The 288,358-nt window shown below is 35.6% G+C and overlaps 3 protein-coding genes and 2 long non-coding RNA genes across 9 annotated transcripts; 3 read left to right on the top strand and 2 right to left on the bottom strand.

Annotated features, from left to right (window-relative positions):
• The first annotated feature begins 2,407 nt into the window (after nucleotides 1-2,407).
• LOC127858894 (uncharacterized) lies at nucleotides 2,408-9,388 on the top strand. 2 transcript variants are annotated; one of them, XR_008039180.1, is made up of 5 exons: nucleotides 2,408-2,507; nucleotides 3,053-3,129; nucleotides 3,343-3,467; nucleotides 4,261-4,393; nucleotides 9,288-9,388. It is a non-coding gene; the product is annotated as an uncharacterized LOC127858894 (long non-coding RNA). The 2 variants fall into 2 exon arrangements; XR_008039181.1 differs by lacking the exon at nucleotides 4,261-4,393 and having other exon boundaries at nucleotides 9,288-9,356.
• A 17,765-nt stretch (nucleotides 9,389-27,153) lies between these two features.
• Nucleotides 27,154-223,685, bottom strand: LOC127857001 (neuroglian-like). Of its 2 annotated transcripts, XM_052393253.1 has the most exons (22): nucleotides 223,513-223,685; nucleotides 213,039-213,110; nucleotides 201,326-201,437; nucleotides 200,931-201,115; nucleotides 200,293-200,429; nucleotides 199,222-199,288; nucleotides 198,395-198,523; nucleotides 197,608-197,716; nucleotides 70,825-71,003; nucleotides 65,610-65,753; nucleotides 62,614-62,736; nucleotides 61,758-61,937; nucleotides 61,021-61,179; nucleotides 60,587-60,766; nucleotides 58,753-58,986; nucleotides 38,036-38,170; nucleotides 35,810-35,873; nucleotides 35,211-35,262; nucleotides 30,214-30,297; nucleotides 29,812-29,895; nucleotides 29,215-29,298; nucleotides 27,154-28,896 (listed from the first exon to the last, which is right to left on the bottom strand). In XM_052393253.1, coding segments are annotated over exons 1-22 (2,598 nt in total). In that variant the 5' UTR covers nucleotides 223,514-223,685; the 3' UTR covers nucleotides 27,154-28,812. The 2 variants fall into 2 exon arrangements, with proteins under 2 accessions (XP_052249213.1, XP_052249214.1); XM_052393254.1 differs by lacking the exons at nucleotides 27,154-28,896; nucleotides 29,215-29,298; nucleotides 29,812-29,895; ... (9 more) ...; nucleotides 65,610-65,753; nucleotides 70,825-71,003 and adding exons at nucleotides 178,901-182,849; nucleotides 183,117-183,356; nucleotides 185,154-185,321; ... (3 more) ...; nucleotides 191,487-191,630; nucleotides 195,796-195,974 and having other exon boundaries at nucleotides 223,513-223,619.
• LOC127857004 (uncharacterized) lies at nucleotides 87,167-174,629 on the top strand. 2 transcript variants are annotated; one of them, XM_052393261.1, is made up of 2 exons: nucleotides 87,167-87,743; nucleotides 172,174-174,629. In XM_052393261.1, the coding sequence occupies exon 2, from the start codon at nucleotides 172,180-172,182 to the stop codon at nucleotides 173,233-173,235; it is 1,056 nt and encodes a 351-aa protein (XP_052249221.1). In that variant the 5' UTR covers nucleotides 87,167-87,743; nucleotides 172,174-172,179; the 3' UTR covers nucleotides 173,236-174,629. The 2 variants fall into 2 exon arrangements, with proteins under 2 accessions (XP_052249221.1, XP_052249220.1); XM_052393260.1 differs by lacking the exon at nucleotides 87,167-87,743 and adding an exon at nucleotides 159,226-159,441.
• LOC127857003 (uncharacterized) lies at nucleotides 145,800-157,450 on the top strand. 2 transcript variants are annotated; one of them, XM_052393258.1, is made up of 11 exons: nucleotides 145,800-146,175; nucleotides 148,112-148,212; nucleotides 148,468-148,636; nucleotides 148,793-148,991; nucleotides 149,275-149,296; nucleotides 149,435-149,517; nucleotides 149,732-149,753; nucleotides 149,943-150,025; nucleotides 150,180-150,201; nucleotides 150,391-150,473; nucleotides 154,732-157,450. In XM_052393258.1, the coding sequence occupies exons 1-11, from the start codon at nucleotides 146,141-146,143 to the stop codon at nucleotides 154,819-154,821; spliced, it is 909 nt and encodes a 302-aa protein (XP_052249218.1). In that variant the 5' UTR covers nucleotides 145,800-146,140; the 3' UTR covers nucleotides 154,822-157,450. The 2 variants fall into 2 exon arrangements, with proteins under 2 accessions (XP_052249218.1, XP_052249217.1); XM_052393257.1 differs by lacking the exons at nucleotides 145,800-146,175; nucleotides 148,112-148,212; nucleotides 148,468-148,636; ... (5 more) ...; nucleotides 150,180-150,201; nucleotides 150,391-150,473 and adding exons at nucleotides 152,431-154,014; nucleotides 154,357-154,452.
• Nucleotides 223,686-234,164: 10,479 nt separating the features above from the next.
• Nucleotides 234,165-235,659, bottom strand: LOC127857006 (uncharacterized). Its single transcript, XR_008038280.1, has 3 exons — nucleotides 235,565-235,659; nucleotides 235,100-235,199; nucleotides 234,165-234,737 (listed from the first exon to the last, which is right to left on the bottom strand). It is a non-coding gene; the product is annotated as an uncharacterized LOC127857006 (long non-coding RNA).
• Nucleotides 235,660-288,358: the final 52,699 nt, after the last annotated feature.

Raw genomic sequence — 288,358 nt, forward strand, 5'->3', positions numbered from 1 at the left:
ATTGTTTTCCAGAAAATCAAAATGGCTGAATGGCAATATCTGAAAAATTGGATAAGTTAAAACTTGCATAATTTTATAATGCACTTTGAAATAACATAAATTTATTAAATTGATTGTTAGTTGTTATGGTCATTTTCATGTTTCAAGTAAACTTTAATGTTTTTTGGTTTACATTTTGACATCACTACTTTGAATGTTCAATATCACTGTACTTCAGTCATCTGATGCGTTACAAGCAATATAGCTGGTAAAGCCGCTGTCTGCGGTCATTTCCTTTTATTAACGCTCGATTGGTCATTGTCGGCTCGGCTCGGGTACTACTTACATGTACCCCGGATACATGTAAGTATACTTACATTTAACCCGGGTACGGTAAATATACTAAAACGTATCCGGCCGATATAAAGCTGTACCCAACTTTTATTCCCGCCCAAAATCCGATGTCGTAAAACGCGCTATCGATTACCGTAATTACGAATCAAACTTCTATTTAAACAAGGGATGTTTGTAAAACATGCATGCCCCCCATATGGGCTGTCAGTTGTAGTGGCAGCCTTTGTGTGGATACGTTTTTTGTCACTGTGACATTGACCTTTGACCTAGTGACCTGAAAATCAATAGGGGTCATCTGCCAGTCATGATCAATGTACCTATGAAGTTTCATGATCCTAGGCGTAAGCATTCTTGTGTTATCATCCGGAAACAATTTTACTGTTTCGAGTCACTGTGACCGTGACCTTTAACCTAGTGACCTGAAAATTAATAGGGGTCATTTGTCAGTCCTGATCAATGTACCTATCAAGTTTCATGATCCTGGGCCTAAGCATTCTTGAGTTATCATCCGGAAACCATTTTACTATTTCTAGTCACTGTGACCTTGACCTTTGACCTGAAAATCAATAGGGATCATCTGCCAGTCATGATCAATGTACCTATGAAGTGTCATGATCCTAGGCCTAAGCGTTCTTGATTTAAAATCCGGAGACCATCTGGTGGACGGACGGACCGACATATGCAAAACAATATACCTCCTCTTCTTCGAAGGGGGGGCATAAAATATCTGCATAAACATGTTTTTTGAGTAGGAGTTTCGATAATAAAGGGGGAATTTAACATAAATTTGACATAAATATGAACATAATTAATTTTAAAAATATAGTCGACAACGACCGATTTAGCGTTAAAATCCCCGGGTACGTCTTAGTGTATTTACTGTACCCGGGGTACATGTAAGTATACTTATGTGTACCCGGGGTACATGTAAGTAGTACCCGAGCCGACAATGACCAATCGAGCCTTATTAACCTTAGACATTGGAATGCCGTGCTGCTGGGGCAGCTGAAGTTTCACCTTTGTATACTAACTTTTTTTTCTAAAATTTTTATAATTTGTTTGTAACAAATGTCTTGTTTGTCTTTTATCAAATGAGGTTAATAACAAAAGTTTGTATTATCATAGCGCATGTATATAATTTAAAATGTTTGCTATCAAAAAAGATAATCTTTGCCATAGTCACTTCAGTGTTGCAGAAAAAAATTATGTTAGGCAAATGATCTTCAACACAATAAAGATAACATTGTCTTCTCATCTTCTTATGACATTAAACAAGAAATATTGTAATGCCGGTCCGTCTGGTGGCCGTCAGACGGTGCCAACATCACAAATTTCCTACTGAATAAAGAAAATAAGACTGCATAAATTAAATATCTGGTTTTATTGACATAAAAATCATGTCTCAAGTTTCATATTGTTTTTCTTTCTGATGTTATTCGTTATCTAATCCTAAAGAAAAAATCAAGTCATCTAACCTCGTTCTCTATTTCCTTATCCATTGAGTGCCAAAACGCAACTGAAACCAAACGACAGTTTTGCCCTATTTATACTCGTAGTTAGGTGACGTCATACACCTGTTTCAATAAATGACGTCACATGACTAAGCAAATCTTCAATGAATGACATATAATTTAGCACAATTTCAATGAATGACGCCATACAATAATAAACATTCAAGATGGCGGAAAAGAAAAAATACCGCGAAATACTTGAGAGTTAAATGTAATTTATGACTAAGGTAATTATTATAATATGATGAATTAATTAATAATATGCATAGAACTTATCAATATATTTATATATTGAATTTGGTACTATGGCATTTAATAATTATAAACTAAACAATGATTTTAATGACATTGACATTTGTACCCAATGTACATTGTACAACAAAGTGTAAATACGCATTGACATAGGTCATAGCATTGCCCCCTCCTATAGGAATTGGTCCCCAATAAGAAGTTTGAAAGTACTATTTGTATGGTAGTATGTAACCGAACCTTTTCTTTAATTTTCCATCTTAGAGTTAATTACTCTACTTTCACTTCCGTTTCCGGCATTTCCATTTTACAAATTTAAAGAAAATGGCGACAGCATTTTCAACTGCAACTTATCCATTGAAATCCGGCTATTTGAAGAATAATTGTCTCATCAATTATCATCAACTACGAATAGTAAGTAAACAATATATTATCTGCAATGCTTTTTGTATGCAATGTAACCAATAATAAACACATTTCTTTGTTTGAAAGAACCTTTATCATAAATTCATAATCAAACACAATCACACATTCAAACTCATCATTCATTCACAATTATCCAATAAATCAAAAGGTAATTCATTTATAGCATTTTCACTTATTCCTACAACGGATTTTTATCCGTATGCAAGCAATAATTTCATAAACAGTTTATTACATATGAATATAATAATTAATAAATGCATAACATGTGAACATAAACACAAGTGACCATTAAGACAAATAACATTTTAAGAAGTACTGTCGGCGTCTGTGACAGATGAATTATAACTATATAGATACATATAAATATTATTCAACATTAACTTTAAAAAAACAACAAAGAAACATTATCTGTTCTTAAAATTCAACTCGATTTCATTTTCAACATCCAAGGAAACTGATTACAATTTTAAATTCGACCTTTTTTCCTCGCACATTTTTACGAGCGAATTAAACCCATAAAATCTTGCTTCTAGGCTGATGCAGGCCAATTCTCCAACGAGATGTGGCATTGTTGCTGTTAAAAAAGAAGATAGTTGAGAATAATGTCGAAGTAAGTTGGGTCACGATCAATAAAGCTTGAGTACTTGATGTTAGAGTTTTCAACTGTTGGTTTTGTTGTAGTAAACAACTGACCTCCCACATTTATTTCGATCAATTCAGTTTTTCCTTGCCTGCTTACTTCAATTTCTCGTGTAGTTGATTTTGGTTGATCCATTACCTTTTCCGGTTCCTGAATCTCAACACAGGGTTCTTTCCCTTTCAGAGAAATGGATGAATCGTCTGAGGAGGAAGAGACGGAAGCAGCACTTGAAGAACGGGATGAAAGCGATAAGCTGCTCTTCTTTGCTCGTTTCCAGTTATCCTGATTTTCTACTTGGTGATCTTCAGGTAAACGTTTGCCGGAAAACACAGGTGTGGGTCTCGTAGCCACCCGACGCGTTGAATCATGATCATCCAAGATCTGCCCTTTCACGACGAGATCTTCTGACCTTTTTCTGGCTTACATATTTCGTTCCCCTAATTAGCGAAGGCACCTTGAGTTTAAAGTCATTGAGGACCATTTCAGCTTCCGCCCCTCGTTCGCCTATAGTCTGGGCGAACCGAATATAGTCTTCCTTCTTGTTGTGGCATGGCCCATTGCTGGGTGTGTTCCTATGGAATACTTTACAGCATATCATGCACTTCCATGATACGCCGGAATGTTGCTCCACCACGTGGTTGTAACATTTTATTCTGGTGGGGAACTAAATGTCTGCACATACCAGACAGGTATAACTTTTTTGTAAAAAAAATATAAAAAAATATTGATAACAAGATAAAGCTATATTGAAGATACATTGCCTGATAAATAATTTCCTTCAAAATACTTTTTCAGCTTGTCATGGTGAACTACTTAAGGTTTATTGTTAATTTGAATGCGATATAGAACATCGTTTACTTTTTCAATAACTAAACATGGTCCAGTCCATTGTTGTGCCAGTTTTCCACTAAGACCAACTCTACGTTGTTGGTTAAAATACCAAACTTTATCACCAATTTCGTATGTTTGTAATTTAACTTTCAAATCGTAGTTCTTTTTCATTACATCTTTTGAAAGATTGAGCTTATTTCTGGCAAAATTATGCACATCATAGAACCTTTCCTTTAATTTGTTTATGTACTCATTGCCATTTTCATTTAGTCTATTTTCAGAAACTGAAGGATGACCTAAAACAAGATCAATTGGCAATCCCATGTCGTCACCGAACATCATTTTATATGGGGTGTGATCTGTAGCAGAGTGAACAGATGACCTGATGCCATCAAGCAGAAATGTAAATATTGATCCCAATTATCACGAAATGGTGATACAAACGAAGTCAACATGCTAGTATTCGTTCTGTTCGTTCTTTCAGTACCACCATTTGATTGTGGTCTATATGGTGTAGTTCTGGTTTTCTGAATACCAAAGAGATTACACAATTCTTTAAATAAATTGGACTCAAACTGAACACCTTGGTCGGTATGAATTGATAATGGCATACCAAAAGTTTCTAAGACCTTTTCTATCAAAGCATTTGCTACAGTAGCAGTTTATATATTTGGTAATGGAACACATTCTGTCCATTTTCTAAACTGGTCAACGACAACCATCAAATAATTATTTCCATTTTTCGTAAGTGCAAAAGGACCAACAAAATCATATGAAATTCTTTCCCATCTGGCACCACAATTGAACTGTTTCATTGGGGCTTTATTTTTCATTTGAGGAGACTTCCTACTTGCACAAATTGTACATTTCTTACACCACGTTTCAACATCTCTACGCAATCCTATCCAGAAAAACCTCTTTCTGATATTTTGTAAAGTTTTCTTTACACCTAAATGTCCTGCAGTAACACTATCGTGTAACTGATATAAAATGTATTCCTTGAGACTATTAGGAACAACTATTTGCAAATCAAACAAACTACTATCCTCGTGTTCCCATTTTCTGTACAATACCTCATTTTCTAAGAACAATGAATCCCATCTGTATCACAAATACTTAACATCGGGGCATATATCACTAACATCATTCCAATCTGGTTTAATACCACTTTCTACACTAGCCTCTTACTACACAGAGTATAGAGTCTTCCTTTTGTAGCCTTGTCAATTCCTTTAGGTCAAAATTCTCCAAGTCAATAGTATTAAATCTCTCATTGACTGAATCCTCTTGTATTGATTCAGTTTGACAACTAGTTTCACGTGCATTACAATTACTACTACTTTCTACTGGGATGACATTTAAACTACACACATTGAATCGGTTTTCTTGCAATATGTGTTATCAATACACTCTGGTGATTTAATCAGCTGTAAATCTGATAAATCCTGCATTGCAACAACACTGCATGAATTTTGTTTATACTTGTCAGGGTGTTCCACTTTCTTTTGTCTCTTAACCTGTTCTAAGTCTGGCTTTGGTGTAACTTTGGAGTGTATCTCTGACCCAAAACTGGTCTCTGTATCACAAGAACTTGGTTCCATAACATTCCTTACAAACAAAGCACAAATACACACAACCATCATAACCAACGGATCCCTCAAAATTAGCAAACACAATATTACCAATACGAGTGGTAACAACTTTATCTCACTACAAGACTTAACGTTATGCAAAACGAACTCATTAGTCTTGGAATCTGTAGGACTCTTAGTTACATTTGGGTTTAAATTTGTCACATTTGGGTATAAATATGTGCTAATTCTAGCACAAGTCTTGTTTTGTTCCATAAACCTTGTTTCAATTCTCTCACAGTACAAACAATTACTCTCATAACAAGGTCTACGACTTAGTGCATCGCAATTTGAGTGCAATTTCCCTGGCCGGTAAACAATTTTGTAATTGTAATTTGAAAGAACATTCAACCAGCGACAAAGCTGTCCATCTAAGTCCTTGAAATTCATTAACCATTTCAGACTTGCATGGTCTGTTCTAACAGTTAATTCCTGACCATACAAAAAATGATGCCAGTGTTTAATGGCAAGAACAACACGATTTGATTCTTTTCTTGTAACACAATAACCTCTTTTCTTGTTTTGAAAAACATTTTGAGTAATAAGCAATTACTTTTTCTTGTCCATTTTGTATCTGCGACAAAACTGCCCCAGTTCCAACATTTGATGAGTCTATATCAATAACAAACTTGTCAGTTTGTGAAGGGTATGACAAGATAGGACTGTTTATCAAGGCATCTTGTAACTTGTTAAAAGCAACTTTACAATTTTCCGACCAATTAAATTTTACACCTGTCTCAGAAAGTTCATGTAATGGCTTTGCAATTGTTTAGAAATTGTGAATATATTTCCTATAGAAAGACATCAAGCCTATGAAACTTTTGACCTCCTTTACCGATCTTGGTGAAGGCCAATCTTTAACAGTTTGAACCTTTTTTGGACATGTAGAAATCCCTTTCTCACTAATCACATGACCAAGGAAAGTAACTTCTCTTTGAAACAATTTACATTTCTTACGATGCAATTTTAGATTTGCCTTCCTCAACCTGATAAATGCACTTTCCAAATTAACAACTGCCTCGTCAAAAGTACGTGCCATCACAATGATGTCATCTAAATACAACACAAGAGTCTTCCAAATCAAATCTGAAAATGTCATTTGCATCAACCTGGTAAAGACAGAAGGAGAATTACAAAGTCCAAATGCAAGCTTACAAAATTGCCATTGTTTTCCACCTTGTAAACTAAACGCAGTGATGGGTCTACATTCTTTATCAATAGAAATTTGCCAAAAGCCTTGTCTAAGGTCTAAACAACTAAACCATTTTGAACCTTCTTAAGCATCACTATTGTCTTACATTCTAGGAAACGGTTGATTTTCTTTAATTGTTACATCATTGAGTTTCCTAAAATCACAGCAAAATCTAAGAGAACCATCTGCTTTTGTCACAATTTGAATGGGAGATAACCATGGAGAACAAGCTGGTTCAATAATGCCATCAGCAGCCATCTTTTCAATTTCTTGTTGGGCTGCTTCCCGTTTTGCTAAGGGAATTCTATAGGGATAGGTCTTAATTGGTTTACTATTACCCACATCAATTTTATGAGTAACCAAATCAGTATTTCCTATGTCCCTATCGTTCTTGGAGAAGACAGCTTGATGTTTTGTTAACAATTGTCTTAACTTAAGTTTCTGATCCTCATTTAAATGTTGTGAAGACCTATCATACAACTCTTGCAAATGTTCTGACACAACACTACTCTCACTAAAACTTGAATCACTATATTGACTTTCAACTACAGTAACTGGTTCATAAACTGCCGTTACAGTGTTTTCATAAATTTTCTGAGGTTCTTTCCCAAAGTTAGCAATTCGAATAGGAATATTTCCAACCTTTGGATCAACTAAGACACGAGCTTTCATTTACCCACTATTCTCAGCAAATTTTTGAGAGACTTCCAACATCCCAACGCTATTTCTATCAATCTTATCCAATTTTTTCCCAAAGACAATAGTTTCACTCTCTGGCGGAACTACTATAGTTTCAGAAACAGCAATACGACAACAATTTGCCTCAACTTGGTTACAATTCCAAATACAAGGTATTATTTCACCATGCAAAATAATGTAACATTTACTGAACATCAAATCACATTTATTTTTAGTCAAGAAATCTAAACCCAAGATTCCATCTTGTTTAATATCAGCTATTAAAAATGTGTGTTTAACCTTTTGTTTACCAATGCAAATTTCAACTTCAGTTTTGCCTAAAAATGGAGTTGACTCTCATGTTACAGTCATCAAACAAGTATTAACTGGTTCTTATTTAGGTTTAATAAAGTATGGTAAATTCTCAATTGTCTGTTTACTAAGAATGCTAACATTAGCACCATCATATACCAACATGGCTATACAATTGTCACCTTATTTTGTACTTAAACAGTAGCCATGTTCAGATCCCAAGTTATTTAATGCAATTTGGGATCGTTTTGTTTTACTGTCGAACTGTGATCCCGACAATCCGACCACTTTTCGTTTCTTTGAAAACTTTTAGTTGGGGTTCTGTTATTGTTCCTAAACTGATTGTGAGGTATATTGTCTCTAAACTTGCCCTATTTCCTATTCCTATCATGCATTGATTTGGGTCCCCATGAACTTGAATGTTTGTCAGTATGCTTGTTATTGTTAGGTGCATGCCTTAAGGATGAGGATTGTGTTATTTCTTGCCTCGTATGATCAGAATTTTGACTTGTCTGTACATTCAAGTCTGGTCCGTTTCTTTGTCGGTCAGCTAATCTATGAGCCTCCATTTTAACAGCAATTTGTTCAGCCTCAAATATGTTTTTTGGACTAACTTCTCTTAGCCTAAGTCTGATATCTGTATTATCTAAAGCGTCAATAAAACTGTCAAGTGCTAAAGCCTCAATGACTTCAATGTTTGCAGTTGGATAAGCTTGTCTCGTCATTTTTCTTATTGATTGAGCTAATTCAGGAATGGTTTCGTTCCTGTTCCTAAATCTTGATTTTAACTGGGTGCGAAACACTTCAGATTTGTGTTCATTGCCAAAACGAGCTTTTAACTTTCCACCTATGCTCTGATAATCTCGCCTTTCCAAGTCAGTCATTTCACAAAGCAGTGACCTTGCCATGCCTGTTAAGACAGTAGCCAAATACAAAGATTTTTCTTTGTATGACCATCTGTTAATGTCACTTGTCAATTCGAACTGAATCAAGAAATGTTGTAAATCGTTATCACCACTGTAATTTTGAGGTTTCAATTTCAAATGACTTGTTCTACTGTTGTTGAAAGATGGCATGACAGTATTGTGTGCTGGGACCATGTTATATGAGCCAAACTGCCTAAATTTAGAAGTTTTGAATCCAAATTTTCAATGCGACTACACAAAGTATCTAACATTGTCAATTTCGATAAAATTTGCTCATTTATCGAACTATCCAAAATGTGACTATCATTCTGACTAACTCCTGCTGTAGCAATTTCATGAAGAGTTGTGCTACACTCTGACTGTTACATGTTTAAATTACTATCAACATTTCTATTGTCACTAATTTCACACAATTTAGGCCTGTGTTTTACTCTATGTGATCTCGTTTCCATCTTGTAATAAAAATTAAAAGGGAAAAACTAACAAATTTGTTTAATCTTTAGAGCAAAACGTGAGAAATGGATGCAATATATCTATAAATTCTGTATCTAATTTCAGAGCGATTCAATGATGCGTGACGGGAACGATCCAATCATGCAAGACCGGACACAATAGCAGAAGATTTTGATGTTCATTGTCATAATAAATAAACAACAAAATTTTTTGTGTTCATTTCTATTTGGAGATTCTACTGTTCAGTATTCTGTAGCTTGTTTAAAAAAAACTAGACATCGTCAGAAATTAAACATTTCAACATTTTATCAATTTTACAATTTCGTTTCTGTGGGTCATTTATCAATAAACTTAATCCCACTTCTGACACCAATGTAATGCCGGTGCGTCTGGTGGCCGTCAGACGGTGCCAACATCACACATTTCCTACTGAATAAAGAAAATAAGACTGCATTAATTAAATATCGGTTATTATTGACATAAAAATCATGTCTCAAGTTTCATATTGTTTCTGTTTCTGATGTTATTCGTTATCTTATCCTAAAGAAAAAAATTAAGTCATCTTACCTCGTTCTCCATTTCCTTATCCATTGAGTGCCAAAACGCAACTGAAACCAAACGACAGATTGGCCCTATTTATACTCGTAGTAAGGTGACGCCATACACATGTTTCAATGAATGACGTCACATGACTAAGCAAATCTTCAATGAATGACATATGATTAAGCACAATATCAATGAATGACGTCATACAATAATAAACATTCAAGATGGCGGAAAAGAGAAAATACCGCGAAATACTTGAGAGTTAAATGTATTTTATGACTAAGGTAATTATTATAATATGATGAATCAATTAATAATATGCATAGAACTAATCAATATATTTATATATTGATTATGATAATATGGCTTTTAATAATCATACACTAAACAATGATTTATAATGACATTGACATTTGTACCCAATATACATTGTACAACAAAGTGTTAATACGCATTGACATAGGTCATAGCAATATCTTTAAAAAAGATATACAGCGTTTATTGTGGTTGGAGTTGGTGAAAGGTAAAGAGTTCAATGAATGAGATCAAAGATAGCGAATGTCTTTTTTTGGTGTAGTTCTTAGCTACATCGCTAAAGTGATCAAATTGATTATTAATTGATTAATTCATGCATTTAATATTATTTGGGCTTCTAGACACTTTATCAACCACTGTTTATCTATAAAAAAATATCCTATTCCTATCCTATTAATTTGCCCCCCAAAAAGAAAGATGAAAAGTACTGCATGATTATTGCATTTGATGTTCATTGGCATTTGAAAAGTGCGGTCACTAATTCGACGTCTATCAGGATGGATAGAAAATTCCAGAGTCACTCCACTTGTGCAGAAGTTGCATGAATTGCTTTTTCACAAAGTAACTTTTATACATCGGTTAAAATGATTCACTAAAATTCTCATGAAATCACTTATTTGACTGATTACTTAACTGTTCCCACACCTAGCTCCAATACTTATTTTAGGATAAATGCAGATCATCAATGCAATAGATGTATTTCGAACTCTACTAATCGTTAGGTACAATCAACATTTTACCGTTATGACCCTTGTGTCACATGAATATTCTGGTACTTACTTAGTTTGAACAAAACTATTGCCAAGCAATATAAGTAATATAAGGCAAAATGCCCCGCCCCTTGGCAGCCATGTTTTTCAAGCAAAGGTTACCATTGTTTAACTCATCTAAGATATTATTGGGAAAAATCTTCTGAGCAAGTTTCATGAAGATTGGAAAATAAATGTGGCCTCTAGAGTGTTAACAAAGTTTTACTATAGCCATATAAGGAAATATAAAGAAATCTGCCCCGCCTCCTTGCGGCCATGTTTTTTAACCGATCTGGACCATTTTCGAACTTGTCCAAAATATCAATACAACCAATGTTTTGACCAAATTTCATGATGATTGGGCAATATTTGTGACTTCTAGAATGTTCACAATGTTTCTCTACAGCCATATAAGGAAAACTGCCCCGCCCCCTGGTGGCCATGTTTTTCAGTGGACCGGAACCATTTTTGAACGCAACCAACATATCATTTAGACAAACATTTTGACAAAGTTACATGAAGATTGGGCATCAAATGTGACTTCTACAGTGTTCACAAGGTTTTTCTTTTTTTGACATAGTGACCTAGTTTTTGACCCAGCATGACCAAGTTTCAAACTCAGTTGAGGTATTAATAGGACAAATGTTCTGACCAAGTTTCATGAAGATCAGACAATAAATGTGGCCTCTGGAGTGTTCACAAGGCAAACTGTTGACGACGCACGACAGACGACGGACGACGGACAAAAGGCGATCACAAAAGCTCACCATGAGCACTTTGTGCTCAGGTGAGCTAAACATCGATTATAAAAGTAGATAACATTCATTTAGGGGGCAGGGGATATATTTTTGCCCAAATTTCGAGTTCCGAAAGGCCGCAAACAGTCAAATCCATTAATATTTCATCAATACAGAAAGTGACACAAGAACGCCTATTTGTGTCAGTGTCATAACATCGGCAACATGCATTGAAAATACAACCAAAGACAAGGCTGGCTGTGAAACTATTGCCCTTGATCTTCTCCCGGAAGCGAGACAATTCACCCCCAAGACAATTCACCCCCAGGAGACAATTCACCCCCAAGACAATTCACCCCTGCTCCCTGGACAATTCACCTCCAGATGTTTGTTTTTATTATTAACAATATCTTATTATTGTTTTTATGTCAATAAATAATTAATTATGTGTTTTTGTTATATTTAAGATTGTTTTTATTCATTAAAACAGTTTATATTTGTAAAAAGTGTATAAATAAATAATAATGGTATTGGATACATTATTTAGAAATAATCCAATGTTTTTTATCTGATAAGTTATGCAAGATATCGAAATTTTCATAATATTACTATTTTCATTTTTAAATGGGAAATATAATAATAAAATATCTGTCACATAATCAGTCAACAAAGTAACAACACCTAAAAACAACCTTTTTCACACCCATAAAGGTAACAATAAACAGATAATCTGTCAGGCATTCAGAGCTGATGAGGGTACTGATTATCTAGTGGTAGATAAGTATTACTAATTGGGGTTGCTTAGAGATAAGGCTGTAGTATGGAATGAGTTAACATACTGTATGATTGTAGTGGACTTGAACTGAGTACAATTTTTGTAAAAAATACATTACATTTCAAATCCTTTTAGTAGGACCATACTAGCGATATTATAGTGGATTTAATAAATCATGAAGTACTAGTGTATAAGTAGCATTTTAAAAAATTATAACATAAAATGGTGTGAATTACTGGATTTGAAATGAATACTGATATTTGCAGACTTAAATATGTTTCAATACAAAACATTACAAAACACAATTTCTATCACTAATCCTTCAATGGCAGAAAATCCAACAACTTAATGGATAACAAGAATAAAAAAATATTTTTGAATGAAACACTTATGTTTATAGGCAGTTAAATAAAAATAATAATCAAAATGTCAGGTGAACAAAAATGGAATTGTTTAATACAGGTATTACCAGGTATTAGAATTGCCCAGCCCAACATAATTGTTTGTCATTGTGTGTAACTGAAGTCTTTGTTTATCTGTTTTGACACTTTGATAAAGCCTCGTCAGGGGTGTGAATGCTTGATTGTAATACCCATCAATGACACGCTTCCAACCAGATTAAATTTCCTTTTTCTAATCAAGGTTTTCTTATCAATTAAACCATTGTATTTTATTAAATTAGTTATCCTATCTAACATGAATAAATAAGTAACTGTCATGTAAAATTCTAAGAATTAAATGAAACTAATTAATCAACTTCAATATTTGACAAAGTACTTAAATAATAAAATAATAACCTAATAATACCATTTAAAACAAATGCACAAATATTATAAAAGCAAAATACTTAAGGCCTAAAGCAAAATAAGCCTTTTTTCAGTGAAGCCAGGCTATGAAGGCATGTTAAAAAAAAGTTTATTTTTATAATTATATTTCTGTTTTTGTTTTCATTTCAATAGGTTTTACTCTTTCTGTGTTGACAATTTCAGTTAAATTGGCCAACTCGTTTGAAAATTATGAAACTTTAAAGTTGCCTAAACTTGCAAAAAACTGCCATTTTAGCGTGACATCTATTTTTTCATAAATAAGAAATGCATGTTAAAAGATATTTTAGTATCATATTAAATTCTGTATTGATACTGTAGCAAGACTATCTGTCTTTCTCAAAAAATCATTTGCGAGAGAAAAAACAAGCATTTTCTAATTTTAGGTGTTTTTTTTTAAATATACTCAATTGAGGCCAAAAGAGCATTTTCATATCTTTATTATATATTGCATGAAAAAAACAATACAGGCAGCGTTAAATGTATGTAACCTATCTATTTCACTAGACATTAGGCACCATCTAAAGATGGTATCCTAACCTTTGTCATAATATTTCCTTTATTCTAGAGATTTGTGTCCTAAAATGCACAAATTTTGTCCCAACAGTCACGGTTTGATGGTGTGTCTCTTCTTATGCTCACTGTTTAACAACGATAGCAGATTTCTATTAACTTATTCTTAAGACTCTAACAGAGGTATACATATTTCAGTCAAACTTATCTTCTGACAAGTATCAACTGTACATTGAACGGAATATGTGTCCCAACAGTCACGGGTTTTGTCCCAACAGTCACAGTTGTTTTAAGTGCCCATATTTCTGCTTTAACATCACCCTAAATATGAGCATGCATGTCATTGTCTTAATTGAACAGCCATTGATAGAAAAAGACTGGTCTTTGACATTTCAGGTTTATAAATTCCTTATACTAACTATAGAAACTTTTTGTCCCAACAGTCACGGCTGATTTACTATACACAGATCACAAAATTTTAATGGCCTCCACATGTAATACTCTGTGGTCCACATGAGTCCCAAACATCTGTTATTATAATTTTGTAACATTGTAGTGTAAAATATGCATAGATACACACAAAACAATGGTCTTTATGCAATGGAACATGTCCCAACAGTCACATTTATATATTTAATTAATTCTTAAAAATATTTACACTAAACCGTTAAATATTTCAACTGAAATCATTTTTCTTACTGCTTTGGTTTTCATCTTGCATAAAATAATTAAAAATATAGATCTTCTAGGTACATTTTATTAAATACTGCATTATCAAATGGCAATAAATTAAGTAGGAAGTGCAACATAATATTACGTTTTAATACTTATTTTTCAAAAACTAAAATACAAGATGACTGTCCTTTCCTTCCAAATAGAACAGTATATTGTGTACATGTAAATGTATAAAAAAGCACGAATTCTCCTCCATAACACTAATAACTGAAACTTGATATGTATCTTCTCATTTTTGTCCCAACAGTCACGGTTTTAGTGATTTAATTCGTGACATCATATCTCAAAAACTACACAAGATAAGTTGGTCAAATTTTGAATATTGATTTAAATGCAATGATATTAAATGGCAAACATCTTTGTGTACAAAATAGTCCTTGATTCTTCTTTAAATAAAACTGACCATGTTCAAGACTCTTTTTTACACTACATTGTGACCCTTATTTTATCAATTATTTTCATATAAGAATGTGTATCATGCACAAAGTAGTTTTATTTTCATTCTCTATATCCCAACTAACTCATAAAATGGATAGATAATAATATACATGTCTATTTTATTCCTATATTGCATGCAAAGTACATTCAAATAGAATGCAATTCTAGTTTTGGCTACATTACTCATTAATTTCATCCATTTGATGTGTTTATTTACCTAGAAGTCGCCCATACCTTTAGATTTTTGACAATTTACCTTCAAAGTTCTGTTCTGCTTCTGCAGCGTGAACTATTGACTTCCGTCAAAAGTGAAAACCTCCTTTTTGAAGATCAAAAATGTCCTTGCAAGGGAGCTGTCGCTAGTTTTAATGTTTTTTTCCAAAATTTTGAAACATTCTTTCTTAAACCTAACACAAGAAATACATTTTATAAATTCCTAATCGATATTTAAAGACCATAGGTTACCCCTACCCTAAAGATTTGTAATTTTCCCCCCTTTCACTGATATATGCCCGGTACGACTAAAGTGCGTATATTACTCATATTCGCGAAAGGGGCGAATATCAACAGATATCGGCTGTTTTAAAATGGTTTTCTAACATTTTTGATATGGAAATTCTTCTATGAATATAAATCTTCCTAATGTATTTATTCTGTTAAGATCGAGTGAACATTTAAGTGTTTTTCGTGACATTTATATTTGGGTGCCGGTCAACTCGTACCGGAGTCAACTCGCACGGTAGTCAACTCGCACGTTTTTTGTTCAACTCGCACGGCATTTCTGGTCAACTCGCACTTTTTGAAGTCAACTCGCACCCCCCCAAAAAATATATAGAAATAGATGAAGGATGTAATATGATCAGTAGTTTATAAGTAGTTTTTAAGTATTAATAATATAAATTATGTCCTTTTTTAATAATCTGAATATACGGTTGTCACATTTAATGGCTCTTTTACACTTGTGGTCGGTGTTTTTCACGGGTTATATGAATGTGTATAAGAGGTGTGAAAGGTATTGCGTGTTAAGAATTCGTATTGATTTATAATAGTGAAAAGTCTATGTAGAGCTCTATTTCCGCGTTCATGTTTTTTGTTTTTATTATTATTTGTATGCTAATTTCTATTTAATTGTTATACATTTTATATAAGCTTATATTTTTTACTTTTTTAATAAGCTATGAAAGATTTTGAAATGTTCATACGTTAGTATGTTAAAGTGATATTATAGGCATATTACAGCTTATAGGTGTCTATCGCAACCGTTGTTTATGTTTGGTGTTTTCACTTCATATACACTTATAATTGTTAATGTAGCATCAACATACTAAACCAATATCCCGGAAAGAGAAAAATAATGCATTTGAATATCAACCGTACTTTCGTTTTGACAACTGACGACACACAAGATTCGATTTACGATGTGAATCTAAATCTAGTTTTTGTGCAGATTCGTTCATACGACAAAAAGACACTATTTTGTTTTACGGATCATTTCGGCTTAGAGGACTGGGTGAGTCATGTAAAATATCGAATATAATATATCCTTTTAAAAACAACTGGTAGCAAGATGAGTTGCAGATAATTGGTCAGTAACCACATTTTAACTAACTCTTTTGACCTGTTGATTATGTTCAGCTCAATTCAGCAGTGAAAAATGTCCATAATATCACTTTAATTGTTAAATTGGAATTGTAATAATAAAACATATGTCACCTAATCAGTCAACAAAGTAACAAAACCTGAAAACACCATATCCTATTTCCCACCCCTAAAATTACAATAAACAGCTAATCTGTCAGTCATTCAGAGCTGATGAGGGTACTGATTATCGAGGGGTAGATAAGGCTATTACTGATAGGGGTTGCCTAGAGATAAGGCTGTAGTATGGAATACTTAAATAAATATTTTAATTTGTCATGCTATACAATTTAATATTTAATTAATTAATGTAGAACCGTAACTCATGTTCAGATTTTAATAATGTTGGGCAATTTTATTAAATTATTAACTAAATATACAATTGATTCTGTAAAATTGTATTATGATTGATTATTATTGTAATATTAATAATCTTTTCGTACAACCATGTTTAAATACATGTAGGTATGATAATCATATATACGCGGTTTATATGATACTAAGCTATACGTATTTGTACTCACGTTTACATTATTGTTATACGTTTTTTACTTTTAATAGTGTGCGCAATAAGTTTTCCATAGGTAACGGGATCTTCATTAGTTATTGTATGACAAATTATTAACTTCTTAATAATTCATAGTTCTATCATTCTAAATGCCATATTCATTAATTAACAAATATTAGTTTACATATTGTAATGCTTTGATAATGTGTGTAAATATTGAAATAAATATTAAAATAAAAGTATATAGATGAATGTCTACTTTTGTACATGATAAGGCTTTGATAATGTGTGTTAATATTGCAATAAAAATTAAAATAATAGTTAAACAATATATTTTCAAAAGTACTTTTACTGTCTATTATAATATGCCGATAATGTAACTATGGTGTAAACAATATTTTGTGAAAAATGTGTTATTTTGTGAAAATATTCCAATAAAAAGGATTGAACTAAACTCTAAAAGTATTTCTCATTTGTGTTTATGCAAAAATAACTCATTTAGAACCCATTAACACATCAATAGTTTGACTACCGTGCGAGTTGACTTAGGTACGAGTTGACTTCCGTGCGAGTTGACCAAACAATGTGCGAGTTGACTACCGTGCGAGTTGACTTAGGTACGAGTTGACTGTAAACCTTGTATTGTGGAGTCGTCGTGGTTATATTGTTGGTCGTGTGTAGCCTAAAACAAAGTTCATAATCGCGAACATGACTTAAGAGTTGGAAACATGATAATGCCTAGTAAATTGCTCTATTTATGTTAACAGGTTTAACATATTATATATATTTTACATTATACTGTAATTTGTTGATTAAAACATTGCAGAAAAATGCATCAATATTTCCAATATTCGTTCATATTCGCTCGTTTCGTTCATATTCTCGAATATGAGTCATATACGCATTTTAGACGGACTCAAAATTTTGAGCAAAAAACTTCCAAAACTGTTAAAAGGGAATAAACAACAAAATAATACAATTCTGAATTACAATAAGTATGTTTCCATTGTTATTGTCTTTCTGAATTGTATTTATCATCACAGTAATGGATAAAAGCAACGTTTGGATTATCAACAGGTAAATGTAATATATTTTCGAGATAAGTCACTTTATTATTTATACACTGAGTCTTTCAAAATTATGGAACGTTTTAAATTCATCTTTCCAGAAATATCAATATGTGGGTCTAATCTCTTACAAAAAGACATTTCATTTAACGTAACGTACTGAGTTAAGAAAATTCAATAATTATAAATTGATTTTGACACCTTAAAAAGAAAACATCAATTATTTAATAAAGTTTGGTGTCTTTTACTCTTTATACAATGGAATATATTGCAATGAGTATAAACTGTTTATTGAAGTTTGATCCCCCCCTCCCTTCCCCGGCCAAACCCCCTTGGGAGTTCTTTATAAATGGGTGTTAGACGGGAGGCACCCGTCAAACTCCCATTGGCGTTTATTTTAAACGGGTGTTTGACGGGTCTCCCGTCAAAATCCCACAAGGGAAGAAAATCTACAAACACTTTATTTTCATATTAAAGTACATATTTCTTACAATTATAACTTAAACATGCGTATTTGTAAACATTGAAACAGAAAACAAAGCAAAATATTTAAATTACATTTTTTGTAAAATATTGGTAACATTCTCCCGTCTGGAAAAAAAATTCCCGTGGGTGATTTGCAATTCTTAACGGGGGAGACAAAACCCGGTTGGGATCCCACGGTAGATGACAACTTTATCATAAAATAACTCTACTTTCCCAAAACATTTTAACTCTTTTTTTTTCAATTATATGTATGTACTCAATGTCCCTACAAATATGCAAAATGTCATTACAATTTTTCATTTAATAAAAAAATAAGTTTGCAAATAATCTGGTTTTTGCAAACTAAATCTGGATACTGTTTATAGCCATTTCAGGAATAATGTCTTACCACCTGTTTTACGACCAACCAGAACCATTTTCGAAATCAGCAAATTTATCCTTGGAACAAGTGTTCTGACCAAGTTTCATGAATATTGGGCAATAAGTGTGGTCTCAACAGGTAAATGTTGATGACGCATTGCGGACAACGCACGATAGACGACGAATAAAAGGCGATCACAAAATCTCACCATGTGTACGTTGTGCTCAGGTGAGCTAACACAAACAATTTAGAAAACTGATTTACAACGGTCTGCAAACAAATTTATTGACATCTTATGATTGATTGAGTTTGCTGGTCTTTGTTTAATATAAACACGCATTTTAATTGGTCATGGACGTCTTTATTAGCGTAATGATTTTATGACGTATTGTTTTGCTTTTTTTACAAGTTTGCAAATTGAATCAAAATTAATACGTCGACAGGCGCAATATAGATTTTTTTCACAAAATCATATCCTCACTGTCTATGTTAATTTGTTTTTTATTCGTACATACCCTCGTAATTTTTCGAAATTCACAAGTCCATGATTTAGGAACATTCTTATCGCCAATGTTCAAGCGCTAAATATTTCATTCAAATGTTAAGCTTGTAGTCAGATCTTTAATTAAGACGGATAACAAAAGGTGTAGTCACTTTTTATATGGTTTTTGAAACATAAGAAAGTAATTGGTTACTTATTAGGTAGAGTAGGCAACTGCCTCTGGACCCCGCGTCTTTAAGGGGCACCATGACAGTGTGACGCAAGATTCTACTTAGCCTAATCAAATGAATTGACTTGACTTGACACAGCCCCTTATTATTTATCAATATTATGTCCCAATTTAAGGCCTGACATTGTCTTCCCAAGTAACACTTCTTTACTATTTGCAAAACCGTATGTTTGGCTTGTAATTTCGGTTTCAAGATGTTTTACACGGAGTAAGTTTGTGTTCCATTAAACAGTGAAATCTTTCTTTTATTTTAACAATTTTCACTTAAAACAAAAATTGTAACGCAATTTTCAACATGTATTTTATCCACAAACTGTATTTCATAATTGGCAAAGTCTGGTCTGCGTACATGCAAAGACATTTTCAAATCCTGGTTTAATCAATTATTTATTGGAAATATACACAAACGATAAATCAGCTTTGGTATTCATACCTCTGGTATTTATAATGCGCTTAACAACTAATATTGACCTTTTCAAAATTTCTTTGATTCATCCGTCTTCTTTTCCATGTCATTGACGGTGATTTTTTATTATACGCACGATGTATTTGATTTGACCACTGAAAACCCTTATTTAATGCATAACATGAACATGTGCTTTCGGATGTTTGTCGCGGGAAATGTATTGTGATTTATTGGCAAAAGGCTTCGCCTGGATATCCAGTATATTGCATGTGGACGGAATGCAGAATTTATCATTTGTATTCAGAATATCATTGGATTTTAAGTTGCTGATCCGCTTGTGGTATCTTTCTTATTTCCATGTTTCTAGAAAAAATATCAAAAAAGCTTAAGTAGTTTAACTTAAAAAGTCGATCAATCTGTAAGGTCTTTTGACCCAGTACAAAAATCGTATATGGCCACAATTTATTGAGATCTAGTTGTACATATTATAATTGCTTTAAGTTTAGATGGCGTTTTTGTACACGAACTTCACATGCTAGTTAGTGTCCATCTCTTTTAACATTAAAAGTCCTTTAATAAGGGAACTGATCAATTTTTAAACGTTGTATACTGAATCATTTTGTAAGAAGAAAAACATTTGAAAAAACATTTAAAAAAACACTGAAAACCGTCTTTTGCGTCATGGACAATAACCCTGGGAAATAACATTTTCAGTGCACACGTAGGGTTTTACATTGACCTGACCCAATATGAACTGTACAAAAACAATGTGGTTCTATATAAGTACACAATTACAGGTAATTTAAACATATAAACTGGTAAAATCACCTGTCGCAAGTGTACCATTTAATCTATAAATAAAATCTCTTAGCATACACTGAGGGCATAAAATTCACCATGGCAAGTGAAATTATCAAAATGAATCAAATGGACATGATTATTAATATGTGACATGTTTAAATTGTTATTCATAGTTATAAAATTAAGTGTTACTACAATAATTCGACAATACATTTGTATCATGTGCACATAATCTCACATCTCAATATGCAATGTCATTGCCTTAACACTGACATTTCGAATTGCTATTTGTTATTGTAAACAAACCCGTTGGCAGATAAGTTACGAATATCGTATTGTATTGTTTCGTGTTCAAGAACATCCTTTTAATAAATTTTGGTAAGCAAAGACAGTAATACAAATAAGAAAGAACAACTATTGTCTTCCTTTAACCTTAACTTTAAAAAATAGAAGCATGGTTATTTGCATATTACACATGCTTTTGTTGAATGCTAAAATTGCTGATTTCTTTTTAAATAAAAAACTAGTTAGAGTTGATCAGTTTGTAAGAAATCTTATTATATTTACCAAAAAACTAAAAATCAAGTCGGAATTCTCCAAGGGAAAATAATTGATTTTATTATATGGCAATGTCTAAAATACACAAACACAGTTTTGGTGAATTCGATGATCTATTTGATAGGGTTATATAATCTTTTGCAAATGTACTAGTATATATAAATAGAGCTGAACAAAGAGAATGTTCAATAACAAATATAAGCTGATTAATGATGTGGAATACTAAAATAGACTACAATCAATATAAAATACAAATAACACATTTCGTAATGTAATTTGTGTTTATTTTATTCTTTCCGATGGTTTATAGAGAAATATCATGAATTAAAACAGTGAAAAATAACAGTGACAATTATCGATCATTTCTGTTATTTGACCGGAACCATTTTAAGGGATATTTGGTTTCCCCATTGTGACCCCCAAATGTTAGCAAGGGCGATTAATCTGCATTGAATGTTTATAAAAACATACGGATACGCTTCTCTTGAAATTACATATACTAACATTTATGGGCGCCCAACGGGGAATACTATGGTCTGTAATTGGAAAATACAAAAATAATCATTTGAAAGCAAAAAATAAAATGAAATGGTGGAATAGCGATTGCTTTCTTACTCCTGATCATAGAACAAATATAGTTTCATTTCCTATGACCACTCGTGAACTTAAATCGATGTTCCACCAGATCCAACAAATATCCTCTTAATATTTATTTATGAGCCAAACAAACGATTATTGTTTGGTGCCTTGCATGTATTTACATCGTTTTTACATTTGATAATTTGATAAAAGCATCAATATAAGAAACAAACAAACACATTTTGAAAAACAGAAAACAGCTGAAATGTCACACAAAGCAGTGATTGTTTAACTTAAGTATGAAGTCGTCGAGTAATCTTAACGGATCTTTACATTCCAGCTCAAATTTCCTACATCGTCATGTACATGTATTAGTTTTGCATTTATTTTCTTGGAAATAAAATAAGCATGATTTCTATAGGAGTTTACGTCACCTCTACGTCACACTATATCAGACAGAAGATGCAGAAATACAGTATCATGGTGAAAACATCAATTCCCTCAGATTGTGCTTCTCAAGTGTTCATGTGCGTAAAACATCAGATGGGAATACATACTGCAATCCTCGCAAAACAAAAGTTGATCCTTAGTTTGAGTAAACATAATTAATGAGTTAAAACACTTGACTATGAGAATATTGATGCCAATCTGAACAACAAACTCTGAATGAACTTAGTGGCTAGTGAGGCTAACATCAAATGTACAGAATTAATTAAAACATAGATATGGAATCAATATCAACTGTCCAATTCATACAAAAAACCCACATAACATGATTGCAATATACAGGTATGTTATCACGGTATAAACACAGCTGAATCCCAGCCACACCGATTTAAATATATATGCACCCATAATGAAACGCTGCCACATTTATATGTTATTACTTTTCTCAATATATGAATATAGTTCACATAAGTCAATTGATTATTGAATGTGTTTAGAGTGGGCAAAATACCACATATATCTGGATGTTTACAATAATGATAACAAAGTTCAAAAAAGTATATTTTTGGTCAAGTCAAAGAATGGGTTGAATGGGCAATTAATGTATCTGATACACTGATTATAACCAAATGATACAATTTAATACTTAACCTCTAATGTAAATTGTTTACACATAATAATTTGGGTTTTAAATGTTCGATTTGAGCCTATTTCTCATTTAAAAAACTGTTATTATCTTTAAGAAACAGGCCTATATCTAACTTATGGCTTTTCTGGCATGTATAGCAATGATAAAGAAAATTTAATTTTAATTTTATCGGAATAAAAAATTCTTACAATAATATATATAGTTCAATCTACTATGCCTTTGAACGGAAAAAATATATAATATTAAACAGCAACAAAAGACAAGTAAATATTATCTAATCTTTTACAAACAAAATATTCAACCTAACTAGAGATTTCTTGGTGATTAAAACTTTCAAATTTGGTTTAAGAATCAATTTGTGTTGGTTTTGAGTGAGTTAAACCTTTCCCTGTGATAGATACACAACATAGCAATTGTGTTATTAAGCTAATATAGTGAAATCAAATAATGAATATTAACATGAACTTGTGGAATTATCAAAAGTAAAACAAGCATATATGTGTGCTGAATGCAACAGGTTAAACAATTATAATGGCATAATATTTCAAGGTGTTGATGAGCAAAAATTCTTACCACATTACAAGGTTCTTCGACAGGATTTCAAAACCAATTATTATAATGACATTTGGCAGGAACACAATACAAAAATATTAAAAGCACACTTATCACTAACAATAATGAGAGGTATCAGTCATTAGTTTACTGACTATTTTAGAAATTAAATGCTGAAACTTTAAACTATGTCTTTATTCTTAATACCATAACCAAATAATGTTTGATTGTCTGAGAAAAATGTTTCCTTCTATACTGACTGTATTTACTTTTAAAGACCTGTCTATTTACTAAACTTGTCGTTAACAGTTGAAGCAAAGGGTGTAAACCTTTAAAGCGAGATTATACGATTTTGTCAAATATTAATGAATTTATGTAAAATGTGTAAAAAACTGATAATATAACATGTCAATATAAATTAAAATAAAAGTTAAGAAGAACATGTGTCAAAAAATGCGAAATAAGCAAGATATTTAATTCTAAAATCGATAATGTATGTACAGTCGAATTCGCCAGCATGTATATCATGCACGTACTATGTGAACCTAAATTTAGTTTAACGCTTTATTTTAAATTCCTGCAACGGTATTTATTAAACGACACACGAACACTTACTCTGTCCCTAAAAAAAAGACGAATGCTTCGTTTATTGATGGAAAATATGTACGAAATATCTTGGTCACAATCGGCTAGGGGCTCTAATTTGTCTTTGCTGCATTTTATGAAATTCGTCTTAAATGTATAATTGTTCTTGCCTATTTTGTGTTATTGTAACATATTTTATCAATATATTACAATTTAACACATGTAAAAAATCGTATAATCTCGCTTTAACAAATTGATTCCATAATGGTGCTTAATTCTTTCCTGCGGTATGTATATACCAGCATCGCTCACAACATTATTGTCTTTAATGCACTAAGTTTGTTGCTATGTCTATAATAGAAGATAGCATACCGTTTAAGTTGAAAAGTCTTCACATTTAACGAAAAATATGTATGAAGCTTATTCAGACTATAAATTATAATCCTATACATTAAATAAACATTGTACTAAAATACTGAATTGTACAACTATAATTGAACATTATCTTCTATTCTATATATGAAATTCAGAATAAGTAATTTATTCATTTATAAATGTTGATCACAAAGAACTAAAGTCAGTTCTCAAAAATTACAAAAATGCTTTTCATGATGACTTTGTATTTTATGACATTTTTGTATAAATACAATAATATTATCAAGTCAAACAATGATGAAACAAAAAGAACAAACTTATTTTTTATTTTTAAATTTGTGACGGAAGAGCAACACAACTATTAGTTTGGAGAAAGAAAGACTGAAGAATCATAATGCAAATAATTCTTATAACATCTAAATTACATTCCATCAACACAGCAACATGAATTACAAACAAATTGCCTGACGAACGCAGATTGGGTCACAGCACTCAATCTTATTGTAAACCACTTGAAAAATATTAAAACATAATAAAATATTCCAATGTGTAAAAATATTATCTTGATTGTCAATGAAAATTGTTTAAAAATAATGCATTTGCATTTAAAAGAGAGGAATGAACTTATTTTGTCAAGCTATCAAATTAGAACGCCAGTGTAAACTCTATTTCAATTATGTCAGGGTTTCATAACCAAAACGATTGATATGCAGGAAAGTAATCGCACATATAATATTAAACTCTTGATTGGTAGTGATAGGTCATGTTCTATGCAGCGTATATGTGAATTAAAATATACACTGTATCAGGATATATACACTCGATGGATTTATGACAAAACATATATTATACTAAAAATTACTTTGTGTATAATACATCTTTAAGTTATATATGCCTAAATTAACTGCATGATCAGCATTACTTTATTACGCTTTAACATAAAATAATTTTAAACATATTTAAATGTATTTTTGAAGCTTTCATTTCTTTGATAAAGTTAATAAGAAAGAAACGTAAAACATTAGCTGTTAAATCTATTTGTAGGTAAACATACATAACAATCATGCTATTCACCAATTCGGAATCTCATACTGTAAAAAAGTATAACAAGATCAACACATTCTATTCCAATCATTTGCCTTTTTTAAAATTAGGTGCTGCAATTTTAAAGAAAAATGGAAATTAGAACCTGCACAGCGCTTTAAAGAAGTCGTATATAACTTATTGATACCATATCAACTGTGTCATCAAAGAACCTGATAATTGAGTATTCAAAAAGCAACCAATTGCACATGAAAATTCTTTATCAAGCTCATTCGATTCACCATGTTTTACGATGATCACAACTTTGATTACTGCCATTGTGAGGACGCAAAATATTTACCAACAAAGTATAGTCAAACCATAATTTCTAATATCATTATTTGAACATTTCATAACCCTCATAGTGCAATATCACATACAGATAGAAACATTCAAATAATAAGTCATTACTAATGGGATAATGACAAAAAGGACATCTATATACAATCTTTCAATAATGCAGTTACTTCTCAATCTTTGATTAATATATGTAATACTATCGATCTTACAAATAGTTTTGCGTCATTAGATTATTGTTTGAAAATATTTTGTTCTGTAATTGATGATGTCTGTTCACCTTTATTTAAGAAGACAATAAACACTCAAGTTAGAGGAAAACATCGTGCACATAAAAACAATATATGGTTTAATGATGAGTGTCAAAGGGCAAAATCTGAATTTAATAATAACTTGAATATATATAGAAAGGATAGGTCGGATGAAAACAGAATTTTGATGGTTCAATCCCGGAGCAAGTTTAATTTTTAATTAGAAAAAATAAATATAATTATGATTCAGAGCAGACAAAGATTTTAAAACATAATAGATTTTTAGATGCAAAAAAAATATTGGAAGTTATTAAAGGGATCGGTAAAGTCTTACAAGTCAGATAAATTAATAACTGATGACTTTTTTCGATATTTTAAATCCATTAATGATCCAGACACACATTTATATCAACCAGATGAAAACATTCTGTATTTTAATAAAAGATTTCAGGTAATGTTTGATGATTTACATGTCGAAATATCACAAGACGAAATTAAAAAGGCATGTGCATCGTTAAAAAATGGAAAATCTGCTGGTCCGTTTTAAACGAGTTTCTTAAACACGGTGTTAAAAATGAACATTTTCTGAGGGTATTATATTTACTTTTTAATAACATGTTTGATAATGGTTATTTCCCTGTAACTTGGAGCGAGGGACTTAATGTTCCACTGCATAAGAAGGGGAATTTAGAAGACACGAGCAATTATAGAGGAATAACACTATTAAGTACCATAGGAAAATTATTAAGTAAAATAATTAATAGCCGATTAAACTTATGGGGGGAAAAATATAATGTATAAATAGAAGCTCAAGCGCATATTTTGAATCAAAGTAAAAAACTGTACACAACATTTGTCGACTTTACGAAGGCATTTGACTTTATAGTTCGAGATATCATATGGTATAAATTTATAAAATTAGGGGTCCGTGGTAAAATTTTGAATATAGTAAGATCAATGTACAATGTTGTTAAATCAAAAAGCAAATTTAATAATGAAATCAGTAATGATTCGTTTACATGCTATCTGGGAGTGAGACAAGGTGAATCGTTATCGCCATTTTTGTTTTCGATGTATTTAAATGATATTGAGGAACATTTTATGCTTAATAAGTTCGAAGGAGTTAATCTTGGTATGTTAAAATTGATTTTATTGTTATATGCTGATGACATTGTAATATTTGCAGAATCGGAAGCTGGCCTACAAAATGGACTTGATTTATTAGAGCAGTATTGTACTTAATGGAAGCTATGCGTTAATGTGAACAAAACAAAAATACTGATTTTTAAAAAAGGCGGACAGAATAGACGAAATTTTAATTTTTATTACAAAGACAACATTGTAGAAATAGTGAATAATTTTGCATACTTAAGCATAGTATTTACCACTGGGGGTTCTTTTTCACTAACATATGACGCACTTTCAGGACAGGCTCTTAAAGCAATAGACAAGCTAAATGCAGATTTAATTAAATACCCAGATATATCAGTTAATCATAGACTTGAACTTTTTAATAAACTTATTAAGCCTATTCTAAGCTATGGCTGTGAAGTATGGGGTTTAAATAATAGTGTTCAGATCGAAAGAATTCATATACGATACTGTAAACAAGTGTTAGGGGTGAGGTTGCAAACACAAAATAATTTCGTTTATGGGGAACTTGGACGTGTGCCATTAATAAATCAACGAATCATCTGTGTGTTAAAGTACTGGTTTAAAATATTACAATCTGATGAGGTCAAGTACATAAAAATCGTTTATGATATGTTATTACATGATCACGATATATATCCAGAAACAAAGTATTGGGTTGAATCTGTCAAGGAATTATTAGACAGATTAGGATTTTGTGAAGTATGTATTTTTTCAAGGTGTAGGAGATATTAATATATTTTATCCATAGCTAAACAACGAATATCTGATATGTTTTTGCAAACCTGGTCAAGTAAACTTCATAACACGACCAGAGGTAGAAGTTATAGCCTTTACAGTAGCTATAAGTTTCAACCATATTTAAATGTAGTAAATGTTTCAAAATTTAGAATTGCATTAACTCGTTTTAGAGTATCTGCCCACAGACATGAAGTGGAAGCAGGAAGATGACACAAGCCTGAAAAAATACCGTTTCAAAACAGAAAATGCAAACACTGTAACGTTCTTGAGGACGAATTTCATTTTTTACTGGAATGCCCAATGTTTATGTATTTACGTAAGAAGTATATAAATAAATAGTATTGGTAGAACGCAAACATGATCAAGTTTATTGACTTTTTACAGACTGACAATGAAAAAAGTGTACGAAATCTATCTATTTTTGTTTTTAAGGCTTTTAAAATGAGAGCTGACTTATGTTATCAATAGTTTCTCTCCATGTACTAACATGTATTTATCTATTTAATATTAAGATACAAAAACACTATTAAGTGTATACAAATTGTTTGTATTAAGACTTTCTCTGTACGTCATTGACCATCTGTGTATATATGTTGTAATATGTGTGTATTCAAGGGCTTAAAGCCTAATGTATGTTGAAATAAACTCAAAACTCAAAACTCAATAGACTACATCAGTGCAATCTACACAATTGTAGCCTTCGATCTATGACAACCCTTCTTATCTCAATACTATCCGATTAGCGACCCTTCCTCCTTGACTTCACTCTTTTTCCCAAAGTCTGCATCCCCCCTGCCAAAACTCAAAGGCCGCTCCTATTGCAAAGAAAATTAATTAATACATGTAACATTTAGTCTGTTTTCATCAATCAAACTAAGCAGAAGACTGCTAGGCCGGCATGGGATTATTTTAATCCGTTTTGTTTCAGATGAATCAATTTAGATGGGTCCGTTACATTAAATAAGATGGGCCCGTAGCATTTGTGAATTTATACGAATGATAATTTACAATAAACAATAATAATTAAAGAGCATAAAGCACCCATTAACCGTTCAAATAATAAGCAATTACACTACACTAGATCACTGAATCCTACAGAATAACTTAATTGGAGCTATCATGTCCCTTCTTACCTCAATATTACCCAACCCGTCCTCAACGAATTCACTGCCTTTTGCACAGTCTGCATCCTCTCTGCCACAACTCAAAGGCCGCGTCTATTGCAAAGAAAATGAATTAATACATGTAACACTTAGTATGTTTTCATCAATCAAACTAAGCAGAAGACTGTTAGGGCCGCGAGGGACTATCTTAATCCGGTTTGTTTGACTGATTAATTTAGATTGGCCGTAGCATAAATAAAGATGGACCCGTAGCACTTGAATGGGTAAATAAAACAACCTGAACAGCTCTTTAAAGAAGTCGTATACAAGTATGATATCATATCAACTATGTCATCAACGAACCAAAACAAACAAGTTATTGTACATGTAAGCTCTTTAGCAAGCACATTCGACTCACCATTTTACGATGTTCACAACTTTGAAGACCGATATTTTGAAGATGGAAAATATAAACAATCGTGTATCCTATCATATTTGGAACATGGAATATCATAAAGTGACATTGCAATGATAGATCGAAACCGTTCAAATAATAAGTAATTACACTACACTAGATCACAGCATCCTAAATAATAGCTTAATTGGAGCTATCTTGTCCCTTCTTACCTCAATGTTATCCGACCCGTCCTCCACGAATTCACTTCCTTTCCCACAATCTGCATCCTCACTGACACAACTCAAAGGCCGCGTCTATTGCAAAGAGAATGAATTACTCCATGTAACATTAAGTCTGTTTTCATCAATCAAACTAAGCAGAAGACTGTTAGGGCAGCAAGTGATTGTTGTAATCCCGTTTGTTAAGATTGATCAATTTAGATGGGCTCGTAGCATTTATTAAGATAAGACCGTAGCATTTTGTGAATTAATACGAATGATAATTAACAATAAACAATAATAATTAAAGAGCATAAAGCGAACATTAACCGTTCAAATAATACGTAATTACACTACACTAGATCACTGCATCCTACATAATAACGTAATCGGAGCCATCATCTCCCTTCATACCTCAATATTATCCGACCCGTCCTCCATGACTTCACTCCCTTTTCCAATGTCTGCCTCCTCTATGCCAGTACTCAAAGGCCGCGCCTATTGCAAAGAAAATGAATTAATACATGTAACATTTGGTCTGTTTTCATCCATCAAACTAAGCAGAATACAGTAGGGCAGCAAGGGATTATTTTAATCCGGTTTGATTAGACTATCTGTTCAATTTAGATGAGCCCGTAGCAATTTCTTAATTTATACGAATGATAATTTACAATAAACAATACTAAGTAAAGATAAAAAGCGATCATTAATCATCTTATAATGGTGTATTGACAATGTAATGTAACTTTTGTTACAAATCCATAATACGACTCTGAATAATTTTAATTGTGTTTGTTTGTTTTTTTAGATTGTTTGGATATTCCAAAAACGTTTCAGTTTAGTTATATCATTGCAGTTAGTAAAACTATTCAAACTGTTCCTGGGTGACCAGTCATTTGTGCACAAACAAGTACCTGACAACTGCCTATTTAAGATGAATGGCCAGAAAAGCAATCACATGACAAATTTCCACACAAATAAAATAAAATCTGCGCTCCTCTGATTTAAAGGCCAGCTCATAAACCAACTGCGCTAGACAGTCAGAATATCAGTAATCACTGATGACAAGATCAAATACTTTGTATAACGATCACGTAGTCTGGGAGTTATTGAATAAGATGTTATCATAAAGAAGGCAAAAATAATCAAACTTAAGAACTTAATGCCTATAAGATTCAATTAAAAACGGAGATTATTAATATTCTGTGATGCCCGTTAGACACTGTCAGACCTTGTTACCAAAAATATTATATTTTAAACCAACAAATCCAGCATAAAAGCTCATGAGAACTACGTCGTGCTTCCGACGCTGCCCGAAGCTAATCTCGCTTCGCCCGTAAATGTTCGAATATCGTCGCGGGAAATTCACATGGGGTATTTGGTCTTACAAAAAATAAAAACGAGCTTTTTTATTTCGTTAATTCTATATTACCATACAACATCTAGCGTTGAAATTTTTGCTGCTGCAATAAGGAACACTGATATTTTTTAAGTTAACTTTATTTTACAAAATAATTTACGAAATACTCGTTGATGTTCAGTGTGTACTGGGCTTTAACAATAAAATAAGCGGCCAAAATTGCCGATTGGTATTGAGTCACTAACTTGAATTTAATTAATCATAACAGTTTGTACAAACTAAAAGGCCTGGTTCGAGACAGTAGATCACAGAAGAACAGAGATAATGGAAAGGTCGTTGAACAAACTCACATTGTTTAAATTATTTGAAGATAAAAGTCCAATTTGCATAAGCAACATTTCTTTGAAATCATTATTCAATCTTTGGTTAATAACAAAATAGAGATCAAATATTTTATTTTTTAATTCTTCCACATAGACTCATACGTATAGCAAACTTGTTAGCAAGCGAAAAAATAAATTATTGATCATAGACAATGTTTTTGACGATAGTATGCCAATCCTTTTGAATACTCAATTATCAGGTAAGCTTTAAAAGTCAAAAGAAAGAAAAGGACAATTAGAAAAAGTGAGCAAAACTTGGGATTTAGTTAAGTTAGCAGGATTTTGATAAACGAGGTGTTATACACTCTCACCTAATGTATTTAAATTAAATCCTATCAAATAATATGCAATAATACATATAGGAAACGGTGAAGCACATAGTGACAACACTCACAGCAACTAATTCATTGGTATGTATTTTGCAGGTTAGGTTTTAGATCCACAAATTGGAAAGAAATCCATTCCAAATATATCTTCAATCCAGATTGACATAAAAATGTGTTAATTTGTGTATTACCCTTTTCAATTTTATGCAAACGTTTCATTCAATTTTTTATTAAAAAAATCATCAGTACAAATTGCAAACAAATATTTCATGGCCTGAAAAAGTAAAAATCTTTAGGTACTTGGATAAACCTAACATTTTTGAAAATAATTAAGTAACCATTAATTCAACAAATATTTACATATTATGTATACAGTTAATCTTAAAACTATAATGGCGGTGAACAATCATACGAATATAAATGTGAGAAGACTTCTATAAACGTCGTTTTTAAAATAAAACTGCATTAAAGGAGCACAGAGTTTTGCAGGTCATGCGTGTTAGTAACTTGACAATATGAATAAATACCAAAATAAAATTGAACAGGAATTTTCAAAACACACTTCATTCATTTAAGGTTCATGGGGGGGGATAAAATTCATTAAAAATTCGCTTTGGTTTTTCTTCATTCAATGTGGTACAATATGGTCAAACTATATATCATTTTAAAGCTAAAGACGGATAGAATAACATAAACACATTTTTGACATTCAATATTTGTGTGCTTTATTCATATTTTGGTTTAAAACCAATACATTTTTACACTAATTTACAAAATCTCAATCTAAAGTTAGGCAGGATATGCACTACCTTAAGTTGAATAAATACAAAGCTATATACATATACAAGGTCAAGTTAGCAACATTTCACAGAAAATTATTGTCATAAAACAACAAATGAGTTTGTATTCAACTGCCTATTTTGGATAAATTTCCTAAACAAAGTTCTAAAAATAACTAAAACGTAACTACTTTTTAAAAATCCAGGTATGGTGGATAGTAAGAGTCACAATTCTTTTTCAAAGGCTTAACAATTTTGTTATTTACCTCTCAACCAAATTGCAAATTTAAACCATCTAAAATTGAAATAGATTGCAGACGACATATAAAATTGTAAAGAATTATAAAGAAATTGGCAAACCGATTGATTTTATATTTCGATTACTTCTACCCATTTTGAAAGCGTGGCCCTCGCTGTGCTCCGTAGAAAAACGTGCAAAACAAATCGGTCGAAACCACGTGCAGTAGTGAGAAAACCGGGTATGTGTATACACATACCTGAGAAAACACAAACATATTTTGACAGTTGGTTCGCAACTAGTAAAACAACTATTAGCATTAATCAGCAAGAGATCGCACTCAATAACAGAAATGACCACGTAGAGATATCATCACTTACCCTATTTCAAATATTTTCCAGCTGAAAATTGTCTTTTTTAGTTTAATTGTATTGTTTTTTCTGGAGCCGAAGTGCATCTAACAGAATATCCATCTAACTTACGTTGTTTTCACTTTCGTTATTAAAAACTTTGTTTAAAAGAATTATTTCTCCTTTTAGATTGTTAAAGCGATGTGTTATTATATATTATCAATAGAATAGTATACCGTGATGAATTTAACGGAGTTACGTATCGATCTTTCTGTCAGTCTGTAAGCGTACTATTTTATGCGCAATAATATAAGTATGGTGATTCGACAACAATTGTAAACATTGGTGAAATGCTTCTTACATAGTAATTCTTTTGAGTGTTTATGAGGTCTGATCGTGCAGTTTGCAAACATCAACGGAAAGATTACAATCCAATGCATTTGTCATCGTCAACCGTTTGGAATGTCAATTAGGCGATGAGTTAGTTTTTAGCATGTTTCTTTCTATGTTATGAATTTACAAATGGCTGCCCCCATGGTGATGAAATGACATGTGTTCGAGTTTTGATATTTCTAGATATGTAAACTTTTTTTACTATTTAAGCGTAACTTGCCCTCGTCAATGTCGATATTATTCACTAGTTATATAATTTTCCGCCGAAAAACGTGGAATAAACATGATTCAGATTTTTGAAAATAATGTATATTTTAGTGTTAAAATCGCTTTGTATTTTGATTGATTTTGTGGATGGTATGATACGTTGATGTACAAAATTGGTAGCAGTTTGAAGGAAAAACATCCTTTAAAGCATATATGTATACATTTTCAATGTGGCACTCTTCCTTTAGTCAAATTTGAGTTCAATGCTTGGGGTCCCACATTTTTCAAAATGAAGCCTCTACATGAACCTTAATCCTTGTCAATAAAAGTGCCATTCGAGTGTCGTTCCAGATTTGACTGTGCAGTCCGAAAAGGGACAACAGTTTCCGCCTATACTAGATTTTCGCTAGGTAGAGACTTCATGTAAACGAAAAATTACAAAAAAAGTGGAATGCGGACTGCACACTCTTATCTTAGACACACCTCAGGAATATTCATGAAGCCACAACTTCCTTAAATGAGAGAATATTTTATACTGCCAGAAACAAGAAATCAAGTGCAGGATACACATGAGAAAAAACTTTTTCACTTTCAGTGTTGACTTAGAACATAAAAAATAACAATACAAAAAAGAATTATTCAACATATTTTAAAACAGGGAGTGCATGCTACACAACTTTTTAAACGAAAACGTTATCTCTATACATGTTTAATTATAGCATTATGTGTGTGTTTATATCACGTGTGTGTTGTAAGTTTCGTTCACTTTGTATCTAACTGTTGACGTTTTGAAATATATGTTCAATTAAGTCATTTATTCCATATGTTGTTTTGTATTTCTTCACATTTCTTCCCATCTTACATAATATCTTATCTCATGATACCTCAAGATAATTTAGCCAGCTTTGTTTCAATGGCATTTGTTAGTTTCTGCAGAATATCTATTTTCATTTTAAACTAATAACAGGAATTAAGATGTTGAACGATGTTTATTGTTTGAAACAGCACATTACCAGTTTCGAATCATTTTGTTATAAACCACAGGCAGATCATATACTTTCAACCAATGCTATCTTATAGCTAATGTTCTCTTAAGTAAGATAAGCGATTCTTTTGTGATATGATTTTATCTCATATATCATCTAGTGTAACATCAAGTTAGAGGACCCAATGTTATGTCATGTTATATCATCTCATTGTATTTCATATTTCATTGTATGCTATATTTATTTCATCTTTTATTATCCAAATGTTAATTTATTCTGTTTTATTTCATGTGTCATAATATTATTTTAATTAAATTAAAACCATTCATATATTATGCAATTTCATCTTATCGTATCTCATATCGTACCCATATCTTATCCCATCTTACCTCTGCATTCAAACCGGTCTCCACATCTCTGGAAGCGTCATTCAAGTCATCACTGTAATGGCAGCAGAAAAGGTACGTACTATTTTAAAGAAAGAATAGCAGACAATAAGGTCACACTCTACTCTTGCTTGGGTGAAACTCTTCTCCCACACAGGCCAGACTTAACGGTTACATACTTATCTTGCTTTGGCCAGATATAAAGGTTTAAGTCTACTCTCACTTATACCAGGCATGCAGGTCACTCATATTCTTGATCAGGACAGACATAAAAATTACATTCTACTCCCATTCAAGCCAGACAAATAGTTTCCACTTTCACACAGGCCAGACAGAAAAGTAACACTGTAATTTCACTCATGTCAAAAATAACGTATACAGTCCTATTTCTCTCAGGCAAGCCAAAAGGTTACATTCTAATTACATACAAACAAAAATTACACTTAACTCAGACCAAACATAACAATTAAACACTTATATCACTCAGGTCAAATCATTCAGTTTAAACTCCACTTTAAACATGGTCACACAGAAAAGTTAAACTCAAAATCTGATCAAAAAGAAAGGTTACACTTCATTGTGCGTACACTCTTCCCACATACTGGAAATCATTCTCTTTCAGTTCCTGTTCCGGGTTGTTGTCTGCCTTATTCTCATTTTTGTGCACTGAAATAAGAGCAATTTTTTAACATTCTGTGAATGGGTCGAGTTCCCATTTTATGGGAATTTCGTGTCTTGAAATATGAGCCGCGTTCTGAGAAGACTGGGCTTAATGTATACGCATAAAGGGTCGTCCCAGATTAGCCTATGCAGTCCCCACAGGCTAACCAGCGACAACACTTTCCGATTACACTCAATTTGTGTTTAGAAGAGACTTCCTTTAAGCGAATTCCATAAAAGCGGAAACTATCGTCCTGTATTAGCGTGTGTGGACTACACAGGCTAATCTTGGTCGACACTTTACGCACATGCATTAAACTCTCTTTTCAAAAACGCGACTCATTTTAAACATCATTGTGAATGAGTCTGCTTCACATTAAATTATGAATTTTGCATCGTGAAATATTTAAATTGGGTACATTTAAAATAAAAAAATGAACTATAACTTGTCACAGAACAGATTTTCCCAACACCATTTAGTAATATGCAGCAAGCTGTAACAATAAAACATGTGTGTATGTTGCCACAATTTGACCACTTGGTCATTTTTAACAAAGTTTGTGGAAAACCACAATACAGGTTTCTAAGCCAAATATTAAACCTTTGGGCCTAGTGGTTTCAGAGTGAAAGATTTTAAGTTATTTTATTACACGAGTTTAAATAAATTATTTTACCACCACTGGATGTGGTCTGGGTCATATTTTGATGAAACTAATTAGAGATCCTTAGTCAGATTTTACATACCAAATTTAACACATCGAGATGTTGGAGTTGTTTTTTTTTTCAAATAAAGTCTAAATAAACAATAATGTATTACATAAATTCTCAGTTGAAAAGGGGCATATGTGTTGTTTTTTTTTTTCAATGCAGAACGATCAAAATCGCAAAGTCACAACTTCACATCATAAGGAAGCATGGGTAGAATTGAGTTGTGTACGTAAAAGGTGAAGGAAAGTATGTGAAGAAAATTAGGTCAATTCAAATTTGAAAAGGTGTCATATATTTTGCCATTTAAAACATAGGAAGATACAAATGGCACATTCGCTACTTCACTACTTCAAATCATAACAAAAATCCTACAACTTGGAAAGCTGTACGTTGAAAGGTGTAGGAGAACACCATCGGACAAGTTTGTGGCTAAGAACGAACAGCTTTCCATGGGGACTTTGCTACTTTGTAACAGTGGGTAAAATAAATGAATATATTAAACTATTATTACATTTACATTGGCTCAATAATTTTTTTATGTGATATATGTTTTACATGAAAGTAGTTTGTCATGTTTTCCAATAAAGATTCAATTCTGCCCCATGAAGATTCATATTTCTTTAGTATTCAAAATGTTGCTTAATCGGCTTAATTGTCGCTGATTTACCTCAGGTTAACTAAATGTATGTTAATCCTCTTTGAAGAAATATTAAGTATGCTGCTTTTTCTAATTATCATTTATACGAATACCGCCACATAGAGTCAATCTTTTAAAACATAGGGAGAGAAAAAAAGAAGAATGCTGAAAACCTGAACTTTTTTGCTGAAACTCTGCTGCTCCTCTCAACTGGTAAATGCAAAGAGTGTACAAATCTTTTAAAATTTAGTATTTTTTGCACATATTCGATTTAAATGACAAAAGCGTGCATAAGAACCTAAATAACAACTATAAGTTGTATACTAAGAAATCCTCTGATTACGCAAATTATAACAATGTATCACAAGACTGGCCAAATTCAACCTTGGCCCCTTTTCGAGAACCATTTACGTTTTGAAATCTATTATCTCGCCCTAAAGCATGTCCATATACAGGGCTTTATTGAAGGATTGACTACCACTTGCTAATAGGACAAAGATCAACTTTAACCTACTATGGAAGAAAAATTAATGCCCAATATTTAAGTAAATATTTGTTGATATGTAAACAAACAGATTCATTATAAAATGTAATCTATCCAATGATTAAACGGAAATAATTTTTTAATGTTTTAAAGAAAATATTTTAGCAATTTTCAGAAACATTTTACAATGATTTTTCTGGCATTGATCTAACAAGTTTGATAGTTTGATTGGCTACTAAAATGTATAATGCAAAATTAAATCAGTTTTCATTGGTGAACGTTAATACATGTATACGAAGACTGACACGCTCCGACCTTTTTAACCCCTGCTTTACTTACATGTTGAGGTCCCACCTCTGTTCCTGTATATAAAGCAGATGATAAGGGCAACGACGATTAACACCACCGGAATACAAGCAATAAGAGCTATAAACCACAGATTGAATCCTGCAGACTTTTCCACTGGGACAGGCACTGAAATTGGATGAGAGTCAAATAAGACAAAACGATATTTGTGTATGTTTTATTGTTCAGACATTATAACTATTTCAAAATAATGTGTAATATTGTTCAATTGTTGCATTGTCTACATCCGTAGATAAAAAGATGTCTTGCTTTGCTTAATATAAAAATAATAAACATTTACCAAAACAGATGTTATTAAAAAATACTTCAGGACAGTTATGTACCCTGCATACCATACCCCACATCATACTTGGTCACCGAAATAAGCTGATAGAAGGAGACAAAACAACCAAGCAATATTTCGGAGAAAACACAACCCTGCAATATTGAGGAGAAAACAAAACCCGGAAATATTAACAAGAAACACAACCCAGCAGTATTTTGGAGAATTCACAACCCTGCTCTATTGATGAGAAAACATAACCCTGCAGTATTGGGGAGCAAACACAACCCTGCAATATTGTTTCGAAAACACAAGCCTGATATATTTAGGAGACACAACAACATTGACGAGACAACACAGTCCTGCAATATTGAGGGGACAACACAACCCTGCAATATTGAGGAGACAACACAACCCTACAAAATTGAGGAGATAACATGCCCCTAATAAATTGAGGAGAAAACACAACCCTGCAATATTGAGGAGACAATACAACTCTGCAATATTGAGGAGACAACACAACCCTGCAAAATTTAGGAGACAACACAATCCTGTAATATTGAGGAGAAAACACAACCCTTTAACATTGAGTAGACAACACAACCCTGCAAAATTGAGGAGACAACACAACCCTGCAGTATTGATGAGATAACACAACCCTGCAATATTGAGGAGCAAACACAACCCTGCAATATCTAAACACAACACAACCCAGTCATAATTAGGAGACAACACAACCTTGCAATATTCAGGAGACAACACAACCTTAATAAATTGAGGAGAAAATACAAACCTGATATATTGAGGAGACAACACAACCCTGCAGCATTCAGGAGACAACACAGCCCATCAATATTAAGGGGACAACAAAACCCTGCACTATTCAGGAGAAAACACAACCCTGCAATATTGAGGAGAAATCACAACCTTGCAACATTGAGAAGACAACACACCCCTGCAATATCTAGGAGAAAACAAAAAAATAGTAAATTGAGGAGATAATAAAACCCCGCAACATTCAGGAGACAACACAACCCTGCAACATTGAGGGAAAAACAAAACCCTCAACTATAGAGGAAACAACATAACCCAGCAATATTAAGGAGAATACACAACCCTTATATATTTAGGAGACAACACAGCCTTGCAATATTGAGGAGCAAACACAACCATGCAATATTAAGGAGAAAACACAACCCTGCAATATCGAGGAGACAACACAACCCTGCAATATTGAAGAAAAAACACTACCCTGCAAATTAAGGAGAAAACACAACTCTCCAATACTGAGTAGACAACAAACCCCTGCAATATTGAGGAGACAACACAACCCTAATAAATTGAGGAGAAAACACAACCCTGCAACATTATAAAAAAACACAACACTGCAATATTGACGAGAAAATACACCCTGCATTACTGAGGAGAACACACAGCACTGAAACATCGAGGAGACAACGCAGCCCTGCGAAATTCAGGAGAAAACACAACCCTTTAATATTGAGGAGACAACATACCCTGCAACATTGATGAGGCAAAACAACCCTGCAATATTAAGGAGAAAACATAACCCTTATAAATTGAGGAGAAAACACAACCCTGCAATATTCAGGAGACAACACAACCCTGCAACATGCAGGAGACAACACAACCCTTCAACATTCAGAGACAACATAACCCTGCAATATTGAGGAGACAACACAACCCTGGAATATTCAGGGACAACACAACGCTGCAATATTGAGGAGACAACACAGCCCTTCAACATTTAGGAGACAATACAATCCTGTGATTTTGAGGAGAAACACAACCCTGCAATATTTAGGAGAAAACCCAACCCTAATAAATTGAGGAGACTACACAACCTTGCAATATTGAGGAGATAAGACAACCTTCCAATATTTAGGAGAAACCTCAACCGTGCAATATTGAGGAAAACACACAACTTTGCATTATTGTGGAGACAACACAACCCTGCAAAATTGAGGAGAAAACACAACCGTGCAATATTGAGGAGCCAACACAACCCTGCAATATTGAAGAGCAAGCACAACCCTGCAATATTGAGGAGAAAACACAACCCTGTAATATTGAGGATAAAACGCAACTCTTCAACATTGAGGAGACGACACAACATTGCAATATTGAGGAAACAACACAAACCTGCAGTATTGATGAGAACACACAATCATGCAAAATTGAGGAGACACCCAACCATGGAATATTGAGGAAACAACACAACCATAATAAATTGATGAGACAAAACAACTCTGCAATCCAGCGATCACTCCGACATCGTCATGGTACGAAGGTTTACGAGCAAGTGAGAGAGGAAGATTGCCTACCATAGCAAACAATCAAAACTTAGTGTGCTGTAATTAATGAGTCGACTTGACTTTTTCGTTGAAATAAGTCTTAGGAGAGTAAGATTATCATATGACCTGATGAAAACTGCTGTAATTAAATAGAACAAACGATTTTGCTGTAAGATAGTTAATGTTATAAGCTGAGAGTGCAAACTACATTGCGCAATCTGTCGTTACACGACATTCCTAACACGTGTAATCTACGAAATATGAATCGTGACTAAGAATATAACAACAAATTACGTTTTAAATGGAAGATGTTAATCAAACCTATACATGAATCTTATTGGACTATAATAAATATATATAAAGAAAGTTAACCCGGATACTTCAAAAGTGATTTTTATGAAGAACGGTAAACAGGCTAGCAAGTAAATTATATGTAGTCTGTGTTCGTTATTCAACAGACACGTGGTTCATCTAAACAGTTGTTTGCTGAAGGTTCAAATACAGTAATTTTAAAAATAAAAAAACAATCGCTTACAAAAAAAAAATTCAATTGAAGAGACTTGGTTCTGTTGGATAAGGGATAAGACACGAAATGATAAATTTTACCGCACGTGTGTGTATTTCAGAGTTTATTTACAGGTTACGCTGCCTCTTCACGACTGTGCATCTATTGGCAACACTGTCCCTGCGACATTCCAAGGGAAATTGTTTACTTTGAAGCTAACTATGTTATATTTACTCCGGCTGCCAAAGATCTGATTTTGGAAAAAAACAGTGCACGGTGACCAATGAGACCTTATTGTGCTCTGGTAGACATTTTCTCTGCAGGTCATCAAATGTGTAATAGAGTTGACGGATGATAACGGAGCCATGATATATAAATGTTTTCAGAAATAGCCATATATTTTGTATGTATAATAATACTTTGGAAGCCAACTATGTGATAAAGGTTGATGAATTGTGTGCTATGTATAAATATGAATATAGTTTGTTTAATGAATCGCCTCCATACTTATTTGCTTAAAACTGTCAGAAGTTATGTTGTGGTTATGTAGTTGTAAAGGATATATGTTTATAAACTGTATAGCTTTAGTAAACGATTGAAATATTACTTTATCATTCCGCTGCATTGATATCTGCTCGATATAACGTTGCATGATATATTTTTTATACCAATATGTAATATATTTTAAACACAAAATGCAACACAAACAGCAAAAAACTTGTTTTACAAAAATAAATCGCAAGTGTTCGTGGCGTTATACTTAACACGCAAAACGACAAAATTCATATTCTTTCCCGCTCTTGTTGTTAATTATTTCTTTAAAATCGGGGACGTGGAGGTATGATACACAGAAAAACAGGTTACTACCTCATTTGTTTGTAATATATCAGGCTCGATACGAATACGATAACGGCTCGGCAAGCCTCGCCGTTATATTATTCTAAGCGTTGCCTGATATACAGTGACCTCGCGTTTATCCGGATATCGATAGTCCAGAAATCAAGCGATCCGGATGAAAGTCAAGGAAAACGGAATTATTATGCATTATTTTGCCCCGTTAAGTCCGGAATCTCGCGTTCCGGATCCGGACGTAAATTTCGCGGCAGCGATCTGTGTATTTAGCTGCAATTATGTCTCGTCAATCCGGATGCTTCCCAACATGGGGGCTTAATCGCAAACCCGCCGTATAAACAAAAGCGCAATCACCGAGGCGTGAAGTATTGTTGTTCTGGTCTTAATCGCCAACCCGTCGTTTAACAAAAGCGCGATAACCGAGGCGTGAAATACTATTGTGTTTAGGCTTGATAGCTTATAGGCGTTGATAAACATGATTCGACTCCGACTTTAAACTTTATTTGATGTCGGCATTACACAATGCATTTTTAATGACACACTTGCTTAGATGTTTGATTTTCTTTAATGTATGTAATGAGCAGAACACGCAACCAATTAAGACGCTGATTACAATCGGACCATCAACACAAAACTGTTAATCACTTAAAATGACTTGCTAGTACAGAAAATTTAACAGTTTGCTTTCACAGTTACCGGGTACCGGCTTCACAAGCAGCGAACATCAAAACAGCCAGCGTTCACTGGACCAGCTTTGGATAATGATGACTGTTCTTTAAGACCGAACCATAAAGAAGTCTCGCCAAACAAAAGTGACGGACTTTTTCACGAAATAATTTGTTATTCGTGAACAGTTGTACTAGGATTATTTTAGCAATCCATTGAAAACGAATCGAACGTTACGTGTCGCTATTTAAATCATATCAACATTTTGTTGTTATAGACGGGTTATAAATATAGATATAAAAACAGTATCGCAGTTTTATGTTTTATTTTTATTTGCCTTCAACACCCTTGATTTGTAACTCTGTGACGTCACCAGCTTACAGCTCGCGTGCCACCCATGGCAACGTCTTTTCACTGCGGCAGTATCACAAGAGATACACGCAGTCCTCATTGAACGTGTATACAGCAACGAAATATCGATTCAATACTAAGGTATCAACGCTTAACTGTGTGATTGCAACATTCACAAATCTTTACGTCATGTGTGTACATGTACATGTACATTCGCTTACGAGTTTTTGTGTATACATTGTTTTACAGCAATTGATTTTGTAAACTAAAAAAATGTCTGCGTAACAAGAACATATCACTCTTAAAATAAATAAGTATGTAAATCTACATACACATAAGGTTTATGAAATAAGGTAAATATTTAACTCTTTAAACGGCACTGGTTCGATAATCCGGAAGATTCGTTTATCCGGAAATTTCTGCCGGAACGGACTTGTCCGGATAAACGCGAGGTCACTGTAGCACAAAAAGATGATGCAGAAACTTGTTAATCTCTATAAATAATTCTTGCTTATAGATATTATTTGAATACTGTACTTGGGTTTTGATTATGTGCTCTCCGCCCCAATAGAGATGCTATTGAAACTTCGAGAGGGATACAGCGACGCCATGATTTCAGAGGCAATCCTGGGTCTTTGAAGAGCCCTGTGTATAGAACCGAAACACTGCGCTTCCGTTCAACGTCCTTCGCGGAAAACAGTTTAGTTTGTATAATTAAGTATCAAGTGGGTAAATTAATAAAAATGTTCGGATGACCCTACTTGCTGTGCTTGGGTTATAGGAAAAAAACATACTTTCCTTTGCCTGCTATATGTTTTTAATCAAAATGTGTGTATTCCGGGCAGGTATTAGTATTCCATCAGGTGTTGGGGCATATGAATAAGATAAAATAGCAAAAACGACACGATTATGACCATTTACAAAGTCTAAGCAAATCCAAAAGAGCATATGGAAACATAGCTTAGAATAAAGAAAAAAAGCAGCATTTCGAAGGTATCATACAAGACAAGAGGAAATCGCAACCATTCTTTTTATTTTTATCTTAAAATAGTAATGTCATTAGAGCCAAGTCGCGTGAACGGGACCGAGATTTGCAAGGTGCGTGGAATAAACGCAGACGGTGTGCCCTATTCAACTTATTTTATTACTATATGTACCTACACCTGGGTTTTTATAAGCGATATTTAACAGGCATTCTTGCACAAATACAACTTTGTTTATTAACACTTAATGACCTATCTCAATACTTCAATACAAACGGAGGGATCGGTTGTGGTGGAGAGGGGTGTTTAGTGTTGGCGTGTGGTCATTTAGTACATTATCTTCCAAAATAAGAAAAAACATAAATAAATAATTGGGTGGGATGTTTGGGTGGGATGGTTGGGCGGTCTTTCAAAAATAAAATAATAAAAATAAATATTTGTGTTTTTGAAAACATGTTTCAAAAAAAATATTTTTTTAGGGCGGGTGGGGTTGAGGGTTGGGTCGGGGAGAGGTTGAGAGGGGGTATAGTGTGATGGTAAGGTCATTTATTAGATTATGTTTAAAATAAGAAAAACTGAAAACAAAATCTTTGTTTTGTTTAGTGGGTGATTCTGTGGTGGGGCGTGGGTTATGGTTTGGGTGGAGTCTATTGTGGTATGTCAGGTAAGTGTTCTTTTGTCAAAGTATGAATCAAATATAATCATACATAAAGAAGGTATGGCAATTTAATTAAAATTTTATAATTTGACCATGAGAATCAAGGTCATTCAAAGGGCAATATCAAATTTAACTTGCCAGGTACAGTACCCCCAAATAGTATGAAAGTATTTCAAGTTTGAAAGCAATAGCCTTGATACTTGAGAAGTAAAGTGGATCTAAACACAAAATTTAACAAAATATTCAAATGAACTAAGTTACAGAAGGGCCATAATTTGGTCAAAATGCCAATCAGAGTTTGCAATTTTCCTGTACAATCCCCTTATGATATTTAGCGAGTGTTCCAAGTTTGACAGCAATAGCTATGAACCCTTAGGAGTCAAGTGGACCAAAACACAAAACAAAACAAAATTTTCAATTTTCTAAGTATAAAGGGGCCATAATTCTGTCAAAATAACAGTCAGCGTTACATCACTTCGCCTGCACAGTCCCCTGATGATAGAAAATTAGTGTTGCAAGTATGAAAGCAATAGCTTTGAATCTTTAGGAGGGAATAAAGTGGACCTAAACACAAAACTTAACACAATTTTCAATTTTCTTAGTATAGAAAGGGCACATAATTATGCTTAAATGCCAGCCAGAAATATCTAATTTTGCCTGCGCAGTCTCCTCATGATAACAAGTAAGTGTACCAAGTTTAAATGCAATAGTTTTTATACTATATACATATTACAGTCATTTCACACGCACCTTATAAACATTTGCTGAGAGCTATGCCAACAATTGCGCCCAACGTGGGACAGTGGCGCTTGCAGTTATCCATAGAAACTGCCAGTGGGTTCGTCGAGTTTAGTTATACCCTGTTCCATGTGACTCAAATTCGACAACGTATTCAGACTTTACAAGGGAGAATGTCACGGTACCGAACTTATTGTTAATGAGATGTGTAAGCGGTCCGGCTAGCTAACTCGGTAAAGCACTCGCCTTGTTAGCGCGAGGTCCCAGGTTCGAGTCCCGGACGTGCTACACACTTTTCACTACCCGGCGACACGTCGTTTATGTGTGATACTCGACAAGTCAATGGTGTATAAATGGTTGAACTATAGCGTACTAAACCGTTTTACTTAATTTGTAAATACTATCATTTTTTAGAAAATGCAAAACACATTATCCATAAAGCAGTCAAAAGCCAAGAATGAAAAATTGCATACCATGTTAAACATGCACAGACTCTCACAAACTATACGGATTACTACAATTAGACGTTTGGTATTTAAGTACGATATAACTGTATAATCACTAGAAGAAATCCGTTTTGACACATGTATTAACATCACACCGATTACAAATTAAAGACGTACCAAACATGAAAATATTTATTTTAAAAAAACAACTGGTGTTACCGACTTAAACCGGTTAATAGAAACGATCCGAGAGGTTAACCAGATTTAAGTCATGACGAACAGTAACCTTAAAATAAATCACTTAAAATACAAAAGAGCCGTCTTTACTAGCACCGTCCGTTCGATCCCATAGCAACATCTGTAGAAACATATTATATCTTCGCAGGAATTGCTTTTAACATCGATGTAAAATTAAGTATCAATGATATTGTTTATGTACATCATTTCATATTGATGCATGGTCAATTAAATGGGAGAACCGTAATTTTAATAATACAGATTAGCTTATGAATTATTATCAAAACATCTTACTAAAATTCCATTACTTAATGTAGCACGTGTAAAAAGGGAGTCTAGAAAGACTTAGATGGGACAAAACAAAAAAGCCTTCTTCTAAGTGGCTTGAACATGTTTTAATTTCCACCAAAGATTCCACTTATTAGTTCTGTACGCATGCAATCTTGATGATGACGGCCTACAGTAAATGTCCTGTTCTTACGTCCGTCTTTGAGTGTGTTTAACCAGCGTCAATTTCAAACGAAACAAGCATTCTAATTGCTCAATACACATAACCAGTTAAGTTCAAATTATAATAACAAGGACGCACACTGGTCAATATTTTCAATAAAGAATATTATTCCGAGACATAGAATTTTTAGTTGTGAGACTAGAAACAATCTTTATAACAACACGATAAAGTAACACACTTGGTGGCTCTACTTTCTCTCCAATGACGGTGAAATTGCGCTCCACAGTGTCATATTGATGTGCCACAACGACTTGGAATATTCTGTCTGATGTCAGTACGTTGTATAGGTCATACTGGGTCTTTACAGATGCCTCGCGATCTACTTTCGGTATCGTGATGGTCAGATTTTTGCCAGTCAGAGAAACGAAGAAATAGTCTCTGAACATGTCTGATGGCGGAAGCATCTCTCTTACTGGAAATAAACATTGTTGAGAATGTCTTACAAATCAGAAATTGTTGATAGTTGTCGCGTAATTGCACATTGTTCGTGGAAAAGACACAGTAACAAACAAAGTTCATTTCTGTTTTCATCGAGATTTATTTCTGTTTAATAATTTCTAACACAACGCTTCTAATGTTCATGAAGTACAATTTTACAGCGCGGCGGCCGACATGGCCACCACGTCAAATAGACGTGACAAATCTCTAACCGCAGACCTTTCTTATTAACTAAAACACTGCATTTTATCCCCAGGATAATTTACATAAAATCTACTTGTAATTTCCATTGGTCATCAAGGTCTGGGCTTATTACGGATTGGTTGACTTATTAGAACGTTCTAGAAGGAACAATCTATTCATGTATTTACTTGCTTGCCAAATGCACTAAAATCTAATCAATTTATATTGGTTTAGAGTAATCCCGTTACGTTCGTCAGTACTATAACTTTTGTACCCCAGACAATAGGTGACCTTTTCATCTGTGCTGTTTGTTGACCATGTGTGTTACTTACAATCTCGTATCTATATGCTGACTCTGGACTCATTGTGTTCTTATTTGGATTTAATCTTAAATCAGGTCTGACTTTCCATTTTATTGATTCCAATTATACCCCGACTGAGTGTAAACATATTTGCGTTCTTACTTTAAATAAATCTTAAATCAGGTCATAGTTTTGCAAATACCTCCCAAGGTGTATTATTAAATTCTCAAACTTCATCTTAACATTGCCTATACATATTATTGAAATATCCCCTTATTAATTTCCGTCATAAGAATAAACTCATTGAATAAAAACGATATGTTATAAGCTGTTACATGACACAACTTTCCCCTTATTTTAATTTTTTAAATATTTTATGATATTAAAAAAATTATTTATGATATTAAAAAAATATTATTATTATTATTATTTTTATTTTACAAGCGTCTCTGCTGAAATAGATAACATAAGTTATTGTTACACAATATAAATGTTAATCGGTATGTAGCGGAGTACATCATCTGTTGGTCGTTGGCTTTCAATACGTCTGGTGTCGTCCATGTAGTGTTGAAGTCGTCACGTGGCGAATACGATGTTTATTTAATGTCATTGCCGCCGTCCTGAAGATAAGCCGATTGTAGGTTCGTCCGTGAAAATTGGAATGCGTTTGTTGATTCAGCTCTGCTTTCCGCTGTTTAACTTGCGTCGTCGATCGTCGTTTCCGTTGTGTTCATCGTTGTTGTTGTTTTCGTTGTCGTTTGTTGATGGTCCCAGCGTCTTCATTTCTCTCGGGACATTAAGATCTTCTATTGGCCATAATGCTCACGAGGTATTAACTATAGCAGTGTTCTCCTTGATGTCTTAGGCCTCGGAAGAATCATTCCAAATGCGTTATCTACGCACGTCAAACAGTTAAACGGCTGCATCTACCCTATAGTGTTTAACGTCACAGGTATTGTGTCCAGTGTTGCGTCACTTGTTGTCCTTCGAAAACGTCTGGCGTTGGGTCTTCTTTTAGCAATAGAACCAGGTATTCACTTTGAGAGTAAACACCGTGATGTTCCATCCTAATCATGTTGTTTGTTTCTTCTATTCGTTGTGGAAGGCGTTGTCTCGCGAAGTCGCTCTTCTTCGGCGTTGTCTTCAAATCTCGATCTTTCATCTGCGTTGTGGTGATACAAGTATCAGTTGTTCAAAATCATGGCAAACATTTATAAATATCCCCTTAAGTTCCTCTTAAATACCGTCATGACAACTTAATAGAACGCCTTAGTAAATACAACCTTTATTACACCAATTACTCTCGAAACACTCCTTTAAACATTACATAATCGTTCGATATTTTACGCACGTGCTATCAGTAAATTTGTGACAGGTATGCGCTACTTTATTTACCTAGGGTATTGCACTTTAAACAGACATATCGCGTTCGTATCTTAAAATCACTAATCTCCTGTGTATCATTATGTACTTAATGACCCTTTCTATCGACATATGTACCTGGGCGCTCTTAAATACGCGCGTCTCTCTAAACAATTGTGAAATTTTTGATGAAAAAGGGCAGACTTTTTTCAATATGCATTCATTACACCAGAACATTTATCGGTATACTTCAAATTTCAAGTCTTGTTCTCCTAATGAACTAATCATATAAATCTAATACAATAAGTATTCTTCCGTCATGAGTAAATGGTAGGCTTCCATCATTTCGCAAATGATAGGCTCTCATAAACCTCTATGTACCTTATAGAGTTTATTCAATAACAGAAATTTAATGCGCATATATCAGTATATTTTAACTGCACAGTTTTCGTGACAGAACACATTAAATTCTTACTTAAAATTACTCAAGACCTTCAATATTACCGATACCCTACATACATTTGCAATAAACAAAATTTCGTATATACATATTTACATAATATTTTTTTTAAGTGTCTGCCCTATTCATATTCGCACTCAACATTATTTCTCTTATAAATGTGTTTACCCTCCTAATTTCTTTATTCTATGAATGCATGAAACCATAGTCAAGTATACTGATTTTGTGTACGTCTCTTAATTCCCATTTATGTGCAGGTTTCTATTTCATATCTTATATAAAATGACGTCAAAATCGGATACTCTCTGATGTTTATTCCTACCTTATAAGTTCCTTTAATATAATATCAAAATATTAAACTGCCTTCAAAATTCCTTAATTATAAAAATGTATATGCCTCATATATCTGTATTCCTATAATGTCAAATTAATGAAACATTTTTCAAATATTCTAATTTCCTCATACGTTCAAATTTCATGAAAACTTGCAAAAATATCAAAAATTAAAAAAATACCATCAATTACAAATGTATTTATATTATGCAAAAATGTGTCCGTACATAATTATATATTCCAATAATACAAAAAATATAGAAAACTCTTTAAATACCCTCAATTATTTGTGCGCATCTAATTTCAGTATTTCTATATACACAAAGTTTATGGTGAAAAATGCAATACAGACTTTGATGCGTTTGTAGTCACTAAGAACGTTAAATTAAATATTTTTTCTTTATGGATTACATTATTTAAGGCTTCATTTCCAACCCTGGCATACTAATGAGCAGAAAACAGCTTAAATATTCAACAGACTGCGAAGTACTCACAGGCTATCTGGTTTTATGCTGGTTCATTTAGCCATTTTAATTTACTCCTAAGTAAAAAATGGTAGAAATGTTAACACTATGATAAAATCACAAAACATTTGATGGCAGATGCATGCCAAAATTTCAAACTTAGTATAAACCTAGTTATTTTATTTAAACCAATTAATTTGAGCTCGATTGCATAGAAAGACTAATGTTTATTTAAAACACTATTGAGTCTGTTCTCTGGACTAGAACCTATACTTGGTGTCTATAAGGAAGATCTAAAAAAACTCTCCCATATTGGGGATCGAACCCGTGATAACGCCTCAGCCACTTCAATGTCAAACGTGTCCCTGTGTGCAATTTAAACAGATTCTAAACAAGTCATTAAGTTGCATTATGCAAATGCCCATGGAAAGCTAGCCTTTTCAATTATACAAATAAGAAAATGTATGTTGATTATTTCAAGTGAAAGAAAAGCCTGGATATAGAGGCCTTTTAGAAGTTGAGTTTTGGTCAAAGTTTATACTGGAACATATTCGCATAACAATTCATTTAAAATAAAAAAATGATTTTGTTTGTTTGTAAAAAGCAGTTGAAAAATATAAACTTTTACATGTTTAACCTAAGTTCATCAAGTATTTATACACAATGTTGACACACAAAAAACGTATTTATGGTTTTTGATTTAACTAGGTTCCTTTGACAGGTGTTATGGCGTACCACGGGTCTGTGTAACGGACCAATTCACACAGAAAACTCGTAAAAAAAATCCCAATTTAAAAAAACGTAATCCAATTATGAAATTATTGTTTATTTATTCAAATACGTGTCTAATGATTTTAATTTATTTTATGCTTAACGGTGGTTTATGGAGAAATATAAGTTACTTAATACTGATCATTCACCGTTTAAAACAATAAATATTGACAGTGAAAATTATCGATAATTTTGCTGTTTTACTGTCATTTGTTTACGAAAAGACGTTATTATTTGTAACGAAATCCTACAATTAATGTATTTTATAATGTAAATGAACGGTAATAAATAAACATACATTTTTTCTTTGGATTCGGTGGAATATCGATTTTATTTTACTCATGATCATTGAAAAAACATATTTTTACTCGTGGCTAATTCAAGAAATGTCTCCTTTTTCTATATTTTATTTTAATCACATCTTACAAAGGTTATACGCCTTAAATGTATGATTTTGTTCTTTTAATTTATTTATTGTTTTTCCCAAATCAGAGTTCTTTTCGGGCGAAAAATATGTCCGATCCTAAAAAATGCATTTTTCCAAAAATGGTCAGAAAAAAATGCCTGTTTTATACCTAAGGGTATCGCCGCCTACCTATGATCTCCTGTCCCTCGTTGGGCCCAATCTCTACGATCTTGGGCCGGTACCAATACCATTTGAAGGCCATCTGGTTCATCCAATCTACGTCTGTTATGGCATCCACTCCTACGTTGATCACACTGCCTGGACGAGTGTAGTATGTGTCATTGGGGGCGATGGTAAGCTCAATTTTATCTACAGTAAATACAACTTGTTTTAATTGTTTGCAAAAGTATCTAAAACATCAGAAAACAAAATGTTTGTTTAGAATAACCTATTTATTTAAGCTCGATTAAATTGAACGACTAGGGTTTATTTAAACCCTCTCGAGTCCAGTTTTGTTGGTAGAACCAGTACTTTGATGTCTTAAAGAGAGCTCTAAAGAACGCTCCCACAGTTGGGATCAAACCTATGACATACCGGCCTCAACGCCACGGAGGAAAACACAAAACTTTCCATTATTGAGGAGACAACACAACCCTGCAAAATTAAGGAGACAACACAACCGTGCAATATTGAGGAGAAAACACAACCCTGCAATATTCAGGAGAAAGCACAACCCCGCAACATTGAGGAAAAATTACAAACTGTAAAATTTAGGACAAAACGTAACCCTTGCACATTGAGGAGACGACACAACCTTGCAATATTGAGGAAAATACACAAACCTGCAGTATTGATGAGAAAACACAATCATGCAACTTTGAGGAGACAACACAGCCCTGGAATATTGAGGAGACAATAAAACCATAATAAATTGATGAGACAAAACATCTCTGCAATCCAGCGATCACTCCGACATCGTCATGATACGGAAATTTAGGATCAAGTGAGGGAGGAAGATTGCCTACCATAGCAAACAATCAAAATTTAGTGTAATGTAATTGATTAGTCGACTTGATTTTTCGTTGAAATAAGTCTTAGGAGGGTAAAATTATCATATGACCTGACGAAAACTGCTGTTATTAAATAGAAAAACGCTTTTGCTGTCAGATATTGAATGTTATAAGCTGAGAGTGCAAACTACATTGCGCAATCTGTCGTTACACGACATTCTTAACACGTGTAATCTACGAAATATGAATCGTGTAGAGAGAGAGAGAGAGAGAGAGAGAGAGAGAGAGAAAGAGAGAGAGAGAGTTGATCCTGAGAGATAAATCTACATCTAACAGAAAATTAAACCGTATACTTGGAAAGTTTTTTTTTTATGAAGAACGGTAAACATGATAGCAAGTAAATTATATGTAGTCTGCGTTCGTTTTTCAACAGACAGGTGGTTCATCTTAACAATTGTTTGCGGAAGGTTCCAATATAGTAATTTAAAAAAATTGAAGAGCCTTGGTTCTGTTGGATAAGGGATAAGACACGAAATGATAAATTTGACGGCACGTGTGTGTATTTCAGAGTTTATTTTCAGGTTGCGCTGCGTCTTCACGACTGCATCTATTTGCAGCACTGTACCTGTGACATTCCAATGGGAAATTGTTATTTTGAAGCCAACTATGTTATATTTATTCCGGCTGCCAAAGATCTGATTTTGGAAGAAAAACAGAGCACGGTGACCAATTAGACCTTATTGTGCTCTGGTAGACATTTTGTCTGTGGGTCATCAAATGTGTAATAGAGATGACGAATGATAAAGGAGCCATGAAATATCAATTTATTCAGAAATAGCCATATATTTTGTTTGTATAATACTAATTTGGAAGCCAAATTTGTGATAAAGGTTGATGAATTGTGTGTTATGTATAAATATGAATATAGTTTGTTAAATGAATCGCCTCCACACTTCTTTTCTTAAAACTGTCAGTAGTTATGCTGTGTGTATGTAGTTGTTAAGGATATATGTTTATAATCTTCATAGCTTATGTAAACGATTAAAATATTACTTTATCATTCCGCTGAATTGATATCTGCCTGATATAACGTTGCATGATATATTTTTTATACCAAGATGTAATATATTTTATACACAAAATGCAACACAAACAGCAAAAAAATGTTTAACAAAAATAAAGCGCAAGTGTTCATGACGTCATTATTAACACGTCAAACGACAAAAATCATAATCTTTCCCGCCCTTGTTGTTAATTATTTCTTTAAAACCGGGGACGTGGAGGTATGATAAACAGATAAACAGGTTACTACCTGATCTTTTGTAATTTATCAGGCTCGATACGAATACAATAACGGCTCGGCAAGCCTCGCCGTTATATTATTCTAAGCTTTGCCTGATATACAGTGACCCCACGTTTTATTCGGATCTCGATAGTCCGGAAATCAAACGATCCGTACGAAAGTCAAGGGGAACGAAATAATTATGCATTATTTTGCCCCGTTAAGTCCGGAATCTCGCGTTCCGAATCAGAACGTAGATATCACGACACCGATCTGTGTATTTAGCTGTAATTATGTCTCAATCATCCGGATGCTTCCCAACATGGAGGCTTAATCGCCAACCCGCCGTATAAACAAAAGCGCAATCACCGAGGCGTGAAGTATTGTTGTTTTGGTCTTTATCGCCAACCCGTCGTTTAACAAAAGCGCGATCACCGAGGCGTGAAATACTATTGTATTTAGGCTTGATAGCTTATAGGCGTGGATAAACATGATTCGACTCAGACTTTAAACTTGAATTGATGTCGACATTACACGATGCATTATAAATGAAACACATGGTTAGATGTTTAATTCTCTTTAATGTATGTAATGAGCTGAACACGCAACCAATAAAGACGCTGATTACAATCGGACCATCATCACAAAACTATTAATCACTTAAAATGAATTGCTAGTTCAGAAAATGTAACAGTTTGCTTTCACAGTTACCGGGTACCGGCTTCACAAACAACGACCATCAAAACAGTCAGCGTTCACTGGACCAGCTTTGGAGAATGATGACTTTTCTTCAAGACCGAACCATTAAGAAGTGTCTCCAAACAAAACTGACGGACTTTTTAACGACATAACTTGTTATTCGTGAACAGTTGTGCTAGGATTATTTAAGCAATCCATTTTAAACAAATCGAACGTTACGTGTCGCTATTTATATCATATCAACATTATGTTGTATTAGACGGGTTATAAATAAAGATATTAAACAGTATCGCAGTTTTATGTTTTATTTTCATTTGCCTTCAACACCCTTGATTTGTAACTCTGTGACGTCACCAGCTTACAGCTCGCGTGCCACCCATTGCAACGTCTTTTCACTGCGGCAGTATCATACGCACGAGATACACGCAGTCCTCATTGAACGTGTATACAGCAACGAAATATCGATTCAATACTAAACTATCAACGCTTAACTGTGTGATTGCAACATTCACAAATCTTAACGTCATGTGTGTACATGTACATGTACATTCGGTTACGAGTTTTTGTGTTTACATTGTTTTACAACATTTGATTTTGTAAACTAAAAAAATGTCTGCGTAACAAGAAAATATCACTCTTAAATTAAATAAATATGTAAATCTACATAAACATAAGGTTTATGAAATGAGGTGAATATTTAACTCTTGAAACGGCACTGGTTCGATAATCCGGAAGAGACGTTTATTCGGAAATTTCTGCCGGAACGGAAGTGTCCGGATAAACGCGGGGTCGCTGTATTTCAAAAAGATCAGGCAGAAACCTGTTAAAGGGATCTTTTCACGCTTTGGTAAATTGACAAAATTGAAAAAAGTTGTTTCAGATTCGCACATTTTCGTTTTAGTTATGATATTTGTGAGGAAACAGTAATACTCAACATTTACCATGGTCTAATATAGCCATAATATGCATCTTTTGACGATTTTAAAACCTAAAAATTATAAAGCGTTGCAACGCGAAACGATTGAATAATTTGGAGAGTTCTGTTTTTGTCGTTAAATTTTGTGAAACTACGAAGATTGCTTATATAAGGTATAAAATACGTCAAGTATGTGTACTCGGCGGAATAGCTCAGTAGGCTAAAGCGTTTTTACTTCAGGACTCTGACAGGACTCCATGGGTCACTGGTTCGAAACCTGCTCCGGGCAATGTTCTTTTCCTTTTTTTAATTTTATTCTTGATTTTTTACTGGAGCTATTACGATCCAATGTTTACATTTATCAATATAAAGCATTTAATGAATAAGTTAAAAATGCCCAAATCTGTGAAAAGGCCCCTTTAATCTCTATAAATAATTCTTGCTTATAGATATTATTTGAATACTGTACTTGGGTTTTGATTATTTGCTCTCCGCCCCAATAGAGATGTTTTTGAAAGTTCGAGAGGGATACAGCGACGCCATGATTTCAGAGGCAACCCTGGGTCTTTGAAGAGCCCTGTGAATAGAACCGAAACAATGCGCTTCCGTTAAACGTCCTTCGCGGAAAACAGTTTAGTTTGTATAAGTAAGTATCACCTGGGTAAATTAATAAAAGGTTCGGATGACCCTACTTGCTGTGTTTGGGTTATAGGAAAAAAACACTGTACTTTGCCTGCTAGCTGTATTTAATCAAAATGTGTGTATTCCGGGCAGGTATTAGTATTCCATCAAATGGTAGGGCCTATGAATAAGATAAAATAGCAAAAACGATACGATTATGACCATTTACAAAGTCTAAGCAAATCCAAAAGAGCATATGAAAACATAGCTTAGAATAAAGAAAGAAAACAGCATATCGAAGGTATCATACAAGACAAGAGGAAACCGCCACCATGCTTTTTATTGTTATCTTAAGATAGTAATGTCATAAGAGCGTGAACGGGACCGAGATTTCCCAGGTGCGCGGAATAAACGCAGATAGTATGCCCTATTCAACTTATTTTATTACTAGATGTACCTACACCTGGGTTTTTATAAGCGATATTTAACAGGCATTCCTGCACAAATACAACTTTGTTTATTTACACTTAATGAATTCATTCTTTTAAAAGTTGCTATGTATGTAAGATAAGAGAGACCCACGTGAGCACTCATTGCATCTTCAAGAGATGAGTGACACGTAATTGTATACGTGCTTACCCTTATCTTCGTCGTCAGGAGCTGGTTGCAATTTATTTAACAAGAGCACCGCCTAGCGGGTGCAGACCGCTCATCTATTTTTCCTTTTAGAGGAGAAGGGAAATTTATCTCTATACTTCAATACAAACGGAGGGATGGGTTGTGGTGGAGAGGGGTGTTAAGTGTTGGGGTGAGGTCATTTATTACATTATCTTCCAAAAATAGGAAAAATAAATAAATAATTGGGTTGGCATTTTGGGTGGGATGGTTGAACGGTCTTTCAAAAATAAAATAATAAAAGTAAATATTTGTGTTTTCGAAACCATGTTTCAAAAAAAAAAAAAATTTTTAGGGGGGGTGGTGTCCGGTGTTCGGTCGGGGCCATAATTCGGTCAAAATGTCAATCAGAGTTTGCAATTTTCCTGTACAATCCCCTTATGATATTTAGCGAGTGTTCCAAGTTTGACAGCAATAGCTGTGAAGCCTTAGGAGTCAAGTGGACCAGAACACAAAACTTAACGAAATTTTCAATTTTCTAAGTATAGTCAAAATGACTGTCAGCGTTACATAACTTCGTCTGCACAGTCCCCTTATGATAGAGAGTTAGTATTGCAAGTATGAAAGCAATAGCTTTGAATCTTTAGGTAGGAATAAAGTGGGCCTAAACACAAAACTTAACACAATTTTCAATTTTCTTAGTATATAAAAGGCACATAATTGTGTTAAAATGCCAGCCAGAGATATCTAACATTGCCTGCCCAGTCTCCTCATGATAGCAAGTAAGTGTGCCAAGTTTAACTTTATACATATTAAAGTCATTTCACACGCACCTTATAAGCATTTGCTGAGAGCTATGCCAACAATTGCGCCTAACGTGGGACAGTGGCGCTTGCAGTTATCCATAGAACCTGCCCGTGGGTTCGTCGAGTTTAGTATACCCTGTTCCATGTGACTCAAATTCGACAACGAATTCAGACTTTACAAGGGAGAATGCAAGGGTACCGAACTAAGGCGGGAGTGTTGATGAGATGTGTAAGCGGCCCGCCGGTTAGCTCACTTAGTAAGTACTCGCCTTCGAGTCCCGGACATGCTACACACTTTTCACTACCCGGAGACACGTTGTTTATGTGTGATACTCGACAAGTCGATGGTGTATAAATGGTTGAACTATAGCGTACTAAACCGTGTTACTTAATTTGTAAATTGTATTATTTTAAAGAAAATGCAAAACACATTATCCATAAAGCAGTCAAAACCCAAGAATAAAAAAAATGCATACCATGTTAAACATGCACAGACTCTCATAAACTATACGGATTACTACAATTAGACGTTTGGTTTTAAAGTACGCTATAACTGTATAATCACCAGAAGAAATCCTTTTTGACACATGTATTAACATCACACCGATTACAAATTAAAGACGTTCCAAACATGAAAATATTTGTTTAAAAAAACAACTGGTGTTACCGACTTAAACCAGATAATAGAAACGATCCGAGAGATATAAGTCATGACGAACACTAAATTTAAAATAAGTTACTTAAAATACAAAAGAGCTGTCTATACTAGCACCGTCCGTTCGATCTCTTTGCAACATCTGTAGGAACATATTATATCTTTGCAGGAATTGCTTTTAACACCGAAGAAAAATTAAGTATCAATGATATTGTTTAAGTACATCTATTCATAATAATCCATGGTCAATTGAATGGGAGAACCATAATTACCGGCGGTAGCCAAAATGCTCATTTTGGTTAATGTTTTTACATTGTATGTATTGTTTTAGCTGCAAATATAGGTGCTAATGTCTTAACATTTTTGCAACCACTTGAGCAGATTGACAGCATTTTAAACCGATTTTAATAATACAGATTAGCTTATGAATTATTATCAAAACATCTTACTAAAATTCCATTACTAAATGTAGCACGTGTAAAAAGGGAGTCTATAAAGACTTAGATGGGACAAAACAAATTAGGCCTCTTCTAGGTGGCTTGAACATGTTTTAATTTCCACCAAAGATTCCACTTATTAGTTCTGTACGCCTGCAATCTTGATTATGACGGCCTACAGTAAATGTCCTGTTTTTCCGTCCGTCTTTTAGTTTGTTTAACCAGCGTCAATTTCAAATGAAACAAGCATTCTAATTGCTCCATAAACATAACCAGTTAAGTTCAAAATATAAAAACAAGGACTCACATTTGTCAATATTTTCAAAAAGAATATTATTCCGAGACATATACTTTTTAGTTGTGAGACTTGAAACAATCTTTATAACAACAAGAAAAAATAACTCACTTGGTGGCTCTACTTTCTCTCCAATGACGGTGAAATTGCGCTCCACAGTGTCATATTGATGTGCCACAACGACTTGGAATATTCTGTCTGAAGTCAGTACGTTGTATAGGTCATACTGGGTCTTTACAGATGCCTCGCGATCTACTTTCGGTATCGTGATGGTCAGATTTTTGCCAGTCAGAGAAACGAAGAAAGAGTCCATGAATATGTCTAATGGCGGAAGCATCTCTCGTACTGGAAATAAACATTGTTGCGAATGTCTTACAAATCAGAAAATGTTGATAGCAAACAACTTACAGGCTCATAATAAAATCACAAAGTTTATGATGAAAAATACAATACAGACTTTGATGCGTTTGTAGTCACTATGAACATTCAATTAAATATTTTTTCTTACTGGATTACATTTTTAAAGGCTTCATTTCCAACCCTAGCATACTAATGAGCAGCAAACAGCTTAAATATTCAACAGACTGCTTGTACTCGCAGGCTATCTGGTTTTATGCTGGTTCAGTTAGCCATTTTAATTTACTCCTAAGTAAAAAATGGTAGAAATGTTAACACTATGATAAAATCACACAACATTTTATGACAGATGCATGCCAAAATTTCAAACTTAATATAAACCTAGTTATTTTATTTAAACCAATTAATTTGAGCTCGATTGCATAGAAAGACTAATGTTTATTTAAAACACTATCGAGTCTGATTTCTGGACTAGAACTTATACTTGGTGTCTATAAGGAAGATCTAAAAAATCGCTCCCATTTTGGGGATCGAACCCGTGATAACGCCTCAGCCACTTCAATGTCAAACGTGTTCCTGGGTTCCATTTAAACAGATTCTAAACAAGTCATTAAGTTGCTTATGGCAAATGCCCATGGAAAGCTAGCCTTTTCAGTTATACAAATAAGAAAATGTCTGTTGACTATTTCAAGTGAAAGAAAAGCCTGGATATAAAGGCCTTTTAGAAGTTGAGTTTTGGTCAAAGTTTATACTGGAACATATGCGCATAAAAATTCATTTAAAATAAAATAATGATTTTGTTTGTTTGTGAAATGCATTTGAAAAATAGAAACTTTTACATGTTTAACCTAAGTTCATCAAGTATTTATACACAATGTTGACACACAAAAAACGTATTTATGGTTTCTGATTTTACTAGGTTCCATTGACAGGTGTTTTATGACGTTCCACGGGCCTGCGTAACGGACCCATTCACACAGAAAACTCGTAAAAAATCCCTATTTTACAAAAAAGTAACTCAATTATGAAATTATTGTTTATTTATTCAAATACGAATCTAATGATTATAATTTATTTTATGCTGAACGGTGGTTTATGGAGAAATATAAGTTAATTAAAACTGATCATTCACCGTTTCAAACAATACAAATTGACAGTGAAAATTATCGATAATTTTTGCTGTTATAGTGTGAAATGACGTCATTTGTTTACGAAAAGACGACATTATTCTAACGAAATCCTACAATTAATTTCTTTTATAATGTAAATAAACGGTGATAAATAAACATACATTTGTTTCGTTGGATTCAGTGGAATATCGATTTTATTTCACTCATGATCATAGAAAGAATATATTTTTACTCATGGCTAATTCAAGAAATTTCCTCCTTTTCTATATTTCATTTTAATTACATCTGACAAAGGTTATAAACCCTTAATGTATGATTTTGTTCTTTTAATTTAATTATTGTTTTTCCCAAATCAGAGTTCTTTTCGGGCGAAAAAATTTTCCTTTCCTAAAAAAGGCATTTTTCCAAAAATGGTCAGAAAAAATGCCTGTTTTATACCTAAGGGTATCGCCGCCTACCTATGATCTCCTGTCCCTCGTTGGGCCCACTCTCTACGATCTTGGGCCGGTACCAATACCATTTAAAGGCCATCTGGTCCATCCAATCTACGTCTGTTATGGCATCCACTCCTACGTTGATCACACTGCCAGGATGAGTGTAGTATGTGTCATTGGGGGCGATGGTAAGCTCAATTTTCTCTACAGTAAATACAGCTTGTTTAAAATGTTTGCAAAAGTGTCTAAAATATCAGAAAACTAAATGTTAGTTAAGCATAACCTATTTATTTAAGCTCGATTGATTTTAAACCATCTCGAGTCCAGTTTTGTTGGTAGAACCAGTACTTTAGTGTCTTTAAGAGAGATCTAAAGAACGCTCCCACAGTTGGGATCAAACCTATGACCTACCGGCCTCAACGCCACGGCCAATGTTGAAAACAAAGGTATACACTAACCAAAAAGAGTGAGGCATCCATCACCAAAGAGCACGCCATGCTCATTCTGGACCAAGCACTGGAAACACATGACATCCTGCATCATCACGTTTGGGAGGGTCAACTCTGTACGCTCACTGTTCAACCGGAACCGACCACGCTGTATCTCTGGCCCACCAGCTGACGGGGATAATAAGGGAGATGTTGTAAATTAATAATGGAACTTTCCAAGATAAGATAACACAGTCTTTTTTAATTTATGTTGTTAAGTTGTATAAATGTAAGAATGTTGAACACAATAGCACATTGGTGTCATGGTAACCATCAAACAAAGATTAAACATACCATTTATAGTTTTCAAATAACACAATGAACAATACTATCCTACTCTACACAAGAAAACATCAACAACCAATGTTGGGTAAATTTGTTATTTAAAGAAAATTTGCAGGGCTGATCACATATATGTAGATCGCGATGGAAAAACAGGGTTTAATGCATGTAAGTAAAGTGTCGCTCCAGATAAGCCTGTTCAATCCACACACGCTAATCATGGACGACACTTTCCATATAAACTGAATTTACGTGTAGAAGATACTTGTTTTAACGAAAATTTTCATAAAAGCAAAAAGTATTCTCTTTGATATTCCTATGGAGACAGCACAGGCACTTCTGGAACGATACTTTACGCACATTCATTTAACACTGTTTTTCCTGTACGAGGCTCATATGATTAACAACATAACAAATCGACTTACGACATTCCAACTCGTCCGACCAATCCCCACAGTTGGTCTTGCCATCGCAGACCTGGTTTCCCTGGAGACACGACTGGTTGTAGCACATGAATCCTGGGTACGTACATGTTGGCTTGACACACTCACTAGCCACAGGGATACAGGAACCCTTACAGAGTTTAGTGCCCTCACCACATGTTTCTGAAAGAAAAACATGCACATATATAAGTTCTGCCGTGCAAGTCCTGTCTAGGGCCCCCATTCAGAACTTAAACGGTAGTATTAGACTAAAAACTTTGTTTAACAATTCTATTTTGTTGAGTCTAATTGGACACCTCAAATTATATCATTAAATATCGTGACATAAACATCATTTATAGCGAAAATATACTTGGCTGCATTTGACAAAATGTTATGTATTATTAAACATTTTATTGTGTATGCTAGATGTAAAACAATAATACACAGTAATGAGTTTTGTTTCATACATTTTCAGACAATTCCCCCATCAAACCTTTAATTTCCGTAATAAAAGGACTTGCTAAAAGCCCTACAAAACTCGCTAAGTGGGGAAACAACGCTTAAATACATGAGCTAAAAGTGTAATCCCAGATTTTCCTGTACAGAATGCAGGGGCTAATCTGGGATGACACTTTCCGATTTTATGGTCGTTTAAGTTTAAAGGAAGTATCTTCTTATTGAAATTCCCAATATGCATAAAGTGTCCTTCTTGATTAGCCTGTGCACACTGCACAGGCTAATCTGGAAAGACACTTAACACGCATGCATAACACCATTTTTCCCAAATCAAGGCTAAAAAAGAGCAGTGCACAAACCATTTAAAGGGCAACTCAAAAAAGTTCAAGATACAAACCACCACAGTTCTGTTCGTCCCGTTGGTTAGAGCAGTCCGGAATCGAATCACACACCTGCTTGTCCGGGATACAGATGGAATAGCCGTCTCGGCCAGCTCCGCAGTCAAAGTAGTTGGGAAAGCATCCTGTGACATAATATGCAGTTATAATATCATTTAGTGCTTTCACAAGAATATGAATGCTTAGACCGAAAGTTCGAAACAAGTTAAAGAGAAATGAATATTGTATAGTCTGCTCACTAATACATAAGAAACAATTAATTCATGCATTGCTTGTCAAAACGGCAATGTTGTGCAAATAAGAATAAAAATAATTCATGATACAAGTTTCGAAACACTTGCATTATTTGTCATACAATAACTCCAACAATAAACTCAGGGTTCTTACTATACATACACAGGTAATCACCACTCCACGCTAACCAAACTCTATTTGAATTTCTTACCATTATTTAAATAGTTATTTGTAATAAGAGCGATTATAATTGTATTCTTGTTCAAAGGGTCATTTATTTTTTTTAATTCGTACTAACTTAAGTATATTTTTTAAATAAAAATTTTACTTAAGCTTGTTCACACTACTAGTAACTAAAAATGCTTTTGCCCACTGGCAAATCAGCCATGCCAATGGAATATTGCTGCTTAAACCAACAGTTACTAACAGGTTAAAGAGCAATGAATATTGTTTAGTCTGGGCACTCCTACATAATAAACAATTCATTCAGGCATAGCTTGTCCAAAAAAAAATTTTGTGCAAATAAGAATGGAGATAGTTGATGACACAAGTTTGAAAACACTTGCATTATCTGTCATACAATAACTCAACCAATTAACTCTGGGTTCTTACTAAACATACACAGGTTATCACCACTCCGCGCTAACTAAACTCTATTTGCATTTTAAACCATTATTTAAATAGTTATTTATGATAAGAGCGATTATAATTGTATTCTTGTTCAAAAGGTCATTTTTTTGTATTCCTAATTACTCAAAAAAAATTGTTTTATACATTTCTCCGTAAGATAACAACCAAATTAACTCATTGGATTCGCAAAAACACATAAAAACTAATTACTAGAGCTTTTTCACATTACTAGTAAACTAAAAAATGCTTTTCCCACTTGCAAATCAGCCATGCTAATGGATTATAAAAGTGTAGATCATTGAGCATATAAAAAAAGTCTTGAATATCTAAACTTCATGGTAATGACATTAAAAGCATTTCAATTCAATCAATTTAGAAATGAAGAAGCACTGACCTAGATTTTGACCCCATATTTCATATAATCAAACTTGGCCGAAAGCTATAATTGGGACAAATTTTCTGATCAAGTTTCACGAAGACTGGACAATAAATGTTGCATCTAAGCTGCATCGAAAAGAGCAAACCGGCTTATATTGTGGACAAAATATAGAACATCAATTCACTCACCAACAATTTTTAGCTCATTTGGAAAAAGCGCCAGTAATGCGTCAATGAAAAAATAGGACGAACAACACTGCAATATTGACAATTTTCCGTTGGGAAAAATGGGTCTTTCTAATTACTAGGTACTTAATTTCAAAAACCCATTTCAATATTCTGCTCACCTATCAGAGATTTGCTGTTGATCATCAACACTGTGGGCTTCGCTTACCTATCAGAGGCTTGCTGTCGACCATCCACACTGTGGGCTCCACTTACCTATCAGAGGCATGCTGTCGCGACCATCCACACTGAGGGCTTAACTCACCTAGCAGAGGCTTGCTGTTGACCACCAACACTGTGGGCTTTACTCAACTTTCTGTCGCTTGCTGTTAACCATCCACACTGGGGGTTCACTCACCTATCAGTGACTTGATGTTGACCATCCACACTGTGGGCTTCACTCACCTATCAGAGGCTTGCTGTTGACCATCATCACTGTGGGCTTCACTCACCTTTCAGAGGCTTGCTGTTGACCATCCATACTGTAGGATTCGCTGACCTATCAGAGCCTTGCTGTTGACCACCCACACTGGGGGTTTCACTCACCTATCAGAGACTTGCTGTTGACCATCCACACTGGGGGCTTCACTTACCTATCAGAGGCTTGCTGTTGACCATCCACACTGGGGGCTTCACCAACCTTTCAGAGGCTTGATGTTGACCATCCACACTGGGGGCTTCACTCACCTATCAGAGGCTTGCTGTTAACAATCCACACTGTGGGCTTCACTCACCTATCAGAGGCTTGCTGTTAACCATCCACACTGGGGGCTTCACTCACCTATCAGAGGCTTGCTGTTGACTATCCACACTTGGGGCTTCACTCACCTATCAGAGGCTTGCTGTTGACCATCCACACTGAGGGCTTCACTCACCTATCAGAGGCTTGCTGTTAACCATCCACACTGGGGGCTTCTCTCACCTATCAGAGGCTTGCTGTTTACCATCCACACTGGGGGCTTCACTCACCTAGCAGATGCTTGCTGTTAACCAATCATACTGTGGGCTTCACTCACCTATCAGAGGCTTGCTGTTGACCATCAGCACTGGGGGCTTCACTTACCTATCAGAGGCTTGCTGTTGACATCCAGACTGTGGGCTTAACTCGCCTATCAGAAGCTTGCTGTTAACCAGCCACACCGTTGGCTTCACTCGCCTATCAGTGGCTTGCTGTTAATTATCCATACTGTGGGCTTCACTCGCCTATCAGAAGCTTGCTGTTAACCAGCCACACCGTTGGCTTCACTCGCCAATCAGTGGCTTGCTGTTAACCATCCACACTGTTGGCTCCACTCACCTATCAGAAGCTTGCTGTTAACCATCCATACTGTGGGCTCACTCACCAATCAGAAGCTTGCTGTTAACCATACACACTGGGGGCTTCACTTACCTATCAGAGGCTTGCTGTTAACCATCCGCACTGAGGACTTCACTCAACTATCAGAGGCTTGCTGTTGACCATCCACACTGGGGGCTTAACTTACCTTTCAGAGGCTTGCTGTTGACCTTCCATAATGTGGGCTTCACTCACCTTTAAGAGGCTTGCTGTTGACCATCCAAACTGGGGGCTTCATATAGGACTTGTGTGAGGTGGCCCCGCAGTGGAACACTGCGTCCTGACCCACGGGGATTGACGTCAGGGCAGGGGCTTTGTTTCTCAGGAAAACCGGGGGAGCTGAAAGGAGAACAGATACAGTCTGGATACAGGGACAAAATATGAGCCGCACTCTGGGAAAACTTGGCTTAATGCATGTGTTTAAAGTGTTGTTGTACATTTGCCTGTGTAGTCCACAAATGCTAATAAGGGACGACACTTTCTGCTTCTATGGAATTTTTTGTTTTAAGGACATCTATTTTTAGCGAAACTCAAGCTAAGGCCCAAATTGTCTTCCCTGATTATCCTGTGAAAAAACTAAACATAGGCTTAATTCATGTTCTTAAGAGTTATTGTACATTTGCCTGTGTAGTCCACAAAAGCTAATTAGGGATGACACTTTCCGCTTCTATGTTTTTTTTTGTTTAAAGGAAGTCTCTTTTAAGCAAAACTCAAGTTAAGGCGCAAAGTATCTTTCCTGATAAGCCTTTGCAGACTGCAGGTATTTTCGTTTCGAATTATATTAAAAAACATTGCATATCTTAATAGATTATATTTATAACCAGGAACATTAAGTTTGATTTGCAAACATTTTGCATGTTTTCTTTTTTTTTTGACATGTAAGCTGCATTTTTTAGCAATTTACATTTTATTGCAAACTATTTCGGTACCAAAATACTAGTATACTAACAAAAACGTGCTCTACAGATGTTCAAGCTCCCTTTCACATTCACTGAACATCACTCAGTCATGTCTCATACACATTCTTACTTATATGTAGCATTCATTCTTTCCTTAGATTTTCAACTTGACTTATTCCCACACTGATCTAAAACTGACCTAGCCTTTACAACAATACATGCTCCTATGAAATCTACATTCTTTCTAGTGCTATCAAAATTACATCCATCTCCTGCAGTTTATTCAGCATTGCCTCAAAAATATACTAATATTTCACCAACATGTTTATTTTTGTATTTTACCTTTCTACTCACAGGCTGCATCTGATAATGTCGTGCCTCCAGCACCTACAGCATGTACTGGTATGTAACCCGCATTTTTACCTGTAATATTCAAGTTGACCTTTACCCTCACTGTCTACACATACTCGGTCTGGTCTACCGCACATCCTAGTATGTAACCTGAATTCTTTCCTGTTATTTTTAAGTTGATATATGCACTCAATGTCAACCTCCGCGCAGAAATTTGACTGGAACCAGCATAGCTGCATACAATCTCTGCAATCCTAACCAACCACGTTATGAAAGTCTAGCCACGTGGTACAATAATTTTAATCGTTGTTAGTTTACTTTTTTTAATTTAAGTAGTTTATTTTTTATGACTTACCAAAACGTATGTACTATTTTCAAACTATATACGAAAGTGATACTTATTTTCATAAAATAATACTTAACAAAACAATTCCTTGAATTGATATCCTCCGTCATAAATTTTGGATAAAATATGGATGGATGTAGAACTAAAAAAAAAGGTTGTGAAAGGTTGTGCCTTTTGTCAATTAGCAGTTCCACAATATGCTTCAACGCCAAAACAATCTCATCCAGATAAAAGGACGAATGGACAACGCCAAAAACAATATCTCCCTACAGATAAAATTATGAGAGAAGGGAGAACATACAAGTCAGCGACTATATGCTCTGTCTTGTTGGAGCACAGAATATAAGTTTAAAGATGTAAACATAATTCTGGAAAAGATGCTGGTCGGTTAAGGGGTTTAGCGTACGACTTTACTTGAAGCATTTCTGTAACATTGACCCTTGGTGTGAATCGTATGACCTTACATGAAGTATATTTTGTGACGTCGACCTTAACCCTAGACATGAACCTTGACCTTAACCCTAGACATGACTCTTACATATGACACACACCAAGGAAGAAGATGGAGAAGAATTATGGAAGGTTATTACATTATGCACTGATGCATAGTAAATAATGGTTAAATAATACAAATTTCCACAAATGTGTGACCTTTGAAGTGTGACCTTGACTTTGGTCGAAAACACATAGGTCTTGCACTGCCTGATAATTGAGAACAATTACATCAGAACATTTTGAGAATCCATTTTAGTATGGTATAATATTTACAAAATAATATATATTTAATAAAAATGTGTGATTTTGACCTGTGTGTGTGACTTTGACCATGACCCTAGCAATCTGGATCTTATATTTGGCACTCAGATAGATAATAGAGAACAATTGTGGACAGTTATTACAGAATACCTTGATGCATACTAAAGGAATGACTAAATAACGAATAATGCATCAAATATGTGACCTTTGACCAAAATGTATGACCCTGACCTTAGCCTCTAGGATTATGGGAATGTGAAGCACCCCCCCCCCCCCCCAGATGATTGACAACCACTATGGCAAGTTTTATGGCTCTGGCTCATGTGTTAATTGAGATAAAGCTCATAGCTTCTATTAAACAGCATTTTTTTCAAGATACAAAGGGCCATAACTCCGTAATTAACAGATGGTGTACAATGCCATTTTGCGTGCATCATCCTCTTATCCATATATAAACTCATACAAAGTTTCAATAAAATCCGCTAAAGAACCTCCAAGATAAGGCTCCGGTCACAAAAGTGCCGGACGGACGGAATGACGGACGGACAATGCCAAATTAACACATGTATCCCTCCGCCTATGACGAGGGATAACAATAATTATATCAAATCTGGGAGGATTCTCTTGTGAAGGCAGTGATTGTATGTGAGAGCATGTAACGACAACTCTGCGTGGAGATTGACACATTGTCAACACTTACCCAGTCTGGTCTAACAAACACACTGGTATGTAACCTGCATTCATACCTGTACTGTTCAAGTTGACTTTACCCTCATTTTCTATTCATACACAGTCTTGTCTAGCATACATACACCACCCGATTGTATAAACGCTGGTTAAAGTAACCGCTTCGTAACTTTCAAACCTTGGTAAGTTTGCGGTTATTCAGGTTTAGTAACCTTCAAGGTAACTCGATTGTATAAACACGATATACCCCAAAGTAACCTAACTGAGCTTATTGGAATTCAACCGTCGGTAAATTTAATCAAAACATTCCCACAATTAATTTTCTAATGACGTAATTTTCGTGCGAAGTGTCACGCTTCAATTTCGTTAACAAACAAAATAATAAGCGACATTTTTTTATCAAATTCGTTTACAAATGATTTCACAATAAAATAAAGTGTACTATGAGTTCATCAAATTAATTTAAGTGTTTACGAACATATGACAAGGGAAAATTGATAATGATGTCGGGATTTGCATCATTTAGCGGAATCCCTGGTGCTTCCATCTGCGAGAGAGTGCGTGCAAAGACGCTTATTTTTCGTGTTGTTTTAAGTGATGTAACATATCCATGGTCGTCGTAACATGCTAGCGTATTCTTCTAATTTGGCTTATAGCCCGTTTTCATGACTGCGTTATAAAATAATACCTTTCGCCAAATAACGATTTTTACACATTCAAAGGCTGCATGGGTGAAGATCCCCACGGGTACTACTTCCCCGTACCTCGGGAAAAAAATTCGTACCCAAAATGTTTCGTTCCCAATTTTTTTCGTACCCATTTTTTTTTCGTACCCCAATTTTTTTCGTACCCCAATTTTGTTTTGGCATAATTTTTTAGTACCCAAAATGTTAGTAACCAAATTTGTTTCGTACCCAAAATTTTCTTACCCACAGTTTGTTTTTGTACCCAAAATTTTCGTACCCACAGTTTTTTTGTACCCGTATGTCAAAAATGTGTGTACCAAACTTTTGGGTACGAAAATAAATTTGGGTACGAAAATAGGAAAGAAAAAAACTTACGTACGATGATTTCGGGTACGAATTTTTTTGTATTAGGAAAAATGCGGAAAGTATACCGGGGTACTCAAAAGTATCATTTGAAATCCGGTGTACGATGAAGTATTCTTCAAAGTACCCGGGGAACGGGGAAGTAGTACCCGTGGGCAACTTGACCCATTCAGCCATTCAAAACAAACGCTGAGTATATCATTAACTTTAAATTACATCCGAAAATCACTATGTCTTTAGTCCAATATTGATATATCGCAATTAAGAAAAGTGCGAGTCTTTTTGACGATTTATAATACGTTTACGCGACTTATTTCACATGTACTGTATATCGACATATTTGAGTCGTCAATTTATCACATTTTCCTTATTTCGTGCAATGTGCATTGTGTATTATCCGTGCATATACTTTTGACATTTTAAAATGTAAAACACGCCACTCAATTATCTGTTTTGTAATGGAGTGTTTTCCATTGTTTGTTTATTTATAAATTAAATAATGTTCCTGTGCAATAAGGGCTATACTTTAGACAAACAAAACCATTTTGCAAGTTTAATCATGTGTTTGTTTGCAGAAATCTGCAAATGTAACTGAGTTTACCAATGGCTATTATTTGATAAACTGCTCCGGTTCATTTGAATAGCAGTAATGTAGAGTACATGACGTAGCGTGTGACGAAGAAGAAAGTTTATCGAGTTAATAAACTCATTTGAATATAGTGAAAAGTTGGCATTAGGATTTTTATTTAACTATGCTAAAATAATTATTAAGACCCTAAATGCAAAATCGTCTATAATTGAGTTAAATTGATTATTTATGAATTTTAAAGGATAATTAAAGGTAAGATACTAGTTCGAACGTGTTTTGGTTTTTGTTTGTATTTGTGTCGTTCCCTGTTCTCGGAGAAATGATTTAAACATGGGCGCCATTGATGCATCGGATCACACACGGCATATTCAGAAAAGAATATTAAAAAAAAAACGCGTTATGCGCAAAGTCGGAAAACAAATTGCCCTGTAAATTAAGTCAAATGAAGTGTCAGTCGCTGCAATTGTCTGTTTTCCCGTCGATGGTTAGCTTTTATAATATCGCGCGAATCGGCCGTTTTGTGTAAGTTACTTTCCGGTTACTTGTACTTACCCACCTAGAGAAGCAGGGTATGGTTTAACTGGGTTTCAACCGATCGGTTTAACTTACCAAATTTACAATCGCTTACCAACCAGTAACCAACAAGTTACCGACTTTTAACCGCTGGTATGTGGTTAACCGCCGGTTTAACTGTTTATACAATCGGGTGCTGGTATGTAACCTGCATTTTTACCTGTAATTTTTAGGTTCACCTTTCCCCTCACTGGCTGGAGTAGACCCAGTTTTGCCTCACACACATACTCTCCCTCACTGTTCTGGTCTTTATCAGGAACCTTGATATTGGGCAACCTTAGCGTTGAACCATGACCCACTTCTTTGTTATTGAAAGTCCAAGTAATGTCCAACTTTTCACTAAAAAAACCATTAATCATAAAACTGTATCGTAATCTAACAATAATTGTAGCATAGCACTGAATGACATTTGAAAATACAATAGACAAAACATACCATTAAACTATAGATGAAAAAATAATGGACGGCCAAAGCAACCAGTTTTCTCAGAGGAGACCAAAAGAAACTGTCCTGACCAGCTGTTGTGATGTTTTCGCAATCAACTTTCATTAAGATGAGATAAAATGGAACCAACTGTTCTGAGCAAGTTTCATGAAGATTTCCCAAACAACTGTTACTTAGAGGGTTCACAAGTTCATCCTTTAATTTTGCCTTCTGAACATTTTTTTTAACTTCACACGGCCAAGTTTTTAACCCAGCCAATATATCATTGGGAAAATCTTCTGACTAAGATTTGTTAGGATTTTGGAATGAATTTTGCCTCTAGGGTGTTTTCAAGGCAATCGTTGGCATGGCAGATAAAAGGCTATCATAAGAGCTCACCAGGAGCAAATTGGCAAGCATGCCATATGTTTTGCGGGACATTAGACGTGGCCACCAAATATTGAAATGACCACTTTAATACATAGGTAGCTAGTCCATTGGTTCTATTACTTTGGATGCAGTGTATATTCTAGAAATCCAAAAGTAAGGGGAAAATTCCCCCTCATTTTCAAAAAAAGGGGTGGGGGGCATTACCAAATTGTATTTATATACATTTCAGTTTAAATATTTAACTGTTTGTACATTATCACATAACGTCAAGTCAGTAAAGAAATGTCTACTGTTTTTAATAAAACAGCAAATCATATTATTCAGGGACCTGCGCTTCTAAGTGTTGACACACAATTTAACACACGCACTCTTTACATGCAGCATGATTTTCGCACCATTGTATAGCCAAAGAACACAAACAAAATATATGCGCTAATTTCATTTGTAGCTAGAATTTGTAAACATCGCGCTACCATACAAAATTGGAAGTATGTCGAATTTTTAACACTACACGCTGCGCCTTTAGGCGGGCTTGTTGGAAAAAGAGATACGAGTAAATGACAGATGATCGTAAATTGGCTTGTTAAATCTTCAGCGAATGCGATATAGCTTTGATCTGTAAAAATACTCCCTCATTTTAATATGGGTCTTTCAATGCTACTGATATTTACCCTCTAGAAGAGTAGTATGTGAAGATACAGGTCAGTTCTGCAGTGTCCCCCGCCATCACTGTAACATCACTGCTGTACTTCAGCTCTGGGGGCCGGTCTCGTTCAGTTCCTAGCAACAGATTATGAGCCTCATTTTGAGGAAAATGGTCTTAATGCATGAAAGTAAAGTGTCATTCCAGATAAGCAAGTGCTATCCGCAAAGGCTTATAAGGGACGACACTTTTTGCTTTTATGGAAGTTTTAGTGTAAAGTGGGTCTCTGCTACACAAAAATCCAGTTTATTCGAAAAATGTAATCCCTTATCCGGGATGACACAAAATCACTGTAAACTGGTGTGACTCAGATGCTGTCATTTGTTTAGAATGAATTATTAATAGTATGTATGTTTGAAAGAAACACTATTCAAGGAATAATATATAGACAAGACAAAACTATTATTTACATAATATTATGCACCTGACTGGTTGAAGATGTTATGAACCAGCCTGTCACCAACATGTCCAGTCAATTACCAATAATTCTGATCTTCTCTAAATGGTTAACATTGTTGGCAAACGATTTTAAATAACATAATGAACGATGAAGTTTCAGTCTGGACAATATATTATGGCCAAATTTTAACATGTGATCGTACTTTATGGCCTTGACCTTTGAGGTAAGGAGATTGTTGTTCACGACATCCGATCTCAACATGGTTAAAATCTGTGGTAAATAAGGTTAAAATTGTATGATGAATAATAAAGTTCAGGAAAAGCTGTTTTATGGCCACATTTGACCCTTCAACTCTGAGATTTACCATGACCTTTAAGGCAGGTAGACATTTGTTACACACAAAACATTTCCTGATTAACGTTTGTGGTTTTTCAGTCACACCTGTCAGTTGACCAGCTCATACTTTTCATCGTTAGCTGGTTTTACTAGTGCTAGTTACAAGTGCCAGTAACTGACAACTGCCATACTTGAATCTCAGGGGCCAGGCATCGACACCTGCAATTCTCGCATACCGGTAGGTTACAGCTCTAAGCTAGTAAGCCCATATATAAAATTTTCCTATACTTTCCCCATACCTGACTGCACATTAAGTTTCATTGTGTGTGTGTTCCTCTGTTTTATCAATATGACATCGTTATGTGTCTCACAGACGTAGATATAGCGATTGTCTGACATCTCTACCCACAGGAAGTGTAGGGAGCCTGAAGTATGGCAAAAATCAATGAACCACTTTTTGGGAAAACTGCGCTTAATGATTGTGCCAAAAGTATCATCACAGAAGTCTGCCCAGGCTATTAAATGAGGTAGAACACTTGTCTTTTATATAATTTTGCATTTTAACACAGTCTCTTCCAAACGAAAATCAAACCTAGGCAGAAGATCCTTTATTAGCCTGTTCAAACAGCACAGGCTAATCTGGGACAACACTTCATGCACATGATGTAAGAATACTTTTCTAAAAACCACCTAAAATGTTTCCACAAGTTCATGTCATATCCAAATAGTTAAATTAATGAAAACTGGGAGTAAAATAGGAGAGAATTGCTAAAAGAATAGTTTGAATAATTCAAGCGTTTTACCTTCTATTACGTGTTGCACTTTAAGGCAATTATCAAAACTTTATAGTCTACATGAATGGACCAGTTCATCATGTACAATAAAGGGCTTATTTGAAGAATAATGAGTTATATTACGTGGTTAAATCAAAACAGAACTTCATAGAACGAGTCACAATATATCATATCAACTTACCATTGCGGTCTATGATCATACGCTCACCAACGCTCAATGGGTTGATGTCTGACAAAGTGTTGGAAACCTAATACACAGACAGTTGACAGAAAGCATGGATACATATATTTAAGGGTGTTCATAAATGTTTTTGCCTTAATGTTGACCTTAGTAAATAGGTTTAATGTGTGTTTTTTCCTCTGTTTTGAACCATTTTTCCTTCTAAATATTTAATGACAAGCACAAAACATTATGAATTACACAACCCAGCACAGGCCTGGACTAATGTGATGTGTTAATGTCCTGAACAAGAACAACTATGTACGCCCTGCACTAGTTAATACTGAACTAGGCTCAGTACAATTTTTGGTCATATTGAGCTGAAATGGAAAAACATTATTTTCAGAAAAAAAATATATTTTTGGCCTGAGTGGTTAAACTATTGATTTTGATCGGAGCTGGACAAAATATTTCTTGTTCATCTTTACTAATTATATTTTCTGTGTTATAGTACAATAAGAATATTAATGCTTAATAATGACAATGCTTTGCTTGTTTGTACATGTTTGTGACAAGCTGATACAGAACATTGATTTTGCTGTCTCACAAGAGTAACTGCCTGGTTTTTTTTTCTTGTATACTTGATGTCATACAATTGTCCTTTGTCCTAACCCCCCCCCCCCCCCCTACAAAAAATATTGCTATTTTTCCCATATGCCAAAAATAGTGTCACTTTCCAAAACATGAAAAAAAATCTGAAAATGCTACAAATTTCCCTGTCCCTAATGTCTTGGTTTCATCAACCACTGTTGCTGAATGTCATAGCTAAATACCAATTTGCCTCTCTGCCAGTTGAATGTCCATGCCGGGATACTCTTGGGGACGTTGATACAGTCCATCTTCAGGTAGTTAGACGTGTACGCCTCCACATTGTCTGGGAATGAGTCAGTCGAACCCGGGAATGCATGGGCAACTATAATAACCCAATATATTATGTTTTTATTAGCAGAGTTCTGGGAAAACTGGGCAAAAGTTATGTGCATAGTGTCGTCCCAGATCAGCCTGTGCAGTGTTCACAGGCTAATAAGGACTTAATTATCCGCTTTTATGGTATGTTTTGCTTCAAAAAAGACACTGCTAAAAAAACAATCATGGCAAAAGTTGTCATCTCTGATAAGCCTGTGTAAATTGGCAGGCTTATCTGGGACGATACTTCACGCCAACGCATTTTTTACAGAACACAGCTCATTTTATTCATTGCACACAAGTTTTGTTTTTATGTTTGGATTACTTATTTTGCTGTTTTTACAGTTTTGCAGTGGTTATTTTGTAAATCTAGAATATGTGACTATTGAAAGTAAAAACCCTTATTTTGTATGAGCAATAAATGCACATGGTTGTACCAAAAGAGAAAGACTCATAGTAAATACTTCTGAAGAATTACAAATGAGCCTTCCTTTGAGAAAATGTGACTTAAGTGTAGGGCGTAGTGTAATTTTGGTTTGCCTGTGCAGTCCACACAGACAGATCAGAGACAACACTTTCCACTTGTATTGTATTTTTCGTTTTTATAAAGCGAAATCGAGTTTAGGGGAGAGTGTCATCAATGATTAACAGGTGGAGACTTTCAATGATACCTGGGACGACAATTCATGCACATGGATTATGATGACTGGGACGATACTTTATGTACATGTTATATGATACCTAGGACGACACTTTATGCACATGTATAATGCTTCTTGGGATGACACTTTATGCACATGTTTTGAGATACATGGAACGACACTTTATGCACATATTTTATGATACCTGGGACGACACTTTATGCACATGTATTATGATACCTCGGACGACACTTTATGCACATGTATTATGATATCTTGGGCGACACTTGATGCACATTTATTATGATACTTAAGACGACACTTTATGCATATGTAGTGTGATACCGAGGACGACACTTTATTCACATGTATTATGATACTTGGGACGACACTTTATGCATATGTTTTATAATACCTGGGTCGACACCTTATGCACATGTTATATAATACCGGGAACGACACTTTATGCACTTGTTTTATGATACCTGGGACGACACTTTATGCTTATATGTTATGATACCTGGGGCGACACTTTATGTACATGTATTATGATACCTGGGAAGACACTTGATGCACATGTTTTATGATACCTGGGACGCCACTTTATGCATATGTTTTATCATATTTGGGACGAAACTTTATGCACATGTTGTATGATACCTGGAACGACACTTTATGCGTATGTTTTATGATACCTGAGACGACTCTTTATGTACATGTATTATTATATCTAGGACGACACTTTATGCGCATGTATTGTGATATCTGGGACGACACTTTATGCAAATGTATTATGATACCTGGGACGACACTTTATGCACATGTTTCATGCTACCTAGGACGATTTTTTTATGCATATATATTACGATACCTGGGACGACACTTTATGCACATGTATTATGCATCCTGGGACGACACTTTATGCACATGTATTTTGTTACCTGGGACGACACTTTATATACATGTTGTATGATACCTGGAACGACACTTTATGCACATGTTTTATAATACCTGGGACGACACTTTATGCACATGTATTATGATACATGGGACGACACTTTATGCACATGTATTATGATACCTTGGGCGACATTTTATGCACATGTATTATGCTACTTAATACGACAACTTATGCATATGTAGTGTGATATTAAGATACTTGGGACGACACTTTGTGCACATGTTTTATAATACCTGGGGCGACACTGTATGCTCATGTTATATGATACCTTGGACGACACTTTATGCACATTTTTTATGATACATGGGACGACACTTTCTCCACAAGTTTTATGATACCTGGGACGACACTTTATGCATATGTTTTATGATATTTGGGACGAAACATTTTGCACATGTTTTATGATACTTAAGACGACATTTTATGCATATGTAGTGTGATACCTGGGACGACACTTTATGTACATGTTTTATGATACCTAGGACGACACTTTATGCACATATGTTTTGATACCTAGGACGACACTTTATGCACATGTTTTATGATGCCTGAGACGACACTTTATGCCCATGTTTTATGATACCTGGGTGACACTTTATGCACATATTTTATGATACCTGGGACGACACTTTATGCACATGTATTATGATACCTGGGACGACACTTTATACACATGTTTTATGATACCTGGGACGACACTTCATACATATGGTTTATGATATTTGGGACGAAACTATATGCACATGTTTTATGAAACATGGAATGACACTTTATGCGCATGTTTTATGATACCTGGGACGACACTTCATTCCCATGTTTTATAATACCTGGGACGACACTTTATGCACATATTTTATGATATCTAGGACGACACTGTATGCACATGTATTATAATATCTGGGACAACACTTTATGCACATGTTTTATGATATCTGGGACGACACTTTATGTACATGTATAATAATATCTAGGACGACAGGTTATGCGCATGTATTGTGATAACTGGGTCGACACTTTATACACATGTTTTATGATACCTGGGACGACGCTTTATGCACATGTTTTATGCTACCTGGGACGACTCTTTATTCACATGTATTATTATACCTTGGACGACATTTTATGCACATGTGTTATGATACACGGGACGACACTTTATGAACATGTATTATGATACATGGAACGACACTTTATGAACATGTTTTAGAATACCTAGGACGACACTTTATGCACATGTATTATTATAGCTGGGACGACACTTTATGCGCATGTATTATGCGTTTTCCCGTAACAAGGCTCATATTTTTTAATTTTGTCATCTAGATCTCTCTTGTCTCGACAATTAGGATGTACCATCAAAAAAGGAAAAACAACATTTAGTAAGAGTTAAAAACAATTAAAACAACTAACAAGTGCTCAGTTTAAATAAGGCACATATCATTTTCAGGTCCGGTATTCACCAGCCCTTTCTTAGACTTAAGAAAAAAGAACTGACTTAGAACGAAGAAAAAAACATTAAGCATTTGATTAAATAAAGGCTACACATATTATTTTTGTTCAAAATACATTTATAAATATTAAATAATTTTAAATACTTATGTATTTTTAAATGATTATTTACATATCATATTTCTATTATTATACCATATAAACATTAAAGTTTAAAGAAAATTTGTAAATAAGGGCACAGATCCAACCAACCTGTTGCTGCAATACGTAAGTATGGTGTCATGGCCGTTCCGAATTCATTGGATACAACACACTGATAGTCTCCCGTCAGTTGCTCGTTAAAAAACTCTCCAATAAATAGAGATCCCGTGTTAGCGTCAAATCCAGCTTCCTTCTCGTCAGCATTCAACTTTTCTTCATTGAATCGCCATTCATACCTGAAATATGAACTGAAGTTTAATACAAAATAGTCACCTTAATCACATACTTCCATTCTTATCATTCACAACACAAAGAGAAGCTTAAAGATTCTGAATTTTCCAAATTAAGATGTATACACTAGAAAGCAAGGCAATAAAATCTTAACAACATTACAGGTACTTTAAAATATTTCAGTAAATAGTTGCCATTTATATATGATTATGTCTTAATATTTGTTGACCACATTAAAACAAATGTATAATTGTACTCACAAACATTACATACAATTGTTTTTAACTCTTGTTTCTTTTCATAGCATCTGCTTAACATGTTGTCTAGAAATTTTAAACATCGAATTCTATCATTAATACCAATGATATGACAACCTTGCTTAAAAAGCAGTATTGTTCAAAATCGATAAATAACCAAAAATACCATTCTTTGTCTTAGATTGAAGACTTACTTGAGAGTTGCAGACCCAGTGGCCACACAAGAGAACGTCCGGTTGTTCCCCTTACGGATGTACTCTAGAGGTCTATTCCAGTTGTTACCCAAGGGTATGGTGATCCTGGGTGGTGTACCCCCTGAAATAGTGGGGGTAAAGTTAGGGGTAAGGTAAGATTAATTAACAGAAAAATAAATGCAACAGAGATATTCACCGCACGAATATTTATAGCTTTCCAATATTAACAAAACCCTGACGTTTAAGCATCGACATTTTTCTATACCGTTATATGTGTTCCATACTAGAATCAAGTGTAATAGATAAATAAAGGAATACCCCACTCACTTAGTGTAATTGTGTTAATTAACCTGTTAAACAGGCGCATGATCTAAACCAATATTTAACTAAGAAAATTATTCAACGGTGTAATTTAAAGTTTGAATATCGATATCCACCTATAATCTAGTGACAAAAATCAAGAACTGAGATTTTTAGATTGCCCCAAATTTATTTTGCAAAACATTATGATAGCCAACACACACCAACAAACGTTGTTCTTCATAGTAGTTGACATAATTGTGTTTGTTGCTAATTTTAAGTCGTTAAGTACCTAATCATATGCGTTTGCACCCGCGTAGTTCAAATTCAAAGGAAGGTGAAAATATGGCATATAAGAATGCTAATTTATGACGTGATGTAAATTAAGAATAAATTGTATTTATATTCTAGCATAATTGTTATAGACTCCACAAGCATCAGTTTCCTATCGGCCAAGAATGAAGTTTTTATAAAGGAGATCAATGAGGGTCCATTACATTACATTGTCCATATTACACGGACGCCTCTTCTCAAAGCAATGGGACACATACATGAGTGTTGGGAGGACAGTCATTGTGTGATTTTTTTATAAACACGCACAACAGCCAACATACGCTCACCTGAGACCTAAAGGAACTAAACTGTTTTGAGTAGGTGGCTGGCAATGTGTCCGATTGCCCAAACACATGGTGGAAAAATGCTTTGGAACAAACGGTACTTATTTGTATGATAAAGTTTGGGTGAAAAATGCGGCTAAAATAGTGCAACAGATCTTTATATATAATTTGTACTCGTCACCAAATTCCAAATCCTGCATAATCCAGTTCGATAATCTGGTAAGATTAAATAGAAACAAATAGTGTGACCAGGTGTGAACGCTAGTAATGCGGATACTTTTATATGTGCATTGTCCCAAGTGTATTCATATTCTTTTTTTAATTTTACTTCGTTTTAAAAAACCAAGTGACCCAGTTCCGAAAACGACTGAGATTTCATTCACACAAATGTTCGGACACAGTTTCATGGTCACTGGACAATAAATACAACAGTGTTTACATGGTTTATTAAGAAAAGATCATGATATCGTATCTTTGCCGTACATCAAAAAAGCTATGTTTAATTCGAAACACATTGATTTGTTGATCTTGATGGGAGTTCGTCGTCTGCCATTTCGATACATGCAATCTATCCAAAAGTCACTCTGGCTTTCAGCATTGTATAAACGTATATGGTGGTTTAAGTTTGACGAATTTTATTCAAAATCATTAACGGTAAATTTGCTTATGTAACTGATATAACACGTGTGTACACAGGGCTGAATTGATTTAAAACGTTTTATACAACAAATAAGCAAAACAACTTACTGACAGATACGTACAGACAGCCAAATACCTGTTTAATTTGTTTTCAAAATCCATTCGATAAATCATAAGTATATAATCCACTTTCGATAACTAGGCGTTAAGTATTATGGCAGCACGTTCAAGACGGCGATCTAGGTCACTAAATTGTTTTTTAACTGAGCATTATATGTTTAACTTCATTAATTACACACAATCCTTACAACTTTTCTTAAACTGGGACGCATGTGATATTGAGCAATCAAGTTGATACGCGGCAGAAGCTACATCTATACCGTTTATATATTTTGAGCCTTAACCATTGTTAACTCGGTCGATGTAATAAATCGTTGCTTAAATAAGATAAAATATTTTAAAAACCCTCCGCAAAACATAATCTGCTATCCTCATATAATTAGTGAATCCGGTTTCTGTGCGCTAGTATTCGATTAGACTGTGTGCGTCAATATTTTCCTGACACTGTCTTGTTAGAGCGTGTTTTGTTCTTTTTATTCTCACATTACAGTAATAAAGTCTGATATTCCATTATTTCGATTACCCAATTGCAATAGACAAAGTAACAAATTCAACTTAATATTGTTTGGTAAAATTATACAATATTATAGCATAAGCGAAGCAGCACCTCGTCATGATAAATGGTAATATTAATTACTTACTGGCTTCCAAACAGCTCGTTACTGCAGCACCAAGCACCAATGTGTTCAAAAACATGCTGATGTTTGAACACACTGAAACAATAATTTCAAAAAATTAAATATTTAAATTCGAAAAAGTTTAAGACAAGGAAGTCGTTGGAAAATTGTATAGTCTGCCCTTGAATGCCCATTGTTCGAATGGAGAGAAAAGCGATTGTTATAGTAAACTTTATTTCCTACTTAAACCAACACTTGATACTATTCCAAATATTATTATTTGTAATGAGCAAATGCATTAAATGACAAAAACAGACGGCATAATATGCACAATTCCCTATAAATGTAAGAGGACAGCCAAAAAAATAAATGCAAACAAACCATACTACTGAATGAACTTGTTGTATACATATATACACAATACTTTTATTATTTTAGTATTGATTTTTAACGGATGCGCTTTGAAACATATGTGTATGACTAATCACTCAAAATTATTCACTGAAACGAAAATGCATCCACTTTGAAGAGGGGGTCATGCGTGTACAACATAAGATTATTAACGGAAAATGCAAACAAAATCAACAAAACCGTTTAGTATTTATCCAGTTTACTACGTTTTTGTGTATTTCAAATGTGTTTACATTAAGTGCGTATGTAGTTTTCAAACATAATAGTGTCTCAAATCTCTTCACACACGTATTTCTCTTATGATATATGTTTTTCCTAATGGAATACCCAACATAGTTTACAGCAACTGTTCACATTGACTAAACCAATTGTGAAACCTGAAAATACTAGTTTCAAGAAAGGGATTGTTACCGGATGTCTGGCATATAGCTTCCTAACGACAATATCCATGCAGCAATTTACATGAATTGTTGATGACAAATGTTACTCTTTAGTCTTGCAAGTATTCTTTGGAGTTATGCAACAATCCAAAGCTACATCAACACTTTATTGAAAAAAATGACTCTAAATCTCTAGATGTGTGAAATACCCCTAACCAATAGAACTGCTTATTGGTGGGCAAGGAGGATCTCATAGTGATTTAGGCACTGATAGTATTTACAGATCAAAGCATCTTGGCGTTAAGCTCAGAAAAGGAAAAGGGTTTTCAGTTTCCAAAATTGTTGAGGTTGTTCAGAATAGAGGCACGAATTAAAAAAAGATGGTTATGAATAGGCAAAAGAACGAAACAAGTGGGCATCAGCAGATAAACTGCGAATGGTGCATACATGATAGAAGCACTATGCATATGACCGTCACAGGCGATCCAGCAATTATGTTTAGGTAAATATGTAAAAGCACATGAGTCAATGTTCCTAACAAATGTTGACTTTGTCATATATGTTGCACATCGAATCAGTCAAAAACAGCTATCCGCTAAAAAGTGTACCAGATTAGCTGTGTCGAGGTTATGGGCACCTTCTGTCATCATAAAATATAAATATCACCGACAAATAGAGCCGATGATTTCCTATAGGATATTCGTGAATATTCTTATGTTCTAGCACAACTATTTTAATCATCATACCTTTCATGTGTAACAAATGTATCCAAGTTCGCATGTTTACATACATTTATACATCACTAACTTCTTTATATAATATTAAAATCAAGAAATATTTTATTTTATTCACAAATAAAAAGGTCATTAAGGTAATTAATAAAACAAAACTCTGAATATCAATACACTCATTGAAAGAACTACTTTTTATACGGAACTTTTGTTCTGCATACATTTCTTTATTGCTTTTAAATATATTGTCCCAGGAGTATGCCTTGAACTGTGCACTTGACAATTGACTTGCAGTGGACAATAGTCTAACGAATACTTAACTCATGACCTCATGTCAGACAGTATTGATATTTTTCCTGTTCGTTGTGGAAATGATTCAGCATGAACAATGTTATTTCTTTTAACTAACTTTACTTTAAGTTTCACCTAATTATTTGTGGATCACTCACCGCAGATGATAATACCATAGTAACACAACAAGAACAATATAAAATGCATAAACAAATCAGAATGTTGTATATGCTTCTCTGCGATTTCCTTGTGACAATTAAAGCGAAAATAATAGTAAAAGTGATACAAACTTTGGTTAATATAAGTTATGAGTAAGATTTCCGAGGAAGAGGTGCCAAAATATCAATGAAATTAGAGTTTTATTTTGCGAATGATTGTGTTTTGAACAGTCGTAAACTCATTCATGTACAAACGACAGTTTTATCTGGAAAATGTCACTAATCTATGAAGATTAGTTAATACGACACGCAGGATGTGAAACAAGATTTGAAACAAAATGGTATTTAACCAATTTAACGTTAGCGTTTTGTGTAATTATGCAATTAATGTATCATGTTTTCGTGCTTAAGGTTGAAATACATTAAGCAGAAATAAACACATTGTTCCGAGTTATAATGTAACACCCTCTTAATACTTCTTATAATAGCAACACTAGGATCGTAGTTTCCCGTATATTTCTGTGTCTATTTGCTATCGAGGTATGGATGAACGCTCGGACACGTTATATACAAAAGCATTAAATATAATAAAAGCATCGCAGAGTCTGTACGATTCCACGTTGTTGTCGGACCAAACGACCCTTACTTCGACCCTTTATCTTGCAGCGCGACCCCAAAGAGGTTGTCAGCCCACAGCGCCTGCATCAAAGGGAATTGATCAAGGACTCGTGTGATCTTGCATTATATTAATGTCGGCACATTCGATGAGTCATATTTGCTTTGCCTATCGGTTAGCATAGCAACGTCAATGGCTTCTAGTCAGGCCTATACGGTCTTTTTATTTTTTCTTCTCCATAATTATATCAATTTTTCGTAAATAACTACACTTCAAGTGAATCTTTCAAAGCAAACGCCTGAAAACACTCTATAGTTTTCATATGTATTACCAAATCTTCATGCAACTTTAGCATACCATTTGATCAGTATTACTCAACCAATGTGAAAGTGGGTCACTTGGGGTCAACAACTAGGTAACTTAATCAAAATAAAGAAAAAACTTGCAAACAACTAGGATGCCACATGCATTGCCAAAAGTTAATGTTTATGAAAAACATGCATGAATCAAAGCAGTGAATCTAAATCGGAGGACACTGCCAAAAACTACAAGAGAAATCCTGGTGGAATCGGTGTTTCATACGTGTAAACAATATATTATTTATTACTAACACAGTTGAATTATTGTGAAAAAGGTTAATGTTTAATGTTTACTTGCATCTGCCATACTTGAAAGTATCTACTATTTCAGAAGTAGTTACTAACAATTCGGAAAAGATCCTGTGTTATACGATTTTCGTTCTTCAATATATTTAAATGTTAATAAATGTAACATGATTATTCTGTATTTTAATTTACTTGTTTTTATAGTATACATATGTATGGCAGTGTCTCGGATTTGGTTCTTGTGGACTATCCCGGTTCGCTAGAGCAGGCAAAAGGCAGGCCGTTATACATGACATTTGGCGACATACGCGAGGTCGGTCATACATTTGCAAGGCCAACTGTCAAAGGTTTTGAATAACACCGTCCGAAATATTGTGCCGCAGTAAAAATGAAAATGTTAACGAAATTAAGATGTAACAAAGTAATATTTGTTTACTTTGCCGTTTGGCTGGACAGTCATTAATGGTATTGCAATATCAATTGTTGCAGTCGCATGATGATCTATTGGTAAAAGACGGATATACTTTTCATGCTGATACCTCATTTTACATTTTACTCATCTTCTGGAATATGCAGGTTTCGTGTATTATTGCCTTACACCACATGATCCCATTTCCTTTATAAGATCACATCAGAGCAAACAGGTGCAAAGAATTGACAGCTGCAAAGAATTGCAACACTATTTTGTTTTAGTAGTTTCGTTTGTTTAAGGATAAGTAACCAAGAAGGTATGATGAACGTGTTCTTTTGACTGGATAGAATGAGCATGGGTAATGAAAACAGAAAACTGTTTGCTTGTGGAAGCAATTTATTTGTTCTTTCTGAAGGTAAAATCATACTCTGATACATGTTGCCATTGTACATATTAACATATACTGTATTAATTGGACTGGTCATATATGGTGAAGATACAGATTTTCCCTGGCAAATTAAGTATACATTCTATACACAGTATCGTGGACCTTCGAAACAATATTTTAATTAGTTAAGTATTATACTGTAACATGATGTCCAAGCATACACGTTATTCCATGGAAAGAAAAACACACAACGTTATTTATGATTTGTAATCACATTCAAATGATCAACACAACTACCGGTAGGTTCTTTTTTTTCACTAAACATTGTATGCATAAACTGTCAACTGTATTTAGGTAAAATTATACGTTATAGGCATTTTGATACCAATCGATAAATCATACAAACTACATACATGTATCAAAACAGTACAGGGAACTTTTCAATAATAAAATTGCCAACACAATATCACTAACAATTTGAAAATCCGCTGGTCAAAAACATCGAACCAGGTCAATTCACCTTTCGCAAGTGTACACTTTTACAAAGCAATACAATTTCAGCATAATCAAATAGCATAACATTAACCTGGACTCTTAGACAACCTGCAAACCAATGTAGGAGGAATGATTTTGTGAAACGATATTCTGTATTTACATAATTAAACACACTATTTACCAACACACTCTTTTACTTTACACTTAAAATGGGGCACACTTTTCAGTTATATCACTATGAGAGAGAATATTATGTGTTTATGTATGTGTATTATAAATAAGTTATACTCTGGGAAAACTAGGATTAATTCATGTGCTAGCATTGTTGTTCCAGATTAGCCTGTGCAGTTATGTGCTCACAATATTGTTCCAAATTAGCATGTGCAAAAGTCATGTGCTTACAATGTTGGTCCAGACAAGCCTGTGTAGTCATGTGTTTACAATGTTTTCCAGATTAGCCTGTACAGTCATGTGTTAACAATGTTGTTCCAGATAAGCCTGTGCAGTCGTGTGCTAACAATGTTTTTCCAGATTAGCCTTTGCAATCATGTGCTTACAATGTTGTTCCAGATAAGATGTGCAGAAATGTGCTCACAATGTTGTTCCAGATTAGCCTGTGCAGTCACATTCTTACACAGTTGTTCCAGATTTAACTGATTTAAGTCCGCAGTAGCATATCCGAAAATACATTTTCAACCCTCATGAAATTTTTCCTTTCAAGAAAGTATCTTGTTAAAAAAAATCAGTCTAGTTGGACAGTGTTGCCGCTGATTAACCTTAGCAGACTGCACAATCTTATCTGGGACAACAATATATGCACATGCACTAACTTAAAGCATGGTATTGTGTGCCACTCATATGTGCATGAATGTGAAGTTTTTGCAACATCTCTATCAATGTAGGAACGCTGTAAATTAGTTATCTACTAGTGAAAAAGGAATATGTATTTACATAGTCTGGTGGATTATTTGTGTAAATCCTGCCTCTGTTGCAAACATTGACCGAATAAAGCAGGGTCAGATAAACTAGTTGATCACCTGCGGTACGTCACGTGACCGCGATCGAACCGTAAGTACGTATTCCTACGCACCGATTAACACGTTATAATATTTGACATTTTACGTAAAAAATGTACATGCAAAGTTCTCGGGAATTGTTTTGTAAAAACAAAATGATCTTAAAAGTAATAAATGTGTCAAATTTTAGCAAACATATTCAATCAAGTAATAAATTTTGCCTTCATATTTATTGACACATAACCTTTAATATACGGCGTTTCTTTATATAAATAGAAAAATTACACTCCACTAATACACACCTATTGTTCGGTTGTCTGCAATGTTTTTTATTTTGCAAATAAATTTCATTCAAATTTAAATAAAATTAAATAACAATATATTTGAATGAAAAATGTCGGACTATATTGATCAAATTGTTGTTGATGTAGTTTGGGAAGATTTAATTGCTGAAAGTGAAGAAAATATAGATGTTACTGTAAACAATAAGGAACAATATGTTCAAAATAACAAAAAGGATAAACTCAATAAAGAAAACTCTACAGGCTTGTTGAACATTGTAAATGTAGGTGTTACAAAAGTTGAAAACATGAAAACAAGTGTCAATCAAATAAGTCTATTTGATGTTCAACTCTCAATGTAAAGGACTGTTTAAAACAACTAACAAATGAACAAGTAAATCAACAAATGTGTCAAGCGGAAAACAAGAATAGTCTAAAGAAAACAATAATTGATGTTAACAAGTTCAAAAGATTCTTATTGACAAAACAAGAAAAAAGGGAAATACATGACATAGGCCCGGATATGTTGGATGAATACTTGGCAAAGTATGTGCTTTCAGTTAGAAAATGTGATGGTTTTGAATATGAACCAAGCACAATAAGGAACATGATATCATGCATCGACCGGAAACTCAAACGCAACAAATATCCTGTACAAATTATGCAAGAAAACAACACCAATCACTTTCAGCTTACAAGGGATGCTTTAAAGGCGAAACAAAGAACCCTAAAAACATGGGAAAGGGCAACAAACCAAATGCCACATATTCCATACGTGACGAGGAAATCAATGTAATGTATGAACGTGGAATGCTGGATGGTACATCGCCAAAGGCCTGGTTTAACAATTGTGTGTCACTTGGATTAAGAGGAACGACTGAGAATTATAATTTGAGGTAATTATGCTAAAAACAGACACTTATTAATCAAAAATTATATTGAATTGTCATATTGCAAAGTCAAGTATAAAATTTCTGCTGATACTTAACTCATATATCCCTATCTTTATGAAGACAGGTTGTTCTCCATTGAACTGCAGAACTGCTTTTACAATTAAATGGCTTTGCAATAACTATTAAATATAACAGGAATAACTTTCAGTTGTAGCATGATCACAATATCCAGCAAGTAAGCTCTCCATCTTTATAAAGAACCAGAAAATGGCACTTTCCTCCTTAGAAAAAACAATTTTCCAAACTGCTGCCAAAAACAAGAGAGGTGTTTGTCAGAAACACAATGTCTCCTACTGCGCCGCTTTGATTTTTTTTACCTTTGACCTTGAAGGTTGACCTGACCTTTTCACCACTCAAAATGTGCCGGTCCACGAGATACACATGCATGCCAAATATCAAGTTGCTATCTTCAATATTGCAAAATTTATGGGCAATGTTGATGTTTTCGGACGGACGGACGGACAGACTGACAGACAGCTCAACTGCTATATGCTACCCTACCGGGGGCATAATAATCCCAATTAGGTTTATCTAATGAGATGTGTTTGTTGAAAAGAAATGTTGTAAGCAACAGTAAAGCATTTCCAAATTAATAAACAAACACAGCATGCATAAAGTATATAGCATAAACAAGGTTTAAAAAAATAAAGCAAATGTAGTGATGACCAAGTGTTATCTCTTTTATATGTAGATTTAAAAGTGATTTTTTTAATTGTTCTTTTTTAGTTCTTTAGATTCATTAACACAACATGGTCTCATACTGTACACTTTTCATGTTCACTATACATTTGGTTTAAAAAAGACTTTCTTTAAAACTGAAGTTACAAAAACTAACCTGTTCTAGAGGCATGTATGTAAGCTCACACTTTTAGCAAACAATCATTTTCCATATCAAATTTGACAGACAACCATATTTCTTGTTCATGATTTCATCCTTCATCATACACATGGCTAAAATGGATCAATTCTAATCATACTTTTTTTGTACTAAATAATTTTCTAAACAAAAAATGGAAGGAAATAACTTCTATATTTGGTTGAACTCAAATAAAATATTGAAATACATAAGCTGAATATGGTTCATTTTTACGTTTTACATTAATATGAACAGCAGACAGGTGGCTCATAGAAGGCCACATTTAGACAAATGCTGGACTTTTTCAATAATGTGCATTTGTAAAATACGGTTCTTAAAAATTCACAACTACCAAAAGGCTTACAACCCTATGAATAAAAAACTAGTTTGCACATTTTTATTTAAGTTAGTCTTATATTTGAAATGAAGGTATGAATGGTTCTGTATCTACCAGTGAAAAATGTAAAGTTATAAGAGTACATAGAAGTAAATCCTAGGCATATGTATATGTGGTTTCATATTGCTTAATTTCTGGATATGATCCGTGCTCTGTGAAAAGGCTGCTGAATGCATGTGCGTAAAGTGTCATCCCAACTTAGCCTGTGCAATCCGCACAGGCTTAGCAGGTACGACATTATTCCGCCTATACTAGATTTATGCTGAGAAGAGACTTGTTTGACGACAAATATCATAAAAACAGAAAGTATTGTCCCTGATTAGCCTGTATGGACTGCAAGGCTAATCTGGGATTGTGCATAACATGCATTAAAGACAATTTTTTACAGAGCACGGCCCATATTTATATTTATGAAAAAATACAGCAATACACAAAGCATTCAGCTGAACAAATAAAACACTGGAAACATGATATGTTTTTAAAACAACTAAACATGACATTGAAGCAAAGAATTTCAATATGTTTACTAAACAGTAAATGTTAAAGCTTACGTGAGCAAATTACAAGTGATTCAGATAAATACAAGTATGACGAGTAGGTCTATGGTGATGATTATCTTGTTTAAATAACTAACACGATGGGCTTGGATTAAATGGTGATTGAAATTATGTTGAACTTTGTGTGAAGAATATAAGGTGAAAGAATTAAACGAAAAGTTAAATGTTTAAAAATGAAAGGAATAATGTGGTTTTAGTGGAAATATTATCACTACAAAATTGCAAAAAAAATCAACCAACATTATAGCAAGATAAGGAATGACATAATTATTGGCTATTAAAAAATATTAATGCCACGGTTGACATATCACTATACAGATGTAGTATTGGTATATGGATATTCAATGTCCAACCTTCAATATACACGCAGGTATTGATACATACGGGTATGTACAATTGGCCTCCTCTCACATACGTCAAGAAGTGAACAGGTTACCTATCACACATATGAGTTAATCTCAATGACGATTGGGCTAAATGCATATGCTTAAAGTATTGTATCAGTGTGCAGTCAGCACAGCCTAGTCAGGAACAAGACTTTTCACCAAGCTTGGGTCTACGTTAAGAAAATACTTACTTTAAATGAGAATATCCATGATAGTGGAAAGTGTCGTCCCAAATAAGCCTATGCAAACTGCACAGTCTTATCTGGGATAGTACTTTGATCATATAAAGAAAGCTTGTTTTTTCCAGAGACATGTTCATATATACATCAGCTCACAACCCCTTAAAAGCAAATTAAACAACCAAAAGTACTTGTATATGTTAACCATTGATAAAATAATAATGCATAATAACCAATATATTACTGAATTATGTTCATAACATTTCAGTATATACCTTTATATATAGTTTACACAATTTAATATGTTTCATGTAAACATGTGTAAAGGCACAAACTAACATAAGAAAATATCATTATTTATGAAATTATTAAAAAACCATTGTAACCTGGTCATTGCACAATATATAAAATGATGCCAATTTGGACCAATGAGAACGATGATACAATCTAGTGTATTTTGTGTTCAATTTATAAATCATATAAAATATTAAATATTTAACTTAAGTTTTAGATATAGATAAGTAAGATACAATTCTTCATCATCTACCAATTGCAATATGTCAATTGAATACTGAATCACTTGTAATTAAGGCAACACGATTATTGTAAGTATTGGTAAAATGAAAATATAGCTAGCATGTTTGCTGCACATCTCTGAAATAAGATTTTTTTATACAACTAAACGAAATGTACAACAGGAAGTGTATTTTGACATAAAGGACTCGACCTTATCTCATTCTAACAAAACAAAGATTGAATACATTAAAACCATACAATTTCATAATATATCCATACTATTTTGTGATATTTAAAATCATTATGACAAGCACATCATTTCCTTTTAAATACAAGAATATAAATAATTGTTTTATGTTAATTTTCGCTACAGTTCTATGTTTAAGGGTCTCATCTGGCAACAAAACCTAAATTCTCTTAAAAATGTACAAAAAGTGAAAAATAGTCAAACTTTCACAATCTAGAATAAAAAACTTCAGGCTCAACACTTTCTGCATTTTATGGAATCTATCGTTTAAAGAAAGTCTCTGTTAAACAAAAATCCAGCATAGGGTTGATTATGTCGTCTCTGATTAGCTTGTCTGGACTGTACAGGCTAATCTGGGTTAATATTTAACGCATATGCATTAAGCATTATTTCCCATACCAGCGTCAAAATTTTGATGCTGCGAAAATTTAATACAACCATCCTAAGGCCTGTTTTGTACTGTGGTACTTTTAATTTTGCTGAAGCCAGACAGTAAAAGTAAAGTCTAGCAGGTTGCTGCAATACATGTCAACAAATTAAATGTAGGTTTTATGTTGAATGATTTAATGACCCAAGAATAAGTAGCACCTTAGCTCTATATTTTTTTTTGAAAGTTGTAGCTTTATTTCAGACTTAATCAGCAGAAGAAATAAAAAGTTGTGATAAAATGTTTTTAGGCTCAAATATTTTGGGAAAATTTGAAATACTGCATCAACGGTACAATGAGCATTGTTTTGTAGCAGCTTAGATTCTTCCCACATCATTGAAACCATCGTTCTTTAGTCCTTCAACTGGATTGTTACCGACCTGTTTCTCCTTATTTTCATCTGTAAACAACAATAACACATAAAAACTGGGCCACAGTAAACAGCAATAATACATATAAGCTGCGCTCTTGAACAACGGGAATCAATGCATGTGCGTAAAGTGTCATCCGAGATTAGCCTGTGCTGTCAACATAGGCTTATCAGTGACAACACTTTTCATTTAATGGCGTTGTTTATCAAAATTATGTCTCTTTGAAGCAAACATCCAGTCTTTATCAGATACCTTTACCATATTTTAACGCATATGTAGTCTCTTAGAAAGTTATATTTGTTAAATGACTTTTTCAACTAGATTCAAGTTTTAAAGGCTTCATTTCCAACCCTTAGATATTGGTAAGCAGCAAACAGCATGAAACCTGAACAGTCTTCAAGTTACTCGCAGGTAAAATATTAAAGTGGTAACCTTTAATTTGCTTGCGTAAAGGTCACTTTAAAACTGTGATGTTTTTTTCAGTATTAAGCCAGCTATATTCCTGAACGTACTTGCGTAGATCGCGCGATAGTTTCATAACTTCTTCATCTTATTCACACTTGAGATTCTCTTCTTTATTGACCTGGGTTGTGATCTGTGAAAAAAGGGTTGTAATGCATGTGTGTAAAGTGTCATCCCAGGTATGCCTGTGCAGTTCGCACAGGCTAATCAGGGACGCCGCTTTCCACTATTATAATACTTTTCGTTTAAAGAAAGTTTCTTTTTAGCGAAAATCCAGTTTAGGCGGAATACGTCGTACCTGATTAACCTGTGCGGACTGCACAGGCTTATATGGGACGACACTTTACGCACATGCATTCAACCCACTTTTCGCAGAGCGAGGCTCTCAATCACGGTTAAGCGAATGTTTTTAACTTATTGCTCAATTTGCAAAAAACTGTTTGCTTTCTAACATTTAAATAACCTTTATTGTGTCGTTTACCGAATAATGACTTAAAAAACAACAACAACAGTGCGTACGATTCTCAAGTTTCTGTACTTCTCATTACAACAGAAGTCTCAAATTCCAATATAATCCCGGTTAGAATAGTACACTCAGTATATATTTGGACATTCTGTAGTTTGTCTTTGAATTTAACACATTTACATAAAATACTTCTCATTGAATAGAAATAAAGGGTCTAATTTTCTACATGTTTCAAAATGTTGACAATTCAAACATCTTACGCAAATTGTTAAATTATTTTCAATGCTTGATTCATCACTGAAATGTCGACACGACAAAAATATAATTAATCGTTTTTGTTTATTCGTGATCCAGAAAAAAATATCACGAAAAATACTCCTCTAACAATAGTTCATTTGGTGTATGTGATTCTGTCAGGTGGAAGTCTAGAAAACCTGGACTGGACTCATGGACAGGACTGGACTGGACTCGTGGACTGGACTCATGGACTGGACTCGTGGACTTGACTAATGGACTGGACTGCAGCACATCTTTGTAAACAATGTTGCCGTATTGAAAATTATAAACAGAGTTATTATTATTCCCCTACTGGTCTTTGATCAGAGGGTATTTAAGGTTTACCCTCTGTGTGTTTGTGTGGGTGGAGTTGTGAATGCGTTGTAACGGACACACAGACAAACGCATCCAAAACTCCACTCACACACGAATGGTTATCCTTAAATACCCTCTGATCAAAGACCGTTAGGGGAATAATAATAACTTTGTTTAAAATTATCAATACGTCAACATTGTTTACAAAGATGTGCTACAGTCCAGTCCATGAGTCCAGTCCACGATTCCAGTCCAGTTCAGCCCATGAGTCTAGTCCAGGTTTTCTAGACTGCCATTTTAATGAAGCTGCATGTTTCTGATGTTCTGCTTCTCATAAAGCTCGTAAATCAAAAGACTGTATTCATCATACAAACCAGACCCGAGTATTGTCAGAATGAAACCAATCTTCTATCCATTAAAATCTCTTAACGGCTTACTGGTGTTTCAAGATGCAATAACTGACACTTCAGACATGTTTAATGGACCAAATTTGTTCAACTGTGTGATATTCGTCTTTCAAACTAAGACTTGTACCAAAAAAAAAAACAATAATACCTTTGACTTCACATCACTCATTTCTCAGAAGAAACATTTTAATCGAAATGTTGAATGTTCGTCTTCTTGTGCTTGTTTTCAAAGGCCAATCCAGCGTAAAGACGAGGTCTGTAAATTGAAATAATTAGCATGAAATAAATAATTATCTTATATTATCAATGCAGATTATTTAGGCAAACATCTTAAAGAGTGCGTAAAAGACACAAAATATCACATTTGGCCATCACCCATGCTTATCTTAATGTAATTGTTTATGAACGCCCTGTGTATGGCCATAAATACTAATGGAGACAACACATTAATGAGATAAACATAATAACTTGTATTTAGGTCCGGATTGGGTGGGTTTTTTTATTTATTAAAGTGTATACGATATATGTAACTTTCTCGTATTTTAGTATGATTTAAATTGTGTAGCTAACACGTGCTGCACAAACATTCTTTTTTTAAACCAAAAAGGCGGATTAAATACTCCATAAAAATACAATGGAAGTACATCTATTATGGTTATGTAAATCATTTAATTAATTCAGCAATCATCATTACACATATGCAAGCGCCTTTATTCATAATATAAAATTTTACAAATATTGTATTACACATCGGGTAATAATATCATATTTATAATAATTATGAAGGGACATTTGATAACAAGTATATGTTTGTTTCACTAGAAAAACATTAGGCATAATAATTCATCATGATCTAACAATAATAATTGTAGAATTGCACTGAATGACATTTGAAAATACAATAGACAAAAAAGACCATTAAACTATAGATGAACAAATAATGGACGGCCAAAAATAAACAGGTTTTACAGTGGAGACCAGAAGGAACTTAACTGTCCTGACCAGCTTTTGTGATGTTTTAATAATCATTTTTTTCATTTAGATGAGATATCATGGAACCAACTGTTCTGAGAAAAATTCATTAAGATTTCCCAAACAACTTTTACTTAGAGGGTTCACAACTTCATCCTTAAGTTTTGTCTACTGTACTTTTTTTAAACCTCACAGGACCAAGTTTTGAATCCAGCCAATATAGCATTGGTTAAAATCGTCTGACTAAGATTTGTTAAGATTTCGATATGAATTTTGCCTCTAGAGTGTTCGCAAGGCAATCGTTGGAATGGCAGATAAAAGGCTATCATAAGAGTTTACAAGGAGCAAATTGGCAAACATGCCATATGTTTGGAGGGACATTAGACGTGGCCACCAAATTTTTGAAATGACCACTTAAATACATAGGTAGCAAGTCCATTGGTCCTATTACTTTGTATACAGTGTCTAATCTAGAAATCCAAAAGTAAGGGTCAAATTCCCCCTCTTTTTTAAAAATAGGGGGAGGGGGCATTACCAAATTTTATTTATATGCATTTCAGTTTAAATATTTAACTGTTTTTACATGATCGCATACCGTCAAGTCGGTAAATACAATGTTTATTGCTTTTTGATAAAACTGCAAATCATATTATTCAGGGACAGACGCTTCTAAGTGTTGACATAAAAATTAATACACGCACACTTTACATTTAGCATGATTTTCGAACCATTGTATAGTCAAAGAACAAAAACAAAATACATGCGCTCATTTCATTTGAAGCTAGAATTTGTAAACATCGCGCTACCATACAAAATTGGAAGAATGTTTCGGATTTTGAACACTACGACGCTGCGCTTTTTAGGCGGGCTTGTTGGGAAAAGACGAGTAAATGACAGAGGATCTTAAATTGGCTTTTTTAATCTTCAGCGAATGCGATATTGCTTTGATCTGTAAAAATACTCCTGTATATTAAGCGTGCACATTTTGTCGCATACATGCTAAAAATATGCATGATCTTTGGAAAAAAGCGCGAATCGCGCGGCCTAGAATGGACACTGTTGGATACCGCTTACTTATCATTTTAATATGGGTCTTGCAGTGCTACTGATATTTATCCTCTAGAAGAGTAGTATGTGTAGGATCTTGAATTCGTCCATCGGTCGAAGGACGAAAAAGACGAAAATTTATGTCTGACGAATAATAATGGTTTCACAGTAAGCAAGTGCTATCCGCAAAGGGTAATCAGGGACGGCACATTTTGCGTTTAATGAATTTTAAGTTTAAAGGGGGTCACTGCTACACAAAAATCTAAATTATTCGGAAAATGTTATCCCTGATCTTGAATGACACTTTACGAACACGCATTGAGACCAGCTTTCCCAGAACAAGGCTTTTATATGGGAGAAAAAGTGCAAAATCACTGTTAACAGTGTGATCTAGATGCTGTCATTTATTTAGAATGAATTATTAATAGTATGTATTTTTGAAAGACACACCATTCAATGAATAATATATAGACAAAACAACATTATTTTTTACATAATACTATGTACCTGACTGGTTGAAGATGTTATGAACCTGCCTGTCACCATCATGTCCAGTCAATTATCAATAATTGTGATCTTCTCTTTAGGTTAACATTGTTGGCGAATAAATTATTAAATTACATAATGAACGATGAAGTTTCAGTCTTGACAACATATTATGGCCAAATTTAACATTTGACCGTACTTAATGACCTTGACCTTTGAGGTAAGGGGATTGTTGTACACGATATCGGGTCTCAACATGCTAAACATTTGTGGTAAATAAGGTTAAAATTGTATGATGATTCATGAAAAGCTGTTTTATGGCCAAATTTGACCCTTTACCTCTGAGAGTTACCTTGACCTTTGAGGCAGGGAGACAGTTGTTACACACATGATATCCTTGGTGATAATGGCCGATTGCTAACTTGCGCCTCCGTGTTTTGTTTTATGGCCCTTACTTCCCGATCATTGACCACAATTGCCATCTCACCAACTGTCATTCAGATTCTTATCTAAATATCGATCGACACATCAGCGATCGATAAATTGTGCGCGCCGGTTGCTAACATATCCGCCATTTTCTACACAAGCCGAATGCCTATTTTTTATTTATTCAACGAGTTTCGTTGATTTTGTTCGAAAAATAGGAAATGAAATATAAAGAAACGGTGTAAATAAGGTTTATTGACATGTGGATAGATATACAGAAACTGATTAGTACTTTATGCAGAAACAAAATCCATTTCGAATCATGAAGATGAAATCTTGTTACCTGCACTACAAATCTGTTAACAAATTGTACAATTCTCCTGTTGCATCTATGAGAAATCCAATATATAATTTTCTTCATGTTGGCATGTGAGGTCTCATGTTTAGGTCTTCATGTGTGTACATAAAGAAATATATAATTTAGATGTAATCTACATGCCACCATATATTTAAATGTTCTCTGTGCTACAAATTTTTATTTGTATTTACATAACTATTATGACGTGGTGTAGAAAGTGCAAAATATTGTGTTGACTGTTTTGGCCAAGGAATAGTCATAATAAAACTAACAATACTTTACATATTTGCAGCTTTTTATTTTCTTTTAATTCAAAACACTCTAGTTTGAAATGAATTGGTTTCCTGTTAAGTTACACCTCAGAAAGCACAGATTTTAATGATGTTTATTGGAGTCACTTGGTATGTCACTCTGCACAGGATTGATTTGTGGTAATCTACTTTCACATCTCTCAAGCGATAAAATTAAAAATTAAAACATGTCATCAAAACATTTTTGATCGTTTTGTTATATCAATTTTGTAGTTGTCTGCAGTCTGGCTAACAGGAAATTGTGACTTGTGCAATGGTAAATTACCCGTTTTAGACTAGTCGGTCATAGGAACTTTACACCCCTTTATATTCCTTGTCAATAGCATTAATTATTAGACACCATACAGTATTGCTGCAGCAAAATATAATTTTGCATTATTTCTCCCAGTTTAATTGTACCGGCAAATTGACTAGTACATATGTAGCATATATAATGGGAGTGGTGTTAATTGTTGTTGTAAATATACTTTCCTTATCCGGTTTTTATGAATAATTGGACTATACAATGAAATATACTTTCCTTGTCAGGTGCTATGAATAATTGGGCTATACACTGAGAAAAGTAAAACAAAATGACTTTGCACTGTTATCAATTCAAATTAAATTCCTTACTTTCTTAGTCATAAATTTCCTCTTGTTTTTGTTCAAAGATTATTGTTCAAAATTTTAAAGCATTATAATCAAGGAAAAAACTGTGTTGACAACTTACGCCATTCTTATACTAGGTTGCAAAATTTGAAGTCACATCACAGTACATGTAGTATGAACTTTTAATTTTTGGTGAATTTCGAATCAACAAATTGAATTATTACTATTCAATATACAAATGTTATCTTAGAATGCATACAGTTCTAAAGAAAGTAAGGATTGAATTTAAAATTGATACAAATTCACAACAAAAATATAAACCAATAATCGGTAAACTTGGTCTGTGATGTCTTTTAAAGAAGCAACTGTTCAATTAATTTATGATCTGAGGAGCTTAAATGTCAAATTCGTCCCTATACCACACTCAGAAGCAAAGTGGCAATGTGTAAACAGCATAAAACCAGAACAGCCTGCGAGTAACTGGCAGTCTTTTCTGGTTTTATGCTGGTTGCTGCTAATTAGTATCTAAGGGTTGGACATGAAGAATTAAAACTTGAATTTAAAAAGAATGATATTTATTTAAATGTAACTTTCTACAGGACTACAGACATGTCAAAAGGCATATCTAAGTGGTGAAGGGTTAAATGTCAAATTAGACCATATACTAAAGTGGTTATTAAAGACGCCACATTGAAGGTGAAATCAGTTAACACTAACAAACAACGATGTTTGTTAGCCCCCGGGCTATATCTGTGGTAATGGTACATGCACAGGTAGTTTTCCATCTGTTCTCTGTTCGTTTATACATGTATGTGACATTTTTACTGCAAAAGAATAAATTCATAGTCAGTTTTGGGTTTCAGTTATTGAACATGAACTTATGATATGCTTACAATTAGAAAAAGAAATCTACAAAGATGAACTGCTTCTTTAAATACACAACATGTCGGTTATCATTTTTCTCTTAAATCCAAAAAAATAAAGACTTTTGAAAAAACAGGTGTAATGGTTTCAGTTATGGATTTATCATCAATTAAAAAATATAATTATAAAGCTTTTCTAAAGCTTTTTATTGCAAATATGTGTATTTCTAACATAGTAGTACATGCAACTCCAGATAGATGATTTAGAAGATTTTAATTTTTACAATTTCCAACGCGGAAATGTTGTCTTGACAAGTGCGAATGGAAGCTTTAATATGTAGAATAACAACAATTTCCACAATCCCCCTTATAGAAAATTAATTTATTTCAGAAACTGAAATGTCATATAATCAATATTGATTATGAATTATATCACGTGTATATTTAAACTAATAGGTATTTGCGTAACTTAACGAAATCAACGTTATAAAGCGCTTTTTATGTCAGAAACAAGCGCAAACTATTTTATATTACTATTTCAATAAAAACGTATCGATGCCACCGTTTTGTTTGCCTGCACTTTCATACATAATACCATGGGGGATTTCGGTACCCGCTCGGTGTCAGAAAGCGTGTTAAACAAAAGTCCACTTATAAAGCGCTATTCGTGTCAATTACATGTTGACAAAATGTTTCGTTAGTATTTTCGAAAAAAAACATGGGTAAACACCAGTATAGAGGTATTAATTTAACCGGTTAGATTCCGGTAAGGGCGCAAGCATTTGGGAGCGTGTTTAAAGTACCGAAACATCCGTTATACGCAGCTTATGTTCTTTATAAACTTACATTGTTTTGCATTTGCATAATAAATATGTGACACAAATCTCTTTAAGCAGTGAGCCACGTGACTAAGTGGGTGGGGCGATCATCGTCCAGGCGAGATGTCAATTGGCTACTTGGCTTCAATCGACGGGTGCAACAGTATGGAAAAATTATCTCTGCCCAATCAAATAAGTTTTCAATTGGTCAATCAATATTTTTCCGTTAAAAAAAGAATTGCGATTTCTCAAACTGGCATATGTCGCCCGAAGTATTCTGGCAATTCCGGCAACATCAGGTCCGTCTGAGCGCGTGTTTTCGTCGGCGACTTGGTACTTACCAAGCTAAGGAACAGACTCAATAGCGACTTAGTCGATGTAATTATTTTCATAAACAAGAACCTTAGGTCAGTGCATCTTAGCAAACACAACTGAAATTAAACTGAATGTATTAAATATATGTAGAATGTACAGTATATATCGTAATATGATTTGTTTTAGTTTTAATGATGTGTGTGTGTGTGTGTGCGTGCGTGCGTGCGTGCGTGCGTGTGTGCGTGCGTGCGTGCGTGCGTGTGTGTGTGCGTGTGTGTGTGTGTGTGTAAATGGTGGAAACCCACTACCGGTCTTTCGTTACACACCAAACAACCCACTACATATTGGCAACCCACTACACGAAACCTGGTAGTGACTTTGACATTTTGTTTTTTTCGGCTAAATTTGACATTATCTTTATAAAAAAAGTATTTTTACCATGGAATTGATTTGACGGTTTTTATTCGCAATTGTGTGTTGTCGTACACGCATAGCGATGTTGCCATTTTCATGTCTCACATATTTTGCCCCAATAATTGCGCGCATGCGCGCAAATTCCAAAATGTCCTCCAATACCGAGTCCAACGTGATGGGGGCCCAGGTATAAAACCCGGAACTATCCGGAAATCTTTATGGTAAAACCCGGAACCGATATAAATGGTTATAACTTCATTATTATTCGTCCGATATTAATTATAATGGTACCGTTGTAAAGAAGATCCTCTACAGATTCTAACCATATCAAAATATTTTATGGCAGGGTCGTAGTCGGCCTGTAAATCGCGGACAAAGTCGGCCTGTTTTAACGTTTTTTTTTACACACGCAAATGCCGAAAAGAAAACCCGGAACCGATATAAATGGTTATAACTTCATTATTATTCGTCCGATATTAATTATAATGGTACCGTTGTAAAGAAGATCCTCTACAGATTCTAACCATATCAAAATATTTTATGGCAGGGTCGTAGTCGGCCTGCAAATCGCGGACAAAGTCGGCCTGTTTTAACGTTTTTTTTTACACACGCAAATGCCGAGAAGAAAACCCGGAACCGATATAAATGGTTATAACTTCATTATTATTCGTCCGATATTAATTATAATGGTACCGTTGTAAAGAAGATCCTCTACAAATTCTAACCATATCAAAATATTTTATGGCAGGGTCGTAGTCGGCCTGTAAATCGCGGACAAAGTCGGCCTGTTTTAACGGTTTTTTTTACACACGCAAATGCCGAAAAGAAAACCCGGAACCGATATAAATGGTTATAACTTCATTATTATTCGTCCGATATTAATTATAATGGTACCGTTGTAAAGAAGATCCTCTACAGATTCTAACCATATCAAAATATTTTATGGCAGGGTCGTAGTCGGCCTGCAAATCGCGGACAAAGTCGGCCTGTTTTAACGTTTTTTTTTACACACGCAAATGCCGAGAAGAAAACCCGGAACCGATATAAATGGTTATAACTTCATTATTATTCGTCCGATATTAATTATAATGGTACCGTTGTAAAGAAGATCCTCTACAGATTCTAACCATATCAAAATATTTTATGGCAGGGTCGTAGTCGGCCTGTAAATCGCGGACAAAGTCGGCCTGTTTTAACGGTTTTTTTTACACACGCAAATGCCGAGAAGAAAACCCGGAACCGATATAAATGGTTATAACTTCATTATTATTCGTCCGATATTAATTATAATGGTACCGTTGTAAAGAAGATCCTCTACAGATTCTTACCATATCAAAATATTTTATGGCAGGGTCGTAGTCGGCCTGTAAATCGCGGACAAAGTCGGCCTGTTTTAACGGTTTTTTTTACACACGCAAATGCCGTAAAGAAAACCCGGAACCGATATAAATGGTTATAACTTCATTATTATCCGTCCGATATTAATTATAATGGTACCGTTGTAAAGAAGATCCTCTACAGATTCTAACCATATCAAAATATTTTATGGCAGGGTCGTAGTCTGCCTGTAAATCGCGGACAAAGTCGGCCTGTTTTAACGGGTTTTTTTACACACGCAAATGCCGTAAAGAAAACCCGGAACCGATATAAATTGTTATAAATGCATTATTATTCGTCCGATATTAATTATAATGGTACCGTTGTAAAGAAGATCCTCTACATTTTCTAACCATATGAAAATATTTTATGGCAGGATCGTAGTCGGCCTGTAAATCGCGGACAAAGTCGGCGTGTTTTAACGGTTTTTTTACACACGCAAATGACGTAAAGAAAACCAGGAACCGATATAAATGGTTATAAATGCATTATTATTCGTCCGATATTAATTGTAATGGTACCGTTGTAAAGAAGTTCCTCTACAGTTTCTAATAATATATAAAATAGTTTATGGCAGGGTCAGAGTCGGCCTGTAAATCGCGGACAAAGTCGGCCTGTTTTAACGGGGGTTTTTTACACACGCAAATGCCGTAAAGAAAACCCTGAAAAGGAAAAAGGGAATTATAAAAACATTATTATTAATTCGATATTAATTATAATGGTATCGTTGCAAAGAAGAACCTCCACAGTTTCTAACCATGTTAAAATATTTTATGGCAGGGTCAGTGCCAACCTGTAAATCGCGGTCAAAATTGACCGAAAAATACCGTTTTGTTTTTGTACACAAAACAATGTCTTGAGGAAAACACGTAAAAGCTAAAAGGGGCTATAAAAGCATCCTTTTTCTAACCGACCATACATTTTTGGTACCGTTGTTATGGTTTTCTTCCACTGTTTCTAAATATGTAAAAAAAATTGTGAGAAAGCATAATATGAAATAAGGCGATGCATCAAAGCGAGCTCAATTAATCTGTAATAGAAGAAACCACGGACTCTAGATGACAATATACAATATACGCACCGTGAAGAAACTAACTCACAACTTATATACAGAAAATATTTGAATTAAATCATTAAAGGCACTTCTAGCAGAAGAACCTGGAGTTCGTAAAGACTTTTATTAAAAAGTAAGGAAATGAACTTTCAATTATTACTTTAATCAGCAATTCAACAACAAACGGGCCATATTAAAGGGTTTCATGTGACCTAATGAACTGAACGGTTAGCCCAAAAACCCCGCCCAAAACAGATTGTCATCCTATTCGTTGCCATCCTTGCAACCACAATTTACCTACGAAGGTCAGATCCGGATTCGAACCCGAAACCACCCATTAGCCATCTAAATAAGATATGATTCCGACCTGGGTTGCTCTACCAATTAAGCTATTCTGACCTTTTGAAAAATATATGGGTAAACTGCAATTCTGTTGAATAGCATGATTAACTTGCTTAGAAAAACGTTTCCAAAGAATTACATGTACATTTCATTGAAATTGTTTTATGATTTAGAACGATATATATGCAGTTTAAAAGGTCACACGAGGCAATGTTTGAAAAGCCCACAAAAGCTTCCGTTTGTAAAATGGTGATAATTTGCCGACCGTGTAGTTCATATAAACCCTTATTTTGCACAAATCGGGAAGAAACATTTATGGATCGAAAACCAACTGCAGATAAGAGCAACATAACAGTCCTTGTAACTAAGTAACTTTTTTGTTTTAAAATCGCACAAAAGCTGCTGTTTGTAAAATAGATAAAATCACCTTATGTCGGCACACATCTGAAGTATATATGGTTCGAATACCATCTGCGGATAAGAGCAACTAAACAGTCCGGGGCAATTGCACTTTACCGGTACGCACTATAACCCAAGCCCTTATAATTAGTGTTTAGTTGCGCAAATTTCGGAATCCATGATGGCAGCGTACCGGTAAAGTGCAATATAGCCAACATAAATAAGGAGTTAAAGCGGGACTGCACGATTTGTGTCAAATATGTTAATCAGCAATTAAACAACAAACAGGCCATATTAAACGGTTTCATGTGACTAGACGAACTGATGAACTGAACGGTTAGCCCAAAACCCCGCCGAAAACAAATTGTCACACTATCCGTTTCCAGCCTTGCAACCACAAGTTTACCTACGAAGTTCAGATCGGGATTCGAACCCGAACCCACCCATGAGCCATCTAATGATACCGGCCTGGGTTGCTCTACCAATTAAGCTATCTGACCTTTTGAAAAATATGTAGGTAAACTGCAATTCTGTATAATAGCATGAATGACTTGCTCAGCAAAAGTTTACAGTTATTCGCACATCCCTGCTCATAGCAAAACACAATTGACTAACATAAAATCTTTTTCCGTAAATTTATAAATCTTTAATCGAAACATCTTCATTCATTTTCATAAGATAATGTTTTATTAATTTTGCATTGCCTTGTGGCTTTACATTTAAATTAGGAGATTTGTGACGTATATCGTGTGTGGTCATTTCAGTGACGAAAAAAACTAGTTTAACCTCAAAATATTTAACATACAGTCCACACAGGCTAAACAGGGTCGACACTCTTCGCTGTTATGACATTTTTCGTTTAAATGAAGTCTCTTCTTAGCAAAGATACCATTAAGGCGGAAAGTGTCGTCCCTCATAAGCCTGTGCGAACTGCACAGGCTAATCTGGGACGACACTGTACGCACATGCATTATGCCCAGTTTTCTCAGAATACGACACATAGTTTAAACGCATTTTCGATAGAATTAGCGACGACATATGAACGTGGTTTGTTTTTAACAGTTAATTATTTATTCAAAGCATCATCAAATGCAAAACGTATTTAGGATTGTTTGTTTGTCATGCATTATTGTAAACTTCGATAAGATTAAAAAAAGAGCATACATGTGTATGTGGTTAAAAAAAATTAAGATAAATTGAAAGAGAGCATAATGTGGATGTGCATTTCGTTTGACTCTCTGGATTTTAATGACAAGTCGGACGTGGCATTTAAGTTAACAGTAAAATATTTGTTAAAAATTCGAACGAGCCCAAAACGCATTTTGGATCTTGTGTTTGTCATGCATACTAGAAAACTTCCATAGGCATAAAATAACTCGCTTCTACGTGATCGCGGGTTTGTAAAAAAAAAAAGGTCAGAATGGTTAGCGTTCGAAACAAACGTTATCAATAATGGTGTGGTTTAAATTAAATTTCGAAAAAGTGACGGTAGTACAAAAATGGTTGTGCATATCATTGTAAATATACCTTTAGACTTTTTTTCATTGTATATTCGGAGTCCAATGCAATCAATGACGATTTGTCCAGTATACTTATTGAATTATCTGTCTATTTGTAAATCCAGTATGAAATTTATCAAACCCATTTTGATACTTAAAATACTTTCAAATATATATGCATTTAAATACAAGCAAAGTTCGGATTTCAATACACATATCTATACTTAGATTCTCAAAACCATACCCATATCAGTAATTTTAGTCGAAAAACTCACCCCGTATTTTCGGCACATCCCTATATACCCGTATATAGGAAGTTATCCCCCCCCCCTTTTTCCGGGGCTGGATGTCGAAGGCATAAATTGCATTTTATTGGACGAGATAGATTAATTTGTTATAATGGAAATGACACCATAAAAGTAACTGTACTGGAGGATATCATTACATTATATCTAAATAGATATCATATTTATAAACATTAAGATATAATTGTTGTACCATAATCACATACCTTTATCTCAGTGCTTGTTCATCTCAAATTACCATGTGCAGTATGGACACAACCATTTTTCATCTTGGTTTGTCATTGTGTACCCAACACATCTTTTGTGAAACCATCTATTCATTTTGCATCTTTTATTGTCACATTCCACCATATCGCCAACTATATCAGGCAACTTACAAGCGCAAAAAATCTTAATAGAACAACTTTTTGCTACTTTACACGGCATTTTTGGCATTTTTTCTATTTTTGGAAATGTTGTAAACTGTTGTTTAGTAATACATTCTAATAAATGTGCTCTCATTCTTGGTATATCATATCTGATAATTGAAAAATCTACATCATAATTGTTGTGTAACACCTCAGTAAGATTGGCAATAGCAAAAACACCACAATCTGTGTAATTAGGTTGACGTTGTACGTCGGGTATTTGTACTTGTACACTGCGCTCTCCATTTTCATAGATTTGAGCGATTTGAATTGAAATACTACTGTTTAGAGTTCTTGGAGATTTTAAACTGTCCACCACAATAACATGTCGATCTTTCTGTGATTGGTATGATAATACCCAGTGATTACTGGCGTTGTAATGTATTTGGGCGGACGGGGGATTTTGTTTCGTTAAACGTTTATTTATATCCCAGGTACCTAAATCATGATTAAAGTACGGAGCAAGAAGTGTGTTCTGCATCCCACTGTCAAGCGCGAATTGTTCTTTTAGCATTTGCTGACATTTGTTTATTATTGGGTCGTTCAGCCACCCGGATGGATTTTTAACTAGCTCTAAATCTATTGTAGATATATTTGCAATTTCTACATTATCGTCTTCCGCGTCATCAATGATCATTTGATTAAAACACGTCTGTTCACTGGTAAATGAATCATCGCTGCTTATATTTAAATGGTTTTCTTCTTCGAGAACGTCTTCTGCAATTGAACTTAAATTGTTGTCAAACTTTATTTGTTTACAAGAAGTGAATGAATTGTTGGTGTTCCGGCTTCTTTTTTTAGACGTTGGTGTTTTTGGGGTTGATGCTATTAAATTGGCGAGCTTTTGTTTCAGCGATGTGTCGCATGATTTTCCAGTTGGTGTCATGAGTATTGAATCGGGTGCTGGGTTAATTTCGAAGTCGGCTTTTTTCGGTTTCTTTTGTCCCGTTTTTTTGGCAACACGCGGTTTGCTATTTTTTCGAAGAAGCGTGAGATTTTTAACCGTGCGTTTATCACAGATTCCATCAATATTCAGAGTCATTTTAACCGCTAGTAGGTGATAACAAAGTCCAGTTGACGGACAACTACATGTTTCTTTTGGCATGATTGTCACCAAACGTTTGGAGCCATGTATTCCCTCAACAATAAAGGTTTTCATGGATGGGATTAGTACAGATGACATAATAGTTTCAGATTTTAATTCGCACCGTTCGCTTAACTCAACGTTCAATGGCACGCGAACTTATTATTGTAACTAATGCAAGCTAAAAATAATATGTGAATATTTTCTAAAAAAACCACTATCCTGCGAAAATGGATCTTATTTAATTGTGGTTCCCTCTTATGTTGTCCGTCGACTTTAAGAATAATGTGTCAGTAATAAAAGTATTGTACATATTCACATGCTTTGTAATAAATGAAAGATGCAAATGTGTCCAATTCATCTTTTTCAGTGCGCTTAATGTAGCTTCTTTAATATCCAACTTAATTAGCGCCGTCTTTATTAAGGCTATGTCTATTTTAAGAACAGATTACGGGGCGCCTAGATTACAGTGAAGTTTATACTAATGTGCAACAATGATGTGGGTCCACTCTCGTTGTTTATTTTATATGTACATAACAATTTGGCAATAAATGACATCAGTTATTTTCAGTAAATCCAATTTGTTCATAACAGTAGCCAGGTGCCTGAGATAGAGCTGATAAATAGGGATAACCACAGCAGGTGGCTAATACACAGTGTAGACTTCCCCTGTTTTATTATTGGAATTGTTTTTTATCTGATTGGCATTTATGAAGTGTATTAATTCGGGTCTGTAGGCGATCATTTTATGTGCAAAACTGTGTTTCTTACTGACTTTCAATCGTTATGCTTTTAAACACAATTTCATGAAACCATTTAATTAAATACATTGGCGCGTTGGAACATGAATTATAAATCAAGCTGAGTGGTATCAGTTTTTAAATCGCATAACTCGCTTAAATCAACGTTCAATATCACGCACGCTTAACAAAATTATAAAAACATCACGTGATTCATTATATTGGTTTAAAAAAGTATGTACACATATGATATGTATTGTTATATTTTGTTTTTGTTTTTAATCAACAAGAAAAAATAAAAACATTGTCATATATATAGCGCTTTACCTTTGCAAAATTCTACATTACATAAAGAAGTATCGTATTTGTTAAAGTGAACATGCTTGACATATTTATAATGCATTATTACAAGTAATATAGTGCACACGGAATTTGACCTTTAACTTTATGCAATCCACATTTTTAAGCGTCGTATTGTAACAGTAGCAGACAACAGGCATCAGGTTAATAAGAATAACTGATGTATTTATAGAACGTGAATAAAATCACCAAGTAACATGTTTTGAAATTACAAATAATAGTATAACATTATTCATCTATCAATGGTCATTAAAAGCTATGTTTAAAAGCAAATAATATCAAAATGTTTGCCGAAATAAACAATTGTGCTGTGTTTGTGTCACGCTCTATTGGTATTTAAGTCGGTCCATACAATCACCGAAAAGCACCGAAAGGCACTCAATTTCTCTCTCTATATATGCAATATATCGTTTCTAGCGTGTGTTAACGGGTTTAATTAGTTATTAATGGTTATATGAATGTATGTCTATACTACATTTTGCCCAAAATTGGATTAATATCGGCAATATACCGACCGAATAGCAATTCATGTGAAGACCGAAAAGCAATCAATTTCTTGTATATAAATGAAAAATTGCGTTTCTATTGTGTGTAACGGATTAAATGAGTTATAAATGGTTATATTTTATGCATACTTATACTACCTTTTGTTTATTATGATGTATTAATGCCCAAAATTGGATAAATATCGGCAATATACCGCCCGAAAAGCACTTCATGTGACGACCGAAAAGCACTCAATTTCTCGCTATATATGAAAACTTGCGTTTCTATTGTGTGTAAACGGACTAAATTAGTTATAAATGGTTATATTTCATGCATATTTATACTACCTTGTGTTTATTATGATGTATTAATGCCCAAAATTGGATAAATATCGGCAATATACCGACCGAAAAGCACTTCATGTGAAGACCGAAAAGCACTCGATTGCTCGCAATATATATGCAAAAATGCGTTTCTATTGTGTGTTAATGGACTAAATTAGATAAAAATGGTTATATTTCATGCATATTTATACTACCTTGTGTTTATTATGATGTATTAATGCCCCATATTGGATAAATATCGGCAATATACCGACCGAAAAGCACTTCATGTGAAGACCGAAAAGCACTCCCGCGACAGCACAGAATCACCGAAAAGCACTCAATTTCTTCATATTTACATGAAAGTAAGCCATAAGTGCCGTTTATAATGGATTGAAAACATGTACGTATTAATTAAGTCATTAATCACTTCGTTAAATATTGATTTAAGTGTAAAGATCACGCACAATAGTAGTTTTATTTGCAACCGAAAAGCACTATCGCGCCAGCATAGAATCACCGAAAAGCACTCAATTATTCTATATATACATGAAAGTAAACTATAAGGGCCGATTTTAATGGAGTGAAAAAATGTACATATTTATTTAGTCAATAATGACTTCGTTAAATGTTGATTTAAGTATAAAAATAAAAAAGGCAGTTCTTCTTTTCATTTGCATCAAATTAAAGGTTAAAGACCGAATGTTTAAAAAAAAAACTGCTATTTTATGAATATATATCAAGCACGTACACTTAACCAAAAAATACGATATTTCTTTATTTAATGTAGAATTTTGAAAAAGTAAAGCGCTTTATACATAACAATGCTTCTTTCTGGTACTTCTTGAGTAAATAAACAACAATGTACAGCATATTATATTTGTACATAATTTATAAAAAGAACTATGCGCGTCCCATTGAACGTTGAGTTAAGCGAGAGTTGAGAATTAAATTACACATTCATTGTTTCATTATTTCTTTTTTAAATTGAAATGATTAAAAAATTAAGTCAGAAAACCAGCTTTTCTGCATTAAATGACCTTTAACAAAACGCCATCAGACCCGAATGAATACACGTCATTTATTCCAAGCAGGTAAATAACAAATACTATAATAAAACAGGGGAAGTCTACACTGTGTATAAGCAACCTGCTGTGGGTATCGTATCAGCTCAATACACAGGAACATGGTCATAATGGCTACTGTACTGGAAAAATTGGATTTACAGTCAAAATAACCAATTTCGTTTAAGTCTACACTGTGTATTAGCAACTTGCTGTGGTGATCTTATCAGCTCAATACACAGGAACATGGCTACTGTACGGAAAAAAATGGATTTACAGCCAAAATAACTGATTTCATTTATTGCTGAAGTGGTGTGTATTTAAATTAACAACGAGCATTGATCCACCTCACCGTTGCACATTATATTAAATTAATTAATTTAATGAACTAATTAAAGGCGGCGCTAATAAAGTGTGAAGGTGGAAATTAAGAAATAAGATATATTTTCGCATGACACTGAATACACACGATACATGGATAAAATATAAATAAGACACATTTGAATCTTTCATTTCTCCAACAAAATAGCACGTAGTCACATATATAAGATAGCTTAAAGACCAGAAAACAATATAAGTTAGACACATTTGCATCTTACATATCTTAAAAAAAACAAACATGTGAATCTAAAGCAATACATTTATTACTGACACTACCTATTCTATATGTTGGCGGACAGCATAAGTTCAAAGAAGGAACCACAATTAAATAAGATCCATTTTCGAATGATAATGATTGTATAGCAAGAAGTCATATATTAATTCTAGCTAAACTTGCATTAGTTAAAATAATTGTGTTCATTAAGTTCACATCAATCTGTTCTGTAAAAAGAGATAGAACAGATTAAAGACGGCGCTAATAAAGTGTGAAAGTGCGCGTGCCTTTGAACGTTGAGTTAAGCGAGAGGTGCGAATGAAATTACACATAATTAAAAACTGATACTATTGTGTCACCTTGCATTGTGCTAACATCAATAACTCAAAAGTGTCTCGATGCTCGCGCAATAAATGGTTTTAATGGAACCATTAAAATCGCTATTATTAATACAAAGCACATTAACTAAAATTCATGCTGCAATTTCTATTTAAGAGTTTCACGTCAATTAGAAAAACTTAAAACATTTACATCAATTTACGTATAAGATGATAAACAGCATGAAGTGCTTTTCGGTTGGTACATTGCCGATATATTTATAACTTGCTACCAGTTGATTATAACTATATATTTTATTTGATATTTTACATGACTGTCTTAGTCCTCTAAGCCGAAATGATCCGTAAACTAAAAAAGTTTCTTTGTGTCGTATTACTTAAACTAAATTTTGATTCACATCGTGCATCGAATCATTTCTGTCGGTCATGTCGGTTGATATTCATTATTTTTCTGGGATTGTTTTAGTATGATGCTGCTGCCTTTGCAAATATAACAGAATAGTTTATTTTTGACTTAAGCATGTGAAGCTCATCGTTATTAACATACATACAAATAACAGCATGCGTTGAAGTACACACAAAAACACACATAATTTTAAAGAATAAATAATCTAAATAAACACGAAATATATTTCGTGAACATATTTCGTGAGAATGGTACATGGATGGGTTTAATACACAGTGGTCACACAATGTTATGCATATAGGTTTACAAAAATATAGATACAGTTACATATTTCTGACCTTATTTTTTTTGTGAAAAATGTACTTCTATTTAACACTACATATATATGACATTTTCTCTTATTTTAAAGCATGTTAAACAATACATGGCTAGCTTTCTTAATACAGTTTTGTTTGTGCTATTAAGTAGTTTAATAAACATGAACATATTCGGTCGGATTCTATAATATTTCGGAATTAATGCATTCCTAACATCATTATAATAAGGACATTTAAGAACAAAGTGAAATTCATCCTCGATGTCATTTAGGTTACATAATATACATTTGCGTTGATCTCTGTCAATAAGTGTATATTCAGTTATTATCCTTTATAAAAGTGCGGCTCGTGTGAATTTGTGAATAGCAGAAGCATTTGTCTGCTTAATTAAGATCCGTGTTAGTGTTCGTGTGTCGTATGAATAGATATCGTTGCAGGAAATTACAATGATCCGTAAATTTAAGATCTGTACAGTATTGACGAAATCAGAATGAAGTATCTGGCTTATTTGGTATTTTTCCACACATGTTTTTCTTAACTTTTATTTAATTTAAATCCGTTTATAGGAACTCTATATATATATATATAGCGAGAAATTGAGTGCTTTTCGGTCTTCTCAGGAAAAGCAGTTCGGTCGGTATATTGCCGATATTTATCCAATTTTGTAGTATAGACATACAATCAAATAACCATTAATTAACTAATTAAACCCGTTAACACACACTAGAAACGATATATTGCATATATATAGCGAGAAATTGAGTGTATTTTCGGTGCTTTTCGGTGCTATTCGATGCTATTGATATGGTTAGAATCTGTAGAGGATCTTCTTTACAACGGTACCATTATAATTAATATCGGACGAATAATAATGAAGTTATAACCATTTATATCGGTTCCGGGTTTTCTTCTCGGCATTTGCGTGTGTAAAAAAAAACGTTAAAACAGGCCGACTTTGTCCGCGATTTACAGGCCGACTACGACCCTGCCATAAAATATTTTGATATGGTTAGAATCTGTAGAGGATCTTCTTTACAACGGTACCATTATAATTAATATCGGACGAATAATAATGAAGTTATAACCATTTATATCGGTTCCGGGTTTTCTTTTCGGCATTTGCGTGTGTAAAAAAAACGTTAAAACAGGCCGACTTTGTCCGCGATTAACAGGCCGACTACGACCCTGTCATAAAATATTTTGATATGGTTAGAATCTGTAGAGGATCTTCTTTACAACGGTACCATTATAATTAATATCGGACGAATAATAATGAAGTTATAACCATTTATATCGGTTCCGGGTTTTCTTTTCGGCATTTGCGTGTGTAAAAAAAACATTAAAACAGGCCGACTTTGTCCGCGATTTACAGGCCGACTACGACCCTGCCATAAAATATTTTGATATGGTTAGAATCTGTAGAGGATCTTCTTTACAACGGTACCATTATAATTAATATCGGACGAATAATAATGAAGTTATAACCATTTATATCGGTTCCGGGTTTTCTTTTCGGCATTTGCGTGTGTAAAAAAAAACGTTAAAACAGGCCGACTTTGTCCGCGATTGACAGGCCGACTACGACCCTGCCATAAAATATTTTGATATGGTTAGAATCTGTAGAGGATCTTCTTTACAACGGTACCATTATAATTAATATCGGACGAATAATAATGAAGTTATAACCATTTATATCGGTTCCGGGTTTTCTTTTCGGCATTTGCGTGTGTAAAAAAAACGTTAAAACAGGCCGACTTTGTCCGCGATTTACAGGCCGACTACGACCCTGCCATAAAATATTTTGATATGGTAAGAATCTGTAGAGGATCTTCTTTACAACGGTACCATTATAATTAATATCGGACGAATAATAATGAAGTTATAACCATTTATATCGGTTCCGGGTTTTCTTCTCGGCATTTGCGTGTGTAAAAAAAAACGTTAAAACAGGCCGACTTTGTCCGCGATTTACAGGCCGACTACGACCCTGCCATAAAATATTTTGATATGGTTAGAATCTGTAGAGGATCTTCTTTACAACGGTACCATTATAATTAATATCGGACGAATAATAATGCATTTATAACCATTTATATCGGTTCCGGGTTTTCTTCTCGGCATTTGCGTGTGTAAAAAAAAACGTTAAAACAGGCCGACTTTGTCCGCGATTTACAGGCCGACTACGACCCTGCCATAAAATATTTTGATATGGTTAGAATCTGTAGAGGATCTTCTTTACAACGGTACCATTATAATTAATATCGGACGAACAATAATGAAGTTATAACCATTTATATCGGTTCCGGGTTTTCTTCTCGGCATTTGCGTGTGTAAAAAAAAACGTTAAAACAGGCCGACTTTGTCCGCGATTTACAGGCCGACTACGACCCTGCCATAAAATATTTTGATATGGTTAGAATCTGTAGAGGATCTTCTTTACAACGGTACCATTATAATTAATATCGGACGAATAATAATGAAGTTATAACCATTTATATCGGTTCCGGGTTTTCTTTTCGGCATTTGCGTGTGTAAAAAAAAACGTTAAAACAGGCCGACTTTGTCCGCGATTTACAGGCCGACTACGACCCTGCCATAAAATATTTTGATATGGTAAGAATCTGTAGAGGATCTTCTTTACAACGGTACCATTATAATTAATATCGGACGAATAATAATGAAGTTATAACCATTTATATCGGTTCCGGGTTTTCTTCTCGGCATTTGCGTGTGTAAAAAAAAACGTTAAAACAGGCCGACTTTGTCCGCGATTTACAGGCCGACTACGACCCTGCCATAAAATATTTTGATATGGTTAGAATCTGTAGAGGATCTTCTTTACAACGGTACCATTATAATTAATATCGGACGAATAATAATGAAGTTATAACCATTTATATCGGTTCCGGGTTTTCTTCTCGGCATTTGCGTGTGTAAAAAAAACGTTAAAACAGGCCGACTTTGTCCGCGATTTACAGGCCGACTACGACCCTGCCATAAAATATTATGATATGGTTAGAATCTGTAGAGGATCTTCTTTACAACGGTACCATTATAATTAATATCGGACGAATAATAATGAAGTTATAACCATTTATATCGGTTCCGGGTTTTCTTTTCGGCATTTGCGTGTGTAAAAAAACGTTAAAACAGGCCGACTTTGTCCGCGATTTACAGGCCGACTACGACCCTGCCATAAAATATTTTGATATGGTTAGAATCTGTAGAGGATCTTCTTTACAACGGTACCATTATAATTAATATCGGACGAATAATAATGAAGTTATAACCATTTATATCGGTTCCGGGTTTTCTTTTCGGCATTTGCGTGTGTAAAAAAAACGTTAAAACAGGCCGACTTTGTCCGCGATTTACAGGCCGACTACGACCCTGCCATAAAATATTTTGATATGGTAAGAATCTGTAGAGAATCTTCTTTACAACGGTACCATTATAATTAATATCGGACGAATAATAATGAAGTTATAACCATTTATATCGGTTCCGGGTTTTCTTCTCGGCATTTGCGTGTGTAAAAAAAAACGTTAAAACAGGCCGACTTTGTCCGCGATTTACAGGCCGACTACGACCCTGCCATAAAATATTTTGATATGGTTAGAATCTGTAGAGGATCTTCTTTACAACGGTACCATTATAATTAATATCGGACGAATAATAATGAAGTTATAACCATTTATATCGGTTCCGGGTTTTCTTTTCGGCATTTGCGTGTGTAAAAAAAAACGTTAAAACAGGCCGACTTTGTCCGCGATTTACATGCCGACTACGACCCTGCCATAAAATATTTTGATATGGTAAGAATCTGTAGAGGATCTTCTTTACAACGGTACCATTATAATTAATATCGGACGAATAATAATGAAGTTATAACCATTTATATCGGTTCCGGGTTTTCTTCTCGGCATTTGCGTGTGTAAAAAAAAACGTTAAAACAGGCCGACTTTGTCCGCGATTTACAGGCCGACTACGACCCTGCCATAAAATATTTTGATATGGTTAGAATCTGTAGAGGATCTTCTTTACAACGGTACCATTATAATTAATATCGGACGAATAATAATGAAGTTATAACCATTTATATCGGTTCCGGGTTTTCTTCTCGGCATTTGCGTGTGTAAAAAAAACGTTAAAACAGGCCGACTTTGTCCGCGATTTACAGGCCGACTACGACCCTGCCATAAAATATTTTGATATGGTTAGAATCTGTAGAGGATCTTCTTTACAACGGTACCATTATAATTAATATCGGACGAATAATAATGAAGTTATAACCATTTATATCGGTTCCGGGTTTTCTTTTCGGCATTTGCGTGTGTAAAAAAAAACGTTAAAACAGGCCGACTTTGTCCGCGATTAACAGGCCGACTACGACCCTGCCATAAAATATTTTGATATGGTTAGAATCTGTAGAGGATCTTCTTTACAACGGTACCATTATAATTAATATCGGACGAATAATAATGAAGTTATAACCATTTATATCGGTTCCGGGTTTTACCATAAAGATATCCGGATAGTTCCGGGTTTTATACCTCGCCCGTGATGGGGAATTAAATATAAGGTATTTGTATGCTGAATACGTTATTTTTGAATACGATATTAGGCGGTTAAATAATAAATGTTATTCTTGTTTAAAATAAACCGCACGTTGGCTGTTAAACTGCTTCTTTTCGGATATAAACATACACGATTGAACTAACGAAGGTCATTCGTCCGAGCTTGTATTGAACTTGTATTAAACATTTTCAGAAATCAAAATAACCTTTGATTTAATTTCCATTAGTATTTGCCAAATACGATTTCATTGATTGTATTTTGTGAATCATAATAGGTAACTTGTCAGCTCGTACATTGTCATTGTACCTAGTCTTTGCTCGTACCTACAGCATTGTAGCCTCTAAACCTATAAGTTCGTGCACCTTAAACTTCAAAGTCATATATTTCATGAGAAATCATTAGACAATAACTAAACTTGATATATACTTTATGATTTATCTTTTGTTTAACAAATAACGAGTGAACTACAGGCATGGCGAAATTAGAAAAAATCTGCCGGTCATCCGGACAGGCATTTCAGAAAATGTGCCGGTCCGGAGAAAATTTAGCCGGACCGTAAAGCAACAACAACTTAACTAGAAAATTCAAAAATGGCAGCGATCACATCTTGATCTCTTTATTCAACCGGCCGTTAAATTGATTTTAATCGCTTAGAGGTTACACTGGCAGCTAATTGGTGTTAATCGGTTGTGTAATGTCAATCATGTTGTGAAAAATTCGCGTGTCAGTTTTTATTACATGTATTCCCTATTAGAACGGTTCGGTGCGATAATTTCAATAACGTATGTGCAAGCCGAATAATTATCAAATTAAAGTTATTCGAAACGATTTAAACATTCTTACTTTAATATGATTGCAGTTTGGAGCGGCTGTTAAAATATACTGCGCACAGTACAAAACACGTTACCTGACATTTAATGATTAAGGCATTTCATTTTTCAGAACGTTTACTAGTAATTAATTAAATAAAAAAGACGATTTATTTACATGCTAACGCAGTGTAATTGTTAACAGAGATTCATTTTCATTTTTGACCAGTATCAGAAAGTCCCCGGGAAGCACGTTTTTTTACATGGCACTGCATATGATGCAATAAAAACATTTCTTTGTACATGTATCGTATTGCATTCAATCTAAATTTAAATTCGCTCGTCCAATGAAAGCTCTGCCCCATAATGCACTGTACTCTTTACACTTATGAAAAATGGCGTATGCATATGGTTGTGTTGATCACGATACCATATTTTATTGTCCTTATCCTACTCGAAAAATATGTAAAATCTATCAAGATCTTTTTTGTTAGAACGCAGTTGGCGATTTTGCAAACGAGTTTAAAGTAGGTGTTGTGTAACAAGTTGGATTTTCTAATTGTACGTAACAAACCTACAGCAAACATCAAAACAACGAGCTATTTCATATTCACGATGTAGTAAGCGATTTGCTCTTCAAATTTTCAACTTGAAAAAAAAAAGATTTGTTTGCAATCATTTCACATTTTGCCGGTCACCAGGACCGACATTCTTGTTAAACCTGCCGGACCAAATTGAAATCTGCCGGTCAGGACCGGCGGACCGGCAATTTCGCCAAGCCTGGAACTATGTTGGTTGACAGACAATTATAATGGAGTTACGTACCTTTAAACATTCATGTATATCGTAGTCTGCGTCACACAGAATTACCCTATAAGATCGTGCACCGATTTTGATGACGTCACAGCGAGGCCCTGGGATGTGTTTATAATAACCGATATATGTTTTTGTGAATATGTGTTTATTTTTATTAAATATGGGTTTTTTAGATGAATTTCGTGAATAAACTGTATTGAAAATAATGGTTGAAACAACACTGGTCTTCATAAAAACGAAATATGAACTGTGATTACTGTATTCAGAGGTCTAGATAAAGTGTATTTACTAACGGAAAATAGCTTAATAAAATTCTATTCACAATGGGGGCATAAAAGGCTGTCACCCCTTCTAATGGCAGTTGTTTTGTGACAAAATCTCAAATTGACGCAGCGAGAATCTTTATCGCACTAGGCCGGTCACGATCTTAACGTATGGTCTCGTGTCATCATTTGGGGGTAAAATTGTCCGCATATACAGCATACTTTAACCGTATTGTAATGCAAAGTTCAGAGTGCACAACACAAATTCGAGACGGGCCTCCAAGGGAAACTACTCTTACAACATTTTACGATCAAAACATTGACAAACATAGCCGTCTGGTGAAGGAAATGTGCAGATTTTTAACATCTTTTTAGGCTATTTCTTTGGAACGAGGTCAGAAAAACGAATATTATATCATATTTATTGTTTTTTCATCATGATTGTTGTCTTATCGGCTGTGGAAATTCTCGCGTTAAAAACTGAACAGTTTACGGGCACGTGCGTTCGAATGTTGCTTAGAAGTTTACGTCATAAAAGAGTACACGATCTTATAGGGCTGCACGAAGTTATAGGAATAGAGGATACATGTAGGTGCTGAACAAATTTGTTGCAAACCTAAAAGGCTAAATGTTTTGTGCAATAGGTAACATTAAAATTTTCCGTCATGTTCTTGTTCTTCTATGTGATAACATCATGAGACCTCAAAGAAAGAATTTCAAGAAAGGGTGTAGGTGGGGGTAGAAGAAGGCGGACCTGTTTTTAAAACAGGTTGAAAAAAAGGTATGTGCATCAATGAAGGGAAGCATTTAATTGTGTGCCAATTCTTCATATATATGAGTTGATTGTTATAAAGACGAATTGGTTGTTATTGCTTACAATCGGTAATTTTTGGGCATGCGCAGTCACTGGTCACAGGTGGTTAGCGTGTGGCTATGATATTAATTAGTGAAAACATCATTTTGAATGATAAATAATCATATTATAACGAAAAATTAACTTTTCTGAAAAAAAAATTTTCACTATCAAATATATATATAACAAGGTATGCAACTCAAAATCACCCCAAAACGGGGTGCATCGCTTTGAACAGCCATATCTTCATCAATTGTGCAGCGATTTTCACGATCTCGGTCTTATTCAACGCAGAAATGAATTTCCTTTCTGGAAATGTATATGTCTTGCAATATTTTTACAAATGCTGGGTCAACTTTTAAGAAATAACACGATACACAACACGCATGACCCAGTTGACAGTGATCATGTATTCTTTATGAATGAAATCTCCAGTTGTAAAGACACACCTCCGCATTGGACCAATGAAATCACTCGTATGTTTAAAATGTCAGTTAGTTGAAATGTATGTAAACAAAGGTTTCAAACGGCGCTGGACAGTTAGTCTTGATGCAGAATGTAACGACAAGAACGGTAATAATGTTTTTTCATACGTTTTATTGAATTATGGTATCGAACTACATGAACTTTGTAGGGAAGTTGCCCTTTACTCCGTGAAGATTTCAGTCTTAAAGAATACATGATCACTGTCAACTGGGTCATGCGTGTTGTGTATCGTGTTATTTCTTAAAAGTTGACCCAGCATTTGTAAAAATATTGCAAGACATATACATTTCCAGAAAGGAAATTCATTTCTGCGTTGAATAAGACCAAGATCGTGAAAATCGCTGCACAATTGATGAAGATATGGCTGTTCAAAGCGATGCACCCCGTTTTGGGGTGATTTTGAGTTGCATACCTTGTTATATATATATTTGATAGTGAAATTTTTTTTTTCAGAAAAGTTAATTTATCGTTATAATATGATTATTTATCATTCAAAATGATGTTTTCACTAATTAATATCATAGCCACACGCTAACCACCTGTGTCACTGGTTGGCAAAAGCGCTGGTTACTGATATGGAAAATATATGCAGTTAGTCATGTTTTCATCAGAAAATAAGTAAGAACTTCTAAAATAATTACTCAAACACAATCAATGAATATAATAACTACTGGTCATGTACGTAATTCCGGCCTGTACGTAAAAAATCGGCCACCTATGTAAAATCATTTTCATGATCTTAACGCACATATTTTGTTTTTATTTAGAAAAATCAACATGAAAACCATCCCTACTCTCAATATTTTGCAAATGTAAGAACCACATCACTGTAAACTTTTGTGTTAAAATGTCACAAATATAGCGGGAAATATTTGGCTCGTGGGGAAAGTGATGTCATCATTTGTTTCAACAATTATATTCATATAAGAAACAAATATATTTGATAAAATTATTTTTATTTTATCTAATAAACTTAAATTAAAGTTTTACCAATTAATTGTACAAAAAATTATATTCAAAACATAAAAATCAGAACCTAAATATATTTTTTAATATATGAATTACCTCCCTTTATAAGAATATTACTAGATTACATGTTTTAATATTATATATAAGCGTTTACTAATAATCAACACTGAAGTCAACTTTTCAAACAAAATGTGTTTACTTTTTTAGCTATGTTTGTAAAGAATTATTAAACACATTAAAAACATTTTTTTTTTAATGAATTAGCAGTTTCCCATTGCTTATATTTATTAAAATAGGTAGGGGGAGTAACTGGTATAATAATTTCGCATTTATTTTAAATTTCAAGTCAAAAATTTTAATAGCATAAACATTGATTAATACTCTGAATTTGAGGACATTTGTCAAAAGATAATGCTTTGTAATTTTATCTGCAGATCAAACTGAAAAGTGGCCGATTTTTTAGGTACATTTAACCTACGAAAATGGATAGTTTACATGTCATCATTTTCTGTTAATTAAGTAACATTCACCGATCTAATTCTATTTAAATTTTCATGCTAGGTTAGTTTTGAACCCAGGATTATATATGTGAAGTTTAGTTTCAACCAGTTGCCTAACACTAAAGATTTTTCTTAAATAGTCCCAAAAGTGGCCGGAATTACGTACATGACCAGTATATCACGTCAAACCAACATCGGCTTTGGAATAATTGTATTGTTATTTTTTGTTATAATTAGCCTAAATGATTGACACCGCCCATCGGTCTTCAACTTAGAAGCAATGTCAAATGACTTCAAATGCTTTATTAGCGAAAACAAAAATACAATCTCATGGAATAATCTACATGTGCGTCCCACGTCTATGATGCACAAATATCGAAATAGACGCATTGTTTTGAAATATGTGCGTCCACTCGGATGCATTGCTGAACTGTATCCATTAACGCATACGCGAATCACGATAGGTACGAACCATCTTGTGTACGAGTCAAAAGTGTAGCAATGAACGCTAAGTTTGACCGAATGAGGCTTGAAGACTCACAGCAAGTCTTTTGAAAGGCTCTAGTCGAGCCGCTGATGTATAATACGAACCAATTAGAATCGACCTTTAAAATAGAACGTGTTATGATATTTTCTCCAGTCCCCGGATGAAAACCTGCTTAAAATTTGTGTAACTTAGTCATAAATAATACAGAAAAAATGCCTCCGAAATAAGGTGTTGAAGCCTAATAATCCAAAACAAACAAATCTAAACTTTAATAATGGTAGGTAAACGGCTCAACAATAATATTATCAAGCTCGCAATTCGGATGTTAACAATAATATCATCGATTTGAATCAAGTTGAAATGTTATAATAGGTTACATTCATGTAACAGATAATGTTATAGCCTATGTGAAGGCAAACAAGATAGTAATAACTCTGAATTATTTTTTTTGGGTTTCAACAAGTTTTTGAGATTATTAAAAGTTTAATTCAAGTATAGTTATTGAGCTAGTGTGATTTAGACATATTTTATTCACTACTTGGTATCTTTCAAAATTTGGGACCCATTCTTTTTCAAGGTGGACTCATTAATTTTGGCCTGGGACTCATTGGTCTAAAATCTGCGAGTTCAGGGACCCATAGATGTTAAATTCTAGATTATTCCCTGAATCTTATGTTTTCTATAAAAGTTATTTTTTATAAATAATATAATTGTGTTTCACTGTGTTTTAAGGATTTAAAATTATTGTGGAAATTACAGTTATTTTCAACATAATCAATAGATAAGCGTAAGCCAACTGACTTTTGCTAACCAGTGGGCAGTCTGCAAAAAGCAGGTGCGCATGACCTCACTCGTCTTGTCTATTACACATTACAGTGTAGGCTACTTTGCTCCTTATTTTCTTGCGCAGTCCAGCATTTATATTACACTTACACAAATATTTTCCATATAGACAATCCACAAATAAATTAATTGACCGTGGCCATATTGGCTATCACGTGACCTCGCCGCCATCTTAGTACGGACGAATTTGACAAATAACAGCATTGTAGAATTTATCGTCAAATTATTTGTGTAATAATTAAGTCCGAATTTGCTGTATTTTTATTCCCCGCCATAGGCTGAGGGATATTGTTTTGGCGTTGTCCGTCTTTCCGTCTGTCTGTCCGGATCTATATCTTGGAAGTGCTTTGGCGGACTTCATTGAAACTTGGTATGAGTATATATATGGATAATAAGATGATGCACGCCAAATGGCTTTGTACATCATCTTTTAATAACCATACATACCAGAAATTTTCAGGTCCAAATCGGGACATTCCATTAACAATTTCGGGACATTTGACCAAAGAGCGGGACACCTAAAACGATCAATCATGCCAACTTTACTGTAGTCAGTAATCAGGACATTACTTACAAAACCTAATAATATCTGGCAAATATAAGGGATAAATGTGTTTACGAATTTCATGAACACAAACGTTCTCAGTTTTCCCGAAGTTAACACACATGTGCACAATGCTGATGAATCAATAACGTGAAATGAGGGGCATGCCTCTATTTGACTTCAATTTCGTATAAATTTATATCAAACTTCAATGTGTATTGGTCAGCACTCGATTTGCTTGATATACAAACTGGTGTTTTGACAGGTTTTTTAGCCTCAGCTGGTAATGATAATACACAGAATAATGTGTAAAAGAATCTTTGGACTTGCTTTGGGCCATGAAATACAAATGCATTTAGCTTTTAATTCACTATGATGCATCTATCGCTAGCAATTAGCGACCCCTATCATATAAACACCGTGGTGTAAATGCCCGATTAAAATCAATAATTTGCCGATAGAGTACTGATAAGGTGTCAAAAACAACTCTGGATCTCTCGACTAGTAGATTTCGTTTGTCAATAAGGGGGCAATAAAGGGATTAGCGATGGTTATTTAAGCTAGACGGGGCTTTAACTGCGAATTTTATTGTGACCTTATAGAACATTGTCATTTTGTACGAATGTCGGTAAAAATTGTGTCACATCAGGACACCGGACAAACACGCCAAAAACAGGACTGTCCTGCCAAGATCGGGACGTCTGGCATGTATGTTTAATAACAGATTTTTGGCCCTTTGTATCTTTAAAAAATGCTTTTTGTGTGTCCGGAGCCATATCTTGGAAGTGTTTTGGCGGATTTCATTGCAACTTGGTATGAGTGTCCAGAAGCATATTGGCTGGGGATATGTACTCTTAAGAATTTGCTTGTTTTTTATAGAAATCCTGTCAGTTATGCCTTTTGCTTAAAACACATTTCTTTATTGAATTTTATTATCTGAAGATATAATAAAGGTTATTTCCACATATAAAATCTTAAGAAAACTTTGTGAATTGTAAGGTTAATTACTCAGGAGACGTTAATTAGAAATTTAGCGAAATTCTTAAAGATGTATGACAGAGATATACAATTTCTTTGAAAATCAGATATCTGCCTTTGATTAAAACATTATTATTTCTTTATATAAACAAGTATATAGTTCCAGATATACTCATTAAGAAAATGTATATGATTCAATACCGAGATAGTGAGATAGAAAAAAGAGAAGCGTATGTCACAGTTCAAGCGCCGTGGTGTATACCATATGTTTAATGACCGGACTTTAAATCAACCAAATATACATGCATATTAATTTAAGATAAAAAATTTGAGCTGCTGTAATATTGCATACATACAATATAAGTATTCACTATATTGACATTGAAAAACTAGCCGAAACTCAATTGTTTAAAATTAAGAACAGAAAACAACTCATGTTAAAATAATCCATATTGGCTTGTAGTTAAAATTTTGTTCTTGTGAAAATTTAAATGCAGGCCATTGTGTCTGATTCAAAGGATACATACACAAAAATATCTGTTTTATATCTATATATTACCATCCACATAAAAATATTGAAACACAGGGAGAAAATCGAAAAATGTTTACAACTTCTATTATATTACATTAAACTCTGTACTAATAGCTTTAGTTTATAGGCATTAATTCAATGTTTTATTTATTTATATAGAATCTAGAGCTACTGAGTCCATAAAAATATGTTTTTACCTGGATAAGAAATATCTTATATCAACAATATAGATCTGCTTTGGTTATCTTAAATGACTTCTGGAATCCACCATGAAAAGCGAACTTCTATTCTTCAGTGTACTGTAACCACGTGCGAGGGTACGTATTAACGATAACGCAAAGGCGGGATCTACTTTCTGCAAAATTGGATCATATGACGAATCGGCTTACATTTCAATGTTTCCAATCAATTCATGTTCGTAGGCTACATGTAAGTCATAATTATTAAAATAACAAAAATAAATTGATCTAGGCTAAGTCAAAATAATTAAAATAATAGAAATAAATTGATTTCAAGCTGCATTTCACTTTTTCTTGTTTAATCTTTGCTAATACATTAAATTATCATTAGTAAAATAAACAAAGGTGAAACTTCAGCTGCCCCAGCAGCACAGCATTCCCATCATTAACAGCGCATACATAAATGACAACGATAGCCCCTAAAAACTGTGAGAATTATTTCAGAATATAACTTTTTATACATTTTGATGAAAAAAAATCATTACACACACATTATATTTATCTGTTACTTTCAATTAAAGAACTGCTTTGACTTTGACCGAAAATATACAGCAGTTCTATGTCTGCATGCCCTTATCTTTTGCTAAAATCAGTTAATAAACAGGTCTACATAATATATTTCTTAATGAAATACAAAAAATAAGTATAATATAATTAATAATATTAGTAAACACACATGATAATATTAATAACACACATGGCAAGATTAAAGTTCTAACCAAAAATCAATTAGGCATTCCTGGTATTAATTTCGTCTAGTCCTTCGTATAATCCTATGTTTAGAGAAACACGTTATTTTTAACCGACCAATGACGTTACACAATGCAATTTTCAATTGACACAGTGCCATATGGTACAATCGGAATGGAACAATGATAGTGTCTTTAGATCTGAAATAGCATTACTTGTAAGTTTTTATTAACTTTATTGTAATGCAACTAGTAAAATAATGTTTATATTTTATATTAACTGACTCTTGCATGATCATCTGCATTGTTTGCAGCCGTTAAAGCTTCCTACTTTTCTTTACTTGTTGGAACCATGCTATTGTAAATGGACGTTCAACGATATGAGGTCGATATATATTTATAGGAGTAGTTTGTAAGCTGTAGTGACTTGCATAGTTTGTATGCCAATGTAGTAACTAACTTAATTTGTATGACAGTGTAGTGACTTGCCTAGTGTGTATTCCAATAACATGACATGCCTAGTGTGTCTGCCGCTGTAGTGACTTGCATAGTTTTTATGCCCATGTTATAACGTCCATAGTTTGTATGCCAGCATAGTGACTTTCCTAGTGTGTATGCCAATTTCATGACTTACATAGTGTGTGTGCCACTGTAGTGACTCGCCTAGTTTGTATGCCAATTTCATGACTTACATAGTGTATATGCCACTGTAGTGACTTGCATAGTTTGTATGTCAATGTAGTAACTTCCATAGTTTTATGCCAGTGTAGTGACTGACCTAGTGTGTATGCCAATTTCAAGACTTACATAGTGTTGTGCCACTGTAGTGACTTGCATATAAATATAAATGACTTGCATATAAATATAAAATATTTATATATATTATTTTATACTATATGGTAAAATATATATATATTGATTAACTTTTACAAATCTGTTATTGTTTATTTCTCTTTCAATAAGGTTTGATGGAACTACAGAAAATGGCAGTTTTGGAAGGCTTGTAAATGACTCCACCCACCCCAATTGCAAAGTGCAGTGCTTTGAGGAGGAGGGTCTACCAAGCTTGTATTTCGTTGCCCTCCGTGACATTCTGCCACTGGTCAGACGCTACAGGTGACTGTGCCAGTGTCATCTCTCGTGCAGAGAAGAAGTTGTGTATAATTATGGTGCAGGACCATATCCATGGACGAAAAAGGTACTTTTTAATAAAGAAATGTTTCCTCTAAATGGCCCTTTTTACACCCCCACTACTAGTTGATCCGTCTGTCCTGAAATTGACTGTGCTCTAACTGCCATCTATGCTTTTATGACCTGTCTTTTTCCGTCAACGGGGGTCGTGTGTCAACATTTGTACTTAAATGATATCTCCTACTAAATCGATGGGCAAGTCTTGATGTAAATTGCCAAGAGTGAAAGTTTTTTAAAGAATTGCATGCCAACCGAAATGAAAAAAAAATCTCTGAGGCTTTAATAGATATTTGGCATGAAGCATCATCTGTTGGAACTCAACCAAGATTGTTTAAAGTACACTGCAACGCTCATATATTGCAGACCGGTAAATCGCTCTGACCGTTATATCGTGCTTCAGCTATGGCTTACAAAAATCCAACAAGCATGATAACTAAATGACGTTTAAATCTGAGAATTCGCTAACTTAAGCAGAAAACCGTTTCTAGCTAGTATAAACACCCTATATTTTGCGGCCTACTATGGCACGCAATGAAGCATGAAAACAGTCGATTACTGACAGTGTTGATTGCACACAGCTGGGGTTGTTTTTAACATTTAAGAAATAACTAATTAGTGTCCCTGCACAGGTTATAATGGCAGTATACTGTACTATAAATCGTTAAATTTCGCAACTGGTCATTCTGACTCTGTACACGAAATACATCACAAAAATGGCTATGAGTAATACTGTCACATGCAAACATAAACAATTCTCGATTACTGAGAAGATAGAGATAATAGACATGAACTGAAGAAGATAGCAACAGATTTCCATTGGTCAATCCATACTGTTTGATAGGAAAGTATGTGTACATAACATTATTTATTTTGGCAGTCATTTTAAGGATCATCTAATGCTTTTGAATTACAGCAATAGATATACCTTGTTAAAGGTTTTATAGAGATGCCACATAAGCAAAACATAAAATATTGATTATCTAAAACTGAACTAACTACAATGCATTGAAGTTACATGTATAATGTGATCAAAGTCTTCTAGTCATTTTGTGAGATGAAAATTTAAGTTGTTGTGTCATATTTGCTGCTATGTTTCATATACTGATACAGTGTGCGAAATTCAGATTTTAAAGTATTAGCCCAAATTCTTATACACATATATAAAAAGTAAAATTTCTTAGTAGCCCGACTATATAAATGTTTAAATTGTTCCCACTAGCCCGAATGGATTTTCACTAGCCAAAACCCTTCAGGCCTTTACTGATCTTTACTGTTGGGAATGGACGGTCCACAGGACTGGCTACCTTCAAAGCCTACTTGTCTGATACTGAATATACATGTCCTGGTCCTGATAATCAAAAAACACCAATTTGCATTACCCCACAGTGCATGCAATAGCATAAAAATCAAAATGATTATCAAAATTGAATTTTGGCATATAATAAAGCACATATAAATATTTTCAATGTATAATATAACATATTTCGCTTAAAATATTATAAAACATTGTTGCTTAAATAAAGATCTAATATAGCAACCCATGCGAAAGACAAACAAATTTTACCGGACATGAGGTCCGATAACTTTTAAAATGTACCGGACCTCACCGCATTTTACCGGACTTTATTCTGCTTTAAACAAACAATAAAAATACAGTGTTTAGTTTTTTTATCGTTATGACGTTCACACTGTTTTACAAATCTAAATACAATAAAATAACAATTAAATTTATGCCCGTTTAGTCAGCACTTCCGGTCGTAAATTACGCCAAAAATCGGCAGTATAACGTCCTTTTAACAAATTGCGGAAAGCACTCGGACGTCCGATAATCTGCACTCATATTGTTGTCTAATATCGAATAATAGTCACATTACACAGCCATGTATGCTGACAAAGATGCACCACAAAAACTTGTAGGATAACTTTGCAGTCGCCAAAGCGTCCAATCGGTAACAAGAATGCGTATCATAAGGGCATGGTTGAAGGGAGTTTTTCACGTTTTGGTAAATTGACAAAATTGTAAAAAGTTGTTTCAGATTCGCAAATTTTCGTTTTAGTTATGATATTTGTAAGGAAACAGTAATACTGAACATTTACCATGGTCTAATATAGCCATTAAATGCATCTTTTGACGATTTAAAAACCTGAAAATTATAAAGCTTTGCAACGCGAAACGATTGAATAATTTGGGGAGTTCTGTTGTCGTTTAATTTTGTGAAACAACGAAGATAAATTATAAAGTTTTAAATACGTCTCTCGTACTTACTTGGCAGGATGGTCGAGCGGTCTAATTGGTTTTTACTCCAGGACTCCGGGGGTCACTGGTTCGAGCCCTGCTGCGGGCTACTTTTTTCCATTTTTTTTAAATTGTATTCTTGATTTTTTTACTGGAGCTTTTTAGATCCAATGTTTACATTTATCAATATAATGCATTTAATGACAAACTTCAAAACATGCCAAAATCTGTGAAAAGGCCCCTTTAACTGGCGACATTATTTTTGATTGACGTCAGTCTTGAAGTTAGCGTTTATCGCAGATTGATTTACAAAAAATCACAGTTTTGAAATTTATGCAATATCCAATGGTAATTAAACAGTATAAGAAAGACGGTGTTGGGTATCATCGCACCTTTTTACCATAAACAATTACTTAAACAATCATTGTTCCTTATAAGAAATTAAATGCAAATGGTTAGCAATTAATAACTTATGGCGAGTAAGTTGTGAAAACAATACCCGTTACAAATTGCATGTGGTAACAATTTAATTTAAATAGAAGTATATTTCATCATGTCCATTTTTAGAACTGAATAACACATGATGCCATGTAAAGCCTGTGTTTTAATAAAAGCGCGAAATTTTTGCTGACAGAGATGAGTGCCACGCATGGAAAAGGTTTAAGCGTGAGTGTCAAAACAGACCATGTGCCGTATCTATATTGTGCAACTCGGTACATGTAGTATTTTAAAATAAAAAAATACATCGGCACTAATGCACACAATGAGATATTATTAACACACTGAAACTATACACAGAATACGTAAATTTATGAATAATAAATTAAATTAAAGTCGCTCATTGATTGGTCGTTATAACCAAATATGACCAGTGAATATGAATATGCTCGAACATTCAATGGGATCATTCCCACTTAACATGTGTAAACCAAGTGACGCAATTTGCGTCCCATCCATGGGAATGGGAATGATCCCATCCAAAAATTCACTTATCATAAGCGCTTGCATAGAATGGCAGACGTTTGTGTTTATAAAGTTCATAACATTAGCATCAATACTGGTCATATTTTGGTTTTGAACATTGAAATCGATATTTGTTCATATTCTAGTTTCGTTTTCATTGTTTTACCAAAACACACAATTTGTTTATGGTCGGACACAAGGTCCGACAATGTCGGGAATAATACAGGACATCAGCAAATTTTATCGGCAATGTCCAAGGTCCGATGTCTTTCGCATGGGTTGTAAAGAATACTTGAACTTGACTTAAATTTGATACTATGAATTTTGCTTACTTTGATTGTGTGTTTTTTAAATTAGGGTTACAATTTAAAACTGCCTTTTGTAGAAAAAATAATTGCTGAGTTGAAAAGTTGTTCATCAACTATTATTGCGTCTGGAGAAATACTAATGATATCCAATTTTAGTCAAATAATGTCCTAATGACCCATATCAGCCAACCTCACTTTGGCCTTGACATAGTTTGTACTTAAAATATTAGAAATGGGTCATCCAGCATGAGCAATAACCATGTGTGGGCAGTGAGCACAGCATCTTGTTATAAAGGAAAATAAAAATATGCCTAATGTGTAATTTGTGCTCTAATATATTAACTAAAATGTACAAACACATTACTGGGATTATAAATATAAATTACAAAATAGCCTATGCCTTCCAACACAGCTTGTCAGGGCATAATATATAATAATACAGTAAATATTATCTATAAATGAAATGTCACTATTTAATTTGAAACATGTTTTGAAATCCAAACAGTATTGTTATTTTTAAACTGCAGTTCTACAAGCTGTGAAGTTATAGTATCCAAGCCAGGCGTGAGACCAGTCCATTGCCTACTTAAAGATAACAACGGAAAGGTAAGTATTTAAACCCTGTAGATTATTTTTCATGGAATTGTGTAATATGCTGCATGTTGCATTAAGCTACAGAACTGTGTTTTTGAGCAAGCAATCAATTTTATTTGTCTAAAACTCTTATAATTTTTTTTTAAATTGATATCAAAACTTACCAATTAGTCACGTTAAGCGGTTTGATCTGTAATAATTGACAAAATCCTGTCCGTATCAATCCTTGAGCCATATTTACTGTGTTGCAACAAATAAGAGCACAGCAAATATGAGTGCAAGAAAATGAAAAGCTGTCTTAATAAAGATAATTAATAATAAAGAGCTTGAAACTAGATTTTTAGCTCTTCGCTACATTGTTCAGAAAGTCGATAATGTGAATGTAAAGAAATAGTTTTTCCCGGTCTAATACATAGCGATAAAACCTGTAGGCATTTTTAAAAGACAGTGCTAGTAGCATTGTAAACATATCTGGTATATTAAAGTATGTACATTTGATCTTTCCTATCAGTTATTTGCAAAATAATCAGATTAAAATGACAATAAAACTTGAAAGCAGACATGAGAGCATTAAATGACGAAGAAAATGCTTCCATAAGCAATAAATAAACAAGTACTGATGTAGATTTCTTCCATCGTTTATTAAGGTTTTGTTCTTTAAACCAACTGTCAATTTAACTTATAGTTCAGTTGAAAACTCATCGTTGCTTTAAAACAAGCTTATTGTGCATTTGAAAGCAATGATTGTTCTGACCTTTTATTCAATTTTAAATTGAAATATGTTTATTAACTTTATTTGGTTAATTTTATTTATGCCACTGTGTCTGATGAAAAACTACCCACTCTAAGGTAGCGTTCCCCTCTCATCATTCTGTTTATACAAGAAATGCAGTTATAAAGTTAGTACTCAATTCTAATTTGATAATCACGAAAAAAAAAATCACTGGCATAACACTTCCTGAAATACTAGATTGTTGTTTGATACTAACTTAGTTTTAAGAATGAAGGGTTATACTAAATTGACCTAAAATGCTCTGTAGCTGTAGTATATGCTACTAGTAATTCTTATCTACTGGTTTCATTTACTGCCCTTTTGGGGGATCTTTTAACTTGCCTTCTTCATGAAATACATGAAATTACATTTTTATATTTATCAATGCTTAAAGAAACATTGCTACTCAAAATGAACTAAAATTTCGTACATTATTTCGTAAAATAAAGCTTATTAATTAAAAATCATTGTTCCTTATGGAAATTGCCGAAATTTCAACGCCAGACATGGTCTGGTAAAATAGATGTTTGTAGATACAAAATGCTCGTTTTAATTCTTGATTTACATATTTATTTCCATTTAATAACATGGAATTAATTGTGTCACAAATAAATAAAAAGGAGCATTTTGTATCTACAAAAGCTATGTAATCATACCATATCCAGCGTTGAAATTGTGGCTATTGCTATAAGGAACACTGATTGTTAAGGTGTTAACTTTATTTTACGAAATACTTTACAAAATTTTCATTGACTTTGAGCGTTATAGAGGCTTTAATTGGTGGCTCCCAAAGTGATAACTCATGACAATGCAGGCTGTAGTGGCTTGAGTTTTTGTACACACACTCCACATGCAAGTCACTACACAGTGCACACTATGCAAGCCAGGAAACACTATTCAAGTCACTACACAGTACTCACTATGCAACAAGCCAGTACACACTATACAAGTCACTACACAGTACACACTATGCAAGCCAGTACATACTATGCAAGTCACTACACAGTACTCACTATGCAAGCTATTACAGCATAATTAATTAATTGGACATCAGATCTATACAGTTTTCAAGCTATTCATTAAGTTCATGAGTATTAATTTGTATTTTTTATGTGTTTTAGTAATAATTTTTTTAATTTTCAGGACAAGTTTGCTTTATACACTGATGTTGGAGCTTGGGGAAAGCCACTTGACTACATTACCCAGCTCAGGCAGTCTGCAATACTCAAAGAAGTGAGGACTTTGAGGTATAAATAATTTGTATGGATCATGGTGATAAAACAACATACATCATAGATAGCTGAATCAGGGCTTTTTCCTTCTGTGAGAATAGACGTTTTTCACAAATTTGAGAAATTGGTGACTCAAATTTTCACAATTTCAAGAAGTTTGTGACTCAAATTTTCAAAACTTTAGAAAGTTCACGACTCATTATTTCACAATTTTGAACAGTTTTTGACTCATTTATCACAATTTTGAACTGTTCGCGACTCTTTTTTTCACATAATGAGGGTTGGGGCCAAGGCCGCTCCACAAAAACAGAGAAAAAAGCCCTGTGAATTAGTACTTTGTATTAAGAAGTGTGTTAATTTTTGAAGGCATTATGAATACTATTGTGTGAAAATCTGTCATAGCCTGATACTTTAATTACTATATTTAATAAAACTGGTCCAAGGAATTTTGAATCGAACTATATTCTTTTGGTAACAAATTCAAACATGTTACCACTGAGACAATCAGAAATTATAACTGAAAGCTATATTTTAAGGCTATGTGAGTAATAATAATACAGGTTTTGACATTATTGGAGTTTTCAGACATAAGTGTAATGTAGGGCACCTGTGTCATTTGGACATATTCCTGTTTGAATCTGTGACAATTTTTTTGGATATTTGTCATTTTGTTATGTAGTCAATTCTCTTTGAACATTGTGGTATGCGTAAACAAGTTTTATCTAATGTTTAAAAGGTCTTGAGCTTCTCAACGAATGAATTTGTCTGTGCCATGTATATTGTTGGCTAAGGGATTAAATTTGTCTTTAAAGTGGGGCTTATAAAAACTTTTATCTGCAATATGTGCCAGTTATTTACTTAAATTGAAAAGGATGGGTCACATAGAACTACACCGCATTGCATTGCTGCATGTCCCTATTTGAATGCTACACTGTCCTCAGTTTGACTTTTAATTAGATAAGATATTACTTTTTATATTATACAGTTCTTGATGACTGCAGTGTCCATGACTTAAATGTTGAAAGGCCTACATCCAGAACTGATGCATGGAGTTCAAAGGTATTCTTTTCTGTGAAACCTTTTGAAAAACAAAGGTTTCATGTACCGCACTCAGGCTAGTTCAGTTGATAGGGAATTTGTCCATAAACCCCACATTCACAAGTTAGATTCAAATAAAGAAGGAATTGATATTTACCAACAGTTAAATGTATAATTGTAATCAAGAAATGCAGCAGTAAAATTATTTATGAATATAAATGTTTATTTTTTTTCCTGTGGACTTCAAGCACAATTGTGTTCTGAGTGCTGGCAACTGTTACATATAGGAATGATTACATGAAACCAAAAATACTGATGGTTTGCTTTGTTGTTTTGCCTTAAATTACCTTTATCAAAAGAATAGAATGTCTACAGTTTTAATTCTGTTACACATATGCATATACATGTCATTATTTTCATTGTTTCTACGTGTTTACCACATAGTAAATCAGGTATTCAAACTTAATGCTATGTTTTTAATAATAGTTATTTTTTGACATTATTGGAGTTTTCAGACATAAGTGGGAACCCTTGTCTTTGGGACACTTGTCTATTTTAATATTAGTATGTGATGCATTTATTGGATAGTTGTTATATTGCTTCGTTGATAAGTCTATTTAAACTATGAGTCATGCCTATAACAATTCTTTTTTAATGTTTACAAGGTCATGGCAATTAAAGGAATTAAAATGTCTGTATTGGTTAAGGGATTGGCATTGTCTCTAGAGTGCAGCTCAGCAAAGTTTGTTTCTTTAATATGTGCCAGTTTTTGAATGACATTTAAAAGGATGGTGCAAAACCAACAGTTAACAAGACTTAAAATGTACTCAAACAATGCTATATACATGTCATTGTATTGTGCAGGTCCCCATTCGAAGGTTGCATTCTCCTGTGACTTTACACTGTCCACATTTGGTGACGGTTATATTAGATATTACTTTTTATTTACACAGTTCTTGATGACTGCATTGTCCATGACCATGATGTTGATCCAGATGGCCAAGAACCTGAACTGAGACATATGGAGGTGCAAAACAGCATGGAGCAAGGTATTCTTTGGTGTGAAACATGTTGAAAAAAAAGGTTTACATATACAACCAGCTAGTTCTATTATTTTGGAACTGGTTGATCAACCTCACATGCACAAGTTGGATGACAGTGACAGTCACAATGTTTATATTTTAAAATTAATGTATGTGGCTCAATCTGTTTTCTTATGACATGTTGTTACATGTACAGTATTGAGTCTGCATCGGTTACCTTCTAGGCAGCTACGTTCGATTCGGCGTAAAGTTGCCATGGTTAGCCCAAACAGCCTTCCGGCACTTTGTCAGAGGACAGATCATCTGAGATGTGATTGAGAGTCATGAGGTAGCTGCTGTGCAAAGATTGGGCTCGTATCTGACAAGCTGCAAATAGTTTGCCTTTTAAAGAGTGTGGCATATCATTCCAACAAGGTACATTTTATAACAAAATAAATAAATACTTATTATATATACATGTGTCACTGTGAGGCCATTATTTAGTTGAGCTGTTCATAATGTTATTATATTTTAATAGGAGTGAACTAAAACCTCAAATTTTTGTATTGTACTTTCACCTATATAGAACATGTGTTAGTAAATGTTTTTAATGTTTCTTATGATTCGAGACAAATAGTTTAAGCATTTTTTTGTTTTGAATATATATTACGTGTCATTAGTTAAATATTTAAGAAAAATATGTACAGTACTACATGTATATGAGTAAATGCATACACTTCACTTTCCTTATTTTATCCAAAGAAGAACTTGTCCAAAACACTCCAATGTTGAGTTTGTAAATATGTTTTGACATTTTTGGTAGTCAGTAGTTGTTGCTATTTTAGATTCTCTTCTTGTAGTAAGTTCATGTACTGTTATAAGGTATTGATAAGAAAAGTTTATTGGTTTGGTTTAAAAATGTATGAAGCGTTTAGATGATCAATTACTTCAATGTATAACTGTCATAGACTTAATAGCTGGCGATTTATTTTTAATAAAAATTAATGTTGGATTGATTGTGGCTTCAAAGCACAGAAGGCATCTCAGATACAGATGATTGCTGGAGTTCCAACATCACATGAAATTATTTCATTTTTCATTTGTAAATGTTTGGACTAACAATAGCAAATAAGCAAGCATATACACGTATATATATCCAGTTCAAACTGTGTTTGATTTCAGTTATTAGTGCGGTGTTAAATATTCATATTGTATAAACCATAAACTTAAACATAACAATTACAGATGTGCATTGCCCCATCTCCTTTGTCCAGCCACCTGGCTTTACTTGTAACAGATATCAGGATTTCCTGCGGAGTAGTTGTGTGCTAACTTCTCGGGTTCCATCACCAATGATGGCTTCCCCAAGGCTACGACTACATACAGAAGATGATAGTCAACATTCAGCTTGTGATGTAAGAAACGGGCATTCAGCCGGCGAATATAAACCAGCACACCTTAACTTCTTGGTAGGTATATAGTGACGAGTACATGCAACTGTTTAGTTGTTGAAAATTTAAAAATTGTTTTCCCTTGAGTCATCAGTAACAACATTAGCCAATGTAAATTTTGATGTATTCTTAATTAATTTATCATGGAAACTTTGAAAAGAACAATTTAAGTGTTAATATCTGTAACATTATTGTTAATTTTATTATTAAGCTAAATAATGTTTTTGTACATTATTCTTTCTTGAATAAATTTGGGATAAAATAATTCCACTTTCCAAGCACGTGTTCTTTGTACACATGTACATGTAATTGACTTTATCAGTTTGTTTTACATTTTTATACTAGTTGATAATAGTTAATGTAGTTGAAAGAAATAATTGTAAACAATATTGCTGTTACTGGAAAAATCCTTATAGTGTAAGCAAACACACCTTTCCATATGGAGAGGAAATCCAGGTTCAAATCCTGGTGGGGATCCCATATAAGCAGCAACTTACATAATGTACATATAAATTATACAAAGAATAGTATGTGTTGTCATAGTGTGTGATATTTAATATTCATATTAAAATTAAGTTTTTGATGATTTTCTTTGTCACACACACACATACGCAATATATATGCTGGCAGTGACATATTATGTATTTTTACTTTATGTGATTTATCATTAGTACACCATCATTAGCTTCACGCTTCAAAAAAGGCCCACCACTCTGTCTTGGCAATTAATTATAATTATTACCCTTTTTACTTTAAAAAGAAAAGGGTTTGTTTTCAACAAGTGTGCATCTTTGTTTCTACTACAGAATCTGATGTTCATATCTTCAGTGTCTTAATATAAGGCAAAAAATGAAAAAAATGAAAATTTCATGAAGTATTTGTGTCAGTTTTTAAGTGCAGTGCTCTTGGAAAGTGCAGGGAGAGGATCTTGCTGGAACAGGTGCTCACCCTTCAGTTGGCTCGATTGGTAGCGCCAAAGTCACTGCCAGCGCCCATGAATAGGCCAGACGCCCTGGAGATGGGAACCACTGACTTACATGATCAGTTCCCCATCTAGAGCAGCACTAAAGGCGACCACCTTAAAGCCTACTTTCTGGAATACATCTGTGTGCAGAGCTTGTACATCAAGTTGAAGACTTACAATTCATCTCATGGACAGTGATAAAACATTGAAACAAAACCGTATTATGACTGAAAAATCTCAACAAAAACAATTATGTTGTTGCCTTATACTAGTGTCATGGCACACTGGTCGCTTTACTATATTCTGCAATAATTTGCTTCTTTTCAAGGATGAGGCTTTGTTGACTGCTTTAATCAATATATAATATAAAATTACCTGCTCAACTATGAAATTATGTGAATCAAATATTGTGTACAACTACTGCTGGCCTCATTAAAAAAACACAATATGAAGCTTCATTACTAAATGTGTGCGCAAAAATTATTTCCCGATTCTGATCAGTGACTCATTTGTGTAGCTTATGTTTAACGACTGTTCAGTTTAGTTGCTTTTTTGACCAAGTTAGTTATTTATCAAATACAGTGTACCTTTCTAATCATTTTGCTCTATGTAGTATAAAGTTACTGTTTAAAATGAATCAGATATCTTAGATGAGCATTGTCTAATTTTTTTTTAAATTAAAATCTCTTGTCATAAATATAACTTCCTGGGCTAGTTTAAAAATTGCATATGTATTGCGCAAAATGTTTGTTCATTCGAATTCAAAAGATTCAACAGTCAATAAATAAATATAAAAAAAACAGTTTTAGTTGAATAATAATTGATGTTTTGGCTATTCTGTCTTTTTAACACTTATACACATTATTTCTATACAATTGCGGATAGAATTGAATTACAGATTGATATTATTTGACTATTTGACAATTATTGCATTCTACTGATTAATATACACAATCGAATAATATACATGTATCTGAAAATCAAGAATAAATACAGTAACTAATTGTTCTGAGTTATAACGAATTAAGTTCATATTGTATATTAATGTACATATGTATCTTGTATTGTTGGTTGCTCATTCGACGATGCAGCCTTTTAAGTTTATAAATGAAGGTCACTCGCTGAATGACAGATATTTCCAAATATTTCATTTACATTTAATTGATTGCATATCTTAAATATAATTAACGGATACTTCAAATATAGAAACGTTTTAAAATAGGTATCGTAAGGAAAAAATAATCATAAGGTCCGTTTTTCGATAGACGTCTGCAGTCGAACTTGAACTTTCCTAATATAATAACAGTGTAAATGAAAACTATACGCAACTAAAATTTGAGACATCTTCAGCTAGAAAATTGTTTCACTCTACCAGGTCATCCGAGTGTTGTCAACACTATGATTGATTTGATGTTTTTGACAATAATATAATTGTATATACGCTATATTATTCTTTTGAGTCTTAAATAAAAAATCTGTATATTTATGAAAATGATGAAGTTGTGAAATAGTACGTGATTTTAAACCATATTGCCCTCAGATATTGCAACCTATGCGGAAAAGGTTCGGCGTCTGCGCAAGGCGGCCCCAGTGGTATTCGTCACCGCTGTTAGTTTAAAAGAACTCATAGCATGCAGATTACATCACAACTCTTGTCAATTTGTGTATGCATTTAATAGCGGTGGGTAATATTATTGCGCACGTTATCACTCTTGCGTTCAAAAGTACGAGTAATAGGTATCGCATGCGCACGTAATAGCTATATCGGTCTCACATAGTAACTAAAGCGTGCGCTCGTAATTTTATTGCGAACATCAGTAATACTATCGCCTGCGTATGTAATACACACATTATGTAAGTCATGAAATTGGCATACACACCAGGAAAGTCACTACACTGGCATACAAACTATGCAAGTCACTACAGTGGCAGACACACTATGTAAGTCATGAAATTGGCATACACACTAGGCAATTCACTACACTGGCATAACGAACTAAGTTAGTTTCCCTCAGATATTGCAACCTATGCGGAAAAGGTTCGGCGTCTGCGCAAGGCGGCCCCAGTGGTATTCGTCACAGCTGTTAGTTTAAAAGAACTCATAGCATGCAGATTACATCACAACTCTTGTCAATTTGTGTATGCATTTAATAGCGGTGGGTAATAGTATTGCGCACGTTATCACTCTTGCGTGCACATGTACGAGTAATAGGTATCGCATGCGCACGTAATAGCTATATCGGTCTCACATAGTAACTAAAGCGTGCGCTCGTAATTTTATTGCGAACATCATTAATACTATCGCCTGCGTATGTAATACACACACTATGTAAGTCATGAAATTGGCATACACACTAGGAAAGTCACTACACTGACATACAAACTATGCAAGTCACTACAGTGGCACACACACTATGTAAGTCATGAAATTGGCATTCACGCTAGTCGAGTCAATACACTTGCATAAAAACTATGAAAGTTACTACATTGGCATACAAAATATGCAAATCACTACAGTGGCACACACACTATGTACGTCATGAAATTGGCATACACACTGGGCAAGTCACTACAATGGCATAAAACTTTGGAAGTTACTACATTGGCATAAAACTATGCAAGTCACTGCAGTGGCACACGCACTATGTAAGTCATGAAATTGGCATGCAGTGATACACACTAGGCAAGTCACTACACTGGCATAAAACTTTGGAAGGTACTACATTGGCATACAAACTATGCAAGTTACTACAGTGGCACATACACTATGTAAGTCATAAAATTGGCATACCCAATTGGCAAGTCACTACACTGGCATACAAACTAAATTAGTTACTTCATTGACATACAAGCTATGCAAGTCACTACAGTGGCACACACACTATGTACGTCATGAAATTGGCATACACACCAGGCAAGTCACTACAATGGCATAAAACTTTGGAAGTTACTACATTGGCATAAAACTATGCAAGTCAATACAGTGGCACACACACTATGTATGTCATGAAATTGGCATGCAATGATACACACTAGGCAAGTAACTACTCTGGCATAAAACTTTGGAAGGTACTACATGGTATAACACTATACAAGTCACTAGAGTGGCAAACACACAATGTAAGTCATGAAATAGGCATACACATTAGGCGAGTCACTACACTTGCATATACACTAAGTTAGTTACTACATTTTTATACAAACTATGTCACTGCAGTGGCACACGCACTATGTAAGTCATGAAATTGGCATGCAGTGATACACACTAGGCAAGTCACTACACTGGCATAAAACTATGAAAGTTACTACATTGGCATACAAACTATGCAAGTTACTACAGTGGCACATGCACTATGTAAGTCATAAAATTGCCGTACGCAATTAGCAAGTCACTACACTGGCATACAAACTAAATTAGTTACTTCATTGACATACAAGCTTTGCAAGTCACTACAGTGGCACACACACTATGTAAGTCATGAACTTGGCATACACACTTGGCAAGTCACTACACTGGCATTGAAATTATGGAAGTTACTACATTGGCATACAAACTATGCAAAGCACTACAGTGGCACACACACTATGTAAGTCATGAAATTGGCATACACAATTGGCAAGTCACTACACTGGCATACAAACTAAATTAGTTACTTCATTGACATACAAGCTATGCAAGTCACTACAGTGGCACACACACTATGTACGTCATGAAATTGGCATACACACTGGGCAAGTCACTACAATGGCATAAAACTTCGGAAGTTACTACATTGGCATAAAACTATGCAAGTCAATACAGTGGCACACACACTATGTAAGTCATGAAATTGGCATGTAGTGATACACACTAGGCAAGTAACTACTCTTGCATAAAACTTTGGAAGATACTCCATTGCATAACACTATACAAGTCACTAGAGTGGCAAACACACAATGTAAGTCATGAAATTGGCATACACATTAGGCGAGTCACTACACTGGCATACACACTAAGTTAGTTACTACATTTTTTATACAAACTATGTCACTACAGTGGCATACGCACTATGTAAGTCATGAAATTGGCATGCAGTGATACACACTAGGCAAGTCACTACACTTGCATAAAACTATGAAAGTTACTATATTGGCATACAAACTATGCAAGTTACTACAGTGGCACATGCACTATGTAAGTCATAAATTTGGCATACGCAATTGGCAAGTCACTACACTGGCATACAAACTAAATTAGTTACTTCATTGACATACACGCTATGCAAGTCACTACAGTGGCACACACACTATGTAAGTCATGAACTTGGCATACACACTTGGCAAGTCACTACACTGGCATTAAAATTATGGAAGTTACTACATTGGCATACAAACTATGCAAAGCACTACAGTGGCACACACACTATGTAAGTCATGAAATTGGCATACACACTAGGCAAGTCCACTGGCATAAAACTTTGGAAGTTACTACATTGGCATACAAACGATGCAAATCACTACAGTGGCACACACACTATGTAAGTCATGAAATTGGCATACACACTAGGCAAGTCACAACACTGGCATAAAACTTTGGAAGTTGCTACATTGGGGTATGTATGTACGCAAACTTTTTGGCAGGAGAATAGTGAAGTTCTCTTTTTGTCAGTAAATCTAAGTACGTTTCATTTCTAGAGATGTGTTGAGTACCATATACATATTTAAAACTGAACTATTATTCATATTGCCAAACCATTCCTGTTTTAATGTATCTATAATTCTACATTTTAATTCACATAAAAACGAATTTGTACTAACCGTATTTACATTTTCGAATGTACAAGAAAATCAATAATCATTTAACAACTTTTTTTTAAATTAGATACCCAATTTTTATACCGTTTATTACAAATATTGATTGCTTGGTTATACACAGTTTGCATGATAATATGTTTACTATTAACAACTTTAAGCCAATATTTTATAATACGAACATATATATTTACATGCTGTGGGTGTCTACCTAGTTATCCATACAGCGTGGTATGACATGTGTTGATTTTAACATTTAACAACCTTTTGAAAAATTTTAAGTGAATGCGTCGGTTTGTTTAAGCGGACAGAACGACTTATCGGGAGATCTGCTATGCAGCTCTCACAACGTGAATGACAATTAAAAAAATGTCTTCAAACGCATTTTAATGATTTAAACTATTACGGTAAATAATTTGAAATTCAGTGAACAGTAATACGACACGACGCATGGTTATATCGTTTGATACGTATGTCGATTGAATAAAAGAATAATATATATATAAAAGCGCTTACCATTGATTCATAATAAGAACGTGAGTCCGCCTTACATCGGTAGACGGCTGTATGCGATGGACATCAACTTCTCAAACAGAACGTCATGGAGACGATTTAGTATTGCTTTGTTTGTGATGTCCATGGCTCTCAAACATACTCCGGAATTACACGATATTACACGCAATGATTATTAGGGATGGAATACCTTTTTTCCCATCTTTCATTCATGGCCATTCCCCTGCTTAAGATTTCGTTTTAAAATAAAGATCGCAACTATGTTAATAGTAACAATGAACACACTTTTTGGGAAATAATTTGTGTCTACATGGTCACCATAAACTAAAATTTTATATCGAGACATGCATACAATTATTAAACTACAACAGTTCACAAAGGTTCTTTCTGAACGACGTTTTTCACATTATATAGTTATATATGCTTTCCAATTTATTTTCACGTACGTACATTAACGTATTTGAACAGTTTAGAGATTTCAGCCCTCTTTGTTATTGGTACTTCGAACCCCGATTTTGCCCCAAAATCCGTTTTTTAATAGGTGTATAAAAATAATATATAATGCATCAAAAGGATTATCAATATATGATGTACATCAAATGTTTTTATAATATAATTATTTTAAGAAGAACATTTAGTTGCCAAAAAAAAAAACAATTAAAAAAAATGAGGCTCCTTGGATCTGCAGTCAAATGCGTAACCGCTTGGCTTAATTGCTAATAAGTATGATTGTATACATGTATGAGCTTTAATCAAGTACATTAAGTTAGGTTGTATATGATTTAATAATTTTCTTTCAAACATAAAATAATACACGTTTATTAACATCCTGGCATCACCCGTTATCCATATGGGTTACCGGTTCCGCTTAATGGTTTATTTCATCGCCAAGGTTATTGGAGTTGAACGACGTAGGATGACGTTTTAGGATTTGAAATTACAAAAATATCAATGACGTTTTATGATTCGGAACTGACTAAAATAAAAATATAAACAAAATTTCGTCGTGTATCAATAATCCTTAAAGCAACTTATCTTTTAAAGTTGTGTTATACGTTAATATAAGAATGCGTGTTGTCTTTTTTTTATAACTGTCAACCGATATGAATTATAATGGTACCGTTGGAAAGAAGAACCTCCTAAGTGTCAAACAATTTAAAAATATTGTATGGCAGGGTCAGAGTTAGCCTGTAAATCGCGGTCAAAGTCGGCCTTTTTTACACAGCAAAATGCCTAAAGGAAAACTCGGAAAAGGTCAAAGTGGTTATACAAACATTATTATAAATTCGATATTAATAAAATGCTACCGTTGTAAAGAAGATCCTCTAAGGTTTCTAACGATGTAAAAAATAGTGTTTATCAGTATTATATTAGGGCGGCCAAAGTCGGCCTATTGATATGATTTTTTACACAAAACAATGTATTGAGGAAAACCCGGAAAGATAAAAGGGGTTATACAAGCAACATTTTTCCAACCGACCATACATTATTTGGTACCGTTGTAATGGTATTCCTCCACCGTTTCTAAATATGTAAAAATATCATGTGAGAATAGCATATTATTACTGCTAATTGCGACTGAAGTTGGTGTATATTTTTATATTCTTTACAATGACAAGCTGTGTTTCCAGTAAAATTCGGATATGATAAAAGTGACTATACAAGCATTATTCATTCGATATAATGGTAAATGGGGATCCTCTTAGAATTTAAAATATGCAACATTATTGTTTTGCAGTATCAGATTACCACTATTGTTAGCGTCGGACTCTATAGTTAGTATAAGTTCTATGATTGCTGATGCCCAATTATGTTTTCCCAAAATTGGGGAACATAAAAGGGGTCATAAAAGCAATATTTGTCACCGAACCTTCATTAAAATAATACTGCTGTAAAGGGGATTTTATGACGCTCCAAAAGTATGCAAAAGTAATATGTTTGCAATATTAAAAGCGACTAGTAATACAACCTATAATAACTTCGGACGAAAATTACAACTTACATTTGATATTACAAACATATTACTTTTGCATTTAGATTTAAATGCAACAAACTATTTACCGGCACTTATAAATATTAATAAATCATTTGGCAAATACAAATGTAATGGAAATTTCAAGTATTGTAAGATAAAATAAATTAAATAAACTTTCATTTAATACATCACACTTTGGAAACTTCACGACTCATTTTTTCACAATTATGTCTAATTTCGCGACTCATTTTATCACAATTCTGAAGAATTCGGGACTCATTTTTTTTTAAATTACCTGCCAACGGCCTCTTCCCCAAAACTGAAAAAGCCCTGTTTCTGCTATCATCCTAGGAAGAAATATGGCTTATTTATGTTGTATTTATTTCCATTTCAGTATGACTACTGAATATGACTAAATATTCGCGAATATAAACCCGAGTTCATAGAAATGAATGATATTTTCATTATTATTTCATGTTTCAAAATCATTGTACTCTTAAACAACTAGATCTAATAAATATTAGCACTTACTCATTCGAACAATACCAAAAATTCTGTTGAAATTAACACTCGTTTCATGAATACTGATAATTAAGTCAAATGAGAGCTCGAATATACGAATTTGAGTGATATTTTCATTATTATTGTTTTAAATTTTGAATTTTACTTTAAACAAGAACACTGAACTATTAATACATACAAAAATTCGTTGATATTGGACCATTCGTAGAAGTTTTGACCTGCAGCCTTAGAGCGTTAATGTTAATGATTCTCCATAATTTCCTTTAAGAACTCACACTATCAGTTTTTGGTATTAACTTAAATTTTATACGAGCAAAAATTTGAATTTCCTTACGCGCTTCACAAATTTATACAATATATAATCATATCATATTATATATGTGTCATGTGCTCGGTACTTACCGAAAAGAAAGGCGCAACTTCAAAAACGTCTTTCTCGTATATAAACTTGAGCGTTTTATATCCAGAATACGAGAACACTGATTACGAACCATTACACAAATAATCGGGCAAGTACTTTGTCCCACTACTAAAGGCATTGTTAGTAAATTAAATCACACACAACACTTCGGGCATAAGGTCAATTAACACACATTATATCAATATAGATTCATAAAATGTTTTTTCATATATATATATTGTATATATAGTCGTGATCAAAGCTAGAATTGTATTGTAGTTATGATTGTTTCATACAAAAAATCTTATTTAAGTATTCGGATCGGAACGGTTCGACACCAAGCTGTATATCTACTAATTATACTTCATGGAATATCGAGATTTTTATAAGTGCGTGTATAAATGGCTTTGTTTGCCTGATCAATCTAATAAGTATTGCTTGAAACCCATAGCGTCCAGTAGTTATATTTTGAGATTGTTGCAAGTAGTGAGTTGTCTGGGAAAATGTGTGTGTACATGTAGTGACAAACTAGTGTGTATAAATGTAGTGATTCACCCGGTGTTTTTTTTCAGAAGCGTACATGTAGTGGGTAACATGGTAAAATATAAGTTTGTTAAAAAACATTATATTGAAATAATAAAATCATCGTTCAGTAAAGTAGCCCTTTTGACATAATATTTCCAAATATTAAATCGCTGGCATAGCTAGATCTAGTGGTAGTGGGTTTCCGGGAGAAAATGCAGTTTAGTGACTTTGCACCACTTGCATGTATGTGTGTGTGTGTGTGTGTGTGTGTGTGTGTGTGTGTGTGTGTGTGTGTGTGTGTGTGTGTGTGTGTGTGTGTGTGTGTGTGTGTGTGTGTGTGTGTGTGTGAGTTTGTAAAACCTACCAACCGGGGAAAATCGTATGAATACACACCAACAAACCGGGGAACACCTACCAACCGGGGAATTCCCCGGTTGGTTTTAGGCGAAAATCTCTGATCTACGTGTATGAAATACCAAACTGTCAATTTAAATTAGAAATCCAACGCCTTCCCCGATTAGCGGGTTTGTGGCATGCACAAAATGTACACAAATCTTGACCATATTACAAACGAGTGTGTATCCAGGCTTATAACAGTTCCCCGGTTGCGCTGTTTAAAAATCATACACTCGGTATTTACAGAGACGTAGATAATCTACGTCTCTGGTATTTATATCATTTAGTGAAAGTAAGTTGGAAAAATGGAGTTTCGACCAAACAAACGCATTAAACTAAGGTAAGTTTTTTAATTATGTTTACAATTTTTAATTACTATTAAAAAGCGCTTTTATGCAAACGTTAAAGTAATACTGGAAGACGAATTCTAAAGATCGATTTATATAAATATCATTTGATTACAAAGCTTGTTTTACGGTACATATTTCACGAATATATTTTATAAATATACGTTAAACAAAGTAGAGCTCTAGGCAGTTTTTAGCTCAACTATATATATATATATATATATATATATATATAACTATATATATATATATATATATATCCTACTCACCCCGGCGTCGGCGTTAGCGTGAGCGTTAGCGTGAGCGTGAGTGTTGGAATGTTAAAGTTTGCGTACCACCTCAAATAATGTCTATGTCCCTTGACATATTGCTTTTATATTTTGCATACTTCTTTACGAACATGACCCCAATCTATAAACAAGAGCAGACAACTGTAACAAGCATCTGGTAAGAATTATGGTCCCCTTTTTCCACTTAAAATATGCATATTATTGATAAATCTTTGTTAAAGTTTACGTACCACCTCAAATATTTTATATGTGCCTTGACATATTGCTTTTATATTTTGCATACTTCTTAAGCAACATGACCCCAATCTATAAACAAGAGCAGACAACTGTAACAAGCATTTTGTAAGAATTATGGCCCCTTTTTTCCACTTAAAATATGCATTTTATTGATAAATCTTTGTTAAAGTTTACTTACCACCTCAAATATTTTCTACGTCCCTTGACATATTGCTTTTATAATTTGCATACTTCTTTACCAACATGACCCCAATCTATTAACAAGAGCAGACAACTGTAAACAGCATTTTGTAAGAATTCTGGCCCCTTTTTTCACTTAGAATATGCATAGTATTGGTCATTCTATGTTTAAGTTTGGGTATCACCTTAAATGTTTTCTTTGTCCTTTGACATATTGCTTTCATATTTTGCATACTTCTTTACCAACATGACCCCAATCTATAAACAAGAGCAGACTACTGTAAACAGCATTTTGTAAGAATTATGGCCCCTTTTTCCACTTCGAATATGTATATTATTAATAATTCTTTGTTAAAGTTTGCGTACCACCTCAAATATTTTAATTTTCCATTGACATATTGCTTTCATATTTTGCATACCTTTTGACCAACATGACCCCAATCTATAAACAAGAGCAGACAACTGTAACAAGCATTTTGTAAGAACTATGGCCCATTTTCCACTTAGTAACTTTGAATATTTTGTTAAATTTTGTGTTTACATCGACTTTACTTCTAAAGTATCAAGGCTATTGTTTTCAAACTTCAAATACTCTCTTACTATCATGAGGGTACTGTACCTGGCAAGTTGAATTTTACCTTGACCTTTGACCTTGAATCTGAAGGTCAAATTAATAAATTTTGATTAAATTGCCATAACTTCTTTATTTAGGATCAGATTTGATTCATACTCTGACAAAACAACACTTATCTGATATACCACAATGGACTTCACCCAAACCATCCCACACGCCCCACCCTAGAAATCCCCCCCCCCCCCAAAAAAAAAGTTTTTTGTTTTTCCTCATTTTTTAAACATGTTAAAATAAACATTTTTTTAAGACCGTCCAACCATCCCACCCAAGCTATTGCTATCAAACTTGAAATACAATCTTATTAGCTTGTTTTATGTCTTTATAAATAATGTTCAATAGATTGTGGAAAACATACCTGAACTCAGAATCGTCTATAATGTACCACTTCTTTAAAACATAAGCGATCAATATGTTTCAATTATGGTCCTCTTTCAGTTAGAATATGACTATAGTACCTTGACCTTATTGAATATGAACAATTTCCCCATGATGGCTTACTTTACACTGTCAAGCACTTGAATAGTCGAGCGCGCTGTCTTCTGACAGCTCTTGTTGTTTTCTTATCGACATTTCCATTTTAACATTTAGTAGCCAAAAGGGTCCAAGTCCCCTTGATCTCGCAAGAACGTACTGCCAGAATTACGTTGATCCACCAGGTTTTGAAGTAAAAACCGTCAATGATGTCATAGGTACAAATATTTTTGTATATGGTTATATTTAAGGTCGTTTAGAAATTATAAAAGAACATCGTAGCCCCTTTCCATTAAAAAGAAGAAAACAAACATGGACTATTGGGTTACTTAATACTGGGCAGAAGTATGGAAAAATCATAAAGATTTATTGATTATTTATGAATAAAAAAATATTGGCGCCTATATCTAGCCTTCAATTATATGACCAAAATGATTATTAATATAAAATGTCTACAAATATAAATATTTCAGGCGAAGGAGTCTTTGCCACTAAGCCTTTTAAAAAAGGAGACTTTCTTCTCGAATACAAGGGGGATCTGATAACACGAGTAAAACATGCACGGCAATTAGAAAAGGAGTATGAAAAGGAGGGTCAAGGCAGCTTCATGTACTTTTTTAAATACAGAGACAAATCTTGCTGGTAACTACAAATTATCTTCACTTTGCACATAAAACGTTTAAATCACGCCATTAGAAGAAGAATTATCTTTATTTTTTTCACCATAATAATTAAATATGGCATGCGCGTTATTTTAGTATAAAGCATCAGAAGTGTTTATTTAAATGTCTTATTCAGTATTGACGCTACCAACGATATATTTCATGAGGGTCGAATGATAAATGATGCCGAAAATGGAGACGCAAAACAAAATTGTGTAATGAAAATAGTTGAAGTCAACCAAACTCCCCATCTATGCACTTTCGCCGACAGAGACATTGCAATTGGCGAGGAACTCCGATATGATTATGGAGTACCAACACTTCCATGGAGAAAGGTACATTCTATTGTAAAGATGTCATCTGTGATGGATTTATCACTGATATTTATCAAATATCACATTTTAAATTAGCTTTAAATGTCTTTTGAATTATTATTTTTATAAACATAGCCAATCAGTTGTATGATTACATTCATGTTCATTCATGAGTTATTCATTTTAAATAGAGATATTCATATATCTTTTTGCCGTGAATTAAAATGTTTAATCATTGAACGTCGTCAAGCTCTACTTTAATGCGGTCTGTCTGATAATGTGTATTTGTTATTTGAATTTTCAGAAATGCACGAAGCAAAAAATGGGTATGTTTCACAGTGATTTTGTTATTACTACACATGCATTAATACAAATGCGTTGTTCCCAATGGTTTCATAACTAACGAACTTTCTTACACTGCCTAGATTATGTGTAATACCAATTTTTATTGTTGTTTTGAATAGGCAACCCAATGACTACTAGATCTACGGACAGCCAGGAACCAGGACAAACAACATCCATACACAGGGAAGAAGTCAATGAGACGGTTTGTAATATTTCGCAAGGTCGAAGCTACTAAGGCGTATGTTCTGGTTGGTTTTGTCTTCAGTGAAATAGGCGTAATTTTGCCTTACTAAGGCGTATTTTCTGGTTAAATACCTTTTAGCTGTGAATTAAAATGTTTTATCATTGAACGTCGTCAAGCTCTACTTGAAATGCGTTCTGTCTGATATTATGTATTTGTTTTTTTGCATTTTCAGAAATGCACGGAACAAAAAAAGGGTATGTTTCACAGTGATTTTGTTATTACTACACATGCCTAAATACATATTATGAACATCATGAAATTATTGTAAATGTTGTACAAGGAATTAATGTCAATGCGTTGTACTTAATGGTTTCATAACTAACGAAATTTTTAACACTGACTAGTTTATGTGTAATACCATTTTTTATTGTTGTTTTAAATAGGCAACACAATGACTACTAGACCTACGGACAGCCAGGAACCAGGACAAACAACATCCGTACACACGGAAGAAGTCAATGAGACGGTTTGTAATATTTCACTATGTTGAAGCTACTAAGGCGTATTTTCTGGTTAAATACCTTTTAGCCGTTTGTTTTATGTTTTATCATTGAACGTCGTCAAGCTCTACTTGAAATGCGTTCTGTCTGATATTATGTATTTGTTTTTTGCATTTTCAGAAATGCACGGAACAAAAAAAGGGTATGTTTCACAGTGATTTTGTTATTACTACACATGCCTAAATACATATTATGTATATCATGAAATTAATGTTCATTGTATACAAGGAATTAATGTCAATGTGTTGTACTAAATGGTTTCATGAATAACGAACTTTTTAACTCTGACAAGATTATGTGTCATATCATTTTTTATTGTTGTTTTGAATAGGCAACACAATGACTACTAGATCTACGGACAGCCAGGAACCAGGACAAACAACATCCGTACACACGGAAGAAGTCGATGAGACGGTTTGTAATATTTCATTATGTCAAAGCTACTAAGGCGTATTTTCTGGTTTGGTTTAGTCTTCAGTGAAATGGGCGTAATTTTGCCTTAAATTATATTGTGCCAATATTTATTCCGGGTGATGCTAATTGGTTTTTGAGCTTAACATAACACCTTCGTCAATGGTCATTATATTATAGCACACGTTATGCGAATTTTAAAAGAATAAAATATTGTTTACCAGTTGAAGTGACTTTGAACTACTTGTCTTTCAAAATCTTCATATACACAAAGAATTTAAAATGTACACCTGTCAATGAAACTGGTGCGCATGTGTATTAACCACTGTAGTTTATAAACATCGACTTCATCATAATCACAAAAACGTTAATTATCGCTTATCCAAGAAGTGTTATATCATTAATTTTAGTATTCAGTGTAAAACTTATACGCTGCCAATTACTGTGTATGAAACTCTGAGACATTAGGACATTTAACTTGCCTGTTACATATGGACATTGGTTGATATTTTATCTTAACGACAAAAAAACAATAGCGTCTACTCGATATTTTGCTATACGATACATTCTGACATGGGTAAGAAAAGATAGTTCATTTTACACCAACCACCGCACAATACATACAGGATTTACCGTGAACCACAGTCCGTTCACCAGTTCTTTTTTCTTTCAACACATTTGTCCAGAGAAGTACAATACCTTTCATTTAACCGTGCATACATTTTGTCGTATTAGTATCAGTAAAAAATATTCCTTGTATACTTTTTCGAACTTTGATAACATGTTTGGAACAACCTGGTATATGTTAAGACATGCTACGTCGGTGTATTTAGCCAATCTTTAAAAAAGCTTGATACATTCAAGATGAATAATCAAAGATATGTTAAATTTGAAACCGTTTTGTTGAAATTGATCATTTAAATGCAACCTTAAAAAAAGGTTTTATGGGTGTTTTTCAGTTTGTTATTATGTCGACAAAACAAGCTATCAATCTGTTTCAAATCTTCCCCAATGACAGTGAACGGCAAAAAATAAAACATGTGATGTAAGATAAGCAAAAGTAAACTATTTTGGACGAAGGTGAATTAAACTTGTATTATACCATCGGTTGCAAACATTTACACAAAATTCTCATGTCACTTAGATTTTCTACATCATAATAAAAAGCCACATGAGTGATGATATCAATTGAAAATGCTGCTAATAAAGAATTGCAATTTCAACTGACACTAAGTAACTCGGATGTATGAATCTTACTCTATTATTGTCTCATTGAATTGTGTTGCAGAGTACCGAAACTAAAGCACATAGCGACACTGCACAAGAGCACAATTCACAAGATGCAGCAGAAAATATGCTGAACAGTGAATCATCGGATATCGATGTACGTAAACTTATTACGATTTTGTGATTGCAATACAGTACACACATTTAAACATTTTATCTAAGACTACATATAGTTCAGATTTTGTTTTCAAGCTCTAGTTTCAAACTGTAATTAAGACATGCATTCTGGTAAGTGTTATGTTACACTTACATATTTTATGGATGTAGTTCACGAACAACAAATTATGATATTGTCATATTTATATATTATGTATATGATCTCACACAAAGGAAAACAAATGTATTTTACAGGATAGTGACAATGACAAAGATTATATTCCGGAAGAAGGCGATGCATCGTCAGATGAGTCGGTAGCTGTTGACATAATACCAAACATTCAAAGATTTCTAAAGACGACAGCGTCAACACTACCTCCTGTTGAATCCGTGCAATCTCGGGAACGGGACGATTCATCTGCAGAGGCACACAAAAACAAAATCACCATCGCTCAAACAAATAACAGTGAATACAGACATTACGATAAGAAATTTTATTGCATGTTTTGCGAAAAGGCTCAAACAAAACTAAAACAACATTTGCTTTCGCAGCATAAAGATGAACAAGATGTGAAAGATCTATTAAATACGGAAAATTCAGCAGAAAATAAAAAAATGTATGAAAAAATAAGGAACGTTGGGAATCATCTCCATAATGTTAAAGTATTGCGAGATGGCCAAGGACAGCTGTTTGTGTCATACAGACAACGTCACAATCAACGCGTAGCTGCAGACGAGTATGGACCTTGTCCTTACTGTTACGGGTATTACCCGAAGAAAATCCTGTGGAGGCACAATAAAAAATGTAAGTTTGCAAATGCAGCGGGATCAAGAAAACGACTCGCTTTAGAGAGCAGCCTGCTATTACCAAAATCAAAAGAAGGAAGCACTATTTTAAGACGTGTAATCGAGTCCATGAGAAACGACGAAATAAGTCGCATAGTAAAAAGTGATAATACAATCCTTGCATTCGGTGAAAAACTCTGTACAAAAAGGGGCCATGATGAAGAGCAACACAATTATATTAGACAGAAGTTAAGAGAAGTTGGTAGATTGCTGAAAGACATGCGATCTTGTTCAGGCAATGTTGAAAAGTCTTTGGAGAATTTCATGTATCCAGATGCTTTCAAATTTATTACACAATCTTGCAAAAACGTTGCAGGCTTCGACGGAAACACCAATACTTATGCTACACCATCATTAGCCTTAAAGATTGGCACAACGCTTCAGAAATGTCTAAAAATTCTAATTTCGAAAGGAATCGAAACAAACAATCGGGATCTGCAAACAAGGGCTGAGGAGCTTTCCAAACTATTTGAAATTAATTGGACGGATGACGTGTCTTCCAATGCCTTAAGAACACTTCATGAGGCTAAGCAGAACAGTCAGAAAGGACTGTTGCCATTGGCAAATGATGTCAAAGTAATGTCTGAATACTTACGACATGAAGCAGAAACACATGCAAATACCTTACAAGGATCAGCAAGTGATTGCGAGAAAAGGCAAGCATGGCATAAGTTGTCTGAAATCTGCTTGTGCCAAACTATTCTGTTTAATCGAAGACGATCAGGCGAGGTGTCAAAAATGACAGTCGAAGAATATTCAAAAAACAAATTGACAAATGACGATGGAGAATTAGATGGATGTTTAACAAAACTGGAAAAAGACCTGTGTCGTTATTTTTACCGTACAGAGATTATTGCAAAACGAGGTCGAATAGCTGCAGTACTTTTTCCAAGACAGGTGAAAGAAAATATCGACCTCCTCATACGCAGCAGAAATTCTCTAACAAACTGTTTCAATAGTAAATATCTTTTCCCAACAAAATCTGCATCATCGCATATTCGTGGGACAGATGTATTACGTTCAATTGCAATTGACTGTGGAGCTGAACATCCGGAAAGGCTTCGTTCTACAAAGTTAAGGAAACATATTGCCACAATGACTCAGCTTTTTAACTTGTCTGAAAATGAATTAGACATTCTAGCTAAATTTCTTGGTCACGACATTCGGGTACATAGAGAATTCTACAGATTACCAGATGGAACCATGCAGGTTGCCAAAGTCAGCAAGCTGCTCATGATGATGGAAAGTGGACAAATTACCAGAAATTCTGTCAATTCGCTAGACGATATTGATGTTGACGACGAATGTATTGAAGGTATGTCGCATTTTCAGTGTTAAATTCATACAGTAAACTTGTATAATGTTAATAATGGGCTCATTACCGAACTTGATAACCTGAAGTGATAAAAAGAATTACAAACATTTTCTGAAATATACTTGTGTTATGCAAGGAAATTCTTTTTTTATCATAGGCGACCAAGTAAGGTGGAATGTAAAGTCTACACGCATTTTGTGCTCAGTAAGGTTTACATTGGCTACTTCTAATTTTTCAATTTCAATGCACTAACTGCATATTTATTTGGTGTGCTTCGGTTGTTTCCATCATTGTTATATTATAAACTATACATAATTTTTGATCTTGTGATTTACACGACAGATGAACAATATTCTTCTGAATCATCCGAAAATGAAAATAGTGAGGACCTTGAAACTCTGCTTCCCAGCACCAGTCAACCAAAAATAACAGACAAAGGTATGCATACACATGTGAATGCATTTAAGTTATGTATCTCCAGGTTTCTTATGTTTCTTAGAACATGATTTGCTTACATGTAATTGTTTGATTCATTAGGCAAAATAATGTTTCCAAATTTGTCGTGTGACATCGATGTCATTATCAGGTGCCGTAAGTACCTGGGCGCTTTTGTCGTAATTTTGCTATAAAAAATTGTACTGAAGTAGATATATTAATATGAATATCTTACACATAGCAGTTAGCGACGTCATATGGTGTTTTATTATCCATGTACAGAAAAGGGTACTTCAAATACCAGGAGAACAAAACAAGCAGCCAAAAAGCAATGGAGTGAAAACGAAAAAGGAGCTGTTCACAGACACTTAGATCGTTTTTTGATAATGGGTAAATTACCAGGGAAAAAAGAAATACTTGCATGTATTGAAAGTGAGAATGACCTTCACAACAGAAGTTGGAAAAATGTCAAAGACTTTTGCAGAAATTTAATTGAAACAAAAAAGCGACGGGGACTTTTAACTTAAAAAAATACTACACATATAATGCACGTTTAGGAGAATACGTTAAAGGATGAAGTTGTCACATGTGTTTTGTGTGTTTTCTTGTTCTATATACTCTTTTCGAAAACGATATATGTGTGCTTATTGTATTTAAATGTTTTATTAATACGGTTCAGTCAAAAACGATATTTGTTCATAATCATATCGCCGAACAAATTAGGATTGGTATATAGTTCGGCCATAGAGTGTTTCTTTGTACTTTCTATTACGAGTTTCTACGAGTTTCTCACTATACAAGTTATTTTTTACCCCAAACTTGGTCAATATGAATGAATATAGCAAACATGATAACAAATCAATCTAGAAGGCTAAACGTTCAGAGAAGGCACAAAAATTTAGTCGGATAACTGGAAACAAACATTTTGTTCAAGCATAACAAACAAACACTTTTAGATGTAATAAGATAAATGTAAATAACATAAAAAACTACTGCTAAACTACTGCTTCAATGTGAAGAATACAAATGAATATTTTGTCAATTTTACAAAATTTGTTTTGAATGACAGGTGCCTGACTTGCAGCTGAGTACTTAATAGTTATTTTAAAGTAAAAATTTACCAATATGTAAATTATTGCGTAAATATCGCACTAGAATTGATAAAATAGTTGTTAAATATTACAACAATTTCCTACACATACTTTTGTGCATTTGTTTTGCGTGTAGATATTCACATTAACTATCAATTCACATACCCATTTCCCAGGCTAAGATATTGTTAAAACAATGTATCGCGTTTGCGACTGACCTCTTTTATGCATTCTAACACAAGCTATTTACTTGTTTTTTCGAATACTCTGCATATACACACACTTGAACAAGCTGTAGATAACCTAGAACAAAACATATTTGAAACATATATTTATATGTGATATGTAAATGCATGCACAAAGCTAATAATTAATCATGTTTATACACTTTGCGATATTATGCTATAATGTCGGTTGTTTTAAGTGATTAATCATTATGTTAACCATGTTATCTGCCATCTGGAATGTAATTAAGTGTTTTGACATGTATGCGAAATTGATCTTGTTCGATTTGGTGCGGTATATTCAGAATTGAGTCACACTGTTATAATTTTCCTGTTGGTACATATTATTTTTAAGTTGGCACCAACAAGGGTCTAACAATTGATCCACATGTGCACTCCCCAGTAAGAATATATACTATAATGTAAGTGATTTAAAATAATATGTAACTACGTGTTTGATAAGTGTTTGCTTTGGTACATATTTAATTATTAGTGTTTTTATATAATGATAATGCTGTCAAAGTCAGCGGTGCTTATACGTGTATAACAACATTAATTATAACTTTTATATGGTTTTCTAATAATAATACATGGTTGACACATCGGCATAAATTTTCAGTGCTTAAAATACACTCTTTCTATTATATTTTATGCAAAAATTAGCTACATAAGTTGGTTTACATAAAGGTAGTTTGAACAAAATACGTGAATTCAAATCTTGAAAAAAGGTGTTTGGTTTGCAAGGGAAAACTAAGCGATTGCCAGTGACTATTTTCCTTAAAATATAAGCTGTTATTTCGACAGGTAGAATTAAATGTAAGTTCATTATTAACGTTAACCCGTTTTTGGCATTCTCTACTCAAACAAGTGCATACATACTGTATTATTTTAATACAGCACATGTGTAATGGTATCACAGTTGTAGAATTGGAATTCATATATTATAACAATAAATACTGATCATTATTCAGATTGACCTACCGCCGTAGACTAAGTCACTGGCGTATCAAAATGCATTGTTATCAAGTCGTTTTGCTAGTTTACTAAACTATTTTGTTTCTCAGGCCTCGCCACATTCGTTGTGAAAAGTTCATGATTGTTTAAAGTTACAGATTTTATTATTTTTGAAAATGCAATTAGTGTATTTAAGACAATTTAAGTGAAGTGGAAGTTGCCATGCGTGTGAATGAATTTTCTGATGTTTACCTGTTTCAGGGGATTAAATGCATGAGTTATTTTATAATGTCAGAGTAAGGACAAAGTAAATTTACACTACTCAATCTACATGCATATGGACAGTTCTACTTTTAGGATAAAAAACTTCATAGTACGTGAAAATCGTGAATATTTTTTTCTGATGGACACAAGGAATTAAACAAATAAGCCGCCTCCCCCTCTCCTTCATTCGGTTTAACAAATAGCGTGGCCTGAAAAAAAATAACATTATTTTTTTGTTTTAAGAACGAATTGTATTCATTTGTTGTTTAATTGCACCATGATTGTTATGGTATAATGCAGCACTTGCATGCTTGTAGTCGGCTTATAGCTAATAAAGTCATAAATGTATTGTTTGATTTGCGTTATGTCTCTTATGCTTATTTTGATGTGAATAATATTTGAGTCAATCAAATGAGGCATTTTTGTAGAACTTATATAAGGTCATATAATAAACATATTTAATTTAAATATTGTTTCATACATATTCTTTTCAAATTTGTACTAACTTAAATATTATCCATGAACGTGCACGCCATTGTCCTATTAACAACGGTACCATGATTACACACAATTACCCCTGTTGGTAAACGCAAGTTCCCCGTTGGACATTATTGAAGTTCTACAGTGATAGCGCGCTTAAGTTCCTCTCTTGGTTAACACAATTCCCCTGTTGGCACACATTAAAGTTCCACGGTTGGTACGCACATAGTACCCCTGTTGGTATACACCGTTCCCCAGTTGGAACACATTGAAGTGCCACAGTTGGAACGCACTAAGTTCCCCTGTTGGTATACACCATTCCCCTGTTGGTACACATTGAAGTTCCACAGTTGGTACGCACTTAGTACCCCTGTTGGTATACACCGTTCCCCAGTTGGCACACATCGCAGTTCCTCATTTGGTACGCACATAATTCCCCGGTTTGCATGTAAAATTTTCTTTGATTTATTACCCTATTTATCATAATTTTTATGTCAAAATCGTATTTTAGGTTCGAAACTTGTCTGTTCTTTATCACTTTCAGCTTTCTAGAATATGTGGAAATGGTGGTCCCCGGTTGGTAGGTTTAGAACACATTTCCCCGGTTGGAAGGTTTTACAAGTATGTGTGTGTGTGTGTGTGTGTGTGTGTGTGTGTGCGTGCGTGCGTGCGTGCGTGCGTGCGTGTGCGTGTGCGTGTGCGTGTGCGTGTGCGTGTGCGTGTGCGTGTGCGTGTGTGTGTGTGTGTGTGTGTGTGTGTGTGTGTGTGTGTGTGTGTGTGTGTGTGTGTGTGTGTGTGTGTGTGTGTGTGTGTGTGTGTGTGTGTGTGTGTGTGTGTGTGTGTGTGTGTGTGTGTGTGTGTGTGTGTGTGTGTGTGTGTGTGTGTGTGTGTGTGTGTGTGTGTGTGTGTGCGTGTGTGTGCGTGTGTGTGCGTGCGTGGCAGTGTGTGGCAGTGTGTGGCAGTGTAAACCCTACAATTGTAGCACTCAACACTCAACACTCACTCACGTATGTAGCACAACACTTTTATGTAGCACGCCAACTGCGTGCTACAATTGTTTTATGCTTTCTAGTGCTCAGAAAACGTTCAAAATACTAGAATATGTATACTTCGACATCGCCTCTGTCTGGCCTTAGGCCAATGCTACGAAGCATTGAACATATCGAACATATCGAATCTTTATGAGTATGTTACTGTGCTACAAAAAAGTGTGTGTCTTTACGTTATGTAGCGATTCTTAAAGTGTAAATTAACTGACTGTGTTGCTTTTCGTTTGATGTCAGTTGATGTTCTGAAAACTTACACAGATAGGAAAAAGGATAATCTTTTTTGGCATTTACTTGTACTATTGTTATTGTGATACACAAAGAGCTACATTTGAATGTGTGTGTTTGTTTAAAACAAGCTACAAACGCGGTTAGTCAACAGTGGAAAGCTTGCCGTCTATAGTATGGTAACTATGAAAATGTCACAAAGGCTGAATATTGAAATTGATCATAGTCTCAACGCAAACTTGATTGTTTCAGTCAGTAAAGAGCAATAAGTGGTGCTTGCGGCCACCATTATCAAGTAGGATTCCGGCTTAGGTTAACGTATTTCCACCAAGCCGGTCAGTAACTCTTTAAGCACTGTAATAAGCCATCGGTGATTTATTCGTTCGTTCGTTTGTTAATTCATTTTGCAAAAACGGCTTTATCAGCTATCCCGAAGACACATGCGTATGCGTATTTTCTGAAATTTGCATGGAGGGTTGTACGGGTATTTTCTAAAACTCGTATCGGCACATTGTGCGTTTTTAAATAACGATTACAGAAATCAGATGCTATCAGCTTCTATAAATTGTGAAGGTCTACTCTGCTCCAGTTATTGTTATTGAATACGTGGAAAAGCTTGGATATAAAACCGGGTTAAGAAAATGACCCTTACGGTGCAGTTACGGTGGTGTCTGCAACTATTTATGCTGGAAGCTTGCGTCGTATGTAAGTACATTTGCAATTGCTTAGTTTGCTTGAATACAAATGAATAAACAATAATAAACACTTACAAAAGGTGTAAGAAGATTAACACACCGCTCAGAAGTTTTAAAATTATTTTCTTGATTTAAACTGCAATGTCAATATAAAGCACCGGCATTAAACATACAATATGATATTTATATATTGTGTATTAAAGGGACTATGACACTTCGAAAAACCCAAAAGGGTCTAAGTCTTCAAAAATCTGAAATTCAGAATATAATACATCATATAAATACGCTTTATACTGAGTACGTTTCACGCGAACGGTGTTTAAGCAATGTGAAATAAAATTCATTTTATAAATTGTTTTTTTTTTGTTTGGACTTTTTCTTGTTTACATTTTGACGTTTCTTGTCTACATATTGGCGTCATAATTTTCAACGTTCAACGTCACTGTATGTATGCCATCTTATCCGTAACAAGCAAAATAGCTCAGTTGGTTTAGACGCTGTATCATATTATTTCCTTTTATGACTCCTAAGGGCCATCGTGGCTACACATCAAAATCCAGAGGGCGACACTTCGATAGTGCGAAAGTACGATGGCGACAAGGCGATAGTACGATGGCGAAAATGCGATAGTACGATGGCGACAATGCGATAATGTGATGATGACAGTACGATAACGTGACAGTATGATAGCGACAATACGATGATACGACAGTACGACAATACGATGGCGACAGTGCGATAGTACGATGGCGACAACACGACAATGCGATAGCGCGATAATACGATGACGACAGGGCGACAATACGATAACGACAGTGAGACAATACGATGACGACAGTGCGACAATACAATGGCGATAGTGCAAAAGTAAAATGGCGACAATGCCACAGTGCGATAATACGATGAAGACAGTGTGACAATACGATGGCGCCATCGTATTATCGCCTTGTCGCCATCGTACTATCGCGTTGTCGCATTATCGCCATCGTACTATCGCTTTATCGTACTGTCGTCATCGTATTATCGCATTGTCGGCATCGTATTGTCGCACTATCGCATTGTCGCTCTATTGATTTTCGTGTGTTACCACGATTGCCCTAATGGTAACAAACACACAGCGTGCTACATTTTAATGTGTGTGTAAGGATAACGTGTGCTACATCTTCGGTGACAGGCTAATTGACTAGTGTGCTACAAATAATGAGTGTGTGTTACAAAGCGTAACATACATCAGTTATATGTACACATATTCCTGATTTAGGCATAAGAGGAACCGCACAATATATTCTGCATTAGGGGGCGATTTGTAAATGTTTTATTCATTTTTTTGTAATTGGGTGGTTTTATTTCAATAGATTTTCTATTTCCGAAAGCGCGTTTTCTCGCTCTAGGATGCCTACGTTACATCCGGCGACCTTCAACATTGGCGCACGATTAGAAGTCGTGGGAACTGACAAAAATTGCACTGTTCTCGGTAGTTATAAGTGATATTTTTAGATATTTCAGCTGGTTGCACTTTCCTTATTCAGCCGCGAAAACGGCACTATGATATCATTATAAAAGAATGCTTAAAAGTAATGTACAGTAATACATACATATTTTTTTATTCCCAACCTACATTTACAGTGATGTTCCTTGATTTATTCGTCTATTTATTCAAATGAATTTATTTGTTAAGTAAGAAGTTCCTAATTCGATTTGAATAAGGCATAAGGAACCAGTTGTAATGAGCATAAGGAACATAATGGAGTTACCGAGACTTTCCCTCACGAGTGCGTATTCAAATTAAAAATGAATCAAAATTAAATGTGTCACTTATGTGACCAACATAATTTAAAGTTGCTTAGGCATATTGGGATATGCGCCTTAGTAAACCTTTCCGAATTTATATTTAGTTACGAAGACCCCCCCCCACCTTACAGTCAGTAATTCCACGGAGCGTATATTGACTCATCTAGAGCCAGTGGTAATTCTGATCATTAAGAAATATAATAGTTAAAATTAAAAACTTGTAAACAAATTAGTATTTAAATGAAAAATTACCTTTAGTGGCCATAAGCAACATGCAAACTTAACCATGCCACCTACACTAGCATAAACGGGAGATATCAGGTGTCGTTACTGCTTTGGCTAAATTTTTCAGAATTCGTCAGTTGCAAATCAATAATCAGGTTTTGCTACTTCGACATACTTCGTGTTTTTGGTGTTTACACTTAGATATTAAAATGCTTGAAATTGTAAATACTTATCGGACGAACAAAGCGCTGAAAACGCTGATTCAAATACATTTTATAAACTATAAACGAAGCTCATTTTAAGTTGTCAGTGTTCGAAATCGATCGATAGAAATTCAATTTTGAACACGGTATACAATCAATAAAATTATTTGAAATAAATAAAGCGCATTAATTATATATAACATAAGATGGTGTATTATATTTCAACATTGTGTTTGAGATAAACGACTGCATTAGTCAAGCAGTAACTGTGCCTGCAGATTTTAATCAAATGCAGCAGCCGCGATTGGCATACACAAGAAATGCGAATCAATGTTACAAATCCTGATTTATTTCTTTAAATTTAAGTGCGCTTTTGCTTTATGGTCTGTTCTATGCTCGTTGAAGATTACCGCATACTGTGTAAATAGTTCTTGACTGCATACATCATTTGTTTAACTTGAATACGTGGGGATTATGATGCTTTGAAATACATTTATTTCTTTTTATAATTAGTTAACATATAGAAATTACTATACACGTTCAAATTTTTATATTCAAGTAAGAATTTGAATATGTGTACTGCCATCCTATGCAAATTGTATATTTAATCAAGTACACAATGATGAACACGCCTAACGTGCAAATTAGCAGCATTGTTTTTGATACGACAACATCGCAACGATTCTCTGTATAAATGTAACGCCCTTCCATAGTCTGCTTCCATTGCATAGCAGTATCACAGCAAGTTTACGGCAGTCTCTTGGTGATACAGGATGATGGGATCTCTTCTACCACGCATGTAAGACACCAAGTCTCTTAACGCATGTAGCTGATTGTCACGTTCACCGAGTCCCCCATACGTGAGGTACCTTAGCACTGTCCATCCATCGTTTCTGAGTCATAGTTCTCTGGGCCTTTTTTTCTTCAGTGATATTGCGATTGATTTCAAACAGTTATATGAAAGGAGTGCAGTACGATTCTTGCCTCAAAAACTGGACACATAATTCGGATTGCAGTTCAACAAATCCGTTGTCACTGTAACCTGATAGCATATAAGCAAACACCTGAAGATCACGATCTCCTTCGATATGTCTACAATCACACACCGCATTGACTTTGATGTGATATATCCTCTCCACGTCATCCAACAATCTAACTGCCGCGTGAATATGTCCACTGCAGTACAATATAGAAGCCATATTGAAGCGATTAGAAACTACATCCGTATTTAAGGAATATTTTAAACGACGGATAGTTTCGCTATCAAGAACATTTCGTAATCGCAAACTGTTAGATGATTGAATTGAATTGTGAAACCCGTAAAGGTGTTTAATAAATTTAAAAGCATCAGTTTTCAATCTTCCATCCGTGGAGTATTCAAAAACATTGTATATACATTTTATATATTGCCAGTTGATTGCATTAGAACCGTGAATATCACTCACTTAACATAGTAAAATATTATTAAATGTGCCCAGGTACTCAAACTTTAACAGTAACCTGATGCTGTTACGTAAGAATACACGCCTTAGTTTTCCAGCTTGTGCATTTCGCCGTATACTGCACGATTGCAACCGACTTCCTATGTTATCTATACCCATGTCAAGTACATCTCGTAAGTTGTTCTTTATCATGGAGTCTATATACACTAAATGGCGTCTCTGCAGCAACTTTGAGAGTTTCCCATCGAACAAGTTCACTCCTTCTATGATATTATACGGGAGCCTCCCCAATCGCAGCCATCGCCTTAATACGTGTAAACAAAGCCAAAGTACAAACATAAGGTTGTGTTCGAACCATATGCAAGGAGGTGTTCTATCTATGGTGTAAAACATTATAGTTTTACAACGAAAGCTTATTATAGAATCTCCCGCAACTTTAGCAAATATCAATTTTGAAACATTGTTACATTTTATTTGAGTCATATTTAAGCTAAATGTCAACATTCGTCCTATCAGGTTCGGAGACAGTCGCCATTCTTCGCGTTTGTAATCAAAATGTAATCGGATGACCGGCTGGTACCAGGAAACACGGAGCTACCCGTGCAGCCTCAAGTAGCTTAACAGGCGGCCAGGGTCTACCTCTTCATCTGTCTATCCAGTGTTGTATTTCAGAAAGAGGTTTACGTACATGAAATGCATTTACAATATCCCAGTTAGGTATTAAGCTCTGTTCTGTTTCCATCTTTCAGCGTTAATCAATACTTGACCCGAAACTTTCCTTACGAACGTGGCATGGGTCAGACTGGTAACCGGTTCCGGTGTGTAGTTTTGAATGACTTGTAGCAAGTACTGTTGAGGTGGAGTGGTGTCGTCGTGGAGCATCAGAATGTTTAGCATATCGGCCTCTCAGTCGTCCATTACGGTCATTATATTAAGTTCATAGTCACTTGATATGAAATCAATATCAGACTGGATACCGGGAGTTGTGGTGCCTTCCGACTGGCTCCCGAAATGGTTACACTCACGGTTAGTCCCTGCTAGTTACAATGCTATCTTCTCAATTTGCTCCCTCCAAAAGTAAGTTCTCCTCCGCTCAAATACAGTTGCCTTCCCAGCTCCACTGTCATCAAGTGCTTCAGAAATCCGGATAGACAATTCTTTGAAGTGCTCTGGAATCTACATATACATATATTATTTCACATTCGATCAGTTTTTAACGTTGGTAAATATATATTGTACACACATATATATAATATGAATAATATACTATGTTTACTATGTCAATTATTTTAATGTGAATCAATCTGTTATAAATGTTTGTGGATGACTCTTTAATGATAGATCTTATTTGCTAGTTCATATCAAACATGCAGTATGTAACATATATGAAACCAAGTGTATTATATGCATTTGATATTAACAATGATAAAATATTTATTTCAAATTTGTAAAGTGGGTAAGCATGTACACGTAAACTGATAAATACATACAGGTGCAGATAGAGAGACTTCAGATATGATACACATTCAATCGGTTGAAGAAAAAAATTAAATCGTTATTTTCTCTTCTTTAATACATCCCACATTTTGGTTAAGGTGAAAGTTGTTTGTTTTTTTAATTTAAACCGAACATGTTTAGTTATGTTTATTTGATTGCCAGGTATGTTTGTGAGTCGCCTCCTCCCCCCGAACCATCCGTTGGCACGCCTGCTTGTCAGTTAATCCATTCGCCAGTCTGTCAGTCAGCCCTGTTTGTCGGGCGTTCGGTCAGTTCCTCTTTCCGTCCGACAATTAGTCCGTGTGTCCTTTTTTAAGCATATATTGATATGCCCTGCATATAGGAACATCAAATGTACCTAACATTTGTTTATACATATTATGAATATAACTTAACTTACCCATTGCTGTACAACTTATGTGTTGAATATTTGAGCAGCCATAATTTAATTTGCATGTGAACAGGTTCATTTCACAGAGCACCATACAAACAAAAGACATAGCTGTTTAAAATCATTTCATCCGTTTAATGCAAAGTCCACTGTTGTTGTTGTTGTTACTGCATTTGATCTTCGATTTTATGTCATTATATCTAAGTGTGTTCACACGTATTACACTAACATAATGTTAAGTGATCATACCTTGTTATTTTCGTCGTATATCTATTTTAATATGCCTAAATGAGTACATTTTCGTAGGTTATTGTCAGACCATTCTCATTTCTGATCTGGTCGCAGCCATTTGTCGCGTTGCATCATGGTCAGGTTTGAACTATTGTCTGCAGTGAACTAAGCATGAAACAGGTTATTTTTAGATATGATGTAATCTCTGTTTAATACTTGTTTAAAGTGGTGTATCCATCTTTCTAAGCGCCCATAGATTGTTTTACATAAATTTTTGTTCAAAATCCAATACGGCGGTGTCTTTTGGCGTGATGTCATTTCAATGCATTTCGAGCGTCCATTACCACTTTTTGTGGTCAATCGACGTCATTGACCCATTTTTGGGGGCAATGACCATTTATTTTGGGTACATGACCAGTAATTTTGGGGCAGGCGACCAAGAATTCTTGGTCGTGCCATAAAAACTGGGCATTGACCAACCTTTTGGGTCGCTCGAGTATTTAAGGTTCCAGGAACTTTATTAAGTAATTCAGTCAGGCCATAACATCAAGGGCATAACATCTTTTATTAGATCTAAATATTCAGAAACTTGTAAGAAAAACTTAATATAAACTGAATTCATATTAATTGCTACTGTAACTAAATAATAGACTTTAACCCAACAAAGATATCTTATATTAATATATTAAAGATTGTTTATTTATTTAAAACGTATACTCTTGTGGTGAATGAGTGTTGGACACTTGCGTGAGAGAATTGTTTAAAATATTTGACTTATTTCTGAGAAATCATCGTATTGTGTGGTGTACTTGAACCGTAAAGAAATTTGCACTGTTAATGTTTACGTTGTGTTAATGAAAATATAACTTCTATGAATTTCGACGTTAAAGAATAAAAGGTTAATGAAGTTTTAAAATGACTTGTTTTTCTCGTTTTAGTAAATAAGCGTAAAAACCACTTTATTATTATTGAACTATTATTGAACTATTCCTGACAAGAATACGGAACAGTTAGCTCGCAACATTTTATGGTGTCAGAAATAGGGATCCTTTCAATCAACAATTAAGGGATCCAGTGATTGGACTCACGTCTGCGCGTATTATTATTAAATAACAAGTTAACATTTTAAGCAGTATATCTTTAATAAAAACTCAACAAGATACTTTCCACGAATATTGTGACTATTAAATAAGTTAACATGAGTGATCTGAATGACAGTGACACGGAAGTAACTATCGGAGCGGGGCTCGTGAGGGGAACACGATTTCCACGCGCAACGTGCGCTCAAAGGGACGAGGCGCGCACGGAAGTCTCGCCGGACGCATCGAGCTTACAAGGTGACGCGGCGCGAATCGAAGTCGACACGGACGGAAATAGCGACAACGAAGGCGGCGGTGGCATGGCCGCTACCAATGGGTTCATGCGCGAGGTAGCCGGAGCGCTCAAGGAAGTTGTATCCGAGCTGCGCGTTCTTAAGGGCCAAAGTCACTACAACAACCGGGGTGCGTTCAACGGCGATGTACCTGTCGGCGCTCAATATGCACATGAGCGGGATATCGCGTATTTTGGCAATGGCCGTGACATCGTACAGCACGGGTTTGACGGCCAGCGCGAGGCGAGGAACGGTTATCGGCAGCGACGTGACGACGCGTATAGGCACGATTCGGGAAACCCGTTAATGGAACGGGAGCTCGACGGCATCTACCAACGTCAGTCGATGGGCAATCGCAACAACTGCCATGAAGACAAAGACGGCTACGGGGAGGGAAACAACGAAAACGCAAGTGTTCACGATTATAGGCAGCGAGCGCCTGCATGTCACGCACCAAGGGCTGATGGCATTTATAGAAGGCCCGCAAAAAGGCGGAATATTCGTCCGGTGCCAAAGATACCACCATTTACAGGAAAAGAAGATTGGGTGGTATGGTCAGTTCGACGCGATTGCTAGGAGATATGGTTGGGACGACGATGATAAGCTTGACAATCTGCTGCCGATGATAGGTCAGGCTAGCGAATTCGTGTTTGCACAGCTGCCTACGGAGTTGTTGTCTGACTATCATGAACTGACTTCAGAGTTGACAAGGCGATACCGCGTAGTCGAGACAAGCAGGTCTTTCGCAGCCAAGTTTAGTAGGCGCAACCAGAAACAAGGGGAAAAAGCGGAAGACTATGCTGCCGAACTCAAGCGTCTGTATGATAAAGCGCATAAAAAACGGGATCGAAGCACACGAGATGAGGACCTAGTGAGAAGATTCCTTGATGGGCTGGTTGACCAGGAGGTGAAGTTCGAGGTCGAGTACCACAAGGAACCAAGGAATATCGACGAGGCGGTGTTCCATGTGGTGAATTTCATTCAAACGAGAATCGGGATTGAATCCGATCGAGAGTACAAGCATGCAACCAGACGAGCTTATACCACTGACGAGCATGACGACTAATTCTCAGAAGAATGTGAAACTGAAAGGGCGGCATGCAGAGGAAGCGACATTGTTAAGCAGCCTACTGACCAAGAGTTATTGAAAACTCTTTTAAGTAGGATAGAGAAATTGGAAGAGGAAAAGAAACATTTGCAGAGGCGGCCACCAAGAAGAGACGTAGAGTGCTTCAGGTGTCATCAAACCGGCCACTACGCAAGAGACTCTCCGCTAAACCAAACAAGGGATAAGTCATTTCCCACGAAGTCTAACGGTGCAACGCCATCTCGGGAACATTTAAACGAGAGAGGGGCTTCTCTCGTGCCCAGAGGGAGGTCCTGTTAGGAAACGAAGACAACGGTGATTTAAAGGGCGAGCAACAACACACGGGGGTAAGCGAGGCGGAGAGCGAAGTATCCTGTGCTGGAGTGAAGGGGGGGACAGAGCTGACCACTGGCGTTTATATCCGAGGGTGGATAGGGGAGACACCAGTGTCCTTCACCGTCGACACAGGTGCTTCGAGGTCGGTAGTATCCAGTCGCGTGTATGACCAGCTGAGCACCAAGGACAAGCCGGTCCTAAAGGGGTCAGTCAAGCTGCGTGGGGCAGGTGGTTCACCAATACGTGAGAAGGGGGCGGGAGAATTTAATCTTATATTAAACCCAGTAAAGGTGATCTGTCAAGCAGTTGTGGCCGACATTGAGGACGAAGTGCTACTAGGGTTGGATGTGTTGGCTGGGGAGAAGGACGGACAGGCGGACATCTTCCTAAGCAAGAATATAATCAAGCTAAAAGGGAAAGAAATCCCATTGATACCCGCTACAAGGAGGCTACGGAAAGTCACCGTTGCAGAAGATGTTGCCATCCCGGGGCTCTCAGAAGTGGTGGTTGATGTTTATGTTGAACGCGATGAGGCTGACGATAAAGACAAAGAAGAAAATTTTATAATTGAACCCACAGAGGGTTTCGTTCAGCGTTACCCATTGGTAATGGCTGCAACGTTAGTGAACATAAACAGAGCAGTCACCTGTAAGGTAAAAGTTTTGAACCCTTTCTCAACGAGCGTAACGTTGCGGCACCATGCAGAAATCGGAGAGGCAGAGAGGATAGATTGTTGTACAGGGGTTATAGCAAATGAAGAAAACAAAGGTGAGCGAGATAACATTACAACGGTGAGAAGAGTACAGTTGATGACAGTTGAAAAGGACAGCCGTATTTCAGACTTACCGGTTGCCAATGCAAAGGACGTGCCCCACACCTGAAATCACTGTTTGAAGAATCAGTCGTCGGAAAAACGGAAGAGCAACAATCCGTTGTAGCTGGGTTGTTAGTTAAATACGCAGACACGTTCTCTAAAGACGAATGGGACTTAGGACTTACACATATATCTGAGCATGCCATAAACACAGGTACCGCAGCTCCCGTTAAACAGCGACCAAGGCGGGTTCCATTAGCGTATGCAGAAGAAGAAAAGAAAGCACTTGAAGATTTGCTTAAGAAAGGCGTAATTCAGAAAAGTACATCCCCTTGGGCCAGCCCAATCGTTTTGGTCAAGAAGAAATCAGGCGCTATACGACCTTGCGTCGATTATAGAAGGGTCAATGCATTGGTGAAGCCAGACGGGTTTCCGCTACCACGAATCCAAGATTGTTTAGACGCTGTGGCCGGGTCAAGCTTCTTCAGCTGTTTTTACCTTACGTCAGGGTATTTTCAAATACCGTTAAAGAAGGATGACATTCCTAAGAGCGCTTTCTGCTGTAAGTATGGTCAATACGAGATGAAAACAATGCTTTTCGGTTTAAATAACGCCGCAAGCACCTTCCAGCGTACAATGGAACTGGCGTTACAAGGTTTAACTTGGCTAACGTGTTTAGTTTACATTGATGACATTGTGGTGTTCGGATCCACGTGGCTGGAATACCTTTTGAGAACTGATGAGGTTTTACTTCGTATCCAAACTGCAGGTTTGAAGCTTAAGTCAGATAAGTGCCGCCTTCTCCAGTCAAAAGTCATTTTTCTGGGTCACGTAGTCTCAGGAGAGGGGATAAGTCCCGATCCGACGAACATTGAAAAAATTGTCAATTGGCCAAAGCCCGGAAACGCGAAGCAGGTTAAACAGTTTGTGGCTACTGGTTCGTACTATCGTCGATTTGTAAAAGATTACGCTAAAATCGCGCGACCTTTGATTGATCTGACGAGAAAGGAGGCCAAATTCGAATGGAACGATGCGTGTGATATGGCGTTTAAACGAATCAAGGATGCTCTTATAAGCGAAAACGTCATGGGACATCCACTAAATGAGGGTGGGACATTTTACCTAGACGTCGATGCGTCCGGCACAGGGATCGGCGCGGTGTTGAGCCAAGAACAGCAGAGTCGCGAGCGAGTCATTGCCTACGCCAGCAGGGGGCTGAATAAAGCCGAGAAGAATTACTGCATAACTGAGCAAGAGCTTTTAGCGGCAGTATACTTCATCCAGTATTTCAGGCAGTATTTGCTGGGGCGGCATTTTATTGTAAGAACAGATCACCAATCGTTGATATGGCTCTTTAGTTTAAAGGAACCGAATGGGAAAATCGCGAGATGGATTGAGATTCTGGCCGTGTATGACTTTTCCATCGAATATAGAGCAGGTAATAAGCAAGCCCACTGTGACGCTTTATCGCGCTGTGAAAGTCCCCGGTACTGTACGTGCAGCGACGTAGATACAAGCGAACCGTTGAAGTGCGGCCCATGCAATAAATGCCGAAGGAGAGCCGAACTAATGCTGTTGAAACCAAACGAAAAGGAAGAAGGTGAAGTGAATGCGGGGTCACCTGAAGACGATTGCGTAACGCCTGTCGTTTTAACCGAAAACGCGCCTGTGATCAAGAGTGTTAAAAGTAGCGAGTGTGAGGTGCCAAAGACAGGTCCATCGGACGACAGGGGAAGTTCTACTCTGCACACATGGGCAACCGAATTCACAAGCGTAACAATGGCAGCCATGCAGAGTGATGACCCTTATATAGCTAAAATTTATAGTGTGATACGCGATGGTATTAAAGCGCCGGTTGATGAAATGGTAACGTTGAGTCCAGAGACACGTCATTACTGGGTGATACGAGACTCGCTCGTACTAGTAGATAACGAGCTATATAGGAAGTTTCAGCGGGTAAACGAAACACACGATTGCCTTCAGCTGATTGTCCCGTACACACTGCGAAAGTTGGTATTAAGTAGAATGCATGACAGTGTGACCTCTGGTCATTTAGGGGTCAAGCGAACAAGGGCAAGGTTAGCGTTAGGTTATTACTGGTTCAATATTAAGGCTGATGTGCGTGTATATGTTGCCAGTTGTTCCGTTTGTGACGCTGATAAAAAGCCACAAAAACCGCCTAGGGCGCCTATGGGTTATGTCAGGTCTGGCGCACCCTGGGACGTCCTAGCGATCGATTTTACTGGGCCGTTCCCAGTCACTCCGCGCGGTAATTTGTACATTCTAGTGGTAACGGACGTCTTTTCAAAATACGTCGAGATCATCCCAGTGCCAAACCAAACAGCCGAAGTGTGCGCATCAATGGTCCTAAATGATGTCATAACGAGATGGGGTACCCCGTTAGCAATACATTCCGACCAGGGCGCAGCGTTTGAGAGCAGGGTCTTCAAGGAGCTGTGCAAGCTGTTAGAGGTCAAGAAGTCCAGAACTAGCGCCCGTCATCCTGCAGGCAACGGACAAGTAGAAAAATTTTACAGAACGATGTTGAGCATGGTTAGAGCGTATCTTGTTGGCGAACAGGAAGACTGGGATCAGCACTTGGCCTGCCTAGCAGCAGCATACCGGTCGACCCCACATGAGAGTACCAAACTTTCCCCCAACCTGCTAGCTTTAGGAAGAGAAGTCCGCATGCCAGCCAGCCTCATCTACAGCCATGTTGACGCATCACCGAAGCAAGAAAACCCAGGCGAGTACGTCCTTTGGCTGCAAGAAAGGATGTTGAAAGCCCACGAGGTGGCCAGGAAACACATCGGAAAGGTCGCTCGACGCAGCAAAGAAGTCTACGATGCCAAGCTGTCCTTTCATCACTATCAAGTCGGTGACGTGGTGTGGTGCCTGCATGAAACTAGGAAGGTCGGCGTCAACCCTAAGCTGGAAAAGGCTTACGATGGTCCCTATCTTGTAACAGCAAAACTCTCCGAGATCAACTTCACCATCAAGCTAAACAAAGAAGGCCAAACCAGAGTGGTACACCACAACAAGCTTAAGCCATGCAAAGCAGGGATACTACCGAGATGGGTGTTGTCTTCACGGAGGAAAATTTTAAAAACATAAAACCATAAACCAGCCTGCCATCAGTGAACATTATATTCTAAAACTTTATATTTATGTTTAATTACATGTACATTTGTAACACTTTGGGAATTAGGAAATTTTAATAACAGTAAGTTGAGAACGGTGAAGATGCATACAAATCAATGGCTGTGTGACAGTGGCGTGTGAAAGAATATTAACACTTTATTTAATTTTATAGACATAGACTCAGTTATTATAAAATAATTACTAAATTTCAGAAAAAGATGATTCCCAAGGTTCTAGCGCAACAGCGCCCTAGGCGTAGATACCGATGCAAAGTGTGCGGGAAAACTGATAGAAAAGGGAGGTTGATTGGCCACATCCTGAAGCACCATGTGCCGATGGACCAGGCTCCATTTTCCTGCGGATTGTGTAACTTCCGGTGTACTGAAGTGGCAGATCGCACTAACCATATCACGCGGTATAAGCGTCATGTCGATGAGGCAAAACGAGCAGGAGTAGTGGATCTTTCGCAAATCCTGAGGAAAGCAGAAAATCCCGTCGAGGTTCACAACTTTATGGAGGCCGATCCTGAAGATGACTATGAGGGTATATTCGAACAAGACGCGGAGGAAGCAGTCCTACCCGACTGGCTGTCTCAGGCTACCGGTAGTTTACTAACGCCTTCGGCCTCACCTTCCGTGTCTGCTTTTAATACAGTAGAGAAGCCGGTGGAAATCAACGCGATAAGTGTTGCAAGAGTGCCTAGTCAATCGCCGCTCTTTCGTGCAATTCAGGCACCAGCCCTAAACCTGTGGCCGGCAACGATCCCCTTTCCGATGCCGACGTACATGAATGAGACAGTGAACGCTCCAATAACATTCTCGCAGTCGTCAGCGGTGAGAGCAGAGGTGAACACCCCGTTAACGGACGAACCCGAATTTTTGGGCAATGGCATTGCCGAGTCGTTCCTGGAGGAGTTATGTTCTCCGGCAACCGCTGCAACCGCAGAAAACCCGAGGCAAGTCGTGGAACCAGAGCGTCCCGTTAGCTCCGTCGGGGAGTGCGTCAACGTTGTGCAAGCTGCTAGCTCTTCGTCAAACGAAGTGCTGAGACAAGCCTTCACTGACTTAGTCAACCAGTTAAGCAGTGATAACCGGGAGATCATTAGAGCCATAAGAGAGAACACGGCGGAGTTGCGTGCAATTAAAAACAAACTATGTCCAATGAGTGAGGACATTAAGTCATTAAGATTTAATTCAGATCTGGTAAGGCGATCCACTGTTGGGAAGCTGGAGAGGGATAGGGAACAGGTGTCGAAGCGGCATTCTAAGCCATAGCCATGTAACATTTGAAAAGAAATGTATTGTTGTTTGCTGTTTAAAGTGTGTTTCATTATTGATAGTTTATCTTAAGTCATTTTACTGTTTCGAGTCACTGTGACCTTGTGCCTATAAAGTTTCATGAGCCTAGGCGTTAGCATTCTTGAGTTACCATCCGGAAACCATCTGGTGAACGGACCGACCGACCGACAGACCGACGGACCGACCGACATGTACAAAGCAATATACCTCATCCTCTTCGAAGGGGGGCATAATAATATGTTTATCAGTAAACTGTTTTAGTATTTGTTACAATTACCTGTGGACTTTGGCAACAGGAGTTTTGCCAAAAAGACAGGGGGGTAATGATATGCCCTGCATATAGGAACATCAAATTACCTAACATTTGTTTATACATATTATGAATATAACTTAACTTACCCATTGCTGTACAACTCATGTGTTGAATATTTGAGCAGCCATAATTTAATTTGCATGTGAACTGGTTCATTTCACAGAGCACCATACAAACAAAAGACATAGCTGTTTAAAATCATTTCATCCGTTTAATGCAAAGTCCACTGTTGTTGTTGTTGTTGTTACTGCATTTGATCTTCGATTTTATGTCATTATATCTAAGTGTGTTCACACGTATTACACTAACATAATGTTAAGTGATCATACCTTGTTATCTTCGTCGTATATCTATTTTAATATGCCTAAATGAGTACATTTTCGTAGGTTATTGTCAGACCATTCTCATTTCTGATCTGGTCGCAGCCATTTGTCGCGTTGCATCATGGTCAGGTTTGAACTATTGTCTGCAGTGAACTAAGCATGAAACAGGTTATTTTTAGATATGATGTAATCTCTGTTTAATACTTGTTTAAAGTGGTGTATCCATCTTTCTAAGCGCCCATAGATTGTTTTACATAAATTTTTGTTCAAAATCCAATATGGCGGTGTCTTTTGGCGTGATGTCATTTCAATGCATTTCGAGCGTTCATGACAACTTGTTGTGGTCAATCGACGTCATTGACCCATTTTTGGGGGCAATGACCATTTATTTTGGGTACATGACCAGTAATTTTGGGGCAGGCGACCAAGAATTCTTGGTCGGGCCATAAAAACTGGGCATTGACCAACCTTTTGGGTCGCTCGAGTATTTAAGGTTCCAGGAACTTTATTAAGTAATTCAGTCAGGCCATAACATCAAGGGCATAACATCTTTTATTAGATCTAAATATTCAGAAACTTGTAAGAAAAACTTAATATAAACTGAATTCATATTAATTGCTACTGTAACTAAATAATAGACTTTAACCCAACAAAGATATTTTATATTAATACATTAAAGATTGTTTATTTATTTAAAACGTATACTCTTGTGGTGAATGAGTGTTGGAAACTTGCGTGAGAAAATTGTTTAAAATATTTGACTTATTTCTGAGAAATCATCGTTTTGTGTGGTGAACTTGAACCGTAAAGAAATTTGCACTGTTAATGTTTACGTTGTGTTAATGAAAATATAACTTCTATGAATTTCGACGTTAAAGAATAAAAGGTTAATGAAGTTTTAAAATGACTTGTTTTTCTCGTTTTAGTAAATAAGCGTAAAAACCACATTATTATTATTGAACTATTATTGAACTATTTCTGACAAGAATACGGAACAGTTAGCTCGCAACAATATATGTCATTGCGTCGTTTGGTCCCTTTTTCACATGTGTTCTTACTATGACAAGTTTACACTTAAACGACTAAAATAAAACACATGTAAAATATACCTGCATGATTTTTGTTTCAAGTTTTTGATATCGTCTGTTGTAAGACAACTTGGATGTAGACAAACTCAAACTTCTGACACAATTACTACCCACCTAATCGAAAAACCTATACCATGTTAAACGAAATCAATACACACGCAACTATTTTATACAATGAGAAATACTATGAAAATATTACATCCATTTTAAATATTTTTTATAAAATTACACGCTTGACAATTAAATTGTCGCCTCAATCACAGTCACATCTAGTATGTATAAATACCATAGGTTTACTAATAAATAGCGACAAACTTATAAAGTACCCAAGTGTTTCGCTTGTGTATAAATAGGTTTGCTTCAAAATGAAACCTTAGATAAATTTAGTTATCTCAGAAACTACCGACCGATAAACGAGGTTTATCAGTTACAAAGCGTGATAGCGCATTTATTTAAAGTGGTGTATACTGTCATTTGTGTAAAGTATATATTTCGTATATAAGATTTTAGATTGGGGAAAATTAAGAACTTAACAGAGATATCAATAGAGAAAAAAATTGAGCTAGTTTCATGAAGATTGGGCAATTTATCTAGACATCTACAGCTGTCAAATGTTTTTCTATAGACGGAACAATTTTCAAACGTTACCGATATATCATTAGGACAATTATCAAAATGTCATCATGTTTGTTCAAAATATAAGCTTTCTCGACTGTTAAGCAGCTTCTTTTAGTTTACCTAGTGACCCAGTTTTTGCCTCCTCATGACGCAAGGTCGTTATGCTATGACATTATTTGGACATATCTTAACACCAAGTTCGATTACCATTTGACTATAAATGTTTCATATAGAGCGTTCACATGTTTTTTCTGTAATTTATCCCGATGCCTTAGTTTCCCAATTTAAAACTATAATTACATCTTATTGGGAAACATGTTCTAAGCAACTTTCATCACGATTGGGAAATAAAAGTGGCCTCTAGTTTGTTCACAAAAATAAACTTTTTTTTACATAGTGACCTACTTCTTGATTCAACATTGCTAAGTTTCAAACCGAAATCGGGGAAGAATATATGGTCTCTAAGTGTTAACGGACTTATTAAATTATGCAACTTTGTAACCTACGTTTAGAATCGCAAATGTTTTTTTGAAACATATACGGGAACTAAGCGCAACAGTTATGAATTCAACTATGCGATTTAAAGGGGCCTTTTCACAGATTTTGGCATTTTTTTAACTTATTCATTAAATGCTTTATATTGATAAATGTAAACATTGGACCGAAAAAGCTCCAGTAAAAAATCAAGAATAAAATTAAAAAAAGGAAAAGAACATTGCCCGGAGCAGGTTTCGAACCAGTGACCCCTGGAGTCATGCCAGAGTCCTGAAGTAAAAACGCTTTAGCCTACTGAGCTATTCCGCCGAGTACACATTCTTGACGTATTTTATACCTTATATAAGCAATCTTCGTAGTTTCACAAAATTTAACGACAAAAACCGAAATCTCCAAATTATTCAATCGTTTCGCGTTGCAACGCTTTATAATTTTTAGGTTTTAAAATCGTCAAAAGATGCATATAATGGCTATGTTAGACCATGGTAAATGTTCAGTATTACTGTTTCCTCACAAATATCATAACTAAAACGAAAATTTGCGAATCTGAAACAACTTTTTTCAATTTTGTCAATTTACCAAAGCGTGAAAAGATCCCTTTAACATCCTTGTTATAAGACAATATAGTGTTTATCTTAATACGTTGAGCTGCATCTCGTCGGATAAGCAGATTATTTCGTCCAATCCGGAACTACATTTGGCTGTTTCTGACAATCGGACTACCGTTTACGTCGAAACCCGTCAGTGATCGACTTTTCTATTGAGGGCGCTTACTTTTTATAGATTATTAGGGTCGTACTAAAGCAAGATTGTCATTCATGGTTTTAAAAAATCCTGATTTAAATCATCGCAAAAACAATGCCTTGAGAAATAGCGTGGAATATGATCACGGTTGTGATGATCTATACTGGCGTAAAAAGTGACATTATTAAACATTATTCCACTAATAATCAGTTAAAGACATTGTGCCTATATTTGGAAACGTTTATGATTTTTCTAACATTATGATTGCATAAACATAGCTTACTTTTGAAGCAATTTATTCGCAAAACACCTCAAACCTTGTATTTATGTAGATTATTCTCGGATAAAATCCCATATTTCAGTTCAGTAATTTGCGTTTTTAGATGACAACCTCCGTGCAAAGATTTGACTGGAACCAGCATAGCTGGATGTGTGAGCAAGCAATGACAACGCTGCGTGAAGATTGATCAGTTGTGTTTCCTTGTGCATTTGGAAGGAAATGTATACGTGTTATTATAGCCAAACCACACATTAGTGTTAGTAGATAGATTCAAAGATTTGTTGGGACATCCTCTATTGATATAGTTAAGTGATGTGTTTACCAGCCATTTTTTACTTGCTATAAAGTAACATGCGTAGAAAACCGATCAAAATCAGTGAAATGAATGCAACGATAAGATGTTCAATAAGTTTAAGTAATCATACAAAATTTGAAATCGGGTGATTACCCTTTATATATATCAGACAATCGACAAACACACATGCAGATTAGATACAAATGGAAAAATACCTCGCCTCAATATTTCAATGACATACGTTGTTCACATATCAAAACATTTGGCTGTATCATTAGGACAGAAAAAGTGCTGTGGCCATTTATGTATCATGGCAAGATACCTATTGCAATACAGTTGGCACAAAGTAAATGTAGTTCTAGTAGACAAGACACACAAATATAACATTGACTCACGAATAAGAATAATCTGTGATTACCGTTTGGAACGGTCAGTTAAGAGCGGTCGTTCTGTAAACCGGTTTGAAAAAGAGCGGTCATTCTGTAAACCGGTTTGAATAAGAGCGGTCGTTTTGTAAACCGGTTTAAATAAGAGCGGTCGTTCTCTAAGCCGGTGTGAAGGGGCTCCAAGAGCTTCACACTTGGCGCAGATTTATTCATAAAAAATTAAGTCTTAATAAGAATTCACCTCATAGCAATTTAAATTAAATAGCAATACGAAAGATGATAATTTTAATTTAATTACCACTTAAAACTACTCATGGTTATATAAAATGCAGACAAATATAATTACACATTTTTAGGCGCGATGAAACAAAATTTAAAGACCTATCAACTACCTGTTGTCCTCGATGTGTTCCTAAGCTTAGCGAAAGTCGCATATAACACTGATAACATGCATTTATCATTATGATCAAAACATTACATTTTAATCATACGATCGCGATATGGAGTATGTATGCACTGAAACCGCAATTCATATACATGTTCATAAATGGACTTTGTTTTAGGACATTACACTCACTACAACGCGAACTTTATATCTTAAACGCTAATTGTGGACATGTTTAAAGTTTGTTGAACATATTGTATAAGAAGGGAAATGAAACTTGAACATGTCGATTTCTAACACTTTGATTTTAAATCCAGGTGTAGGATTATACCCTTTTGACACAATGATTTCAGCTGTTGTAATCAAATGAATCTTAATTGAAATTAAATGAATACAACAATGTTTTACCTAAAATAAGTTGTATTTGTTCTCTCTAATTCTAAATACAATGCAAATGGTTTGCACGGAGAATTTGGGCTTTTCCGACTCCAATTCGTTCGCGATTTAATTTACGTGCACTTAAGCTCTTCGACACTTATAATACCCGAATTTTCTCATTTAACGTTAACACTTTCCGTTTTTACATTTCTGCATGTAACCCTATGGAAATCTAACTCGATTATGGGACATAGGAAAATAAATAAAACACGTCGATTGATAACTATATAAACAGGTCTGATTTGAAAATTTGCTAACACAAACTAATTAGCATAATAACAATTACAATTTTTTAATAAAACGATTTCAACACATGTTACAGATTAATTGATTTTTCTACACCTCTCGAGAATACTGTGAAAATGTTTGTCGCGTCGGCGCATTGTTTCTGCAATACAAACGGCGATCAAATTTGTCACTTAACGTCCCAGATAGTAAATTATGTAACCCGTAGACTGTCGGCAATACCTCACTGTATTATTCAACACAAAAAAATTATACGCAGTCAGCATTTACACCGTTCAGAACCGATCATCGAGACAAAGGAAAATGGCTGTGTGAAATCAAATCAAAGGTGTAATCGTTCTTATCGAATGAGATTGTATATTTACCGAAAAATAAAAAACAAGTCAGGATTTTTCTAAGGGAAAATAATTTGTTTTATGTAATTGGAAATGTCTTAAATACACAAAAACATGAATCAATATAAATGCTGGTAAATTCAATCCTCTATTTGATAGGGTTATATGAATCTTTTGCAAATGTACCGTTATATATAAATCAAGCTGAACAATAAGAATTGTCAATAAAGTACAAGCTAATTAATGATGTGGAATACTAAAATAGATATAAATAAATATAAAATACCAATTATACATTTCGTGATGTAACATGTGTTTATTTTATGCTTTTATATGGTTTATATAGAAATATCAGTGAATTAAAACTGATATTTCACTGTTTCAGATAGTGAAAAAAGACAGTGAAAATTATCGATAATTTTCATTATTTGACGGGACCTATTTTAAGATATCTTTGGTTTCCCCATTGTGACCCCCTAATGTTACCAAGGGCGATTACTCTGCATTGAATGTTTATAAAAACATACGGATAAGCTTCTCTTGAATATGCATGTAGTCGCATTTCTGGGCTCCCAATTCTGGGAATTATATGTTCCGGAATGAATAAAAAATCATCTATAAGCATACAATAAACAGAAAATGTGTTCAATATGTTGATATATCGAATTGATTTCACTCGTGTTCATAAAAAACTTTTTTTTTCACTCGTGGCTGTGCATTAAAATCGATATTCCACCACATTCAACACATATCCGCTATATATGTATTTATGAGCCAAACAAACGATTATTGGTTGGTGCCTTACATGTATTTACATTGTTTTTTACATTTGATAATTTGATAAAAGCAACAAAATAAAAAAATAAACATTTCAAAAAACAGAAAACAGCTGAAATGTCACACAAAGCAATGATAAATTAACTTGAGTATCAAGTCTTCGTGTAATCTTAACGGATCTTTACATTCCAGCTCAAATTTCCTACATCTTCATATTAATGTATTAGTTTTAAATTGATTCTCTTGGAAATAAAATAAGCATGATTTCTATAGGAGTTTACGTTACCTCTACGTCACACTACATCAGACATAAGATGCAGAAAACAATACAGTATCATGGTTAAATCATCAATCCCATACTATTATGCTTATCAATTGTTCATGTGAGTAAAAGATCAGAAGGGAATACATACTGCAATTCTGCCAAAACAAGAGTTGATCCCAAGTGTGAGTAACCATTATTAATGAGTTTAAATACTTGACTTTGGAATTATTGATGTCAATCTGAACATGAAGCTCTTATTCAACCTAGTAACATGAGGCTAACATCAATTGTACAACATCTATTAAGACATATATATGGGATCAATATCAACTGTCCAATTCACAAAAAACACACATGACATGTTGGCCATATGCATGAATGTTGTCGCGGTATAAACACAGCTGAAGCCAAGACACACATATTAAAATGTTCATAAACCAATCATTTCACCCATGTCAGAAATAACGTATACAGTCTTCTTTCACTCCGGCAAGACAAAAAGCTCACATACTAATTATAAACAGGCCTGAGAATGGTTACACTCAACTCACACCAGACATAACAATTACACACTTCTGTAATTCAGGTCAAACATTCAGTTTACACTCCACTTAAACCATGGTCACACAGAAAAGTTACCCTTAAAATCTGGTCAAAAAAGAAAGATAACTCTTCACTTTGTCTTCTTTCATCCTGGAAACCATTCTCTGTCACTTCATGTTCTACGTTGTTGCCTGCCTACTCTCGTTTTTGACACCTGCAATTAGAGCAATTTTTTAAAAAAATTGAATGAATCTGCGACGACACTTTACGCACATGCATTAAACCCTCTATTCACAGAGCGCAGAGGTCTGCTCCCCATCAAATTAGGAATGTTGCATCGTGAAATACTTTAATTGGGTATATTTATAATAAGAACATGAACTATAACTTGTCACAGCAGAGATTTCCCCCAACACCATGTAGTAATATGCAGCAAGCTGTAACAATTAACAATTGGAACCTGTGGTGTAGCCAATTTCTGGGTCATTCTTTGAACAAAGTTTGTGGAGAACCAATACAATGTTATATACCAAATATTAAACCTTTGGTCCTTGTGGTTTAGAGTGAAATATTTGTAAGTTATTTTATTACACAGGTTTATATCAATTATCGACCCCCTGGGTATATATTTTGCCAATTAAAGTCTAAAAAACAATAATAATGTTACAGAAATACTAAGTTGACAAGGGGGCATAACTTAAAATATTTAATGCAGGGCGATTAAAATTGCATAGCAACAACTTCACATCATCAGGAAACATGAGCGCAGAGGTCTGCTCCCCATCAAATTAGGAATGTTGCATCGTGAAATACTTTAATTGGGTATATTTATAATAAGGACATGAACTATAACTTGTCACAGCAGAGATTTCCCCCAACACCATGTAGTAATATGCAGCAAGCTGTAACAATTAACAATTGGAACCTGTGGTGTAGCCAATTTCTGGGTCATTCTTTGAACAAAGTTTGTTAATTTTGCCAATTAAAGTCTAAAAAACAATAATAATGTTACAGAAATACTAAGTTGACAAGGGGGCATAACTTAAAGTATTTAATGCAGGGCGATTAAAATTGCATAGCAACAACTTCACATCATCAGGAAACATGAGCGCAGAGGTCTGCTCCCCATCAAATTAGGAATGTTGCATCGTGAAATACTTTAATTGGGTATATTTATAATAAGAACATGAACTATAACTTGGCACAGCAGAGATTTCCCCCAACACCATGTAGTAATATGCAGCAAGCTGTAACAATTAAACATGAATGGAATTGAATTGTGTCATCATAAGGAAAATGCTTACAAATTGGAATGCTGTTTGTTGAAAACTGAAGGAGAACACCATCGGACAAGTTGTGTCTACGGACCAACAGATGTCCACGGGGATCTAGTACTCCCCCTATACTTTGTAACAATATGTAAAGTAAATGAATACTAAAAATATTTTTTGATTTATATGGGTTGAGTGAGTTTTTTTATGGGATATTAGTATTACCGTAAAAGTATTTTGTAATTCTTTCCAATAAAAATGTATATTTCGCAAGTATTTAAAATGTTGTTTAATCGTCTTACTTGTCGCTGATTACCCTCAGATTCAGAAAAATGGATGTGATTCTATTTTGAAGAATTATTACATATGCTTCTTTTTCTTCTGATTATATTCCGAATTCCGCAACAAGGAGCAAATAACTAAAACTTATGGAAATATATTGAGCACAAATGGTGCACCCTGAAGCTTTTTGCTTCAACTCTGCTGTTCCTCTAAACTGCTGAATATAAAAAGTGAAAAGTTGGGTTTGGAAATAAAGCCTTTAAAACTTGTATCTAGTAAGGAGGTCTTAAATTTGAATTGATTTTCTTAGGAACTACAAATTGGTCAAAGTTTGAATCTGACTGTTAAAGTGTTTACCCGTGACATACTTAAATGGATTGGTACAACCTCTGTTCCGGTACATATAGCAGATTAAAGGACCACAACGATGAACACCACCGGGATACCCACAATCAGAGCAATAAACCACAGATTGAATCCTGCCTTATTGGCCACTGATACATGCTCTGAAATGGAATTACAAGAAAATAAGTGAAACAAAATATGTATCTGTTTTATTTTCCAACATTACAACTTTTTCAGAATAGTCTAAAAAGTTTTTAACTATTATTATTGTTTTCATCCCTAGATAAAAAGTTATCTTGTTTTGCTCAACATAAAATAACAAACATAAAATTATTAATAAAAGGTTTTTGTGTACATGAAATGCTGGAATTCAGATAAAAGGAGGAGGAAACACAACATTACAATATTCGAAAAAAATGAAGTCCTACTTGGTTTTTCCAGCTCCTTTCCTTTCACAGTGAAGTTCACTACTTGATGGTCAAACTTGTGGCTGATATTGATGGAGAACAGCCTGTTATCCGTGAGGTTCTGGTAGAGATCATACTCGGCCGTATTGCCCTCCATTACCGGTGTTTTCACGTCGGGTATGGTGAAGGTCAGCTCCTTGCCCGAATGTAGCAGCTTGAAGTACTTGCCATAGCTGGAGGTAGGTGGGAGTTGCTGCTTCTCTGTAAGGTAGTAATAGAAGTGAGTAACAATCAATGAACATTACCAAAAAGAATTAACATAGGTATATACATGAAGAAATAATCCTTGAGCCACTATATGCAAACAACCAAAAATAAATCTACTTGGTGTTCAGTGACAGCTAGAAATACTGATCATAGCTGGAAGTGCTGCTTCTCTGAAGGGTAGAAATATTGGGAATTTACATAGAGAAATTTAGAACCACATGCTTTTCTATAGAGTAGCAATATTGGTTGAGCTACAAAGAATTGTAATTCAGAATTATAAAATAGAGAATATTGTTGGATTCGGTGAAATATCGATTTTAATTCATTGAGTGATCTTATAAAATCATATTTTCACGAGAGGCACAACCACGAGTAAAATATAGTTTTTCTATGATCGCGAGTGAATAAAAATCGATATTCCACCGAATACAATAATTTTTCTTTTTATTTTATGCTTTCTTTCACCGTTTATTTACATTGAAAAAGAGTTTAACTGGAGAAATTCGCTGGAATAATGACGTCATTTCGTCAAAAATGACGTCATTTAACAGTAAAACAGTGAAAATTATCGATAATTTCCACAGTTATTTTTCACTGTTTGAAACAGTGACATATCAGTTTTAATTCACTGATATTTCTCTATAAACCACCGGAAAGCATCAAATAAATGGTTTTCTAAAGTGAGATATATCATTTAAGTTATATTCAGAATCCTAAAGTGGTAGCTACACAACATGTCATATCAAACGGTGAAAATTTGAGGGAAATTAAATTCTTATTTCTGATAAATGATGAAGTCTAGACATGTTATTTATTATCATCTTTTATATAATCTTTGACCTCTTAGTTTGACCTTGAACTTTGAGCAATAGACATGGTCTTTTATTTGAAATGCTCTCTCCACATGGTGAAGTCTGTGGGATTAAAAATTGCATGATGACAGAAATAAGTCTAGACAAGCTCTGACGCATGGAGGTAATCACAAAAATAACACACACCTCTGGGATACTGTTTATGATGATCCCTTTACCACTTAGATACGTATTTTGACACATTTGTAGTTCATTAAAAAAATTCATTTACTATGTTCAAGTTTGAAAGGTTATGTTTCCAACCCTTTGAAACTGATGAGCAACAAACAGCATAAAACCTGAACAGACTGCAAGTAACTCGCAGGCTGTTTTGGTGTATGCTGTTTGCCATATTTTCACTGTGCTTCTCAGTGGGAGAGGGTTAATGTGTAATTTGCCTCCAAAACCTAAGCATAGACACAAACATCATCAAATTTGAGTATATACTTGCACAAACACAACTTTCAAGCAGTCCATTTTCCGAAAACTGTTCATATGATATAAAGTAAATGTACCTTCTTACTTAAAAGGATCAGTAAAAACACCTTTTGAAGCAATTGCTGGGGGGGGTCAAAATGAACGTGATATTAACCCAGTGTTGTTCTTTTCCGTTAAAATTTGGGTACGGTATGGCCCCAATGGGAAAAGGTGTATACTTTTTTTCCAAATAAGACCATCATGTTCCCAATTAAAGGTTTCCAACAAAAAATATATAACATGTCTTAATATTTAATCCATCTCAAATCCAGCTCTATTAGTTGAGCCTTAGTAAAAACTATATTGTAATCATGTGTATTCTCAATTTAAGAGCATATGTAAGCAACAAATCAACAACACTAATTTCCCAATTTTAGTCAAAACGAAGCAATTATTTCAGCCCAAAGGGATCCGGACCCTTTCCCAAAATAGTGAAAAAACGCTGTAACCTGACTATAATGACCTTTAATGTTGTCATCAGTTTGGGTGGTAACTGGCAAGTACCAGAACCATTCGTAGTTCGTCTGGTTCTGCCAGTCTGGATCCGTGATGGCATCAATGGCTATGACGATCTTCATATTGGGCTCAACGTCGTATCTGGCATTTGGGGCCTTTTTTATCTTAATCTTGTCTGAAAGAAGTAGCAAACCAATAATTAGTTTCCAAGTTAAAGAATTTACTTTTTTAAATAGATGAAAGAGCTGCTTTTCAAAATCAAGACAAACTCCCTGGAACCTGTTAAAATTAACTTCACGTTTAATTATATGAGCCTTCATCTGGGAAAAACGAGCTTAATTCATCTGAGTAATTTTCTCCCAGATTAGACTGTGCAGTCCACACATGCTTATCACCGACAACAATTTTTGCTTTCATGAAATTTTTCATTAAAATGATGTCTCCTTTCAATAACAAATAAGTCTGTTGTGTCCTCCCTTATTTACCTGTGCTGACTGCTCGGCCTTATCTAAACGACACTTTACACACATTCATTTAGCATAGTTTTCCCATATTGAGACTCTAATTCTTAAATATGTTTTCCACATTTTAAAACATTCTCAGTAGCCAATCTCTATACAAGTTACAGAAAGCCCTTACATAACATTGTTGAATGTATACTTTTACATTTTTAACATTGTTTACCTTACCAAAAATTATATTTATTGTATCGAACAGCATAACTTTCAGAAACATTCTCTTATATGTTTCCAGTAATTTAGTATTGTGATTTAGGAAAGATCGTTAAAATGCTCTATATCTAGGGATCAAATCTACGACAGGAACCTGTTTATACCTATCCATTTAAGCTCGATGGCATCGAAAGCCTAAGGCTTATTGAGAAACTCTTGAGTCCTCTTCCTGTGTAGAACCATTACTTTGAGTCTTTTGCGATGATCAAAGAGCGCTACCACAGCGGTTATCAAACTCAATCTCCCGGTCCCTAGGCAGACACCATATACATTACCCCTCGGCAATATGTTTGCAAAGCCGACACATTACCAAATACATTATACAATACTGACTCACCTATGACTGTAAGGCCTACACATTACCCACCTCATAATCCATTACTGACTCACCTATTACTGTAAGACAGCCGTCCCCAAAGATTTTGCCATACTTGTTGCTAACCAGGCACTGCACACACATGACATCGGTCTTTTGTGCCCTTGGAATTGTAAGCTGGGTTCTCTGGGAGTTCAATCTGAATTTCCCCCTCTCGTGCGAAGCCTTTCCAGCTTAAATATCGGAAATTCATCATATGAAAACCTAAGCCTCATGTGAATACTGAGCTAAATGCATGTCATTGTGAGTAAATGTTGTGCCAGATCAGCTTGAGCAGTCCAGTTATATTGATTTTTTAGTTTAAAGACATATTTTTTAAGGCTAATCCAGTCTAGGTGAAAAGTATCGTCCTTGATTAGCCTGTGCAGACTGCAATACTTCACGCACAACCAAAAAGCCAAGTTTTCATAGAACAGGGCTCATTTACATCTACTTGAGGTTTTTGTGACTAAAAATCTGCATGAGCCAAAATTTATGAAAATGGTAAGAAAACTTGAAAATATGTTCAACGCTTTCAATGTACACTACTGGGGGTCTGTCTTTTATCATAGGCCTAACAAGAGCCACCACTTGTGTTGTTATCACCATGGACTAATCTGGCTTATACGGCTTATCTGAAACGACACTATGAGCACAACAAGAGGGCCAAGATTGCCCTAGTTCGCTCTCCTTTTTTTACAAGGCCTTGTTCATTTCTTAGTTGAAAATTCAGTACTCTAGAGCATATTAGATTGATTCTTTTCTGTTTACTTTTGCAGTGTGAACATTTGATTAATTTTGATCGAGTACTGTCCATTTGCATGTGTTTTTTTTTCGCAATGCAAACATTTGCAAGTAATGCAAATGCTACATGTGTTAACATGGTTTTTGTAAGATTGGGACCTCGTGACCAAGATTTTGACCCCACATGAACCAATGTCAAACTTTTCCTAGATATCATCAAGTAAAACATCCTGTTCAAGTATCATCATTATTGGACCAAAACTATCGCCTCTAGTGCGTTTACAAGGTTTGTGTAAGATTAGACCCCATGACCTAGATTTTGTCCCTACATTACCAAACGTCAAACTTGACAAAGATATTGTCCAGACAAACAACCTGGTCAAGTTTCATCATTATTGAACCAAAATTCTGGCGTATGGAGTGTTTACGAGGTTTTTGACGTGCTTACCTATATTTTGACCCCTCATGACCAAACATAAAACTTTGCTTACAAAAATAAATATTATTACCAAGATTCATAAAATCTGAAGCAAAATTGTGACCTCTAGAGTGTTTACAAGGGTTTTGTATAAAATAATGAAAAATTTGACAATCTAAGGGCAATAATTTTGGCATTTATGGAATTGGGGCCATATAGCTTCTCAGCAACTTTGGTAAAGAATGCTTTAGAAATGTAAATGCTAGAGTGTTTACAAACCAAATTTGGACGAACGGACGGACAACGGACAAATACCGATCCTCAAACTTCACCTGAACAATCAGGTGAGCTAAAAAGTGTGTTTTCTATATCGATATGAGCCATTTTCCAGCTTGTCTGAGATATAAAAAAAAACAATGTCTTGACTAAGTTTCACGATGATTAGGCAAAAAATATGACTTCTAGAGTGTTCACAAAGTTTCTTTATAGTCATATAAGGAAAACTGTCCCACCCGCTACCCCCTGGCGGTCACCATTTTTTTCACTATGATTGGGCAAAAAATGTGACTTCCAGAGTGTTCACAAGCTTTTTTTACTATAATAATATAAGGAAAATGCGCCCCCCCCCCCTGGAAGCCATGTTTTTCAACGGACCGGAACCATTTTCGAACTCAACCATTGTATCTAAAAAATGTACTGACCAAATTTCATCAAAATTGGGCCAAAAATGTGACTTCTAAAGTGTTCTCATGTTCTCACTATATACATATTGAGAAAACTGCCCCGCCCACTGGGCAAAAATGTGACTTTTTGATTGTTCAAAAGCCTTTTTTACTATATTAATATAAGGAAACTGCCCCGTCCCCCTGCCAGTCATGTTTGTCAACCAACCGGAACCATTTTCGAACTTAACTCACGTATCTAGGAAACAAATGTTCTGACCAAATTTTATGAAGATTGGACTAAAAATGTGACTTCTACATTGTTCACACGTCTTCACTATATACATATATAACAAAAATTGCCCCGCCTACAGGTGGCCATGTTTTTTCACCGATCTGGACCATTTTTGAACTCGTCCGAGACATTAATAAAACCAACGTTTTGACCAATTTTCATGATGATTGGCCAAAAATTGTTATTTCTAGAGTGTTCACATGGTTTTTCTATAGCCAACTAAGGAAAACTGCCCCGTTCACTGGTGGTCATGTTTTTCAACGGACCAGATTTTGACAAAGTTACATGAAGATTGGACATGAAATGTGACTTCTGAAGTGATTAAAGGTTTCCTTTTTTTGACCTAGTGACCTAGTTTTTAACCCAACATGACCCAGTTTCGAACTCGATCGAGGTATCATTGGGACAAATCTTCTAACCAAGTTTCATGAAGATCGGACAAGAAATGTGGCTTCTAGAGTGTTTACAAGGTTTCTCTTTAGCCAAATAAGGAAAACTGCCCAGCTCATTGGCGGCCAAGTTTTTCAACGGACCAGAGTTTTGAACTCAACTAAAATATCATTAAGACAATATTTTGACAAAGTAACATGAAGATTTGGCAAAAAATGTGACTTTTACAGTGTTTACAAGGTTTGTGTTTCTTTTTTGACCTAGTGACCTAGCTTTTGACCCGGCAAGACCCAGTTTTGAACTCGTTCGAGGTATTATTTCGGTAAATCTTATGACCAAGTTTCATGAAGAACGGACAAAGAATGCGGCCTCTAGAGTGTTTACAAGAAAATGTGGACGGAGGGACGACTGACGGACGGACGACGGACAAAGACCGATCCCAGAAGCTTACCTGAGCAATCAGATGATCTAAAAATTAACGCCCATGAGAGGGTGGCTCAAATAACTGACACTGGGGAAAAAGCTTTCTCATGCTTAATACACATAGACAATTTTCAATTATTCTACAGAACAAGAAATAACAGTAAAAGAGAGGTGACCTTGAGCTCAATGGATGCGTTAAAAATCAACTGCAACTGAAAAAAAGCATTATCATCATAGGAAATTTGTAACATCGCATTAGTCAATTAGCTCGTTCTGATAAAACTAGGCTATATTCATGTGCATAAATGTCGTCCCAGATTAGACTGTGCTGCCCGCACAAAGTAACCAGGGACGACAATTTCCGCCTAAACAGAAGTTTCCTTTACAGGAAAATTCTTTTAAACGAACAATTTGACTAAAGCAGAAAGTGTCGTCTCTGATTAGCCTGTTCGGACTGCACATACTTATTAGGGGCGACACTTACTTAGCACATGTTTAAAACCCTATTTTCCCAAAAAGAGGCTAAATTGTAGAACTAGCCGATTGCCACTTACCACAGCCTTCCTCGTCCTTCTCGTCAGCACATTGCGCAATACCATCACATATCTGAGTATGTTGAAGACACTTCTCGCCCTGATCACAACTAAAGCTTGGGAACTCACAGGCTACGCAGGTCTGATTATTCAGTATACAGGGACCATTGCACTGCTTGGTGCCTTCTGGGCATCCTTCAAAATGTAGATAATATTCCATAAATGGAAAACTTCAAAGAAGTTATCCAGGAAAAGGTTAACAAAAATACTAAACATCCTGCTGATAAGCACAAAAAGCGTTAATTCATGATCTTGATACACTTCATTTTTTGAATACGAGGTCAACTGAAGCAAACAAGCATCAAGCTGACAAATTGAAGATCCATAGGTCTCTGAGATATAATAGCAAAAGGCTGCATATAAAAACAAACAACTTTAGATCCCTTGAAAAACATCCTTAAACGAATAGAAAAGAAGAGCAATTCACATGTTTAGAATTCTGGCTAAGTATTTTGAGTAAAATTAGTAATATGTAACCTACTAGGACAGTTAATCTCATCAGCATTATCAGGACACTCTCGGTTGCTATTGCAGAACTGCTTGATGGGAATACACCCGGAATATCCTTTAATTGGCTGACCACAGTCGAAGAAGAATGGGGGGCAACCTGTAACACATGTGTTCATAGTTAATTGCAAGGATGGCACAGGGCTCACACTGTAGTTGCTAATTTGAGCCATTTGCCAAAATATTGTAAACAAAGCTCAAACAAAGTCTGATTGCAAAAGCGTTTCAATCTCATAAAAAATTGTATATGTATAAAGCATCTACCATTTGAACCAGGACTGGTTTTCAATGTATTTGTCTTTGTTTCAACAAAAGCGTTCGCAAATTAAACAGTAAGTAAACGCCGGTCTGTACCGGAATATAAGACCGCGCATACTGCAATAGAAGCGATTCTTTATCTATAGTTGTTCGATAACCGTTTTCAGAAAACTAGGATAATGTTAGTTTCAAACCATGTTTTAAGCTTGATTACATTGAAAGCTTGTGGCTTATAGTCTATAAGAGACACTTTCAAATCTGTTTTTAAATTCATAATACCAGTTAAGTGTGGAAGTTAAAAATAAGCAATAATACCAATGAGAGGAAGTGTAAAATAAGCCGTCATACCAATGAGAGGAAGTTTAAAATAAGCCTTCATACCAATGAGAGGAAGTTTAAAATAAGCCTTCATACCAATAAGAGGAAGTTTAATCCATCTAACCCGTGTGAGGTAGTTTTAAATAAGCATTTATAACAATCAGAGAAAGTTTAAAATAAGCTATCATTCCACTGAGAGGTAGTTTAAAATAAGCAATTAAACCAATGAGAGGAAGTTTAAAATAAGCCATTATACCAATGAGGGGAAGTTTGAAATAAGCCATCACACCAATGAGAGGAAGTTTAAAAAAATCTTACCAGTAAGCGGAAGATTTAAAAAAAGCCAACTAACCAGTAAGAGGAGGTTTAAAAAAGCAATTTAACCAATTAGAGGAAGTTTTAAATAAGCCATCGAACCAGTGCGAGGAATAAATAAGAGAAAGTTTAAAATAAGCAATCATACCAATGAAAGGAAATTAATAATCATCAATCATACCAGTGATAGGACGTTTAAAATAAGCAATTAAACCAATTAGAGGAAGTTTAAAATAAGCCATCTTACCAGTGAGAGGAAGTTTAAAATAAGCCATCTGACCAATTAGAGGAAGTTTAAAATAAGCCTTTATTTTACAGTAAGTGGCCCTACCAATGAGAGGTTTCCCATTGATCATCCATACCGGCGCCCCCTGGTAAGCTTTATATGACGTGGCCCGGCAGTGGAACGTGGCATCCTTGTCTACAGGAGAGAACAGGCGCGCCGGCTTCTCAGCAGGCACAAACTCTGGTGGCGCTGGTGGAGAGACACAGGTAGTGCATAGGATTAAAAAGATTCAAATGCAGTCCGCACAGGCTAATCAGGGACAACACTTTACGCACAAACTGGATTTTCGCTCAGAGACTTCCTTTAAACAAAAAAAAATATTTAAACCAGAATGTGTCATCCCTGTTTAACCTGTACTGCGGAATAAAAGGTATTCTTAATCTAACGAAGTTCATATTATAAACAACGTCCTGATACGCTGTGATCTGAGTAAGACGCACTATCAAATAACAATCAGATTACACACAAATAATTTTTAAGTTAAGGAAGTTTATACAGATTGTATTACATTAACCAATCTTTAGTTTGTATTTGCAATGATTATATCCTTAATTTTAACACTCTTTTAATTGTGTAAATGAGTTTGGACAATTTGCTTTTCAAGCATGCGCTGTGATTTGCATCTTGTATGTTTTAGCACGTCCTTAAAGCCACGCACCTTGATATATACATGGCATAGTAAATTTAAGTATAAATAATAAACATATTTTATCTTTGCCAAATAGAATATATCTGTTGGTAACAAGGTAGAAATCCGTCTCTTTTGCGCTTTAAAACGTAAAAATAATCGCGATTGTCGAAATGGACGTATACGTCTAGAAATCCTACTTTCGCATTTAAAAGCGGTACCGTTTGAAAAGTAATAAATTACTTTCTAACTACGCTATAGATTTAATTTTATCTATGCCAATCAGAATATATCTGGTGGTAACAAGGTAGAAATCCGTCTTTTTGCGCTGTAAAACGTAAAAATACTCGCGTTTGTCGAAATGGACGTATACGTCTAGAAATCCTACTTTCGCTTTTACAAGCGGTACCGTTTGAAAAGTAATAAATTACTTGCTAACTACGCTATAGATTTAATTTTATCTAGGCAAATAGAATATATCTGGTGGTTACAAGGTAGAAATCCGTCAATTTGCGCTTTATAACTTAAAAATAATTGCGTTTGTCGAAATGGACGTTTACGTATAGAAATCCTGCTTTCGGTTTTAAAATTAAAAAAAAATTGATTACTAGGCTATAGATTTAATGACAATTTTGCAAACTTTCAATTTGCATCTATACATGTATGTATTGATAAACATGTATTTCATTTTAAGGTGTGTGGCTTTAAGATGCACACATATTATCAAGGATACATATACTATATGACGTTATGTATTGAAATATTGTTCATAAGCAAGCATTCATACAGCTTGATTTATTTTATTTCCTTCAGTTTTTTTAAAGTTTCAAAAGCAGCTGTAAATTAATTATATAGCAATTGAATTATATTGTGTATTGTCAAGTTTTCAATGGACTTGCAATATTTAGAAATTGAGCGTTTTCATGTTGACCAAGAACATGTGTAAAGTATTATGCAAATGGTGGTTTTGAATCACGTACTTAATAATTTTGTATTAATTGAATTGCTTGTCTGAATTGGATAATCTAACCTGCTCAACAAAGTCTTATAATTGACAAGTTTGAGCTAAAACAACCCTAAGGAACTTTCCTAAAATCATCTCCAGTTTAAAATATTTCCTTATGTTCATTCTCTTCCGTCAAAATTATAGGCTGGACACTAAAGAAATATCTGTCAACAATAGTTGGCTAAACGGCTGTTGGGCTGCCCCAAAAAATGATACTCAACCGTGGATACAGGTATGGTTGGAAATGTATTTCTAACTTGAGCAATTACTAACACTTAAGGTCATGTTTATTTATAACTAATAATATTACTCAGTGAACGTGTACAAATCTGAAATAGCTGATGACTTAACAAAATGTATATAATGATATAAGAGTGTTTTTATTTTCACATTATTTAGGCGAGATTCCTTCAAAGGAGCTACATTACTGGAAAAGTGACCCAGAGTAGAAACGTTGGACAAGGTTATTACCAACGAGTTACTTTATATCGGTTTCACTTTTCAGAAGACTGTGTGAATTTTGTAACATTCACAAAACCAAACGGTGACAACGAGGTAAATAACTATTATTCCCCATGTTCCTTTCGTTTGGCAAATTATAAAGTAGTCAATGGCATAATCGCTTTACACTATTTTCGTGCTCGTAAGCGCTTGACTTATTATGAATATGCCGTTTATTTTTTTTATTGTGACATGTGTCGAGGATTTTGCCTTAATTTAAGTCAGCAAGAAACTCAACGATCAATATATGAGATAATTAAAATAACGATATATTCATTTTGTTCCAGAATTTTCCTGGCAATACAGATCAAGATTCAAATGTGACAAACATGCTTCTAAATCCAGTCCGTTCATTGTGCGTGCGCATCCAACCAGTCACGTGGGTTGGGCACATATCGTTACGCTTTGACGTGCTGTGATGCTTTTGTGGAAGTAAGTTAAACTTATATTGATGTATAAGTTAACTTTATCACGGAAAAGAATCACTCGCTAAGGATAAGAACTAAGACTGTAAAAAGCGAAAACAAAAACAGTTAGCAATACAAAAATGTAGTGCACCTATCCTCGGCATAGAAGCTGAAGTCATAAAGAATTGTGTACACGTTATATAAAATGTGTAACATCAATAGGTGTATTTTTGTATTCTTAATTTTAAGCTTTGGGATGAAAACAACATTTATTATTGAGAACTATAATGCGCTGCACATTATATTTAATAATATAAGTTTAGATGTATAGTATATTTCAAATAAACAATAATAATTTAGTGTAGTAAAACGCACACAAAAGAAAACAAAACAACATAATCAACATTATGTAGATTATATTGTTTTGTTTTCTTGTATGTGCATTTTACATATGAACATATGATCGTGTATCGTGATATGGCACAAGTTGCGATGACCAAGGTGTTTGCGTTGAGGGTTGTTTCTGAGACTTTTTGGCAGACAGTGCAATAATCCTTGTCCATCAAATTGCGCAACAGAGTCAAATGGTAGCAGGTGTTATTAACATGGTGATTGTGTCAACGGATGCGTAAATGACCATTTTGGTGGACAGTGTTCGAATCCTTGTCCAACAAACTGTGCTCTAGTAGCTGGAGAAAACCGATGTTCAAACCCTGGCACATGCACAATGGGATGCAGTGCGGGATATAAGGGTGGTAAATGTGGTTAGATTTATTTGAAAAATACTTTGGGTTGAATTATTCTGCCTTTGCTATATATTGATAGCATTATGTCTGTGGGACATGTACGAAACTGATCACAGTTTATACAAACAAGAGGGGATGTTTATCAGAGAATGTCACTCATATAAATGGCACATACGCAAATGATCGCTCATAAATTATAAAGTTATTATTTGTTACTTTATGCTTCCTTTCACATTCACTGAAAATTACACAGCCATGTCTCATACACATTCTTACTGATATGTAGCATTCATTCTTTCCTCTGATTTTCAACTTAACCTATTCCGACACTGGTCTAAAACTGACCTAGCCTTGACAACAACACATGCTCCTATGAAATCTACATTGATTCTAGTGCTTTCAAGATTACCATCCACCTCCTGCAGTTAATTCAGCATTGCCTAAAAAATATACTTATATTTCACCAACATTCTTATTTATTTATTATACCTTTCTACTCACAGGCTGCATCTGATAATGTCCTGCCATAAACACATACTGGTATGTAACCCGCATTCTTACCTGTAAAACTCAAGTTGACCTTTACCCTCACTGTCTTCACATACCCAGTCTGGTCTACCACACAGGCAAGTATGTACCCTGCATGTTAACATGTAATTTTCAAGTTGACCCATACACTCACTCTCAACCTCCACCGCAGAAATTTTTTGACTGGAACCATCATAGCTACATCAAATCCCTGCCTTCATAAACAACCACGTGATGATAGCCTAGCCACGCGGCACATAACTTTTTTCCATTGTTAGTTTTATCCCGTTTTAATTTAAGTAGTTTTTTATTACTAACCTAAACTTATACACTATTTTCAAAATATATACGAAAATCATACGTATTTTCATAAAATAATTCTTTAAAAAAAATCAACCAAATCTGGGAAGATTATCTTGTGATGGCAGAGATTGAATGTGAGAGCATGGAACGACAACTCTGCGTGGAGATTGACTCACTGTCTACACATACCCAGTCTGGTCTAACACACATACTGGTATGTAACATGCATTCTTACCTGTAATTTTCAAGTTCACCTTTCCCCAAACTTGCTTGTGTAGACCCAGTTTTGCAAAACACATATACTCTCCCTCATTGTTCTGGTCCTTATCAGGAACCTTGATATTGGGCAACCGTAGCGTTGAACCATTACCCACTTTTGTGTTATTGAAAGTCCAAGTAATGTCCAGCTTTTCACTAAAAAAAAACATTAGTCATAATACTGTATCATGATCTAACAATAATTGTAGCATAGCACTGAATGACATTTGAAAATACAATAGACAAACATACATTAAACTATAGATGAAAAAATAATGGACGGCCAACGCAACCAGGTTTCTTAGAGGAGACCAAAAGAAACTGTCCTGACCAGCTTTTGTGATGTTTTCGCAATCATCTTTCATTAAGATGAGATAAAATGGAACCAACTGTTCTGAACAAGTTTAATGAAGATTTCCCAAACTAATGTTACTTATAAAGTTCACAAGTTCATCCTTTAATTTTGCCTTCTGAACATTTTTTTTAACTTCACAGCGCCAAGCTTTTAACCCAGCCAATATATCATTGGGAAAAAATTTTCTGACTAAGATTTGTTAAGATTTTGGTATGAAATTTGCCTCTAGAGTGTTCTCAATGCAATCGTTGACATTGCAGACAAAAGGCTATCATAAGAGCCCACCATGAGCAAATAGGCAAACATGCCATATGTTTGGCGGTACATTAGACGTGCACCAAATATTTGAAAGGACCACTAAAATACAAGGGTAGCTAGTCGATTGGTTCTATAACTTTTGGATACAGTGTCTATTCTAGAAATCCAAAAGTAAGGGAAAAATTCCCCCCGCATTTAAAAAAATAGAAACAGAGCAGGGGGGCGCATTATCAAATTCTATTAATATACATTTTATTTAGTTTTAATATTTAATTGTTTGTGCATAATCACATACCGTCAAGTCTGTAAATACAATGTTTACTGCTTGTTAATAAATCAGCAAATCATATTATTCAGGGATCTGCGCTTCTTAGTGTTGACACAAAAATTGATACACGCACACTTTCCATGCAAATGACGTGATGCTGTACATGCAGCATGATATTTGCGCCATTTTATCGCCTAAAAATCAACACAAAATACATTAACTAAAAAAATTTGAAACTAGAATTTGTAAACATCGCGTTACCATACAAAATTGGAAGTATGTTTCGGAAATCAAATTGTATCATATGAGAATTCAACAAACCATTTACTATTGTATATTTTAAGTTCAATTATTATTTGTTAACACGCTTAAGGTGTTAAATTGGAACAATAATATGCATGCAATGCAAAATTTCCACAAGGATTACATCCGGTTGCCATCATCATGGAGGTATACACCTTTTGGTCCGATTATTGTGGTAGTTAAAACAAAGCCAACAAACTGCCAAAGAACCACACACTTATGGAAATTGTGTCACACGTCGTCTGCATGATTTTACTACATATATTTACTGCCTAGAAGTGCTGTCGCTTATCTAAAGCATGCTCTCTCATTGGCCAAAAACTTTTTTTATCAACACTAGGACGCTGCGCCTTTAGGCGCGCTTTAGTTGGGTAAAGGAGGCATGTAGATGACAGGTGATCATAAAACGGCTATCAAAATTTTCAGCGAAGTTGATATAGCTTTGATCTGTAAAAAAACTCATTGATATTGAGAGCGTGAATTTTCTCGCACACATGCTGAACATGTGCACAATCTTTGGAAAAATAGCGCGAATCGCGCGGCCTTGAATGGACACCGCTTACGTATCATTTTAAAATGGGTCTTGCAGTGCTTCTGATATTTACCCTCTAGAAGAGTAGTATGTGAAGATGCAGGTCAGTTCTGCAGTGTCCCCCGCAATCACTGTAACATCACTGCTGTACTTGAGCTCTGGAAGCCGGTCTCGTTCATTTGCTAGCAACAGAATATGAGCCTCATTTTGAGAAAAATGGTCTTAATGCATCAAAGTTAAGTTTCACTCCAGATAAGCAAGTGCTTTTTGCAAAGGCTAATCAGGGACGATACTTTTTGCTTTTATGGAATTTTTAGTTTAGCGGAGGTCTCTGCTGCACAAAAATCCAGTTTATTCGGAAAATGTTGGCAAAGTATTTTAAAACTACATGATGTACTTTTGTCTCATCATGGCGGTTAATAAACTTACTCACATGTTTTGCATAAGCTAGTTTTATCAGTGCCAAGTGCAAGCACAAATGCCAATAACTGACAACTGCCGTACATGCATTACAGGGAGGAGGATCTTTACATTAATAACGTTAAAATAAATAAAATTCGTCAGCATGAACTTTTTTGTTTTTCTCAAAATAAATTTTTGGGGGACATGTTAATTGGCGGATTTCTGATTTTTGGCGGAAAAAAGGGCTTTGTGTTGGTCATTTTCCAATCGACTTGTGTTAAAATAGAGGATCCGTGGACCTAATAAAACGAAGATTATTAATGTCCCTAGAATAATAATTATAATACAGTATGTGGCCGGAGTAGGAATAGAACCTACACTCCTCGAATATAAGTCTAGTGCTTTAACAAGTATGCTAGCAAGCCGATATCTCAAGTTTTCTGTAAGTTTTCCTATACCAGACTCCTTCACATAGAGTTGCTCGGTGTGTTTGTTCCTCACTTCCGTCAATGTGATCTTGTTCTTCGCTTCACATACGTAGATATAGCCGTCGTCTGACATTTCCACCCACAGGAAGTGTAGGGAGCCTGAAGTATGATAGCAATCAATAAGCCTGTAAGGGAAAAACAAGGAATAATGCGTGTGCAAAACGTGTCGTCAAAGATAACCCTGTTCAGTTTGCTTAGGCTAATCAGGAACGCCACTTTCCGCTTTTATGGAATTTTTCGTTTAAATAAAGTTTCTTCTAAACAAAAATCCAGTTTACGAGAAAAGTGTCGTCCCTGATTAGCCTGATTATTCACCTCATATCATGTGTTAACAAAATAATCAAAATTTCATAGATCTCAAACATTAATGCACCAGGATACGTTGTAAAATTAAGGATTGAGTTGCCTTACAAATTGTTTCAAATTTCATTTTTTTCAAGGTTCTTGCTACAAACAGAAAATCAAAACATAAAAGAAGAGTGCTGTTTGTTCATCTATGTTTGTCATTGTATGTAAAACCTTTGCACATGAAGATAAGGAGCACAATATGAGTCTCACTCAGGAAAAACTGGGCTAAATGCATGTGTGTAAAATATCGTCTCAGATTAGCCTGTGCAGTCTGCAGAGGCTAATCATGGACAACACTTTCTGTCTACACTAGATTTGTGTTTAAAAGAGGATTCCTCTAAACGAAAATCCAGTCTGAGGAGAAAGGGTCGTTCCTGATTATAGCCAACACTGTATGCACCTACATATAACCCAGATTTCCCAGAACAAAGCACAATGAACTGACTTACCATTGGGGTCAATGATCATACGTTCACTAACGTTCACTGGTTTGGCATCTGACAAAGTGTTGAGAACCTTTAACACAAACAATTGAAAAGATAAGCATAGTTATTTTACTCGTGTTGTGCAAAAATGGGTATTATGTCATATGTGGCTAGAGTAGTTCCAGACCAGCCTGCTAATCCGAGCAGTATACCTAATTTACCTCGGAACCCTTAGTGACTATAGCTGTTAGCTTAGCTCCTAACCAGACTTCGCGATTGCACAGGCTGGTCAGGAGTTTCGCTGGCAGCATACGGCACAAGGCATATTCTTCGATGATGAGGCTCGTAAATGGGAAATCATAAATGCTTTCGCATACATTTTAAATGCATTAAAATGACAATTATATTTTTACTAAAATGGGTAAGAAGTATTCCTGTTTGATATAAAAAGTCTAGTGAAAAGACCTTACACGTTACAAGACAAGGTCAATTCCTATTCATTCAAGAGCCTGGACTAATATGATGTTAAAATGTTCAGCACAAGCAAAACAGTGTATGCCCTGCACTCGTAAATACTGAAATAGGTATTCCAAAATGTTCAATCATATTATGATAGATAGACTGGAAAAGCAAATTTTTGTAGACAAAAAACACAAGTATATTACTTTCTTGATTTGTTGAACCGTTGGTTTTAATCGGATGTGGAATAATTGTTTCATTACTTGTCAATTTGGACAAATTATATTTTATGTCAGTTATTTGAACAGTTTCAATATAATTACCAAAATTTATGGAAATATTTTGATTGTTCTGGGATAAACTTGGCAATATGAGCAATTGGTTTTGTCGTCTATCACAAGAGTTAATGTATGGTTTTCTTATCGTCTTTACTTTTTCTGTTGCCTTCAGAACCATTATTGCAAATGATGCATGACTATTTAAACTAAAATGTTTTATAACCAATGCTATGGGAATCTTTCTCAAAACACAGGTGATTTTCGACGATAACAAAGAAGTGCTTTTATCAAAATATTCTAAACATTTTTCGCAAACTTTGACTTTGCCAACATTCTTGATGATTTCAAGGCGACCTACCTTTCCTCTCTGCCAGTTGAATGTCCATGCAGGGACACTCTTAGGGACGTTGATACAGTCCATCTTATGGTAATTACTCCTATAGACGTCCATATTGTCTGGGAACATGTTATCCCCATTCGGGAACGGATTTGCAACTATAATAGGACATAAGATGTTTTTATTAGCAGAGTTCTGGGAAAACAGGGAAAAATGCATGTACGCCTCCACATTGTCTGGGAACGTTTCTTCCTATGGAAACGCATTGCCCACTATAATAGGACTTCAGATGTTAAAATAAGACGTAAGATAATATAAGTTTTGTGTGTCTGTTTGGATAGCTAGTATCGCTGGTTTTACAGTTTTGAATTTATAATTATGTGAAGATATTTTATGCGATTATTGAGTTTTAAAAGCCTTTACTTTAGAACAGCAATCAATGACTCGAAGAAAACATTGCTTGCTAATTGCAATTAGTTTGTTAACACATATTTTGCATCCTGTACTCTCTAATATCAACATTCTGGACATATCATCGACCAAGGAAAAATCCATTTGGTAAGACTCGATGATGAGCTTAGCTGTGTAGTGATTAACAAGCATAGTACTAAGCGTCATCCGGTCACAACAAAATGTGCCAATGTTCAGATCAAACCAACCTGTTGCTGCAATACGAAAGTATGGTGTCATGGCTGTGCCGAATTCATTGGAAACAACACACTGATAGTCTCCCGTCAGTTGCTCGTTAAAATACTCTCCAATAAAAAGAGATCCCGTGTTAGCGTCGAATCTAGCTTCCTGCTCGCTAGCATTTAACTTTTCTCCATTGAATCTCCATTCATACCTGAAATATGTACTGAAACTTAAACATTAAATACAGTTGTTTTTAACTACGTCTCTTTCCATAGCATCTGCTTTACATATTATCAAGCAGTTTTAAACATCGAATTCGATCATTAATACCAATGATATGACAACCTTGCTTCAAAGCATTATTGTTCAAAATCGATAAGTAACCACATCAACCAGTCTTTGTCTGAAATTGAAGACTAACTTGAGAGTTGCAGACCCAGTGGCCACACAAAAAAACGTCCGGTTGTTCCCCTTACGGATGTACTCGAGGGGTTTAGGCCAGTTGTTACCCTGTAGAATGGGTGGTGTACCCCCTGAAATAGTGGGGGTAAAGTTAGGAGTAAGGTCAAAAATGAATTAACAAAAAATAATTGCAACACAGATATTGACCGCACAACTATTTATAGCTTTCCAATATTAACAAAGCGCTGACGTTTAAGCTTGAACATTTTAATATACCGTTATGTTCAATATGTTTGTTCCATACTGGAACCATTTGTAATAGATAAATAAAGAAATACCTCGCTCAATTAGTGTAATAGTGTTAATTAACCTGTTAAACAGGTTCATGATCTTAACCAATATTAAACTTAGGACATAATGCAACGGTGTAATACAAGTTTGAATATAGATAACCACCTATAATATAGTGCCAAAAATCAAGAACTGAGATTTTTAAATTGCTCCAATTTTATTTGGCAAAAAATTATGATAGCCAGAATACACCAACTTACGCTGTTCTTCTCAATCGTTGACATAATTGTTTTGGTTCCTAATTTTAAGTCGTTAAGTACCTTATCATATCCGTTTGCACCCGCGTAATTCAAATTCAAATGAAGGTGAAATGTGCCACATCATCATAAGAATGCTACTTTATAACGTGATGTAAATTAAGAACAAATTGTATTTATATTCCAGCTTAATTGTTATAGACTCCACAAGTATCAGTTTCCTGTCGGCGAACAATGAAGTTGATATGAAGGAGATCAATGAGGGTCCATTATATTACAGTGTCCATATTATACTGACGCCTCAGCTCAAAGCCACGGAACACATACATGAGTGTTGGGCGGACAGCCATTGTGTGAATTTATTATCAAAACGAAAAAAGGTTAACATGCGCTCACCTGAGACCTAACGGAACTGAATTTTATTGCGCAGGTAGCTCTAACAATGTTTCAAACTGCCCCCAACAAGAGGCAGCAATGCTTTTTAACAAACTGCAATTATTTGCAAATTCATCCCAGATACTATAACAACATTTTTTAATGTTCTGAGCAAGTTAATTTCCGGGTCAACCATATGGCGTGTAGAGTCTTAACATGTTTTCTTTTTAAGCCTCATACGGACAACTTTCAAGCCTTATGGTAGAATTCCATTTTTCTAATGGACTGAAGCCATACCCCAAACGAAACTTTTCTTTCGTTTGACCTTGATACCTAGTTTGTTAACCTACGAGACCAAATTCAAAACAAGGTCGAGATTTAATTAACAAAAATGTTTTGACTTTTAAGAAGTTATATGAACATTATGTAATAAATAAGTCTATAGAGATGCATCACTGCTATTCTTTAATTTGACCGCGTGATCTACTTTTTTAAACCCAAATTGACCCCGTTGAATGATTTCGGCTGAGATATCATTGGGGAAAATGTTCTAATAATATGTTATGAAGATTTGGAAATTTATGCTTCTCTACATTGTTCAGAGGCTTTTTCTTTAATTGGACCTCGTGACGTTCGGTTAGGTCCCACAGGACGCAGCTTTCAACTCGGCCTATATATCATACGGATTTTTTAAAACCCGTTTAATAATAAATTTTTGGTGAGCAATGCTGCTAAAAGAATGTTAATAATCTTTTGATTGAAAGGGGTTATAGTCACCAACTTGTTAATTCCGCATAATCCATTTCGATAATCGGGTAAGCTTCAATTGCAAAAAATAGTGTGACCACGTTTGATGAACACTGCGCTAAAATTGTGCGTTGTCCCAAGGGTATTCACATTCTTTTTTTTAAGTTTTACTCATATTTCAAAATGAAGTGACCCACTTCTAAAATCGGTCAAGTTTTCATTCACACGAATGTTCGGACCGAGTTTCATGGACACTGGACAATAAATACTACAGTGTTCACAAGGTTTACGACGCTTGACGAACGACGGACAAAGGAGATCAAAAACAATAAATCTAACCATGTGGTAAGGTGAGCTTCACAAAAATGTTAAAAAATGCCCCTAGTTACTAACTTGAGATTCTAAGGAATTGAATTGTGTTCTTAAATCCTAATTAGCATTAAAGCACATTAATGATTTCGGAAACTTGAGTAGATAGAATTATGAAATCGTAGGTTTTGCAGTACATTAAACGAGTGTTATTTAATTCGAAATACATCGATTTGTTGATCTTGGTGGGAGTTTGTCGTCTGTAACAACACTTTTTGTAATAAAAACCCGAATTGTAATAAATTATTACAAAGAGGGTTGCGATGCATTATTACATTTTGTTTTGACAGTAACAACTCGTTTTGTAATGTAAACCCGAAATGTAATAAATTGTATCATGTCAATTAAATACGAGATAGAGACTTTTTTAGAAGTTATTTTCATGTTTAAATAAGCTTTAGAGTAGGTATTGACAATTTACGCGACCTTTGTTCTAAAAGACTTCATTTAAAAATTGTGTTTGTAATACAATATTACAAAGTAGGTTGCGATGATTTACTTTATTTCGGGCTGATAGTAATAAACCCCGAAATGTAATACATCTAAATATGTCCAATTAAGTTCGAGATCTTGTCTTTTTTAAAGATATTTTCAAGTTGAAATTAGATTTATAGTAGGTATAGACAATTCACGCGACCTTTGTTCAAAAGACTTTCGCAAGCGGCCAGGCTGTCAAATTGACAGACAGTAGGTATACTTACGAGCGCAAATGCTGCTGATCGGATTGTATTTGAAAAGGGTTACCGCCTTTATAAATAGTCTTTCAAATATAAAGCGATGGTCCCTACATGCTCCTGATATTTCCTTAACACACAATTTCTTTTGTTTGGCCTATTCAGTACATAATGTTCCACTCACTGAAGTATCTCAACATCGAAATGCACGTAAATGATATATAAAATAGCTAGTGAGTAAATTCGTATGTTTGACGTAATGTATACGTCATTTGCGATAGCAGAACGGTTACACTTTAGATGAAACCTCTTATCAGTACATAATGGTCCACTCATTAGTGTGTGAATATTTTTTCTCATATCAGAATATAGATTTCGGTTTCCTTTGTTATTTCTAAAAAACGACATACATGTATTGAGTGTAATAAAAAACTGCCTTAAGGTTGACACAATCCAGGTAACTTAGTTCCCGCAACCAAACCTTGTCCTCCATTATACAGTACAGTAAGAATTTAACCAATAGTAGGATCATATTTCCTCTAAAGGTATTTTTTAATATGCGTCCAGTAAGCAATGACACTTATAACGCTCTTGTTCAAATGGTCAAGGGAAAGTACAAAAAGGCGGTAAGAGACCGAACTCGGGCAGAGAAGAATGCAGCAGTGCTATTCTGGCGAAATAGAGACAAGCTGAGTATTAAAGTCAGAAACGGAAAAAGTATACTTTCTATGACAATAAGCGTTTAGTTATTCAGGAATGTATGGCAGACATGATCCGTCAAAAGCAGTTGAAGTTAAAGGGTAGTGGGCCTCGTTCGCTAGCATATGAAATGAAGCAAAAGCTATCTGGTATAAGCGAACGGAAAGTAAGGACAGTTCTTGATTAAAGCGAAATGCACGGCCACCTGAATTGTAAATTTACAAATAAAGCTCCCATGAAGTTTGTTGAAGCAAATTATGTATTCGAGAAGGTCCAGATAGATCTGGTCAAAATTTCAGATGTTGAGGTTGAACACAGGAGGTTCCGATACAACTTTACTTTGGTAGACGTAATTTCAGGTACCTTTTCTGTCGACCTCTCGAAAATAAGTCATCAAACTGTGTTTCAAAAGCTTTAATGGATGTTTTTGGAGAGCACGGTTGGCCGAAAATCGTACAATGTGACAACGGCTCGGAGTTCCTAGGTGAAGTTGATAAGCTGTTAAAGGATAAAAATGTGAAAGTTATAAAGAGTCGGCCATATCATCCTCAGAGCCAAGGCAAAGTAGAACGTCAGAACAGGATTCTACGACAAAAGATTTCTCCGCTACCCTTTTGGAAAGAGGGTACCATACAAAAGGTATATACTAAAAGGAAATGTCTTACATAGATCGCGCGGCTTTTCAAGGTACCGAGTGATATATAGGAAACAGGATGATTCGGTCGTTACTGAATGGGTATCGGTGGAACACATAACAAGTAGAACGTTAGAAGAGGAAAGAAACAGAAGAGAGAAATCCTTACAAACCTTCCGAGAAAGTGAAAGACGAAGATTGCATAGAGAGAGGTTTTATATACCAATCAAAAGATCCGCCTGTGAAAACAATGTCGACGAAATGGTAGACGATGATGCTTGTCAAAACCCTCCACCGAATGATGTAAAATCATTCATTCATAATGAAGATATCCATATAGTTCATAATCCACAGGAGGCATCAAATTGCCAATTCAATTCCATCAGTCATCAAGTCAAGAATATAGGCATCTACAGGACAGGAATGCCACTCCGACAAATGGCAGTAGATCACATCAAAGAAAATAATCATCATTACAGCAGTTTTACTGAAGGCCCAATAGATAGATATTTACAACGAATGGCAAACAAAAACACCTTCGGTGACAACTTAACCCTTCTTGCCCTTGCTAGCGTTAAATTGTCAGTTCAATGTTTTAAACTCACAAGGCAGATATTATAACCGTATTGTTTCTAACACTGGCATATGCTCAGAAGACTTGACAACATTTGCTTTAGGGTTTTATCCAGAAATACACTACGTATCCATTAAACATATGAACGAAAGTGCTTTCCGTGATATATTAGACAGCATTACAATGCAAGTGTGTCTGAAAGTGAGAGCGATGGGAATTTAGGAGGTTTTGATGAAAATAAAAATAACACTGATAAAGATGGTTCTGAGTGCAATAGTGATGATATAAACAGTTTCGATGTGATTGAAAATGATGAACGATGTACTGGCAATGATGAATATGATTAAGAGAGTGTAGACATTGAAGAATATGATAATGGGACGGGTTCACATACCAATGACGAGGAGGAGGGGACTGTTACGATTCAAGATATGAAGGGGGGCTCTGACACAAATATGTTGTATGACGAGGGGAGTGTTTTAGATTCAAATAAAGACTATAATGAACATTGCCCCTATCATGAATCTGACGAAAAAAACATATGACAATAGGGCTGGTTCAGATAGCAACATGGACGATGAAGTGCATGGATCTGATGCAAATATTTATGACAACGGCAATGATTCCGAAAGCAACATGGGAGATGAAGAGTATGGTTCCAACACAAATACAGATGACGAAGGTAGTGGTTTAAATACCAACATAGAAGATGAAGTGAGCTTTCCTCTCACAAATTCATATGCCGAGGCTGGTAGCTTAGATATAATTGAAGAAAATCAAGAGGAGGATACAAACTCAAAATATTATGACGAAAGGGTTGATTTAGATATAAATACAGAAGATAAAGAGGTGAGCCAAGACTCAACAATCTATGACGAGGGAGTTGGCATAGGTGCGCAAGAAAATGATGATGAAAAACGAGATAATCAGGAGGGGGATTATTGCACCACTGATGATGCTGTGGAGGAGGTGGATTCTTTTAGCAATGCAAAGGAGGATGGAGAATCTAACCAGCACAATAATACGAGCATTCCTCACTTGCCTTATCTTGCGATTAGAAGAATCATGCATAACACAATTAGACTTTCTCTATTAATGCAGTATACATGGCAGAGGGTTAGTTACCAGTTCGCCGATATAGTAAGATAGTATGGATCAAGCCCTATTTTTTTCTTCAGATAGGCCCAGAGAACTCAGTGTTGCAAGACTCAGTCGTATATATGGCAGAAACAGTGGACTAATGCTTATAGTCCGCAATATGTTGAGTGAATCTGGTGGGCGTTGGTACAGAGCCTGGCTCACATTGGACAGTGTTGGCCTTGGTTGGTTTAAAGTCATCGACGTCAGATGGAGGTAAGGTAATTTCATATTTACATTTATCACGTAAAATGGAGGTAAAGTAACCTCAAACATATCTTTATAATGTCAAATGGAGCTAAAGTAACCTCAAACATATAATTATCATGTCAAATGGACGGAAAGTAACCTAAAATATATCTTTATCACGTCAGATGGACGGAAAGTAACCTCAAAAATACCTTTACCACGCACTCATATACACAACTGATAAAATGTTTGAAGATGTGTAGCTCGTTTGAGCACGAAGTGAACTATGATGATCGGTTTTCGTCTGCCGTCCGTTGTTCAATCCGTCCACAATTGTTTTTACAGCTTCTGCTAGTAATCAAGTGTGTCAATTTTAACCAAATATTATCTGACGCACCCCTACGTACTGATGACACAAGGGAGAACTATACATGTGCGCCCGTTAGTCCATCAGTCCGTTTTCCGTTCAGAAATTGGAACCTGTGACTGCGACTCGGTTTATTAGATGGTTACATGAAATGTACTGCTTTACAACGTGGATTATAGCGGGTACGTTTTCCCAAAAAAATTAAGTTCAAAAGACGATTATGTTTGATATCTTTAAAGAGGGACTCTCATCATGTTTTCGAAAGTTTAGAATTGACACAAACTAAATTTTTTCAAGATATCTAGCCTATTTACATGCATATTTTCATTAGCCACATATGAATTTATTTCATAAAATTAAACATTGCAAAAGTCTGCTTAAAATGCTTTTTAAAAACCTTCCGGTTGCAAACGTTACACTACAAGTTTATAAACCAGACAAGAAAACATATTTGAACACCATCTTAACAAAAGTTTGGTACATTTGGTTGATACCTTTTTCATTCTTCATAACAAAGAGGCATTCACTAAAAAGGAAAACAATAAGTTCTTGTTTTCTCGATCATTTCAGAGAAAAAAATGAGAATTTCTCTTTAGGAAAGATATTGATGGTTTTGGACTATGACGAGTTTGGCAGGCTTATTATAGACTGTTTTAAACAAAACAAAACAAAATGTGGTCATTTTAAAGAGAACAGTTTTCAACTTGTCTTATTTAAAATTCCAAAGAAGTATATAGCTTAGTTTTGAGTTTAGAAAGAAACTTATAAAAGTTAACCAGTTGCAGTTAAAAGGAATTTAGAAAGTAAAACATTGATATTTTTTATAAAATATAATAAACAAAAAACCATTTAAAAAAAAACACAAAACAAAAACCACAAAAAACCTGTCATATGGTTTTCGACCGTGACGAGGTTGACAGGCTTATTACCCTTTCCTAAGACAAGCGTCCATTGTAAACATTGGAACAAAATATTGAAAAAAAACACTATTGGATGTGAAAGGGTAAACCAACAGAAAACCGCGTTTCTTTCATTGTCCTCTTTTTTTCTCGTTCCTTTTATGTTAAATTATTGTATAAAATTTGAAATGTTCATCTGGCTCGTCAACTCGAATTGTAATCGAATTATAATCATGCGTCTCACCACACTTTATAGTTATTCATTATCTTAAATTATAACACAAACTTCGGGGAAATTGCCAAAATCTACCATTCAACTTGTTGAAAAAAGTTTTACATACACGATAGTTTGCATGGGAAAATTCATTACTATTAGAATTTAAATCACAAAACCACTCATTAAAATACGCGAATGGTATTAATGAATGGAACTCACTTTGTAATAATTTATTACATTCATTACTATTTCATGAAATATGTTGAAATACATGTCGCGTGAATTGTCATCAACCTACTATAAAACTTGTTTAAACTTGAAAATCACTTCGAAAATAACTGTTGTCTCGGACGTCATCGGACATCGAAGACTTAATTACATTTTGGGGTTTTATTCCAATTCGGGTTGTTACTGTCAACCGGAAATGTAATAATGGATCGCAACCCACTTTGTAATTATGTATTACATTCACATTTGTAAATGAAGTCTTTTAGAACAAAGGTCACGTGAATTGTTAATACCTACTCTAAAACGTATTAAAACGTTTAAATAACTTCTAAAAAAGTCTGTATCTCGGACTGTATCGGACGTGTTAAAATGTATTACATTTCCGGGTTTTTTTACACAGTGGGTTGTTACTGCCATCCCGATATGTAATAATGCATCCCAACCCGATATGTAATAATTTATTACATTTATGTTTGTTTGATGAAATGTATAAGAACGAAGGTCGGGTGAATAGTCAATTCCAACTCAAAATTGTTTTTAAACACGAAATAATATTCTAACAAATCTTTATCTCGGACTTTATCGGACATCGGACAACTTATAACATTTCGGGGTTTTATTACATAACGGGTTGTTAGTGTCAACCCGAAATGTAATAAGGCATCGCAACCCTCTTTGCAATACATTATTACATTCGTGCTTTTGTTATGGAGTCTACAAGAACAAAGTGTATTTAAACTTGAAAATATATATTCAGAACATATCTACATCTCGGACTTTATACGACATGGGCAAATGTATAACATTTTGGGGTTTTATTACAAAACGGGTTGTTACTGTCAACCCGAAATGTAATAATGCATCGCAACCCACTTTGTAATAAATTAGTACATTCATGATTTGTTGATGGAGTCTATAAGAACAAAGGTCGGGGGAAGTGTCAATACATTCTCTAAAACTTATGTTAACTTGAACATTACTTCAAAAATGACTGTATCTCGGACTTGTCTGACTCAGCAAAATTTATTACATTTCGGGTTTTTATTACAAAGCAGGTTGTTACTGTCAAAACGAAATGTTAAAATGCATCGCAACCCACCTTGTTATAAATTATTACATTTTGGGTTTTTCGAAAACTTATTTAAAATTGAAAATCACATCGAAGATAGATTGAATCTCGGGCTATGTCTACTCGGTAAACTGTATTACATTTTGGGGGTTAATTACCAACAGTGTTATTTTCTGTCACCCGAAATGCAATAATTTGTCGAAACCCACTTTGTAATTAGTTATTACATTCATGATCTCTTGGTGCAGTCTATTAGAACAAAGGTCGGGTGAATTCTCAATATCTACTTTTATTACAAATCGAGTTGTTACTGTCAAAACGAAATGTTATAATGTATCGCAACCCACTTTGTAAAATTTTTATAAATTTTGGGTTTTCGAAAAGTTATTTCAACGTGAAAATCACATCAAAAATAGATTGAATCTCGGACTTTGTCTAACACTGGACAATTTATTACATTCTAGGGTTTTATTACATACCCGGTTATTAATGTCAACCTGAAATGTAATAATGTATCGTAACACACTTTGTAATAATTTATTACATTCAAGATCTCTTGATGAAGTCTATAAGAACATTCGGGGGAAGGTCGGGGGAAGTCTCAATATCTACTCTAAAACTTATGTTAACTTGAAAATAACTTCAAAAATGTATCTCGGACTTTGTCTGACTTAGTAAATTTTATTACAGTTCGGGTTTTTATTACACAACGGGTTGTTACTGTCAAAAGAAAATGTAATAATGCATCGCAACCCACTTTGTAATGATTTAATAAATTCTGGGTTTTTCCAAAACGTTTTTTTTCTTGAAAATCACATCGAAAATAGATTGAATCGGAACACGGGAAAATTTATTACATTTTGAGGTTTAATTACACCCGGTTATTTTCTGTCAATACGAAATGCAATAATGTATCGTGACACACTTTGTAATACGTAATTACATTCATGATCTCTTGATGAAGTCTATTAGAATAAAGGTCGGGTGAATTCTCAATATCTACTTTTAAACTTATGTTAACTTGAAATAACTTCAAAAATGACTTTTAAACTTATGTTCACTTGAAAATAACTTCAAAAATGACTGTATCTCGAACTTTGTCTGACCTAGTACAATTTATTACATTTCGGGTTTTTATTATAAAACGGGTTGTTACTGTCAAAACGAAATGTAATAATGCATCGCAACCCACTTTGTCATAATTTATTACAATTCGGGTTTTTATTACAAAACGGGTTGTAACAGTCGTCTTCCATTGCGATACATGCAAACTATCCAAAAGTTATGCTGACTTTCATCATTGTATAAACGTGTATGGTGGTTTAAGTTTGACGAGTTTAAGTCAAAATCATGGTAAATTTGCTTATGTAACTGACATTACTCGTGTGCATGCAGTACTGTGTTTGATTTCAAATGTATGATACAACAAATAAGCAAACAAATTATTGACAAGTTTTATCACATGTGCAGTGTTAAAGGTATTCACTATAAATAGTAACCAACTCGAGAACCTGTATACATTAAATTTGTATAAGAATTTTAAATTGAACTCCCAATTAGAAATTTAGATACAATTGATGTATGTACATTTCACCGTACACTAATATTTATGAAACAAAAGCTGACAGCGTATGTAGACTTTTGGTAGGCCAGAAATACTTTTATGAGCATAGTTTTATAATTAAGAATATATTCAGCCTAATACCATGTTAAGTTGTTTTAAAAATTAACATTTCATAAATCATTGGTATATACTGCACTTTCAAAAACTAGACGTTCCCTTGTATTAGAGCACAATAAAAATGGCGATCTAGATCCTTTTATTGTTTGTAAACTGAGCATTACATGTAAAAAATAACATTTTTTCTAAATTGGGAAGCAAGTTATAGTGAGTAATGAAGTTTAAAAGCGAAAGGAGCTACCTCTATACCGTTTATATATTTTCAGTCTTGAACATTGTTAACTCGGTTGATGTAATCGATCGTTGCTTAAATACTCTTCACAAAGCATAAACTGCTTTCCTTATAAAATTAATGAATCCGGTTGTTGTACGCTTGCATTTCAACATAAAGAATTAGTCGATGAGACTGTGTGAGTCAATATTTTCCTGACACTTGTTAGAGCGTTTTTTATTCTTTTTATTCTCACATAACAGTAATAAAGTCTGATATGCCGTTATTTCGATAACCCAATTCCAATAGACAAAGTTAATAAAATGAAATAAATAGTACAAACACGTTACTGTTTATTAAAATGCCTTAGGTACTAAACATGTTTCGGCCATAGATTTCATCAGTAGTACATTAATATAAACAATTTCAAAGGAAGTGACGTCAACGTCATAAAATAACGTAACGTCGTTTGGCGGAAAAATGTATACAACAGTCTATTAGTAATAATATAATTTATAAAAATACATAGTAACAGTAGTAGACAAACATCAGATGTATATGTAAACTATGTTTATGTTCTATATGTCATAAAGCAGTTTATTAACTAGACCGTTAGGAATCATAGTTTTTAATTTATGTATCCAATATGTTTCTTTGCATAAACGGTCTTGATTGTTTTGAACAACATCAATAGGTACAAAGGAGAAGTCTGATAAAGTGCAATCATTTTCAGTGGATCAAAAATGTGTAGCAACATGTAAAATAGGATTTATTGAACAATTTCTGATATCAAATCTATGGCTATTCATACTGCGGGAAACATTCTGATTAGTTTGCCCGATGTATTATGTATTACAAATTACAATGTTTACATGTATTTAGATATATAACATTGCGCGAGGTACAATCAACATCATGGCGTAAATCATACGATAAACCAGTAACACTACTATTGAAATTTGAACATATGTTTATATTATTGCAATATTTTTTTCTTCTTTTATATAAAGACACAAAGTTACAAATTCAACATAATATTTTTTTCGAAAAATATATATATTATAGCATTAGCGAAACATCACCTTTTCTATAAACGGTAATATCAATTACTTACTGGCTTCCATACAGTTAGTTATTGCAGCACCAAGCACCAATGTTGATAAAAGCATGTTGGTATTTGAACACACTGAAACAATTATTTCGAAATCATTATATATTTAAATTAGAATAAGTTCAAGACAAGGAAGTCGTTGGTATAATTTATATTCTGTCCCTGAATGCCTCTTGTTCGAACTAGAGAAAAGCGAATTTGGTAATAAACTTTCTTTCCTACTTAAATCATAACTGTACACTATTCTAAATGATTTAATGAGTAAATGTATTAAATCAACAAAAACAAAACACGAAACTATATGCACTATTCCTTTTAAATTAAACGCACACAATTCATACATACATAAACATTATTTGTAATAAATATGTAATTGAATAATGTATTTTTTTTACTTTTATTTTTTTTAACGGACGCGCTTTGAACAATACTATTTCTATTACTACTCACTCAAATATATTCACTCACACGAACATACATTGACTTTAAAGAGGAGGGTCATGCATGAATATCATTTATAAGACTATTAAAGTGAAATGCAAGCAAAGTCTACAGAACATTTTAGTATTATTAACTTTTCAACCATTTTGGCATCTTTCAAACATGTTTGTAGTGCGTTTGTAGATTTCAGACATTATCTTGTCACAAACATATTCTTTCAGATATTTGCATGTATTTCTCTGATGATATTGTTTTCCCTTATGGAATACCCAATAACGTTTACACCAACTGTCCACCTTGACGAACCAATTGTGAAACCTAAAGAGAGTAGTGTCGGGAAAAGGATTAGTACTGGATGTCTGGATGGTGAAAACAGAAGGTAACTCCTTTAATCACGAACATCACAGGCAATGAAGCAATGTTGTTTAGGTAAAAGCAAATTATTAAATGTTTCTTACGAATGTTGACTTAGTCATATATGTGGCACCTCGAATAAGTCAAAATCAGCTATCCGCTAAGAAATGTTTATGATTAGCTGTTGCGATATTATTGGCACCTTCTGTCACCATGTTATAAAACTCAACGAAAACAAGAGGGCCTGAAAGGCCCAAAGTCGCTCACCTGAGATTCAAAAGAACTGACCTGTTCTATGCAGCACATGATGTCATAAGAACAAAATGTTCTTACCAACTTTCATGACTAGTGACCCCCCTGGCAGCCACATTTTTCAACAGAACAAGGTTTTATTATAGCCATATAAGGAAAAATGCTCCGCCCGCTGGCAGCCATGTTTTTGCAACCAACGGGCTTCATTTTTGAACTCGTCCAAGCTATTATTAGAATAAATCTTTTAATCAAGTTACATGAAGATCGGACAATCAATCTGGCCTCTAGAGTGTAAACAAGATTTTACTATAGCCATATATAGCCATATAAGGAAAAATGCCCTACCCTTTGGCAGCCATGTTTTTCAAGCAAACGTAACCATTTTCGAACTCATCCAAGATATTATTGAAACCAATCTTCTGACCAAATTTCATGAAGATTGGACAATAAATGTGGCCTCTAGAGTGTTAACAAGGTTTTACTAAAGCCATATATAGCCACATAAGGAAAAATGCCCCGCCCCCTGGTGGCCATGTTTTTAAAGCAACCAAAAACTATTTTCAAACACATCCAAGATATCATTGAGATAAATCTTCTCTCCAAGTTTCATGAAGATCGGAAAATAAATGTGGCCTCTAAAGTGTTAACAAGGTTTTACTATAGCCATTTAAGGAAAAATCCCCGCCCCCTGGCGGCCATTTTTTTCAACCAACCAGCAGCATTTTTAAACCTTTCCAAGATATTATTTGGATGAATCTTCTGACCAAGTTTCATGAAGATAGGACAATAAATGTGGTCTCTAGAGTGTTAACAAGAATTTACTATAGCCATATATAGCAATATAAGGAAATGTCCCGCCCCTTGACAGCCATGATTTTCAAGCAAACGTAACCATTTTCAAACTCATCCAAGATATCATTGAAACCAATCTTCTGACCAAATTTCATGAAGATTGGACAATAAATGTTAACAAGGTTTTAACAAGGGAGTTATATACTGGTATTAGAAAGTATGCACAGGTTATCTTTCTTTAACAGACTGTTCACATGTTTTCACTATATACATATAGAGAAAACGGCCCCACATCCTGGCGGCCATGTTTTTCCACCCATCATGACCATTTTTGAACTCGTCCGAGATATCTATAAAATCGATCTTTAGACAAAATTTCATTATGATAAAGCCAAAAATATGACTTCTAAAGTGTTCACAAGCTTTTTTCACCATATAAATATAAGGAAAATGACCCCCCCCCCCTTGCGGCCATATTTTTTTACCGAACCGAACCATTGTTGAACTAAACCGTCGTGTCCAGAAAACAAATGTTCTGACCAAATTTCATGAAGATTGGACCAAAAATGTGACTTCTAGAGTGTTTAAATGTTTTCACTATATACATATAGAGAAAAGTGCCCCACCCCCTGGCGGCCATGTTTTTTCACCGATCTAGACCATTTTCGAACTCGTCCGAGATATCAATGTAACTAATGTTTTGACCAAGTTTCATGATGATTGGGCTAAAATTGTGATTTCTAGAGTGTTCACAAGGTTTCTATATAGCCATATAAAGATTACTGCCCGGCCCCCTTGCGGCCATATTTTTCAACGGACCTGAACCATTTTTCAACTCAACCAACATAATGCCCCGCCCCTTGGCAGCCATGTTTTTCATTTTACCATTACGATTTTCAAACTCATTCAAGAAATCATTGGGTCAAATCTTCTGACCAAGTTTCATGAAGATCGAAAAATAAATGTGGCCTCTAGAGTGTTTACAAGGTTTTATTATAGCCGTATAAGGAAAAATGCCCCGCCCCCTGATGGCTATGTTGTTCAACCAACCGGCATGATTTTCGAACTCTTCTAAGATATTATTGGGATGAATCTTCTGATTAAGTTTCATGAAGATTGGACAATAAATGTGGCCTCTAGAGTGTTAACAAGATTTTACTATAGCCCTGTATAGCCATATAAGGAAAAATGCCCCGCCCCCCTGGCGGCCATGTTTTTTAACCGATCTGGACCATTTTTGAACTCTTCCGAGATATCAATTAAAACCAATATTTTGACCAAGTTTTATGATGATGCGGCAAAAATTGTGACTTCTAGAGTATTCACAAGGTTTCTCTATAGCCATATAAGGAATACTGCCCCGCCCCCTGGAGGCCATGTTTTTCAACGGACCGGAACCATTTTTAAACTCTACCAACATATGATTTTTACAAGCATTTTGTCACAGTTACATGAAGATTGGGCATCAAATGTGACTTCTACAGTGTTCACAAGGTTTTTCTTTTTTTTTACTTAGTGACCTAGTTTTTGACCCAGCATGATCCAGTTTCGAACTCCTACGAGGTGTCAATAGGACAAATGTTTTGACTAAGTTTCATGAAAATCGGACAATAAATGTGGCCTGTGGAGTTTACAAGGCAAATGTTGACGCCACACGACAATCAACAAACGACGCACGACGGACGACGGACAAAAGACGATCACAAAAGCTCACCATGAGCACAGCTCATGTAAGCTAAAAAGACACAGATGATTTCCTATACTATATTCGTGAATATTCTTATGTTTCTAGCATAAATATTCTAATCATCATAACATGTAAAAAGTCTTTAAAAAGTTTGCATGTTTTACATACTTCTATACACCAGGAAATCTTAATAAAAAAAAACAATAAATAAATATATTATTTTATTCACAAATAAACGAGGTATTAAGGCCCTTAATGAACAAGAGCACCGCCTAGCAGGTGCAGACCGCTGTCTATCTTTATTTTAACGGTAAAGGAACCTATCTTAATACTTCAATCAAAAAGGAGGAGAAGTGAAGGTGGAGAGGGGTGGTCATTTATTACATAATCTTTCAAAAATGAAAAAGTGAAAAAAAATATTTGGGGGGATTCTTGGGTTTGACAGTCTTTCAAAAATAAAATAATAATATAAAATATTTCTGTTTATGTTAACCATGTTTCAAACTAAATATTTATTTTTTGTGGGGGGGTCGGGGTGGGGTTGAGAGGGAGTATAGTGTGGGGTGTGGTCATTTATTAGGTGATCTTTCAAAAATAAGAAAAATGGTAAAAATTGGGAGGATCTGAGGTGGGGCGCGGAAGATGGTTTGGGTAGAGTTTATTGTGGTGTGTCAGGTAAGTGTTGTTTTGTCAAAGTATGAATCAAATCTGATCATAAAAAAAGAAATTATGGCAATTTTAGCAAAATTTAATAATTTGACATTGAGAGTCAAGGTCATTCAAAGGTCAAGGTAAAATTCAACTTGTCAGGTACAGTACCCTTATGATAGTTAGAAAGTATTTAAAGTTTGATAGCAAATGCCTTAATACTTCAGAAGTAAAATGGATCTAAGCACACAATTTAACAAATTATTCAAAGTTACTAAGTCAAAAAAGGTCCATAATTCTATCAAAATGCCAACCCCAGTTATGCAACTTGCCCTGTATAGTTCCTCATTATGATAGTTAGCGAGTTTTGCAAATGTGAAAGCAATATATATGATACTTAAGGAGTAAAATCGACAAAAACACAAAACTTGAAATTTTGAATTTTCTAAGTATAAAAGGGGCCATATTTCTGTCAAAATGACAGTAAGAGTTACATAACTTTGCCTGCACAGTCCCCTTTTGATAGTTAGTAAGTGTTGCAAGCATGATAGCAGTTACCTTGATACTTTAGGAATAAAGTAGACCTAAACACAAAACTTAACCAAAGTTTCAATTCTCTAAGTATAAAAGGGGCCATAACTCTGTCAATATGCCAGTCAGAGTTACATAACTTTGCCTGCACAGTTCCCCGATGATAGTTAGAAAGTGCTGCAAGTATGAAAGCAATAGCTTTGATAATTTAGGAATAAAGTAGACCTTAACACAAAACTTTACCAAATTTTCAATTTTCTAAGTATAAAAATGGCACATAATTATGTCAAAATGCCAGCCAGAGTTATCTAACTATGCCTGCCCAGTCCCCTCATGATAGTAAGTAAGTGTGCCATGTTTGAATTCAATAGCTTTGATACTTTATGAGAAAAGTGGACCTAAACATTAAATTCAACCAGACGCCGACGCAGATGCCGACGCAGACGCCGACTCTCAGGTGATGACAATAGCTAATATTTTTTTAATAAAATAGATGAGCTAATAAAACAAAAAACTCATGATCAAGAAAATTTAATACTAAATAAAAGTAATTATATTTTTACGGATTTTTCGGCATAAATGTCTTTATAGGAGTGGAAGTATATTGTTCGATGAATATTAATAAAAAGCTAAAAACAAAGCATGTACTTTTGTAAAAATTGTGAGACTTTTTCTGCTGGTGTCAAATGTAAAAAAAAGATAAATAAGAAAATGGTTTGAAGGTAAGAAATTAAGTTGGACTTAGTTTCAGTAGGTTTGTTTTACTTGTAATAAACTGTTTAAACCATGTCAGCACTGTTTGTTGGGCTACAAAGTGATTTACTTGCTAATTCATGTGTATTTTTTATTCATTCAATTTAAAGGCATTGATCAACACATCATAAGAGAAAATACTTTAAAGGGGCTGTCAATCAGATTGACAAAAAAAGAAAAGTTTTTAAATACCGTATTTTTTACAATTCTTAGTTTATATTGATTAAATATCACGACTGGTACATTACATTACTTGAACAAAGTTGTTAAGTTTTCATATTTTTAGTATATTCGGTAATAAATGATTTTGCAATGTGAAATCAAAATCACATCGCGAAAATAGGTGACATAACGATAAACAGAGATTTTTAGTTCAAATGGTCAAATGTATTTTTTCGCGACGTGAGCGTGGATGGTCGAGTGGTAAAGTCGGAGACATTTTACTCCAAGCTTCCATGACTCTAGGGGTCAGTGGTTCGAGCCCTTTTGAGGTTAACGTTTTTTCTTCTTTTTTCAATTGTATTCTTATTTTTTACTGGAGATTTTTAGTTCAAATGTTTAAATTTATCAATATAAAGCATTTAAAGCAGTTAATGACAAGCTTTAATACATGCCAAAATCTGTTGGCCCCTTTAAAGAATGAGGGCAAAAAATACTATACGATTGACGTGGTTAGCGTTGAAGTTTGTTTCGCTAATCCTCAAAAGCTTCGGCAGTGAGTATCCGCGTAATTTGAAATCAATTAGCTGATATTGGTATAACCTTTAAGAAGATGATAAATTATTTCTTTACATGCTATTCCATTTTTATATTTCTAAGCCATATTGATGCTAACACAGTTCACACTGAGTTAGTGATAGCCATGCTTAAGTATAAACTGTTTAATCAGCAGTCTACAGTTAGTATATATTTATTGATATATGTTTGAGAACCACGTGTATACCGCTATCATGTTATTGTATTCCAGGTTAGGTCAATTAACTCTCAATAAAGGTGTCATTTTATTTTTTAGAATAAACGTTTAAAACAGCCATTTAAAGATCTGATAAAAGTGTATCTTGAGGCTTAATCTTTAATGATTCAATGCGAAAACAAGAAGTTGATTTTGTGAACACTGTTTGAAATAAATGCAAAACAATCCTCTAAGTATAATGCGGAAGATTTAACCTGGTCCTCATTAATTTGCCTTCAGCATTCGAAATTTTCGTGAGTACGATAAAAAACGAGCACATTAATAAACACATTTCCTTCAGTGAAATAAGAGACATTTAAACAGCGGATTAAATTTACTCAGCATTAATGCGATCTATGTTGAGATCAAAAACCGTATGTCATGTGTTGAAGCTTTACTTTCTATTCTTAATATTCTCAATGTAACTCATTTAGTTTATTATACCTACTGACAAGCATGAGGTTTTAGAGGATAACAGTAAAATGATGTCTAAATTAGGCTAATAAGCCTCTTTAGCTAACAAAAGCCAGGTTAAAGGTCTAGACCAATGTTTAGTCAAATTACACTGAAACGTGTATCGCTTGGTAGTGCGATGTGAATACGCATTTTGGACTTATAATGGCTCACTTTCTCAATCATCACGTTTGAGTCACGATTGAGTCAGTAGTTATGCACTTGTGGTGGTTGTGTTTGCGGCCATTTGGACGCCATTGTAAATTTCTATGTTGCGTAAAATATAATTTTTTACTTTCTTATTGTATCATACCTTATTGTAATCTTATCATCACATAGTTATCATTAATAGGTTTTGGCGGCCATATTTGACGCCAACTTGAAAAAAAGATTTTCCGGTTGTCCGATTTTGGTAAACTTTTGATATGTTATAAAGGACCCCCAACCCTTCCAGGATAAGATAAAAAACATATATCAGCAATTTTGTGAGGCTTTTCTCATATATTGACCCGACTATGACATTGCAAAATATACAAGTACTTTATCATTACGATACATTGAACGCTGCCTGGTTTTATCCGTTCAACAGGAAGTTTTTATTACAGTCAATGTTTTGAAGAAGTTCATCTTATTCGAAATCAAGCATACAGTTATCAGTTTTGTTAAAATATAACCATATTGAACAGGACAAACAATTTGATTCTAAGATGTTATACATTGTTTTCACCAAAAGCAACAAAAACAGCAAACAACATATTTTAAAAATATTAAGCGCAAGTACTCATGACGAAATTAATAACATATTAATCGTAAAGAATCATGTTCATTCTCTCAAAAGTGCAGCGTCGCAGCAATTATTTTTTCACTATTTCTTATAAAATAAGCAACGTAGAGGTATGATTAAAATCGTTTTCTAATATGTCAGGCTCGACACGAAAACAATAACGACCCGGCAAGCATCGCCATCAATTTTATTCTTGTCCTAGCCTGATATAAAACAACTTTAATTATTATTAGAGCTTGAAAATGAGAGTACAGTTTAAAAAATGTATAGACAAGTTAAATCGATAGTGAGTATAGTGGCCGCTAGAGTTGTATTATTGGTTTGCTAAGATTTAACCTGGTGACTTAATTTTCGGAAACACGTGACCCAGATTCCAACGAGGATTAGGCATTGTCGCAATAATCGTTCTAACTAAAATTAATTGAGAATGAGTATAATAAATGTGGCCTCTACAAAAGTCTTCTTAGATTTGACCTGGTGACCAACGTTTCAGACACTTCTAACGCAGATTAAATATTGGCATCGATAATGTAAATATAAACAAATAAATATATACATAAATATAAATATAAATATAAACAATTGGGCCATGTATAATCAAGATTGTGTAATAAATGTGTCGTTTTAATTTTTTTAAGAAAGATTTGAGGAGGCGACCAATTTAAAAAGATTCGACATCGACCTGGATAGTGTCACAAAGAAGCTTCTGACAGGGTTTCATTTAAAATGAGTTTTACAATGTATCCTAACATTATTAATTAACCATCCAAGGTCTTATTCTGTCGTGCAAGTAAGCTGCAACTTATTGACGTCTATGGGTAAAGAAATGCCCATGATATCACAATTGCTTTTTTTATTAAACAAACAATGTTGTTGTTGGATTTCAAAATAAAACTTCTAAGTATCAGATTTCCGACCTTACAGACATTTAACATTTCTGACCCTACAGGCATTTCAGATTTCAGGCCCTACAGACATCTCAGATTTCCCACCCTACAGACATTATAGATTTCTGACCCTACAGACATTTCAGATTTCTCACCCTACAGACATTTCAAATGTTTGACCTTACAGACATTTACGATTTCTGACCATACTGATATTTCAGATTTCTGATCCTACAGACATTTCAGATTTCTGACCCTACAGATATTTCAGATTTCTGGTCTTACAGACATTTCAGATTTCTGACCCTACAGACATTACAGATTTCTGAACCTACAAAAATTTCAGATGTATGACCCTATAGACATTTCATATGTCTGACCCTACAGACATGTCAGATGTCTGACCCTACAGACATTTCAGATTTCAGACCCTACAGACATTTCAGATGTCTGATCCTACAGACATTTCGGATTTGTGACCCTACAGACATTACAGATACCTGATCCTACAGACATTAAAGATTCCTAACCCTAGAGACACTTGAGAATAATTCTGACCCTACATACATTACTGATTTCTGACTCTGCAGACATTTCTGATTTCTTACAGTCAGAATTATTTATTAACCATCTAAGGGCTTATTCTGTCGTGCAAGTAAGCTGAAACTTATTGACATCTATTTGTAAAGATCTGCCCATTATATCACAATTGCCTTCTTTATCAAAAAAAAAATAATGCTGTTGTTAGATTTCAACATAAAACGTCTAAGTATCCCTTGCGCACTTTCCGAATTTGTATGGTTTATGAACTTCAAAATTTCTAGATGCCACTGTACTTCGAAGGAGGTTGTCATATGTGTGCGGCATGCTTTGTTCTTTCTGGTTTCCGTCTATCCTTTTCTTAAATAGCGATGATTATGTCCATACTCTTATTACGATCTAACTTTTGACCTATATCGGTAGCGGCCTTTTTTCAAGGTATTTCTATTTGAAATTTAAGGACAATGGATAATGCATATGTGATTTATAGTGGTTTGACTGAAAAAAGTTGAAACTGTGTAGAACTCACATATTCAAATAAATGAACAGTCAAACGTTTAATTACCACGAAGAAGTCTGCTTTCCAACGAAGTACAAATCTCTCGTAAGACATCCCATCATGCCATTTTCCATTGTCACAACCGAATACATGAGCATTATTTTTTGTTTTCGTAGCCGTCAACACGACCATCTAATAATAAGTCACGGCCGTCAGCATTAGGCGTTTTTCAAAACCCACTCGAATTTAATCTTTGATTAAAATGTTGTTTGTTCAATTGGGATGCTGTAATTTGGAATAATCGAAGAAAAGAAAAATGATCAAATATTTCAATAAAATGTTTTTCATATTTATCTTTGGTCTAAATCCTGTGAAATTATAGTTTGACTGAAAGAGATGTGAATTGTGTTTGATTTTTGACCACATTCTAACGGATTTCTTGAAAAGTAAGAAACTAGGAAGGTGTGGATTACCTAACATGATCCACATTCGCCGCTAAAGGCGATTGAATGGTGTGATTCTGCATGGTTGTGAATAAAATCAAAACAAAGCCGGCTGCCCTTTTTGTGTTCTGCATAGTATTTGTTTGTAGGAAATGTAAAGAATATAAGAAATATATATTATTAGATTAAAAATCAGTAAAAATGACACAGCACACCTTATTTAATACTTTGTCATCAAAATAAATTAATTCATTTCTTTTTCTGAAATGTATCCGTGTATATCTAAACGTTAACATGTTCGAATGCAACCAAATAAATAATATTTACAACCTTCACACGGTCGAATACATGCTAATATAACTTCAAATATTACAAATCCTGATTCAGCAAAAGATAAACCTTGGATTATTAAACATTTTATTTTAAATTGTATAATGCAGATAGTAAATAACTTTACTTACTTGTTCGTTCGAATATGTATATCGTTACTATCCGTTAAAGTCTAGAGTGAAATCGGAAGTACGTTGACATGGATTTCCTGTGACGTATATTACAAGTGTTATGCCATTGTGTACACACCAGCTCATAATGACTGTACATACAATTACTTGCCTGTTCTTTCGAACATGTGAAAATCCGTCGAAGTCTCGAGTTAAAATCCTACGTATGTTTAAGTACAAAACAGTTGTTAGGCCATTGTGTACATATCGGCTTCTAGTGACTTATTTTGTTTACACGGTTAAATCTCTAAAAAAGTAAAAATATCAAATACTGGTCACACAATTGCCTATTGCCCGATCTGAAAATATTATGAAATTGCTGCCATGACCCTATGCATTATGCCCTTCTATGAGCTTGAATATGTGTGCTTTTTAAAAATTAACTGATCAACTGCGGGAAAACCATTTGAAGGTCTTTAAAAAACCTAATTTCCCACGGACTACCGAGTTTTCAAATAGACTAGCCCGGACGTAAATCTACTTGCACAGGGCAAACAGGCAACTACTTAGTTTTTTCGAAAGGTCAAAGCGCGATCACAAAATAAACTCAAGTTGTGCTCGGGTAGGCCCCAAAAAAGACATTAAATATTTAAGTTACAATAAACGACAAAGAAAAATGTAATGTCGTCTTATAGATCTAGCCAAGTATTGCTAATGATTGTTATCCCATCATCAGACGTGCATTGTCGAAATAAACCACTGTGGAATAAATTTTCATCTATTTCAGCAGTGCTGAAATATAGCTGTCACGCGCGGCAAAGAATGTTCATATTACTCGGAATCAACTATAAAGTAATCATTTTTAGTAAAAAATCGAATCAGATTCAATAAAACAAACAATTTGATACCAAGATGTAATATATTTTTAACACATAATGCAACTCAAAAAGCAAATAAACACTATTTACAAATATTAAGTGCGCGTACTCGTGACGTCATTATTAACACGTCATACGACACAATGCATGTTGTTTCACGCTAAAGATGCAGTTGTTTAGTGTCTTTTTTTTCATTATTTCTTAAAAATCGGGGACGTAGAGGTATGATAAACAGAAAAACAGGTTAGTTACTGATCTTTTTGTAATGTATTAGGCTCGACACGATTAAAATAATGAAACAATGTTTGCTTAAAATATCTTTGGGATTTTCCGTCTAGTTCGATTTTCCTATTCTATTTTAAAGAAATAATTTACGACCAAGAAAATTGATGGGATAAATCGAATACTAGGTCGGTGCCGAATAAAGCAACGTTTATCTTGCTCGGCACGAAAATCTGAACCACTCGCCAAGGCTCGTGGTTCAGATTTTCTAAGCCTCGCAAAATAAACTTTGTTTTATTTGGCACCGACCTAGTATTCTCTATTTTCCAATCAAAAAACGATAAAGTCTTAGCATATATTTAATATAAAAGTAAGATCAGCATGTTCAATGGAATATATAGAGAATACTATGTTAGTGTGATTGTGTACCTGAATTTATCCGACGAGTGGAAGAAAGATTTACATGGCGAGGCTTGGCGAGGCTTGCCGAGCCGTGTTAGCCTTTCTGAGAGGAGTCGGATAAATTCAAGTTCACAATCACACTAACATAGTATTCTATTTATCCTACAAAAACATAAAAAAAGGTTTCGAATCGAAATTAAAAGGAAATGTAAAAAAAAACGGGGATTGTACTTTTAAGTGTTTAACATATTTTTTACTCGCGTATGAATATAAAAACATTTCGATCTTCTTGCGAATAAACGCGGAATAGGTCTGCAGTTAAGCGTAAGATTGCTGAAAAATAAAACAATCAAACATTATATAACTCGATTCAAATTTATTCAATACATTTAAATACACATTCTTTATTACAAAATATTAAGTATTTTATGATCATATGCAAATAATTTTCCATCAAAAAAGAGAAGGTCGCCATTTGCAATCATAAATGAAACATGTGGCAGTGTTAATAAACAGCAAATAGAAATGGAACAAAAAATAAACAAATATCATGCGAATTACACAGACTGCTTCATAAAACTGATAGTGTGTTTGAAGGTGATTCATCGAAATTGAGAGAGGCACGTGATTCTGTAACGATTTGGTGGTGAAAGAATGCATATTAATGTTCGGAAAATTGACAGGCCTAGGTTCGGATGTTAGGGCCTTGACATCGCTTGACGTGATGGATGATGCTGCATCCTGATCACCGTGTTGTTCACAATATGTCAATCCTTGCTGGTGATGGTGGGGACGTCACAGTTGCAGTCCTGAATTGCGTCGTTTCCCAGAGAGGATATGTGATCCGGCCTTCGGTGATGCTTCAGAAATGGTACTGTAATTCAATATAGAATTGATGTTTTTGTGGCCTGTGAAGTCCATATCAGTAGGTGCAACGTTCTCGCCCCTGATCTGTTGGACCATTCTCTTGCGAACAGAGTGGTTTGTCAGGCGATGACGGTCCAGCCCGCACTGCTCAGCCATTCTTTGAACCATGTGTCCCAGTTTATTCATGCTAACCCTCTGCATCATGAACCACTCGCTATTCGATCCTGTCAAATCCTCGTTCCTTTTTTCAATGTTAAAAGGACTTCCTGAATGACAATATATCTTGGGTCGTTTAGAGGCTAACAACATGTAGGCTGCAATGGTACATATTTCGTCGTGTGTGGTATACATCATAGGAGTCACTTTCCGGATGTTTGGAATATCACCTCCTGTCCTTGTTTTGGTTTGGCGCTCATTCAGTTCAATGAACTCTGTGCCATCTGCTGCCTGCCTGAGGGTTTCGTCTGCCCAGCTAAAAAAGGAGATGTACATTGGAAACCTAGAAATGTAAGAAAATTTAGTTTGAAAAAATGATAACAAATATAAGTTAAAAATAATTTGAACATTTCTTTTTAAAATAGTAAATGTGAATCTTTGTGCTGTGTCGTTTGCAATAAAAGGATTATGCTGACTTATTTTGTGTAAAATGTTTTACTATTTGTAATTTTCAATGTAACTTTATTTATTTTTGTCAGGCAAAATAGAAGAAAACTGTAAGAAAATGGTAACACGAATAATAAATAATAATACGATTGTACTGCTCCGTGGTTCCCCGAAGGCCAAAGTACACATAGTTATTGTACCACATTGTATTCAGTATTGCACTTGGCGTCTGACAATCAAGAATCTGCTTCTGGTATATAGCCTCAATCTCAGGGTATGTCAGTGGAGAAGCAGCGTTGGGCTTGTTGACTTTGCTTTGTCTTTTAAGACTCTTAAATATCAACATCAAGTACATTAAATTATCTGATCTCGCTTTTTAATTTCAGGAATCGTTTAAATACTTCAACATCGAATTTTTTTATGTTGCTTTGTTTTCTTGCTCTTAAATACTTTTTTTAACAGTGCCCAAGTTCTTCATATAGTTCAGGAATTGGAATGGTGGCTACTTCATTAGAAGTGACATCATCAAGTGTATCGTCAAGAACCCTTGGATGGATTCCGTGCAATTTAATAAATTCTTCAAATGATACGTCTTGAACAATTTTACCTGACGTTTGGGATTCTGTCAATATAATGCTCATTAAATATGTTGATACATTTTAACTACTTAAATCGTGTACAATTTTTCACTGCCTTTGATCTTTAACCAGAGGTGAAAGGCCAAAAAAGTAGTCCCTATGTACATATACAGCCGTTGGATAAATGTAAGGTGTGGATTAAACCTTATCTTTATCCAATAGGACGTATTTTGTTATATAAAATCATTTAGCTGTAGGATTAAAAACATTATGTACTAATGATGCGTTTGGTATCGCGTATACTCTACATTTTTGTAAAATGAAAAATGATGTAGTAAATTCATTATTTATATTTATTTACAATTTAATAATTATTATTATATTTAATAATAATAATATGATGATGATAATCATCGTCATCATCATAACCATCATATTAATCATAATCATCATATTCATGTCACAGAGGTTTCACTTGCAAGTACCGTGCAGTGTCTTCCCTGATAGGTCTGTGCAGTCTGTATCTTTTATTGTACTTAAGGCATATGCATTAAGCCCCCTTTTCCCAAAGAGCAATTTATATACTTCTGCGCTTCTCTGCCAGAGCAAGGGTATCGTTTCTTCAGTTAAGTAATAGATAACAAAATGAGATCCTTATGCAGTAACACAATTATTCAAAATGTGAACGATTTATTCGTGAAAATTACGAAATGATAAGTACAATTTACCAAACAAATTAAAACACAATAACCTGGTAAAGTTATCCACATGTACTGTGAACAGTTAAGAATCGCATAAAATACTACTTAATTAAATAGTATACTCGAGGTAATTCGTGTAAAATATTATTTAAATACTTTAAAATGATTGCATTCCTTAACGGTATTGTTTCGTAAAGATGTCAATGTGCGGCCGTGGTAACATTTATATCTACGACATTGTAAACTATTTTTGAAAGATATACTTGACAGCCAACTTAGGAATTTTTCATATAGCATGTGTGTCTAAATAACAAGTGCACATGAGTGTGACATCCGATATTTTCCATCGTCACGTACGCATGTAAGCATCTGAACAATTAGCGGCATATAGAGCGTCAAATTAAGTGCTTCCGGCAATGTCAGTCTTCGCGTGCGCTCTTGAATACTTACTCTAAGAGCTTCGTAAAATAAAAGGAAACATTGATTCTTAAAAAGCCATCTTTGTGAAATGAAGTAGCAATTTAACAAAACCCGCAAACCGGAAGTCAGACCAGTGGTGTGGACGAGAAGGTTCAGAGTAGCATAGGGGCCGCCCTTCGCTGCCACCAGAAGTCGTTCGGACACTGATCAACTTCCGAAGGGTAAAAACTCGCCTGAAGCTCACACAAGAAATGCTCCGTTTTCAAGTGGCATGCTGGGGTCTTAATATCTGTCTATGAAGGTTATATCGTTGAACTTCGTAATTTTGACTGTTAGATGATAAAAACCCGTCGTTATATCGAAGTCGTTGCAACCGATAAAATATTTCGTGAAACAAAATATAACAATCACACATGTTTATATTATAACATTTAAAGCAAAATCTACAGCGCAACCTTTTGGCCAATTCGGCCTTAAATAAAGAATTTTCGACACGTTAAAACACTAAATGATAAACTTGTTGTACGTCCGGAACGTGTGTAGCGGTTATTGTCTCGTGATAGGAAGCTCGTTTGTGTGAATTCTGTCGGAAGTGCCATTTTTTTTAATGTTATAAATAGTGAACCTCTTGTTTACCTGACATACATCATAAGACATGGTCGACGTCATCAAGCATAATAAAACGTGACGAAGACGCTCCCCTTGCGGCGACAAAAGATAACCGAAACATATCTGCAAAATAAAACAAGTGATATTTTGATTCAATTAAAAAAGTACAAATCCTACGTATTTACTGTACATCATACTACAAATAGTAACCTTACATTTAATTATTCGATACATGCAATGCACAGAGCGAAAATCGAAAAAAAAATCTACATAGGTGATATATTTAAAGAAGGACACATAAACTTTATAGATAATACATATAATGAATATGAGTCGTGTTCTGACAAACGAGCTTTTGGATAATCTTTAACCCTGTGCTGATGTTTCGGGAATCTCTATCTCAGCACATTGTCTTCGCCACACACACGGCCTCTACTTCCGGTGGTAGAAGGTCGCTGGTCCATAGTGGAGCTGACAATGCTCAGAGCTCCTGTGTTTAAACCATGTTTTTGTTACTACAAAACTAATGACAAACTTTCGACAACACGGGTTGTATAGAATCATATTTCTACACCTCAAAATCGAAGGGTTGTGAAATGTTCGTCAAACACATGCAATATTTGCCTATTCCGATTATATAGAAATTAAGCAACGATTAGATGTGTTTTTTCCTAAACAAATAGAATTATATATTATATATGGAAGTCATGTACAAGAATTTGGGTAAACAAAAGTTATGCCAAATAGTCGGACCCAGTAAAACATTAAACACCTAACACATGTTGTTTATTCAAAATAAGAAATATTATTGATTTTCATTTATAAACAAAATCACGCGTTTTGTGCCTTTATAATAGACAATGCTATAGTCTGAACTGAAGCAGAATGGTTGTGTCACTTCGTGTGAAAGAAGGCGTGATCAGAAATGCGTGGTCACGAGGTCCGCATAATATGTTTATATTATCTTTATGCGATATATTTAGTAAAAAACATTCATACTATTGAAACTAAACTTTTAACGATATTCGATCTCCTGAAAGTACCGAATCAATACTTCGCGTAAATCATCTATTGCAATTTTACGGAATAAGTTATATTCTAAGTGTCCGATGACAATTACTTTCTATATCGGTTCATTCCGGTAACATGATGCATGGTATTGGATAAAGCAACATGCAACAAAGTATTGTTTTTCTAGAACAAAACTTCATAAATAAACAACTGAATATAAATATATGATATCAATTAAATAATTACTCTGTTTAAAACGATATACAATGGGCCGAACTAGTAACATAGGGTAGGATGTGTGGATGTATTGTGAATATGACATTTTTCCTCTTCCTTAACCAAGCACATGCCATCAAGTGACGAACGACACTATAACCATTGTATTGGATAATGCAAGACACTAGGACTTGGTAAAATACCCATTTCTATCATAACAAAATCTAACAAAGTAAATATTTCTGTAAAATGAATAATAGCATATACATGTGTTGCCTTAATAACAACGCACGCTGATAAATGCCATATAATATCATTACGTTATAGATTGACAACTTAATAATCTCGTGACGCAGCCTAATAGTAATGTGTGTATTATGTTATTTGCTATACCAGATTGCCATCGATAGTGTTGTTGACATTTAAATGTTGTGTCGGTAATGCCTACATTAAATGCTGAATTCCATGCGAGTCGACTTACTTCTAAGGTTGCATATGGTCCATAAATTACATGAGTCATATAGCTAGGCGCAGCTACCAACACGTTACTTATGCAGAAACAAATATATCGGGACGTTGATTATATTATTATTGTAAAATGTTGTTCATCTGCTCATATGGGTTAGTTACGAAAAACAAAATGTGCGTTGGAAACGCAATTCTCAAACTTATTCGTTCAAAACAGCATTATGTTATCATGTATTGTCCTACCACTCATAATTGTGATAGTAACTGATATTTAAGCAAGGTTTAAATATATAAAGAAAATGATCAACTGTTTAAACCTTTTTAATACATTTTGTTTCTACAAACAGAATTAATACATTTCGACTGTGCATATCATAGTAACACATTCTTCCGTAGTATGAAGACAAAGTTTGAGCGGACGTTTGTAAGGATGATGTAAAATTTGTAGATCGACTGATTGCAGAAGTTCACTTCTAGTTTAGGCCATGGCGGTTAACAATAGAACAATAGAACTCACAACGAGTCGATGCTATGAAAATTCTAGCGGAAACTGACCACGTGGACCCGACGTAATAACTTAGTACAACATGTGACAATTAAGTAAGCAATCAACATATGAAGGAGGTACTTAAAGTATATTGCTCACCGCGAGATGATACTACGAGTACTTACCATGGTCATCAGGTGGCTTTTAGGTATACTCACCACGGACCGTTATAAAGCATACTTACTATAGGTGACATATGAGAGTACTGACCAGGAGAAACTACGGTTCTGACCACGGATGGCCATTAGCCATATTGGGTCCACTAGGTTGTGATCGATGCTGTCGAATACAATCATTGTACTAAAGAAAATACCCGGACAAACGTGAATTTGATTTGCGTGTATACAATCGAAACTTATAATTGCATGGCAGGTTTATTTTTGACATCGTGAGTTAATAACATTATCGCTTACCTGCACCACGTATTTTAATAGTTGTCACGCCATAACTATATCATTTCTATGATGTTGCCTTTCTTTATATTTGACATTGATTTTTTAAATAGTCGGTGAGCATAAGAGTTATGAGAATGTCAGAAAATAATCGACCTGTTGACACTTTAACTGGTTCATCGTCATTGTACGCCTCTGCTAAAAAACGTCTTACCCGCGTCCTCGGTTTAATTCTTCTACACCCACAGGACTCCCCCACCCCCTTGACGGAGAGGTCAGTGCAGTCATAGCAACAGTCAGTCCTGTCGAAGGAACAGTTGACGCTGGAGACGCACTGTATATGCGAACAGTCGATCTCCGGATTGCCCGCTAAACATATACTTTTAGCAAAAATGAGCCTCGATCTGGGAACACTGGGCTTAATGCATGTGTGTAAAGTGTCATTCCAGGTGAGCATCTGCAGTCCGCACAGGCTTATCAGGGACGACACTTTCCGCTTTTATGGAGTTGTTCGTGTGTATGAGATCCAATTTATACGCAAGTCCAGGGCAGGTATTAAGCGTTCGCGCACGCATTAAGCTAAGTGATAACAAGGCGAGGCTCAAATTATCAAAACACCCGTTTTTCGGATGAATTGTGTACCCCACAAGTAATAAGAAATACTTGGTATAACTGTATGCGTATAATTTTCTAAACATTATGTACTCATGTTAAATTCGCGAAACGGTCCACTCACGCAATCAATGAAGATTAATGTCTTATGAATATTAATGACGTAAGAGTAGATGTTCAATATTGGTAGTGCAAAATGCTCTTACATGTACATCTTAGTCGCATAGATCGGCTTGCCCAGGTAAAGTTAAAAAAAGTAATTTGTCTGAACGTTATATATATGTTTTGCTGGTGTTCATAATACTGTTCTTTCTTACGTTTTCATGTATCCAATGTACACAGAAAATTATGATGCGTTAATATACTCATTCTGAGTGATCGGCAATTAAATCTTGATCGCCTCTATTAAAGGCTCATCCGTTTATGTACTAATTATGTATGTTTTGTTTACTTGTGATCGGCAATTATTTCTTGATCGCCTCTTTTAAGCTCATTTCAGAAATTATGGGAATAATATTATTTTGTAATGTATTTTTTTATTATAATTATTTATCACTCATAATGGGCTTCTCCGCTTGTTTTCATGATTATTGTGTTGTCCATGCACGTTTTATGTATGTTTAGTTCACTTGTGAGTGTGGGCATGTGTGTATGGGGGTGGGTGTATTCGTGTGCGCGTGTGTGAGTGTGGGTGTATGCGTATGGGAGTGCGTGTGTATTATTATCTTTATTATTTATTTTTTTTGCATTTTGCTTTGCCTACGTTGTTGTTAATTTTATTGTGAATTTATGTTGTCCTCATGTGCCTACTATGGCGTATTGGATAGAAATAAACACCTATACTACATATATGACTAAATACTGTTTAAACGGCGAAACAATACAGGAATATCAAGACCAATGAGACGTGTTGTGGAACAACGGGGCTTGGAGCATGTGCACAAAAGAGGAAAGTGTCTCCCTGTTAGCCTGTGCGGACTACAGAGGCTAATCTGGGAGGACACTTAAAGCACATGCAATAAACCCAGTTGTCCAAGAGCGAGGCTAAAGATGGATTGGGACTGGCAGTGCATAATTTTAGTCTCGTTTCCTTTGCAACGTATGTCGTCTATCCAGAAACGTCCGTCCCCTATGCCGATACACGCGCTTAACAAATATGGCCGATACCCGAACTAAAAATATTGGCGATTCCCGCACTGATACAAAAATGGCCAGTACCAGCACTAGAATATAAAAAAAATAGGTCCATTTATCGCACCGAAACAATATGGACGATACCCGCACTGAAAAAAATGGACCTGGCCGATACCCGCACTGAAACAATATGGCTATTACCCGCATTTCAACACTTTGGCCGACACCCGCACTGAAAAAACTATATACCAGCAGCCAATTGTATACGTATGGATAACTTTAGCCAATCCTTTATTCGGATAAATGTAACCGATGTCAAATACCTTGGCTAAATATTATCCAATACTCCTAAACGTGCGCCTAGGTCGGACAACTATTTTGTATACCAAAAATTATCCGCTGGATAAGAGTTATCCATATTTAAACAATTGGCTGCTGGCTAATACCCGCACTGAAAAACCATGGTCGATACCCGCACTGAACAAAATACGACCGATACCCGCACTGAAAAATATTTGCCATTTTCTTGGAAACATGAGTAAAGTATCGTTTCATAAAAGTATTAGCAAGCCGCACAGGCTTATCAGGGATAACACGTTCCACTTTTAAAGTACCTTTTGTTAAGTGAAGTCTCTTCTTAGCAAATTCAGTAAAACCAAAAGTGTCGTTCCTGATTTGTGCGGACTGCGCAGGCTAATCTTTTACGACACTCTCAAAACATGCATTTAGCCCTGTTTTCACAGAATGAGGCTCCTGTGGTCGTACCAGATTTGCTGATACAATTTGAAAACGCCATGTTTTTGTCTGCGCATTTTCAGTTTAAATTGCAATTTTGTGACAGATATATATCGTATAAGTTTTGACGTTTGGAGCTATAATTGTTTAACAAAAACTGTTATACAGTTCTCAAACATAAATGTCGGCGTACAGAAGAAACCAATGCACTTACATTTTACAGTATATGCTTTATTATATGTTCTTTAACATTTTTGTAACATATTCATGTGCTACTCCACAATCTCGTAATTGACAAAGAACGTGTTTGTGTTGATTTCAAAATAAATTGGGTGGTTCCGCGCCTGAGAATGCGCAATAAGAGAACTTGACGATAGTCTAAGCACTCCTACCTAATAAGCTGTTTGACTCTCCTAACTGACAATTATTTTTAATTTTGGTGTGGTCTTGTAGTGTGGGAAGACAATGAAGTCCACGGAGGAAACAACACCTGCCCGTTATTGTCACCACCAACCAAACTCACTAGCAAGTGCCAGACTGCACATGTAAATTTGGTAAGACTCTGTTGTACATGCATTAAGTTCGGTTTTCCCAGAGCGGGGCTCATGTTGAGTTCGACCCACACCCTTGGGTAAGCCTCAGAATGTGCTACGGGATTCGATGATAATACTTATATACATCTTAACTTGCTGTAAAAAACACCAGCCCTAGACCAACGTGAAGCCCAGCACCCGGCAGAAGACGGTCGCTTCCCGCGCGCCGAATCCGTGGTTTAACACCGTCCGCCACTCGCCCTCGTGGCAACTGCACTAGACCTTCCAGACAAGAGCTGCCTCGTGACAGGCGAATATCTGTTATATAATTTATGTAAAACATGAATAACACGATTGTCTAAATAAGCTTTGGACGTTAAATAATCTAAGACGAAGATGAACATGCATTAAATCTTTTAAAGAATTAAAATCGTTGTTGATATAATATATTAAATGAATTGAAATTAAATAAATAAATATATATATGACAAGTCTTTGTTTTTCATATGACACCGCGTAATATTTTGTTAGGGAAACATCAACTATATTCATGAGCACTTGTGCGAATTAAAATATAAAACTGTTTCCCATTCCATTTATGACATTCCCAATTCACAAGAACGTTTTCTTGAAGTTTAATTATATTGCGTATTATTTTAAGATTTAACACAGATAATCACCATTTTGTTTTACACTGCCCGTTCTATCTAAAGCTTTAGCCTGTACATCTTGCTTTCGGAAGCGGCGTGCTAGATAAACCCGACACATTGAGCGGAACATCTAAAAAGAACATAAACATCCAGGTTCTAGCCTAGTTCTTGTCTAACATAAAGTATTATTTACTCATATTTCACTGTTCCACAAATATTTAAATACCAATACAACTGCAATGACATTTAAGATACTAGATTCATGCTAATTTTGCTTTGCTATCGTTTGTTTTGTGGTTAAAGCTACTTTTAATAAGTTTAGAACTGGATAAATTCGAGAAGATAATAACAACTCAACGTAAATTAATGTATAATAAAACATTTAACACATTATCGTGGGAAACGTTGAAAATACCTTTCATTAAAAGGTTATATCATTACCCAGCTCGCAGTTATATTTAAGCCAGAATTAAAACGATGTGTAAAACCGCTCACCACATGACACGCTGGCGTCCTGGCTATGGTTGCACAGTTCTGCTTTCGGTCCAATACCACGTGACCAGCACTGACCCAGATTCGTCTCGTTTTCATGACACTGCACGCGATACAACATGGCGTTACCAGAACCTTGTCCGAATATAGCGTTGACATAAGCGTAGCCTGTGCCTTGGAAACTGAAACGTGGGCACAGGTACTACGAAGTTAGCTAAAATCCAGCCCCACCAATTACAAAATAAACTGCCTTTCAATTTATAGTTATATTTATTAACAACGGAACTTACGAAAATCCTATTAAAGGATGAAGGTGTAAACATTACATATGTGTAACCAGCGATTGATGTGAATAAATGTATGTCTAAGCAGCGAAAACGTGACTTTAAATTAAGGCCTGGGAAAACCGGGCTCAATCCATGTGCATTAAGAGTCGTCAAAGATCAGCATGTGTTTCCCAACAGACTTTTCAGGGACGACATTTCCGCTTGTATATTTTTTATACATAATCAAAGCGCTTACCTGAGCATTGGATTGAGGTTTTAACTCACGCGTACTCACTCCGTATACAACGAACTGCAGACAACAAAAGCCTCCGTGTCAGTCAACGTGTCGCCACACAAGGGGCCAAACTCATCGTCAATACCAGTCTTTAGCCCGTTCACGCGACCACGTCGCATATTGCCAGTGACGTCACTCTGGTCGTCCATCAGTCTTAGATCTTAATCTTCAATATGATAACTTACGATTGACACTCACTTTGGCCATATTTTCATTAAAATTTATTTCAATTTGTGTCAGTGTTCGTTTATCGTATAGTATAGTATAGTATATCATACACAGTCCGAGGGTCGAGTTTTACATACCTAACGCAGGTTGAGGTGTGGTTATCGATTTACAAACGTGTGATACAGACCTACCACATGCCTGTGGGTTGCCGTCGGATAACAGGCGTTTGATACTTACCATATACAGACCGAGGGGTGGTGGTTGTATTACAGGCGTGGAATTCATACCTAACATAGAGCGTGAGGTGGCGATCGTATTGATGCGTGATGTACATACCTTACACATGTTGAGTGGTGGTGGTCTTATTACAGCCGTACCACTCGTCAGTAAAAAAATACACTTACTTTAAACGTCGTAAAAGCGTTTAGTTTCTACCCTGATTAGCCTGAGCGGACTTCATTAATTAAGACCCGTTTTCCCATAGCGGGGCTCATGAATTTTAGCGATTTTCTATCGAAAGTTCCCTGGTTCGGAGGCATATTGAGACACCCTCAATAAGTCCATTCCTGTATAGAACTAATGATTGTTGCCTTTCGAGGAACTCTCGAGAACGCTTCCAAGTTGATGGGAATGAGTGGCTAACGAGTCAGGGACAGGTCGATGGTAAGATGGATACAATATTAAAACACCACCTGGAGCGTGTTTATGTGTTTAGGTGTTTAGATTTGGGTAAGCGCTACACAATAGTTTGTTATTGTTCACTGTTGAAAGTTGGTTGTTGTCTTCTTCTTTCTGTTCAAGTGTAGTGCCCGTCTGGATCATCGGCGCACTTGGTACTATGTAAACCGCGTTTTGTGAACTTATGGCTTTATGCATATGCGTAAAGCGCCATCATAGAATTACCCGTGCAGTCAGCTCAGGCTAATCAGGCTCAATACTTTCGGCTTTTAAGTTCGTTTAAAGGAAGTCTTTTCTATACGATAATTCAGTGCATGCAGAAAGTGTCGTCGATAGTTAGCCTATGGAGACTGCACAGGCTAATCGTGGATGTCACTTTACGCACATTCATTAAGCTAGTGACCGAAATAGAATTATAATTCTGTCAAATATAGTCAGATGGACAGACGTACAGACGGTTGGATACATACCTGCACTGCTTAATGCCTCGCGCTTTATGGGGGCATAACACACCAATATCAATAGTAGTGCTTATCAGTATGGGGTACGGTACTCGTTTATTTTAGGTAGATCACCTAAATACATAGTACCTACATATGCTGTGCCACTTTCGAAATTATGTTAAATACGGATTTCATTGATCAACACTCCCTGCACACACTCGTTAACAATATTTATAATAATAGTTGACAATAAACAATTTTTACCTAAGACATTACGTTTAACTTCCTATCCCTGTCATTTATTGCAGGCATTGTTGATATATACGCTGTAAAACACACGTGGTCGAACTCTTATTATTGTCATAAAATGAGCCATCATTTTTCAAGCATGTGTGGCAATAAAACAATTTAGTTTCACGCAATGATTAAATTCAAACACATATAAACTCAGTTGTTTATTGACCAATAAACAGCAATATATCGGAAGGAAAATGCAAACATCTATGTCGATATCCTTTTTCACATGTTGCTACTACCGCTGAATGTGTATCCGAGTAGAAACAACAATTGAGTCGCGTTCTGAGAAAAACAGGTTTTATGCATGTGTGTAAAGGGCCGTCCTAGATCATGCTGCGCGGAGTGCACAGTCTAATAAGGGACGACACATTCTGCTTGCATGGTATTTTTCGATTCAAGCAAAAACATACCTAGCGAAAATCCTGTTTAGCCGATGACAAAGGGGTTTTTTTAATAGAAGAGACCTCCTTTAAAGGGCCTTTTACAGATTTTGGCATGTATTGAAGTGTGTCATGAAATGCTTTATATTGGTAAATGTAAACATTTGATCTAATAAGTTCTAGTAAAAAACAAGAATAAAATTAAAGAAAGAAAAAAGTAAACACTGCACTGGGCTCGAACCACTGACCCCTTGACTAAAAGTCCATCGCTTAGACCACTCAAATGCTATGATTGTTGTATTTTATACAAGCTATAAGCAATCCTCATAGTTCACAAAATATAACGACAACAACAGATCTCTACTAAATTAGACAATCGTTTCGCGTTGCAACGCTTTTATAATTTGCAGGTTTTATATCGTAAAAAAGATGCATATAATTGATATTTTAGAACATGGTAATTGTTCATTATTGCTGTTTCCTCACACTATCATTACTACTACGAAAATTTGCGAATCTGAAACATTTTTTTTTCAATTTTGTCAAATTACCAAAAGTTCAAAAGGTCCCTTTAAAAGATAGTCCACACAAGTGGAAGTTTCGTTACTGATTAGCTTGTGTGGACTATAAGACGGGCATTTTGCACACAGACCTGATATTTCAACAAAGTAATCCGAGGTTTCGGTCATTTTCAATATGGAGGCGTTTTTATGCAGTTTTGTGTTTACTACTTAACAATAGAGCCTTCTTCATGTTGAAATTTTCCAACCCTACAGGTGGTCTCCAGGGCGTTATTTGAGGCAAGAAAGTAAATGTCATTGACTAAGTAAATATCCTTCGGCGTTTGTACACTTATGTACTAACCGCGTTTATCTTAAGATTTAAATATATGTTGAAGCCCCCTTTCATCGTAAGCTTTGAAAATACAAATCTTTAGGTACCATTTAAAAACAACCTTGGAGAAACAACCTTGCGAAAAAGGCAAACGTGATGTGGAGATTGTTTGAGGACTGTGACGCACTTTAATTTGACCCAGTATCGTGCATTCATTATTAACCTAGCAAAAAATACCAAAATATTGGGGCTTGTTGTGAATCTCAGGGAGGAATCAAGATATTCGCTAAACAGTAAAATGTAAACAAATACAAATAAATAAATACAATGTTTGAAATTGTCAGTTGCAAATTGTAGGTTCTCATTCAGAAGAACAACATAAGTTTAGAGATTTGGGATAGACTTTGGTTTAAGTTGATAATATTTTGGCAAACTTTCACTAAGAGTCATTCCAAAATATAGCATCCAGAGTCGTTACATGATTTGTATTGGTTACCTTGAGTTTAGACGCTTGTGACCCACATTCAAACTTGCCCAAGATATTATCAAGGTAAACATTTTGAACAATTTTAAAAAGATTGAGTCATAAATGCGGATCCTAGAGTGTTTAGAAAGTTTTTCTAAGATTTGCAATGATGAAGAACGTGATTTAAGACATAAGTGACCCACTTTCCAACTCGCCAAAGATATTATTGTTGTGCCAGTGACATCCGGTGCCACGCCCCCCTGCAGAGAGGTACCCGGCTTGTGAGACGTTAGGATGACGGGACCATGCTGCCAGGGATGGAGCTCGCGACCAATCAGATGGAAGCTGATGCCTGCTGGGACCGCCACTCCCTGACCACGCTCTCTTTCCTATGCAGACAGCGCAGTGACCAGACGTGAACCAGAGAATTCATTTGTGCACGAGGTAGTATAAGTGTATTGCTTTGTATTTGCCCCCAGGCCCAATTTATTGCTATTTACCCATTGCTATATGATTATTGGCCATACGTTAAGAACCCACAAGAGCTAACCGTTTGAATCACTTTAATGGTGTCTAGAAGTGGGGATAAGTGAAAATTGTGTTCGACGGTTAGGCAGTTCTTTATGCGAAAGTCGGTATCCTAAAAGTAAGTTAATCGTATTTAAACGTGCATTTGTCTTGTTGTTGCCTACGTACAATTGCAAAATAAGTAGTCTGTGCTAGTCGTCTGCTAGGGAAGAGCCGTCTATTTTTAGACGTATTGCAAGGTGACCACGTGGTCTTACTGCTGGAAAATCACGCTTGTCTGCATTTGAGGTCGCGTGATTATTGGTGCGGAGTAGTTTTAAGTGCACTAGCTGACCTGAATGTTTACAAGATGGCGTCGCTGTTCAAAATGTAAACAGAGTACGAGAACTCGTGTTTTATGAGCAGGTCCGTCTGTGGTGTAGCTAGAGAAGCGCGGGTGGGGTAGTGTTTTGTTTTGGATTGGTGTAAATGGATATGGTGAAATAATTGTTTTATTTGATGGTGAAATAATTGTTTTATTGCAATAAATATTTGCAGTGAATTTGGAAATAAATTGTTATTGTGCGTGCCGTGTTTATTCATTTTTTGTGTGTACTGTGCTGCATTAAACATGAGCAGTCAAAATATTTCTCCGGGTCCACAGCTTGTGGGTGTAAATTTCGACCCCCCACAAATGCTAACGTTGATCTCCGGAATAGGACCCAATTTGGCACGGGTCATTGTCCAACTTCGACAGGAATCAGGTAACTTGGACCTGGACACCTTGGAGGTCCTGATTAGGCGGTCCCTAAGTGTAAGGGAGTTAGATCAGCTGGATTTTACAGAAAATCCAATGCTTGCAGCGGCGTCCCAGGCTAGCGGAACGGAGGATGACTACATTGATTGGGAGCCCTTAAGTAGGTCCAGGGTCCAGGAGTCTGGGTTTAGGAGCACCCCATATCTAGACCGGGGCCCCGAGGCTCAGGAGCGGTTTAAGGCGGAGCTAGCCTCTCAAATTTCCGAACTTGAGGCTAACATCACTGCCACATTGGAGCAGCTCCAGGTACAGAGGCGAGAACCCCTGGCCCCCCGGCGTCTGTTGACAAAGCGGGGCCCAGTTGTTACAGGAGATATCCCTACCCCTTTCGATAACCTGTCATCACGCCTCCCCATCCCGCCCCAGTCATTAGCTTTTCCCCGGATGAGGGCGGATAGGGCAAGCGAGCGACCTAGGCGAAGTAGCCCTTGTCGTGCGGTTGTTTCAGAGGCCCCTCCCATGGCCTTTCCAGTGCCTAATCCCTGGCGCACGGCAGATCACGACATGCCAACATTACTCAGAGAGATGTCCGCAGAATACTTGGGACACTTTCGGACCCCAATGCCCCTTTCGTAAGCAAGGAGGGCACCTTTGCCATGCAACGTACTCTAAAGCCACTGCGCCCAAGCCGTCCCATGCACTCCAAGGAAGTATATTGACTATCTCTCGGATCTTCGGGCCCCAAGAAGCCCCCCTGCTCCTATAACGCATCTCTGTCCATCCCATTACACCATGCCTAGCAACCAACCTGTTAATGGCGTCTCACTGCCTAGCAACCAACCTGTTAGTGGCGTCCCATTGTATAACAGCCAACCTGTTGCAAGTGGCGTCTCACTGCCTAGCAACCAACCTGTTAGTGGCGTCTCACTGCCTAGCAACCAACCTGTTAGTGGCGTCTCACTGCTTAGCAACCAACCTGTTAGTGGCGTCCCATTGTATGGCAACCAACCTGTTGTAAGTGGCTTCTCAATGCCTAATAACCAAACCGTTGTGAGTAGTGTTCCCATGCAAAACACCCTACCAGTGGTAGGTAATCTTACAGCAGCCAGCAATTCACCCATATTAGGTAATTCAATTGCACCAAACGACCCAACCGTGGCCCTACCCAACAGTATCCCTGTTCCGATGGGCCACCCAGTCCCAAGTAACCCCCAACCCAGAGGGAACGGGACGTCTTGACTAGGCTGCCCAAGAGCTTGCAGTACGACGGGCGTAGCAACTGGTCCGTATTTCGCACCAAATTTGAGCGATACGTGACGATGAACAATTGGACGGAAGCGGAGAGTGCTGACTGTCTTGTTTGGTGCCTGACATGGAAGGCTGTAGATTTTTATGCTGTTCTGGCTGAAGGGGGTAGTACAGTGCCCTATACTGACCTAATGCAGCGGCTGCAGGAGCGCTTTGGCGCTAAGGAGCTCCCTGCTACGGCTCAGGGCCGTTTCCAAGTAGCCCATCAGAAACTAGGCGAGTCCCTCGATGACTGGTCGGACCGGGTGCTTACGCTGGCGGTCAAGGCCTTTAGAGATCTGCCCTCAACTTATGCCACTCAGCAGGCAGTGGCACGGTTTTGTCAGGGATTGAGCGACAAGGAGGCCAGTAAGCACGTGAGCCTGCAAGTGCCGACGTCGATGGGGGATGCTATGAACCGCATCAAAATGCACAGTCATATCCTGGCTGCGTGCGCCTCTGTTCCTTTGGGTGGTCCAAAGGGTAAATCAGAGGACCCCCGGCGGGTTCACGCCGTGAATATGTCTTCTCAGGGGGCGCTAAGCGGGTCAGCTGTCGACAGACTGGTCCAGGTGATGGAGAGGCTCGAGGGCACCGTGTGGAATTTGTCCCAATCCGGAGGGAACTCTGCGGGGAACGTCCAGACGCATGGGTACGGTAACCAGCGCCAGGGAAGGTATCCTGAGGGTGCAGTTGGCGGATACCCGAACCAGAACACCTACGGGCGGGGTCCTGGCCCTAATGCAAATAACCCTTATAATCAGGGTAATATAAATCGCAATGGCAACCCAGCGGGCGCACCTCGCGGAGGTTATGCCAATAGAGGAGGGTTATCGCCCTGATAGCGCGCCTCCCCCAGATCCGGGAAGGCGTGGCAGTACGCAGGATATGGTCTGTTTCAAGTGTGGGGGGTTAGGGCACTTCCAGAGGGAATGTCCTGAACCCGCGCAACCCCAAAACTAGCCGGGGTCGGGAGCAGCGGCCCATGCCCGACCTTGACGTCAGTGGCCACAAAAAGGGAGACACCCGTAAAGGCTTCCGAAGAGGCGGAGTCGCAGAAGAAACCGGAAGTGGTTCATGTTAACCAGCTGGGGTCAGCGTCGCAGTTCTGCATGAAGGTGCAGGTTGGCGATGTGGTGGTCAATGCGGTGGTTGATTCAGCAGCAGAGGTGAGCATTATCTCCGATCGGGTATACCAGGCTATAAAGCGCCCCCCTCCCAAGCTACGCGATGTCAAGCTGTTGACGGCCGGCCGGAAGTTGTCCATGCAGGGGTCTGTTGTAGGTCCGGTTAAGTTGAAGATTGGCAATTATTGGTATAAAGAACAGTTGTATGTAGCCCCGATTGATACAGATATGCTATTGGGATTTGATATCTTGGTGAACAGAGGTAGATCTATCCTTAATATGGCGGACGCTACTCTTATTTTTGATGGACAGACTATTAATCTTGACATTGGGTCAACAGACGGGCAAACACGGGTCGCTGAAGTGAGGGTTGGCAAGAGGCGAGTTATTCCACCAAACTCAGTGGTACAGCTGAAGTGTACTATGCCTAGGTACGATGTGGACTACATTGTGGAGTCGTTTAGTTACTCTAAGTTGTTGATCCCTAGGGTGGTGCGGTCGGCGGGTTCTGATCCCGTACTGTGCCTGGTCAACCCTACGGATCGCTTTAGGTTGCTGAAGAAGAATACGCTCATTGCAAGGGCGTTTCCTGTTGCTGAGTACCCCCCTGGGGAGTCTTTAGCCCCAGACTTGGGGGGTGTCCGGGTGCAATCCTGTTCCCTTGGTGACGCAGCGCCGTCGGAGGCTGTTCCAGCGCACTTTCGAGACCTGTACGAGCGGTCAGGAGAACACCTGCAAGACTCTGAGAAGAGACAATTAGCTGCTCTGCTAAATGAGTATCACGATGTGTTTGCACAGGACGAGTTTGATTTGGGTTCATTCACCGCTATCACGCACACCATTGATACCAGCGATGCATTTCCGGTCAAAGAGCGTATGCGACGGACACCTGCTTGTTTTGTGGGAGAAGAAGAGTCTCATCTCGAGAAAATGTTGAGGGCCGGTGTGATCCAGGAATCCACGTCGGAGTGGTCCTCAGCCCCGGTTTTGATCCGGAAGCGGGACGGGACTGTCAGGTGGTGCATAGATTACCGGAAGTTGAACGATGTCACGGTCAAGGACGTGTTTCCGTTTCCCCTGATTGATGACTGTCTTGATACTCTAGCTGGCAGTGTCTGGTTCTCCAAGCTGGATGCGAACTCAGCTTACTGGCAAGTGAATATCGCGGAGCAGGACCGGAAGAAGACGGCGTTTGTCAACAAGTACGGTCTTTTCGAACATGTCAAGATGGGATTCGGACCCTGCAATGCCCCCGCGACCTATTCCCGGGTAATGAACCTGGTACTTCGAGGTCTCAATTGGGAGACCATGCTGGCTTTTCTCGATGATGTCGTCGTCCTAGGTAGCTCCTTTGCCAACCATCTGGCCAATATAAGGGAAGCCCTGGAAAGGTTCCGGCGGCACGGGTTGAAGCTAAAGGCCAAGAAGTGCGTCCTTTTCCAGCAGCAGGTGGAGTTCTTGGGCCGCCTGGTGAGCAGCAACGAGATCGCCATGACTGATACCGATTTCAAAGAAGTTGTAGACTGGCCTGTGCCCAGGAGCACCAAAGATGTTGAGCGGTTTACTGGCCTGGCAAATTATCATAGAGTGTTCATTAAGAACTACTCGGACATAGCGGCACCATTGTATCGAGTCACGGGCAAGAACAACTTCAGATGGGAAGGTGAACAGCAGGAGGCGTTTGACGCATTAAAGGCGGCGTTAACGTCTCCCCCGGTGCTGGGCCTTCCAAACCAGATTGATAACTTTATCCTAGATACAGACGCGTCGGACGTCGCAATAGGCGCAGAGTTGATACAGCTTCAGCAAGGTGAAGAACGGGTGATAGCCTACGGTAGCTACGCCCTTACCAAAGAGCAGAGGCGGTATTGTACCATCAGAAAAGAGCTTCTGGCAGTAGTACGGTTCACGCGTCAATTCCGACATTACTTGTTAGGCAGACCTTTCGTTATCAGGACTGACCACTCAAGTTTAACATGGCTGTTGCGTTTTAAGGAGCCTCAGGGGCAGCTGGAGAGATGGATGGAAGAACTGTCTCAGTTTAACATGGTGCTGCAACACAGGGCAGGCCGGAAGCATGCGAATGCGGATGCTCACTCTCGTATACCGGAAGGGGAGTGGTTCTATGCGGGATCATGCGAGATCCGGTCCGGAGATTTGCCATGTGGGGGATGCAAGCACTGCCAGCGAGCAGATCAGTGGAGCGCGTTCACTGAAGACGTCGATGATGCGGTTCCATTGGCGCTACCTACAGTTCGCGAAGTTGTCCGTCACATAGGGGTGTGTACCGACATGAGCACTGTAAGGGGCAACGGTGAGACTGGCCGCGTCGGCGATGATGAAGACGTGTTAACCGAAGGCGTCGAATACGCGGTTCCGTTAGCGCTACCTACAGTTCGCGAAGATGTCCGTCACATTGGGGTGTGCACCGACATGAGCACTGTAAGGGGCAACGGTGAAACCGGCGGCTTCGATAATGCGGTTTCGTTGGCGCTACCTACAGAAGATGTCCGTCACATTGGGGTGTGCACCGACATGAGCACTGTAAAGGGCAACGGTGAGACTGGTGGCGTCGGTTATGCAGTTCCGTTGGCACCGCCAACAGTGCGCGAAGTCGTCCGTGACATTGGGGTGTGCACCGACGTAAGCACTGGAGGGGGCAATGGTGAGACTGAGGACGTCAGTGACGAAGCAGCAGCAGCCAAGGGAGACAACAGTGGAAAGCCGGATCCTGAGTCGCAGGGGTATTGTCCGACTTTAGAAAACTTGTTTCTTAATTCGTGTCGGGTTGATGTGTTAACGGTTGATGGTGTTTTCCGGATATGTGCATGTGGTCCAGAACCGGAAATGGAGGCGCCGGCTGGGTCAAAGGAGTTTGAACCCAGCAGTTGGGGTTTCACGTGTGCCGACTTAATAGAGGCACAACTGCAGGATCCAGATCTTGGTTTCATTCTGCAGTGGTTCAACAAGGGGGTGGAACCCGGGGAAGCAGAACTGTTTGCGGCAAGCCCAGGAGCCAAGTTTTATTGGTTAAACAAGAGGCAATTAGCAGTGATAGACGGGGTGTTGTATCTCAATACCCTCGCATCAGAGGGAAAGCTGTTGGTAATGCCAAGGTCGCTGAGAGAGGAGGCCATCCGGTTGCATCATGACATACCTTCAGCGGGTCACCAGGATGTCAAGAGAACGAAGGAGAAGGTGAAGGATAAATTTTCCTGGTATGGTTTGAGCAAGGATGTTGCTGGGTATGCGGCTACCTGTGAGACCTGCAACCGGAACAAGAAGTCCCTATGACTGAGTACCAGGCTGGAGCCCCAATGGAGAGGGTCCATTTAGATTTTTTAGGTCCATTGCCATTGTGCAGGGTTCTTGAAATTCATAAGGCCCGTACCACACCGTACCGTCCGTCCGCCAACGGTCAGGTAGAGCGTTACAATCGAACGCTGATGGATGCTGTCCGGTTTTATATAGGTAAACTACAGAACCAGTGGGATCAGAACCTGCAGCAGATAGCGGGTGCATTGCGCGAATCCGTCAACCGTAGTACGGGTTTCACGGCCAACAGGCTGATGTTGGGAAGAGAGGTCAACACCCCTGCAAGTCTGATGTTTCCCCAAAAGGGGGAACATTTCGAAGAGGACAATTATGCGCATCAGTTGGCACAAGACCTACAATCGGCCCATGAGTGTGTTAGGGGCAAACTCAAGGTCGCTACAAAACGCATGAAGCGAAATTATGATCTCCGATTGCTGGAGCGCACCTACGAGGTGGGCGATGCCGTGTATGTATTGGATACCGCCACCTTAAAAAGTAAATGTAAGAAGCTGTGCCCCCCCCCCTGGAAGGGCCCAGGACTAGTGGTCAAAAAACTATCTAGTCTCATCTTCCAGGTAAAGCTCCGAAACGCGGTATTTGTGACGAACCACGATCGTTTGAAACCAGGTCGCGACCGATTGCTACCCGCGTGGCTGCTAAAGGAAAGGGATTCGCCGGAGGCGGATTCTGGCGAGGAAGCCCCCGATGGGCAATTGTAATGCCTGTGCCAGAAACCCTGGCAAGGACGGTTCATGATCCAATGTGATCACTGTGACGAGTGGTACCATGGATCATGCGTAAATGTGACTGCAACAGAGGCTTTGGACATTCAAAAATACCGCTGTCCGAGGTGCTAATTTTTCAATCATAAACTGTTTTTATTTGTTTATTTTTATTTAATAATAATTTTTTAATAAATGAAGACGACAAATGTGTCTGCTCCACTTACAGTGAATGTATATACCAGCTTGTAAGAGGATATTGGCCAGTCTAGTGTTGATCATTGAGATCTGTGTATATTGGCACTTAAAATGGAAAGTATATATTAAGTAATTAACAGCTATTTCTGACAAAGTCAACTTGTGTTGGCAATATCACTCAGTCACCGAATGATCAAAAGCAGAAGGACATTGCGATGCACTATTAGAAATCTCTACACATTAAGCCTCATTCTGAATTCTGCGAGTCATTTGACTACGCGCTATTGGCTTATTGTGAAAAGGGTCTTTTCATTTATAAATACTTTAAAGAAGTAGATTTTCCATCACTCTGCAGTGGAGGATTAACCGCATTTAGTGAATAATTTAGAAACATGATTAATTTAAATCACATGTAATAGCTTTGAAGTCGAAGTTGAGACCTGAAATCTGTCTGCATAGAGTGGAACAATTTGTTTGGCATATCATCAACCATGAAAGCTGAAATCTGTATATATTGGCAGCTTTCTGGGAAAACGGGGTTTAATGCATGGCAAAAAGGATTAGCCTGTGTGCACTGATCAGCCTGTGTTATGCGCGGCTGATCAGTAGACAACCACAGTAAACAACTTCCGTGCCATCAGCATTTGGATTGCAGCTTTCCGGGAAAACGGGGTTTAAACCATGGCATTTTTGTGTGCACTGATTAGCCTGTGGTATGCGCGGCTGATCAGTGGACGACAACAGTAAACAACTTCAGGGCCTTCAGCTGTAAACAGTTACACTAGAATTTCATTTAAAATCTTATCTAAATAATAATTACCACCACGTTGGGTGATATGCAATTTGGATTGTCTATTATTTCTAGGTTATTTCATTTTCTTCTTTTATATATATATATATAAGAACTTAAAACATGCGCGTGGCGTCTCATTTTATTCCTACGTCAAGAACTCGAGCGGCTGTGGCCACACAAAAGACTAGGAATTGTTCTTTTTTTTTTTTGCTCCACTTCATCATCGGTGTTGCAGAGTATTCACTTTCCAATGGACCGTCATATGCCCATTTCCTTTCAGAATGGACACTAGCTTTGAGATGGATGAGATTCTGCTTTAAAATGATGTGGATGGGTTGGGCCCTCGATCTAACCCAAGTTGGGCGGCACAGATGGACGACGAAGACAGGGCGGAACAAGAGGTTGTCGAGATGGACACTAGCGAGATCGTCCCGATCGCAGCCCTAGATGAGTCGTCTAGCTACGGGGACTCTGTCGGCATAGTCCTTAGAGAGTTGCCCAAGAGACCTGCCGGCATTGTCCCGCAGGAGGTGTCCAGTGTGGGTGACGCAGCCCTAGAAGAGTCGTCTAGCTACGGGAACTCTGTCGGCATAGTCCTTACAGAGTTGCCCAAGAGACCTGCCGGCATAGTCCCGCAGGAGTTGTCCAGTTTTCAGAGTACGTCAGAAGAACCGTCTAGCTACGGGAACTCTGTCGGCATAGCCCTTACAGAGTTGCCCAAGAGACCTGCCGGCATAGTCCCGCAGGAGTTGTCCAGTTTTCGGAATACGTCAGAAGAATCGTCTAGCTACGGGAACTCTGTCGGCATAGTCCTTACAGAGTTGCCCAAGAGACCTGCCGGCATAGTCCCGCAGGAGTTGTCCAGTTTTCAGAGAACGTCAGAGGAATCGTCTAGCTACGGGAACTCTGTCGGCATAGCCCTTTCAGAGTTGCCCAAGAGACCTGCCGGCATAGTCCCGCAGGAGTTGTCCAGTTTTCGGAATACGTCAGAAGAATCGTTTAGCTACGGGAACTCTGTCGGCATAGTCCTTACAGAGTTGCCCAAGAGACCTGCCGGCATAGTCCCGCAGGAGTTGTCCAGTTTTCGGAACACGTCAGAAGAATCGTCTAGCTACGGGAACTCTGTCGGCATAGTCCTTACAGAGTTGCCCAAGAGACCTGCCGGCATAGTCCCGCAGGAGTTGTCCAGTTTTCGGAACACGTCAGAAGAATCGTCTAGCTACGGGAACTCTGTCGGCATAGTCCTTACAAAGTTGCCCAAGAGACCTGCCGGCAAAGTCCCGCATGAGTTGTCCAGTTTTCGGAACACGTCAGAAGAATCGTCTAGCTACGGGAACCCTGTCGGCACAGTCCTTACAGGGTTGCCCAAGAGACCTGTCGGCATAGACCCACAGGGACCTTCAGATTCGTAGAGTCGTCTAGCCATGGGAATCCTGTTGGCATAGCCCAACATGGATTGCCCAACTTTTCCACTTCCATAGCCCATCAGGGATCTTCCAGGTTTGTATCATCTAGTCATGGGAATCCTGTTGGCATAGCCCAACATGGATTGCCCAACTTTTCCACTGGTATAGTCCATCAGGGGTCTTCCAGGTTTGTATCGTCCGGCTATGGGAATCCGGCTGGCATTGCACCTAGGCCGAGCAGGGATTGCCCAGTCATGGGAGTAAATCGCAGTGAGTCGTCCGGTTACCGGTATCACACCGGTAACCACCAGGAGTCGTCCAGTTACCCGTTTCCCACCACGGGTAACACCCAGAGGGATCAGCGTAGTAATAGAACTCCTCGGTAAATCGCCCTAGCGGTGCATACGGTTATAACGTCGCCCACAACTCCCGGGAAAAACGACAGCTAAGACATAGGTCTAGTCATGAAAATCTAGAGAGGGATGGGGGATCTGGGAAACATTTAAGTGCTAGAAAACGTCATGCTCCAAGGGATGGGTCTGGGAATGAGGATGTAAGGTCCACCAAGATGACCAAGTCTGATTCGTGTCAAATACGTGGGTGCAGAGGGGATTTCTTGCTACGCCATACTTTAAGGTCACACCTTCCAGAAGTAATGGACCTTCGGGTACCAGTACATGATAATCTCACCCGTATGAGGTTAGGTTTCCTTTTGGCTATGGGGGCCCGGGTTATTCGGGAGGGAACTACCTTGGTGGATTTAATGAGGTTTTGTTCGACCATGGGTAACACTCTTCATGGGGCATCCGGAAACCCGTCCCAGATTGAGGCCGCTGGAGCTCTCGCAAGGGCCTCTGAGGAAGAGGCAGTGGCCTTCCTTGATTTGCTACACTGGAGCATTCTGACCAAATTGTGGGCCCTTTTTCCAGTTAATGAGCAGGAATTTTTTAGATCCACATATGCACTTTCTCTTGAGGAAAGGGAGTCTAGGTGGCCGGAGGCTGTAGACAGCCATTGTCACCTAGACAGGTGGTCACGGAGGGTGAACGTCAACCTGGATATTAACATCTGGAATAGTATGGCCTGTATGTCTCCTTTGTTGGATATTGAGATCAATTTGAGAGCCGTTGTCACTAATTTCTGTGACCCTTCCACTTATCCTAATAAGTCTCTACTTGAGACCCTATATGGCATCCGTTGTTTTTCAACGATTGGCTTGCACCCTAAGGGAGCCTCGAAGTATACGGACGCAGACATTCAGAAATTCTGTATGTAACTGGAAAGGCCAGAGGTAGTTGGTTTCGGGGAAGTCGGGCTCGACCACTCAGTGCCTTATGCAGAGTGGCTGGGGCAAGCAATCTTACTTAAAAGAGTCTTTAGTTTTCTTAAAGAACGCCATGTTCTGGTCCTACACTGTAGGGGGGCAGATGGGGACATACATGGGAAAGTGGTACACATGTGCCTCTTGTCCATCATGCTCGGAGTAGTGAGTCCAGAGCAGCGTATTCACTTACATTGTTTCCAAGGAGACATGGAGGTTCTACGTACCTTCTTGAATTCTTTTCCCAACACTTACGTGGGATATACACACAATGTGGACGATTTGTCTGAAGATGCGGCAATGGCACTTCGATTAGTCCCGTCCGACCGTCTGCTTAATGAGACAGATGCCCCGTATTTTGGTGGCCCCACCATTGGGAATACGTCACCCCCAATGGTGGTTGGGTGGGAAGCCAAACATGTAGGTCGGTTTAGAGGCGAGAGCACCAAAAGTGTGCTAAGGGCATCAATGGCCAACACTCGGGCACTCTATCGTTTGAACTGGTAAGGGGGCGATAGTTTCTTTTATTTATTTTTTGTACAGATTGTTGTTGCATTTCATTTATTTTCTGTCTGTGGATAGTACCATTAGTGTAATGTAGGTATGGGGGCGATAGTTTCTTTTGTTTTCTGTACGGATTGTTGTTGCATTCCATTTCTTTTAATTTCCTTGGTGTACGGGTCTTTGCCATTTTTCTGTATAAAATTGAAAGTTAAATTTTCCGCATGTTGCATTTTTCAGTAGTGAGAGGTTTGTTCATTCCAGTCCGCATTCCAATTTTCTTCCATTATGTTTTTTTCCGGGAATTTTCCGCATGTTGCATTTTTCAGTAGTGAGAGGATTGTTCATTCCAGTCCGCATTCCAATTTTCTTCCATTATGTTTTTTTTTCCGGGAATTTTCCACATGTTGCATTTTTCGGTAGTGAGAGGACTGTTCACTCCAGTCCGCATTCCAATTTTCTTCCATTATGTTTTTTTTTAATTATTTTTCCGGGAATTTTCCGCATGTTGCATTAGTCCGACACCACAAACCTGTTTTCCTATAAATGCTTTTGGTTTTTTCTTAAGTACATAACATTGATCTAGCAAGGTGGCAACTTGTGGGTGATCTCTCAATGCCAAATAACCCACTTGTTGTGTGTGATGATGGTGGTGCTAGTGATGATGACAGTCTTTGTAGTTTAGCTGGTAAATGTGATGAGGATTTTTTAGTGATTTTGGCGGTGGCGGATGTAGTAGTTTGTGATGATGGTGGTGCTAATGATGATGACAGTCTTTGTTGTTTAGCTGGTAAATGTGGTGATGATTTTTTAATGATAAGGGCGGTGGTGGATGTAGTAGGTTGTGATGATGGTGGTGCTAGTGATAAGACTGGCCTGCGAAGTTTGCGCAGGCTGATTGGTGTTCAAGTGTCCAAATTCATAACTTCTTGTTTTTTGCAGGTTTCTTTGCTTTGCTTACCCGGTGCAAGTTCACTGTAGTTGACTTATTTTTAAGACACTCTCACAGGCTATAAGCCTGGGCTGTGAGTGTGGGAGTGTTGTTTTATTTTAGGGCTTAGGCCATTTATCCCATTAGCCCTTTATTGGCCTCGCCCACCAGTCAATTATTCTTTTGTCTTTTGGTTCTTTTTATTTTTGTCCGGTCTCCTGTGAGTAGAGCTCACTGGTAGGTTCTCTTTATTTTTTCTTGTTTAATATACCTTCTCTATTTTTTTTGTAATTCAGATATTTTCTGTAATGCAAAATTTGGCTGGTAGGATGTAGGTGCACGTTGGCCACTGTAAGGCGGTGGTTGTAGAACTTACACTCATACCTCGGCTTCCCCCCTTTGTGTACATCATTCGTGTACTTTTATCATTTTTTCTTGTCTGATTGTTTAGTATATCTATTTATTCATTTTCCCTGATTGGGAGTGGATATGCTGAAGTTGGTATTGCCACCCGGAAATAAATAGAGAATAAATAAAGATCATTATAATTTTGTTATTAGATATTAAAAAAATACATTATTTATATATTAACATTTATATTATTTCTTTTTTTCGTGCCTGGACCGAGGGTGTGTTTTCACCCAAGTGTAACACGCTTAAGGTCGTAAATAGGTACGCGTAGCCTCGCTAAATACTGGCGGGTAGTTGGCGGCAGGGCGAGAGATTCAGGCAGTAATAAGTTGTATCTAGTGTAGTCTAACGGTGAGCTCTTTCAGCCCACTATTATTGGTAGTTTTCTGAAAATCCGGACTTGTGAGCGTGTCATTGCCGTGGGAAACTGTTGCATACCACTCCCTGTGGTGTTATTGTTGTTTAAATATTAATAATAATTTATATTGTTATTTATGGCGATCAACATAATTGTGCGTAACCCTCCAGTCTCCAGTACATTATGTCAGTGTTTCTTTTCTGTAGCGTGTTTTGCTGTCTATCCAGGCCTCTATAAGGGCCAATTTCAATGCTGTAGCTGTTTGCAGCCGAAGGCTGTTAATTGCTCCACTTTGTAGATGAACTGGCAGGGCGAGCCCAATTATCTCAGAGTCCCTTCTTCCTTGTTTTTGTAATATTCCTGATTTCGTCTATGCACGAGTCGCCCACTGCAGTACACTATAAATCAAAATAGCACTGTTTGCATAAGTATTATAAATATTCTTGTCCGGGAACAAATTAATGTGTGCATCTGTCATTTTAAGTGTATGACGCATACAAGTAGAATAGAATAAAAGATAGATAAAGAATAACACATACAAGTAGAATAGGATAAGAGATAAATAAATAAGTAAATAAGTACATATACCAATATACTCACACCGGTGTTGGAAATGGCCGACTGATGTTTTAAAGGGTTGATCCGTGACCATCTGTCTAGGGTTGGGGCCCCAAATCTGCATGTTGCGGCGTGCCCGTAGTATTGATACACTTAGGTTGTCCCGACTTTGGGGAGTCTGGGCACTGTCGTAGTTCCGCTAAGTCGCTGCGTCTAGGCGTACATCGCATGGCAAAGGCGCCTCTCCTTGCTTACGAAAGGGGCATTGGGGTCCGAGAGATAGTCAATATACTTCCTTGGAGTGCATGGGACGGCTTGGGCGCAGTGGCTTTAGAGTACGTTGCATGGCAAAGGTGCCCTCCTTGCTTACGAAAGGGGCATTGGGGTCCGAGAGATAGTCAATATACTTCCTCGGGTGCGACGGGACGTCTGTGGCGGACTGACTATGACATTCGGTGGGACGATTCCTTGGTGAGTAGGGGGTCGTCCCAAAAAGAGAAAAGTGAGGGGAGTGTTGTGCCAGTGACATCCGGTGCCACGCCCCCCTGCAGAGAGGTACCCGGCTTGTGAGACGTTAGGATGACGGGACCATGCTGCCAGGGATGGAGCTCGCGACCAATCAGATGGAAGCTGATGCCTGCTGGGACCGCCACTCCCTGACCACGCTCTCTTTCCTATGCAGACAGCGCAGTGACCAGACGTGAACCAGAGAATTCATTTGTGCACGAGGTAGTATAAGTGTATTGCTTTGTATTTGCCACCAGGCCCAATTTATTGCTATTTACCCATTGCTATATGATTATTGGCCATACGTTAAGAACCCACAAGAGCTAACGGTTTGAATCACTTTACAGAGTTGCCCAAGAGACCTGCCGGCATAGTCCCGCAGGAGTTGTCCAGTTTTCAGAGAACGTCAGAGGAATCGTCTAGCTACGGGAACTCTGTCGGCATAGTCCTTACAGAGTTGCCCAAGAGACCTGCCGGCATAGTCCCGCAGGAGTTGTCCAGTTTTCAGAGAACGTCAGAGGAATCGTCTAGCTACGGGAACTCTGTCGGCATAGTCCTTACAGAGTTGCCCATGAGACCTGCCGGCATAGTCCCGCAGGAGTTGTCCAGTTTTCGGAACACGTCAGAAGAATCGTCTAGCTACGGGAACTCTGTCGGCACAGTCCTTACAGGGTTGCCCAAGAGACCTGTCGGCATAGACCCACAGGGACCTTCCAGATTCGTAGAGTCGTCTAGCCATGGGAATCCTGTTGGCATAGTCCAACATGGATTGCCCAACTTTTCCACTTCCATAGCCCATCAGGGATCTTCCAGGTGTGTATCGTCTAGTTATGGGAATCCTGTTGGCATAGCCCAACTTGGATTGCCCAACTTTTCCACTGGTATAGTCCATCAGGGGTCTTCCAGGTTTGTATCGTCCGGCTATGGGAATCCTGCTGGCATTGCACCTAGGCCGAGCAGGGATTGCCCAGTCATGGGAGTAAATCGCGGTGAATCGTCCGGCTATGGAAATCCTGCTGGCATTGCACCGAGGCCGAGCAGGGATTGCCCAGTCATGGGAGTAAATCGCGGTGAATCGTCCGGCTATGGGAATCCTGCTGGCATTGCACCGAGGCCGAGCAGGGATTGCCCAGTTATGGGAGTAAATCGCAGTGAGTCGTCCGGTTACCGGTATCACACCGGTAACCACCAGGAGTCGTCCAGTTACCGGTTTCCCACCGCGGGTAACACCCAGAGGGATCAGTGTAGTAATAGCAACTCCTCGGTAAATCGCCCTAGCAATGCGTACGGTTATAACGTCGCCCACAACTCCCGGGAAAAACGACAGCTAAGACATAGGTCTAGTCATGAAAATCTAGGGAGGGATGGGGGATCTGGGAAACATTTAAGTGCTAGAAAACGTCATGCTCCAAGGGATGGGTCTGGGGATGAGGATGTAAGGTCCACCAAGATGACCAAGTCTGATTCGTGTCCAATACGTGGGTGCAGAGGGGATTTCTCGCTACGCCATACTTTAAGGTCACACATTCCAGAAGTAATGGACCTTCGGGTACCAGTACATGATAATCTCACCCGTATGAGGTTAGGTTTCCTTTTGGCTATGGGGGCCCGGGTTATTCGGGAGGGAACTACCTTGGTGGATTTAATGAGGTTTTGTTCGACCATGGGTTACACTCTTCATGGGGCATCCGGAAACCCGTCCCAGATTGAGGCCGCTGGAGCTCTCGCAAGGGCCTCTGGGGAAGAGGCAGTGGCGTTCCTTGATTTGCTACACTGGAGCATTCTGACCAAATTGTGTGCCCTTCTTCCAGTTAATGAGCAGGAATTTTTTAGATCCACATATGCACTTTCTCTTGAGGAAAGGGAGTCTAGGTGGCCGGAGGCTGTAGACAGCCATTGTCACCTAGACAGGTGGTCACGGAGGGTGAACGTCAACCTAGATATTAGCATCTGGAATAGTATGGCCTGTATGTCCCCCTTGGAGGAGGTTGAGATCAATTTGAGAGCCGTTGTCACTAATTTATGTGACCCTTCCACTTATCCTAATAACTCTTTACTTGAGACCCTATATGGCGTCCGTTGTTTTTCAACGATTTGCTTGCACCCTAAGGGAGCCTCGAAGTATACGGACGCCGACATTCAGAAATTCTGTATGTTATTGGAAAGGCCAGAGGTAGTTGGTTTCGGGGAAGTCGGGCTCGACCACTCAGTGCCTTATGCAGAGTGGCTGGGGCAAGCAATCTTACTTAAAAGAGTCTTTAGTTTTCTTAAAGAACGCCATGTTCTGGTCCTACACTGTAGGGGGGCAGATGGGGACATACATGGAAAAGAGGTACACATGTGCCTCTTGTCCATCATGCTCGGAGTAGTGAGTCCAGAGCAGCGTATTCACTTACATTGTTTCCAAGGAGACATGGAGGTTCTACGTACCTTCTTGAATTCTTTTCCCAACACTTACGTGGGATATACACACATGTGGACGATTTGTCTGAAGATGTGGCAATGGCACTTCGATTAGTCCCGTCCGACCGTCTGCTTATTGAGACAGATGCCCCGTATTTTGGTGGCCCCACCATTGGGAATACGTCATCCCCAATGGTGGTTGGGTGGGCAGCCAAACATGTAGGTCGGTTTAGAGGCGAAAGCACCAAAAGTGTGCTAAGGGCCACAGTGGCTAACACTCGGGCACTCTATCGTTTGAACTGGTAAGGGGGCGATAGTTTCTTTCATTATTTTTTGTGTACAGATTGTTGTTGCATTTCATTTATTTTCTGTCTGTGGATAGTACCATTAGTGTAATGTAGGTAGGGGCGATAGTTTCTTTTGTTTTCTGTACGGATTGTTGTTGCATTCCATTTCTTTTAATTTCCTTGGTGTACGGGTCTTTGCCATTTTTCTGTATAAAATTGAAAGTTAAATTTTCCGCATGTTGCATTTTTCAGTAGTGAGAGGATTGTTCATTCCAGTCCGCATTCCAATTTTCTTCCATTATGTTTTTTTTTTCCGGGAATTTTCCGCATGTTGCATTAGTCCGACACCACAAACCTGTTTTCCTATAAATGCTTTTGGTTTTTTCTTAAGTACATAACATTGATCTAGCAAGGTGGCAACTTGTGGGTGATCTCTCAATGCCAAATAACCCACTTGTTGTGTGTGATGATGGTGGTGCTAGTGATGATGACAGTCTTTGTAGTTTAGCTGGATAATGTGATGATGATTTTTTAATGATTTTGGCGGTGGTGGATGTAGTAGGTTGTGGTGATGGTGGTGCTAGTGATGAGACTGGCCTGCGAAGTTTGCGCAGGCTGATTGGTGTTCAAGTGTCCAAATTCATAACTTCTTGTTTTTTGCAGGTTTCTTTGCTTTGTTTACCCGAAGCAAGTTCACTGTAGTTGACTTATTTTTAAGACACTGTCACAGGCTATAAGCCTGGGCTGTGAGTGTGGGAGTGTTGTTTTATTTTAGGGCTTAGGCCATTTATCCCATTAGCCCTTTATTGGCCTCGCCCACCAGTTCATTATTCTTTCGTCTTTTGGTTCTTTTTATTTTTGCCCGGTCTCCTGTGAGTAGAGCTCACTGGTAGGTCCTTTTTTTTTCTTGTTTAATATACATTCTCTATTTTTTTTAATAATTCAGATATTTTCTGTAATGCAAAATTTGGCTGGTAGGATGTAGGTGCACGTTGGCCACTGTAAGGCGGTGGTTGTAGAACTGACACTCATACCTCGGCTTCCCCTCTTTGTGTACATCATTCGTGTACTTTTATCATTTTTTCTTGTCTGATTGTTTAGTATATCTATTTATTCATATTTCCCTGATTGGGAGTGGATATGCTAAAGTTGGTATTGCCACCCGGAAATAAATTGAGAATAAATAAAGATCATTATAATTTTGTTATTAGATATTTAAAAAAATACATTATTTATATATTAACATTTATATTATTTGTTTTCACCCAAGTGTAACACGCTCAAGGTCGTAAATAGGTACGCGTAGCCTCGCTAAATACTGGCGGGAAGTTTGCGGCAGGGCGAGAGATTCAGGCAGTAATAAGTTGCATCTAGTGTAGTCTAACGGTGAGCTCTTTCAGCGTACTATTATTGGTAGTTCTCTGAAAATCCGGACTTGTGAGCATGTCACTGCCGTGGGAAACTGTTGCATACCACTCCCTGTGGTGTTATTATTATTTAAATATTAATAATAATTTATGTTGTTATTTACAGCCACCGCCATGGCGATCAACATAATTGTGCGTAACCCTCCAGTCTTCAGTACATTATGTCAGTGTTTCTTTTCTGTAGCGTGTTTTGCTGTCTATCCAGGCCTCTATAATGGCCAATTTCAATGCTGTAGCTGTTTGCAGCCGAAGGCTGTTAATTGCTCCAATTTGTAGATGAACTGGCAGTGCGAGCCCATTTATCCCAGAGTCCCTTCTTCCTTGTTTTTGTAATATTCCTGATTTCGTCTATGCACGAGTCGCCCACTACAGTACACTATAAATCAAAATAACACTGTTTGCATAAGTATTATAGATATTCTTGTCCGGGAACAAAATAATAATAATTAATATAGATGTTAAAATGTCTTTAACAAAATCACAATAATCTGTATGCATAAGTATTATAAATATTCTTGTCCGGGAACAATTTAATGTTTGCATCTGTCATTTTAAGTGTTTGAGGTGTTAGCATGTTTAAAGATGACTAGGTATTGTCGTCGGAATCCTACTGGAATAGTCCAGCAGGGTTTGTCCAGTTTTTGTGGACAGAAGTTTTCTTTTTTTGTACTTGTTGTTCATTCTTTATTAAATTCCCATTTTCTTGTGTTTAGGCTGCCTTGCAAGTGTGTTTGATTAGTCTTTAGTGTTGCGTTGGGCGCAGTCTAGTTACCTCCTTCACTAAAGTTCAGGATGTATAATGTTGCACAGGTAAATACCTCATCAATAGTGCAGATAAAAATAAGGATACATTACAGTGTACATTACTACTAATAATACGAATAGAGTAGATGAAAATAGTGATACAATTAGTAATAATCAGAATAGAGTAGATGAATAACGCATACAAGTAGAATAGAATAAAAGATAGATAAAGAATAACACATACAAGTAGAATAGGATAAGAGATAAATAAATAAGTAAATAAGTACATATACCAATATACTCACACCGGTGTTGGACATGGCCGACTGTTGTTTTAAAGGGGTGATCCGTGACCACCTTTCTAGGGTTGGGGCCCCAAATCTGCATGTTGCGGCGTGCCCGTAGTTTTGATCAACTTAGGTTGTCCCGACTTTGGGGAGTCTGGGCACTGTCGTAGTTCCGCTAAGTCGCTGCGTCTAGGCGTACATCGCATGGCAAAGGCGCCCTCCTTGCTTACGAAAGGGGCATTGGGGTCCGAGAGATAGTCAATATACTTCCTTGGAGTGCATGGGACGGCTTGGGCGCAGTGGCTTTAGAGTACGTTGCATGGCAAAGGTGCCCTCCTTGCTTACGATAGGGGCATCGGGGTCCGAGAGATAGTCAATATACTTCCTCGGGTGCGACGGGAAGTCTGTGGCGGACTGACTATGACATTCGGTGGGACGATTCCTTGGTGAGTAGGGGGTCGTCCCAAAAAGAGAAAAGTGAGGGGAGTGTTGTGCCAGTGACATCCGGTGCCACGCCCCCCTGCAGAGAGGTACCCGGCTTGTGAGACGTTAGGATGACGGGACCATGCTGCCAGGGATGGAGCTCGCGACCAATCAGATGGAAGCTGATGCCTGCTGGGACCGCCACTCCCTGACCACTCTCTCTTTCCTATGCAGACAGCGCAGTGACCAGACGTGAACCAGAGAATTCATTTGTGCACGAGGTAGTATAAGTGTATTGCTTTGTATTTGCCCCCAGGCCCAATTTATTGCTATTTACCCATTGCTATATGATTATTGGCCATACGTTAAGAACCCACAAGAGCTAACCGTTTGAATAACTTTATTATCATGATAAACACTCTGCCCAAGTTTCATCAAAATTTAGTCATCAATGTGGCCATTTTCTAAGATTCGCCCTTGGCTTTTGACACACTCGACAGAGATTCGAAATAATGTATATTATTAAGATAAAGTATCATCAATATTGAAATGTACATTTCACGTGTTACATGTCAATATCATCCGAATTCATTCCTCATCCGAATTCATTCCTCATCCGAATATCGGTGCACATTATTTTTTGTTCGCATTTTGTCTATTCAGTGCACTGCATTTAGCAAGATAAAGTTCTCCAAGATCTAATATTTTCATATATTTGTATTTACCTTGTGTTTAGTCCGCTATATGTTGTTTGTTGTGATAATAATCCAACATAAATGAAATTCCTGCACTGTCAAAATCGTTGCAGCAATGTATATTAATGACGTTATACGTAGGAATATGGTGGAGTGTTATTGCATGCATTTGCCTTTCGAATAGGATGTACAATTCTAATATTCACTCCTTTATTTGTATAAAAAGATGATTTTTATTAACATGATTAAAGATACTACCTAATTTACGGGCAAAAGCTTTTTTGATACCATGTATTTGTTATAAATATATGGACATTACTCATAGTTATGAGTAAATTTATTATTCTCTATTCTCAAAATACTATTAAAATCTCATCATCTTTATAACCCATATCATCATCATTATCATTATCATACGAATAATAAACCAAAGACAAAATATGAGTGAGTGCTTGTATTTGACAGGACTTTCAACATATAAATGCAAAAAAAATTCTTCTGACGCCCGTATGTGTTGTATGTGCAATGGATATAGACCTCAACGGCACCGCTCAATTGATGAGCCTCGAGACGACTGGAAACGGTGTAACATCTTTGTTCAGGTGTATAAAGAACTGAAACGATACTATTTAAATGCTGTAGGGCATGTAATTATGAATTCTTCACATGCACATGTGTGTCATGTGAAAAAATGCGAATTTATTCATAACAATTAGACGTCATGTATATATCTCAAATAATGCCCATCAATCACGCTTACTTGCTTAAATATTATAAATTAACAATTGTGAAACATTAATTTGTTCAAAGAAGCTGCTAATATCCGCAAGATTAATTCATCACCACCAATCAAGAGAAGTGTACATGACTTCACGTACACCCCATACAATAAGCAGTAGAAATAAACGATTCAGGTAAAACCGCGAGCGGGATACGCAACCCTACTGCCATTTTTGTTTTCTTATTTTTTCTTTTAATGGCAGGGGGACGTATGAAGACCCATGGCTCGAGACCGGTGTCTAGGTGCCTTCATCACCTCCCGAAACCTCTAATTTTAGAGAAATCTACAAATAAGCAGCTACTATTATACTGTAAACATTAAGTATTATTTAGTAAAAAATGTAATTAAAACATTATCAATTTCATTGCGCAAATTAACATAACAAACAAACATCAAAAGCATCCCGCACACACCACGGACATCAACATAAAAACAAACAAATCATTCAAACCATAAAATCCATAAAGCACCTAAAAAGAATGTTGATAAATCATAAGTATTCCGAGAAATATATAAATGCATATGACGAACAGCTATATTAAACCGACGTCAACATCTAACTAGTCACACCAACATGAAAATATTAAGTAATCGTACAATAAGAATGTCTTTAAAATTAAACGTTCATTACGAAAGACAACAAAAAATAATAACACTGAAATTTAAACAAACAATATTTCAATAAATATGCTGGAGGTACTATCTCCAGGAAGTGAGAGTCTCGAAAAACATGACACCCATAACTTAAAAAACCTCATTCAAACACAATATTAAGTAAAAAATGAGTCAAAATAATCGAGAAAACTTAGCTGCTTCAGACTTAAATGAATATACACTCATCGTCTTTCCCAGTAAAGGCATCGGTTTGTGTTAAGATCCCATCTCACATGGACTAAAAACCGAACTGAAAATATTCTAAATATAGACTTTATAATTGCAAAATTATAAACATAAAAGCAATGTAACCAATTATTTAACCATACATTTGCTCATTAAGGGCGGGCGGGCGGGGTTATCACCCTTTCGTTTTCTTGTTCCATAACGTTTGCCTGTCAAATACACCCTCGAATGGCGACTCAATAGATGTGCAAATCATATATACCCCAAAACGAAAAACTCGTGCGCTTTCGCGCTAAAACATGCACACAAAACCCATGCATTATTCGCGCTAAACCATTACCACAATCTCTCTTCTAAATAACACGTAATAAACCATACTATACCGTATTTATCAAAACGAGAATAATTTCAGTTATTGTGTTCAAAATATTATAGTTGTTTCAATAATAAAGTAATGCATCCGAAAAATTCAATCTTCAAACGAATAAGTTACTGTAGCTTGTTCCTAGCTTTAAGATCTAGCATCTTATAATTTTGTGTGTTTTCTAGCCGCAGGAATTTAAAACTGGTTCGATAGCTGCGGTATAGTGGATATGGTGTCTACTAAGTCACTCATACTGGGAGGCCTCTGTATTGATCCATTGTATGGGAGCGTTCTTTAGATCACCCTAAAGACACTAAGTACTAGTCCTACCCAGGAAACAGTTTGTTTCAGCAAATGTCTCAATTCAACTTAAGCTTGCTACAGCAGTTGATTTCAGCATACACTGATTTAACATAATCAAAATAATGTGATGTGTCAAATCAATTTTGATTGACAGGATTTGTATCAATGTATAATTATATGCAACAGAAAGACAGCATACTTATTTTGCAATTAAAATAGTTCATAAATACAGGTATCTTGCAAGGTTCTAACTTATTTTCGCAAACTTTTGGCGAATAGTTTAAATTTTGTCGACACTCAAAAACTAGCCATTTTGTAGCAATTAATAAATCACAGTCTAAACTGCATACACTTAGTTTGTAGCTGTATTATTTAAATTTGAATGCAAATAAACGCAATGTTTTATCATCCATATTTTTGTATTTAAACATTCAAATAACACATACAATAAAATAAAAACATTATCAATAATCGTATGAGCTTATTTTTATGTCAGTCAGTGTCTTTCTTGGCTAAGCCGCTAGCAGAAGCATGTAAATGATGTTAGTATATATATACAGTACATATATAAAAGATATGTGGTATTGTGTGGAGATACAAAACACTTCACGTCATTTATTTGCACATAAAATAATAGTTACATAATAAGTAATACTAAAACACTGTCATCAACTTACAAGAATATTTACGTATATGAAATTAAAAAGTAATGTTATCTTTTGAAAAACTTTGGAATCTATGAAGTAACATTTGTTTACCTTTTACCAAATTAACAAAGCTGGTTTTTTACGAGTGCATAAAACATATATCATGGAACAACAAGTAACAATAAATTTATTAATTACACAATAGAAAAGAAATCATATTAATGGCATTATGAATTAACTAAACAAGCGTTTTGCTACTGTTTAGAATTACAATATCTTACTAAAAATGATCACAACACAGTGTTTTACATACTTAGTTTTTTTATTACTAGTTTAACATTGATTTGCATACTTAGTGCTTTTACATACTTGTAGTAAGTTTTGTATTACTATTTTGACATTTATTGGCAGACACTTGTCGATATTATATACAGACTAAATTTGCATGGGAACCTTCATATTTCCTCAGCATAATTGCCTTCAAAGTATTAATTTAACAACCCTTTGACAATGTTTGCACATCTGATCGTAGAATGCAATAGCTGATTTTTCTTTATATATAGACAGATATAGACTTTTCAAAGTTCTATAAAAGTTCACACATGTTCCATCCAAGTAAACCAACAGAACCAATAAATAAGATCACCACAGCTAACAAGAGTTACTGTGTGTATAGCTTGGAAGTGTTGATCGTTCAGGAATCCCCACTTTGTTGATTTCTGGAAACCAAAACTGTCAGTTTTGCTCGATATAATAGCGTGTGTGATGCCCAGCTCTTGCCTTGGCAGAACAGCTTCTAAAAACGGAAAACCAACAAATATTTTAAAATTTGATAAATGATGCAGACACTTTATAAATGTCCTGTTTTTTGTTTGTTGATTTCGAATCTGGGAGATTTGTTTCGAAAGATTTTGGTACGAAAATTCAACGGTAGTATATTTTGTGGTTTTAGGCCTAAACTTTATATATACTGATATGTAACCTTTCGGGATGCGAGCAGACGCGGTTGTAAATACGTTTAAAATAAGCTAAAATACTAAAATTTCAATCGGAATATCGTTAAATTTTGTGAATAAATGTGTTTCTGATGTATTACAATCAAAACTCGACAGAATATTGCCCGTGATCACACGTTAAACTACTGTTTCGATCACTGAGCCAGTGTAGTCACCATTTGCCCGGAGTTTTAAAGTTAATAGTTCAAACGTTGTAAATGTTCAGCACTCTATTGTCACCCTTACATATCTTCAAATCAATGTATTGTTTTTGAAGATACATATTTTCGATACATGTGGTCATTTTCGGTGACAAAACAAATCAGTCCTTTCGTTCACAAACAGTCCATTTACACACGACAACGTGAATACTTCGTTTGTAAATAATCTCTGTATCACGAAAATGTCAAAACACTTGCTTATTTTATCGAGTCTTTATGTAAGCACGCTGTTGTATTGAGACCATTGGTTTCCGCGTGTTCTTATGAAGCCAAATCGCAATATGTTTTCAACTGACACTTGCCAAATAAATTACACGTTCATTGTACAAATAACTTTCAGATTATGACAGATAACTACATTTTTGCGTAAGTATTATCGATACCTTTCAAAGTATACGATATTTTATTTATATCTATGTTGGAAAAGCATATCATTTATATTGCAGCATTCGGGTAGAAATAAAACATGCTATTCCTGGTTTGTTTTCATGTGATTGCAAACAAAGTTAGCAATCGAGCCAGCCGTTCCGCTTAAAAACCCTTGCAGATTAAAAATATGTTTTCATTATTGGACTCGACAGACTAATATATAATATAATCTAGTGTCAAATTTTACAAGGGTATTTGTATTCCGTAACCAGAAATCACATTAAAAAAGTGACGTTTAGAAAATGTTTTTAATGTATAGCAAATATTTCCAGGAAATAAGGATATGTTAAGGATATTTCAATACTTGTGATTTAGTACATACAATATATTTACATTTTGCGAGTACATGCATCTACCCTGTACATGACCATCATAACAAATGCTGTTGTTTTTCTTTTGTTGGTCATCTTTCGTAATTAATAAAATGTCCAGTAATAAGCGGCGCTTGTAATTATGTTAAAGCATTATGCCTCGATCTTTGAAATATGATACGATACCTAAACCGACTGTTAATCCACAAAAACTGACTTAATTTGAAGAGTTGTTTGTGAATTACTAGGTAGGATGAGAATGAAGCGACGCCGACGCCGACTGAGGCTGGTTGAATCGGTGAGCGAATGCGCTGTTGAGAACACACAAACAACAGAAAAGCATATTGTATATTTAAAAAATGTGTGCAGAATCGTGAAGTGAAAACTGCCGATAGTATAAGACACGAAGTTGTGGCCAAGCAGTGCTGGATAAGCACCTTAGAGGCCCATAGGTTGTGAATCCCCTTCCCCCTAATAATCAGGATACCAATTTTGGATCTACTTATTCAACGCGTCCTCTAGATATCGTACGGAAAGTTTTAATTAACAATCGTCTGTGACCAACAAGATCGGCATGCTAACATCAAAGTGGATATGAGTCTTTGCTTTCATTTCAACTACATGGGGCCCCTAAAAGTCGCAGGGTCAATTGGCAGCTGCATACTCTGCGTAATGGGTAATCCGGGACGGTGACCAAGATAATTAATGAAGGTACACATATCACACTCCTAGATATAAACAAATCAAGTCAGTCGCTAAGTTGTTTTTATTTTTCACGACGAGGAAATTAACCTGCAGTCCAAGAAGCATAGCTGTGGCGATGTTAGTTGTCAGACCGTGCACAAAACCGTGAGTAGTGGTATTTGTTCCGTTTGTCGTGCTTGTCTCATTTTACGAATTCCCATCTATTCGATTATCTATTCAGCATTGAAACAGTAATCAAAACGAAATGTATTCAAGTATTTGAATGGAAATTGGTGTTAATTTTTAAAGAATATTTTCTGTATAAGTGTATGTTTAAAGCGTTGAAATCCACCAGCACTAAACAACTCGTGTGTCGTCTGTTAAATCGGTATACTGATAACATTTCAATGCATTTTTGCATACATAACCTCCATGAAAAAAGTGTAGGCTTGAATACTTGGACCACACATTTGGACCACACATCAATCAGATAAAATCATCTCAATTTAAAGCTCGTTGGGAAATACACATACATTCCATTTGATTCAGTATTGCAATCAAGACAAAAATATGGACAAAGAATTGTTTATATACATAAATTGATTCTTCTTTTTGTGTTTTTTCGCGTTTGTCTGTAGTCCGACGTGTATGAGGTCCTTTCGCGCCGAACGCTGCATTATATGAGGTCCCGGAGTGTCACCCAGTAGTCGTGCCTTATTATCTTACTAGACCTACGATGTTTTGGGACGAATTTAGAATTATAGCTTCAGTTGCTAGCTCGTTCTGATTGTAAATGAAACATTTTCACATTTGACGCGGTATTTTGTGAGATGAGGGAAGGAGCAAGAGTACCCGGAGGAAACCAAAAAGTATCTTTTATTCCCTATTTACCAGAATATTTATTTTGATCCTTACACGGCAAAGTGTTCACCAGATATCTTGCATAAATTATCTGTCTATAGTAAAACCAATTTTCATGGTTTAAGTCTCAGTGACGTTGACCTTTGATCTGTTGATCTCAGAGTAGACTGGTGTCGTTCCCGTCTCCCGAATAACCAATTTGGATCTACTAATTCAAAGCGTCCGATAGATATCGTATCGAAACTTTGAAAGTCACAAGCCCCTGTGACACACACGATCGGCATGCTGACATTTGACTGGGTATAGGTCTTTATGTCCTTTAAAGTAACCAGCATACCCTTTTCAATGATCAAAAGTTATCTAGTTTTCATGTGGTAATGAATTTATTAATAATGATTTTATTCTACGTTATTGAGCCGTGCCATCGGAAAACCGGGGTAAATGCATGTTCATAAAGTGTCGTCTCAGATTAGCCTGTGAAGTCCCCTGATACATAATTTGTCGTCCCTGATTAGCCTGTAATGAATACATAGGATAATATGTGACAACACATTACGCACGTGCATACTGCCCGATTTTCCGAGAGCGCAGTTAATATGTTAAAGCAATCTTACACATACCAGTTGGTAATTACAGTTTGCATTCAAATTTGGATTTCTTCCTTATTTTATGTTTATTCATTGCTCATTTATTGACGTTGTATTGTTGATGAAAACAAATAAAGCAGAGTCGTTTAAATCAAGTGTATGATAAATATTTAACTTTTTTTATTTGTTTATCTTGTATTCGTTTGATTGTGATATAGATTTGTTGTGCTTGTACAAAGTGTGCTTTATAATTGAAACTTTGAAAAATCTGTCCACAGTGTTTTAGACAGATATTTTAAACGAGCATTGGCCCTTGTCGGTCTCTTTTATTGATGATATGCAAATACATTTGTTTAATTTGAAAGAGTCTCATACAACAACTATTTAATTTAAATACCAGTTAAGTCTTTAAAGGCATTGCAGTCGAGCATATGTTTTTTAAACACTCATCCTCTCGGTTTTGCTTATAAATGAATGCTTTTACGATTGAACCTCGCTCTTGGAAAACCGGGCTTGATACATGTGCATTAAGTGTCGTATCAGAGTAGACTGTGCAGTTTACAATGACTGCACATGCTCATCTGACACGACACTATACGCACATGAATTAGACCACATTTTCCCAGATCGAGGCTTAATGTTTGAAGTGACAAACCAAGAACGATTCAGCAACATTCATGATCTGAGTTCAAATTTCCGGCCTGTTCAATTGTAACTGATCTGATGGATGCATACGGATGAAATTCCTACTTTAAGTTCAAACGCCGTCAATCAGAAACAGTTGTAAATTAAATTAAATATTACAAACGGCCGAATGAAAGTTCTATTTGTTTCTGAATTTGCGAACGTTTCGATCCAAAAAGATAAGTAAACGTATCACATGAATACAATTTTATTTTATACCTAATGATAAAATATGACATTTCTGCAATGAAATAACAGCAGTGAAAATAAACAAATTGTTATTTTCACCGGTAAAAATAACAAATTTTCGGAACTACTTTTTCTATTTTTAGATCACCATATCAATATTTACTTCCCTTGCTTGACCCACTTAACAAGTACTTGCAAAGTAATCTACCTTGTTTGGCCTTATTCCTTGTTGAAACCGTCTGCATTGTAGCAATGTACACTAAATGTATATAGAAACATAAAAATATATCTTTGTTTTGATCTGGAAAAAATGGCAGCAATTGAAGAAAAAAGTGAAAATGAATACTCAATTGAAACAGTTGTAGTACCAACAATGGGTGGGGTAAGAGAGGTTGATCACGAAATTGATGAACTTGAAGATGAAAGAAATGAAAATGAAATACCAAAAACGGTAAGTAATGTTAATTCAAATATTGAAATTTGCCAGCTTAGAACAGTAGACATTGATTCACTCTTAAGTGAAAATCAAAATGATAACACTCAAAAGAAAACAGAGCAAACCATGAAACTTTTTCATTTATTTCTGCATTACAATGAGAAATCAAGATTGTCACAGTTTATACCACCTGACACCCTAAATGAATACATATGTGAGTTTTTACTATCTGTAACAAAAAAAAAGAATGGCGAAGAATATGAGCCCACTACGTTAAGAGGTTTCATGTGCTCAATAGATAGACACCTAAAGAAACACAAATGTAAACTTATGAAAGCTATTGATAGAGAGTGACAAAGGGCAAGAGATGATCTCAAGTCTTAGTAAAAGGACCTCAAAAAGCAGGGCTTAGGTAACAAACCGAAAACAGCGGATACATTAACCGAAGAGCATCTTGACCTGATGTACAAGGCAAAGACAGTGGGTGACCACTCGGCAAGCTCTTTAGCTCATTCTATGTGGTTCATCTGTGCCACATACATGTGTATTTTGGAATGAGAACAGGGACTGAAATCCACAATATGAAATGGGGGGATGTCTCTCTAGAGGTTGATCCCTGCTTTGGGCGTCAGTTCATTACGTTGTAAAGAACGTCAAACGAAGAAAAGGACTGGTGCTAATGTTCGCGATACCAGGTAATTATTTTTTACTTATTTTTCAAAACATTATTAATTAACTAATTAATATTAAATAAGTAAATAAATAAATGAAGAAAGAAAGAAAGAAAGAAAGAAAGAAAGAAAGAAAGAAAGAAAGAAAGAAAGAAAGAAAGAAAGAAAGAAGAAAGAAAGAAAGAAAGAAAGAAAGAAAGAAAGAAAGAAGAAAGAAAGAAAGAAAGAAAGAAAGAAAGAAAGAAAGAAAGAAAGAAAGAAAAGAAAGAAAGAAAGAAAGAAATATTAAATTCCAATAAATAAATAAAGGAATTAATAAATAAATAAATAATTTAAAAAATAATATATGTAGATTCTATAAATAAATTAATAATCTATTAATTAATAAATTGACATTTCCAATGTTATTTTTCGCCGCAAATAGTGAAAATATCAATTTTATTTCACTGATATTTAATCTAGGTATTTAATTATTTCATTGGTAGACCTAAAAAAAATATGTTTTTCTCAAATATCAATTTTATTTTTTAAAGGACAAATCAGCAAAAAGCCTATGAAATAACTGGTGATACTCAACGTTATCCTGTACATCTGTACAAAACATACAGCGACAGACGGCCTACTGACATGTTGGGTGAAGACTCTCTCCTTTTTCTTGAGTATTTGTACACCAGCCCAAAATAAGCTGTACAATATCATTAATGAGATAAAAACATATGCAGGAATTGAAGAGGAATGCATTACACCATTCAGGTACTAAAAAAGTTACTGTAAACTATACATATGATCCGCATTACCCGAAAACAGACCTTGAGGAGATTACACCCAGATTGAATCCAAATCAGCTCGAATTTTAAAGTGTAACGTGTAATGCACTGATGTTAAGCAAACAGATGTTGATCTGACTGCGCTTTCAAGACCGAAACTTTTCGCTAGCGACATAACGTCTGTTTTCGTCTGCTGTGGCTCATGATGCTCATGATGTTCTTTCATCAGTTCATTAATTTAGAGCTTTAAAGTTGTGCAATACACATACATGTACACTTAATTTTGTTAATTTAAAATTCAAAATTTAAATTTAATTTCCAGTGACATTATAACACTTACCTTATCAAATTATCCATTCAATTTAATAGCCAATATTTTGATGATCACTGCACTATAGTGGGTTATACATTTTTTTTAAATCATTTTCATCATAAAATATCTTGTTTGTTTACATCCATTTTACTGTATCATTTTCAGTGTGAGAACACGAGTGGTTAATAAGTTAAATGATGAAGGAGTTCCAGCTAATCGAATAGTTCAAATATCGCGCCATAAAAACATAAACAATATCAACAATTATAGCAGAAGTCAATGGCCATTTCTGACATTTTGTCAGACTCGTCACGTCCAAACAGCATCGTCCCTCAGGCTCCCGCTCGTCCTGCAATGCCAATGTCTACACAAAATATCGGGGATTCCTGTGAGATGCCGATGGGAGGAGGGTTTTTCATGAACTCTCACTTTCATGGTAACGTGGTCCACAACTTTAATCGGAACAAAACACACTGACTCAGCAGCAAGTCCAACAACACAGACATGTGCATCATGATTCCAGCCCTGACATCGTGCAGCAACCGTTCAAAAGGATTAGAATGAAAGTGACAGTGATAGCGATTAATTTTTCTCATCAACACTTAAAACAAGTTAAAATAATCCTGTTTGTTGTTAATCCACAGTTTTGAACACTAAATTACTCAGTTGACAGTTTGTAAAAATGGCGCACTATATGAATGAAAATGTGCGTATTCCTACGACATCACGGACATGTACTGTTCGGTAAATGTTGTTACAATATAAGTATTTTATGCTTAACTGTGTTTGCTTATTTTAGCAAGAGCAATAAAATGCTAAAACCTTTCAGCTTTGTTTACTCGTAAACAATCAAATATTGGAATTTTTCTTTCGGCGAAGGATGATGCAAACACTGATGACGTCATTTTGTATATTGAAATGTATTGAGGCACGCCACGGGAGAAATAGTAACGTAACTTTTCAGCGAAAGGGAAAGAGCTGTTAATTATTTTCTGTGTAAGAGTGTGTTATTTAACTCGTGATCATAGGAAAAAAATATTTTCACTCGTGGCTGCGCCGTCGAACGCCGATAAGTCAGTGCGTTGCCAATTAATCTAATCACATATTTAACGCCAACATATAATCAACCCAGTATTTACACTGAATTTGAGATTCTATGACGGTAGTTGAGAACTAATGGTAAAATATCTCAATCGTGTTTTATTGCTAGTCTCATCATTAGCTACCATAAAAATTCTTTGTTTTTTAACATTTAAAGAACGTTTATCGTGTAGTAAACAAGTTTTTGACATTTTTGTCATGCATTCTCCTTGGTGAAAACGTGTCCTCCAGCCGATATAACTTCGTATTTAGAAAGTATGCAAATAATTCATTAATTTTAATTATAGTATGTAACTCTTTAATAACTTTATGGTGTGTGTTTTGTTTCGTGATTATATGCATCAGCTGTTGTAAAGCATTAACAGAGTGCTTGGACTGTTTAACGCAGTGCTACTGTGAAAATAAAAACAAATCAAATTAATATTTAACTACTCGTGAAATACTTACATACTATATTTATATATATTCATTATGAAAGAAAAACGACACGTATCTATACTTTACACCATATGTACGTATTTAATATCTTTCTTTATTTTGAAAAAACAACAAAAACACCTTTATCATTACTATAAGAAAAATATGTTCGACTAATGGTTTCTGTACTTTTGACGGACACAAAATTTGATATTTGATATAAATGTTAATAATTGTAGTGGCTTCCGATGTCCTATTATATTTAATTTAATTTACATTCAATAAATTCATTCACAATCAGCATTAAACGGCATAATTATACATATGGCAGACATAAATCATAACTCAAAAACACAGCATAAAACGTACAAGATAGTTCCTGCTCTATATGAAAATCATATTAGTGCTAGAAGAACACAATAAACACGCTAATATTTAGAAATATACATATAAATGTGGTTTCCTAATATTGAATAACATTGTATTCATGATACATCGTACATTAAAAGTATATGCGCTACGTTATTAAGTATGTTTACATATTTTACATCAACATATACTCATCTCAGTATTTACATGAGATTTAAGATGCTTTTCAGGTAGCTGAGTACTAATGGCTGGAACACACATGTATTTTGTTTTCATCATAATCTACTTTCAATTATACATTGCTTATGCAAATTTGAAGAAATGTTACCATGCAATACAAAAGTTGATGGCATTTCTGTCATACCAAAAAAACCATTGGTCTAAAGTATGCTTTAGGCGACTTAACTACGTACTAGAAAAATACACAAAAAAATGTTAATATTTTTTATGGCATATTTGATACTTTTAAACAGTTTCGTTGGCATCTATATCCATAAAAATAACAATTATGCAATGTTTATACAAAACAATATAAAACAATTTATTAAAATACACAGTAGCCCATTTGTAATAATGGTCACGTTTAACCAAGAAACATTTGTGTGTCCAACTTTCAAAGTCATATGTTGGCCTGTGGACAACAATTATAGGTTGTTTAAGCCTACCACAAGTATGTACATAGCATTATTCTATATCCAATGCATACATCCAATGGGGATTCTTCATATGTGCCACGCGACCGTCCAATATATTCCGTTAATGGATCCAAAATGTCTGTATTTTGTTCATATAGGACAGTTACGTACATGTGCACTAAGCAATTATTTTATAACGATAAAAGCCGTTACAGAGAAAAAAGCATCTGCATGTACAATAATTGATTCACACGGGCGCTTGTCTTGAAAATAGCATAGATTCATTTAAAGCATTTAAAAATCAAAATTAAAATTAAAATCAAACAAAGAGCTTAAGAAAGGGATATTTAATAAAAAGCTTATTAGACGTTTAAAATGTACAATACGTGATATATTTAATTATACCTCCGTTTTGTGCAGTTAAACGTCTAATAACCTATAAATATTATTTCAATACCAAGCACGCATTACCTTTCCTAGTAATATAATATACATTTGTGATGCGAGAGAATACAAGGTGGGATTGAAACATTGAGGAAAGTGGCCTGCCAAATATTGGCTTAAAGGGGCCTTTTCACGGATTTTGGCATTTTTTAACTTATTCATTAAATGCTTTATATTGATAAATGTAAACATTGGATCGTAAAAGCTCCAGTAAAAAATCAAGAATAAAATTAAAAAAAGGAAAAGAACATTGCCCGGAGCAGGTTTCGAACAAGTGACCCCTGGAGTCCTGCCAGAGTCCTGAAGTAAAAACGCTTTAGCCTACTGAGCTATTCCGCCGAGTACACATACTCAACGTATTTTATACCTTATATAAGCAATCTTCGTAGTTTCACAAAATTTAACGACAAAAACAGAACTCTCCAAATTATTCAATCGTTTCGCGTTGCAACGCTTTATAATTTTTAGGTTTTAAAATCGTCAAAAGATGCATATAATGGCTATATTAGACCATGGTAAATGTTCAGTATTACTGTTTCCTCACAAATATCATAACTAAAACGAAAATTTGCGAATCTGAAACAACTTTTTCCAATTTTGTCAATTTACCAAAGCGTGAAAAGATCCCTTTAAGTACATAAAATGTCAAACAATGACCGGAAACTTACTATATTACACTGCTATGTATCTCTAAATATCTCGGTGACAGATTTTTTTTAGAAAACAATTGTGACGCAATATCTTTAATGTATTAGTATCAAAAATAATAAGAGTCGCTTGAAAACAGCTGTCAGAAAATCTAGTGTGCCAGAATGGAAACACACAGATCTGATAACTGAATACATTAGCATACCGTTGTTGAATAAAGTGTTATGAGTCTCATATAAACTAACATTAATATTGTGCAAACGATGAAATTACTTAAAATAATTCATTTCACTCTAGTTGAGGACAATTAAAGGTATCTCTGTCCTAAACTTGGTGAATATACATCATTTGTTGAACTTGAATACATGGGGATTATGATGCTTTGAAATACATTTGTTTCTTTTCATAATTAGTTAATATATAGAAACTACTATACACGTTCAAATTTTTATATTCAAGTAAGAATTTGAATATGTGTACTGCCATCCTTTGCAAATTGTATATTTAATTAAGAACACAATGATGAACACGCCTAACGTGCCAATTAGCAGCATTGTTTTTGATACGACAACACCGCAACGATTCTCTGTATAAATGTAACGCCCTTCCATAGTCTCCTTCCATTGCATAGCAGTGTCACAGCAAGTTTACGGCAGTCTCTTGGTGATACAGGATGATGGGATCTCTTCAATCACGCATGAAAGACACCAAGTCTCTTAACGCATGAAGCTGATTGTCACGTTCACCGAGTCCCCCATACGTGAGGTACCTTAGCACTGTCCATCCATCGTTTCTGAGTCATAGTTCTCTGGGCCATTTCCTCTTCAGTGATATTGAGATTGATTTCGAACAGTTATATGAAAGGAGTGCAGTACGATTCTTGCCTCAAAAACTGAACACATAATGCGAATTGCAGTTCAACAAATCCGTTGTCACTGTAACCTGATAGCATATAAGCAAACACCTGCATATCACGGTCTCCTTAGATATGTCTACAATCACACACCGCCTTGACTTTGATGTGATATATCCTCTTCACGTCATCCAACAATCTAACTGCCGCGTGAATTTGTCCACTGCAGTACAATGTAGAAGCCATATTGAAGCGATTAGAAACTACATCCGTATTTAAGGAATATTTTAAACGACGGATAGTTTCGCTATCAAGAACATTTCGTAATCGCAAACTGTTAGATGATTGAATTGAATTGTGAAACCCGTAAAGGTGTTTAATAAATTTAAAAGCAACAGTTTTCAGTCTTCCATTCGTGGAGTATGCAAAAGCATTGTATATACATTTTATATATTGCCCGTTGATTGCATTAGAACCGTGAATATTACTCACTTAACATAGTAAAATATTATTAAATGTGCCCAGGTACTCAAACTTTAACAGTAACCTGATGCTGTTACGTAAGAATACACGCCTTAGTTCTCCAGCTTGTGAATTTCGCCGTATACTACACGATTGCAACCGACTTCCAATGTTATCTATACCCATATGAAGTACATCTCGTAAGTTGTTCTTTATCGTGGAGTCTATATACACTAAATGGCGTCTCTGCAGCAACTTTGAGAGTTTCCCATCGAACAAGTTCACTCCTTCTATGATATAATACGGGAGCCTTCCCAATCGCAGCCATCGCCTTAATACGTGTGAACAAAGCCAAAGTAGAAACATAAGGTTGTTTTCGAACCATATGCAAGGAGGTGTTCTATCTATGGTGTAAAACATTATAGTTTTACAATGAAAGCTTGTTATAGAATCTCCCACAACTTTAGCAAATATCAATTTTAAAACATTGTTACATTTTATTTGAGTCATATTTAAGATTTAAGCTAAATGTCAATATTCGTCCTATCAGGTTCGGAGACAGTCGCCATGACATTCAATGACATACTTTGTTCACATTACAAAACATTTGGCTGTATCATTAGGACAGAAAAAGTGCTGTGGCAATTTATGTATCATGGCAAGATACCTATTGCAAACAGTTGGCACAAAGTAAATGTAGTTCTAGTAGACAAGACACACAAATATAACATTGACTCACGAATAAGAATAATCTGTGATTACCGTTTGGAACGGTCAGTTAAGAGCGGTCGTTCTGTAAACCGGTTTGAAAAAGAGCGGTCATTCTGTAAACCGGTTTGAATAAGAGCGGTCGTTTTGTAAATCGGTTTAAATAAGAGCGGTCGTTCTCTAAACCGTTGTAAAGGGGCTCAAAACTTCACACTTGGCGCAGATTTATATATAAAAAATTAAGTCTTAATAAGAATTCACCTCATAGCAATTTAAATTAAATAGCAATACGATAGATGATAATTTTAATTTAATAACCACTTAAAACTACTCAATGGTTATATAAAATTCAGACAAATATAATTACATTTTTTTTAGGTGCGATGAAATAAAATTTAAAGACCTATCAACTACCTGTTGTCCTCGATGTGTTCCTAAGCTTAGCGAAATTCGCATATAACACTGATAACATGCATTTATGATTTTTATCATTATAATCAAAGCATGACATTTTAATCATACGATCGCGATATGGAGTATGTATGCACTAAAACCGCTATTCATATACATGTTCATAAATGGACTTTGTTTTAGGACATTACACTCACTACAACGCGAACTTTATATCTTAAACGCTTATTGTGGACATGTTTAAAGTTTGTTGAACATATTGTATAAGAAGGGAAATGAAACTTGAACATGTCGATTTCTAACACTTTGATTTTAAATCCAGATGTAGGATTATCCCCTTTTGACACACTGATTTCAGTTTTTGTAATCAAATGAATCTTTATTTAAATAAAATGAATAAAACAATGTTTTACATAAATAAGTTGTATTTGTTCTCTCTAATTTTTAATACAATGCAAATGGTTTGCACGGAGAATTTGGGCTTTTCCTACTCCAAATTCGTTTGCGATTTAATTAACGTGCACTTAAACTCTTTGACACTTATAACACCCGAATTTTCTCATTTAACGTTAACACTTTCCGTTTTGACATTTCTGCATGGAACCTTATGGAAATCTGACTCGATTATGGTACATTGGAAAATAAATAAAACACGTCGATTGATAACTTAATAAACAGGTCTGATTGGAAAATTTGCGAACACAAACTAATTAGCATAATAATAATTACAATTTTTTAATAAACGGATTTCGACACATGTTACAGATTAATTGACTTTTTTACAACTCTCGAGAATACTGTGAAAATGTTTGTCGCGTCGGCGCATTGTTTCTGCAATACAATCGGCGATCAAATGTGTCACTTTAAGTCCCAGATAGTAAACTATGTAACCCGTAGACTGTTGGCAATACCTCACTGTATTATTCAACACAAAAAAATGATACGCAGTCAGCATTAACACCGTTCAGAACCGATCATCGAGACAAAGGAAAATGGCTGTGTAAAATCAAATCAAAGGTGTAATCGTTCTTATCGGCTTAAATTGTATATTTACCGAAAAATAAAAAACAAGTAAGTAATTTTCTAAGAGAAAATAATTTGTTTTATGTTATTGGAAATGTCTTAAATACACAAAAACATGAATCAATATAAATGCTGGTAAATTCGATCCTCTATTTGATAGGGTTATATGAATCTTTTGCAAATGTACCGTTATATATAAATCGAGCTGAACAATGAGAATTGTCAACAAGGGCTGTTTGTAAAACATGCATGCCCCCCTATATGGGCTATAAGTTGTAGTAGCAGCCATTGTGTGAATACGTTTTTGGTGGTGGTGGTGGTGGTGGTGGTGGTGGTGGTTGTGGTGGTGATGATGATGGTGTTGGTGTTGGTGGTGTTTATTGATACAATGCATAACAAAAATGCAGTTAGCCTTACATTTGGCAAAATTTAAATATATTACAAGGGAGGCAAATGCTGTAACAAAAAGAACATGCATAAACGGTAGTTGTTTCCCTTGTTTGAACCATGCTAAATCCTTAAAATGCCTATTTCCAGTAACTGTGACCTTCACCTGTGACCTTGACCTTTGACCTAGTGACCTCAAAATCAATAGGGGTCATCTGCGAGTCATGATCAATGTACCTATGAAGTTTCATGATCCTAGGCCCAAGCGTTCTTGAGTTATCATCTGACAATCACCTGGTGGACGGACCGACAGACCGACAGACAGACCGACCGACAGATCGACATGAGCAAAGCAATAGACCCCCTCTCCTTCGAAGGGGGCATAATAAAATGCAAGCTAATTAATGATGTGGAATACTAAAATAGATCACAATAAATATAAAATACCAATTTTATATTTCGTGATGTAACATGTGTTTATTTTATGCTTTTATATGGTTTATATAGAAATATCAGTGAATTAAAACTGATATTTCACTGTTTCAGATAGTGAAAAATGACAGTGAAAATTATAGATAATTTTCATTATTTGACCGGACCTATTTTAGATATCTTTGGTTTCCCCATTGTGACCCCCTAATGTTACCAAGGGCGATTACTCTTCATTGAATGTTTATAAAAACATACGGATAAGCTTCTCTTGAATATACATGTAATCACATTTCTGGGCTCCCAATTCTGGGAATTATATGGTCCGGAATGAATAAAAAATCACCTGTAAGCATACAATAAAAAGAAAATGTGTTCAATATGGTGTATGGTGATATATCGATTTGATTTAACTCGTGTTCATAGAAAACATATTTTTTCACTCGTGGCTGTGCATTAAAATCGATATTCCACCAGATTCAACACATATCCGCTATATATTTATTCATGAGCCAAACAAACGATTATTGGTTGGTGCCTTACATGTATTTACATTGTTTTTACATTTGATAATTTGATAAAAACATCAAAATAAGAAAAAAAAAACATTTAGAAAAACATAAAACAGCTGAAATGTCACACAAAGCAATGATAAATTAACTTGAGTATCAAGTCTTCGAGTAATCTTAACGAATCTTTACATTCCAGCTAAAATTTCCTACATCTTCATATTAATGTATTAGTTTTTAATTGATTCTCTTGGGAATAAAATAAGCATGATTCTATAGGAGTTTACGTTACCTCTACGTCACACTACATCAGACAGAAGATGCAGAAAACAATACAGTATCATGGTGAAATCATCAATCCCAACATATTATGCTTATCAAGTGTTCATGTGAGTAAAACATCAGAGGGGAATACATACTGCAATTCTCCCAAAACAAGAGTTGATCCCAAGTGTGAGTAACAATTATTTATGAGTTTAAATACTTGACTTTGAAAATATTGATGTCAATCTGAACATGAAGCTCTTATTCAACCTAGTAACATGAGGCTAACATCAAATGTACAGATATATATTAAAACATATATATGGGATCAATATCAACTGTCCAATTCACAAAAAACACACATGACATGTTGGCAATATGCATGAATGTTGTCGCGGTATTAACACAGCTGAAGCCAAGACACACATATTAAAATATTCATAAACCAATCATGAAACGCTGCCACATTTATATGTTATTACCTTTCTAAATATATGACAATATTTCACATTAGTCACTTGATTATTGAATGTGTTTTGATTGGGCAAAAATACAACTTATATTTGAAGTTTTACAATAATTATGAAATTGTTACATTTAGCATTTAAAAAAATAGCATATAGTGAAGTATATTGTTGGTCCAGTCAAAGAATGGGTTGAATGTGCAATTATTGTATCTGGTACACAGATGGCAAGCACATGTTACAATGTAATACTTAACCCTTAGTGTAAATTGTTTTCACATAATAATGTTGGGTTTTAAATGTCAAGTTTATTGTTGTCCGATTTGAGCCTTTTTCTAATTTAAAAAATACACTGCTATTCTCTCTTAGAGAAACAGGCCTATATCTAACTTATGGCATTTCTGGCATGTATAGCAATGATAAAGAAAATTTAATTTTCATTACATGGGAATATTGAAGTTTTACAATAATAGATATATTTCAATCTTCTATGCGTTTGGACGGAAAACTTATAGACTATTAAAAAGCAATAAAAGGCCAGTTAATCTTATATTATCTTTTGCAAACAGATGATTCTACATAACTAGAATTTTCTAAGTGATTAAAACTTTCAGATGCAAAAAAATCTATATTTTCTTTGATCAAAACGTTACAAAGAAAACAGATTTGGTTTAAGAATTACTTTGTGTTGCTTTTGAGTGAGCTAAACCTTTCCCTATGATAGATATACAACATTGCAATGGTAATGTTAACCAAATATATTGACAAATTATAATTATAAACATGAACTTCTGGAAATTTCAAAAGTAAAAAAAAGCATATATGAGTGCCGAATGAAACAGGTTAAAACATGATAATGGCATAATATTGTAAGTTGTTGATAAGCGAAACTATTACAAGGGACTTTGATAGGATTTCATAAAAAATTATTATAATGACATTTGGCAGGAACCAATACCAAAATATTTAAAGCACACTTACAAAAATAAATGATATCAGTCATTAACTTTAGTTTACTGACTGTTTTAGTAAATGAAATACTGGACGTTAAAATATGTCTTACTTCTAAATAATATAATCAAATAATGTTTGGTTTCTTGAGAAGAATGTTTCCTTCTATATTGATTTTATTTACCTTTAAAGATCTGTCTGTTAACTGAACTGGCCGTTAAGAGTTGAAGCAAAGGGTCTAAACCTTTATCAACTTAATTCACTACTGGTGCTTATTCTTTCCTGCGGTATGTATGTACCAACATCGCTCACAACATTTTTCTTTGTAAATGCACTTAGTTTAATGCTATGTCTATCATTAAAGGTAGCATAAGTTGAAAAGTTTTTACATTTTACAAAAAAGCATTATGAAGCCTATGCTTACTATAAATTATAATCCTTTACATTAAATAAACATTGTAATACAATACTAAATTGTACAAATATAAGTGAACACTATCTTCTATACTATATCTGAATACAGAATAATTGAGTTCTAGATTTTGATCACAATGAACTAAAGTCCTCAAAAGTTACAAAAATGCTTTTATTATTCCTTTTTTTTTCGACATTTTGTTTGAATACAATAGTATTCTTAAATTTAACAATGATGAAACCTGTCATGGATGACCAATACAATAATTATTTTGGAGAAAGAAAGACTAATTCTTAGTACACCTACATTACATCCAATCAACAAAGAAACATAAATTACAAACTTATTTCCTGACGCACGCAAATGAACTATCACAACACCCAATCTGATTGTATAACACTTAAATTATATCAAACATTTTACAATATTCCGTAATATACAAAATATAATCTTAAATGTCAATGAAAATTGTTTAAAAATTATGCATTTGCATTTAAAGTATTGATATGTTAAGATATCAAATTAGAACGCCTGTGTAAAATATATTTAATTGATGACAGGGTTTCATCACCAAAAAACAGTTGTATATTCAGGATAACCATCGCACATATAACATTAAACTAAGGAATAGTAGTGAAAGGTTATGTTCTATGCACCCAATTTGTGAAAAAAATATACACTGTATCAGTTTTGGATTGATTTATAACAAAATAAATATTATACAAAAAATCACTTTGTGTCGATTACATCTTAAAATTATATATGCCTACATTAAATGAATGATCAGCATTACTTTATTTCTCTTTAACATAAAAGACTTTAAAACACATGTAAATGCATTTTTGAAGCTTTCATTTCTTAGCTGTCAGACCTGTTTGTAGGTAAACATACATAACAATCATGTTATTTACAAATTGGAAATGTCATAGTATGAACTTGTATGAACAAGATCAACACATTCTATTCCAATCATTTGCTTTATTTAAAATTATGTGTTGTAAGTTTAAATAATTAATGGAAATTAACACTTGCACAGATCTTTAAAGAGGTCGTATATAATTTAATGATATCATATCAACTCATCAAAGAACCTGATAATCGAGTATTCAAAAAGCAACCAATTGTACATGAAAGCTCTTTATCAATCTCATTCGATTCACCGTGTTTGACGATGTTCACAACTTTTATTACTGCGATTGTGAAGACGAAAAATATTTACCAACGAAGTATAGTCAAGCCAACATTTTTCGTATGATGATTTTGAACAGTTCATAACCCTCATAGTGCCATTTCAAAGACATTAAAACACTAAATTAGTACAATAAACTTAATCAGCGCATCCTACACAATTGCGTCCTTCGATCTATGATAACCCTTCATATCTCATTATTATCCGATGAACGACCCGTCCTCCAAGCATTTACTTCCTTTCCCACAGTCTGCATCCTCCCTGTCACAACTCAAAGGCCACCTATATTGCAAAGACAATGAATTAATACATGTAACATCTCGTCTGTTTTCATCAATCAAACTAAGCAGAGGACTGTTAGGGCAGTGAGAGATTATCTTAATCCGGTTTGTTCAGACTGATTAATTCATATGCCTGTAGCATTAATTAAGATGGACCCGTAGCAGTTGAATGTGTAAATAAAACCTGAACGGCTCTTTAAAGAAGTCGTATACAAATATGATATCATATCAACTCTGTCAACAACGAACCAAAACAAACACGAAGTAAGCACATTCGATTCAACATTTTACAATATTTACAACTTTGAATACCGACATTTTGAAGACGGAAAATATAAACCAACCAAGTATGAGATGATTATGTATCCTATCATATTTGGAACACGGAATACCATTAAGTGACACTGCAACGATAGATCAAAACCGTTCAAATAATAAGTAATTACACTACACTAGATCACTGCATCATACATTAAAGCTTAATTAGAGCTATCATGTATCTCTTTACTTCAATAGTATCCACGAATTTACTGCTTTTTTCCACAGTCTGCATCCTCACTGCCACAACTCAAAGGCCGCGTCTATTGCAAAGACAATGAATATATACATGTAACATTTAGTCTGTTTTAATCAATCAAACTAAGGAGAAGACTGTTAGGTCAGCAAGTGATTTTTGTAATGCCATTTGTTAAGACTGATCAATTTAGATGGGCTCGTAGCATTAATTATGATGGGCTCGTAGCATTTTGTGAATAAATACGAATGATAATTTACAATAAAAAATAATAATTAAAGAGAATAATAATCTCCACACGAATAAAATAAAATCTGCGATTCTCTGATTTGTAGACCAGCGAATAAACCATTTGCCTGCGTTAGATGGCCAGATTATAAGTTATCACTGACGACAAGATCAGTCTTTTAAATAAAGATCACACAGTCTGGGAGTTATTAAATAAGATTGTATTAGAAAAGAACGAACTAATGAAACTAAAATGCCTATACGATTCAATACTCAATTATCATGTAAGCTTTCAATGTCAAAAGAAAGAAAAGTAGAATTAGAAAAAGTGAGCTAAACTTGTGTTTTAGTCAAGTTAGCAGGGATTTGATATAAGAGGTGTTAAACACTATCATCTTATAAATTTAATTTAAATCATAATAATATAGGAAACTGTGAAGCACTCATAGTAGAAGTGACAACACTCACAGCACTAATTTATTGGTATGTATTGTGAAAATTAGTTTTCAGATTTCCAAATGGGAAAGAAATCCATTCGAAATATATCTTCAATCCAGATCAACATAATAATGTGTAAATTTGTGTATTACCCATTTCAATTTTATACAAACGTTTGGTATAAATTGTTATAAAAAAATCCTATCAGTAAAGTTGATAACAAATAATTATGTAAAAATCCTAAGGAACTAGAATAAACCTAAAATTTTGGAAAATAATTTAGTTTCCCTTAATTCAGCAAATATTTACACCTTCTGTATACAGTCTTAAATCTATAATGGCAGTGAGAAATCATATGAATATAAATGTGAGAAGACTTCTATAAACGTCGTTATCAAAATCAAAAAGCATTAAGAGAGCACAGAGCTTTGCAGGTAATGCTTGTTAGCAACTTAACAATATGAATACATGCCAAAATAAAATTGAATAGGAATTTACAAAACCAACTGCATTCATTTATTCCCTGTCGATAACAGTGCCTTTCATGAGAACTTTAAAGTGTCGTTCCAGATTTGCATAAGCAGTCCGAAAACGGACAACAATTTCTCCCTATACTGGAAGAGACTTCATTTAAATGAAAAATTCCAAAAAAGAGCAAAGCGGACTTCACATTATTTTCTGAGACACACTTTAGGAATATGCATTTAGCCACATTTTCCCAAAATTAGGGAATAATTTATATTTCCAGGATAAAGAAATTAAGTAAATGATACCCATAATATTTGTTCCTGATTTACCTTCAGTGTTGACTTAGAACATACTCATAAAAATAACAAAAATAATAATTCAGCATATTTTGTATTATATAATTTATAATATAATTGCATTCAACACAAGTGTTTATAGGAAAATTTTATCTTTATAAATGTTAAAATTATAACATTATTTGTGAGTTTATATTACTGTATCTATTGTATCTAACTTTTATCGTTTTTTAATATGTTTTCCATTTATTCATTTATACCATATGTTGTTTTAAATTTCTTCACATTTGTTCCTATCGTACATAATATCAATTTAGCCAGCCATATAGCAATGGCGTTAATTCGTTTCTGCAGAATATCGATTTTTATTTACAACTTATTAGAGGAATTCATATGTTAAAAAATGTTCATTGTTTGAAACAGCGCATTTCTACTTTCAAGTCATTTTGTTATAAACCACAGGAAGATCTATTTATTTCAACCGATGCTTTCTTACAGCTAATGTTATCTTAGGTTAATTCAGCGAATCTTTTGTTATGTGATCTTACCTCATTTATTATATCATGTTACATCAAGTTAGTGTCCCCAATGTTGTGTCATGTTATTTCATATGATTGTATATCATGTATAATTGCATGTTATACTTTTTTATCGGATATTATCCAAATGTAAATATATACCCCGTTTTATCTAATTTCTCTTTATGTTATTTTAATTAAGTTAACCCATTCAAATATCATGCAATTTCGTCTAATATCTTATTTCGTCTTATCTTATTACCTCTGCATTCAAACCTGTCTCAACATCTCTGGACGCGTCAGACAAGGCATCTCTGTAATGGCAGGAAGAATGTTAAGTGCTATTTAGAAGAAATAATATCAGACAATAAGGTCTCACTATACTCTTGCTTAGGAAAGACATACATGTGACACTCTTCTCTCAGTCAGGCCAGCTATAAAGGCTACACACTACTCTTTATTGGGCCAGACAAAAAGGTAACACTCTAATGTCACTCCGGCCAGACAAAATGGTTACAGTCTACTCTCACTTAGATCAGGCATAAAGGTCACTCTATTCGTGCTCAAGACAAACATACAAATTACATTCTACACTTATTCAGACTAGTTTCCAATTTTACTTAGGCCACACAGAATGGTTACACTGTAATTTCACCCATGTCAGAAATGACGTATACAGTCTTCTTTCACTCCGGCAAGACACAAAAAGCTCACAAACAAATTATACACAGGCCTGAGAAGGGTTACACTCAACTCACACCAGACATAACAATTACACACTTCTGTCACTCAGGTCAAACATTCAGTTTACACCCCACTTAAACCATGGTCACACAGAAAAGTTACCCTCAAAATCTGGTAAAAAAAGAGAGATTATTCTTCACTATGTCTTCCTACATCCTGTAAACCATTCTCTGTCAGTTAATGTTCTAGGTTGTTGCCTGCCCTCCTCTCGTTTTTGACACCTGAAAAACAGAGCAATTTAAAACATTTTTTGAATGAGTCTGGAACCATCAAAATGGGGATTTTGTGTCTTGGAATATAAGCCGCACTCTGAAAAAACTGGGCTTAATGTATGCGCATAAGCCTATGCATCGCCCACAGGGTGAACAGGGACAACACTTTCCGCATAGACTCGATTTTCGTTTAGAAGAGACTTCCTATAAACGAAACATTCCATAAAAGCAGAAAATGGCGTCCCTGATTAGAGTGTGCGAACTGCACTGGCGTATCTGCGACGACACTTTACGCACATGCATTAAACCCTCTTTTCACAGAAAAAAGAGGTCTGCTCCCCATCAAATTAGGAATGTTGCATCGTGAAATACTTTAATAGGGTACATTTATAATAAGAACATGAACTATAACTTGTCACAGCAGAGATTTCCCCAGACACCATATAGTAATATGCAGCAAGCTGTACCAATTAACAATTGGATCCTGTGGTGTAGCCAATATGACCGCTGGGTCATTCTTTGAACAAAGTTTGTGGATAACAAATACAATGTTGTAACCCAAATATTAAACCTTTGGTCCTTGTGGTTATAGAGTGAAATATCTGTAAGTTATTTTATTACACAGGTTTATATCAATTATCGACCCCCTGGGTGTATGTTTTGCCAATTAAAGTCTAAAAAAACACAACAATAATGTTACAGAAATACTTAGTTGAAAAGGGGGCGTAACTTAAAATATTTAATGCAGGGCGATTAAAATTTCATAGCCACAACTTCACATCATCAGGAAGAATAAATGGAATTGAATTGTGCCATCATAAGGAAAAAATGCCTACACATTTGAATGTTGTTTGTTGAAAACTGAAGAAGAACACCATTAGACAAGTTGTGTCTACGGACCAACAGATGTCCACGGGGTTTTTGTACGCCCCCTATACTGATTAACAATGGGTAAAATAAATGAATATCTAAAAATAGTATTAAATTTATAAGGATTGAGAGAGTTTTTATGATATATTTGTATTACCGTAAAAGTATTTTGTTATTCTTTCCAATAAAAATTTATATTTCGCAAGTATTTAAAATGTTGTTTTAATCGCCTTACTTGTCGCTAATTAACCTCAGGTTCAGAAAAATGGATGTGATTCCATTTTGAAGAATTATTACGTATGCTTCTTTTCCTTCTGATTATTCCGAATTCCGCCACAAGGAGGCAATTCCTAAAACTAATGGAAAGATATCGAGCACAAATGCTGCAACCTAAAGCTTTTTGCTTCAACTCTGCTGTTCCTCTGAACTGGTCAATGACTAACGCGTACAAATCTTCGAAATTTCAATTTATAATTTTGCACATATTTTATTGAAATTAAAAGACCATGCCTAAAATCCTTAATTACAATAAGTTTTATACTAAGAAATCCTTTGATTTAGCAAATTCAAGTAATTTATCACAAAACTGGCTGAATTCCATATAGATCCTTCTTCAGCACCCTTTACTTTTTTAATCCCATTTATTTCACTAAATAATGTCAATATTCAGGAGTGTATTGAAGGATTGACTTCCACTTGCCAATATAGCAAAGATGCGTTTGTCATCTTAAGTCCCCTATGAACGAAATATTGATGCAGAATATTTAAGTCAATATTTGTAGATTTGTAAACAAACAAATGCATTAACACAACTTTTACATTGGCCATAACTTTTTTAATATTGAAGATAGCAACTTGATATTTGGCATGCAGGTGTATCTCATGAAGCTGCACATTTTGAGTGGTGGAAGTTCAAGGTCAAGGTCATCCTTCAAGGTAAAAAAAATTAATTCAAAGCGGCGTTCTCATGAAGCTGCACATTTTGAGTGGTGGAAGTTCAAGGACAAGGTCATCCTTCAAGGTCAAGGTCATCCTTCAAGGTCAAAGGTCAAACAATAATAATTTCAAAGCGGCGTTCTCATGCAGCTGCACATTTTGAGTCGTGGAAGTTCAAGGTCAAGGTCATTCTTCAAGGTCAAGGTCATCATTAAAGGTCAAAGGCCAAAAAATAATTCAAAGCGGCGTTATCATGAAGCTGCACATTTTGAGTGGTAGAATTTCAAGGTCAAGTTCATCTTTCAAGGTCAAGGTCATCCTTCAAGGTCAAAGGTCAAAAAATATATTAAAAAATTCAAAGCGGCGTTAGCATGAAGCTGCACATTTTGAGTGGTGGAAGTTCAAGGTTATCCTTCAAGGTAAAAAAAATAAATTCAAAGCGGCGTTCTCATGAAGCTGCACATTTTGAGTGGCGGACGTTCAAAATCAAGGTCATCCTTCAAGGTCAATGTCATCCTTCAAGGTCAAAGGTAAAAAAAAATCAAAGCGGCGTTCTTAAGAAGCTGCACATTTTGAGTGGTGGAAGTTCAAGGTCAAGGTCATCCTTCAAGGTCAAAGATAATAATTTCAAAGCGGCGTTATCATGAAGCTGCACATTTTGAGTGGTGGAAGTTTAAGATCAAGGTCATCCTTTAAGGTAAAGGTCATCCTTCAAGGTCTAAGTTAAAAAAAATCAAA

The sequence above is a fragment of the Dreissena polymorpha genome, chromosome 14 (genome assembly GCF_020536995.1).
Source record: "Dreissena polymorpha isolate Duluth1 chromosome 14, UMN_Dpol_1.0, whole genome shotgun sequence".
Taxonomy (NCBI): Eukaryota; Metazoa; Mollusca; class Bivalvia; order Myida; family Dreissenidae; genus Dreissena; species Dreissena polymorpha.

Excerpts from the sequence above, each read along its gene's own strand:
- LOC127857003 (XM_052393257.1), top strand. The coding sequence starts at position 152,469 with ATGTATGAAAAAATAAGGAACGTTGGGAATCATCTCCATAATGTTAAA. Across the intron at positions 154,015-154,356 it reads TGACGACGAATGTATTGAAG|ATGAACAATATTCTTCTGAA; the intron begins GTATGTCGCATT and ends TTTACACGACAG. Across the intron at positions 154,453-154,731 it reads ACCAAAAATAACAGACAAAG|AAAAGGGTACTTCAAATACC; the intron begins GTATGCATACAC and ends ATCCATGTACAG.
- LOC127857004 (XM_052393261.1), top strand. The coding sequence starts at position 172,180 with ATGATTCCCAAGGTTCTAGCGCAACAGCGCCCTAGGCGTAGATACCGA.
- LOC127857001 (XM_052393253.1), bottom strand. Across the intron at positions 197,717-198,394 it reads ACTCTATGTGAAGGAGTCTG|CAAATGAACGAGACCGGCTT; the intron begins GTATAGGAAAAC and ends TTCTGTTGCTAG. Across the intron at positions 29,299-29,811 it reads ACGGGTCGGATAACATTGAG|ACGCGGCCTTTGAGTTGTGG; the intron begins GTAAGAAGGGAC and ends TCTTTGCAATAG.